Source organism: Chionomys nivalis, chromosome 7 (genome assembly GCF_950005125.1).
Source record: "Chionomys nivalis chromosome 7, mChiNiv1.1, whole genome shotgun sequence".
NCBI lineage: Eukaryota > Metazoa > Chordata > Mammalia > Rodentia > Cricetidae > Chionomys > Chionomys nivalis.
In genome coordinates, this window is record NC_080092.1 from 11,476,941 (window position 1) to 11,752,062 (window position 275,122).

Consider the following 275,122-nt stretch of genomic DNA (forward strand, 5'->3'; position numbering starts at 1 on the left):
AATAAAATGAGAGAGACAGAAGAAAGCCTTGTCCTCAGGAGATATGAGCTAAAGGAGACAATAGTCTAGCCAGAATGGAAATGTGCATTTGTCTATGCAATGTTCGCAGTCTGAGAGGAAGTGGTGAGCATCCATTATACTCTTCCACAAGCTCTTTAATTGAAGGATTTTCAAACCTAGTGATAGTGAATGTCAGAGCATCCTAGTATCCTAAGAAGCCAGACTGAGCTAGGGAAGAGACAGCTCATTTAGTAAAGTGCTTGTAGAATTCCACATCTGTAACCTCATTGCTGGAGGGTAGGCAGAGATAAGCACATCCCCAAGGTGCACTGGCGTGCCAGCCTAGCTGTACCTGTTAACTTCAGGCTCAGCGAGAGATCTTGTTACAAAAAACAAAGACGAAGCCTGGGGTGGTGGTGCAGGACTTTAATCCTAGCCCTTGGGAGGCAGAGGCAGGTGGATCTCTGTGAGTTCAAAGCCAGCCTGGTCTACAGAATGAGTTCCAGGCCAGCCAGAGGTACACAGTGAGACACCTCTTTCAAAAACAAAACAAAACAAACAAGCAAAATACAAATGAAAGAAAAGATGAAGGGCTGGCTTCTGTAGGTACCACCTGCATGCATGTGCACACACATATGCTCCCATGCACATAAGTCAAATAATAAAAGGTTTTAAAAATAAAGATAAAGAAGGATTGAAGAAAGCCATGCAACACTGACCTCTGGCCTCCGTATGTATGCTCACACAAGTGCATATGTGTATGTATGTATGTATATATATATATATATATGTATGAACACATCACAAAAACATGCTTACACAATTCACACACACACAGAGTATCAAACCCAAAGGCCCACATCCTATCTATGACTTCCTTTTAAAAAATTATTTATTTATAAGAGTGGTTGCCTGCATTCATTCATGTGCACCATGTGTATCTGGTTCCCAAGAACGCCAGAAGAGGCTGTGAGATCACCTAGAACTGAAGTTGCAGAGAGTTGCGGGCCACCATGTGGGTACTGAGAAGTGAATCCTCTGCAGGAACAGCTGTGGCGGACCGTGACTTTAACTAGGCAAAGACGGTTTACATCTGTTTAATGATGTAAAGAGGTGTTACACTTGTTTCACCTTGCCTGCCTAAGGCACCTGTTTGATTTAATAAAAAGCTGAACAGGCAATAGCTGGGGAGAAGAGAGATGGGCATGGCTGGCGGGCAGAGAGAATAAGTAGAAGGAGAAATCTAGGCAAAGGAGAGAAGAAGAAGGGAGAAAGAGAGGGACACGCCCGGGCCCAGAAGCCAGGAAGCCACTAGCCAGACACAAGAAGCAGGGAAACTAAGATAAACAGAAGGAAAGTAAAAAGCCCTGAGGCAAAATGCAGATAAAGAGAAACAGGTTAAGTTACAAGAGCCAGCCAAAAAGGAGCCTAAGTCGGCCAAGCACTCATAACTAAATCATCCCCATGTCATGGTTTGGGAGCTGGTTGGTGGCCCAAAAGAAAAAGCCAGGTACCAGCAGCAAGTACTCTTCAACCACTGAACCATCTCTCTAGCCCCAAATCTACTTTCTTTAGGGGACAATGTGGAAAAGCCATGAAAACAGTGGTTCAGTCGCCAGGGGTTTGACCCTGACGGGTCCCTAGAGGATCAGTTTTCATGGTTATGGTAATTATTCTGTGTTCTGTCCAAACTCATCACATTTAAGGCACAAGCGGACTGGGATGCAATTCAGTGAGTAGCGTGCTTACTTAGCATGCACGGAGCCCTGGGTCCATCCCCAGCATCACGTCAAATGAGTGCAGTGGTACAGCTACAAACCTGTAATCCCGGCGCTCAGATATGAGTAGGTGTCAGAAGTTCAAAGCCAATATCAGCTAAAAACAAAACCAAAAAACACTTAAGGGCTGTGATGTGGTTCCACGTTAGACATTCCAGCATTCTGGAGGCCTTAGTTCGGTGTCTTTGTGGAAAATCAAAGGTTAAAAAAAACTTTCAGATTTTAAATTTGGCCATGCATGGTGATGCATACCTTTAGTCTCAGTATTCAGGAGGCAGGTGGCAGAGGCAGGTGGATCTCTGAGTTTGAAGCCAGCCTGATCTACAGAGCCAGTTCCAGGACAACCAGGGCTACACACACACACACACACACACACACACACACACAAAAATAATGGTCTCAAAAAAGCGAACAAGCATTTAAACTTATATATTAATCCTTGTGATAAGCAAAATTGTATCCCCTGAAATATATGAAGAAGCCCTGTGTCCAGAGACCTAAGCATATGACTTTATTTGGAAGTAGGATATTTGCAATGCTGGATTAGACAGGCTGTACCTCCAGTGATTGACATCCTTGTCAATGGTGGTTTGAGTCACAGAAACACAGAGGGCAAGGCCATGAGGAACCTGGGTGGAAAGGTGAAAGGCAAGAAGTGTGGAGCATTTCTCAAACCCTGGAGGCTGGAAGAAAACAGGAGATGCACTTGCTCTGGAAACCCCAGAGGAGGTGGCACGGACGGCCGACTTCCATCCTCCGGAACTGTGAAAAAGCACATTGCTCTTGCTAAATCATAGTCCGGGACAATTTGCTTTATCGGTCCAGAGAAACTAAAATCCCAACCTCGACAGGTTGACTTTTGTTTGTTTTCTTGACTTTTAGGATATGGTTGGTGGTTGCTATTGTTTCTGAGACAGACTCTCATGTAGCACAGGCTGGCCTCAGACTAGCTAAGGAGCCTAAGATGACCCCAAACACCCAATCTTCCTGTCTGTACATCTCTAGAAGGCTGGGATTATAGGCGTTTACTTCAATGCTCAGCTAAGGCAAAGTCTTGATATATAGTCCAGGCTGACCTGGAACTTACTATGTAGCTCAGGCTATTCCAATTAATGGAATCCTCCCGACTTCAGCTTCAGGAGTGCTGGGATCGCAGGCCTCCACCCTCACACTTAGCCGGCTTGTTTTAACTGGGGATGGATTTTGGAAACATTCTTATTTATGCATTTTGAGTGCGTCTGGTGAGGTGCTAGGGCACCACAATACATGTGTGTGGAGGTTCAAAGACAGCTTACAGAAGTCGGTTCTCTCCGTCCACCATGTAGGTCCTAGGGCTTGAACTCAGGCAGGTGTGGAGCCATCTCACAAGACCTTGAAAGCAAATTTTTTTTAAAAAAGCAGCAAGTTGAGGAGAGCTGGGTTTCTCTTCTGACCTCTGTGGGCTCCTGCACACTTGTGGTGCACATACAAGCACCCAGGCACACACGCACACATTAAAAAATCAAGTATTGAGCAGTCCCTTTAGCTCTGCGGTGAGTGCTGAGAGCCATGGAAGGTAAGCAGACCTTAGGTGGCGCCTCTGAGGAAGAAACAGGCAAGGAAAACTTAGAAGAGCAGAAACAGCGGCCATCACAGGCAGTGCTGATATGCGTTTTCCTGGAGAAGGAAAGAAGTAACCAGAGATCACAATGCTCTTTCTCCCCGCTCTGTGTCTCCCCCACCCCTTCAACTCATATTGCTGAAGCTGCTCTCGAACCCCCGATGCTCCTGACACTACCTCCCATGTGTTAGGACTTTGGGATGTGGTACTACACACAGGGTTTTCTCAGAGTATTATAAGTATTATAAGAGTATTATATATTGGGCTGGAGAGATGGCTCAGTGGTTAAGAGCATTGCCTGCTCTTCCAAAGGTCCTGAGTTCAATTCCCGGCAACCACATGGTGGCTCACAACCATCTGTAATGAGGTCTGGTGCCCTCTTCTGGCCTGCAGACATACACACAGACAGAATATTGTATGCATAATAAATAAATATTTTTTTAAAAAAGAGTATTATATATAGTATTATATATTATATCTACAAAACAGAAAGAAAACTTTTGATGACCTAACAGGACTGGAAAAGGCCCTTATGAAAAAGAAATGAAAACCTAAATTCCACCTAAACGGGAAATGAAAAAGAATCTGAATGGCCCACAGTGGCTTTCTTCCTTTCTCTTTTCTTCTGATCAGGTTCTCATATAGCCCAGGCACGACTCTGAACGGCTGATCCTCCTCCTACTTCTCCCCGAGTGCTGGGATCACAGGCTACACCCTGCCTGGTTTATGTGATATTAGGAATTGTATTTAGAGCCACGGATGTTAGGCGAGTGCTTTAAGCACTGAGCTATATCCCCAGTGTTTTTTTGTTTTGTTTTTTAACATTTTTTTTATTTTTATTTATTATGTATATAGTGTTCTGTCTGCATATGTGCCTACTCGCCAGAAGGGGGCACTAGATCTCATTACAGATGGTTGTGAGCCACCATGTGGTTGCTGGGACTTGAACTCAGGACCTCAGGAAGAACAGTCAGTGCTCTTAACCTCTGAGCCATCTCTCCAGCCCTGTTTTGTTTTGTTTTTCAGTTAAGAGACAAGATTTCATAACGTAGTCCAGGTTGGCTTGGAACTCACTCGACAGCCCAGGCTGGTGTCAGACTCCCAGCCATCCCCTTGCGTCAGAGTTACAACAAAAGCCATCATACCTGGCCTCCCTTGGCTTCTTTCTGTTTCGAATATCACCCAAAACCCAGAGGAGAAGCTAAGTCTGATATAATCCTAGTACTTGGGAGGTTGAGGCAGGAGGATCAGGATTTGGAGCCAACCTAGGCTACATAGTGAGTACCTGTCTCCAAATATTTTTTTCCTAGTTTGGGGATATTTTATTTAGATAAAGATGTGTAGCATGTCAAAAGGCAGGAGCCTTCCATGACATGTGAAGAGGCAGGGGGCTTAGGTAAGGCCACCTGCCTTCAAAGGATCATTCAATGAAGCACCTAGAAAACTCTTAGATCCTGGTCACCAAAGGAAGGGGGAGGAGGAAGCTGGGGATTCACTGTTACTGGAGTGGCGTTAGCCGGCAACAAGATTCTGGCTACCCTAAGTGGTGGCTGGCCTGGAGCAAGCAAGGGACATTATTCTAAATCACCAACGCTGGGTTTCTCAGACTCCAGTGCTCGCTGCCTGGAGAACAGAGGGCTGGAAGAGCTGGAGGGTGGGCTCTGGGTGGGTACGCTGGAGGGTGGGCTCTGGGTGGGTACGCTGGAGGGTGGGCTCTAGGTAGGTACGCTGGAGGGAGGGCTCTGGGTGGGTACGCTGGAGGGTGGGCTCTGGGTGGGTACGCTGGAGGGTGGGCTCTAGGTAGGTACGCTGGAGGGTGGGCTCTGGGTGGGTACGCTGGAGGGCGGGCTCTGGGTGGGTACGCTGGAGGGCGGGCTCTGGGTGGGTACGCTGGAGGGCGGGCTCTGGGTGGGTACGCTGGAGGGCGGGCTCTGGGTGGGTACGCTGGAGGGCGGGCTCTGGGTGAGTACTGGAGGGTTCCGCTTTCCGGAGATGCCTGTGCATACTTCTGCATTGCAGGTGTGGGAACTGACCCAGGGGCTCTTCCTCCTGCTTCAGGAAGCTCTCTGAGTTTGTGTCCTCAAAAGGCCCAAGTCAGGAAACCACAGGATTCAGCAAGATGCTCCTTACTCAAGTTCTAGATGTCCTCATAGTGGTGACCCAGGTTTGAATACCAAGGGAGTGACCGAGGACCTAACCTTGGGTGCAGGTCCCTATTCTAGGCTCCAAAGCATGGTCTTCAGAATTCCAGGCCTCCCTCACCCAGAGCCTCACCCCATGGCATCCCTCTCACAGCAGGTGACAGTAGGTACAAGACATCCAAGGGACTCCAGAGCTAATGTCTTCATACTCTTCCTGAGGAGGTGGCCCTTTGCCCACGGAGGCACACGGAGAATGATGGAAAAACTAGGAGCTAATTGCATCACAAGCACCTACCCACCTGGTACTTTGAACTTAGACCCATTTTGGATGGAATTGTCCCAAGTCGAAAGGAGCTGAAGATGAACTGGGTTAGCAGCTGCGTTAGTAGGGTGTGGTCTGTGTAGTCCAGCAATGTCTGTCTCACACTGGACAGGCCTGGGAGGTACTGAATGTCTCAGCAGTCCCGGTCTGAAGACCTGGAATATTCCTGGAGACCTGCTGGTCTGCAGTCTACACTGGAATCCAGAAGTCGGTTCTCATATTGGTGAAGGAATGCCTCAGCAACAGGATAAATGAACCTGCGTGGAGAGTGGGGCCAAGCAGGCCAAAAGCAAAGTTTCTTCTTCTTCCATGCTTTTTTGTTTTTGTTTTTGTTTTGAGACAGGGGCTCACTTCATAACTCTGGCTGCACTGAAACTCACTATGTAGACCAGGCTGGTCTCATACTCCCAGAGATCTGCCTGCCAACTGTTGGAATTCCTCAAAATACTCAACCCACCCCAAGACAGAATTTTCCTGTGTAACAGCTCTGGCTGTCCTGGAACTCAATTTGTAGTTCAGGCCGATCTCAAACTCAGAGATGTGCCTGCCTCTGCAGGAATCTGCTACCAGGCCCAGGCTCGAAACAATTTGTTGTTGTTGTTTGTTGTTGGAGCTTCTGTCCTACCTGGTCCCCGAAGTCGTTAAGCCCCGAAGAAATCACACAGAAGTCTACATTCGTTATAAACTGATTGGCCCAGTATCTCGGCTTCTTATTAACTCTTACAACTTATATTAGCCCATTATTCTTATCTGTGTTAGCCATGTGGCTTGGTACCTTATTCAGCGGGGCAGTCACATCTTGCTTCTTCTGTGACTGGGACAGGACTGCAGACTAGGACTTCCTTCTTCCCAGAATTCTCCTGTTCTCACTGACCTGCCTCTACCTCCTATCTGGTTGTCCCACCTGGCTACTGGCCAGTCAGCATTTATTTAAAATATAATTGACAGACCATTGTCCCACACCAGTTGTTCAAGACAAAGTTTCTCTGTAGCTCTAAAGCCTGTCCTAGAACTCACTCTGTAGACCAGGCTGGCCTCAAACTCACAGAGATCCACCTGCCTCTGCATCTCAAGTGCTGGGATTAAAGGAATGTACCACCACCGCCCAGCTCAAAATGCTTTTTTTAATATAATTTATTTATTTGTATTTTATGTACATTGGTGTTTTTGTCTGCATGTATGTCTGTGTGAGGTGTTAGATCCCCTGGAACAGGAATTACAGACAGTTGTAAGCCACCATGCAGTTGCTGGGAATTGAGCTCGGGTCCTCTGGAAGAGCAGTCGGTGCTCTTAACCACTGAGCCATCTCTCCAGCCCCCAAAATGCTTTTTTAAAAAGGGTGCTGGCAATAGTAGCCAAATAGTCAAGACTTTTTTTTTTAAGTCAAGGGCACTTGCCCACTATTTGCGAGACCCTGGATCCAATCTCTGGTACTGAAAAAACAAATAAACCAAAACAAAATCCTGCCAAACTGAAGAGAACACTGGAAAAGAATATTATTGTACATTGAGTTAAATAACCTGGAATAGGAAAATTAAAAGGGGGAGGGGCAAAGGATCAAAGAGCAAGAGAATGATGAAGATGAAGAACACCTTTGTTCCAGGAGAATTTTCTCCTTGTCTGTAGAGCGTCTCTCCCATCCCAAACACAACACACTATTTTCCCCTGCCCAGTGTTTTGAGATTGAGTCTCCTGCTTGTAGTCCAGGATGGTCTGTAACTTCGTACACATGTCGAGCTGGCCTAAGTTCAGGTGCCTGTGTACTCAAACTATAGGCATGGACCCCTACGCCTGGAAATATAACCTACTCTCCTCCCTTCCTCCCTTCCTTCCTTCCTTCTTCCTTCCTTCCTCCCTTCCTTCCTTCTTCCTCCCTTCCTCCCTTCCTCCCTTCCTTCCTTCCTCCCTCCCTCTCTCCCTCCCTCCCTCCTTCCCTTCCTTCCTCCTTCCTTCCTTCCTTCTTCCTTCCTTCCTTCCTTCCTTCCTTCCTTCCTTCCTTCTTCCTCCCTTCCTCCCTTCCTCCCTTCCTTCCTTCCTCCCTCCCTTTCTCCCTCCCTCCCTCCTTCCCTTCCTTCCTTCCTTCTTCCTTCCTTCCTTCCTTCCTTCCTTCCTTCCTCCTTCCTTCCTTCTCTTTCTTTCTTCCCCTTTTTCTCTATCTCTTGTTCTTTCCCCCCTTTCTTTCTTTTAGCTCTGTAGACCAGGCTGACCTCAAACTCACTGAGGTCCTCCTATCTCTGCCTCCCGAGTGCTGGGATTAAAGGCGTGCGCCACCACCACCTGGCATAATTCCTTTTTTCTAAGGAAGAAAATGAGATGCAAGGCCTCAGAAGCTTATTTGTTTTGGGTTTTGAGCCAGCGTCTTGCCTTGCAGCTCAGGCTAGACTCAAGATCACCATTCTCCAGCCTTGGCCTCCTCCATGCAGGCTCTGAAGCAGTTCTTGTTGACCCACAGAATAAACGAGCTATATATAGGAACAGCATGTCTTTCATCTAGTTTTGCTATAGTCTATATGACATCACTATACTACTAAATGCTACTCTGTAGTTGCTAAAAACATTGCAGCTATTTTCTTGACATTCTGAAAGCTTCTACATAATTTAAAAGAATAACTTAATAGTGTGCTCAGTATGAAATATTTCATACAAAGCCTTTAAGTCCTCCCCACATATGTCTATTGTTCATAGACTTCATACATGGCATAAAAGCCCGGAGGCACTGTGGTTTGGAAGCAAGCCCTTCCTGCCCTGCTGCCTGTGTGGAAGAGAAGGGAGGGCTCTAGGGTTGTTCCCCTGGCCTCTAGATGCCCAGCGCAACTAGGCCAAGGTACTGTAACATCTGGGAAGACTTCCCCCAAAATGAGACTCCCTCCCTTCACTGCTAGCCATGGCTCATTAGGGGCTAGTTAGATGGAGAGGAGATGGGAAGAGGTGTGGAAGCCAGACACAGGACTCCGGATGCCTGGCTGGCTTGGGAGCCCCACTGAAGAGCACGGGAGGGCTGCTGAATGGTTCCTCATATCCAGCTTCTCCAGGGCCTCCCTGGGGACACTGTCCCTACTGCCCATCGTCCTCCACATAAGTAGTGAAAAAGAGATGGGACTGGACATCTCCAGGTGTAGGGTGGCCTACAGCTAGGTGCAGAGCTGGGAACTAGATACAAATTCCCAAACCCCTGCTGTTCTGGAGACGAAAGCAGGATGATTGGGTGTCACAGTCAGTGCTGGTGACATAGAAAGACTCCATTCTAGTCGGTGCTAGACAATCTGGCGCGAGGGTCTGTATGTACCTACAAACAATAGGCTTTACCCCTCACATCTGGGTTCCTCACCTAGGACTGGGATGACCTCATAGGTTTGTCCTGGGGGTGGAAAGCAATGGAACACACGGTGAGTCACCAAGCGCGGTTGTCACTCTCATTGACTCTTCACGCTCCGGCCAGGCAGGAGCTGCCGCTGCCCCTCCTTACTGATAAGGAAACTGAGGTCAACTGAACAGCACAGGCACACACACCTCTGGCCAATAGCCAAACTGGAGTTAGAACTGAAGCCACGTGATGTCAGCACCCAGGAATCAAGCTCCTTTGCTCTGTTGTTTTATTGGTTTGTTTCCAGTTTATAGGTCTACACCCCTCCCACGTCTTGGGTGTGCTGTGAACCTCCCAGAGTTTCATCACGTCCAGATGAACTCAGCACCTGCCTGATTGGAAGGCCCTGCCAAGGTGGGCTAAGCGTGGTGTGCTGGCTCGGGTCCAAGTGGCTGGCCATTGGTTTCCTTTTTCTTTTTTTTTTCTCCTTTCTTTTTTTCTTCCTTCCTTTCTTTCTTTCTTTCTTTTGGTTTTTGGTATATTTTGTGTTTTTGTTTGTTTGGTTTTATCTCTATGAAGTCCTGGTTGTTCTGAAACTTGTTCTGTAGACCAGGCTGGCCTTGAATTCACAGAGATCCTCCTGCCTCTGCCTCCTAAAGGCTGGGACTAAAGGCCTGAGCCACCACTGCCTGGACACTTTGCTTGATTTTCAAAGGGAAGAGGTGGCCCGACCAAGGAGAGGATGCATTGTCTTCAGCTCTCCAACGCCCATCAGTTTACTCTTACAGGTGCTGGGGAGGGGGCCGCAAATGACATTCTTGAAAGAAGGTCAGGCAGTTTTCAATCTCTAGTTCCTTTCCAAAGACTTGTGTCCCACATACTCTCTGCTGGTAGTAAACCTGTCTCATCCCCAGCACCCAGGAGTGCCAGCCCCTGAACTATTTCTTCAAGTAGTCCTTGTGTCCCTTGTCCCTTTCCCCATACGCTAGAGTTTCAACACACACACACACACAGAGAGAGAGAGAGAGAGAGAGAGAGAGAGAGAGAGAGAGAGAGAAAGAGCTCCACCTGCCTATGCCCTGAGTGCTGGGATTAAAAGCGTGCACCACCACTGCCTAGTCTATCTCCTAATCTTTAGATCCAAGTCCTCTAACTTTCCAAGACTCAGGTGTCCTAAATGCTAGCCAGAGACACTCAGAGCAGATAATAAAATGACTAGTCAGAAAAGATGATTAGGAGTTAGAGTTCTCGGGTAGAAAAAGTGGAGGCTGTGGGTTCTACTCCGTCCGGCCTATCTCTACCTCCTGCCTCCAGGGTGCTCTCTCTCAGTTGAAATTGCAGTAGTAGCTTCAAATCATCCCACAGACACTGGTAAATGTAACAAGCTGTGACTTTTGTTCTCCCCAGAGACTGTTGTTTAACAGTGGCCAGCAGACCACTTTCCCAGAGACAGGGTTCCTCTATGTTGAAGTCCTGGCTGTCCTAAAGTTCGCTCTATAGACCAGGCTGGCCTCGAACTCACAGAGATCCGCCTGCCTCTGCCTCCGAGTGCTGGGATTAAAGGCATGTGTCACCACTGCTCAGTTCTGTTTGTCCTCTTTATGTGGTCTGGAATCTCTGTCTTGTGTGTCTCCTCAGAAGGCCATGGTGTCTGAAGAGAATTATGGGAAACCACGGAGTCAAGGCTGGGGTCCCACTTTGTGGGCTGGTCCTACATCACCTGCCTTGGGTCCCATCCCTCCATACATGGCTGCTGGTCTTACTGGAGCATGGGCCCCAAAATCTGCAGAATGAAAGAACTGAGGCCCCCACATTTGGAGCCATATGGACTCAGGTGTGCTCAGAGGCAAACCACCCTAGGTGCCCAGTCATCGGTGCCTTGTATGAAGCATGGAACTTATGAAAGAATAAGTTGCTAGGGCTGGGGCTATAGTCAGTTGGTAGAGTAACTATCTAGCGCACGCCAGGCCCTGGATTCAAACCCCAGCAGAGCATACAGTGAGGGTGTGGTGGTGCAGGCCTCACGCCTGCCAACCTAGCACCCAGGAGGCGGAGCCAGAAACACCTGCAGCTCAAGGTCATTCTCTTCTTTAGTGAGTTTGAGGCCATCCTGTGATACACGAGACTCTGCCACTGCCATCCAAAAAGATGCTAATGTCACACGTTCACTGTTCATAATTGTGGTGGTGTGAATTAAAATAGCTCCCATAGACTCACACATTTGAATGCTTTGTCCCCAGTTGGTGGAACTGTTTGGGAAGGGTTAGGAGGGGTAATCTTGTTGGTGCCATTGGAGGTGGGCTTGAGATTTCAAAGCCCATACGAGATACAGTCTCTCTCTCCTCTCTCTCTCCTCTTGCCCTTATATCAGAGGTAAACTCTCCGCAACTGCTCCAGCACCATGCCTGTCTGCCTGCTGTCATGTTTTTTGCCGTGATGATCATGGACTCTCAACCTCTGGAGCCAGGAGCCCCCAAATTAAATGCTTTCTTTTATAAGTTGCCTTGGTCATGATGCTTTATCACAGCAATAGAGAAGTAACTAAGACAATAACCAACTTGTGCTCCAAACAAAGCCGGTGGTTTCCCTGAACCTCAGCTTGCACCTCTATAAAACAGACCGTCAGCAGCTGTTGCTTCTTTAGGATGTCACAAAGGTAAGCAATTTCTATAAAAGAGCTTTCTTAGTGGAGGGCTTACCGGGTTATTCTTATTAATAATTCTCTATCTCAAAGGCAAGCATGAAGAGTAAGAAGCTGACTTCTATGATCAGCCTATGATCTGCACGTAGTAAATGTTCAATTACTGTTCTCAGTAGAAGCAAGATGGACCTTAAAGAGGATGGAGGTGACTTTCCTTTGACAAGGTCTTGGCCATTCCCACCACCAGGGGGCGTCCCCGCCCCTCCCGCGGCACCGCCCCCTCACCTGTGCAAACCTGCACCTGGCGCCGCCTCCGGAAGAGGACATCGGGGATCAGGGGAACTTCGGAGGGAGCCCGGTGGCGACAGGTGAGAGCCTAGGGGGCGCAGAGGGCGGGACAACCAGACTTTTGGCATGGTTGGGGGAGACCGGTCGTCAGGGCAGGATGAGGGAGGGAGCTCAGGAATGGCCTCTAGGGACTCTGGAAAAAGCTCCGGGAAGCCAGAACACCAGCAGCAAAGAGAGTGGTGGGCAGGCATTGGGTACCCAAAGCAGGAGTCCCCACTGGGGGGGACCCTGGGTCTGGGTCTGGCACAGCTGGACTCTAGGGACTTCTGTAACACCTGGGACTTTCGGGCCCAGCTGTACCTGACACCTGTCGAGAGGAGGGGGACAGGTGTGTACGCGCTCTGGGGTAAATAGGGAGCGGGTACCCTCCCAGAGGTTGGCATGAAGAAGCCAGGGTGTCAGGCCTTTCCCCCTGAGCCCCTGTCCCTGGGCGGTCCTCGTAGTGCACCGGGCTCCCATCCCCTGGGGCGGGCCGGGAAGTAAACAGAAACCCGAAGTGGCGGCGGCGGTGTGCTGGCTGGCACAACCAGTTACCTCGCCCTACGCTGGGTCAGCCCCAAGGCCCAGGGAAATTGGGGGTCTGGGGATGAGGGCTCCTAAATCAGGAGGGGTAGAGGCAGGAAATCCTGGGACTTGCTTAAAATAAAGACCTAAGAGACTCCACTGGGAATTCAGGAGAGAGGGACACGATGGCCATCAAGACTGACAAAGCTGATCAAGTCTAAAACACCTGGGTCCTGAGAAAGTAGAACCAGGATATAGGAAGGCAAAGGGCTCGAGATTCTGGAAGGGTCAGGAGTTGGATCTCTGTGGCTAAAGCATCAAGGCACACCTGGGTTCCTAATGGTGAGAGAGCCCTGCACTCTTAGGAGAAGGAGCTGTTTTCTTCGTGTAGCTGAGTCTGTGTGAACCTGAATTCTAGGTAGTGCCCAGGAAGTGAGGGACTGGGAAGAGGAGCAGGAAATGAGAGTAACTTGTAGCACCAGGGAGCAGGGACAAAAGCTTCCTGAAGGCAAAGACCATGTGGCAAAGGCAGAAGGTAGGAGTCTGAAGGCAAGATGGTTGATTTCATGCTGCTTCCTGCCTCAGTCTACCCTGAGGTCATTAACGGAGTTGAGCAGCCGCCATGGGTCATTAACCTTTGTTGGTTCAGGGAGGCCCTGGCTGCAAGATTGGGAGGCTTAGGTGTTTGCCACCAGGGGCCGAGTCCTGGGGCTGTTGTAGGGTGACAGGATCCACAGCAAACTGTCTCCACAGATGATCACGTACCATGGACTCCCCTGGTGGGCCAAGCTTCTCTTCTGGGCTGCTCTCAGGGGGTGCGTCTCCTAGTGGTGATGAAGGATTCTTCCCCTTTGTGCTGGAGCGCCGAGACTCCTTCCTGGGAGGGGGCCCAGGGCCAGAGGAACCAGAGGACCTGGCCCTACAGCTGCAACAGAAAGAGAAGGACCTACTGTTGGCCGCTGAACTCGGCAAGATGCTTCTGGAACGCAATGAGGAGCTTCGGAGGCAGCTAGAAACGCTGAACACTCAGCACTTGGAGCGTGAAGAAGTAAGCTGGTCTGTGTGGCAGACGGAGGGTGGGCAGGACTGGAGTGGACAGGGAGAAGAGCCAGAGCATGGGGAGGATAAAAGGGCAAAGCGATGCCTCTCAAACTGATCTGACGAAGGAAACCAGGAAGGATAGTGCCAGGCTGTAGTCCCAGCACTCTAGAGGCTGAGGAAGACTCTGTCCAAAGAGAAAAAGAACCAGGCGTGGTGACACATGCTTTTAATCCCAGCATTTGGAAGGCAGAGGCAGGGAGATCTCTGTGGCAGCCTGTTCTATTCTGCATAGTGAGACCCTGTCTAAAAAAAGAAAAAAGAGGCCGGGCGGTGGTGGCGCACGCCTTTAATCCCAGCACTCGGGAGGCAGAGGCAGGTGGATCTCTGTGAGTTCGAGACCAGCCTGGTCTACAAGAGCTAGTTCCAGGACAGGCTCCAAAACCACAGAGAAACCCTGTCTCGAAAAACCAAAAAAAAAAAAAAAAAAAAAAAAAAAAGAGAGAGAGAAAGAAAGGAAAGGAAAGGAAAAAAGAAGAAAAGAAAGAAAAATCAAGCACACACATGCACACATTCATTTTAAAAAGAAGAGTGGATCTGGATAGTGGTGGCGAACGCCTTTAATCCCAGCACTGGGGAGGCAGAGCCAGGCAGATCTCTGTGAGTTCGAGACCAGCCTGGTCTACAAGAGCTAGTTCCAGGACAGGTTCCAAAACCACAGAGAAACCCTGTCTCGAAAAACCAAAAAAAAAAAAAAAAAAAAAGAGAGAGAGAGAAAGAAAGGAAAGGAAAAAGAAGAAAAGAAAGAAAAAGCAAGCACACACATGCACACATTCATTTTAAAAAGAAGAGTGGATCTGGATAGTGGTGGCGAACGCCTTTAATCCCAGCACTGGGGAGGCAGAGCCAGGCAGATCTCTGTGAGTTCAAGACCAGCCTGGTCTACAAAGGGAGTTCCAGGACAGCCAGAGCTATTACACACAGAAATCCTGTCTCAAAACTAGAAAGAAAAAAAAAGTAGACTGGGGTTGAGGTGGGTTGGTAGAATTCTTGCCAAGTAAACACAAAGCCCTGAGTTTGGTCCCCAGCAATACATAAATTCAGTCATGGTGGGGGCTGTAAACTAGCCCTTGGGAAGTGGAATCAGGAAATTCAGAAGGGCTCAAGGCCATCCTTGGCTGCCTATTCTGTTAGAATCCAACTTGGACTACATGAGACCCTAAAAAAGAAAGCAAATCAGCAAGAACTCTAGACTGGAGGTGTAATTCTGTAGTGAAGGGTTGTTGTTGTTGTTGTTTTAACACATACAAAGCCTTGGGTTTGGTACGCGGCACAGCAATAAATAATAAATAAGTAATCTCAGGCTTGATGTAATGGCACACACCTTTAATCCCAGCACCCATGAGGCAGGGACAGGCAGGTATCAGTGAAGACAAGCTGGTCTCCATAAGTCCGACTATATAGTGAGAACCTGTCTCAATGACATAAATAATTTAAGGACAGACAAGTTCTCTGGCTGTGTGACCCTGGGCAAGCTGTTGGCCCTCTAAATCTAAAGGCTAGCTCATCAGCCATCCACCGTAAACTCAGACTCTGGGAGCCGCTCCCAGCCTTCACCCTGCTAAATGCCCCCCACGTATATTCTTTTCATTCTTGTTTTTTTTTTTTTTTTTCTGGTTTTTCGAGACAGGGTTTCTCTGTGGTTTTGGAGCCTGTCCTGGAACTAGCTCTTGTAGACCAGGCTGGTCTCGAACTCACAGACATCCGCCTGCCTCTGCCTCCCAAGTGCTGGGATTAAAGGTGTGCGCCACCACCGCCCGGCTTATTCTTTTCATTCTTGTCCATTCCTGGTTTGTAGGATGGGGTCTCACTCTGTCAGCCACTCTCACCCTGGGGCTCACATCTGTAGTTGTAAGCACCTTAATGTACCCCTGTTGTAGACCTGGATTCCAGCCCCAAGCTGACCTTGGTAGACAACTGCCCCCACCCTTTCCACCAGGCCACTGACCAGTATTTGCATAGAAATGGTGCTCAGGACTCTGGGCACACCTGAAGCCAGGTTCTCAATTCCCCAGCCCATCTTTCCTTCTCTCTCTAGCTCCAGCAGCTGGTAGCCCCGCGTCTCTGCCTCAAGCTCTACGACATCCCCACATTGGCCCCAGGTGTCCCAGAATCTGTGACTTGGATAACAGTGAACAGAAAAAGTGCAATCTGACAGTGTGTGGTGGCACACACCTTTAATCCCAGCGCTCAGATGGCAGGGGCAGAGGGATCTCTGAGTTCGAGGCCAGCCTGGCAAAATTACAGGACAGCTATGGTTGTTACACAGAGAAACTCTGTCTCAAAAAAATTTTTTTTAAAAAGTCCCATTACTTTATTTCTGTATCAGCTTTCCCATTGCAGTCAAAATGAAACTGAAATTCCTCCCTGTGGCCTAAAAGTTCTGGAACTGCTGTCCTCTGGTGTCAGTGACATCTTCTTTCTTCTGACAGGGTCTTTTTCAGTTCCTTAAGTGACTCAGTCCTGCTCCCTTAGGGCCTTTACACTTTCCTGCCTGCCCCACTTTGGAGTCAGGTTTGCTACACAGCTCAGGGCTGGCCTTGAACTCACCATCCTCCCACCTCAGTCTCCCAAATGCTGAGATTACAGATGTGTGCCATTGCTCATGGCTTGCACTTGCTGTTCCACTGCAACCCTCTTTCTGATTGGCTTCCCTTGTCTTGCAGGGGCCAATGCAATGTCAGTCCCTTCCTAAGTGACCCCCCCCCCGGCTCCTCCTCCTCATTTCCCTGAGTTCCTCCACAGCCCTTCCTCTCTGAAATTGTCTGATTCAGGCATGTGCCCATTTACCTGTGACTCTCTGGCAGTGAACGTGAACTTGCTGGTCTCCCTCAACTCTTAATAGCCAGACCCTAGACTAAGAGGAGCACAGGAAATATTGAATAGGGCTGATGTATGACAGTAGGGATTGATGGACAAAGGATTTGAAGATGTTAAAGGAACTTGCAGATATTAAAAAGACTTATTGAGGGGCTGGAGAGATGACTCAGTGGTTAAGAGCACTGACTGCTCTTCCAGAAGTCCTGAGTTCAATTCCCAGCAACTACATGGTGGCTCACAACCATCTGTAATGAGATCTGGTGCCCTCTTCTGTCATGCATGCATTGCAAATAGAGCATTCATAATACATAAAATACATAAATCAATTTTAAAAAGAGTTTTTAAAAAGACTTGTTAAAACCACATAACAGTAGCAGAGCTAAGCACCGAGCAGGAAAATTGGATCCCAAAGCCGCCCAGGGCTTTGTTGCTCTAGCAATATTGAGTAAGAGTTTGACTACCTAGGTTGCCAGCACAACTAGCTTCTGACTCTGTTTCCTCGTCTAAGAATATTGATGCTCCCTCTAGTGGGTGAAATTAAGTAATACACAGAGAACCAGCTAAACACCTGGCTGGAACACCTGCTAATAATTGTAACAACTGTAGTCAGAGTCACCTGGCCCATCCCAAGCCTTCCTGCTTTGAAGGTCCGGAGACAGTGCCACCCTCCCCCCCCCCACCCCCGCTCTGCCGTGCGCTGGTCCAACAGGTTTGGAGGAGGGCAGATAGAGGGGTGGGGCTCTGGGTGGGACAGCCCAGTATTAATTAGAGGGGAGCCTGGTAGAGGGGCTGGGCCAAGCTAGCCTACAGAATTTCTTGGAGACTGCGAAGTGGGAGGCCATGGGCCGGGGCTTAAATTCTACCAGGCTCAGGCGCCAAAAACGCCGCTTACGACTTCGGGTCCAGAAGCCCAGGCGGCAGCAGGAGGTGAGTGGGCATCAGAGGTGTGACTCCCACCCCTGTCTGGCCTGGAACCTTCTTTCTAGCTCTCTCGGTGTCATTTACTCTTACCGACTCCCCTTTTTTACTTTCTTGTCTGTCCTAGACAGACTGGCCTCTTTCGATCTGGGTGATCCTCCCTCCATCCTGGACTCTGAGTTTGTGCCAATTCAGGTGACTTCCTGTCCTTCCCCTCCCCCACAGAGGCTGCAGCAGGAGAATCATGAGCTCCGCCGTGGACTGGCAGCCCGCGGTGCTGAGTGGGAGGCCAGAGCTGTGGAGCTGGAGGGAGACGTGGAAGCCCTGCGGGCCCAGCTTGGGGAACAGCGGTCAGAGCAGCAGGACAGTGGCCGAGAACGGGCAAGGGCCCTCAGTGAACTCAGCGAGCAAAACCTCAGACTCAGCCAGCAGCTGGCCCAGGTAGAATGACCCTGACCCCTGGAGAGGTGGTACCTGATGTCCTCAGTGTCCTGATGTCCTCAGTCCTCAGTGGGGGACAAGTCAGTGGGCAGGCTGGGTTGGTCTTCAGCCCAGACCGTCGGATGGCTCCATTGTCAGTTCCCCCTCCCCAGGCCTCCAGGACGGAGCAGGAACTGCAGCGGGAGCTGGACACCCTTCGTGGACAGTGTCAGACTCAAGCCCTGGCAGGGGCAGAGCTGAGAACTCGGCTGGAGAGTCTGCAGGCGGAGGTAGTAGCGGCTGCAGCTCTCTGAGACTAGCCTGACAGCCCCCCACCTCTGCCTCACCTCTGACACCTGTCCCCAGAACCAGATGCTGCAGGATCGCCGGCAGGACCTGGAGACCCAGATCCGAGGCCTTCGTGAAGAAGTGGACAAAGGCCAAAGCAGACTACGGACCACTCACGAGGAGCTGCTGCTGCTTCGTCGAGAGAGGAAAGAGCACAAACTAGAGGTGATCAGAGGGGTGGGCTGGGGGCGGTCAGCTAGGCCCTTGACGATGCCTCAGGACTTTCTGGGAGATGTGATCAGTTAAATGGCCAAGAGCAGAAGCAAGCCAGACCTCAAGGGCAAATGAGAACCAAGAAAGAGTATTGAGCAAGGGAAATGCACTCTTAAAGTGCATCAGAGCCTGGCAGATGGAAGGCCAGGAAGAGGACTGAGGTCAGAGTTCAGGACTGAAATACCTAGTCTGGGGCTGTGAGAAAGAGTAAGAAGGGAGGGAAGCATGAGTTCAGATAGTTTGGCTTCTCAGCCCCACGCTAATCAGTTCCCCCACTTGTGAGATGGGGTGGCATTATAAACCTCAAAGGCTGGTAGGGTGAGACTCAGGAGAGATCAATAAACGCTAGATGAAAGCAATTAGTGAATTAGAATAAAGGCTGTGCAGGGGAGGGGACCTGATGACCTGATGGGGCCAGGCCTGGGGCAGAGGATGATGCCAGGCACTCCCTGCTTTATAGGTAAGGAAATTGGTGCCTGCAGAGGGGAGGTGTATTCCAGGTTGCTCTGTGATTCAGGAGAGGGGGCAGGTCTAGTTCACCGGGGTGCTGCCCTGGCATTGCTCGGCCCTCGGGCGCCCCCTGCGGGCCCACCGCAGAGCGCAGGTTTTATGCTGACAGATGGAATGATCTCTATGATCTGCAGCTGGAACGCGCTCGCTTCGAGGCTGGCGAGGCGCTGAGCACACTGCGGAGGTTGCAGCGGCGGGTCTCAGAGCTGGAGGAGGAGTCGCGACTCCAGGACGCCGAAGTGTCGGGTGCCTCCCTACAGACCGAGCTTGCCCACAGTCTTGACAGCGACCAAGACCAGAATGTCAATGAGTGTGAAGGAGCCCAAGTGAGTTTCAGCTTACCAGCCTCGTATTGGTTAGAATAACCAATGAGGGGTGCAGACTCTGCCCCCCTTTCCCCGGAAGTTCCATGCAGTACTGATTAATTACTTTGGCCTATAGATTATCTTGTCCCCGGAGATACAAGAGGCATCCAGTCCCCAGCCTTCAATCCAGGAAGAGAGCTTGGAACCCCCCAAGAAGAGAGCATCCCTGAGCCCAGTGGAGATTCTGGAGCAGAAGGAGGCGGAAGTGGCCAGGCTGCAGGATGAGGTTGGAGAGGGCATGGTACTGGATGCAAAGGCCCACGATGTCCCGTTCCTTCTCATCTCCACTGTCTAGCCCACTCCTCAGTGAACCTGTAGTTGCTTCCTGAGCTGGCCTGTAGCTCCAGGAAGCCTTCTGGGCTCCACTCCCTAAACGTCTCCCTTCATCCCTCCTGTTGAAAGCTTACCCTACCCCCGTACCAGTCCGAGGCAGACTTAGTTGCCTGCAGTGTTTATGGAGCAGGCACAGGTCGGGAGGGCACCGTTGTCCTACAAGGCTCATGTACCAGTCTACCTTCTTTCCTGGCCTGCAGATCGTCCTGCACCGCACAGAGCTACAGACCCTACGGGATGAGCTGCAGCGACAGAAGGAGCTGAGGGCGCAGGACAATCCCGAGGAAGCCCTGAGCTGTGCGCTCGCTGACCGGGACGAAGCAGTGAACAAGTGAGCCTGGCAATCTCACCCACTGCCTCGGCAGGGCTTGTTCTCTGGTCCTTTCTGGGCCCGATTTCCACCGCCCTGACAAGAGTAGAACTTCCATTTTAACTCAGAAGCTTCAGCCTTCCTTAATTTTGGTGTTAGTTACACGCCCCCCCCCCGCGACTTTTCACCGGGTCTAAGAATACCCAGTGCCCTCGGACCACATTCTCTACCCCTTCCACTCCTAGGGCCCTGAAGCTGTCCCTGGAGCTCAATCGTGTCTCGCTAGAGCGGGACTCTTTGTCCCGGGAACTGCTGCGAGCCATCCGCCAGAAGGTGGCGCTGACGCAGGAGCTTGAGGCTTGGCAGGTGAGAGGGCGGGGCCCGAGTAGGACTGGTGGACCAGCATCCTGACCTGACCCCACCCCCACTCTAACCCATACCCACCCCGCTCCGCCTCCTGCAGGACGACATGCAGGTGGTGATTGGACAGCAGGTGCGCTCCCAGCGCCAGAAGGAGCTCAGTGAGGCTGCCGCAGCTCGAAGACGCACGAAGACTGGCTTTTCATTGAGCCTGGGATCAGGGCAGAATGGAGGCTTTTTAAGCAACCTCTTCCGAAGGACCTGAGGGCTGGGAGGCAGGGCTACCTTTTCTGGCCCTCGGGCTCACTTTCCTCTTAACAGCCAATGGAACCACTGGGCCTGAATAACTTCCAAGTAAGGTCATTGTCTTCCTTCCCCCAAGAGGTGGACAGAGGCACTTCGGGAGCAGGGGCCAGCGTTGGGGCAGGAGGCCCAGAGGGGTGGCAGGGCAGAGCTGTTTATTTTTCGAAATCTATATAGGTCTATCTTTTCTAAGCTTCAGCTTCTGCCCTGTGTGACAGGGTTGGGGGTGGGCATTGATATGTAAGGATAAGTCAGAGTAATATATACATCACTACATTTACTTGGTCTCCATTCTTGGGTAGAAAATGCAAACAAGAAAAGCCTAAAACTTTATTTTGACAGAAAAAAAAAAAGCTGAGCACCGTGGCTCACGGGCCCAAATCTCAGCACTTCCGCAATGTTCTATCAACTGCTCAAGGTCTGAGACCAAACTGAGCCACAAAGTGAGTTCCAGGCCAGCCTGGGCTAACATAAGGCAACTCCTATCCCAAAACACAGTGAACTCCAGCTCCTGAGATGGAGGATCCTGATGTCAGAAGGACATGGAGAAGGCACGGTAGCCCAGGTTGGTGAAGACATCCACTCGACAGCTGTTGCCTGAAGCAGTCAGGACCTAAAAAGCCAGGAAGACATGGCTGACCCACCCATCCCATAGGCCCCCTGAGATTCTCACATCCGTTCCAAGGACCCACCTTGCACTCTGGGGCTGCTGGCTGCTGGTTGAGGCTTAGGCTGAGCAGCCCTGGGGAAGAAGCAGGCACCTGGGCCTTAAGCTCCCCACTCAGCTGCCAGTGGTTGACACAAGAGCCCTGGCCAGCAGACAGGATCTGTGGAGGACAAAGAGGAGTTCAGGGGTCAGGTCTAAGCAGGGGCACGGCACAGGGTGACAGAATCAAGACAGAGGGTCTCACCAGGTCCTGGTAGAAGGTGACATGCTTCTGCGGTGCCCGAATGGGAAAGACAGTGGTGGGCGTGGAGGACCTGAGGTGCCAGAGGGTGAGAGCTGGGCCGCCTCCACAGACCTAGGCAGAAAGGTAGCAGGCCCCAGTCATTGTGAGTCATGGACTTTAGTGGTCACTCGATCCCACACTGCCCAGCTCACCATCCAGTCTGAGTCAGTAGCCAAACATCCAATCCAGCGCCCATTGTGGGGCCTCGAGCACTCCTGGAAAGGAGAGAGGAGTTGAGGACATTGGAGGATGGAGAATTAAGGAGACAAGGGCGTGGGTCTCTCCTCACCTCATGCTTATAGACTTCAATGGTCTGAACCTCTTTGGCTATACGGAGATCTGTGTGGAAATAAAGCCACCAGGACTCTTGATGAGCCACAACGCCCCACCCCCACTTATCCTTTTTTTTTTATGTATTTATTTTTTGGAGACAGAGTCTCTACACAGCCCTGACTGTCCTGGAACTCACTCTGTAGACCAGGCTGGCCTCTAACTCAGAGGTGCTCCTGCCTCTGCTTCCCAAGTGCTGGGGTTAAAGGTGTGCGCCACCAGACCCAGCTTACTTTCTTACTAAATGGACGTTTCCTTACCCCAAAGCCTCACGGCTCCATCCTCACCACCAGACAGCACCTCAGGGCTGCGGTCCCTCAGTGCCAGGCAGTGGATGTAGTCTGTGTGGCCCCGAAGGGCCCGCTGCAGGGAAAAGGGAAGGCTCAGAGGGAGACCCAGGAAGCATACAACGTTTGGCCCCGACCTGCCCTGGCTGCAGACCCTCACTCACTGTGAAGGTCCCAGTTTCCAGGTCCATAGTGTGCAGCTGGCAATCTCCCCCGGCTAGAATCAGTGAATTCTCCTGTGGGGAAGCAGGAGAGAGCGGAAGGTCAGTGTCCATCAGGGTGGAGAAAGTGTAGAGGAGCAATGTTTGGCCTAGAAAGGTCACAAAGAACTCAGACCTTGGGGACAAGCAGCAAAGCGTTGATTTCAGGTACTTCCAGGCTGGTCCTAGGTGGAGGAGGAGAAGCGTCAGAATCACACAGGTAGTGTCTGTGACCTCACATGCCCTCTGCCAACATGGTCCCTGCTCACCTGTATGGCGGCTGACGACGCCAGAGTTCCTTACAGCCCTTCAGAGAAACGTAGGAGGAAACACTGAATGAGCCTCAAACCTCCCCAGGTGGGGAAGCCCGGCCTGTCACCAGGCTCCCGACTCCTCACCTTCTTGAGGATTTCCGCCCAAAGCCAGCCCTTCACTTCCCCATCGCCAGCACTAAGGAGATGCCGATCTGTGGAGACCATGCTATAGACAGGCCCATCGTGGGCTAAAGAGACACAGAAAATGTTAATGAGCCCTGTGTCCCCATCTCTATCCTGAGGTCTCCTGAACCACACCCAACAGCTACACCCACCGTGGAAGGTCACCATGGGTTTTTTGCTTTCTTCTTTGGCCTCTGAACTCAAGGCAGCAGACAAACTGAAAGAAAGGTGGGGAGGGAGGAGCCAAGAGTCAAGCAGAGAGCATTAATCCCAGAAGGCACCAGTGCTCGGGCTCATGTGTGGTGGGAATCGAGGGAAGGGGTACCTGAAGATGGCAATCTGCCCATAATTGTTGCCAGCTGCCAGGAACTTCCCACAGGGTGAGACACTCTGGGAGTAGATGGTCATGTGCAGTCGCTGCAGAGCCTGAAAGACCTCAGCCTGTGGGAAGAGGGAAGATGAGAGTCTGGGATGCTGGGGCCTCATCCTGCAGACTCCAGCCCTTCTCAGTCACAACCACTGGTAGCACCCCATACAACAGCGGGTCCAGGACAGTGTGAAAGGGAGAACTGAGGCACAGTGCTCAGGACTTAGAGCAAGCACCAAGCCTCTCCTGTCAGCTGACCTAACAGGAAGTCTGTTATAACGAGCTAAACTAGGGAATATAAGAGCTTTGTAAAATGGGGTAGTGCACAACGGTGATCCCAGCACTTGCCAGGTGCAGGTAGGAGGGTCAGTGGTAATTCAAGATTATCCTCAGCTATATAGTGAATTCAAGGGTAACCTGGGCTACATGAGATAGTCTCCCATACACACACATGTCTGAGGGTGTAATTGAGTTGCGAGAGCACTTGATTAGCATGCACCAAGCCTTAGGCTCACTCCCCAGCCCTGCACACTGCATAAAGCAAGCACACACCTGTGGCCTGTGCTCCCAGCATTCAGGAGGTGCAGGCAGGAGGACTTCCTCCACTCCATGACAAACTCCAGGCCAGCCTGAAATATGTCGGCCCTGTCTCAAAAAACTAAGTGAATAAAAATCTTTAAAAAACGGAGTGGGGGATGTGTCTGGGAGATGGCTCAGCAGGTGAATGTGCTGCACTACTGCAGAGGACCGCCCCGGAACCCACCGGCATCACAGCCATCCGGGAGATCTGACGTCACCCTGCCCCAGAACCCACCGGCATCACAGCCATCTGGGAGATCTGACGTCACCCCTCCCCGAGAACCCACCGGCATCACAGCCATCCGGGAGATCTGATGTCACCCCTCCCCAGAAAGGTTCCCTTATACACCAGGCTGGCCTCAAACTCACAGAGGTCCACCAGCCTCTGCCTCCCGAGTGCTGGGATTAAAGGCGTGCGCCACCATTGCCCTTTTTTTTTTAAATTATTTACTTTTATTGTATGTACGTTGGTGTTTTGTCTGTATAAGGAACTGGAGCTACAGACAGTTGTGAGCTGCCATGCGGGTGCTGGGACTTGAACCTGGGTCCTCTGGAAGAGCAGCCAGTGCTCTTAACTGCTGAGCCATCTCTCCAACCCCCAGAAAGGGTCTCATAAAAAGCCCTCTTGCTGTGAAAGCAATCCTGTCTCACATCAGCAGAATCCTAAGTTATTTAGATGCCATGTTCTACAGATCTTTGAAGTGACTGAAGGTTACCTTTCTATGCAGAATACAATCTCTCTGTATCTAAAGAACCTAACTAGTCTGACTAACAAATATGAATGACTATTGACCTATAATACTTAATACCTATATAACTTAAAAATTAAGACTTCATATCAGAATATTAAACAATCTTTAAACAACTGTGCAGTAAAACAGGACAATGACATCAAAATGTAAACAATGTATCAATGTATAAATATCCTGATCAGAGGTAGAAATATATAATGCAATATGATAAATATATCCTAAAATTGTGTCAATATACAAAATGTCTTAGAGGTAGAAACATGCATGCATACAATATGACAAAATAACTTTGCACAGGTGTACAAATATTGTAAACAGAAATAACAAATATAATTTGAACTTGTATCAATATACAAGAAATTATACTAGTGTAAATTGTCCATAATAATAGCTTACAAGTATTTACTCTATTACTATTATTAGTGTGAATAAGTTCACACTAAATTACCTATTATCCCATGCATCCTCTTTTTCCCAGAACTCTCTATGTAGATCAAGCTGGCCTACTGGATTACAGGCATTTGTAAACCCATTCCTATATGGGTGCTGGGAACTGAACTTGGTACCTCTGGAAGAGCAGCAAGTGCTTTTAACCATTTGGCCATGTCTCCGGCCCCTGTGACGCCTCATCTGGCCTCTGAGAATACCATAAACACACATAGCACACATAAAACATGTAGGCAAAACACTTATAGACATAAAACAATAAATAAATCTTACAAGAAAATAAGTGGGCCTAGTGTGGTGGCGCACGCCTTTAATCCCAGCACTTGAGAGGAAGAGGCAGGCAGATCTCTGAGTTCCAGGCCAGCCCGATGTACTTCGTGAAACTTTGTTTTTTTTTTTTTTTCAAAAACAGGTTTACTGAAAACTGAAAGGAGAAACAACCACACATCCTAGGTGACAGGGTCACAGGTGTGCAGACACCAGGAACACAGCAGCTACTTTTTCAGGGTCCTTCTTTGACCCCTGGGCAAAGCTGAGCTTTCCAAAAGAAAAAGATAAAGTGGCCCTTGAGGCTGAAGGTAACTACTCAAATGGTAGACCATGCTCTCTCTCTCTTTGTTTTTGTTTTGGGTGTGTGTGTGTGGGGGGGAAACAGGGCTTCTCTCTGTAGCCCCTGGCTGTCCTGAAACTCACTCTGTAGACCAGCCAGGCTGGCCTTGAACTCAAGAAATCCATCTGCCTCTCTCTGCCTCCCAAGTGCTGGGATTAAAGGGATGCACTGCCACCCCCAGTTCGTGCTCTTTTTAAAGATTTATTTTAATTATGTGTATACGTGTGTGATGGGAGTGTGTGCAAGAGAGTACAGGTGTCCACAGAGGCCAGAGGACTCAAATCCCCTGGAGTTGGAGTTATAAGCAATTACAAGCTTTGGAACTTGAGTGCTGGGAACCAAACTTGGGTCCTCGCCTATCTCTCCAACCGCTAACGCCCATTCTTACCCAAAGTCCCATGTTTGAGCACCAGCACTGTATATATTGGGCATTATGGCACACCCAATAGCCCATAACACTCGGGAGATAAAGGCGGGAGGAACAAGATCATTCTCCATTATATAGCAAAGTTCAAAGTAAGCTGGAGATACATAAGACTATCTCACAAAGCCGGGTGGTGGTGGCGCACGCCTTTAATCCCAGCACTCGGGAGGCGGAGGCAGGCGGATGTCTGTGAGTTCGAGACCAGCCTGGTCTACAAGAGCTAGTTCCAGGACGGGAACCAAAAAAGCTATGGAGAAACCCTGTCTCGAAAAAAAAAAAAAAAAAAAAAAGACTATCTCACAAACAATAAGCAGGTCTTGGGCTGGAGTGTAAATAAACAATGGAGCATGTCCTTACCATGCCCAAGGCCCTGGGTTTAAAAAAAAAAAAAAAGGCTCATGAATGATTAACTTTTTTTTTAAGACAGGGCCTCACTATGTAGCCCTGGATAACTGGGAACTCGCTATGCAGCAGGTTAATTTTCTAACTCAGAGATCTGCCTGCCTCTGCCTCCCCAGTGCTGGGATTAAACGTGTGAGGCACCACATCTAATGGCGCTAAATTTTTTAAAAAAGTGTAAATTTTTTTGTAAAGTGTAAAATGTACTGACATCTAATCCCTATGACTCTCCCTACTAGATCCCAAAGATCGGGGATCACTATTTTGGGGGTCAGAGTCCGAGTTCCACAAACCACCTACCTACACTGGGCATCCTGGAGTATTCCTTGGCCACCCGGTGAGGGCAAGACTACAAACCCCAGAAGGCACTGTGCGCACACTCGACTCACCTGACCCATAGGCACCGGGGACGGTGCGGCGTGCTCCATCTTCGGAACTACAACTCCCAGAGGGCTCTACGCGCGACACAACCTCTCGACGCTCGACAGAACCTTTCGAATCCCTACGTGCCTGAGAGTGGCTCTTCTCGTTGCGCCCCAGGACCTGGCACTGCCTGCCGTTCAACAACTAAGGCGGCAGGCCCGTATGGTCTCGAACCACCGAAACCTAGGAGAGCTCCGCGAAGCACCCTTACGCTAAATAACGTCCGGGACTGTCCAGCTACGCCGAATCCCCTCCCCCATCCCGCCGGCCCGTTCCGCCTTCTAACCTCGCGCTGCTCGCCTTCCACGCCTGCGTCGTACGTCTCCGGTGCGCACGCCGGTGGCCCCGCCCCTCGCGCTGTACCACGCCCTCACAGGCTCCGCCTCTGCCGCCTGGATCCCACCCCTCTATCTGCAGGACCCTGAAACGTAATGATCCTACAACAGCCCCTGGAGCGAGGCCCCCCAAGTCGGGACCCACGGGCCACCACTGGGGTGGCTCGCGGCCTGGACGCCAGGTGCGTAAGCAGTTCCTGGGTGGGCCGGACTAACGGAGGGCAAGAGCTTTGGCTGGGGACCCAGGGCCGGTCAGGGTGATCCTGGGAAGTGAGGCGAGGTGGTGCAGGAAACCGTGGTGCTCGAGCTTGTGTTGGAGCTGGGAAGCCACGGTCAGAATTTCCGAGGTAGCCTGGTGGATGACGGCCTGGGAGAGGAAGGTGGCTTAGGCCACACAGACCAGACTGATTCTGGAATCCTGGCTTACTTTGCAGGCTTAGGAGGGCAGATCTTCGGGAAGGAGCCAAGAGAGTGGGCTACACCTGGCTCGGTTTCCCAGCTCCCCTCTCCTTGGAGCTGTGCCCATGAGCACGGAGACCCCTGGAGAAGGAGCTTTACGTTTGGGAGCAGATGGGTCCCCTGAGATGTCACCTTTGGTCCTCCTCATCAGTTTGCCTCCACCCTCAACATCCCTGCTTCTGTTCCTCTCTGGTCTTTCCCCCAGGGAGCCCTTGCACAAGCAGTTTCTTTCCGAGGAGAACATGGCCACCCACTTCTCTCGACTCAGCCTACATAATGACCACCCCTACTGCAGTCCCCCTGTGACTTTCCCCCAGGTCCTGCCACCACTCAGGTAGGCACCTCCCCTTGCGGGGCCTTCTAGAGGATCCCGTGCAGTCGTCAGGGCCCCTCCTCATACCCTGCTTCATCCCGCTATTTTTAGCTTCTAGCCAACTTCTGTGCTGTTTTCCATCTTTGGCTCCAGGGGACCTGGACCTGGTAGGAGGTGGCTCTGCCAGGCCAGCCTCTGCCCCATAGTTTCACTGTCTTTTTTTTCTTCTTTCAGGAGCTCTTGTCCAGAGCTGCTTCTCTGGCGCTATCCTGGGAGCCTGATCCCTGAGGCCCTCAGGCTACTGAGGCTGGGGGATACCCCCAGTCCCTTCTACCCTGCATCCCCAGCTGGGGACATCATGGAGCTCTAAGTGCTGACGGCCAGTGTCCCTCCCCACCTTGTTCCTGGACAACAAAGATCAGCAACCCCAACCCCGACCCCCCCCAGAAGGAAGAGGTCCTTCCCCCTGTAACAGGATAGATGATACTGAACTCAGAGAAACCCTGAATGGGAGGGGCAGCAGCTTGGGAAGGGGAAAGTGTACCCTATTAGTGAATAAAGATTTCTGAGAAGTTGAAGGTTTCTCAACAGCCTTTGAGGAGGGTGGAGTGCTGGATGCTGGGGTTTCCTCCTCAAAATCTTCCCTGGAAAACGGTGAAGGCAAGCCAGGTCCTGGCAGGCCGGGCTCCAGGCATTGAGAATGTATGAGTCAGAGCCTCACCCCCCCCCCCGCCCCCGCAGTGGCCAACTGACTCCCTCCCTTCCTCCAGTTCTGGGGAGTCAAGCTAGGGATCAGGCCATACTCCAAACCATTTAAAGTTAAAGATTCTTTTATTAATAAATTCTCCCTCCCCTCCAAACTTTATCCCCAAAATAAATATCCCCCCCCTTTTAGAGGATGGGTTGTGTGTGTGTGTTTGTATTAGGGCCAGCCCTCCCAGAGGGCCAGCCTCCTTAGTGTTAAGAACAGGTCCTTAAATCTGACCCACTTCCAGGGCTGAAACTCAGTGTTAGTTGAATTTTAGCCCATCGGAGTGGGTGGGACCTAGTGTGTCTGTCCCTCAAGTCAGTCAGGCCTCCAGGACTTGGGGAGAGCAAAAGACCCCCTTGTGCAAAATGCTGCAGTTCCTTAGTATTGTGTCGCTTTGTGACCCAGCTTACGGCTCTCTGCCCTGGAACCAGAGACAGGGCAATCTAGACACCTTGGAAGACTCCCCTGAGCCCTAAGCCCAGTCTTTGGAGGTGAATCACCACCTCACCCCACCCCCTTGTGGTTGGAAGAGTCTGGCTCGGGTTGTGTCTGGAAGGCCAGACTGGCTCCAGAATGAATGGATGGACGATGAGTGGGACCCAGCGCGAGTGCTCCTCACTGGATCAGTGCCACACCTGGGCAGCCCTCTCCACCAGTCTCCTCTATGGGGGCTGGAAGATAAGAAGTGGGGTTGTCATGATTAGGGGACATTTAGGGAAGTGATGGGGGAGGTGGGAGGAGTGAGGGTGGGGAGGTCACTTACTAGTAAACTTTTCTCTCCGTCGGCACCGTCTCCAGACCAGGAAACCAGAAAGCAGCGCCAAAACCAAGGCCAGACTAAGAGCGCCTCCCAGAATGGGCCAGAGCAGCCTGAAGGGAGCGGGAGGTGCCGCTGCGCCTAGTGGCCAGGACGCAAATCAGATCTTGCCCTTGGGAAGCCAGTCCGCCCTCAAGGGAGTCTCAAGTTTTGCCCCACACAGTGTTCCCCAACCTGATAGAAGCCCCTTCCCCGTCCGTCTTCCCTGACTTCCTAGATCCTTTTCGACGCCCCAGCAACCCTCTACCCACTTTTAGGATCCGCTTGCCACCGGCCCCGCCCCCACTCACATCCCAAGCAGAAGTCGCTGTGCGGTCGCGATGGACATGAAGCGCAGTCCATACACTTGTCGAGATCCGCGCTCCAGGAGCTGCCGCTAGAGCATGGGGCGGTGCCTGGGGAGGGGGCTGCAAGTCAGAAGCTGGCGGCTGGGCGCGGCTATTCTGGGGGCTGAGGTCAGGGTCAGTCGGCTCAAATAACGTGAGTCACCATCGCCCCCCCACACCCCCGCATTCCTCACAGGTGACCGCACCGCCTGACCGAGACACGGCAGTGCGGGAGGGGGTCCGGTAGCGCCCGACTGGGGGGGGTGATATCCTCCCCCCACCGCCAGTGTGACTCACTCCTGGGCACTGGGCCCGACCCCAGTCCCTCCTCCCGCATAACTAGGCATTGAAGTCACCGGATGGAAGGGGCACCCCCACATGGTATAGAGGGCAAAGACCCCAGTACCCCTTCGTGATTCCTAGCTATCGGGACTGGTCAGATTCCATCACAGACCAGGCTGAGGGCATGCCCACTTCACAAAACAAACGTCCTTCCCTCGAAGTTTACTTTCTCTCTCTACTCTGGCTCGAACTTTTGAGACAGAAGACCCCGCACCTGATTGAACAGGTAGCGAAACTGAGACTCGGATTGTGGATAAAGATTGGAGTGGATTGAGATCTTCACCACTTGAAACACACTGCCTAAAGACCATGGATCCCAGAACCCCATTTCTACCCGGTTCCACTCAGATCCCCAGGCACTCAAATTCCATTCCTGACCACCCCAAAGTCCGAGGTTCACCGTCCTCTGAGCCAAGCATACCTGGTGCTTGTTCCCCGGCCGCGGCGCGTATCAGAACCAACCCGAGTCCCAGCACGAGGATCTGCGGCAGAGGCCGCGGCCAACCCAGAGCCATGATTGCCGGTCCCGCTGCAACAGCAGTCTGTTCCCACTATCCGCGGGCCAAGTCTCAGGGCTGGGGCCCCGCCCCGCCCCGCCCCGCCCCCGCCTTCCGGGGCGGAGCCCTTGCCTTTGCCCGCCCCAATATCCACTGCGTGCCGAGAGCAAGCAGTCTGCTAAGGAGCCATTCAATCGAGACAGTCCCTTCGAGTGTTTAGGACGTCGCGAAGACGTTTACCCTGACCCACCCTCTGCGAGCCTTAGTCCCAAGGGTGTGGAGCGGGGAAAATCAGCTATAAAACAATTACAAAAAAAAATTTAAGCCGGGCGGTGGTGGCGCACGCCTTTAATCCCAGCACTTGGGAGGCAGAGGCAGGCGGATGTCTGTGAGTTCGAGACCAGCCTGGTCTACAAGAGCTAGTTCCAGGACAGGCTCCAAAACCACAGAGAAACCCTGTCTCGAAAAACCAAAAAAAAAAAAAAAAAATTTAAGTAAAAAGAAATAAATTATCTATTACTTTTCAATCAGTTCTGGGGTGGAACCACCAGGCAAGCAACTGAGCTCTGTGCACACAGCCTTTATGTTCGCTTGCTTTGATTTTTTGGTGTTTTTTTTTTTTTTGCTTGTTTTTTTTTTGTTTGTTTGTTTTTTTTGTTTTTTTTTTTTTTGGTTTTTTGAGACAGGGTTTCTCTGTGGTTTTGGAGCCTGTCCTGGAACTAGCTCTTGTAGACCAGGCTGGTCTCGAACTCACAGAGATCCGCCTGCCTCTGCCTCCCGAGTGCTGGGATTAAAGGCGTGCGCCACCACTGCCCGGCTTTGTTTGTTTGTTTTTTGAGACAGGGTCTCATACTGTATTCCAGACTAGACTCAAACTCGAAACAATTCTGTCTCCGCCTCCCAAGTGCTTGATTGCAGGCAGGCGCCACCATATCCAGACTTCTTTGGTTTCTTTGGTTTTGTCAGGCAGAATCTTGCTTTGTAGCCCAGGCTAGTCTCCATCTCCGAATTCTCCTGTATCAGTAAACAGCACTACATTTGTAGTATGTGCGAGTTTTTGCACGCTACATTATTTTTTTTAAGATTTATTTTATTTTTGTGTACGTGTGTGCCCGCCACATGTGTATGAGTATCCCTGGCGTCCAGAGAGGGCAACGGATCTCCTAAAGATGGAATTACAGGTGCTTATAAGCTGAGTGGAAAAAAAAAAAAAAACAAACCGGTGACCTGGAAGAGCAGAAAGGCTCATAACTGGTGAGTCATCTTTCCAGACCCACATGCTGCTTTCTTAAGGGCCTCGAGGGTATAACAAAACGAGATGGCTCAGCGGTTAAGGAGGCCTGTTGCCAAGCCTGTCAATCTGGAGTTCGATCCCCGGGGCCGGCAGAATAGAAGACCAGAACCATTGCTAGCCCTCTTCTGATCACAGGTACGCAGTATGACAGCCACACACCGCCCCCCGCCATGTGCCCTTTAATTTGTACCTTAGGACTTACATGCAGACTTGTCTCCATTTGCAAAGTGAGAGACGGACTATGAAAAGTTGAGTGAATTCTCAAGTCACAACTCAGCGGGTAGCAGGTGTTGACTTTGGAGTCGCCAGTAACTAAGGCACCCGGCTGCGGTCGTGGGGGGGGGGGTGTCTGCCCCTCCCAGAGGGAGGTGGTCCAGTGACGTAATTGCGACTTTAAGACCCCTTGCCTCCGCCCTCGTCCCTACTTTCGACTTGGGAATCTTTGCGGTCTCTTGCAGGTGAGCCTGGGGCAAGTGTGGAGAAGTGCAAGCAGGGGATGTGGCAGGGTGCGTGCGGGCGGGCGTGTGCAGAGAGCTGGAACTTCGATCCTAGCGGCAGCCACTTGGGTCCTCAAGTCCCTAGGTAGAAAGTGGTGCATCGAGCCCCGCGAGGCGATCGAGTCCCCGCGGCCCGGGAAAAGTTAAGCGCCCCTCCCCCTCCCTGGGACAAAGGCACCGAAACCCGGGACGCCCCTCCTCCACCTGCTTGGCTTCTCTGGGGCGGGACTCCCCTCCCCCTCACCTGCAGGCGCGGACCCAGCTTCGGGCGCCGCCATTAAGCCCCTCCTGGTCGCGCACTTCTAGGCTTGATAGATAACCGGCCAGCTCCGGGTGGCCGAGCCTTACAGACGCCCTCGGACAAAGCTGAGGGAGTACTCGGTAAGTGGAAAGAGACAGAGATAAGAAGAGGCGGATGAAAAAAAAAAGAAGAAGAAGAGGCGGATGTCTCTCCAGATCTTAACTCGGGTCTCCAGCGTGAGACTGCAAGGGAGAGGAGTCGAAAGGGGCCTATGCCATTCTTAGGTGCAAGGTGCACACTTAGAATCCAGGGTAATGGGGAGCCACAGCCTGGCGCCGAGCAGAACTGATCCCTCAGCGCCAACAATGTGAAGTGCGACGTGAAGGACACAGGTGCAGCCTGTCACAGAAAGCACTGGGGGTCTTGAATTTTAGCTCCTTGGGAAGCTGTGTCCAGAGAGGGAAGGAAGCATGGCCTTTGGTGTAAAATTCAAAAGAATGCTCCCATCTTTAGGGCGTGAACCTTGACCCTTAGAGGTGGAGGCTGGACTGACAATCGCTGGTAGCCTAGAAAAATCTGCTTTTGGGTGAAAGGGTTTGTTTTTCCTCCTCTCTCTTGCCCTCCAGGGTGTGCTGAGCCTGGCCTGGAAGGGCCTCCAGCCACTCCCAGCGATTGGGAAGAGGTACCTGGAGTGTGGGGGAGGGCTAGGCCTGGGATTTCAAGGAATTAGATCCACCTGAACTGGAGCCTAGAGCGGAGCTGGGGGTTTCCATTTGAGCCTGGGTGGTGGGAGGAAGCTTGAGTTCTCACCTGAGGGCTGAAGTGATAAGGTTGGACCTGAAACTTGTAGTTAGAGCCAGACCGTCCCAAAATTACACCCCTGACATTTCACCCTCTTTGTGACACCCTGCTCACCTGATAAACTGTACCTGAGGATGCCTCTCAGTTTGTAGAGGGCTTGCCCGGCCCTGAGTTCAGTCACCTGCGCTGCGTTATCTGGGTGAGGCCTTACCTCAGCACTCAGGGTTGAAAGCAGGAGGGTTAGAAGTTCAAGGTCATCCTCAGCTAGCTTGTGATGCATTAGACCCTGTCTCAAATAAAATAAGTGTCCGAGAAAGCAGCTGTCACTGCACTGGCCCGCGCTTTAGCTTTGTCCTATTTCCTGTCACCTGCACAAAAAACAACAGGATTTTGTGCTTTGCGTATCACAGGCTAAGGAAAAATTAAATTCTTGTTTTACTTTTGATTGGCCCAGGAAATGTATCTAACCCACACTGCAGGACAGAGTAGCCAACTGCCAAGGTACAGAACATCTGGGCCTGCCACACTTTAACACTCCTGTTTTCATCTTTCCACGCTACACAGCCCCTCAACCTCATCATGGCCTCTGCCGGTCTGCAAATCTTGGGAATCATCCTGACCCTGCTTGGCTGGGTCAACGCCCTGGTGTCTTGTGCTCTACCCATGTGGAAGGTGACAGCCTTCATCGGCAACAGCATCGTTGTGGCCCAGATGGTGTGGGAAGGGCTGTGGATGTCCTGTGTGGTCCAGAGCACTGGCCAGATGCAGTGCAAGGTGTACGACTCATTGCTGGCGCTACCCCAGGACCTACAAGCCGCTAGAGCCCTCTGTGTCGTCACCCTTCTCGTGGTCCTGCTTGGCCTGCTGGTCTACCTCGCGGGAGCCAAATGCACTACCTGTGTGGAAGACAAGAATTCCAAGTCTCGACTGGTGCTCATCTCCGGGATCACCTTTGTCATCTCCGGTGTCCTGACCCTTATTCCTGTCTCCTGGACTGCCCACTCTGTCATCCAGGACTTCTATAACCCCTTGGTAGCTGATGCTCAAAAGCGGGAGCTGGGGGCCTCCCTCTATCTGGGCTGGGCAGCCTCTGGCCTTTTGCTGCTGGGTGGAGGGCTGTTGTGCTGTGCCTGCTCCTCTGGGGGGCCCCGGGGACCTGGCCATTACATGGCCCGTTACTCTACATCTGCCCCACATTCGGCCATTCGGGGACCCTCTGAATACCCCACCAAGAATTATGTCTGATGCTTACCGGGGAGTGAGGCTCTACTGGCCAGGGAACCTGAGGACCCTGAGCTGAGCCATCAAGAAACGATGCCTAGGAGTTTTGGGTTGTTTTTCTTGTTTTTCTTTTGCAGTAGCGGATATTGAACCTGGGGCCCCAAAAGTTTGGGGGGCAAGCACTCTACCAATGAGCTGTGTGATACCCTGCCCCTAGGGTTGGCTCCATCTGTTTTTGAGACACCAGGCTCTGGTTTTCCTGCCTCAACCCAAGTCCGGACTCTGCCTGCCTCTGCTGTTGGCATTTCGGTCGTGCATCAGGAGGGGTGACACTTTTAGTCTGTGTCTTTATTCACTCTGGGCATCTTCTGTGGAACCTGTTTTGAGACCACCTGTGAATCTGGCCTTTGTGAACCCCAAGATGGCCTGTTTCAAGAGTTCCCAGTCCTGGAAGGGCAGGTGATAAGTTACCAAAGAATTTTCTACTCCAAGTCTTCCAACCTTTGGCCCCTACATCCCGTTACCAAAGTTACCATTCTCCCCCAGATCAGGTCCCAGCTGTGTGGTAGACCCTCCACCCCTGTTTCTCTAACCTTGTACATTTCCCTGCCCACACATTTTACTAAATAAAACATGGTTTTTTTAATGTGCCTTTGATGTCACTTAGTATTTGGTACAAGCGTAACTAGAGGGAAGTGGCAGTTCCATAATCAATTCCAAGCTTTTCTGGCTCAGACCCCATATTCTAAGCCAGTAAGTAAGCTTGCTGGCTGGAACCTGGAGCACCCCGCACCCCCATGTCTTTCCACAGATCAGAGGAAGCGCAGTTACAATGTGCTTTTATTCCCAGCTCAGGTTGGGGAGTGGGTAGGGCACGGAGCAGCTTGGACTCAGGCGGTGGTTGGGCTGTTAGGTCACAGTGCACATCTTATTTTGAAGGCAAGGAGGCTGAGGTCCAGGTTCTTGGGGTAAAGCAGAATTCAACAGAGAAGAGACTAAGTCAGTTCAGGAGAGAAAACCACAGCAATACCCTGGGAGTCAGGGAAGGGCCAGGGGACCCAGTAGCTTTGGCGCATTCACAAGGTTGCAACCACTGCAAAGGGCTGGCTCAAGACAGACCAGCTGAGATTCTTCTAGAGCCAAGTCTTAACCAAACAAAGAAGTGAGCGGCGCATGAGGTTGATGAGAGATGCAAGGGCAAAGCCCAATGCCTGGGCATAAGGCTGCCCGTTCCAGCTTCTGGGGGAAGCCTCACACATAGTCCCTCTTATCCAGTCCTGAAGCACCTGAACGGGAGGGGATGGAGTAGCCCAGCCTGGGTCCACGGGGCCGCTCGAAATGGGATGGGGGACATGTGCAGCAGAGGAGCCCTCCACCCAGCATGAGCAGTGCCGCTGCTGCCCAGCCCAGGTAGAGGGAGGCCCCCAACTCTCTCTTGAGGGCTTCAGCCACCAGTGGGTTATAGAAATCCTGGATGATGGCATGGGCTGTCCAGCAGACAGGGATGAGTACCAGGATGCCGGAGAGGAGAAGGAGGACCCCTGCAGTGAGCACAATTCGGGCCTTGGCACCTTCGTCCTCCACGCATGTGGTGCACTGGGCACCTGTGATAGCCACCAGCAGGCCCAGCAAAGCCAGCAGGAGGGCAACAACACAGAGGGCTCTGGCAGCCTGCAGGTCCTGGGGTAGCGCCAGCAGTGAGTCGTACACCTTGCACTGCATCTGGCCAGTGCTCTGGACCACACAGGACATCCACAGCCCCTCCCACACCACCTGGGCCACAACGATGCTGTTGCCGATGAAGGCAGTCACCTTCCACAGTGGCAGGGCACAGGACACCAGGGTCCCTAGCCAGCCTAGCACTGCTAGGGTCATGCCAAGGAGTTCAAGACCAGTTGAAGCCATCTGCTCCTCAGGTCTTCTCAGCTCTCAGCCTGAATCACGCACTCGACGGGGTTGGGGGAGCGGAGTTCGAGTTCGGGATGGGCCTCACAGCTCAGGAGGTGAATCTGTTGCACTCAGACCAGGACAGACCTCACATTGGCGGGCCTCGCACGTCTGATACTCACTGACTACAAAGACGTCCTTAGGTCTTGCTCAGCAGGATCGCTTGTGGCCCATCAGAGACCCTCCAAATCTGCCATGGACTCAGAACAGCCGCGGTCCTCTCTGCTGGCTACTCCTGTCCTTTCTCGGTTGAAGTCCTCTCGGCTGGTACACTGCTTGTCTCAAAACAGAACTGTGAGGTGTCACCTGGGGCATCTGAGGGCGCTGGTTGCAGGCGGGGTTTTAAGGCCTAGGTAGGGGAGGAGCCGGGCAAGGGACCTAGAGGCTACCATTGGGTAACAGAACCAGAGCAATGGTGAAAAGGGGGTGGGATGGGGGCCCTCAGGTTTCGGGTAGGGTGGCAAGACCAAGTGGAAACCCGGGATCAAAGGAATTCCGGGAAGACAGGACACACAGAAAAGGGACGAGAGGAGCCAATTTATTGGCTTGGAACAGAGAAATGAGCCGATGAGTTCTCAGCCCGAGCCTGCGCCCTCTTTGCCACCTGTCTAATTCACTCTGTGGGGAAAACATCCCCCCATTATCCATCATCGTACCCCTCTCCACCCCCACCCTTTCAGGACTCTCTGGAATCTGATCTGTCTCCAGTCTCAGTTCAATAACCCCGGCAGCTCCTAGGGGAGAGGCCCCGCCTACAGTTTCCCAGACAACAGGTGCCTGGCGCCCAGCTCAGGTGGCATTACCAAGGCAACGGCCTAGAAAACTACATCCCCCCCCCACCCACCAATACACACACGCATACGATCCTACCTCAGCTCAGGTGTTCCCACTCCACCCCCATTGCCGAAACTAGGGGGCTGAGCCGAGCGGCTGGAAGTCCCTAGTGGCCTGGTGATAAAGAGCCCGTTGTGGCGATGGGGAGGGGCAGAAAGGGGCCTGGGGCAAGAAGGGACAAGGAGGGGACTCCGGGATAGGGACTTCTGATAGTTACATGAATAGCCAGCCAAGCCCAGACACTACGGAGGTGGGTAAAGGGGTCAGGTCCCTGAGCCCTGACTTCCGGTCCCTTAGTGTCTCCATTCACAGAATGCTGCCTGATTTCAGCTCAAATTCTGATCCTACCAGGGTGACTAGGGAGGACTAAGTGTCTTAACCTCTTTGGGCCCGAGACTGAGTTGAGAAAACTTAGATCCTGCGTTCCACAAGGGACCGCAATCCTGCCAATATGTGCACATTTCAGGGAGGTCATGGGAGTCATGAGCAATGCCCTTCTGCAGGCTAAGAACTTCTGAGGCCTTTTTCTTTTTCTTTTTTCACTTTGGACAGAGTTATAGCCCTGACTGGCTGGGACCTTACTGAGATCTGCCTGCCTCTGCCTCCTGAACCCTAAGAGTAAGGTGTGTATCATGATGCTCAGCTTCTGAAGACTATTAGGGTTAAGAAAGAAAGGAAGGAAGGAAGGAAAAAAAAAAAAAGAGGCCAGGCCAGCAACCTGAACCCCAGGTGTTTCGCCTGCATGTATATCTGCACATGTGTTCCTGTAAAGGCCAGAAGAGAACATTAGATTCCCTATAACTAGCATTACAGGTAGTTGTGAGCCACCAGGTAGGTACTGGGAATCAAACCTGGAAAGAGTGGTCTTAACCACTGAACAATCTCTCCGGCCACAGTCCAGAGGTGTTTCAAGCCAAGCAGTAGTAGAACATGCCTTTAATCCCAGCTCTCCTGAGACAGAGGCAGGCAGACGCGTCTGTGAGTTCAAGTCCAGCCTGGTCTACAGAGCAAGTTCCAGGGGCTGTACAAAGAAACCCTGTCTGCTAGAAATAAAACAAAGCAAAAAAAAAAAAAAAAAAAAAAACCCTTGCAGGTATGGTGGCATATGCCTGCCTTTAATCCTACCACTCAAGAGGCAGAGATGGGTGAATCTCTGTGAGTTCAAGGCTAAGCTGGTGTGTGTGTGTGTGTGTGTGTGTGTGTGTGTGAGGGGGGGGGAATAATGAATACACCCGATGTCAACAGACTTCCACGTGTGTGCAAGCATCCACAGGCAAGTACAACTTTGCATGCGCACACACAAACAGATAGGACATAATAGCTTATGCCAATCTCAGCACTCCAGACTCTGACACAGTAGAGGATCACCAAGAGTTCAAAGCCAATCTGGGTTACACAGTGAAACTCTGTCTTCTAAAAGATAAGAAAAGCCAGGCATTGTGGTGCATGCCTTTAATCCCAGCACTTGGGAGGCATAGACAGGTGGAGTTCTGTGAGTTTGAGGCCAGTCTGCACTACAGAGCTAGTTCCAGGACAGCAAAGTCTACTCAGAGAAATCCGGTCTCAAAAAAAAAAAAAAAAAAAAAAAAAAACCAAGTAAACAAACAAAAGGAAAAAAAAAGAGGCCTGGTGTGCTGACATATACCAATACCTCTAATCCTGGATCCTGTATATACTCAGCTGCACCCACATACACATAAATCTTTTGAGGGGGTTGCTTTTGTTTTTGTTTTTTTTCGAGACAGGATTTCCCTGCATAGCTTTAGAGCCTGTCCTGGAACTTGCTCAGTAATCCAGGCTGTCCTCGAGCTTACAGAGAGCTGCCTGCCTCTGTTCCCCGAGTGCTGGTGCCTGGCCACATAAAACTTTTAAGCAAGAAAAGGAGTATGTATTAGCAAGGTTACATGATAATATATTATGAAAATGTCATCTAGACACCTGTGATATTGGAGAGTAAACGCTATGCACTAATGAAAGGGAGGGATGGAGGTGAGGTATGACTCAGGTAGGGAACGTGTTCCATTTCCAGCACTGAGAAAAGACCAGGTTATAGACAATCCTTTCCTTTTTTTTTCCTTCAGAAAAGTAAGATCTCAAGATACAGTTTAGGACAACCTCAACCTCTTTTTTTTCCTTTCTTTCCAAGACAGGGTTTCTCTGTGTAACAGCCCTGGCTGTCCTGGATCTCTTTTTGTAGACCAGGCTGGCCTTGAACTCACACACCTGCCTCCCTCTGCCTCTGGGGCTCTGGGATTAAAGGCATGTGCTACCACACCCAAAAGGACAACAAACACTCATCTGAGCAGGGCTGGAAGGTATGCACATTTGCACACGCGCGCACACACAGACACACACACACACACACACTTAGGAATTTAGGTGTTCCCCTACTGTGTTTTTAGGCCTTTATAAAGTTGTTTGTTTCTTGGTTTTTGGTCTTTTGAGACAGGGTTTCTCTGTGTAGCCCCAGCTGTCCTGGAATTTGCTCTATAGACCAGGCTGGCCTTGAACTCACAGAGACCCGCCTCTGCCTCCCAAGTGTTGGGATTAAAGGCATGGGCCTCCAGGCTAAAGTTTTTCTTAGTTACTATGTCTACACCACTGTGTGTGTGTGTATTTGTGTGAGTGTATTTGTGTGTGTGCGTGTGCGTGCGTGTGTAAGGATATCTTGCAGGAGTCAGTTCTCTTTCTATCATCTGGGGCATGGAGATGGAGCTCAGGTAATGATGTTTGGCAGCAAGAACCTTTTACCAGTTTAGGCATCTCAATGCTCGCTGTCTATTGAAGCTGGGTATTGGAACCCAGGGTGTGGTGCGCTCATCACTTCTGTGACCTCCAAAATTTGAGAACCTTTCCCACCAAATGAACAGACTAAGGCCCATGCTAGTCACCTGGTCTGGAAAGTGGGCTGGGGCCACCCATCTACCTCTCTCTGCTGAGATGCCTTCTCAGAGCCCAGAGTTTTAGAAGGTTCTTTTCTGCCCTGCGTGGTGGTGCACACCTTCAATCTCAGCACTCCAGAGGCAGAGGCAGGTGAATCCCTGAGTTGGAAACTAGCTTGGTCTACAGAGCGAGTTTCAGGATACCCAGGGCTGCACAAAGAAACCCTGTCTAAAATAAAATAAAAATCCTAATTTTGTGGGAAGGAGTATGTGTGGATATGTGCTCATGAGTGCTGTGCCTGCAGAAGCCAGAGGCATCAGCTTCCTGGAAGCAGAGTTACAGGTGGTTGTGAGCCAATCGGTATATGTGCTGGGAACAGAACTGCTTCTCAGAACACTCAGAACTCTTTCTAGCCTCCAAGCTGATACAGTCTTGCTAAATTTTACTTGTGTAGGTTGTGTGTATGTGAGCACCCAGGTATCACTGTATGTGTGAGGAGGTCAGAGGGCAATTTGCAGCGGTTGGTGCTGCTCTTCTTCCTCTTCATGGTCCCAGTAGTTAGATGGTCAGGCTTGTTGGCAAGTACATTTTTACACACCGAGCCATTTGGTGGCCAACGGAGATGGCTTTTCTGTGGTCTCCAAGTCAGAACTAGGAGACTCTTTAGATCAATGGCCAGTTTCCAGCACTCTGCAGATGGGGTCAGACCTGCCCAGCTCATCTGCCTCCTGGGGCAGGGATTTCACAGTAGGTTATGAGGGAGTGGCTGCAAAGCAAGGCTAATAGAGCCCAGCCTGCCTAGAGACTCCCTCTGAAGCCTTCCAGGGGCCTCCAGGAATCTGGTCACACAGGTTTGGTTAGGTGTCTGAGACTGTTGCAAGCTTGGGTCTAGGGGCCACCAACTCTACCCTCTGCAGCCCCAAGCCTGGAGTGTCTTCCCCAGCAGTAGACAAAGTCTAACCTTTGGGTGTTGGAGGCAAACTCACCATGGTTGGTTGGCCCTGGATATTTTGAGTTTGAGGACTAAGTTCTGCATCCAAGATTGGGAGAGTTGGCTAACCGATAGAAGGCTTTGCCCGGTAGCCCACCATTGCTACAGATAGTTCTAGACCCCCTGACGGAGTTGTGTGTGGTAGTACACAACCCATTAAGGGTTAGCATTCTCAGCTGGGCGGTGGCATTGCAAACTGTATTCCCAGAGGCAGAGGCAGACAGACGTGTGTGAGTTCAAGGCCAGCCTGGTCTACAGAGTGAGTTCTGGGACAGCCAGTGCTGTTCCGCAGAGAAATTCATCTCAAAAACAAACAAGCAAACAAACAAAAGATGAAAGAAAGGAAGAAAGGAAGAAAGGAAGAAAGGAAGGAAGGAAGGAAGAAAGAAAGGAAGGAAGGAAGGAAGGAAGGAAGGAAGGAAGGAAGGAAGGAAGGAAGGAAGAAAGAAAGAAGAAAACAGTAAGCATTCTCAGGGAGCAGAGGCCAAAAGGTCCCCAATTTCGTGGTGGCCCCAAAGTGTGGGGTGCTCCCTTATCTTCTATCTAGAAACATAGCACGGAGCACCCAGCACCCACGCTGCCACCACAGGGAAGTAAGTGTTGCAGACAGGGACGCACCTCCCCTTGTGGTTGGACTGGTCCTCAAGCGGCTCAGGCAGCAAGTCTTCCACTGATTCTTTCTAACACAAGCTCCATTCAGGTCTGGGAGGGGACAGTAAATGTGGGGAAGAACCCCCACATTCCAGAAGCCTGAAGGACTGGGTGCTGTTCCTTGGGGGCCTCTAGGCCAAGCTGCAAAAGTCTGCTTACAAGGAAGCCCTTGGCTTTCCTGGAGGCTTCCTGGGTAGTCCTAGAGTTGCCTTATGTTATCTCCTGGTCTATCTGAGACCAGGAGAGTCAGTTGAGTCCTGGGAACTAAAAGGTTAAAGTTTGGACCTCTGGACTGGAACACAGTAACACTGATGTGGAGAGGTAGGGCCCCTTTAAGCAGTTACCATCTCAATGAGACTTTAACAGGTCCTCCGGGATCCCCAGAGCCCTTCTCCTCAGACTAGGAAGGGTATGAGGAATTTTCCCCCATGCTCTAATTGCTTGAGGAAACGGAGGTGTGCCCCACCCCCCATCCCATCTAAAGTAACTAAACAACATTCTTTGTCTGGGCTGAGTTCATCACAAGCCAGGATTCAGTTTACCTGAATGTGGCCTAGGTGGGTTAATTTGCTCTCCTCAAAGGGGACCTCAGGCTACAACCCCCATTGCCTTTCGAGGAGCCTGAGGGCCCACCTGGCTTTATGGTTAGAGGAGCCAGTTCCTTAGCTCCTGAACCTTCAATGCCTACTAAAACAAAACTGAAGAGCCCACAATTCTCAGCAGCTCACTAGTCACTTACTATAGATAGGAAACAAGCCCAGAGCACTAAAAAGGCTAGGCTGTGTATACATACAGGCAACAGAAAACACCTGATTTCTAGTCTGCCGCTCCCTCAACAGGTCAGGAAAGCAGGTCTCTGAGCGCCCGTTCATCAGCAGGGGTGGTGGACTGTAAGGTGGCTCCTTTCCCCTGCCAACCTTACACCCCCTGGGGAGGTCCCTAAGACCTGTCCGTTCTTTGGACAGAACCTCTCTCCTATGTATGAACGTGCATGTGTGTACGCACTTGATTCTGTGTGAAGCAGCTTTCTTAGTGCTGGGGTCCCTGCTGTGGGACCTTCACCACGAGCAACAGCCCAGGCTCCCACCCCCATGCGGTCTCAGACAAAGGTGTTCTGCCAGGAGCGGTGTAGTTTCACTTGCACACCTGGATAGGTCACAACCACGGACTGGGTAACAATTAACTTTATTATCAGTTTTGATCAGCTTTCAACCTCCAGCATACGGCTCTCCAGTTTGGTGCGCTCCTACAAGAGTTAGTTGTCTTTAAAAGATACATTCACTGTCCCTCCTGATACTTTCTGCTTCTGAGCAGAGAAAAGAGCTGGACACATGAGAGAGGGAAGGCAGCACGCTAAGGAACACAAAGAAGCAGAGAGACAGTCACCAGGGAAGACAGGCATACTTTCTTCCTGTAGCAGTGTTAGTGTGTCAGCTGCTGCCCACAGGCTCACAGACCACTCAGGGCCCCAAGTCAGTGAAGGACAGGATCTAGAAGTCTTCTGGGAAGACCAGAAGGAAGGCAGGACCCCGGCATGGCCTAAGCCAGGCTTGGTAACACAATCCTGCAACCCAGCTACTTGGGTAGCAGAAACAGACTCCAAGTTCAAAGTAGCCTGGTTGACGGAGAAGGCTTAGACTGTATGAACTGAATTTTTTTTTTTTTTGAAAGGTCTCTCCATATAGTTCTGGCTACCCCAGAACTCACTCTGTAGACCAGGCTGGCTATCAACTCAGAAATCCACTCGCCTCTGCCTCCCAAGTGCTGGGATTAAAGGCGAGCGCCACCACATCTAGCTGATAAACTATCTTTGCAAACATGATTCAATGAAGGATCTCAATATGAAGTCAACCTGGCTTCAAGAAAGGCAATGATAGAAGTCCTTTCCTAGCACCAGAGGACAAGCAAGGTCCTGCCGAGGAAGGCAAAAGCCAGAGCCGGTCTCTGGCTGCTATTGACACTGTCAGTCTTTTTTAGGCCTCTGGCCACCAGCACTGTTAAGAGAACAAATTCCTATTGTCCCAGGCCCTTAGTTTGCATAACTCCTTATTGCAGTCACAGGAACCTAATAAATTGATCTTCTTGCTGACGGGACCTGGGCTCTCAGAGGGCCCCCAAGGTCAAGGCTGGCTTCCTGATACCACTCCTGAGTGGCTGAAGAGCTCTGCCATCCACTTGGTTACCTGAGCCCAGGCGACCTGTGGAACAAAGAGAACATTATATTAAGTTGTACTGGCTGCACAGAAACCGGTGTGGGGGTGAGAGGCTTGTAAGGCAGGAGAGAGGAGTTTCTACTCAGGAATCTACCTGGAGCTCTCTTTCCCCATGGGGATGACCTTCTATGCGATCCTCTTGCCCAGTATCAATTGTCCATCATCACCCCTTGGGGGTTGGGGGACCCTTGGATCTATTTCAGTTTGACTCATAAGGCTTGGGAGTTTCCAAAGGTAAGCAAGGAAGGCCTTAGCCTTGCACACACCCTGGGCAGGGGACAGCGTGCCATTCTGGATACTGGCTGCAGCATCTGAAATTCTGTTCTCAAAGCCCAGCTTGGTGGCTGCGGACTATTACAACACCTGCACTCAGAAGGCTGACAGGTTAATCGAATTGCTGAGTTCAAGACCAGCCAGCACTACCTTAGCAAAGAGGTCTTGTCTCAAAAAAGAATCAAACTGTTGGTGTCATCCTTTTAACCGGGGTTTCTTCCTTAGGCAACAGCTACTTTTATCAGCACTTAGATGAGTTTCGTTCTCAAATATCCAAGGGAGATGCTGCAAGACTGGAGGGCTAGAGAAGGGGTGGCAAAAGTCCCTAATCTTTGTTGTTGTTGTTGAGACAGGGTTTTTCTGTGTAGCTTTAGAGCCTATCCTGGAACTAGCTCTGTAGACTATGCTGGCCTCGAACTCACAGAGATCCACCTGCCTCTGCCTCCCGAGTGCTGGGATTAAAGGTGCCACCACCGCACAGCTTTTTTTTAAAAAGTGTTTTGAGACAGGGTCTCACTAAGTAACAAAGGCTGACCTTTAACTCGTGATCCCCCTGCTTAAGCATCCCTAATGTTGGGGTTACAGGAGTGTGTCACTAGCCCCATCTGACGTCCCTCATCTTAAACTGAAGGTCAGGTTTATCTCTTTCTTCCCGAGCCTTGGCTGCAGTCCTGGAACTCTTCTCTCGTCCCCAACCGAGGTCTGTCCCGGCCTTCCGAACCTGCCTGCCGGTGTCCAGGCACGGACTCACCCACTTGTAGCCCAGCGGGGCCAGGCGATCAGCAGGGTGGCGATAGGTAGAAGTAGGGCGGCGGGGGCGGGGGCGGCAGCGGCGGGGGAAAGGCGGGGAGCGGCCAGGGCTCACGGGGCAGCGGCGGCGCCAACAGGGTGAAGGATGAGGGCCGCGTGGGCAGCGGTGGCAGCGGCTGCGGGGGAGATTCGGCGATCAGCGGGGGCCGGCCGCGGGCGCCCACGGGCCCCGGGATGGCAGCGATAGCTGCCTCGGGAAGCGGCGGCAGCGGCAGGTGCGCAGGCGGCGGCGCGGGCGCGGGCAGGCGCGGCAGGTCCTGCAGGGCGAGCGCGGCTGGGGGCGGCGCGGGCGCGCAGACCTCGGGCGGCAGCTCCGGCAGCGTCAGGTGGACCCCGGGGCCCCAGGGCGCCAGCAGCTCCGGGCGCAACGGGAGTGCGGGCAGCGGCGGTAGCTCGGCCAGAGCGAGCGCCGAGGGCGGCGGCGGTCCTGAGCTCAAGCCGGGAGGTAACCCGGGCAGCGGAGGGTGCGGCAGGGACGATGCGGGCGGTGGGGTGGGCGGCAGGGACGCGCGGGCACGGCTCAGCCGAGAGTGCACGCGGCCGCGCCGCGGGTGCGAGCGGGAGCGGGAGCGGGGCCACCGCGCCGCCAGCTTGGCCGCCGCTGCCACCCCAGGGCCCAGTGAGCGATGCCCGCAGCCTGGGAACGAGATCCAGAAGCCCGCTGAGGTCCGCCCAGCCAATTGGAGTTGCCTGCAACACGTTCCAGCCAAACACAAGCTGGTGCGCTTACTGCCTGGGCACCCCAACCAATCACCGTATCCCGCGGTGCCTCCTTCGCCTCCCGCTATCCTTCGAGATGCATACGCGCTCTGGGCGCCCCCTCCTGGCCCGATGGTGCTCTGAGAGGCTGCAATCTTCAGGCCATGCCCCACCAGTACAGAATGTGCCACAGCAATTATTGCTATTTATCAATGGTGACTCTGTATTGATGCATATTTTCATCACATTTTCTTTTTTGAGACAAAACGTCCCAGGCTGGTATCAGTACGTAGCAAAGTCCCACTCATGATCCTCCTACTTGCACCTCTTAAATCTGAGATTACAGACCACGACCATATAGAAGGAATATCATAATTCAAAAAACAAAGTTTTGGGCCTACTAGATGATGACCACGCCTACTAGTTGTCTCCAAACCTGACGACTAGAGTTCCGGAGACCCACAAAGTGGGAAGAGAGAAGCAGTTCCTATTAGCTGTCTCTGACCCCCCCCAACCCATGACACAAACACACACACACACACACAGTAAATAAAGTACTCTAACGCAATGTTTTGGGTTGAGTACGCAAAGTGCTTTCCGTAGCATGCATGAGGTCCTGATTCCAGTCCTCAACCTTACATAAATCAGGTGTAATGTCTCTTAACTCAGGGGAGATGGAGGCAGGGGGGATCAGAAGATGCTCAAGGTCACCCTCCACCACATAGCCAAGTTCAAAGCTCGCGTGGGATATGGAGTATCGTCTATGGACCTTCCTGAGAGCTGCCACTGGGGGCAGGTGGTGTAGGCTCACAATCCTGGGAGATAACCCTTGGAGGTCTGGGCTCAACTTCTTAACCTCATTCTGAACCTTTCCTTGGAGGCCTGTGTGTCCACATTTGCAGCTCCGAGAGGAGGAAATGAAGACATCCAGCAGCATGAGCTAACATGGGGTAAGGACGAATGACTGGCTTTAAGAAATATTTGGAAGTGTTCTGTAATCTGCTAGAGTAAGGATTTCAAGAGGCCGTGGCTGCTGGGGAAGGCATTGTGGGACCTGTGCCCTCACACTATTTAGAGATCAATAGACTCAAGTAGACAGTATTTTTAATTGAGGTGTTTTTTTATTTAGTTGGGTTTTTTTTGTTCTGGCTCCTGAATCCACACACTTGAACTCTGTGACTGAGCAATATCCCTGGTCCCTGGTCCCTGTAATTGTTTGAGATAGCTAATTTAGTTCATCAAGTTTGTAAGCCATTCTAAAATATCTGTTCTTTAATGAGCATTAGTCAAAGAATGTGGAAGTAAATTCTATAACTAAATTATTAATTCAGTGACATCTATAAGGAAAAACACTTTTAATTATAAACTGATTGGCCTATTAGCTCAGGTTTCTTATTACTCTTATAATTTATATTAGCCTGTAATTCTTGTCTATGTTAGCCATGTGGCTTGGTACCTTTTTCCGTGAGGCAGTCACATCTTGCTTCCTCTGAGGCTGGGTCACGACTCGAAAAAATACTTTTTTAAAAAAAAACTTAAGCAGTTTTTAATGAAAACTATGTATGAAACACCCCCACTTCTGTATCTTCCCAGTCGTTTCTTCCATGTATTTGCCCTTCTCCTTCCCTACTTGTCAGGACCTGGCTTTCCTTGCCTCTGCCTCCTGAGTGCTGGGATTAAAGGCGTGCGCCACCACCACCTGGCTCCAGGATCATCCTGCGGTCTTTGTCGTCCGGCTTTATCCTGGTGATAACCACCGTGCTGGGGCGGATGCCCACATGGACAGTTGTGACGTTAGCCTTTCCTAGCTGCACCCGTTCAATGTAGGTGACGTATCTCTTCCTGTCTACTTGGACCACTTTGCCAATCTGCTGGCCTTTGTAGTGACCTTGGATAATCTGAGCTTCATCATCCTTTCTAATGGGTACAGATGGAACACTGTGCTTCTGTCTCAGCTCTTTGGAAAGAGGGAAAGAAGACACGATCTTCCCCGGAACGTGAGAAGGTGAACTGAAATGCCTTCTGTGGCTCTTGCTTCAGTCAGAAGTCACAAAGGGGGGACTGGAGAGATGGCTCAGTGGTTAAGAGCATTGCCTGCTCTTCCAAAGGTCCTGAGTTCAAATTCCAGGCAACCACATGGTAGCTCACAACCATCTGTAATGATGTCTGGCGCCCCCTTCTGGCCTGCAGACATACACACACACAGAATATTGTATACATAATAAATAAATAAATATTTAAAAAAAAAAAGAAGTCACAAAGGGATTGAACTTCATTTGGGCGACTGTGATCCCAGGAGAAAATGTATTTGAGCCTGGTATGGTGGCTCCTACCTGGAATCCCACCACTTGAGAAATGGAAGCAGGAAGACCAGAAGTTCAAAACCAACCTCAGCTATATAGCAAGTTAGAGGCCAGCTTCTAATTTATGTAACTGGGTTACATAAGATCCTGTCTCCAAAAGGCTGGTGAAATGGCTTGGCAGGCAAAAGAACTTGTCCTATAAGCCTGACATGTAACCAGGCTTTAAGGACTCGAACCCACAGAAGAAGGAGAGAACTACCTCCCAAATGCTTTTGTCCGGCCTCCGATTTATGGCACACACACACACTGACCATCACACACTATCATACACATGCAAAAATAATAGTAAATTAAATTAAACTAGAAAACATGAAATTTGGGGCTGGAGTGATGGCTCAGTGGTTAAAAGCATTGCCTGATCTTCCAAAGGTCCTGAGTTCAATTCCCAGAAACCACATGGTGGCTCACAACCATCTGTAATGAGATCTGATGCCCTCTTCTGGTGTGTGGGCATACACACAGACAGAATATTGTAATATACATAATAAATAAATAAATATTTTTTAAAAAGAGAACTTTTTATTTTTTAAATTTTAATTATTATTTTTTGTGCTTTGGATGTTTTGCTTGCACATAGTCTGTATACTATGTGCATGCAGTATCCTTGGGGGCCAGAAGAGGGAGTCAAATCCACTGAGATTCCAGACGACAGTGAGCCTATCTGTGAGTGCTAAGAATTGAAATCCGGTCCTCTAGAAGCGCAGCCAAAGACTCTTAGCTGAATCATCTCTCCAGACCCCACCTTAGTTTTTGAGATAGGGTCACCCTCTGCAGCCCGTGCTTGGCCTTGAACTCTGAATTCTCCTGCTCAGTTTCTCATCCAGCTTCCACCTTTCAAAGTTAGAGTACAGCCACCACACCCAGCTTCTTTAACAATTTAGGTGAATGATTACAAATTAAAACAAGTTCTAGACCGGGCGGTGGTGGCGCACACCTTTAATCCCAGAACTCAGGAGGCAGAGGCAGGTGGATTTCTGTGAGTTCGAGACCAGCCTGGTCTACAAGAGCTAGTTCCAGGACAGGCTCCAAAACCACAGAGAAACCTTGTCTCGAAAAAAACCAAAAAAAAAAAAAAAAAAAAAACCAAAAGGAAAAAAAAAAACCAAGTTCTAAAGTGTTCTTTTGCATGGCAAACACTCCCTAAATCCTAGACCCCCCGGGACCCTATTCAGGGGCAGTCTTTCTTCCCCAGCGCTGGAGGCCAAACCCAGGGTCTTGAACATGGCAGGGACATGCCACTGAGGAACACACCCAGCCAAAAGACCCCTAACAGACTGGAGATGGAGTCTGGTTTGTTGTCATGTCTTCCATTTTGAGTAGAGCATCTGGCAGAGTCCACTGTCACCTGATGAGCGGTGAGTCAGGATGTGCCACCCTCATCAAATCAGCACTTCTCCATGGCACAGATCGAGGCAACAAAGAATCATCAGCTTTATTGATACTTCAGCCCAGAGGACACCACAGGCAGGGCAGTGTCCTGGGCAAGTCTTGAGATCCCCGGCTGTGCGCCCCAGCCATGCTCTAATGCAGAGACCCTCGGGGTGGGCAGGGGACAAGCTCCGTGCTCAGCATTTCCCAGAAGGGCAGTGTCCTGGGGAGAGGCAGAACAGCATCTCAGGCACTGGAGGTGTCTCTGAGGTCATCACTCAGCAGTCTAAGGGCCATGGAGTCTACTATCCCTGCCAAGGACTGGGGACACCTGGAGAGATGACAGTGGTGGCCCCTGAATGGAGCATGTGGGCCACCATGACTCCTCTTACCTCTGTAACGGTTTCCTAGCTGGCTCTTTGTATCAGCCTTCACTTCAGGACCCCCTGCAACACAGACCACAAGACAGGGGCTTGTGGGACACCAGGGGACTTCTGCCTACCCAGCTCCTTCACTCCAGATTTGTAGAGATGCTCACTCACCAAAATGTTCCAGTCCCAGCTCTGGCCTCAGGTGCCCATAGGGTCCTGGAAAAGAAGGGTTAGGGTAGCCAACTTACATAGCCCTGGGTCCCCTTCCTTTCCTCCAAATCTCAGTACAGCGTTCAGGCTGGGCTCAGGGCCTCCCTGAATTAGCTTTATGTTTTCCTTTTCAGTCCCTCTTATACCCTCAGCCACGGGTGAGGCCTGGACTCAGGACCTGATACTGCCTACCCACCCTCATTTATACACCCCATTTTCCTGCTTGGGTCCCAAGGCCTGTATAACCATAGCCTGGCTTCATTCCAGCCACCCAGGGCTGGAGGGCTGGCCAGGGGGAGCCCTGCAGGGCTTCAGCCTGACCTGCAGGGGGAGAACTAGTATGGGTACACTATCCCCCAGAAATGGGCATTCAGGAGGTCCCTGTCCCTCTGACTCTGGAACCCTCTTGACTGCCCTTGCTGGATCATCATCATCATCATCATCATCATCATCATCATCATCATCATCATGTTACCATTTCTCTGTAGGGTTGGAACTGTTGTCTTAGGATACAGAAGAGTCTCCTCCCCAAATCCTGCAAAAGATCCATTATTTATTCCTACCCAGCTCCTGGCTATGGTCCATCCCCTTCCTCACTGTATCTGGTACCCTGGGTCCAACTCACCATTCCTAAAATTACTGGCTATGGGGAGCCCTGGAGGATGAAAGAGAAGGTTTAGTGGGGGTGGTAATAAGTCTAGCTTCCTGCCCCACGTCTCAGCCCCCATACCCATTCCCTCCCCAGACACCTGACTGCAGGATCTCAGGGGAAATTCCAGCTTAATGGAAACCTGCAGGAGAGAGATTGGAGCAGGGAGGGCCAGGGCAGGGCAGCCAGATAGTCAGCTCTCAGCAAGGAGATGCAATTCAGATTGAAGAGGCAGAGCCCCAACCCCATCCCACCCCTACCCCTGGTGGCACAGGAATGGAATTTCAGCTTCTTGGGAGACCAAGGCAAGAGAACCAAAATCTCAGGTTGACCTGGGCTACACAAATCTCTGTCTCCAAACAGAAAGGAAAGGCTGCTGAGATGGCTCAGCAAGTAAAGCACTTGCCGCCTACTCTGCACGCCTGATGTGCTGACTTCAGTTCCCAGAAGCCGCATAAAGGTGGGGAGAACTGACTACATAAAGCTGTCCTCTGATATCGGGCAGCAGTGGCATGCGCCTTTAATCCCAGCACTCGGGAGACAAAGGCAAGTGGACCTCTGTGAGTTCCAGGTCAGCCAAAAGATCAAAACATAATAATGATAATAATAATATCAAAAATAGAAAATAGAAAGAAGGAAGGCTGGGGTGTTTGGCAGCTCCACCCCCCTGGCTCCCTCATCTGCCTCCTCATCCAGCCTTCCCCAGTTCTGCTTTCCTGCTGCTTCTCCAGAAGGCTTCCCTGACTTCCCTCCTGGGCAACTTCTAAAGCTGCTTTCTCCCCAACTTCCTTCTGACTGTCACCATACCCACCTCAGACAGGGTCACAACTGTCACTGACCACCACCATGGAGGAGTGGAGGCTGGGTGAATAAGAAATAGAACAGTGGCCGGACGGTGGTGGCACACGCCTTTAATCTCAGCACTTGGGAGGCAGAGGCAGGCGGATCTCTATGAGTTCGAGACCAGCCTGGTCTACAAGAGCTAGTTCCAGGACAGGCTCCAAAACCACAGAGAAACCCTGTCTCAAAAAACCAAAAAAAAAAAAACAAAACAAAAAAAAAACCCAGAAATAGAACAGTAGTGGTACATGCCTGTAAGCCCACACTCTAGAGGCAGAGGGGCAGAGGCAGGCAGATTGCTATGAATTCTGACCAGCCAAGGTGACACTGTGAGATTCTGTCTTAGAGAGGGAGAGAGAGAGAAAGAGAGACAGAGAGCAGAGACAGACAGAGAGAGAGAGAGCCGGAAATAAGAAGTCTGGCCAGGAGACAGAGTTGCTTGAGGGCTTACCAACTTTCTGCAGCTTGAGGCCACGGAAGCCTGAGGGAGAGGAGACTGTGGGTCAGAAATGAACCTGGCCTTTCCCTCCCCTCTTCTGGAACACAGAGGAAAGAGATAGAGGAAGGGAAGGGGAAGAGAAACATCATTCTCACCGGGTTCTGGTTCAGCTCTATAGCCATTGAAGGCCTGGTAACCTATGAGAAGGGTGGAGGCTAGTGATGGAGGGTGGAGACCGCAGATCTCCTAAGGGACATATCCTGACATTAGGAAGTAGCAGGAACTGCCCTGCTTACATGGAACAGAGTCAAAGAACTTAGAAACAGCAAGAGACTTTGAGGTAGACTGCAGGTGGGTCTTCCTGGCTTTAGGGTATCGAGGCAGCTCGACGATAATGATGGTGGGAGGACCTGATACCCAAGAGAGACAGGAATAGAGAAGCTGAGGGTTTGTCCCTCTGAGATTCAGGACTTGGAGACAGACAGACTCACACCTGCTTTCTGAGGTTTCGGTCCCCACTGGATGGCAGGGGTTGGTGCTAGAATGAGGGACACAGAAATGAGCCCTGAGCAGGGTCTCTCAGAACTTCAGAGAACGTGACATCAGAAAATGCAGCCAGGCCCAGCCCTCCTGGCGCCTCCCTACCCCCCCAGGCTCCACACTGACCTGGGAATTTATCATTCTGCACTGGGGGTAGGAGCTGCGATTTCAGGCTACCTCCTTTGTCTGCCAGGCCTCCTGGAGTGGGGGACCTGGGGAGGAGCTGTGGTGGAGCAACCCCACCATCACAGGGACCTAGATGAGGGAGAGTGGGAGGCAAAGTGTGAGGAGCTGGCTGCGGGTGGTTCTTCACTCTGTGCCACTCAGGACACCTGGGTCAGGACAAGCCATGGTTTGCAGTGTCTTCCAGGACATTCACAGCACTCCCAGAGACATCCTGGCGAGACAGCCAAGTTCTGTGGGCCGTACTGCTCAGAGGCATAGGGTAGTTGAGCCGGGCAAAGGGCGCTTGCTGTCAGCCCCCCCAACCCCTTCACCTCCCAGCCATGCCCTCTGACCCCTCTCCTGACAAGACTGGAGTACTCACCTGGCTGGGCTGCCATTCCATGTCCATTGCTGTAAACTGGGGAGGAAAAGCAGTAAATGAAGGGCAGGATGGGGTGGGCCTGCAGGGGAGGCAGGGAGGTCAGAAGGCAGGAGCGAGGGGGGGCTTTCTCACTTGCCTGTCTTTGGAGGTTTCATTGCCCCTCCCAGACCTGGTGGAGACAGAGAACCGATCACATACACACACCCTTCCCTGGGAGTGAAGCTTCTCCCTCCTCCCACCCCACCCATCCTCATCCCTCCCCACCCCTGCCACCCCCCACTCACCTGTGAAGACCCCCAGCCTGTTCTCGGGCATGTACCCTGGGAGGAAAGCAGGCTATGAGAACCGGGCTCCCACTGGGTGTGGGAATAACAAGGGAAGCAGAAAGAGGGACAGAAAGGGCCTCACCTGGCTTCAGAAGCTTCCCAGGACTGAGGTGAGATGGACAGAGCATGCCCCCCCACCCCCCCGCCCCTGCCCTTCCCAGGACCATCTGTGCCTGAGGTGCCTCCTTCCCCTTTCTGTGCTCCTTACCTGGCTGTGGTCCTTTGCCTTGGATGGCTCTAGTTCCCAGCCCATTTCTGTACCCTGTGGAGACAAATGGGGTTACTCCTCCTCCGAAGACCTTTCTCTGATCTCTGTCTAGTATCTGACCTACGCATCTAGGCCTCCTCCCCTTCCTGGTCCGTAGTTGATGGGAACTGCGGGGTCTAGTGGGCAGAGAGAGATGGAGGACAGGTTTTGCAGAAGCCAGGGGTCCCTTCAGGTAGGTCCTAGAGTGAATATCTATCCACTGCTTCCCAGCCCCTCGCTCCCTACCCCCCACCCCCCTAGGACCTGCTTATTGCCACTCTGAACTGGGAGGAGGAGGGAGCGGAGGATGGAACTAGCATTAGAGAGGAAGGGACTTGGGCCTCCCCTTTAGTCAGGCCAGAAGCTAGAGACTCCTTTGGACCTGGCCCTGCAGGCCTGACAGTGACCGGACACCAAATGCAAACTCCCTTACCCAGCTGGATTCCATGCCCATGTCCATTCTGAAATCCTGGGGATACAGATGGAAGGGAGACATTAAAGAGGGAGGGAAGTTTGGGGGGAAGTGGGGCAGATAGGAGGAAATTCAGGCTAAAGCTGGCTGCACCTGGCTTCTGGGGCTTCGTGTCTGTTCCATAGTCTGAAAGAGATAGAGGGTACAGGTGAGGGATGCTGGGTCCCCTGCCTCTGGGCCTCATAAGCCTACCCTGCTCCTACCTTGTCTGTAGCCATTTTGAGCAGCAGGGCCTATGGGAGGACAGGGAAGATGCTATAGGTGGGCCGTGGAAGAAGAGGCCAGAATGAGGGGTCCCTTAGCATCTCTTACCTCCCTCCCTCGCTTCATAATCCCCAACATTCCTACTGATTTACATATTTCCTCATAGGACCTAAGGCCGGACTCCTTGAAGACAGGCCTAGGAGACCCCCTTCCCACCATGAGCTGAAGGGCTAGAGTGGTGAGGACAGAGATAGGAGAAGGAATATGGACTATCCTCACCTGGCTTCTGAGGCTTCCCGCCTACTCCTACATTTGGCAAGAGACAGAGAGGGGCTGACTGGAGTCCCCTCAACCCTTTGTCCTCCTGATATATGTCCCTAACCCTCCTCCCCATCTGCCCAGTTTCCCAACATCACCGTAAGACACACGCCCAGGAGACCACACCTGGCAGGGCATCCTGTCCATTTCCATTCCCATAACCTGGGGGGAGAGGGGATGGGGTGAGACGGGGCCTCCAGAGAAGGGGCCAGGGGGAATAAGGGCTATCCTCTCCTTTGAACACCTAAGTCTCCAGCCAGGAGGCTTCATACCCCTCCCAGGTGAAGGAAGACACAGAATCTAAGCCTCAGGCTAGACCACCCATCTTCCCACCATCCAGTCAGGCTCTTTAAGAGGCCTGTCTGTGCTGTAGGTCTTCATCTTTCCTGTCCCAGTCCATTGTCACAGAGAGGGAGGCATGGTCAGGGGCCCTGTGCTGGCTGGCTTTGTCAACTTGACATAGCCTGGAATTTCTGGGAAGAGGGACTCTGAACTGAGAAAATGTGTCAGATTGATCTGTGGAGCATTTTCTTGATGGAGATGGATGACTGATGTGGGAGGGCCCAGCTCACTGTGGGCGGGGCTATGCTGTGAGAAAGAGAGAAAGCAGGCTGAGGAAGCCAAGAGAAGCAAGCCAATAATCAGCACCCCTCCACGGCCTCTGCCTCAGTTCTTGTCCTGTCTGCCCTTCATGATGGACTGTGACCAGGACATCTAAATCTAAATAAAACCTTTCCTAGCCGGGCGATGGTGGCGCACACCTTTAATCCCAGCACTCGGGAGGCAGAGGCAGGCGGATCTCTGTGAGTTCGAGACCAGCCTGGTCTACAGAGCTAGTTCCAGGACAGGCTCCAAAGCCACAGAGAAACCCTGCCTCGAAAAACCAAAATAATAATAATAATAATAATAATAATAATAAAAATAAAACCTTTCCTTCCCAAGTTACTTTGGCTATGTTTTTTTTTTCTTTCTGGTTTTTTTGAGACAGGATTTCTCTGTGTAACAGTCCTGGCTATCCCGGCACTCACTCTGTAGACCAGGCTGGCCTTGAACTCACTGAGAACCACCTGCCTCTATCTCCAAAGTACTGGAATTAAAGGCGTGCGCCACCACCGTGCCACCGCCCGCCCTGGTCGTGGTGTTTTATCACAGTAATAGAAACCCAAACTAAGGCAGGGACAGACCCAAAGCAGACAGGACTCACCTGGCTTCTGGGGTTTCCTGCCGCCTCCAAAACCTGTAGGAGACACACATATCTGGCGAACCCTGCTTGCTCACCCCTGTCCCATACACACACTGTATAAAAGTCTGCCAGTCCTTTCTGGACCCCCGCCTGCCTACACCAAATCCATTCTGGGCTGCCAGACCTGTGTGAAGGGGGAGTGTAGGATGTGGGTCCGACCTGAGTGGAGGTGCAACTTTTCTCTTGTACAAAACTAGAAATCTAGAGTCCTAGAGGCCTGCTCTCAGCATCCCCTCAATTATGTACCAACTCTGTCCCTCTGAGGCCTGGGAGGGGAGCACAGAAGGACACCCCAGATGTGGGTCCCTCAGGTCCTTATCTCACCTGACTGAGCTCCCAGTCCCTTACCATTCCCAAACCCTGGAGGGATAAGTGAAGGTGGAGACAATCCAAGAGGGAGCACTATTATGGTGGAGATGGTTCAAGAGGGAGCACTCTCATTGGCGGGAGGCAGAATCATTCGCAGGAGTGAGTACCACCTGCCTTCTGGTACTTTTGCATGCGATCCAAAGTACCAGAGAGAAATGGGGATCAGTCAGGACCCCAGGAATGCCTCTCTTAGAATCCTAGTACCCTGGTTTTAACTCCTCCCAGGTTTTTTGGTGCCTTACCTGACTGGGCTGCAGGTCCAATTCCGTTCCCATTGCCAAATCTTGGCAGACAATGGTAAAGAGTAAGGGGAGGCCAGGCTATGCAGAGGTGAGTGGGCTGCACAGGGACACTAAGACAGGGAAGACCTCACCTGACTTTGGAGGTTTCATGCCCACTCTGATAGCTGAGAAAGAAATAGGGACTAGGTAAGGAATTAAGAGTTCCGCAGAACTCCAACCCTAGCACACACCCCAATTCTTTCATCCCCTCCTATACCTGGTCCATGTCCATTCTGAGCTGGAGGACCTGTGGCAACGGGCAAGGTGAACAAGGAGTAAAAGTCATGCAAAAAACCAGGGTTCCTGAGGACTTGCCCAACCCTCTTCCTCATTGGCTGGCCCTGTCCTCTGAAGTCTGAGAGGGAAAGTGGGCTGTGGGCATGCAGACCCCCCTAAGACAGCCCACCACTCTCACCTGGCTGGGCTCCCAGGCCAAGTCCATTCCCGTTGCCGAATCCTGGGGGCAGAGAAAAGTGTGAATGAAGGGGAATTCAGGGCCCGGGGAGAGACTGGCAGAGGAACAGGTCAGGACAAGGCTCACCTGGCTTCTGGGGTTTCACACCTCCATAGTCTGGAGAAGAGACAAAGATCAAGGTGAGGGACCTGGGATTCCCATTTGGGGGCCTCCCAAGGAGCCCAGCCTACCTGGTCTATAGCCATTCTGAGGTGCAGGACCTAGTAGGGGAAAAGAAAGAGACTAAATATCAGGCTTCTTCCTGAAATTCTACCCAAGGCCTGGAGCTCCATCTCCATCCACCCACAGACAGCTGTGCAAGGGTCCCAGCGTGAGTCGCGCTGTGTGCTCTCTCCTGACACCTTCCTTGTTCTCCTTGTCCCACCCTGAGGCATCCAATCCTGTGGCCTCTGAGTATCCAGACCCGCAGTGCTCCTGGCAGCACTTCCCAGATTCTGTCCCCCGGGTCTGCCTCTGGCAATCCCTCACTTCCTGCCCCTCCTCTGTCCTCTGCTGCTCAGCCTCTTTCCTGAGTTCCTTTCTTTTACTCATGTTCTAGAAAGCGATGGTTCTGTCTTCCGCGATGTGCCTTTAACCTCCTTTAGGTCTTGCCTCTCGAAAGCTCTAGATGCCATTTTTCTCCTTTATCCACACTATCTTCTGCGTTCTTGGCCCCTGAGCCATTTCTAGGGCCCGCAACCTCTTTCTGAGGACGACTCTACCATGCTCCTCCGGTCTCCACCAGTTTTTAGTGAACCACAGCAAACTCCCCAGTTTCTACTTCCTTAGTTCTGAAATGCTCAGGGTGGCTCTCGGGACAACCTCGGTACTGTGCCAATGTCCTATCTGTTTACCCATCATGCCTTGGGCTCCACACCTGACCAGCCTGGACTGGCTGTGGTTTGTTGAATGAGCTTTTGCTGTGTGAGGCTAAACCGGAAAGCAAGCAGGTGGGTCTCACCTTGCTTCTGGGGTTTTAGTCCTTCTCCAAGGCCTGGAGAAGGAGAGAGACTTTTAGACTCCACCTTTGTTCTCCCACCCAGGCGTGCTTGAAAAATCACAGTGCTTCACCTGGCTGGGCTCCAGTTCCTGGGACAGCCCCAGCACCCTGCCCATTTCCATTTCCAAGTCCTGGGGAAACAGTGAAAGAAAATGAGATTGGGGGTCAGGAGAAATGCAGGGGTGTAAGCCCAAGGATGGGCACCGCAAGAGCTCATATGGTTTCTGGGGTTCTCCAACCCCTCCAAAGCCTGGAAGAGACGCGTAAGGGAGGTACCCTCATTTCTGGGTTCCCTTCCTTCCTCAGCCTGGGACACCCTGCTTCTGTCCCTGTCCCTGTCCTCTCTTTACCTGCTCCAAAGCCATTCTGAGTTGTAGGACCTGACTGGGGGTAGAGGGAGCTGGCACAGGAGGTGCGGATGCACTTGAATGGGTGCGGAGCGGACACTGGTCAGCTCCTGGCTCCCTCTGCCAGGTCCATGGACCTGTTCTTCACTCTTTAAATTTCTTCCCAGTTGGATCTTTACTTCTTTTTTGTTTGTTTGATTTGAGACAAGGTCTCCTTATGTGTAGCCCTGACTGGTCTGGAACTCTTTATGTAGAGTAGGCTGGAGAGCTCATGGGCACGTCTCTGCCTCCTGAGTGCTGGGATTAAAGGCCCTATCATTAGCCAGGTAGTAGTGATAACAAGCCTTCAAGTCCAGCACTCAGGAGGCAGACACAGGTGGAATTCTGAGTTTGAGGAAAGCTTGGGCTACAAGAGTGAGTTCTAAGATAGCCTGGGTGGGCTACACACACACACACACACAAAGGCCCTTATCACTAAGCTCAGTTTTGTCGTTTTGTTTTGTATTAGAGACAATGTTACCTGTATCAGCCTGGCCCCTAAGTTACCATTAGCCTAGGGTGACCTTGATAGAGGGTCTCTACCTCCCAAATCCTAGATTACTTGTGCCACCATGCCCTGTTTTCAAGTTTTGTTTTGTTTTGCTCTGTTAGTTGTTGTTTGATTGGTTGGATTTTCAAGACAGGGTTTCTTTGTGTCGTCTGGGCTGTCCTGGAACTAGTTCTGTAGACCAGGCTGGGCTTGAACTCATAGAAATCCACCTGCATCTGCCTCCAGAGTGCTGAGATTAGTGGCGTGAGCAACCACCACCTGACGATGCTGTTTTTTGAGACAGGATTTAGCTTTGTAGCTCAGTCTAGCCTGGAATTCACTGTCCTCCTGAGCTGACATGAAACTCTTGCTCCTGGCCTCCTGAGCACTGGAATTACAGGTGTGAGTCACCATGCCCTACAGGAGTTTTGAGTCTTGGTCCATAAAGTGAACTCTCCAGTCTGTGTATAGTTGAACTAGGGCTACATTTGTGTCCATGGAGCTCAGCACCAGGTCTGGCTCAGGGACACATTTGGGAGATTGGTTAAATGAGTGTGACCTCCTAAAAATCTTGCTTTAGGGTCCCCAGGTAAGCCCCCCACTTGCCTCTCCACAAGTGCACTTACCTGGCTGAGCCCCCAGACTGTTTCCTAAAGGGAATCCTAAAGGGAAATTTGGATGTGATCCAAGAGTTTGAGGAGTAGAAAAAAGAAGGTCACAGGTGGGTGGGGACAGAGTCAAGAGGACAGTGGGAAGAACAGGTAGGTGCCTGCTCACCTGGTTTCTGAGTCTTTGTGCCAGCTCCCAAGCCTGGGGAAGACCCAGGGAAGCTAAGCCACTTGCAGACCCCACACTGCTCAGCTTATCCCAGAAATCAACTTTCTTGTTTCTTTTCTTTTTCTTTTTTTTTTTTTTCAGTACTAGAGATTAAATTTGAGGCCCTGTATACACTGGAGAAATGCCCTACCATTGAACCATATCCTAGATCATCTTTTACTTTTATTTATTTTAATCTATTTTAAAATCCTTTGACAATTTCATTTATTTATTTAATGTATTTGGTTATTTTCACACGCGTGCACTCACACAAACACACACACTATTATGTTCTCTTTTCCCCTTCCCATCCTCCTCCCACTAATTTTGTGTGTATGGGGTGGGGAACAGGGTCTCCCTGTGTAGCCCTGGCTGTCCTGGAATTCAATCTATAGATCAGGCTAGTCTCAAAGTCAGAACTCCTTTGGCCTCTGTCTCCCAAGAACTGGGATTAATATGTGTGCCGCTACTACCCGGTCCCCTATTTATTTTTATGTATTTATTTATTGAGAAAGTCTTACTATGCAACCCTACCTGGCTTGAAACTCTCTCTCTATACATCTACCAGGTTGGCCTCAAACTCACAGAGATCAACCTGCCCCACTTCCTGAGTGCTGGGAATAAAAGCATGCACCATCATGCCCACTTTATTTAGTTTTTGAGACGAGGTCTTGTGTAGGCCAATCTGGCCTTGAGTTGTCTATGGAACTGAAGATGATCTTGAACTCCTGGTCTTCTTACCTCTGCCTTTCAAATGCTGGAATTACAGGTACATATCACTAAGCTCAGTCTACGTGGTTCTGGGGCTCCAGCCCAGACTTGACCGTGCTGGGCAAGCACTACTCCAGCAGAGACACATCACTGGCCTCTGCCTCTCATTTCTTTTTTATTTATTTATTTATTTATTTATTTATTTATTTATTTATTTATTTATTATGTATACACTATTCTGTCTCCGTGTATGCCTGCAGGCCAGAAGAGGGCGCCAGACCTCTTTACAGATGGTTGTGAGCCACCATGTGGTTGCTGGGAATTGAACTCAGGACCTTTGGAAGAGCAGGCAATGCTCTTAACCGCTGAGCCATCTCTCCAGCCCATCTGCCTCTCATTTCTGTGACAGGAGCTCCGTAACTTTCCAGCCTGGCCTTGAACTCACTCATCAGCCCAGGGAGCCTTTAAACTTCCAAACCATTCTGTCTCAGCATCCAAGTATCTGAGATCACAGGTCTGTGCACTAAGACTTGATTCCAGAAATAACCTCCTCCTCCTCCTCCTTTTTAATGCAACCTTGACTGGCCCAGAACTCATAGAAATCTGCCTGCCTCTGCCTCCTGAGTACTAGAATTAAAGGCACACACCACACCAGGCCACAGAAATCAGCTTTGCTCTACCAGACCATGACCTTCCCTCGATTCTCCCTTACCCTCATCTCCAGATCCCCAGTTTGGCCCAGGTACCCTCACCTGGCTGGGCTCCAACTCCAGGGAAGGCACCAGCTCCGATTCCGTTCCCATTGCCAAACCCTGGGAGACAGCAATAAAGAGTAAGGGGGTGAGTGGGCCTCACAGGGACATTGGGACAGAGGGCAGACCTTACCTGGCTTTGGAGGCCTCATGGCCCCTCTGATGCCTGAGAAAGAAATAAGGACTAGATAAGGAACCAAGAGCTTCCCAGAACATATCCCCAAATCCTCCCATCTCCTTCTTTACCTGGTCCATGGCCATTTTGAGGTGCAGGGGCTGTGGGCAGAGAGAGGCAGTGGCTGCAGCCAGGCCAGTAGGAGGCTAGATTGAGATGGTCCAGACCACTCCCATGGTATCCATACCCCAGAAATTTGTGGCCCAGGCCCCCAGCAGTTCTCTTAGGGAATGCCCAAAGATCAGCCTAGAAGACCTCCCTAGGCTGGAGACTACTTCTCAAACAATAGGTCTGGCAGGCCAGTGAAGGGACCTGCCCTTGGGAAGTAATGCAGTGACAGAGATGGAGACAGGGAGAGACGAAACCTAGAGATGACAGATCTGAGTCAGAGATGCAGCATAAGAGGGAGAAAAGAAAGTGCCGGGTGATGGTGGCGCACGCCTTTAATCCCAACACTTGGGAGAAGGAGGCAGGTGGATCTCTGTGAGTTCGAGGCCAGCCTTGTCTACAAGAGCTAGCTCCAGGACAGGCTCCAAAGCTACAGAGAAACCCTGTCTTGAAAAAGAAGAAGAAGGAGGAAGAGAAGGAGGAGGAGGAGGAAGAGGAGGAGGAGGAGGAGGAAGAGGAGGAGGAGGAGGAGGAGGAGAAGGAGAAGAGAGAGAGAGAGAGAGAGAGAGAGAGAGAGAGAGAGAGAGAGAGAGAGAGAGAGAGCAGTGTAGGAGAAAGGCAAGGGGCAGGCTTTTCCCTTGCCTGGCTTCCTGGCTTCTGAGGTCTCATGCCCCCTCCTATGCTAGAGACAGACATAACAAGGTTGATATCCCTGCCCTCTGATTAAACTGTGCCCTGAGTCCTCTTCACCACCCCCACAGTTACTTCACCATCCTGCCTTGGTTACTCTCCCCTGGTGGCCCTTCCTGCTTCAGGGGACCTACTGATGCCCAAGCCATTTCTGCCATTAAATACTGAGGAAAGGGTAGCAGCCATGGGTGGACATGTTTGGAGGACATAGGGAACCATGGGCAGAGATGGAGCTAAGACATGGGCAGGGCACGATCTCCAACCCCTGAGCTTGAAGATCCCCTCCCAGGCCTGGGTCAGATGGAGAACTTGAGCCCTGCCCTTCACTCAGAACCAGCTTCTCTCCTTTTGGTCCCAGGGTCCTTACCTGGCTGAGTTCCTGTCCCTGCAAAGACTCCAGCTGCCAGCCCCAGTCCATATCCTGGGGTAAAGAGTCAGAAAGAAGAATAAAGAGGGCATGTGGGCGTTAGGCTGAAAGAGGAGCAGGCATGGAGAGGGCTCTCACCTGGCTTCTGGGGCTTCACAATTCCTCCAAAGCCTGAGGAGAGAGTCGAGGCAGATGATGTGACCCCAGGGACCAAGCTTCCCTCCTAGGTTCTCAGTTCCATAGCCCTTCTGAACTGAGAGACCTAAGGCGATGTCTGGGGGCTCAGCTGAAATGGTGGCGAGACAGGGTTGTCTCTTCTCTCCTCCTCATGCCTGACACCAGAGGCTGTCATGGTCTCTCTTGCCTGTGTTTCCTAAGCCACCAGTTCTGTCTCTTTGAGGTCCAGGGGAACTAACCTAGTGGTACCACACCCCCAAATGGGAACACCCCCTTTTTCCTATACCTCACCTGGATAGGATGCTATATCTGGGCAAGCTCCTGCTTCTAGACCATTGGCATTACTAAACACTACAGAGACAGGGTAGGGTGTCAGGGAGGTACGGAGTGAAGGAGGGGTTACTATAGGGAAGGACAAATAGCACCCAGGGAAGGCTCACCTGGCCTTGGATGTTCCATAACCCCACCAACACCTGAGAAAGAGATGAAGGTCAACTGAGGGTCACAGAACTCCTCCTTCCTAGGGACAGCCCTTGATTCCCAACTCCCCATGGTAGCCCCACCTCTACCTGTTCCGTAGCCATTTTGAGCTGGGGAGCCTGTGAGGTGAGAAAGTGCTGAGTTGAGTCGAGGAAGTGTGGGGTCCCAGCTGAAGTGGGGGAGCCTTGAAACTCTTCTCTGGGACCAAGATAGAAACTGACAACCCTAAATATTTCCTCAGCCCCTATCATCCTCCAGCTCTTGTCTGAGGCAACAGAAGAATGCCCCAAATGCTGACATCCTCCACCCCACAGTGCTCACCTGGCTGGGTGTTGCTGAGTCCTGGTTAGATGGATGGAGGAGAGGGGTGTGGGGAAGAGAAACAGAAAGAGAGCTAGGCTGGAAGAGCTCACCTGGCTTTTGAAGTTTAGCCTCTCCAAAGGCTGGGGAGAAGGAAAGCAGGTGAGTACCGAGGGCCACCAGGCCGAGGGTCTCCCAGAACTACCTGTTGTTCACATAGTTATTCCCCTCAACGGCTCTTCCCACCTTCTGGGGCTAGGCTCAGACCAAAGGATGTGAAGAGGAGCGGGCACAGCACGAACCATCCCTCCTTTGCGTCTCCTGCTCAGCATCTACCCAGTACCCAGTATCCATCCCTACCTTCCTTACTGTTTTCTTAGGGTGGGGACAGGGGCTGGACAGTTTTACTCTGTAACCCAGGCTAGCCTAGAACTTACTATGTAGTCCAGGCTGAGGAACTCTCAGTGACCTTCCTGCCTCAAGTTCTGAGTTTGGGGTTCACTGGCATGAACCACACTGCTCAGTTAGTTATCTGTTTGCCTGTATCCGCTTTCTCTGCTGCTGTCTGGCCCTTCTTTCTGGGGGAGTGTCCTGCCCTGGCCCTCAAGTTCTCACTGCAGCTCACCTGTTCCCAGTCCACTGGAGGGGCTGTAGCCTGAAGGAAAAAGGAGAAGTTTAGTCTAGGGATGGGCAGAAGGGCAGGAATCTCTCTGGACCACTGCGTACACCTCTGACAATTCAACCTCGTATGTAACCATTTGGATTGCCAAAGCCTGTTGAGTTGGGGAGAATTTAGAAGGGAGCCAGGAGGGCTAAATGTAGATGTCACGTCTGTTTCTGAACCTCAGTTTCCCCTCTGGTCACAGGAGATGTAAGGACAGAACCAGAGGAACAGTCTGGGATTAGGGCACTTACATTGGGTTCCTGGCATGGACGATGGTGTCCAAGATATACCTCTAGGTATTTGAGGGGCAGAGCTCAGTTTGCTCTCCTCACCTGTGTATATAGCCCTCTCTCCCCATCAAAGATCCTTACTTTGCCCCCTTCCCTTCCTCAGCTCCTCTCTTCACCAGTCTCAGAGATCCCTTCTGCTACCCTTAGGCCCCTTCATGACACTCAGTCTCACCCCCAAAGCCTTGAAGTCCCTCTGCCTTAGGTCACTGGTCACTGCTGGGTCCCACTTTAGCACCCTGCCTTTCCTGCCACCAGAACCTCCCCCTCCCTTTTGTCATGGCCTGCTCTCCGGTACAGACAGACTCCAGGCCCCTCTTCCAGGGGCCCCACGTTTTCAGGTACAAAACTCCCAACTCCTCCAATAGGATGAGTGTCTGAGCTGCCCACCCTCAAGCACACATTGCTAATGTCGCCAGTGGGAGGAGACTCCATGTTCTCCTGTCCTTCATGTCTGCAGTTCCAGAGCTGGGGGACATCTAGGGGAGGTCCTAGAAAGCCCCAAAAGTCCCTGTGGTCAAACAGTGTCCAGAGGACCACTTACCTTTCCCCAGGTTGGGAGGGTGTCGGGGCAGTCCTAAGGAAGCAAAGGGTGCTATTTAGGGCTGGGATCTCAGAAACGGAAAGGAGGCAAGACCTAGATCTATCTTCAGTGCCCTGAAACCCCTCTTCATCTGAATGTTCTGCCTGCCTAGGTGCCCCTAGCCCCAATGCCCACTGCTCCCTGATCGCTCCACAACTCAAGCTTCTTTTTATGGGAGTTTATGTACCCCAGACTAGCCTCAAATTTGCTTTGTAGCCACATTGCTATGAAGCCAAGAATGATCTTGAATTTTCTGGTTGCACTGCTAAAACTCTACCAACGCACCCCATCTCCACCCCGGGGAACCCAGGCATCCAACCCATGTTCTAGTCAAATCTCAGTCCCAGTCCACGCTGCCGGGGCCCTCCCCAGAAGCCCACCCTCACCGCCTTGCAGGCTCTCAGAAGTCAGGCACAGCAGCAAGTGGGCGATAGGAAAGACCCAGCCGCCCATGATGTCTGGGAGTGGGAGGACTCAGCACCCTCCCGCATTTAAACTGATTTACTGGGAGGTTCCTTCACTCGGGCCCCCAGCTGTGAGAGTTAGAGGCTCTGCTTGCAGACCCCAGGAGGCCAGATCAGGGGCTCCCCCTGGAGCAGAACAGGCGCCTGGTCCTCTGGGCCTCGCTATAATGTACTCTCTCATCCATCATTGGTGCTGACAGCTGGGATAGGCCTCCCTGGGGCTCCTCCACCCCAGTCAGTGACTCTGGTCCTGGCACCAGGCCTGAAGGGTTCAGATGTCCCCCCAGCAGCTGGGGAGGAGCAGACTGGCACTGTAGACTCAGCCCAAACACAGCTGTGGAAAAGGAGGAAGCAGGGCCAGAGATCTGTGCATGGCTGGCAGAGCGCTGGGAAAGTGGTAACTGTTGCTAGAAAGGCAAATCGGGGATGCAACAGTGTATCAGTCTTCACAGAGGAGACGAGCTATGGTCCTGTCTGGTCCATCAGGGATCGCTAGAAACAGACCTTTGCCCCTGAGGACTGACTTGCCACAGGGCACCCCAGCCTCCAATCCACATCCTCTGCCCCTCCTCATTTCATGAGGGACAATTGGACATAGGGGCAGTTTAGTCTGTTTTCTGTTGTCTTGTTCTTCTTTTTTTGCATTGACATTAGGGGTAAACTCAGGATCTACTGCTTAGGATGGGTAGGGTAGGCTGTGCAGGGGTGCCCAAGGGCTTAGAGCACCTTTCATTCCTAGGGCCTGGCACATGAACCTGGAGCTGGGCTTGGTGCAGGGGGCCTGGTAGGGGGTATTTAGGAGAGGCCAGCCTTGAATAAGCTAGGGTGGGGTCTGGCCAATAAGTGCCCCCACTCCTCCTAGAGTGAATCTGTGAACCCCACTGAGCTGGCTGAGGAGATGGTAGTCACTCAGCCCCTAGCCCTTGGACTCAAGTCCTGAAAGCCCCGTATCTTGTCTTTCTGTTGGTTTTCCCCCAAACCTAGCCAGGCGCTCCTGGAGGTGTTGCCTGAGGAGGCCACTTTGCTAAGGCTGGTTTCCAGAAAGGGTGAAGGTCTAGTGGTCTGGAGAGCAGCAAGAAGAGACAATGGGGGTTTCTTGACATAAGGTCTCAGGGCCCACCACTGTTGCAGGGAGGCCGCTTGTTCGTCCTGCCCAACCAGAACTGAAATAATCACACAGAAATTGTGTTGATTAAATCACTGCTTGGCCCATTAGTTCTAGCTTCTTATCAGCTAACTATTACATCTTAATTTAACCCATTTCTTTTTTTTTAAATATTTATTTATTATGTATACAATATTCTGTCTGTGTGTATGCCTGAAGGCCAGAAGAGGGCGCCAGACCTCTTTACAGATGGTTGTGAGCCACCATGTGGTTGCTGGGAATTGAACTCAGGACCTTTGGGAGAGCAGGCAATGCTCTTAACCACTGAGCCATCTCTCCAGCCCCAATTTAACCCATTTCTATTAATCTGTGTATCACCATGAGGTCATGGCCTACCAGCAAAGCTTCAGCACGTCTGTCTCCGGCAGCCCTATGGCTTCTTCTGTCTCCACCCTTTTTTCTCTCAGCATTCAGTTTAGTTTTCCCCACCTACCCAAGTTTTGCCCTATCAACAGGCCAAGGTAGTTTCTTTATTCACCAATGGTATTCACTGCGTACAAAGGGGAATCCCACATCCACATCACCTCCCCTTTTCTGTGTAAATAAAAAAGGAAAGTTTTAACTTTAACATAGTAAAATTACATATAATAAAAAAGTTATCAAGCAAGAATTATAGTTACAATATTTATATCTACTTTATCTTTTATCATAACTAAGGAAAACTACAACTATAACTATAAATTCTTCAACTCCATCAAAGACTCCAAAAGGATATAATATTACCTAAGTAAACAGGAAGTACATTGTAAGCAACTTCCAAAACTCTAGAATTGACAGAGACATCTTGCTGCCTGGACAGTCACCCAAAGTTCTTCTGTACTGTTGGGGCATCATCTTCAGCCTACAGGCCCATAGTATCCAACAGACTTTTCCATGAAGAGGAAATTTCAAAGACAGTTCCGCCTATATTGGCAGTTTGTCAGTCACTTTCTTCTGTGTCCTTTCATGAAGCAGGAACCCCAAAGGATTGTCTCACCTTTAGGCAAGTTCAGCAGTCATTTCTCTGTGGATCCTGCATGTCCAGTTCATCAAGCAGTTCAGGCAAGAGCAGTTTCTTGTCCAAGTGGCTAACCAACTCCATAAGGAGCCTCTTTGATGCCCATCTTCCTCTTGAAGCAGATTGGTGCTGCCAGGAGCAGATGTGTCTCATTGTCATGAAAAGTCCTAACTTCTTAAAACATTTAAATGCCATATTCTATAGGTCTTTGAAAGGTTTGAAGAACCTTTTAATTTAATTTAATTGAAATTTATCTCTAAATATCTAGAAAACCCAACTAACATTGAGCATTTACCAAACCAGCCTGTACGAACCTTATCACCAGTGAGGGGAAAATAGCTTGTGGCAAATAAGTCAATTTTCTTTTAAAATAAAAAATAAAGCCCCCAAATCATTCCCCTTATTGCATTTTTCCTTTTCTTTCCTTTTTTTTTGGGGGGGCGGATAATCTGAGTAGTTTTAGAGTAATTCTTTTTTTTGTTGTTTTTTTTTTTATTATTGAAAAAATTTCCGCCTCCTCCCCGCCTCCCATTTCCCTCCCCCTCCTCCCACTCCTCTTCCCCTTCCCCCAATCCTTTTCCCCTCCCTCTCCAGTCCAAAGAGCAGTCAGGGTTTCCTGCCCTGTGGGAAGTTAGAGTAACTCTTTTGAAATAATTTGTGCCTTAACAATGAGGTCCTAGCCGGGCGGTGGTGGCGCACGCCTTTAATCCCAGCACTCGGGAGGCAGAGACAGGCGGATCTCTGTGAGTTCGAGACCAGCCTGGTCTACAAGAGCTAGTTCCAGGACAGGCTCCAAAAACCACAGAGAAACCCTGTCTCGAAAAAACCAAAAAAAAAAAAAAAAAAAAAAAAAAAAAAAAAAAACAATGAGGTCCTACATTAAACATACCATATGAGAAACTCAGTCTTCCACTGTCACTTTTTACACAGATATTAAAATACATATTATTTACTATATACTAACTGTATATAAATTAATTAATATATTACTGGAAAGTTATTTTAAAATTTATCTTTAATAGTTGTATCAAATGTAAAGCATTAAAAAAATAAAGTAACCAAGACTCTATGAAGCTTTTGCTTCAGCTTTAGGAAATGTCTACCTGTTGTCTTGTTCAATAGGTATGCAGGTATTGAAACACATAGGAAAGGGTCCCTGCCTGTCATCATGTTTCGCAAAGTCTCTTTGGACTGTTCTATAAGCTGAGCTGCAAAACTACCCAAGGCCAAGTTCTCCACTTAGTACACATTGCTGTAATGCAACGGGAAGCTTCCTTCTTGTTCTGTGATGCCAGAGAGAAAACAACAGGCAGTGCTCGTCAGCAATGAGTTCTAAACAAACGATGTGCCGGGCGGTGGTGGTGCACGCCTTTAATCCCAGCACTCGGGAGGCAGAGGCAGGTGGATCTCTGGGAGTTCGAGGCCAGCCTGGTCTACAAGAGCTAGTTCCGGGACAGGCACCAAAAGCTACAGAGAAACCCTGTCTCAAAAAAAACAAAAAACAAAAAACAAAAACAAAAACAAACAAAAAAAACCCAAAAAACAAATGATGTGAGCACAGTGAAGCCCTCACTCTAACAAACCCTTTAACCAAAGAGCTCTCGAAGGTTCTCTACTGTGTAGGAGAGCAGTATGGAGCAAACAGAATGGTAACTGATGGGCGGCCTGCTCCATGTGGGACACCACACCTTCACCTGGAAGGCAGTGAGGTCTTCCTTTGGCTGTTAATCCACATTTGAGATAAACTCTCAAATACCCACATCTCTGCACCCAGGGAAGTGCAGCCTTCCCACCCCAAGCAAAGCTCCCACACTTGCCAGTTCTCACTCCTAAGAAATGCCACAGAGAACACTGGAGGCAGCTTCAGTGTCTTGAGCACGGGGGTTAAGGAACTGAAGCAGGACAAACAACTCCATGTAATTTGTGCTCCCCTTAAATTAGTAGGATAAAGAATCCTGATTATTTTTAAAAAATCCTTTATGATTCAGGGTTCATCTTAGGCAACTCAGAACACTTATAAATTACCCTGAGATAATGCATCGTGAATACTCTCCTAGAGGTGACTTGCAGAAGTGGTTTAAGGCTGCAGGGGGCTTACTGGCATGTCTATCAGGTGTGATATTTAAAACCTCACTGAAAATTGCTCAAAGAATAAGCTTACCACTGACTGAACCATTTCCTGTTAACTGAAAGGTTAAAAAAAAAACTAAAAAGTTATGATTAAAAATGTGTTAACACTTTCAACATAAAGGACCAGACTCAACTATTTTTTTTTCTGTTCATTTATGAGTATTCCTCTTCCATCTGAAACCATGTTTTAAAACAAACCATTTAGGGCTGGAGAGATGGCTCAGTGGTTAAGAGCATTGCTTGCTCTTTCAAAGGTCCTGAGTTCAATTCCCAGCAACCACATGGTGGCTCACAACCATCTGTAATGGGGTCTGGTGCTCTCTTCTGGCCTTCAGGCATACACACAGACAGAATATTGTATACATAATAACTAAATAAAATTTTTAAAAAACCATTTAAATAGATTCGTATTTAATATATTCTCAATCTAAGGAAAAAAAATTGTTCTTGTCAAGTCTGAGGCAGTGTACCTAGCTGGCAAGTTCTGCTTTTGGAATAGTAGGATGGAAATTAGCTGGGTGTCACTTCGTGGCGTCAGGTGAAGGGCAAGACTTGGGCCTTATACAGCTGGAGCTTGGATCGAGGTAAGAGCAACAATGTGGTCTTTAAATGGACTTGACAGTCTCTAATGCCTCACTCTTGCTCACCCAGTCCCAGAATAAGGAAACCAGGGAGCAAAATCTTCCTAGTAAGCAACGTAGAAAGTAGAAAAATTTTCACCAATACAAACTCGCCCCTGACAGTCAGCATGAGGTCAGTTCTGAATCATTCACCCTCTTCCTGCAGGATAAGACAAGGAGAGACTACTCAGATAAGGGTCTTTAAAGGTCCCATGGGGACCACCCATGGTCCTGAAGGTTTGGGACCAGAACCTTGGCTTCTATTTCCTACTTGTCCTTCACTTCAGAACGTACGCACTTCTCAACCCCGAACCCTAGCAGCCTTTCTTTCCCACTAGCTGTGCATTTCCTGGATGAAGGGAAGGTGGAAAGGCATCGTACTGTCTTGCCTGGTTCTGGAATACAGGATGTGAGCCTGTAACTGTTTAGGGCCACAAGAGCAGGAAAAGTGAGTTTCACAGAGTTTAGAGCAAAGACTGAGGAAGCACATGCGTGTGATGGCCAGGAGTGAGCACCACATGGCAGGCAAGACACATTCCTGTCTCCTTTCCTGTGATGTATTAACAGTTAAATTGTCCTGAGTTTTATAAATAGCTTTTGAAACCCACCTGTACTGGGTTGCAATATTACGTCATCACACACTTCAAATTAAGAGACTTGAAATCAGTCAATACAGACTATTTGATATTAGAACATCGGATGAACTGATGTTTTCCTTAAACCGTCTTTAAGGGTGTTTTAAGTAGTATTCGCTTAAAGTTTGTTACGGCGAGCAACTCTGCCAGCAGAGAAGACGACCACAACAGGATTCTTCTTGGAACGTACTTTATTGGAGCGCAGAAGACTGAAGATAAGATGGAGGCGAAAAGACCCCAGCCCGACCGCGCGGGGAATACACACAGCGCCTGGTCCGCCTATGATGTGTCATTGCTTGATTGGCTCGGCCCACACTGATGCAATTGCGTGAGCAAGACGTGTGAGCAATTGATAGGTGGATTCAAACCACTCTTGGGTCGGTAGCGAGCGTGCGCAGAAGTTGTTTACTACTAGGGACAACTAGCAAATGGCGGCAACGGGCTTAGTGCCAGACCCTGAGAACATGACAGATGACAGCTACAGTTTGTCACTAGTTCTTTTGTCTTAAAGACAGTGTTTGTGTGCCACAGAACTTACTGTTAACACACCAGCTGTTAACTCACCGAGACCCGCCCAACTCTGACTCCCAAGCACTGAGATTTGAAGTGTGTATCACCATGTCCACCAACTAGAGAAGGGTTTTATTTTTGTTTTTTAAGCAGACTTCTTTGTTTTATTTATTAATTTACGTTTTTGGAGACAGGGTTTCTTTATATCCTGTCCTGAAACTCATTATGAAGACCAGGTTGGCATTGAACAGAGATCAGCACGCCTCTGAATCCAGGGTGCTGGGAAAAGGATATTAAAAATAATAATCAAAAAGAAAGAAAAACTGTAAAATTCACAGGCAGGCATTTGATTAGTCACTCATAATGTCCTTTCACATCAGGCATTCTGGCTGTCCAGACAGCAGAAATTCTAGAATAGCAGAAGCAGCAAACTGTCTTCTTTCTCTGTATGTGGGTGCCAACATGTGGTGTGGTAGGATGGCATAAGATCATTGCGTCATCTCTCAGCTCTAGCTTCTGATTGGATAACTCTTACATCTGAATTTAACCCATTCTATTAATCTGTGCATCACCACGAGGTCTTGGCCTACCAGCAAAGCTTCAGCACATCTGTCTCTGGCAGCGGCTCCATGGCTTCTCCTGACTCCATCCTTCTCTCTCCCAGCATTCAGTTTAGTTTTCCCCACCTACCTAAGTTCTGCCCTATCAACAGGCCAAGGCAGTTTCTTTATTCACCAGTGATATTCACAGCATCCAGAAGGGAATCCCACAACATACCACACTTTCCAGTTTAACAGCCAGCAGATTAGTACCCAACATCCTTCACGCATGGGCCAGCCCCTGCACCAAGCTAGCTCTACAACTCACTCGTCTCTTGACTCTCCTACATTCAGGGCCACACCCCATTGATATTTCTTCCCACCCTGGGTTCCTCCCTATAGGCATGCATGTGGCCAGTCCTGTGCCATCTCTTGACTTTCCCCAAAAGACCCAGCTTTTGTGCAAAGCTCCTCTGCCAATTGCAGGGCCCCCCAGCCCGGCACCTCAGAACAGCAGCACCCAGCATGCCCACTTCCACCCTGCTTGAATGATTGGATCTTCCACTAGTTGCTGGGAAGGATGCAGGAGTGGTCTGGCCCCAATCACTCCCTAAGAGTCCAGACAACTGGATAGAGAGAACGCTGCCTGCTTTGCCCCAAGGCCATGGGCACTGGTTCCCTCATCTTCACAGAGGCCAATTGAGTGGTAGGGTAATGAGTTGGCCAGACCTTGGGCACTCATTTGGCCTTTCTGAGTCTGGGTACTTTCTTTCAAAATGATGACAGTAAGAGCTACTCGGGCCAAGGCTGTTGGGACTTCATGTTTTATAAGTAGGGAAACAGAGGCAGAGTGGAAAAGGCACATGGCCCAAATGGTACAACTCCTAAGTCGGGCTAGAGTTTGATCCCAAGTAGTCCCCAGAGTTCTGAGTCCTCCCTTGCTGCCCCTGCCCCTGCAGTCCCCGTGACTGAGTCCTCTTCCGATGCCTCTGAGCAGGCCCAGGTCCAGTTATATCAGTAAGCTTCAGAGCTGGGTCAGCTGAGGGGCCCCCTGAGCAGAGCCAGACACACAGGACTCCCTTGTAGGGTGCCAGGGAGGTAAGAGGAGAGATTCCAAGGGGCTCCATGGGAGGTACATTCTGACAGACTGCTCGGCCATTGCCAGGCTGCCTGAGAGCTGGCACAGCCTGTGGAAAATACCAGCCAGCCTGGGTCCTTGGGCCAACTTGATGCCTGCTCAAGACCTACAGACCCCTCTCTTCTACACCCAGCTCCAGGTAGTCTAAGAACACAGCATTGAGAGTTCAAAGAAATCTGCCAGAGCCCTAGTCTGGGCGGCTGAGCGCCTTGGCCTGAAGGGGACAGAAGAGCAAGTAGAGGGAGGGTTATGACAGGGAGCAAGGACAAGGAGATAGATAGCTGGGATGTTGGAAGTGCAGGACTCGTGCCCAGGACACATGTTACCTAAAATGGCAGTCTGTATCAAAGGATTCCCTGACAGTTGTCTGACCGCCAGCAGCACCTGTGAGGGTGGGAATTTGGGAGGACAGCTGGAGACACAGCCAGGCGCCTGTGGGCAGACACCTCCTGTCCCAGCAGCTGCGGGGCTGCCGCTACTCAGCTGCCCCTTCCAGCGCGTGTTGGCAGCTCTTGAGGTCACATCTGAGCTTCCGATTTCCCTGGGCCGCTTTTGGGACACCTTCCCAGACATTACCCAGGCACTCACAAATGAGCAAAGCTGACCCCCGTTGACCTCTTCTCCCACCCACCTGTCAATTATTGGAATTTCTTCAACTGTGAAATACGATATACACAGAGACACACACGCAAGACAGACATACACAGTTTAACAAACACTCAAACACTATGCAGCTGAAGCAGCGCAGCCAGTTCTCACAAGGGCCCACAATTCCACTGAGTCTATCATTTTCTCTCCCTGTTCTTATCACTTCGTTCCCTTTGGGATCCATCTGGGTGAGGGAGTCTTCCTCAGGGAGGTGTATACAGCTCTGTGGTACTGCTGTAGTTAAGGGTCACACTGTGATGTGGGAGGAGGGTCTCTCCTGGGTGTGGGAGTGGAATCCAGCACCTGACCGAGGTTTGGAGGCTTCCAGTGCAAGAGTCCTGGTGTTTTGTTTCATTTGTTTGATGTTGTTGTTGACAGGCCTGAAACTTGCAACGTAGGCCAGGTTGGCCCCAAACTCTGAGAGACTGGCTTGTCTCTGCCTCTGAGTGCTGGGATTAAAGTCACACGCCACCGCATCCAGCTAAGAGTCCTGGTTTTGATCCCTTTGAAAACATGTCTCTGTCTATGCCACCAAAGTGTGGATAGGGGGCCCCTGACTCCTGACTTAAACAGCAGCAATTCAGGGTCTTGACTGATGTAATCTGTGTTTGATTTCCTATCAGGGTGAGAGAAGATTCTTCCACTAGAGCAATGGTTCTCAATCTTTCTAATGCTGTGACCCTTTAATACAGTTCCTCATGTTGTGGTGACCCCAACCATAAAATTGTTTTCGCTGCTACTTCATGACTGTAATTTTGCTACTATTATGGAATTGTAATGAAAATGTCTGTTTTCTGATGGTCCTAGGGTAGCCTCTGTGAAAGGGTCCTTAGGCGCCCCATCAGGGTCGTGACCCACAGGTTGAAAACCACTGCATTAGAGGCTCTAACCTCTAACCCATAAGAAGTGTCAAACCAACCATTCCCAGGTGGGTCCTCTGCTGCTATTTCGTGTATACTTTCACTTTGCAAACCAAGCTTTCACTTGCTGGCCTGCGGTTTCTGTTTATGTATATATTAAGCAATGAGACCATGGACCTGGACGGAAAGGGCTGACCGCTGACCTCCTCTCGGGTCGCGCATGTTTTCTCAGCTCGTGCTCATTTCTTCGAGGAGGGAGGCGCCTTCTCATTTCACGCGTGTGGAGACTGAGCAGCCCTGCAGCTTTATTCCCGACACGGCATCTACATACTTACCGTCTACTCACTCGTACTTATTGCGTGTGTTGTGCAGCTCTCTCTGCAGCGTGAGGTGTTCACTTAAGTGTGCTGCTGCCGGGGAAAGTCCGTGTGTGTCTCTGTGATGCTGGGGTTGAACCTAGGGTTCCACACATGCTAGGCAGGAAGTCTACGCTGAGCAGTCAGCTTAGCCATTTCACTCCCTTCCCCACTTCCTTTCTAAGACAGGGTTCAAGTTGCTGAAACTGCACACACACCCCTTTTGTTTCTCTGTAGCTTTGGAGCCTGTCTTGGAACTCCCTTTGTAGATCAGGCTGGCCTCGAACTCACAGAGATCTACCTATCTATGCCTCCGGAGTGCTGGGATTAAAGGTATGTGCCACCACCACCGCCCAGCACCCGCCCCTCCTTTGGAACAGGGTCTCACTATGCAGCCCTGGCTCGCTTGGAACTTCTGATATAGACCAGAGTGGCCTCAAACTCAGAGATCCTCCTGCCTCATTCTCCCCAGATGCCCAGGGCTGGAATTACACTTCTACATCACTATGCCTAAATTTTATTTGTTTGTTTGTTTGGTTGATTGATTTTGAGACAGGGGTCTTATTATAGTGCCCAACTAGCTTCCAGTTTCTGGGTTTACATGGTCTTTTTGCCTCGGCCGCCTCTGTGCTTGAGGTATGGGGAATTACCATTGCACTGGGTTGTTGTTGCTCTCTGTCTGTTCCAATCATGATGAATTAAACGTTGAGAAACTGACAGTCGGAAGGGAATGGGGTCTGTCCTGAAAAAAGGCCTGGCAGAAAGTAGCCCTAAACAGTTGGAGAGGGACCTGTCTGGGGTCCTCAACAAGGACTAGTCTAAGTCACGGATGCCCTGGCCCTCAGAGACGCTAATGCAGAGGAAAAGGGCTTGGAGGCAGGCTGCACCCTGCTCTTGGTCTTTATAGCCCCAGCTGTATTTGGGCTGGGTCTAGATTCCCTCACTTCTCGAGTAAACGAATATAGGTCCCCTTTTCAGAGACGTAAGCTCACCTCACCTTCTGCGTAGGCTCTCTGTCCCTTTTAAAGGAATCGTCCTAAGTTCAGTGGCAATCGGAAGCTTGGAGACGGCTGTGCTGGGACCCATGACTGGTTCTGTCTGGCCTGGAGCTGACCCCAATACCTACCTTTTCTCCTAGGCTCAAAAGCTGCATCCTTTCCCATCATAGTTTTGATTTCTTTAATATTGTATTACTTTTCCAATTATATGTCTTCTGAAATAGTAGCTTTCCTTTACAAAAACACTTTTTGAAGGCAATTTTATTTAAAATGCAAGCAGCACAGGCCCTTTGAACATCTCTTCTCTCCGGTGGAAACCTTGGGCACAAGAAGGCTCCGGCTTCTTAGAAGAGCCGCTCCCCATCGCTATCCCGGTGTGATGAAGATCGGCTTTCAAATGTGTACAAAATTATGTGTAGCGGGGCAATTGACTTTCTGAGGGCCCTGCCTGCTCCTTTTATGTTCGCGAGAATTAGGGCAGATCAGAGAAGCGTGGGAACCAAAGTCCGGACGCCGACAAAAGTCCTGGGAATCCTGAGGGAGGAAAGGATCGCTCCCACCTGGCGTCCAGGACTAAAACTTTAGTTTCTCTTTAGCAAAGGCCTGGAAGAGCTGCGCCTGCGCGGTGAGCGCGCTCGGCCAAGCTCCGAGGGCGGGGAGGCCTCAATGCGCACGCAGGACCCGAGGCGGAGCCAATGCCGGGGTCTACCGGGCTGCGCCGGGCGGGGGCGGGGCCACAGGCGGGCCTGGGCGGGGCCTCGAGGCCGGTTTGGAATTTTTGGCGCGAGCTGCCTCCGCGCGGGTTCACGGGCCGTTCCCCTTTTGAGAGAGTGCTTCGTCCCGGTGTCCAGAGGCGCCGCTGCCCGACCCCGGTCTGCCTGGCCTCTGTGAGGACCTCAGCGGCCTCCCGCCGACCCGGAACCTGGGACCTCGCTGCTGCGCCGCGCCCCGCCCCGCCCAGCCTCCCCAGGTGAGCCCACACCCGGGTGAGGGCTCCGGGCCGCGCCGCTCTTCCGCCCGGCGCTCTGCCCCGCGCTCCCGCCGCGCTGCGCCCCGAGACGGCCCCCGGCCTCCTCCCCCAGTGGCCGGTCGCCCCTCTGCAGCAGCCCCACCCTTCCCTGCCCGTCACGGGCCGCCTGGCCCTCGGGCGACTCCGGGTCAGCGCTGTCGCCCACGCCCCGCCTACTCCCGCAGATGGCGCTGGGTGACTGCCCGACCCTCCCCACTGGGAGCCCCTTTCCCAGCACTGCCTCTCTTTACCCTCTGGGAAGAGCCCCTTCCGGGTGACAGCCGGTCCACGCAGTCCTTGGCCAAGATCTCCCCTCGCCCACGGAGCGAATACTGCAGCAGCCCTGCCCGGACGCTAGCGCTAGACGGTGGTCACTGGTGTGTCCAGCCCAGAGAGGGTGAGGACACGTGGAGGTCGCCCTGGCTGGCCGGGGGCTCAGGGCCACTCCGGACTCAGCCAGGACTCCGCTACCAGCCCTTCTCACCCCATAAAGGCTGTTTGACCAGGCCAGAGGTGTTAAAACATAAATGACATTGAGAGGGGCCGCTCTTCCTGGCTGAAGACAGAAGGTGATGGGGTTCCCTGATGCTAGGCATGGAGACTGTATTTCTTCTTCTTCTTCTTTCTTCTTCTTCTTCTTCTTCTTCTTCTTCTTCTTCTTCTTCTTCTTCTTCGTCTTCGTCTTCGTCTTCGTCTTCGACTTCGACTTCTGTATTTCTTTTTGTTATTTTTTTTTATATATGTTATGGGTATTTTGCCTGCATGTGTGTCTGAGCACCATGTTCGTGCCTGGTGCCCACATAAGCCAGAAAAGCCTGTCAGATCCCCTGGAACTGGAGTTACAGATGCTTGTGAGCCACTAGGAATCAAACCTGGGTCCTCTGGAAGGGCAGCAAGAACTCTTAGCTTCTGAGGCATCGCTCCCTCCCTTCAAGACTATATTTAACCAGCGTGATCGTGGAGCCTGGCAGCATGGTTCCTCCAAGAAGACCCTTTTTTTGTGGGGTGGAAACCAAATACAGGGCCCTGACTGTGCTAGGCTGGTACTCTGTCATAACCACTGGCCATCTCTGGGATGGGATTCTTGAAGTAAATAGAGCCATAACAAGAGAGTCTTCCAGCCAAGTCTCTTAATTTAAGTCCCTAACTTCACTAGGCTAACCATTCTCCAAGTGATTTGATCTAGCCACCACCCTCAGCTGGCTGTGGCAAACTTTTGATACATGTGATTTCCCCTATAATGGACTCTTTCTTTTGCTTTTAATTTGCTTTTGTTTCAGTTACAACATTGTAGCAACCTGATGCCCCCCTCTGCCCCAACAGACACACAGTTGCTGACCCCCATGGTACCACTGTCCGTGAGTCATTTCAACTACTATCTAAATCACCAGTTATGATAACAGCTAGCATTTATGCCAGACACCAGTCTTAAATCCTTCAGCTTTTTGTAGTGCAGAATTGTGAGTCCACAAACTCCTGATGCCAGGTGCTCTTCATAATGCAGAATATCCCAGATTTAGGGCCTGAGGTTATATTAATAACTCTGTTCGTATAGCATTTACCTAACATAAATGATGCCTGAGTTTGATACCCAGCACTATCTAAATTGGGTGTAGTTGTACATGTCTGTGATCCTAGCACTCTGGAGATGGTGGTAGGAAAACTCGGTTATCCTTGGCTGCACAGCAAGTTTGAAGACAACTTAAACTAGAGACCCTGTCTTAAAAAAACAAACAAAAATAAATCTCATATTTAGAAAGCACAGGTGTGAGGAGTAGCTCTGGTAGAATGTTTGCCTAACATGTGTTAGGCCTTTGGTTTAATCCCTAGTACCATAAATGAATAATCACTTTAATAAAAAGCATCATAAGAAAGCATATATGCGTAAGACCACTAGTGAGACTGTGACGTCCATTCCAAGATCAAGCACTAATATTTCTGTCAGTGAATGTCCGCTGTGGTGCCTCATGTCTAATTTCAGCACTTGGAAGGCCGAGGCAGGAAGATTGCTACAAGTTCAAGGTCAGTCTGGACTAAATAGACTTTTCTCAAAACAAAATGAAATTATAAATACACACACTAATTAAGAAGATTAGATGAAGTCAAAATTTTTTTTCAAAATTACTTTTTCATGAAGCTACCCAGTTGTCTATTATTTGTTGAAAAGACTTTCCTTTTGAATTGTTTGGCGCTCTTTTTTTCTTTTTTGTTTTTTTGAGAAAGGGTTTCTCTGTGTAGCCCTGGCTGTCCTGGAACTCACTCTGTAGACCAGGCTGGTCTTAAACCCACAGAGGCCTGCCTGTGCCTCCTGAGTGCTGGGATTAAAGACATGCACTACCACCACCTCCTGGCTTGATGCTCTTTTTGAAAATAAATGATCCCAGCTCTCTGGAGACTGAGGTAGGAGGCTACTTAAAGCTAGCTTGAACTAAATCATGATTTCCTGTCTTGGGGAAAATAAAAAAACAAAACACAAAACAAGACAAAATAAAAAAAAAATCAAGACAGGATCATTCTATGTAGTCCTGACTGTCCTGGAATTTGCTATGTAGACCAGGCTGGCTTCAAACTCACAGTGATCCTCCTGTCTCAGCCTCATGAGTGCTGGGGTTAAAGGTGTGCACCACCAGCTTCAAAGAAAAAAATGATTAAACCATAAATTCAGAAACCTTAGTTCTATCCCCTTCATCTTTCTGTGAACAAACTTTTAATTACTATGGATATGAAGAAATTTTGAAAATCTGGAAATGTAAGTCTTCCAAATTTAGTCTTTTTTTTCCTTCTTTTAGCTTTTGAGACAGGGTTTCTCTGTGTTGCTTTGGAGCCTGTCCTGGAACTCACTCTGTAGACTAGGCTGGCCTCTGGCCTTGAACTCACAGAGATCTGCCTGCCTGTGCCTCCCAAGTGCTGGAATGAAAGGCGTGCACCACCATCGCCTGCCTCAAATTTAGTCTTTTATGATAGTTTGACTTTGGGGAGGAGGTCTGAACATCCACATGAATTATAGAATCAGCCCTTTCTAGGCTGTCTTCCAGACTTGAGATCCTCCTGCCTCTGCCTCTGCCTCCCAGAGGGCTGGGATTAAAGGTGTGTGCCAACTGCCGACATGCTCGTAGTTTTCTACAGGGAAGCTAGCTGGGTTTCTAACAGGGATTGTTCCTAATCTGCAGACCAAGGCTGAGGTGAAGGCCTCTGGAGGTATAGTGCTTTAGGCAAACACTGTACCATGAACTATACCCCAGTCCACAGCTTTAAGACTGTTACCATGAACATGTTTTCCCTTTTATTTAGGCCTTTAGTTATTTGTATATGCTGTGTTAGCAGGCCTCTGCAACTACCAGGACATGCAAAGGGTTGATCTGTGAGGAGCAAGAAGGAAATCCAGTTCGACGTAACTCAGTAGCCGACATTGGTTCAGACTTCTAGCGTCTGACACTGGGCAGTTTATTGTAGGCGTAGTTAAGTACAGTACAGTTTGAGAAAAGGTTTCCTGCTGTAATAATCCCCTGTGTACAAGGAAGCATAATTAGATCAAAACTCTTCTCAGTTCTAGAGATAGGCTACTTGTGTTATCTCAAGGCCTAGAGGAAGATCTGGCCTCCATCCCATCATACAGATATATAGAGGTCATCTTCTGGGCTATTAGCCACCTCTGGTCCTGGTTGTGGGAGCTTGGGGTAGCCAGGTATGGTCTGGCTGTATAGATAGCACAGGGGTCACCTAGGCTATTAGCTGCCTCCTGTACCAACCTTCTGAGCAGAAGTTCTATATCTCTTTTCTTTGGTAGGACAACCTCGTGTGTTTAACATCCCTGGTTTCCCTAGTGATGTTTATGAGAACAAGGACATTTATGCTCCCAGAATATGTATTGTTTTGGTTTTGGTAGAAGGGATCAAATCCCTGGAAGTGGAGTTACAGGCAGCCATGTGGGTGCTGGGAATGAAACTCAGGTGCTCTGGAAGAGCAGTCGGTCCTCTTAACTCTCTCTCCTTCCTTCGTTTTGAGACAAGATCTGAATATGCGGCCCAGGCTGACCTCACATTGTGAACCTCTTGCCTCCTTGGCTAGAATTACAGGGATATACCACCATGTCCAACCCATCAACTAAGACATAAAGTTTTCATTCACTAAAAAAATCACGGTTGAGGAGAGTGTGCCATGGCACATATGTGGTGGTCAGAGGACAACTTTGTGGAATTGTTCTCTTCTTTCACCTTTATGTAGGTTCTGGGGCTTGAACTGAGGTTGTCAGACTTGCAAGGCAAGCACTTTTACCTGCTGAGTCATCTTTTAGGTCCCTTTTTTTTGGAGCAGGAGCAAGGGTCTTATGTAACTCATGTTGGCCTTGAATTCTATATGTAGCCAAGGATAGCCTTGAACTCCTTATTCTCTTGCCTCTGCCTCCCATGTGCGGGGATTCTAGGTGACACTCACTGTGTCTAGCTCTATACACTCCCCTACTCCTTACTTTTTTTTTTTTTGGTTTTTTTTTTTTTTTTTGGTTTTTTTTTTTTTGTTTTGTTTTTTTTTTTGTTTGTTTGTTTTTCGAGACAGGGTTTCTCTGTCGCTTTGGAGCCTGTCCTGGAATTAGCTCTTGTAGACCAGGCTGGTCTCAAACGCACAGAGATCCGCCTGCCTCTGCCTCCCAAGTGCTGGGATTAAAGGCGTGCGCCACCACCGCCCGGCTAACTCCTTACTTTTTTGACAGCATTGTCAGGTATGAACTTCACCCTCTTTCAAAGTCAAGTTTTCCTAGGGACAGCCTTAGGACTCTATTTTACAGCCTACCTCAACCCTGGGTAATTTCTCTAAGCTGTGCTGTGGACAATGGCGCATTTCCTCCTGGCTGGCCCTGCTGCCTAAAAAGCAGGGTGCTGGGACAGGACGGAGGTCTCTGGCATTTCCTGCTTGCCTCTTCCTATGAATGTGCTGGAGCTTGGACCATGGGCTTCTCAGCCTGCTAGGCCTGAAAGTAGAACCTCCATGTCATCTGTCAGTAGGACAGGAGAGAAGAAAGCCCCTGGTTAGTCTGTCACTCAACAGACATCCAGCCTGTGCCCTGTGGAGTGAGAAGGAGATGAGGGATGCTGACACCTGCTCTTCTAGGCAGACACTGACTTTGACAGGGAGCTGCGGCAGCAAGAGCCTCACTGGACATGTGCCCACAGTGCTGGAGACTTGCAGCTTCTACTCTTTCTCCATGTTCTCACCAAGATTTGCTAGATTTTCTTCAACTCTTTGATTTTCTATCTTTAGTAACATATCCAAAGATTAAGATGGTTGTATAGTTTTCATCTATTGTGCCTGTTTCTGGGGGAAAGGCCACAGGTCTCCTCATTTTATATGCGTATTCTAGAAGAGGGTCAAGTTTTGGAACTCAGAAGCTGTTTTTACTGTGGAGTTGGTGATGAGAGACGGCATGATTTTTCTGTCTCAGGGCCTTGGGAGAGGCTGCAGAAAGAAGGCTGAATGGGCATCTCCTGAGCTGCTGGCTTATACTGTCCTCTGCTGGGTATGAGGCCCTTGGAGATACAGGCTCATGGTTCTGACTTCGTATTTATGTCACCTCCAAGGTAGAGATGGCACAGTGTGCAAGTGCATGATGGCTTTTCTTCCTCTCTGCAGGTACTTGTGGTCCACACGACCTTCATGTGGAAAGTAGAACGTGTGTGTGGCAAAGAAGTGGCTCTCTTGTGGGCCACAGAATCAAGCACTGTTTGAGTGTGGACACATTGCTCTGTGCTCTGATCCTCTAGTATTGACCATGTCCATGCCCACTGAGGGCACCCCACCGCCCCTAAGTGGTACCCCCATCCCAGTTCCAGCCTACTTCCGACATGCAGAACCTGGTTTCTCCCTCAAAAGACCTGGGGGCCTCAGCCGGAGCCTTCCACCTCGGCCCCCTGCCAAGGGCAGCATCCCTATCAGCCGTCTCTTCCCTCCTCGGACCCCAGGCTGGCACCAGCCCCAGCCCCGGAGGGTGTCATTCCTGAGTGAGACCTCAGAGACCCTTCAGAGTCCTGGGTATGACCCAAGCCGGCCAGAGTCCTTCTTTCAGCAGAACTTCCAGAGGCTTAGCCGCCTAGGTCATGGCTCCTATGGAGAGGTCTTCAAGGTAAATGAAGGGTGGTTTCCCAGGCTTCTCTGGGAAGCCTCTGCATTGGTGGGATAGTGTCCTAGATATCCTGCTGCCCTTTATTCTTTGATAGCTTGCCTCTCTAGAGCTTACAGCCACCTCCCATTCCCCACTCCCAGGCCTAACATGCACTGGCCCCTTGTCCAGATCCTGGCACAGCCTGCAGAGTTCCCTGTCACCACCTCTCTGCTTGGAGATGGTGTGCTGAGATCATGACTGGTTCTGTCTGACCTGGAACTGACTGAACCAATGCCAACCTTTTTCCTAGGCTAGCAGGCTCAAATACTGTACCCTTTCCCATTATAATTTTGTTTTCTTTAATATGGTATTAATTTTCCAATTATTTGTCTTCTAAAACAGTAGCTTTCCTTTACACAAACACTATTTGAAGGCAATTTTAATTTAAAATACACGTAGCACAGGCCCTTGGATCGCCTGTCCTCTCCAGAGGAAAGCTTGGTCACAACAGAGCATACTGCCCTGTTGTTTTGGGACTAAATTTTTCTCTTAGCACTGGACCCTGGCCAGATAGCATAGTCTGCCCCATCTCCTCTGTTGTTGTGTCTCCAGTCCACTCTACTGCAATGAACATATATCTAGTTCCTTATCATTGCATGCAGAGGTCCAAGACTGATGTGTATTCCCCTGCATAGTGAAGTCTTAACAGCATTCTCTGACTTCCCCCATCCTACCTCTGGGCAACACCTCCCTTCCAGGTGCGCTCCAAGGAAGATGGCCGACTCTATGCTGTTAAACGCTCCTTGTCTCCATTCCGAGGCCCCAAAGACCGAACTCGCAAGCTGGCTGAGGTAGGCGGCCACGAGAAAGTGGGGCAGCACCCACACTGTGTGAGACTAGAACAGGCCTGGGAGGAGGGCGGCATCTTATACCTACAGACGGAGCTCTGTGGGCCCAGCCTGCAGCAACACTGTGAAGCCTGGGGGGCCAGCCTGCCAGAAGCCCGGGTTTGGGGCTACTTGCGAGACACTCTTCTGGCTCTGGATCATCTCCATAGTCAAGGCCTAGTTCACCTTGATGTCAAGCCTGCCAACATCTTCTTGGGGCCCCGGGGCCGCTGCAAGCTGGGTGACTTTGGACTACTGGTGGATCTGGGTTCAACTGGCGCCGGTGAGGCCCAGGAGGGAGACCCGCGCTACATGGCCCCAGAACTGTTGCAGGGCTCCTATGGGACAGCCGCAGATGTGTTCAGGTAAGGCTGGAATGTGGCGAGGTCAGGAAAGACTGTATGAGGCCCTTATTGAGGACTGATCAGCAGAAAGGGGGACTGCCCAACAGAGGAGCTCTTTCCCGGTACTAGGGTAGGAAGGCATTCAGGCCTAGGAAGTGTTGCCCCTGCTCACTAGCTGAGGGTCACCAGAGTAAGCAACAAACCCTCTAGAGGCCTTTACACTGTAGGCTGGCCATCTGCTTGGCTAGCAGCTCTGTGGGTGTGCCCCAGCACTGGAAGAGTAGGGTGCAGTGAGATTGAGGGCCACATCTGAGACTACACCCAGGCCCAGGGTTCTGAGTCCACACTGACGACTACTACTCTGCCTCACTTGTAGTCTGGTTATTTCTACAGAATGATGATGCAACCCTAATATTCATAGAAACTAATTTACATGCCAGTGGGGTTCTGATGGACCTCCACTGCAACATGCTAACTGCTTAAGTGTGTGGTTTCTGCTTCACAGCAAGGTCTCCATCTTGACTGATGCTCACTGGCCCTCTAGAGGCCTCCTCAAAGCTCCTCACCCCTTTTACACTAAGTTCATAGTTTAAGGGAGAAAAGAGCAGCCTTTTCTTACCAAGATGCTGCATAGGACTGGGATCTCTGTCACAAAGCTGACTTTGCCTCTCTTTTTCTTCATGCCCTGACCTGATTAGTCTGGGTCTCACCATCTTGGAAGTGGCCTGCAACATGGAACTACCCCATAGTGGGGAGGGCTGGCAGCAGCTGCGCCAGGGATACTTGCCCCCTGAGTTCACTGCTGGTGAGTGGGGGCTCAGGAAATGCGCCAACTACTATCAGCTGGCAAGGGGTGGCTAGTAGTAGGGACACCATTGGGCTACCTGACATGCATGGCTCTGCCTCATGAACAGGTCTGTCTTCAGAGCTTCGTTCTGTCCTCACCATGATGTTGGAGCCTAACCCCCAGCTGCGAGCCACAGCTGAGGCCCTGCTGGCCCTGCCCATGCTGAGGCAGCCGCGTCCCTGGAATGTTCTGTGGTATATGGCTGCAGAAGCCCTAAGTCGAGGTTGGGCCCTGTTACAGGTAAGCCTCTATGGTGCTTACTGGTATACTCCAACTGTTCCTTGCCTAGGGGATCTATCTAGTCTCCCTTTTAACTTACTGTATAGACCAGGATGTCCTTGAACTCATTATCTTCCTACCTCAGCCTTCAAGTGCTGTGATTTTTGTCACAGGGCTTGATTTCTGAGGCTCCCTTTCCCCTTAGGCACTGATCACTCTGCTCTGCTGGTTCTGGCATGGTCTGGCTCATCCTGCCAGCTGGCTGCAGCCTCCAGGCCCACCGGCCACACCGCCTGGCTCTCCACCTTGCAGCCCACTCCTGGACAGCAGCCTCTCCAGCTGGGATGATGACAGCATAGGGTGGGTGAGAGTGTAGGGCATAGGGGTGGAGGGTGTGTGTATATGTACATCACTGTGGTCAATGCTACATGGAAGGCGTCCCAGACCCCGTGGAAAGGAGGATGGCTGGGCCTCTGTCACACCCAAAGGACAAAGACTGGCTGTGTGGATGTGGCTCATGGCTTGTGTGGGTAACTGTGACATTCAGCACAGCTTTATACCAGTTATTAGCACAGGATTGCAGTCCTGACCTCTTTAGAGGCTCCCCCTGTTCAGGAACAAAGTGCTGTCCTCCCCTGGGTGGATACTTCCCAGAACCTGGTAAGTCCCTGTCCTGAGAGAATCCCTTTGTCCCAGGTGTCTGCTAGCCAAGGGAAAGGGTGTAATTAAGAAACTGCTACAAAGAAGCAGCATACACTCTCAGGATCCCTCTCTTTATAGTGCCTTTTCCCTCACTTGGAAGGTTCTTTGTAACATAGCAAAATGGTAGAAAAGCTTCATTTACCAAAACTTGACATCCAGCTCAGTTGAACCTGAAAAGGAACAGAAATGACCCCTGAACATGGTCAGATAGGAAGACTTGACAGCTGTCAGTGTGTGTTTATTGTTTCAGTTACGGCCTTCTAGCTTCACCAAGCAGGGGCCTAGAACCAAGTAGGATCAGAACTGGCTTGGTCCTACCTTCCTCAACCCTAACACCCTGCTGACCTGTCCTTTCTTGCAGTCCCTCACTCTCCCCAGAGACCATCCTGTCCCGGATCACTAGGAGAACCTCTACCCCTCGAGGCAGGTACAAACCAAGGTGAGGAGGTGAGCAAGCCCGGGACCTAGGGCTGGGGACAGTGGACTTTGGGACCTAACGTCCTATTTCTTTTTCTTTCCTCCCCAAAGGGATGCCCTAGACCTAACTGACATGGACTCAGAGCCTCCTAGAGGTCCCTGTCCTACCTTTGAGCCACGGAACCTCCTCAGCCTGTTTGAGGACTCACTAGACCCAGCCTGAGCCACAGGCCCAGCCTTGGTGCTTTTAAATCTCTGACCCCCTTTCCTACCTCTCCTCCAGAAACTTCTGTATCTAATAAAAAGTAATGAATCTTGGGAACACCCAAGGTTGCTCATGTGGCTACATAGCATTTCTTGTCCCTTTATTGATGTTGCCTAGGGTCTTAGGCCTCGGGGATGATCTGGCTATGAGGCGACCCTCTGCTAGAGTGGCCTTTGGCCAGCAGACTGGAGCCACGCACTGTATAGCGATTTCCTGAGCAGACATGTCTCTGGTGGGCAGGTCAATCAGTCAGACCATGGCACTGAAGGTGAGTCCTTGGGCCAGTGAGGCCTGTATCCAAAGCCACCATTCCACATCCGTGCCTGTTGCCTAGGGAAAGCAGCCGCTCCTCTCATGTCTCTTGGCCAGACAATACAAGCAGGACCAATGCCCACTTGGTCCTGAGAGAAGGACTTGGTCCCACTGCCCTGCATCCTGACTTCAGGAATGACAGGAATGGTAAAATTCTGGCTGCTGAGAGGTTTGGCATGCAGAAAGATGGAGGTCAGGAAGCAGGAGCAGAGAGGCCAGTTCAAGAATCCAGAAAGTATCTTGTGGGAGTGGCAAGGTATGAGCAGTGGTTCCGGGCTGGGGGCTTGGAAAAGTGGCCAGACTCACTGTCAGACATGAGTTCAGAGACTCTCACGGGTCAAACAGGGTAAACTGAAGCTCAAAGAACGATTTCCTTCTAGCTGACAGTAAAACAGTGCCTGGAGGGAAGTTAGCAGGGAGAGATTAATCCACAGGGAGGAATGAAGAGTGGTCTCCCAAAAGGAAGTCCCATGTGCTGCTTCTTCCAGGGAACCAGCCCCTTGCAGATCAGCAAAGGAGGGAAGATGGGATTATTTGTCTCAGGAAGCTGTGGGCAAGCTGGTTTGGCAGTTAGGAGACAGCTCAGTCTGGGGGACAGGCATGGTGGGCAGCCCAGAGCAGGTCAGGTACAACACCAGCATGGAGCTGGAGAATGGAACCCACGCTGAGCAGGTGCATGATCTGGTGGGAGTTGCCCCAGTAGTCAAAGCGACCGGGCCCCCAACGCTCTGGCAGACGTGCCACATTCACCAGCCCTCCAAGCAATGCCAGTGCATCCATGCGCAGGTAGCAGGGCAGGGAGCCTGGAGCCCCTGAGCCCAGTCCTACACCACGGGCCCCAAACACCAGTAGGCGGGCCCCGGCTTGCCAACCAAAGGCTCGAAGCCGAGCACTGGTAGAGGGGGCAGTGAGGGCTCTCCAGCCAGCCACACCTGACAGTGCAGTGTAAGCCATCAGGGCGGCTGGACGAAGCCAGGGTCTGCAAGCCAGAGTGCAGTGGATGATGGGCAGGGCCCCTGCAGAGAGAGAACAGAAAAAGGATATCAGTCCAAGCTAGCTCATCTTCCCTACCCAGGGTTCCCACCAGTAGCCCTTGCCTCCACCTTCCTGGGGCCCTGGCTCACCAAGAGTGTTGACAAGGCAGACTCCACACATGTCCAGGGCAAGGAGCCGGGTGTACACAGGACTCCCTCCTTGGTGGCACATGAAGAGGTGATACAGCACAGAGGCTGCAGGGGGGACCAGACAGGCCACACAATGTGTACCTCCCAGCCAGCCATCCTTGCCCAACTGACCCCAGGGCATGGTCATTGGCACAAGCACCAGGAAGCCCAGCAGGGCTAGTCCTACAAGGAAAGAAGAGTTACGCACCAGACACATCAGCATAAAGGAAAAGCACATCTAGAAGGTATCAACTGGGGCCAGGAAGATAACTCATAGAAAAGGCTGCCAAGCCTGACAATCTTGGTTTGATCCTGGATTCCACATGGTAGAAGAGAATCAGTTCTCACAGTTATCTTCTAACCTCCACATGCCTGGGCAGATGTACACCCACCTACCCACACATATACTAAGTTAATATATAAATATAAAAAATTTAAAGTGACCTATCAAAAACACAAGGAAGGCAGAGAAAGCAGACAGAGTTCAACACTGTAGGTCTGTGGGCTCCAAATTTTCAGAAGTGTTACTGTCAGGGCTCACTGCAGGTCTCGAAGTAGAGACAATGAACCCACTTTGAGGTGTGGAAACCAGTTCTGAGTGGCCTTGTCCCAGCTGAGCATGACAACCAGGAAGAGAATAGAGGATAGACTAACTCCTGAGCTGTCCTGACTGACGCTGAAGCCACACAGGAGGCCAGACCAGGTCTGCCAATCTGTTCTGGAGTGTCTGCAGAAGCCTGGAGGAGCATGACCTCAGCCTGAGTTCTGATTAGGACAGGAGGGACAAACCAGACCCAGGGTTACTTAACATTGTCAAATGTCCAGGCAGATGGAGGCTTTGGGTCTTTTTGTTTTACATAAAGAAGGAAGGTCAGGAAAGGCCAGAACGAAAGGAAGGGGCCCGAAATAAGCTTATCCTATCTCTATTGGGGGTGTTTTTAGGAGCTCTGTTCCTTCCGGATGCTGGCCTTTCTTGGAGATTCCCACCCTTCCCCACAGGCAGCTGGCATTGCCCTAACAGAGGACAAATGCAGGCATCAGCCTCACTCTTGGTGGGGGTGCGACAAAAACAATAACGTGCTCCCTCTCCTTTAGGGAAAAGCACAAAGCTAAACCTAACTAGCTCTAGTCCTCTCTCCCAGCTGGGGCGGCTCAAGGACAGGCCAGGGCTGTGTCAGCAGAGCTCTAGGGGCCGCAAAGGGGGTGGGGGAGGGCCACCATGCGGAGCCCCACGGTACTGCTAGGGTGGCAGGGACTTTAGGCCCCCACGAGGAGGGGCTTGGGCCGGGCAGGGGCGGTCTTCTTCTTTCTAACTCCTCCTAGCCAGTGAACGCCCATCTCCAGGACGAGCGCTAGAGGGGGAGGGTGCCCAGGGCACAGGATTACCAAGGAGATATTAGGATCCTTACCCCTAGAGCTCAGCGGGATTAAGCTGGCTCCCACTCTCTGCTCCCCTCTCCTGCCTTGGGGCACTGTTGGAAAAGCAGAAGCTGGCTACGAAGCTTGGGACAATGGCAGCTTTGTCACCGCGGCGCCCGGCCCAACCAGGGCAGGGGCAGCCTAGGACTTGGACTCGGGGGTCTGCTGCGCTCACAGACAAGGCGGCCGCGAGTGCAGGAAGCATAAAGCATGAGGTAGCCGCTCACCTACCGTGTGTGTAGATGTTGCCCAGCTCATTGTGTAGGTAGAAGAGGCTGCGCAGGCAGCCCGAGCCGCTGCTGGCCGGCCGGTAGCCAGTCAGTACGAACTTATTGAACTGCAGGTGCGGTGGCGAGCTAGCCCAGTCCAGCAGGCGCGGCCCGGACAGGAACGCCATGGCCTCACGCACTGCGGCGGGCCAGCGACCCTCTGCTCCCAGGCGTCTCCCTCAGTGGAGTCGCAGAGCTGGGAAGCTCATCCCAATTCACCTCCGGGCTGTCCGGTCGCCCAGCGTAGGGTAAGCCGGGGGTCCTGGCCCTCTTCCCTCTCTCGCTGCGCACGCGCGAGCTCGACGCCCCCGCAAGGGAAAGGAAGCTGGCGACCCGGCTGCTGAAGCTCAGTGCGTCCAGTTCCACCGTGGCAGAGCACCGCAGGGAGCGATCCCGTTGGCCGCAACGGCAGCCCGGCTTCTAGCCGCAGCCCTGATGACGGGCGCGGCCGGACGCTGGAGGGGACGCCAGGCTCCACCCCGGCTCCTCGCCCCCGCCACCCTGCCCGTGTTTCGCGCGCTGGATTCCTGACGTTCACGTTGTAAGGACCAATGGGCGCTGCGGGCGGGGATGCTCCGCCCCGAGACCGCCCCGGCCTTCTCTTTTTAACATGTGCGGTTCCAGCCTTCTTTGCATGGGGTGCCTTGCTTGGGACGCGATGTTCTGGGTTGGGCTTCTCTACTGGAGTGGCCTGGCACCTGGCGTCTACCAACATTTCACACCCCAGCTTTCTTAGTGATCTCCAGCTTGCCGCACCTTTGGATATCCACCTCGAGCCTGGCTACCCATGGCCTAAGCCCATAGTCAGACTCTGTCCAAGGTGCTGCTGGCTAAGGCCCCTTCAGAGGAGTCCAGCGCAACGCTGGCGCGTACCCACTTTTAAAGTATGCCCCTATTGGCCAGGTACCCAAGCGTCTAAAATGTGTGACGCACCTGAAGCCCTTGGAGAGGCCCAGCCCTTCCGGCCAGGCTTCTTAGAGCTTGGGTTCCACCCAACTCTCTCCCTATTATCGCCCACAAGGCACACCCTCCGCTGGGTCCGGTACAGACAAGGAACCGGCTAAGGCAGAAAGGGAAGAAAGGTTGGCTCTCTACTCTTGCGAGTACCAGAAAGGAACTTCTACCCAAAGCCGGCTTCCACTTCCTCTCTCACAAGAAAGCTCACGGTTGAAACGCCCAGCATCTCACCTCCTACCCGACATCCTTATTAACATAACTCCTCCCTCACACAAAGAACTTGCCGAAGACTACCAAAATAGGCCCTTTATTTTAAATCTATGGTTCTCTGATCAGTCTTTAGATCACTTTTGTTGACCCCTAACCTTTCATTGAGGGCAGCAGTCCGGGACCGTCCCCAAAAGAGGCGCAAAGAACCCTGAAGCCCGACACCACCTTTCACATCAACGTCCAAGGATTAGGGTGTTGGGTTCCTTTTGCCCTTTGGCTCTCTTCAACCATTTGGACCCCAAGGGTCAGACCAAGTTCTCAAATAGCACTGGATACTTCCTGTCCGATTTTCGGGTCTCCCCGAGATGACCAGAGACCGGGCGGCCTTTAAAGGGCACAAGGAAGAGGTAGGGTGCTGCATAGTATCTCAGGTGTCCATCTCGTTGGCAGAAGTTTTGATGGACCCCGGACGTCTGGTGTCAGAGAGCAGAGACGAGGGAGCGCAAGGAGCTCTGGCTGGAGGCACTGAGGGGCCGGTAGGCCGCACCAGGACCCTCAGCCTGAGAGTCTCCTGGGGGACAGGGCAGGGCCACCCCTTGGGGCCGGCGGTACCACACAGCCCAGCTTCTCCCGGGGCCCCGGGAAGGTCCCAAGGCCAGAGACCCTTTTCCTGGAGCCAGCAGACAGCTCCTAGAGAGGGAGCAGACGTCAGCTGAACCCATACTCGGTCTTGCCTCCAACATCCTGCTCTGCCTGCGAACCCACGTGTAACTCTCCCAAGGCCACGCCCCCCAAGAACCCAGGACCTTCTTAGCTTTGTTTCCCCGTCCCGGCTCCCCACTAGAGTCCCCACACCCCGAGCACGAGGCATCAGGCACCCAGTGCGGGGTCTGCCCTCAAGCCCTGCCCCAGCGCCCGCACCGTCGACGCAGCAAACGCAGCAGCGACAGGAGCAACAGCAGCAACACGGAGATGGCCGTCACGGTGGAGAAGACTCGGGCTGCGGGCACAAGGGTGTGATGAGGACAGGCCTCCGAGGGGCCACTCCCTGACTAGTTCCCACCTTGCAAGCCAGCCTTACCCCCCATGGAAGCCTGTGCAGCTCCGGGCTTAGGGCTGCAGCTCACGTTGGCACCATCCGGGTCCCCTGCAGGAGTCTCGGCCGAAACCTTAAGAGATGCGCTGTCCTCCACTGTGTCCTGCAGCCCTGCGGAGAGAGGTATGAGGCGAAGTGGCCAGAAGTAGGGTTGTGTTGGCGGGGATGAGGGGGTGGGCAGGAGGGCTGGCCCCTGCTCACCACGGTAGGTGAGAGCGAATCCTTGAGCATGGCCACGTGCGTCGCTGCGGAAGGTGAGTAGTAGTGCAGCAGTGCGCAGGCGCAGAGGACCAGGCGGCGGAGGGTGGACGCCGTCGAAGGCGCGGAGCAGGTTGCCCGACGAGGCATCGCGTAGCTCCAGCCGGTCTCGCGAATCGGCCAACTCGAAGAGGCGGAAGGTGAGCTCTAGCGCAGCGCCCATTTGGCCCAGTACCCAGCTGCAGTTCCGATCTGGCCCATACTCATCCGGAAAGTCCGGGGAATAGATGACACCCTGAGGCGCCGTCCAGTTTCCCTGGCATGAGCCCACGGACACTGTGGGCGGGGGAGATGGTCAAGAACCTGAGGCCATCGGGCTCTTTCTTTCCAGCACAGAGATCCCCCTTTCCAAGTAGGCCTCTTTCCCGCCCCAGTACTGGCATCTGGCACCGACCAGTTTCTATAAATAGGCCCCACCTTCCGACCAATCCCTTATCAAGTGCGGGCTTCACAATCAGGTTCCACCTCATGCTCATTACAGATCCTGCTTTCAACCCTTGTCTCCCGATCTTATCCCATCCCAGCATCAGGCTTCCCTGATTGCACTCCTACTGGGGAACGGCACATCAGATCCCACTGAGACTATGCTCCTCGTTCTGGTCCACATCTCACCTTCATAGATGCCCAGTCGCCCATCGCCTCCACACAGCTGGCCTGGGTGGCCGAAACAGATCTGGTCACAGTCGGTGGCAGGGGCTGGCCGTCCCCGGGCCAGGTCACTTTCAGAGCCACAGAAGCAGGCATAACCAGCCTCCACGCCAGCCAGCTGAGAGCACAGACTGGGTGACCCCAAAGGCAGGGATGGTGGATATGGGTGGAGTAGTGGGGTGGGAAGTAGGGATTGGTGAGATTCAGAAGTTAGTGTCAAGTTCTGGCATCAGTGTTAGGAGCTGGGTAGGGCCCTGAGGTCAAGATAAAGGGTCACTGGTCTGAGACCAAGGATAGTACCTGGTAGCCCTTCATGCGGCAGAATCGAAGGCACACCTGGACTGTGAGCTTTGTGGAGGTGCCACTGGGACCACTGAGAGCGGGGGGTGCCCCAGAGTCCACGAAGCAGCCTAGGTACCCAGGCACTGTGGAGGAAGCAGAGTCAGAATCCCACCTTTGAAAGCGACCCCCCCCCCCAGGCTCCTGGGCTTACTCACTGTGACAGGTGGGGATATCACAATAGCGCCAGTAGATGCCCTCCTCTGTCTCTGGCACGTAGCACCATGGCTGCACATCACCGTCTGGGTTCCTGTGGTCAGAGGGAGGTGGTGAGGCGCCTACTACCCTGCCCTGTAGCCACCACATTTTAGAGGCCATGATCTCTCTCTCTCTCTTCTCTCTCTCTCTGTCAGGACACATTCCAGTTCTCCTTCTGTTCCTAGACTTTGACCTCCGAGGGGACAGGGAAGTTGCCATAAGAGCCTGGAGAGTTGTTTTCATGTGTTTGGCTTGACCTCATGGGAGAACTTCCTGACTTTACAATGGGTCCTCATCACTTCCTTGCATAAAATGTCAAAGGAGTACAAGTAGTAACCCCTCAACCTTGTGGCTGGGCAGCAAGTGGCCCCCTTTCAGCCCCTGACTGACGCTCCAGAAGAAAGCTGTGACTTTGAGCCCTCCTGTGACAGGTTGTAGATGAGGCTTAAGTACTTCAAGAACCATTCCAGCCTGGCGGTGGTGGCGCACACCTTTAATCCCAGCACTCTGGAGGCAGAGGCAGGCGGATCTCTGGGAGTTCGAGGCCAGCCTGGTCTACAAGAGCTAGTTCCAAGCCAGGCACCAAAGCTACAGAAAAACCCTGTCTTTAAAAACCTAAAAATAAATAAATAAATAAATAAATAAATAAATAAAAATTAAAAAAAAAAAGAACCATTCCAACCATCTCAGGGTTCAAGTTCAACCAGATCAGACGTCCAGAGGCCCCTGGTGTGAACCTTTTGTCCTGGCCCTTGGAGGCTTTGCAGAAGACACCTATGTCTGACACATCCTTAGTTCCAAGCTTTTGCGAACCTGATGAACCTAGTATGAGATGGGCCCGGCCCCTAAATCTTCCTGAGGGTCCTGTACCAGGCCAGAGCAGACCACCCCTCTACCCCGCCTCCTGCCACCTCTGATCCAGCCTCGCTGACAGCTCCGCCCCGCTGCTCACCTACAGAAGTTGTGCGCGCCCAGCCCCCAGCGACCCTGAGGATCGCTGGCGCTGCTGTAACTGTGCTGCTGCGTCTGGTCCCAGAAAAGACAAGGGCGCCCTGCTCCGCGCGGGCCCGTGTAGTTCTGGTGGCCCCGGTAATCAGCGCCGTTCACCTGGAAGCATTCGGACAGGCCTGCCCGGCAACCGTGGGATTTTGGAGAAGTCTGGACGCTCACTGGTCCTCCTCACTTCTCGACCCCCAACTCCTGCCTGGTCCCAGTCAGTTCCCATCCACGAGGGAGCCTTCGGACTGCTCAGCTGCTCCGTCCACCTGCTCTCCCGCCTCCCCAGTTTTGGGGCCCCAGTTCTGGGCGCAGAAGTCCAGAAGCCCAGCAGTGACTTTGGCCTGGCCGCTGGGTCTAACTCACCTGGACTATGAAGGCTCCCTGCTGAGGCTCCGCGCGGCGGCAGCAGCATCGGGAAAAGGAAAAGGAGGCACTGCAGAGCCAGTGTCCCCATCTTCCCTAACCAGAGAGATATTGTCTGGGTGGGCCAAAGCACGGCCTGGGACACCCCCAGGGTTGCTCTAGGGTCTAGGTGACCTGAGGGGGGCGTTGTCCTCTGATCGTCTGTCCTGGTCTTTGGTCGCCGCTGCAGGTTGGGGACCAGGGAATATCTTCCCGGGATCTCGGCCCGGTTGTCGCTCCTCAAGGGTTTCTGTGGGAGGTATCTGGCCAGAGGAAGAGCTCAGGCTCCGGTTTCTAGTTCTGGGTTGGGTCTGGGTCCCCACACCCACCCCATCGAATTGTGTCTTGCACCCTGAGTCTCCCTCTCCCAGGTCTCTGAAGCACTGTCTCCTACCCCGCTTGTGTCTGTCTCTATAGGTCCCACCCCTCTTCTCTTCCCCTCCCCCGGGAAGACTAGAAACCCTGCCCGCGATTGGAGCGCAGACAGCAGGTCCAGACGTCTCTCACGACTGTCCCCCGGGACCCCCAGCGTCCCAACTCATGCCTCTCCATCCCTTTCTCCCTTTCTTCCAGGGTTGGTGTGGGTTCTATTGGGAGGGCATGGAGGGGGACAGGACAGCCAGCTTAGCAGACCTCTAGAAGATCCTAAAAAGAGTTACAAGCCTCCCTCCCGCGGCAGCACCAAGCCAAGTGGACACAGGCACTCTAATTCAAGTGCACGCGCGCATGCAGTCCCATTCAATCCACTCATTCATTGTAAGACGCTCACACGCACATCTTCTCCGAGTCCTCACGCTCGTCTCTCCCCAGGTCCCGCTGCGGCTGGCTTGAATAAGGAAGGGCCACTCCCTGCCCCTGATCGCGGGAGACAGACAGGAATCGTGGACGCTACCCGCGACAGGCAGGGGCAGCTGGTGTCTGGGGAGGAAGGCAGCTGTGCCCCAGGTTCCAGCCCGCCCCCTCTCCCGCTCCCATTTCTTCCACTCCCTAGGACCCCAGCCCAGGCTCTCCGGAGCCTCGCCTGCGGTGGAATTCCCCCAGCGGTGCCCCCCACCTGGCAGGGGAGGGGGAGGGGAGCAGGCCCAGGCAGGCGTGGGGGGAAATTCCCCGTCCCATCCCCCTGAGCCCAACTCCTCCGAGTCCTCTGATCTCCCAGTGCTGCCCCGGGGCTTGGGGGGAGGCCAGCGCAGGTGCGTGGGAGGGCGGGGGCGGGGACCCAGGGAGGGAGATGGGGGGTACCCTATGCAGCCCTACCCTGTTCAAACCCCTTGCCCATCAGGCCTGCCTGCCCACCCTTTACTAGTCCCTGTATGTCTAGTCCCTTGGGCCCAGGCTGACCAGGCCCAGCTCTGACAATCCCGCCTCCCCACCCCCTCCGCCTAACACAGGTCCTCCTGAAGCCGATGGAGAAGCAAGATTCCTAGGGAGGATTCTGAGAGGTCGAAGCGTTTGTTCGTGGCAGAGATCAATAATTAGCTGTGGGAATCTTGCAGTTGTGCAGTTGGCGAAGGTTCTTGGGAGCCACAAGTTGTCAGGGGGTGGAGGGAGTGGGGTAGGGATGGGGTATTCCAAGGAGAGGGGCTTGCTGAGGTTGTAGGTGGTGAGGTAGGGGTGCCTCCATTGGCAGCTCAGTGGCCAAGCTGAGCTCTGGGCTAGGAGTCTCCCTCTTGCACTGATCCCACCAGGGCCCTCCAGACGCCTATCAAGGAAGTCTCAAGTTGATCTGTCAGTCTTGGGGTTTCCTTCCCTTTTCACCCGAGGGCCAGGAAAAGCTGGGGGCTTTGTAGTCCGGACCCCTCACATTTTCTGTGAGGGCCAGTCCTGTGGAGGAAGAAGTGAACGAACAGGAATGAATGATGGCAGAGTTAGCTGAGGAACAAACGACTCCTCCCTGGCAGAACCATGGGTTGCCCTAAAACAACCCTAAATAGTTTGGGGAAGATCAGCCCAGCCCTGTCCCCTGCAAAGGAGCAAGAGAGGGAAGTAGTGCCCGGTTAACCGGGCTGAGGACCCTGAGATGAGAGTGAGTGGGAAGTGTCCCTGCCACAAATTCCAATCTGGGGTGGTTTGTGGAACCTGAATAGAAAGGCCTCGCGCCCTGCACCCCTCAACACACACTTCCCCAGCATTCCACACTCTGCACGGTACAGGCAGCAGCCTGTCGCATTCCCAAGGCCCTAGGGGAGGATTTGTACCGCCCCATTCTGCAGATCCACGGACTGGGGCTCAGAGGCCCTTGGCAACTGTGGGCTCACTAGCTGTTCAGTGTTGGAGCCCTGTTTCAAGCCGAGTATGATCTAGGTGCCAGGCATTGACACCATTGTCCCTATCACACATCCTTGGAGTTCTCTGAGTCTACAGGACTACGTTGCTATAGAAGGACACCGGGTATCTTTCTCAGTGTATTTTTAGACGGTCTCAGCTGTAGCCCTGACTGGATCGGAGCTTGTCATAATAGAGCAGGTTGGGCTGGAGCTCGCAGATTCCCCCTGCCTCTGCCTCTGCCAGCCACCAGTTCCTTTCTCTTGACTAGAAGTCCCATTGCCTCCCCGCGCCGCCAATGAGAGCTGCTATCTCACAGCGGTCACCCCAGTAGCACCTTTTTTTTTTTTTTTTTTTTTGGTTTTTCGAGACAGGGTTTCTCTGTGGTTTTGGAGCCTGTCCTGGAACTAGCTCTTGTAGACCAGGCTGGTCTCGAACTCACAGAGATCCGCCTGCCTCTGCCTGCCGAGTGCTGGGATTAAAGGCGTGCGCCACTACCGCCTGGCTCCCAGTAGCACTTTTTGACAGCTGGGAAAACCAACATAAGGCAGGAGTTAGCCCAGGGTCATAGTGTCTAAGACCCTGACCCTGTGGACATAGAGTATATCTTGGCCTGTTACTTTCATAAATAAATTTGCATATACAAACCTGTCATGTGCGGACAATAGAGAAAAAAGAACAGAAAATTTGGGCATGGGGGCTAGAGAGATGGTTCAGAGGTTAAGAGCACAGGCTGCTCTTCCAGAGGTCCTGAGTTCAATTCCCAGAAACAGCATGGTGGCTCACAGCCATATGTAATGAGATCTGGTGCCCTCTTCTGGCGTTCAGGCATACATGCAGGCAGAACACTGTATACTGAGGAGGAGGAGGCGGAGGAGGAGGAGGAGGAGGCGGAGGCGGAGGCGGAGGAGGAGGAGGAGGAGGAGGAGGAGAAAAGAAGGAGAAGAAGGAGGAGAAAGAAGAGGAGGAGGAGAAAAAGAAAAAGAAAGCTTGAGCACTCAGGTTTGTCTGGTCCAGTGTGGAAAAAGGTGAAATGGTGGAGACATTGGGTGGTGTTATCTGGGGTGCAGGGTGCATTTGAGCCTATTTCATTTGTTCTTGGGGGGGTCTATCAGAGTGAGGGTGGACCCTACTGGAGACTCAGAGCAAAGGGAACTTCAGAACTCCCAGTGCAGCATCCTGGTCTTTCAGCAGTGATCCTGCCTGTAAAGACAGCACTGTGAGCTGTCTTTCTGTGTGCGTGTCTGCATTCAAACCTCCGCTCACCACCTCACCCCACCCCAGAGGCTGCTCTCGTCCTTCTCACGGCACCTTCCTTTCTTGACATCGCACCTCTCCTGCATCTACCTTCACTTGGTCACAGGTCACAGATGAGACATTGTGTGGGTGCTGTTTGCTGTTCGGTATCTCAAGAGCATGCCATGACCCCCTGCCAGTTTTCTGGACCTAGCTCCTCGGTCTGTATCACACCACCTGTGTGGGAAGGCAGCGCACAGCCTGTGCCTCTGTGTTGGGAGGATTGTGCGATCAATTCAGAGGACCCACACTCTAGACCACACCCACCTCCTTGAGCTGCTGCTGCTGGCTTGTCCTAAGTGCTATGGTCACAGCCCGTGCAAAAGTGGAAGACACTCAGAGGTGGAACACCCACTTGACTTTGCCCACCTACTGTGAGATTTGACAAATTACTTGAGCTTCCTTGGCCTCAGTTTCCCTACTGGCATGTCACCAAATGGCATCAGCTGGAGAAATGGGTGCCCAGGCCTACAGCAGGTTGGCTCTCGGGTTACACCCGCCACCAGCCTCCAGGGGGCGCTGGAGAACTCTTGTTTCTTGAGACAGCTCGTGATTTATTGGAAATTATCTTTGTGGACTAGGTTGACAATATTGAGAGGTGGAGTCAGTTTATCTGCTCCGCCCGTGAAATTCTTCTGGAGGGACCTCAGGAAGGGCGGCTACTGAGCTGGGGCTATGGGCTGTGCTGGTTCTTCAGTGCCCCTCCCTCACAGGAGGCCTGGGAAGGAAAGGTTTCACTTTCGAAGGATGAGATGGCTAAACAGAACGGCCCTGTTTGGTTATTTGCTATCAGGCTAGCCTGGAGGTGCTTGGTGCTACAGTAACTGACTTGAGGGGCAGTGGGAGTGTGGGGGAACTTCTGGGAAGAAGATTGAGAGCCCGGAGGCCCAACAGTGGTTGGTGAGGAACCACCCATGACTTGGTTTCAGAGTCCGCTGGTTTGGAGCAGAAAGGTGAGAACTGCATCCTGTCCAGCCTCCCTTCCTGCTTCCCCAGACCTCTGATTCTCTCTCCTCTTTTCTCAGGAAAGTTATAGCATCAGCTGGGAGCTACAAATGCCCCGAGGGGTCCCAGTTGCTGCTGGAGTCCTGGCCCTCCTTGCTCTCCTGGCTTTGGTCTATCATTGTCTCAACGAGGTACCTTCCTTCTGACTCCATGCCTCTGCCCACAGCCATCTCCTCAGAACCCGCTTCCCCTCCTCATGACTCTCTCTGTGCCCAGGCCTGGAAGTCCAGATGGAGGCTTTGCTGTGGGAGCTGGAGGTGCCCTCCAACTGGAAAGAGCTTGCAGTTTGTCTTCATCCACAGCCTGAATGAGGGCCAGCTGGGAATCCTCTCTTCAGAGCCTTCCCCAGTGTCCCCCGAAGGCCCTAATGGCACCAGGACCGCTCTTCAGCTTCGGGTATGAAGAGGATCCCGCCCTCTGTGCTCAGAGCAGGTTGTAGTATCTGCCAAGCACCCTGCGAGTATTTGGAAAACCGTTAATTAATGGACGGAGGACTGAGCCCATGAGAGGAGGGCAGTGTGACTGTCGGTGAGGTGCGGAGTGCGTCCTTGTCCCTCAGGAGTCTGGCCCGAGGGTGGGAGGCACAAGTGTCTCGCCTCTGGCTTATGGCGGCAAAGCTTTCTTCCCCCAAAGCCACCCTGAAGAAGAGAGGTTCTGGTTACTCCATCTTTAACAGTGGCCTGTCCCCATGGGTGTGATGTCATGACACAGCCAGCACAAGGAGCTGCACCTGACCTCCGTCCACTCCCAAGAGCGTCGTCACTGTCCCGGCAGAGCTCCCAGCCTTTGCAGCCCCCGAGCTTCCTCGGTTCAGCCTAGGCACCAGAAAGGTCATGGCCTCCTGGAGCATGCCTGGGATCCCTGGCAGCTGAGCACTAAGCCGGTGAGCTTTCTGGGGCGGGTCACGGCTGCAGCCCGACCCCCTTGCCTGCTTTCCCAGACTAGAAACACTGGAACCTGGACTCCTAAGATCCCCAGAGCCACCTGAGTAAGGAGAGGTTAGTTAGATTGCAGCAGGTAGAACTGGAAACTGTCCCCAAGATTCCTGTCCCTGGAGGTCCACGGGCTCGTGAGTCAGTCCTCTGGAATGTAGATGTAACCGTGTGTGCACCACGCTCTTCTCTGATAAGGCTGTGCTATGTGGTGGAGGGGTTGATGCGGATTCGTTAGAGTCTCTAATTAATCAAATTGTCTCTGCATTAAGCAAGAGATGGGGCCAGGAAAAGTGGGGCATGTCTGTGGTCTAAGCTAACTTGGCAGGGTGAGGCAGCAGGATCACTTGAGTCTGAGACATAAGGCCAGCCTGGGTAACAAAGCAAGGCCCTGCCTTAGCTCTCAACAGGGACTGCTGTGTAGCTCAGGCTGGCCTGAACTTGCTGAGTAGCCCCAACTGGCCTCAAGTCTGCTTTGAGATCCTCCTTGACTTCCTGAGTACTGGGACTACAGGCACATACAGTGTGAGACCTCGAGCCTCAATACTGGGACTACAGGCACATACAGTGCGAGACCTCGAGTCTCAAACAAAACAAACGTTGCTGCGATGGTGAGCCCGGATGGCTGGATTTGGCATGTGACCTGTCCAAGGGTCTGCTCTGCCCAGGAGAGGATGAGCCAAACAAACGTTGCGATGGTGAGCCCGGATGGCCGGATTTGGCGTGTGACCTGTCCAAGGGTCTGCTCTGCCCACTGCTGCCTAGGAGAGGATGAGCCTCCAATGTGACACTGCCACCGTGATGGCAGCTGTATGACCCCAGGCAGAGGACACTGTTCAGCCCTCTGAGTCCTTGTTCACCAAAAGCATGAGATAATAAATAGGAGGTTTTGGCAGTTGTTCCTGGCAATTTGTTCTAAAGTCATAATTTGTGCCAAACAGGACAGGCTGGCTGGTCTGAGGGCAGTGAGGAGTGAGGCCACTTTGGGCAGGATACAAATGCCCAAGGCTATCAGGAGAGCCTGCCTAGCTTCTACCCAACCCTTTTTGGCAGGGGCCCCTGCTGTGGTCAGGTAGGTCGCCCTGGGGCTGTTAGAACCCTCCAGAATGAGAACACAAGACTGGCCTCTCCCGAATACTGTACATCTTCTTTTGGCCTTCCGGAGTGAGAGGCTGTAGGATGAAGCGAGTGAGAGAAGGCCTAAAGCCTGTGTATCCTAAGTGGGTCCTTAACTACATCTCTAGCGCCCGGCCCTTCACCCAGGTAGTCATAGCTGATGCACAGCATGGAGAGGACTCCACGGCAGGACTGCGGAGCCTGCACCGACAGGTGGCTGAGGTGGCGCCTGGAAGCATAGGCGGGTGTGGGAGTTGCTGCTGTCACGGGTGAACTGGAAGCAGAGAAATGGGGTTGTATACCAAAATACCCACTGTTGCTGGGTGGTGATAGCGCGTACCTTTAATCCCAGCACTCAGGAGCCAGAGGCAGGTGGATCTCTGAGTTTGAGGCCAGCCTGGTCTATAGAAAGAGTTACAGAATAGCTACTCAGAAACAGGGCTACACAGAGAAACCCTGTCTCAAAAAACCAAATCAAACCAAGAAAAGATTTGTTGAGTCTGTTTGAAACCCTCGTCTCTACCTACCCAGTGTAATCCACTCGAGATTACAGACATACGCACTGGGCCCAGTTTTTCACAGCGTTGCTGGGAATCTGACTCAGATCCTCATGGCTGCAGCGAGCACTTTCCCTGTCCCCAGACTGTCTTTTTGGCTGATCTCAGGTGTAGGCCCAGGGTGGCTGGTAGTCAGGGCTGGGTAACGGGCTAACTGAGAAGTGGGCAGTTACCTGTCCAGATGGTTGGTATCCAGGGTCTCGAGAAGCAAGCCTGGCCTTGGTTTGGTGTACCACTTCCACTCTGGGCTCACCTCAACTCACTCAAGTGAGCTCATGAAGGGTCCAGGCACGTGGCCCACTCTTCAAGCCTTCCCTACGTCAGCAGATCCCCTCCCAGTCTTGGCCTAGGCCAAGCAAACACCATGGCCCCGGAGTTGCCAAGCAAACCCATTACTTCCCCAGCACTGGGCAGAGGCGATATGCGGCTTTGTGGCAGCAGCCTGTTGTTGCAGAGGGGGTGTCCACACAGCAGCTCTGCACCATGAGATTAAATAGGGTTTATTGAGGGAAGAAGAGGAGCAGAAGCCAGTGGTAGGCACCAGGCCATCAGTATCCCACAGGGGTGGCTGCTTCATGGCTTGCTTGCAAAGGAGAGGAGCATGCAGCTCTATGACAGGGTAAGGACAGCTCTGTCTAGGGTGTAGCATGCAGAAAGTTCTGCAGTTCCCAGGGATGTTAGTGTCACTTGTAGCATGGCTCTCTTTGTTCTGCTAAACTCTTCTGTAAGAGGCAGGCTTTGAAGCCATCTAACTACCCTTGTGTATCAGGAACACCATGTGGACAATTCTCAGTGGTGCAGCTGCCTAGAGCATGCCTATCTGGTGTCACCTCTTCCTGACATCTAGGCTGGCTCCCTCCAGGAACTTCTGCTGCCCTGAGAACTGTGGACACAGGTTTAATTGAAGCTGGGACAGAATGTAAGATGCAAAGTCTGAGAGAAGGTAGGGCAAAGCCTGGAGACCGGCCGGCTCTGTCACGGTTGGGGCTGATGGTCCTAGTAAGCAGTAAGTGACTGAAGACCAGGAAGGCTCCAACATCTGTCCCTAAAAGATGCAAAACACAAAACAAACACCCCCCACCCCCCTTGACTGGTACTGTCTTCAGAGGGTGTCAAGAAGTTCCCATACACACCCTGGCTCAGAACAAATTCATTGGTGCTGAACTCTGTGGAGCTCACAAAGGCCACACCCACTGGAGAGCTCTCTGTAAGGCGCATGCTCTGGAAGCAGATGGTGCTGAGGCCGTGGGCAGCAGAGTGGGGTTGAGGTATATCAGTCCAGACACATTCTCTACAGCTGTCTAAGGTCATAAAGGCGACAGCAGCATGGCACGGGTCTGCAGGCTACCCATCAGCTTCGCACGATTCTTTTGCCAACACGGGATACCACCCAAGGTCCAAGTAATCCTCCTGGGGACCTCTGAGGAAATGTGAAGGCCGTCGATGCTCTGGAGAGTGAAGGAGTTGTCAAGCAGATCTGAGTGGATGGGAAGAGCCTGCACTGACAGGAAGCATCGGGGGTGTCGGTGGCTCCTCTGTTGTTTCAGAGAAGACTTGCCTCATCAGGACCCGTTGCTCAGTTTTTGCTCTTCTTTGATGTTCCTGATGACAGAGAAATGTGTACCATTACAAAGGTTTTATTTAGCTAAGAAGTGGCTGCACGCGCCTTTAATCCCAGTACAGGAGGCAGAGGTAGGAGGATCTCTGTGAGTTCAAGGCCAGCCTGGTCTACAAAGAGAGTTCCAGGACAGCCAGAGTCACAGAGAAAACCTATAAGAAACCCTGTCTCAAAACAAAACAAAACAAAACAAAACAATGAAAAAACCCAAAGATTTATTTAAGCCAGGCATGGTGGCACATGCCTTTAATCCCACCCAACACTCAGGAAGCAGAAACAGGCATATCTCGTGGCCAGCTTGGTCTACCTAATGAGTTCAAGGATAGCCTGGGCTATAATTAGAGACCCTGTCTCAAACAAACAAACAAACAAAACCCAAAAACCAACCAACCACATGAAAACCACAGAAATCAAGCACTTAGGAGTCAGAGGTAGGTGGATCTCTGAGTTCAAGGCCAGCCTGGTCTACAGAGTAAGTTCCACGAGAGGCAGGGCTATACAGAGAAGCCCTAACTCAAAAACAAAACAAAAAACAAAAACAACACCAAAAACCCCAAAGATTTACTTATCATCTAAGTCTGACTTTTGCTTTTTTTAAAGCCCTATCTCACTATATAGCTGAGGAGGCTTGGACTGGCCATGTAGCCCAGGCAGGCTTTGAACTGGTGCTCTTCCTGACTTGGCCTCCTGAGTGCTGGGACGACAGGCATGCTCTAGTTCTTTTCCTCAGCAAAGATAAAACTGGTGCCTGAAGTTCTCCTGAGAGCCAGCAGACTTGTAGGTGACTGTTTTAGTCACCTAATACACTGTCACAAGTCACTCAAAGGAGCTTCTGGGACTCAAAATTCCAAGCGTGTCTGGGCTAGGTGGTTCTGACTGGCCACGAAGTTGAGATGTCACCAATGTCACCAGGACCATAGCCACCTGAAGGCTGGAGGGCAGAGGTCCCATTTCCAAGGATTCCTGCTCTAGCCTCTTCTTCAATAAGTTCCTGTGCCTTTTATCACTCCTGGGGTAGCTTTGTAGTTCTGGGCATTAAATGCAGGGTCTCACACGCCACTGTCTGTAATAACCTATGATTCTTTTACTCATCTACTTACGTATTTTTGAGACAAGGTCTTGCTATGTAGACTAGGCTGGCCTTGAACGCAAAAAAATCTCCCTGGGTTTCCCTCCCTGATGCTGATCACTTTAAGTTTAAATCTTTATTTGTGTGTAGTACATGTGTGTCTATATGCCATGTGCACCCTCAGAGGCCTGAAGAGTGTGACAGAAGCCTGTAAATGGCAGGACATGGGCGCTGGGATCCAAGACTGAGTTCTCTCCTAGAGCAGCCAGTGCTCTAACCACTGCGCCATCTCTCCAGCCCCAAGATTCTTTTCCACTCTATGTGGCAATATGACCTCTTTCTTCCTGCTCGCCATTTATTTTTTTAAGGGTTTATTTTGTGTGTTGAGGTATTTTGTCGCAAACCACATGTCTGCCTGACAGAAGAGAGTGGTAAAACTCCTACAACTGGAGTAACAGAGGGTTGTGAGCCACATGTGGGTGCTGGGAGCTAAACCTGGGTCCTCTGCAAGAACAGAAAGTGCTCTTAACCTCTGAGCCATTTCTCCAGCCCAGTAAATGCTTCCCTTACCAGGAACTGAACCCAGGTACAACAGTAAGAGCACACATTTGTAATCCTAGCACTTGTGAGGGCAAGATAATCAGAATTCAAGACTGTCCTAAAATATCCTGAGTTTGATGCTAGGTTGGGCTATATAGACACTATCTCAATGATAAAACAAAAAGATTTGTCTATATAAATAAAGAGAACTGATTTTCAATTGAATAAAATTATTGCAAACATGTGGTGGCACATGTTTACAAACACACAATCATTGCATCCTTCTAGGGTAGTCTATATATACATTCTTTTTAAATCAGATTTTTCAGAAGATAATGACCTATAAAGTATTGAGCGGTCTTAGAAGAGGAAGATTAAGCCTGGCATGGTGGTGCATGCCTTTAATCCCAGCACACAGAGGCAGAAGCAGGAGGATCTCTGAGTTTAAGGCCAGCCTGGTCTACAGTGAGTTCTAGGACAGCCAAGACTGCCATTACACAGAGAACACTGTCTTGGTGGGGGAGGGGGGAACAGAAAAAAAAGGAAGATCAATTTGGAATGGGATCTGATCTAGACTAGGAAGACGGAGGTATGGTCTCATGTTTTCAAGTCAATGGGAAGAACCAATAAATGTAGGTATTGTTTCATGACCATGGGAAGGGATCAATAGGAATGAGAGAAGGTTCTGAAATGTAAAGTTGGGCCCAAAGTTCCTGGTCATTCAGTACATACTTTTCTTCTTCTTCTTGGCTACACTGGGGAGCCGCTCGCGCTCTCGCTGCCGCAGGGCCTCCAGACCATCCAGGTCAGGCGGGTGGCAGTGGCTCCGCATCACCATGACCCGCCGGCCCTGGGTGATGGCTCGGCTGCGACAGCCCAGCCGCGCCTGGTCCCGGCACATCCAGTACACCTTCTCCCCGGCCGCCTTCTCCTTCCTGTACAGGAAGGACTCATACACCAGGAACCGACCTCCAAGGGATGTCTGCAGGAACTCCAGCGGCTGCACAGGCTCTGTAGGGCAGAATCAGGCTGTGTGCCAAGGGTCGGAGCAGGAGCTGGGCCCAGGAGGATCCACTCTGGTCCCTATCCCCTTCCCTTTGCCTGCCTCAGGACTCTGGGACTAACGCTCAGCCACGGTCCGAGCCTCTAAAACACACCTGCTTTCCTTTGCAGGGCGCCAGTGTCCCTGGAGCTCTGTTGGAGGCCATCCCAGACCACAAACTCCATGCCCACCGGGGTCTCCCAGACAGAGGGAGACCTTGCTGGGGGCCGGTCATGACCCGTCCACCAGCTGTCCTTGACACAAAGCCATTCTCATACTTTTTAAGAAGCTCAGGTCAACGGCCACGTGACATTGGGGGTGTGTCCAGAGAGAGCACATGAAAACAGACGCTGAAGCAGAACTGGCCCAGGAAGACGGCAGGAGAAAGAGGAGGCCCTGGGATGCAGGGTCTTCAGTGTTCAGTCATGAGCATGTGCACTTCTGGTGACTGACCACTATGCCACCTCGGGCCTACCACCCCTACTTTTTCTTTGAACCAGAACTCGTCTGTCAGCAATAGCAATCCATCGTGTGGTAAAATTAGTGCCTCAAGCCCAGAGCCAGGAAAGGAATCAGGATGTTGTAGGGCAGTCAGGAGAAGCCACTCTCCCTCCACGTACCTGGGCCTTCCCAGTTGGTCAGGTTGGGGAAGTTCTCCCGCTGTCGCAGGGCTTCCAGGCCACCCATATCAGGTGGGTGGCAGTGCCTGCGCATGACCATCACCCGCTGGCCCTGGGTGATGGCTCGGCTGCGACAGCCCATGCGCGCCTGGTCCCGGCAGGTCCAGTAGATTTTGTCGCCAGTCGCTTTCTCCCGCCTGTAGAGGAAGGACTCATACACCAGGAAGCTGCCCCCCAGAGGGGTCTTCAGGAACTCAGGCCCATCTGCAAAGAAACCAGGGAGGCAATCAGAGAAGGGGGCATGGAAGCTGAACCTGACCTTCAGAGGGAAGACTGGGGAACGGTCCCATCATCCACTTCACGCCCTCCCCTCTTCTCACAGAGAGATAGCCCTGTGTCCTCAAACCACACTGTGCCCTCAGGACTGGGGTCTATCTGTCACAAGCCTGGAGAATGGCTTCCATGATGATAGTGTGGGAAGGGGCAAGGTGTGTGTCTGCTCACTTATAGGAGGCGCCCTCCAGGCCAGAGGGCAGGTACTCTGTACTTCCAAGAGTGGGGTCAAAGTGGCTCAGAGCTGGAGAGGAATGTGACTCATGAGCCCGGGCTGTGCACATGTGTTTAGGCTGGGCTTAAGCTTGAGCTGGGAGGTAAGAAGAACCTGAAGGACAGCCTGGCCTTGCCAAGAGGACTCCCTGCCCACTCCCACACCTTCCTTGTCCTCATTTTGACCAGGCACAAGGGTTCCTGTGGTGGTCTGAACAGGAATGGCCCCCTCAAATAGCCTCATAGATTTGAATGCTTGATCACCAGAGAGCGGCACTATTCGAAAGGACTGGGGGTGTGGCTTTGTTGGAGGAAGTATGTCACTGGGGTGGGATTTTTTTGGGGAGGTTTCAGAAGCCCAAGTCAGACCCAATGGCTCTCTCTTTTCCTGCTGCCTGCAGATGCAGATATAGAACTTTCTTCCTTTTTTCTTTCTTTCTTTCTTTTTTTTTTCTTTTTTTGGTTTTTCGAGACAGGGTTTTGCTGAAGTGCAGAACTGCTTCTCCAGCACCATGTCTGCCTGTGTGCTGTCATGTTCCCTGTCACGACAATAATGAACCAAATCTCTGAAAACGTAAGCAAGTCCCAATTAAACATATTCTTTTATCTAAGAGTTGCTGTGCTTCTGGAACAGAACAGGGACTAAGAGAAACTGGTCCTAGGCAGCAGGTCCTGCTGCGGCAGGCCTCATCGTGCTGCTTGTTGGTGGAGTGTGAGCTTTGGATTAGCAAAGCAGTTGAACACATTAAGCAGGGTTTAATGGGCCATACTAGTAGGAGTATGGAAGACAGTGGCAGACTAGGAAGTCATCATATGATGACAAAAGCTGCGAGGGAGGGAGCCCAGAGAGGCTGAGGGCTTGGGTAGAAGCATCTGATTCCAGAGCACCTAGAATGGTGGAGAAGGAAGCCAAGAAGTTAGGACCACCTGCAGAGCAGAGCGCCCAGAGGCCACATGGGGGAAATGGCCCACCTCCTCCACACTGGAGTAAAATGTTTGCCAGGGAAAGGCTGGAGAAATGTAGGTTAAGCCATTAAGAGGGCAGGTTGCTCTTCCAGAGGAGCCAGGTTTGATTCCCAGTAACCACACAAAGGCTTACAACCATCTGTAACTCCAGTTTCAGGGGTCTGATCCCCACCTCTGGCATCCATAGGTACCAAGCACAGCCTCTATGGATACAAGGCACACACATGGTACATAAACATACATACAGGCAGAACAGCTATACACATGAACATTAAAAAAAATGGCTTTCAGTAAGTAAAAGAGTAGATTCCAAGGACAGAGAAACAGTAAGCAAAGACACCCACAAAACGAACAGAGACAGAGAAACTCTCAAATATTAAGGATGTGCAAGATAAAACCTGAGCCAAGGGGCTAGAAAGATGGCTCAGCCTTAAGATCACTGGCTGCTCTTTCTGAGGATCCAGGTTCAGTTTCCAGCACCCACACAGTAGTTCACAGCCATCTGTAACTCCAGTTCCTGGGGATCCAACGCTGCCTTTGGGCCGCCAATGAAGGAAAAACACTCATACACAGAGTAAGCAACAGAACTCAGCCAAGCCTTGCAACAAGATCTATACCAAGCATGTAGACGGCAGCTGAGTCAGAGAGGCACTGGGGGAACTGGAGGCACGGCGGCATCAAGGTATGTTTATCTATAAGGAACAAAGCAGGGCAGCCCAGTGGGAGACACGAGACACTGAAAGGGAGGAGGCAGAATCTGTGCTGGAGTGTTCCTAAGACCCAGAACTCCAGGTGCCGGCTCTGCAGAGGCAGTTAGGCCCCATGTACCCACAGGGCAGGGCCTTCCTTTAACATGAGAAGGCCTGAAAGGCCAGTGCACACAGGAGAAGTTGCTGGAAGACAGACGCCAGAGCAGGCAGGTGAAGACTGTGCCTGGAGAAACCAGCTATTGCCTCAGCAGGATACAGGTGGGGCCACCATACTGCTGAGACTAGGCACAATACAAAGAAGTCATTTTTGTATTCTGCCCTTTGTGTGAGGGCAGAAACTTAAAGCTTCAGTAGAAGAAACAGAAAACAAAACCAAGAAATCTCAGACAGTACTGTGAAAGTGATCATGGTCATCACAGGAGGATCGGCGGCTGGAACTCCAGTCATGGAACATTAGGTAGGCATGTGGGAAGACACTGGGTTGCACCAGGCATGGTGGCTCATACCTTTAATTCCAGAACTTGAGCAGAGGCAAGAGGATCTCTGCAAGCTCAAGTCTAGCCTGGTCTAACATAGCAAGCTCTAGGACAGTCTGGACTACATAAGGAGAGAGACCCTGTCTCAAAACAGAACAGAACAGAACAGAACAGAGCAGAGCAGAGCAGAGCAGAGCAGAGCAGAGCAGAGCAGAGCAGAGCAGAGCAGAGCAGAGCAGAGCAGAACAAAAACAAATAAGGAAGACACTGTGTTGAAGAACACAAGTTATGGTCAGAAAAGGCCCCTGTTGAATCACAGTCTAGGAACATCAGGGAGGCAGTGGACGCCCGAGCCCTGAAGCAGAATCTGGTCAATACATGGGGTCAACCGTAAGAAAAGCACCACGTTCTTTTCAAACAGATCCCACTCTTGTGGAGTGATGCTTTACGGCCTGGCACTCTCCAACAGCCGCACTGTGCAGTGAGTGCGTGGGCAAAGGTTCTCAGGTGGGTCCTCCAGGACCTCTCAAATCAGGACAAGAAAGCCCAGAGGCAGGGCAGCTAGCCAGGGAATCTAGGTGATGGCCAGGCCTGGCATCAGTCCCCAGACCAGGCTGAAGCAGAACTCAGCAAGCTTTGGGGTCCTCTGCTGATGTGATGTAATGCCTCCCTGAAAAAAGAGGCATACACAGCACCTGCCGGGCAGCCACAGGGAAGGAAGGAGAAGGGCAGGATAGTCCCAGCTCACTAGGGGCAGAATTTGACAAGAACAGAAGGCAGGAGCTAGTGAGACAGTTCAGAAAACAAAGGCACTTGTTGCCAAGACTGTCAGTCTGAGTTCAATTCCCAGGACCTACACGACAGAAGAAAAACACTGACTCCTACATGTTGCCCTTGAACCAATACACGTATGCCAAGTATGCAAATACATATGTGCAGCCGGGCGGTGGTGGCGCACGCCTTTAATCCCAGCACTTGGGAGGCAGAGGTAGGCGGATCTCTGTGAGTTCGAGACCAGCCTGGTCTACAAGAGCTAGTTCCAGGACAGGCTCCAAAGCCACAGAGAAACCCTGTCTCGAAAAAAAAAAAAAAAAAAAAAAAAGCAAATACATATGTGCATGCACGCATTCACACACACACAGAGGCATGGCAGATCTCTGAGTCTGAGGCCACCCAGAGCAACGTAGTTGAGAATTGAGACCGTTTCAAGAAACAAAACAACGTAAAGTCAAACAAAAAGCACAAAACCTACTTAAAAAGTAGACCAAGGCTAAATCAGTTCCTCTGGCTGGATGTTAGCAGGTAAAAGGGGAGTGAAGTAGAATGCACTTTAAGAAACGGGGAAGCAAATGCTTAAAGGAGGGATGCGTGAGGCAGGAAGTGATGCCATGTCCTGGCACTATCTCTCTATTTATAAGGTGTCACAGAAATGCAACAAAAAGGGAATATGGATGATAAAACACCTCCTGTTTTTGGAATAAGCTTAGGATTAAAAGGCATCTCAGAGGACTCCAAAAACTACCAGACTGGGAGGCTGGGGAGTGTGGAGGCTGGGGAGTGAGGGCTGAGGGACTGAGTGCTGCCAGGTGCGGAGGCTGGCCACAACCACTTTCTGTATGCAGATTCCAGCTTCTTCTGGAGCCAAATGTGCAGAGCTAGGATTCTGGCATACAGGTGTGCACCAAACAAATCTCTAGAGAGGGAGGCTCTTTAGCTCCTGGACTCGAGAATGACTGTTGCCCTCTGTTCACACTGTGGGAATGGGGGCCTTACTTACACGTTCAGCGGTCTCTACTGATAACTCTTGAAACAACAGAGGACGGGAGATTAGGTTTATCAGGTTTGGGGCCTGGAAGAGTGGTAGGTAGGCAAAGAGGAGCCTGGGATCCTAGACAGACTGAGTTTGAGAGCAGAAGTGGGGGGCACAGAGGAGAGGACTGTGACTGTCAGGATATTGACAAGGAAGGAGGGCAGGACAGGCATAGCTAATAGAAAAAGCTGTGGGGTCACCACAGGTACCTGGGCCATCCCACTGAGTGGGGCCGGGGCGTTTCTCCCGCTGCCTCATAGTCTCCAGTCCTAACAGGTCAGGTGGATGACAGTGGTTCCGCATCACAGTCACCTGCCGGCCCTGGGTGATGGCTCGGCTGCGACAGCCCATTCGTGCCTGGTCCCGGCAGGTCCAGTACACCTTCTCCCCAGCCGCTTTCTCCCTCCTGTAGAGGAAGGACTCATATACCAGGAAGTTGCCCCCAAGAGGGGTCTTCAGGAACTCTGGACCTCCTGCAGGGCAACAGGAGAGGCACTTAGGGGAGGGTCCAGATATAGAATGCAGGGGTAGGTTGAGAAGGCTGGCCACCCCCTCCCAAAATGAGGCAGCCAACTCCGGCCAGCAGGCCCCAAACACTAAGACTCACTGGGATCCACGTCCTGGTCGTCCTCGGGGGGTTCCTGCAAGGGTTCCTGACGTGCCTTTTTCTGCCGTTTTCTGGACTTGGACTTGGACTTGGACCTGGACCTGGACCTGGACTTGGACTTGGACTTAGACCTACTGAGAGTCAGTGTGCCCTTTGCCCTGCGGTAGAACAGGCTGTCCACCCCTTGGAGCAGCGAGTCTTCGATGTCATCGCAGTCCTCCAGGTCCCCAGCACCAATTCGTCTTGCTTGTATCTTCTTTATGGTCTTCTCCTGCTGTCGCCGGGCCTGCAGGCCTTCCATGTCAGGTGAGTGGCAGTGGCTGCGCATCACCGTCACTCGCTGGCCCTGGGTGATGGCCCGGCTACGGCAGCCATTGACCGCATGCTCCCGGCAGGTCCAGTACACCTTGCTCCCCACAGTCTTCTCCCGCTTGTAGAGGAAGGACTGGTGAACCAGGAAAGTGCCCCCATAGCAGGTCTTCAGGAACTCAAGGGGCCGATACCGCACTGGAGGAAGAACCCAGCAAGGTCACAAACCAAGGACAAGAGTCCAGGGGTCCCAGGAGGAACCGCCAAGTTAATTTTCTCCCAAATGTCGGCATGCTTCCCTAGGCTGGGCATGTGTGAAGCCACCCAAGAAGAACAAGGGTTCCTTCTCCAAGTCAATTAGACCTCAGCACCCCAGTTCACACCACAGTGAGGGGCCATGCTGGGCTCTAATTCAGCAGGTTATGTTCTGGGCTACTCTTGGTCATATTTTTCCAGGGTTTGTTCAAAATTTTTGTCTAGTTTTTGTTTTTACAGTGTGTAGAGTTAAGTCAAAGGTCTGAAACACTCCAGGCAAAGCTCTACCACTGAGCAACATCCTCAGCCCTTCTTTTTGAGCAATAGAGGCACATACTCAAGTATTCTTAACATATTGAAAAGACACTCCCTTCCACCAAAACCAATGCGGTCACTCAGATCTTCATGGGTCAGGAGACACCCAGCATTCTGGAAGCCACACCCACCTATTCTAAGACTGCGTACCACCTCTCCCTGGGGAAGCAGAGCAGAATGATTTGATTGGCATCACCCACAAGTTCCACAACCTGCCTCAGTTATGAATAAGCTCCTGAGACCCCCCAATACATGTGAATTTTCTGAGACTGAAGGCCTTCATCCACAGGATTGGAGTTTGAGCCTGGGACTCAAAGGCACACCCTGCCCCTGGGAATGCTACCCAAACTTAGCCTGGATCACTGCCCATTAGCCTGCCCATCAGCACACAGATTTCTAGGACCCACACCAGGCCCCGCTGCACTGGGAAATCCTGAAAGGCCCTGGGACCCCAAATCATAATGCCGTCTATCCCGTGGGCTTAATAATGATGACTGGGATATTTATATTTTTGACATTGAACACATTTTGAACCCACACGAAACCCCATTTTTATTTGGGCATGAAAGATCTGAAGGGTCTTCCTCCTCCTCACCCAAGTGAGGAGAGGGCACGTACTCACCCACTCCTGGGGTGGGACGTTTCTTGGGAGGCAAGCTCTGCAGTGCCAGGGATCGGTACCCCTGGTCCTCCTCTGGGGTTTCAGGGATTGGCTGAGGGGCAGGCTCTGGTTCTACAGGGTACAGCCATAGGCTCACCCCATCTTCTTGGCCTTCAGAGCCTTCAGGCAGGTCTGAGTGAGGCAGCTTCTTCTTCTGGTGCCGGACCTTCAGGCCCTCCTTATCAGGTGGGTGACAGTGGTCCCGCATCACCGTGACTCGGAAGCCACGGGTGATAGCCCGGCCCCGGCAGCTGAGCTCCGAGTGCTTGCGGCACTTCCAGTACACCTTGTCCCCCACAGCCTTTTCTTGCTTGTACAGGTATGATTTGTACACTAGAAGGCGGCCCCCATACGGGGTCTTCAGGAACTCCAGGGGCTGGGGAGCAGCTAGGGGGATGAAAAGGCTGGGTTAGATTCTCTAGGGCAAGGCACGGGGTCAGGGGCCTTGGAGAGTGGGTCTTGGAATAAGGTAGGATCCTGTGGACTTCCAGGCAAGCCCAGGTTTTAGAAGCTGTTTCTGTGATTAAGGGAGAGGATTTAAAGAGTTTAGAGAATTGTGCATATAGCTACAGTTCCCATGCGCTTGGGGAGAGGGCCCGGTGCCTGGGACACAGGGTGTGCTTAGAGTCTAAGCGGCTCAACTGAGAGGAAGAATGGGGTATCCAAGGTCACCCCGATGGACAATGGGGGTCGGCAGGGCCAGGGAATCTCACCAGAATCTACTCTGCTACGCTTCCGGTGAATTATCCGCCCCTGCTTCTTAGCTGGCAGGGTCTGGGGGGTGTTGCTGGATTGGGTGGCAGGGCCCGGCATCTCCAGGGACACGGCACCCGTCGGTTTGGATCCCCCTTTATCCTTGGCCAGGACCAGATTGGAGGACTCTTGGGGTTTCCTGGCTCCAAGAGATGGCTCTTGGCCAGCTTTCACACGCTCACTCTCCTGCTCATTGGACTCAGGCAGGGGCATCCTGGGTCTGAGAGCCTGGCCCTCAGGCCACCGTCAGCCCTCTGGCAGATGGGTAGTTCTTTCCCTTCTTCCTCTTCCTCCCAGGCCAGACTGTGGGAGCCCAGAGGCTCTGTCCTAAGAGAAGAACCAAGGCAATTAGTGGAGGAGGCCCCTGAGCCTGGGGCTCTAACAAATGGACCTGGGGTGGAACCTGGGGGAGACAGAACTTCCTCAGCGCCCTGAGGTTGAGAGACTGCAGAGGAACCCTGGACAGATGCTCTCCCGGTAGCCCCACCCAGTCTTTCCAGGGCTTCTGGTGACTAATGCACTGGTTATTGAGTTTCTACCTTAGAAGCCTCATCAATGCCTAGCACAGATCCCTTCCAGACCATTCTTAGTGAGCCATCTAATAGGTGAGAACAGGCACAGGAACCAGACAAGCCTGAGGATGAAGAGGCCGAAATCCCACTGTGCCTGCTCAGATGCCTGGGCATCTACCAGGCTTGGCCCTGTGCACTTCACCTCAATGCTGGGCACCTGTCTCAAAGCACCCAGGCCAGCCAGTGCTGCTACTCTGCGTGACAGAAGGCTGAAGCCTAGCTCTGGGAAATGAGCCTCTCTGGGCTCACACAGGTTACCCCTTGACCTACTCTGGCGGCCTCAGCTCAGCCGGTCTTCCAGATACCAGGGGCCCTTTGCATTGACCTTGCAACTGCTGTTCCTGGTGTTGCCTTGGCTGGGCAGAGGCAGGGTTCCAGGCCTCCAGTACTGACAAGGATGGTTGGGTATGGAGTGCTATCCTAGGGTGGGCTGACATTCTTGTCTTTCTAGGACAACTGAGCAATATGTAGTTAGCAAGGGGTTTCCCACCTTTCAGTAAGAGTCATTAAACAAGACAAAAGCACTCCAGACATTTTTAGCCTCTTTAATTTTTTTTAAAGCTGAGTAGTGGTACAGGCCTTTAATCTCAGCACTCAGGAGACTCGGTGTTCCAAAACTGGTCATAGTGATGGCTCCACTCTGCTGAAAACACCAATGGATTTGGGGATGGAGTTCAATTGCTAAAATGCTTGCCTGGTGAATATAAGGCTACTCTCAAGCCCCAGAAGCAAATAAAAGCAGGCACGACGACAGTTCATACAGGAGGCCATGCGGAATGAGACTAGTCTGGGCTACATAATCAAGTCTAGTCCCAAAAAACAAAAATCCAGGCCAGTGGGATAGCTCAGTGGGTAGAAGTGCACAAGCCTGATCCCTGGAAGGCACATAAGAGCAGAATGATTCCACAGAGCTGTCTTCCGACCTCCGCCCAAGTGTCACAGCATGAGACCTCTCCCACGTCACACAAGCACAATAAAACACATACAAATAAACAGATCTCAGATACAAATGTAAGATGCTGACATTCATGTTGATGGGGATGTGGGGGATCTCTATACAATCCTGCTTTTTATTTTTTATTTTTGTCTTTGTAAGTATGTACATGAGTGTGCACACTTGTGCTTGAATGTAAGTGTAGGCAAGCGAACCATGCACGTGGAGGTCACATGACGACTTTGGGTCTCAGCCTCTGCCTTCACCTCACTGAGGCAGGGTCTCTGAGAGGCTGCTGGAAGGAAATGCCAGCTAGCTTGTTTACAAGAGTCCTGAGCGTCTCCCCACATCGCACCACAGCGTGTTAGGACCACAGATGCCTGATACCACATCTGATCTTACGTGAACACTAGGATTCAAGCCCCAGTCCTCAACCCTATTTCAGTTACAAAAACAAAACAAAACCAGACGGCATTGGTGGTGGTGGTGCACGTCTTTAATCCCAGCAAGGGCAAACAGATCTTGAGTGTGAGGCCAGCCTTGTCTACAGAGTGAGTTCCAGGACAGCCAGGGCTACACAAAGAAATTCTGTCTTGAAAAACCTAAAAACAAAACAAAAAACCCTAAACTACATCTTACTTATTGTCTACGTGCAGGTGTGCATGCATTCAATTGCATGTGAGTCACAGGCATGGAGGTCAAGGGACATGCAGCAGTCAGTTCTCTATGACCAAGATGGATTCTGGTTACCTAATCAGGTCCTCAGCAAGGCAGCAAGTGCCTTTCCCTGCTGAGTCATCTATCCAGCCCATCAGGATTTGTTTGGGGATTTTTTTTCCTTGTTTGCTTTGAGACCAAGTCTCACTCACTATGTAGATGAGGCTGATCTGGAATTCAAGGAGATCCACCTACCTCTGCCCAGGCTAGCATCAAACTCACTATGCAGCTGTGGCTGGTCCTGAATGCCTGATCCTCCTTTCCCTACCTCCAACTGTTAAGATTATAGATGTGCACCACCATGCCCGGTCCTGTATTATTTACTTTGCCCAAAGACTTAGGCTTTAATGTGTTCATTTTGTAATATCTATTTCTCACTAGATATAAGCCTATAAAGAAAACACAGTGTGTTCAGGTTAGGCAGATGTGAACAGTATATTCAAGAGTCTGAAATGTGTGGTTTATCTTCCATCTTCTCTCTTCCCTCAGTGCTAAGGTCAGAACTGGGTGATTACTGTAGCCCTGCTGGTTGGCTATGTTTCTCAGAGCAGGCCAAGATGCTCTGCAATGTTAGGAACTATCCAGTGCCTCTCAGACACAACTGAGTCCAATCTCTAAGTGCTAACTAAAATCCTGAAAGCCAGAAGCCTCTCTTGGCAGCTAAGAGCAGAGAACAGCTACCTTTACATGGGAGATAAACTGTATTACCAAGGCCTTGCTGGGTAGAGCAGAGAACAGCTACCTTTGCATGGGAGATAAAGCTGTATTACCAAGGCCTTGCTGGGTAGAGCAGAGAACAGCTACCTTTGCATGGGAGATAAAGCTGTATTACCAAGGCCTTGCTGGATAGGAGACCTGGGCCAAGCCCAGAACTCCCCTGGCCACTCTTACCCGCAAAGTAGGAAAAGCGGTGAATGAGGGTCAGGGGAGATGCTCAGTGGGTAAGAGTACTTGCTGTAAAAGTATGAGATCCTGGATTCAGCTTCCCGGCATCTATGTGAAACAGGATCACACACCTATCTGTAAGCCCAGCTTTCGGGTGTGAGGCCAGGCAGACCTCAGGAGCTTGCTGCTACCCAGCCTCACTGAAATTGTAAGCTTTGGGTTCAGTGTGAGATTCTGTCTAAAACTAAGATGGAGGCTGGCTTCCTCCTTTGACTCCCCTCCCCCAAGTAGTGAATGAAATACCGTAAGTGAATTATGTGGGCAAGCATGGCTCCTAGATAGGATGAAGGTGGTAGCAATCCCAGTAGGGCTGCCACTTATTAAAGAGGGCTTTTACAACCTCAGTATCGGTGAATCTGCTTCACTGTGAGGGGCAGGGCAGGACAGGGCAGGTTGTTTATAGAACCTCTAGCCTCTATGCACTACATAAAATCCACTATCACCTCTTTTCCCAAGTTACTGTGGAACCAAAACTGCTGGCTGTCTCAGGAGGCGGGGCGGCAGTCGACTGTCTGAGAGCACTGTTTCAAAGCAATTTAGAAACACAGACACTGCAGCAGGATGTAATGGTGCACGTCTTTAATTCCACTACTCAGCAGGGAGGGACAGGAGGATCTTTGTGAGTTCAAGACCAGCCTGGTCTACATACTGAGTTCTAGGAGTCTGACCTACATAAAGAGATCCTGTCTCAAAAAGAATAATTTATTTTAAAAATATATTGAAGAGATGTCAGCCAGTAGGAACCTATTCTCCAAATACCTTGCTATAATTTGGATCATGACTGTCTCTCCCAAAGAACCACAGTGGCACCACTGGGAGGTCATAAATCTCTAAAGGAGGTCCTTAGACCACTGGGGTATGCCCTTGAGGGACATATGAGCATCCCAGCCTTCTCAGTCTTGACTCCTGACTATGATATGAGCAGCTTGCCCCATTAAATGCTCCGAGCCACCATCACACAGCCCACACACTGCAAAGAAATTCGTCTGCCAGATCTTGGACTAGACGTTCGAAAACCAAAGGAAATTAATATCTTCTCATTCTGTTTTCGTGACGTCATCATCTCCCTCCCCCTTGAGAAGTACACCAGCACTGAAATGTTTTGTCAAGCTGGGGACAGGGCTGGGGTGGGATGGCTCAGCAGACAACAGCACTTGCTGCGTAAGATTGAGGACCTTAGCAGATGCCAGATGTCATCATAGAGACACGGCTTCCAGGATAGCTTCAGGTCCAGTGAGACCCTGTCTCAAAGGAATAAGGCAGAGAGTGACAGAATAGGCCTCTGCATGCATACACACACTCATGAGCGATAAGGAAACATGGGAAGCCAACTGATACATTCCCCAGTCATCCTAGATCATAATCTTGGCTAAACGGACTCCCTTACCCAGCCTGAGGTACCCTCAAATGTGTCTCTCCGGGTAGGCAACCACATCATCTTCCATCTGCTTTCCTGTCAATGAGGCCTTCCTTCCTCACCGACTCCCTCAGCTCAGCTAAATCTGGGCCGAGCTCTTATGGTCTTCAGCTTTAGCCACTCTAATTCTCCCCAAGAGTACCGACAAGATGACAAGCTCCTCTTCTTAAAATTCAAGCGCACGCACGCACGCAAGCAAGCAAGCAAGCAAGCAATCAATCAATCAAGTGCGCGCGCGCGCGGGCCCGCACACACATACACACAAACACACATCCAACAAAAGCTATCTCCGTCATAGCCTAGCATCTCAGCGACTCTCCCTCCCGTAAGAAGCTCCCTTACCACAACTTCATACAGTTTTTCCCCCACAAGTCAGACTACTGGCTCTTGAAGAACAATGAGATAAATGAAATACCTGAATCATACCAGAAAACCTAAATCAAGCTTCAGCAATAGTATGAACCCTGGAAAGCAGAAAGTTAAAAACAAACAAAATCACCACCACCACAATCAAAAGATCTCTTTGGAATGGTTATGATTGTAAGACTAAAGGAGGGTTTAAAGGCGGCAGATAAACTAGGTCTTGAATCAATGGGTTAGCAAGTCAGTCATTTAGAATAGAATGGAATGGAACGGAACAGAAAGGAATGAATTAGAACAGTCTAATAGATCTGCGTCATGTGAGCCGGGTAAGCGGTTCTCTTTAAATTTGTGATTCACGAATCTATCGTCAGGCACAGAATATACACATAAAACATATTTCCCAGAATAAATAAAACATAGAATGAGTCACAAAGTTTGAAAGTCATAACGGGCAATCTATAGTAGGAACTAGGAGGGCTGATAACCAGCAAAAAGTGCAAGGTCACTGGGATCTGCGGCCGCAAGGATGGGCCGCGACAGAGGACAGAGCCAGGTAGACACGCACTGGGCAGGATGGACACGGTCCGAGGAAAATGAGATAAAGTGTGATCCCGTATTTAGGGATGTTGAGATCGGTACAGGGGTCGAGTGGGTTGGTGAAGAAAGCAGGGAGAAAGGAGGCGCACCGCGGGTGACCGACAAAGCGGAGGCGCGAGCCCGAGCAGCGGAGCTGGGGCCCCTCCCTAGGACCGGGCCCGACCCCGGTGCAGCCGGAGCAGGCATCGCTCCGCCGGCCGGACCCTCCCGCCTGTAGGGGCCCGTCCTCACCGACGGCAGCGGACCCTGCGTCTCCGGCGGCTGAGCCACGAGGTCCTTCGTGTGGGTCTCCGCCAACGGAGGTGACGGCCTAGCAACCGGGACTGCTCTAGGAACTAGGACCCCAGCGCCCGCTCCCGCCACCAACTGTCCCCCGGGGAGGGATCCCGTGCCCGCGCGCGCGCCCCCGCGTGGAGCCGGCTAGGAACGCCTAAACATTACTAGCGAGCATGCGCAGCAGAGGCGCGGAACCATTCCTAAGGCGGATATCACTTCTCCGGGTCTTCTCTGCGCAGTGCCAACCTAACACCATAGCCAATCAGCGTGCAGGGGCGGGTCTATTAACATGGGGGAGGCGGGACAACCCTTGGTTCGGCTACAGCATCCGGTGGGGCAGGGCAGCAGGTGAATTTGTTGTGTGGATGCAGGCGGGGTATCCTCACAAAGAGGGTGCCGCGGGAAGTCTTGATTGAGACACCAGGCCTTCCATAGGATTTGACTGTAGTGTTTGTTTGCTTAAATGCATTCTTAGGCCGGTGTTATTGCTGAACTTGCTTTTTTTTTAATTTTTTAAAAAAATTTTTCTTATTTATTTTGACTTTTCAAGACAGGGTTTCTCTGTGTAGCCCTGGCTATACTGGACTGCTCTGTAGGCCAGAGTGGCCTCGAACTCAGAGATCTGCCTGCCTCTGCCTCCAGAGTTCTGGGATTAAAGGCTTGCACCACCGCCCCCCAGCTTTTTTTTTTTAAACATACGTCTTACATTAAAAAAAAAATTCGTATGTATTTGAGTGTTCTGTCTACATGTGTATCTGTACCATGTACATGGCTGGTGCCTACGGAAGTCGGAAGAGAGTGTCGGATCCCCTCCTACTGGAGTTGCCAATAGTTGTGAACCACCGTATGGGTGCTGGGTTTCAAGCCTGGGTCCTCTGGAAGAACAGTCAGTGTTCTTCTTTTTTTTTTTTTTAATTATTTATTTATTATTACACAGTGTTCGGTCTGCATGCCAGATCAAATTACAGATGGTTGTGAGCCACCATATGGTTGCTGGGAATTGAACTCAGGACCTCTGGAAGAGCAACCAGTGCTCTTAACCTCTGAGCCATCTCTTCAGCCCCAGCAGTCAGTGTTATGAATAGACGAGCCATCTCTCCAGTTTTCCTAAACTTTCTTCTGCAGCACATTGAAGCCTTTAAATATCCTTCACTCCCAATCCAAGACAATCTGAGATTCAAAATAATGACAATAACAGATCACAAGTTTAAATAAGAATCCAGGAGCTGGGCTGGGCGGTGGTGTCACACGCCTCTAAACCCAGCATTCAGGAGGCAGAGGCAGACCAATCTCTGAGGTCGAGGCCAACCTGGTCTAGAAAAGGAAGTCCCAGAACAACCAGGGATTATTACACAGAGAAACCCTGTCTTGAAAAAGAAGGAGGAAGAGGAGGAGGAGGAGGAGGAGGAGGAGGAGGAGGAGGAGGAGGAGGAGGAGGAGGAGGAGGAGAAGGAGAAGAAGAAGAAGAAGAAGAAGAAGAAGAAGAAGAAGAAGAAGAAGAAGAAGAAGAAGAAGAAGAAGAAGAAGAAGAAGAAGAAGAAGAAGAAGAGAAAAAAATAAAGAATCTTCTGGCCGGGCGGTGGTGGCGCACGCCTTTAATTCCGATCGGGAGGCAGAGACAGGCGGATTTCTGTGAGTTTGAGGCCAGCCTGGTCTACAAGAGCTAGTTCCAGGACAGGAACCAAAAGCTACGGAGAAACCCTGTCTCGAAAAATTAAAAAAAAAAAAAAAAAAAGAATCTTCTGGAGCTAGATGCGATGTGGTACAAATGGAATTGAAGCAGAAGAATCAGGAATTCAAATCCATCCTCAGCTATATAATGAATGCAAGACAAGCTGGGCTATGTGAGACTCTGTCTTAAAAACACCACCACCATAAGTGAATAAGTAAATGGAAGATAAAGGGTTTTTTTGACATCTAAAACCTAAAAAACACAGAAAATGCAAAGCCTAGTGTGGAGGGGCAAGCCTGTAATCATAGGATGCAGGAGGCAGAGGCAGGGGAACGAGGCCATTCTGAGCTACACAGTGAGTCCCAGGGAAGCCAATGCTACATAGCATGTCTCAAAAACCAAACAGTGCTAGAAAGATGGCTTAGGCAGTGGTTCTCAACCTTCCTAATCCTGTGAACCTTTAATATAGTTCTTCGTGTTGTGGTGACCCCAACCATAAAATTATTTTTGTTGCTACTTCATAAAATTGTTAAGAATCTCATAATGTGGGGGGCTGGAGAGATGGCTCAGAGGTTAAGAGCATTGCCTGCTCTTCCAAAGGTCCTGAGTTCAATTCCCAGCAACCACATGGTGGCTCACAACCATCTGTAATGGGGTCTGGTGCCCTCTTCTGGCCTGCAGACATACACACAGACAGAATATTGTATACATAATAAATAAATAAATATTTAAAAAAAAAGAATCTCATAATGTAAATATTTTTGGAGATAGAGGTTTGCCAAAGGGGTCTTGACCCACAGATTGAGAATTTCTGGCTTAGAATTTCTCAATACTTACTGCTCTCACAGAGAACAAAGTTCCGTTAAGGGAGATCTGACCTCCTCTTCTGGCCTCCGTCAGAATCAGGCATGTGCATGTTACGATACATCAGGCAAATGCTCACACACATGAAAGGAAAATAAATCCTTGAGGCTGGGCAGTGGCGGTGCACACCTTTATTCCCAGCACTTGGAAGGCAGAGGCAGGTGGATCTCTCAGTAAGTTCGAGGCCAGTCTGGTCTACAAAGCTAGTTCCAAGACAGCTGAGGCTACACAGAGAAACCCTGTCTCAAAAATCCAATAGACAAATAAATCAATAAATAAATATTTTAAAACAAACAAAACCGAGCATGGTGGCCACATCCCAGTTCTTGAGAGGTAGGTTTTGAGACAATCTCAAAAACAAAAACTAAGAGAGCACCAGTTTGGCCAGGTGTGATGACCCACACTTTGAATCCTAGCTTCTTGGGAGGTGGAAAAATAATCAGGAACTCAAGGACACAAGGGGCCCCGTTTTAAAAGCCCAAGTTTAAGAACAGGCATGGTGGTTGCTTGTCGGTAATCCTAGTATTCAGGAGGCAGAAGCAGGCTTGCTCCCAGGGAGGACTGTTTGCTCTGCCTTGTATGCAGCTTTTACCACAGATTTTTACCACAGGACTAGCAGGCTCCCCCTTCACTTCAGAGTTGGTGCCACACCAGCTTCCTGCAAGTCCCCCCGCCGCGGGCTACTCTGACCCACACATCTGAACTATACATGGGCAGAACCTATAAGCCCTCTGCATTTTGGTAATACCAAATCTCTGTCCCTTCTTTCCTTTTCATGCTCTGCCTGTTCGTGGCCCTGCAGGCTCCTCTCCTTACAGTCTCCATACTAGTAAACTCAGGAACCCAAGTAGACAAAGAATCCTTCCCTGGTAGTGTTAGCTAACGGGTGTGGGGATGGGGCAGGAAGCAGGCGCAATAAATCTAATACATTGTTTGAATGCAAGAAGCCATTCTGTGTCTGGTGCTTAAGGAGCCCTTGCTTCTGACATTCTGCCGAGCAGTACTGACTGAAATCAGTAATCCAAGACCTCACTCCAGGAGGCGCTCAGGTACCGCGGAGAAGCTGGAGGGCGCGGATCGTGCGCGCCCCCATCTGGACTCCAGGAGCAATTGTGAGGCAGAGTCTTGGCGACGGAGATCTAGGAGTACTGAAAAACCAGGAAAATATACACAGACTGGAGGAAAACATATAGGGGTTTGCACACAAAGGTTAGGGTAGCCCTGCCCCCTTCTGGCCCCACTTCTCCTTGCTCTATTCTCAGGCCTTGGGGAGATGGGGGATGTGAGTGTGTGTTTAGGCCAGAAGTTAACAAATGCGCTCCCTCTTATTTTTTGAAACTGGGATCTCACTGGACTTGAAGCTTGCTGATTTGGTTAGACTGGCTGGTCAGCATGCCCCAGGGATCCTACTCTTGTTAGGGGCCCAGGCTGTGTGTGTGATTTCTTGGGTGGCCTTGCACTCTTGTGAGGATCCTAGGCAGATCCTTGACAAGTCTCAGGTGTTGGCTCAGCCCTTCCTTGGTGATACTTGTAGGGAGGAGGCTGGGGTCCCATGCTGGGACCCAGCAGTCTGAGGGTCTTTTTCTAGGGAGCAGGCTTAGATTAGGAAGGACAGTGGCCTATGGCAACCTCAGCTAGAGGGAACCTGATGCCTCTTGCAAAGGGAAGGGGCAGGCAGTGATGAAGACCAGGCTGTCCTGGGTCCAGGGCAGGGGTACCATTTCAGGCTAGCGGCAGCACGAAGACGAAGCCTTGGGAACCACTCTGCCAAGAGCTTGTTTTCTAGGCCACAGTAGCTCACCTGTGATGCTACAGGTTGGAGGCCCAAGAGAGACTCCACCGGTCCAAGGGCTCAGAGCAGGCAAGTCTGGGATGGGAAGGATAGGGAGAAAGGAAGTCTCCAGAGTGATGGGGTCAGAGCGGGTCTCCAAGGACCCAAAATCTTCCAGTGTTTTAAACCTGCCCTAGCCTGGAGGGGGTGGCACATGTCTTTAATGCCAGCACTTGGGAGGCAGAGGCAGATGGATCTCTGAGTTTGAGGCCAGCCTGGTCTACAGACTAAGTTCCAGGACAGTCTGGACTATATACAGAGAAGCCCTGTCTGGAACAAAAAAACAACAGCAATAACAAAAACCTACCCATGGAGGGAAATAGCAGACAGTTTCTTTTATTTTCTTTTTTCCTTCTTGCTTATAAAAGTAACTGATACAGCGAGCAACACAGGCTGGAGCAGCTGCCAAGGTTATGGGGAAGGGCTGGGTGCCTCAGGGAATGCAGGGCTCCCCTCAGGACTTGAAGAGGACACCTCAGACTCTCCACTGTCTTCTGGGCCATCTGCATCTAGAAGAAAGGCAGATAGGTCAGGCTGATGACAATGAGCAAAGGAAGGCTGGGGGAGGCTGGCCCTGCGCTCACACAGCTCTACTGAGTTGAGAGTCACCTTCACTGTGGCTTCTTAGGGGTCAGTATGGGGCCAGATACCTTTCTTAACTGATCTAGAGAAGTACTCGCCACAGCAGAAATACTGTTCCTAAAAAGCCATGAAGGTCAGGGTCACAAACGTTTCTAGGAAACACCTGAGCAGGAAGTGGCTGAGTCGCCACCACCTGACCCTGGGTAGAGCAGAGACAGGGAGGAGTGTGTGGGGGAACAATGGACAGGAGACTGTCAGCTGATCAAGAGCAGCTGCTCAGCACAGCCCTGAAGGGATACCAACTTTCCTTCGCATTTCATCTGGAGACGTGAGTTTGGCCCCAGTTCTCACAGAAGCCATGTTGCTGCAGAGCCTGCACTTACACAGGAAGCACCTAAGGTCTCCTGTGTTTGGAAAGGGTACATAAGATGTCCCCATACCCAAGTCCTGTGGGAAGCGTCAGATCCCAGCCAGACTCCACTCCTCTGTGTAGATGGTCTCTGTGTAGTGACAGACCCAGCCTCTGCCCCGGTGCTGGTAGGAACCAGGTTGGGGGACAAGGAGGCTCCCAGAGCAGGACTGACTAGGGGGAGCAGAGAGTCAGCACACCAAAGTCTTTCTTGACTCCTCAGCACTGCTCCAGCTGCAGCTGCGATCGAGGGTCCTCAAGGTCCCCAAAGAACTCCAGGCTTGTAGCCATGGTCACTCCATTTGGTTTTCCTGAGATTTTAGCCTCTGTGGGTGGGGGTGGGACTATGAATCGTTACGACCTTAGGCTATCCCCTTACATCCCTACCCCTGCAGAAGGGTCCCTGGCCCTAGCTAACTGACGGTGGCACAGGAGCTTTCTTGTCTTCTTCCTGTCAGTGAGTGCATGGCTGATCCCAAGGGGCCGTCTGTGAAAAGGCAGAAAACGGAGGCCCAGGACTTAGCTTTTCTCATCCTCACCATCTCAGGGTCTGCCAGATGCTATTCTGTCGGGAGAGATCAGCTCACTTATCTTTTCCCTGCCACTGGGCATCCCGAAAGGTTTGTTGGAGTTGCAGTATCGCCTGCTCCAAGCCTAGTGGGGAAGGGAAACTGCTTCAGACTAACACACACACACACACACCCTCACGGGTAAAAGTCATACAAAGGGACAAGAGAGACAATGTCAGATAGACAACCATACACAGAACACATACAATAACGGGCACAACATACACATGCACAGTAAGACACCCAGGTTAGGGCACTTCCAGCTCCACCCAGGAAGGTGTCTTGTCACCCTCCCTGGACCTCCAGGTGCTGTTGGCCTAGGGCTCTCCTTTCCGCTCTGGTGACGTTGGGAACTGTGTCTGTGTACTGGCATGTGCACCACAGCCTAGACCAAGTCTCAAGTCTTTAACTTGTGTTAAGTGCATCCTGTGGCCACCACCCCAATGTCCTGATACTGAGTACTCCAAACTTGGCCACTTGTTCTCCTGTACCATCCTGAGTCATCAAAGGGTATCTGCCAGCCTTCTTTTGCTTGTCCCCAGCGAATTCCTCTGCTACCTGCCACCTCACCACTCCCAGGGAGGCCTGAGATGACCATTTGTCCCGAGAATCTGACTTGAGGCCAGCCTGAGCCGAGTACAGCGAGAGGGACAGTTTGCTGTCACCGGTCACCACCCACCCAGTCACACTTGAGGAAGGGGCACAGCCATGGTGGAGTGGTAAGGGGTGAGGCTCGAGTTACCCATGGCCTCCCATCATCTCATCACTGTAAACAAGAGAAGGGGGCACTGAGCTTTCCCAGCAAGCCTTGGACCCTCATCAGCCTGCAACTTCTGAGGCTACTTCTCTGCCGCCCCGACAGTGTCCCGGAGCCCTGTTCTATCCGCTGTGGTGGCCTCAGTGTGGGTGAGGCTGGTTCAGAAGGGACAGGGAGGGAGTCCCCATAGCTTCTGTTGGCCTTGAGGCCCAGCACCCAGTGAACACAGGACTGCAGGTCTATCAATGGGTAAACTGGCCAACTAAAGAAATGTCGGGACTTTTTGTACCAGCTGTGAAATGCTTTTGGAACATGCGGCAGGTGCCCAAGAAGCCCAGGCCTTGGGAAACACCTGTGTGCAGCCAAGACCTTGACAGTCACCAGCAGCCTCCAGCATGGACGTGTATGGCAGCAGGCCCACCTCAACCTCCGACACTCCTGTGATGAAGCAAGGCATGCAGGCCATGCAGAGGGAACTCTAAGGGACAAGGCTACTTGGCAAGACTAGGAAGGGTTAAGACAGGGTTCCAGGCTCCACGAGGGGTACCCAGCAGCACCTATAACCCCTGAGCCCTCTACCTCCCACCTGTGCTCAGAGAAATAGAGGAGCAGGGATGGTGACAGCAAAGGGAAGAGCGCGGGGACTCTTAGAACTGGAGCCAGTTGCCTATGGCAGCTCTGAAAGGGACCATTATCTCTGAGGGGGCAGCGCCAGCTACAGGAGCCTCACCCAGGTCCAGCTTGCTGCGCTTCTGTTCGGGCTCCTGGGGGGCTGCTTCAATGGCCCGTTGAGCCTCGGGGTGAGTCTTGAGGAGGGCCTTGGCCAGGGTAGCGGGGCCTGGCACCCCCAGGGACATGATGCAGTGCACTCCTTTGCGTTTGGCCGCGGCCACTTTGGCGCTGTCTTTGGAAGCTGTCAGCAGGACCAGTTTGGAGCATTTTCTGGGCTTCCTGGGGGCTGCTGGGACCACATCTGTGCCAGGCTGGGGAGTTGGCTCCTGGCCGGCCTTCACGCTCTCACCCTCCTGCTCACTGGGCTTGGGCTGGGGCATCCCAGGACCAGCAGCCTGTCCCTCAGGCCACGCTGCCCTAGCAGATAGGTCTCTCCTTTTCCTCCTCCTCCCTGGCCAGGAACCCGGGAGTCCAGGGGCTCTGTCCTAAGGGAGGAGGCAAAGCAGTCAGTGGAGGAGGATGGATCTGAGATGTAGCTTAGGGTGATGGTGGGAATGAGCGATTTCACCCTTCACTGTTTTACTAAGCCACTAACTCATTCCTGTGCCCCCAGTGGCAACAGAGTTAACATCTACAAAAAGATGAGTTGTATTTATTCACAAGGTAATTTTTCCCAATAGTCCGTTACTCAGAAGAAAAGGGTCTCCTGTGCAACGCAAGGTCAGCAAAGAAAATACAGATAAGCTGGACTGAGGAACAGCTCAGCAGTAGTGCTCAAATGAGCATGCTCAGCGGTAGTGCTCAAATGAGCATGCTCAAGGTCCTACGTTAGATCCCTGGAACCTCAAGAAAAGTTAAACAGCAAGTAAATAAGATTATTACAAATCGCTGGGCAGTGGTGGTACAATCTTTTAATCCTAGCATTCAGAAGGCAGGTGGATCTCCGCGAGTGAGGCCAGCCTGGTGTACAAAGCAAGTTCCAGGACAGCCAGGGCTATTACACAGAGAAACCCTGTCTCAAAAACAAACAAACAAACAAAGATTAATACAAATCACTAGAATAAAATTAAGCATATTAAAATTTAGGATTAGGTATGACGGTACAAGCCTTCAAACCCAGCACTCAGGAAACAGAGGCAGGCAGATCTCTGAGATTGAGGCCAGCCTGGTCTATATAAAAAGTTCCAGTTCCAGGACATCCAGGACTATATAATAAGACCTTTTCAAAAAAAAAAATCCTAGTTTTAGGCTGGGGATACAGTTCAGGAACACAGCACACTTGCCTATTATTCAAGTGGTCAATCCATAGCACAGGGAGGAAAAGATCTTGTTTCAGACTCAGAACCCAAGTTGACAAAGACAGAAGTGACCCAGAGACTCAGTGAACAAAGTCCTGCTGTGCAGGTCCCAAGCTTGGATACCAACACTCACATAGAAAGCCTAGTGTGGTTAGCACTGGGGAGGGGGGAGCTGAGTCAGGGAGACTCCGGGGGTAGTTCGATGCCAGCCTAGCCAAAACAGTGAGCTCTAGGTTCAGTGAGAGAGACCTTGCAGAGGTCGAGGAAGATACTCAGTATCAACCTCTGACCTGCACCTGCACATGAGAGCACCTGCAGACACGCATACACATGGTATGTCACATGTATATGTACACTATACCACACATGCAAACATACAACAGAGAGACCCAGAAACCTCTTGGATGAAATGGTGTGAGGAAGTGGTCGGGTACCCTGCCCCATCTTCTTGCCAAGTCCAGCACAGAGCAGCCCGAGTCAGGGACGAGACCTGATGTCAGTCTTGATCTTCATTACAGGAACCCAACGATGTCCCTCCCAAGTATGACCACCATCCCACTCTGCCCCCAGGGAGGTGACCTTGGACACTTAGTGGTGTGGCCTAGTACCACACAGCTGGTGAGGGTCAGGACTGGAACCCAGTCCCACTGGCCAAGAGCCAATTCCAGTAAGAAAAGCTCTCCACAGAGAGAGTCCACCCTTACGCAGGTAGAATTATAACCCTAAGAATAAAATAAATATCCACGAGTCCATAAAGATATAAATAACAGTATACATTAGAGAGGGCCCGAGTCTTCCTCATGAGTTCCAGGGCTGGGAATAGAGTTGAGAGAGTGTCTGTCCAGCATGCACAAAACCATGGGTTCCAGTGCCAATGCCACATAAACCTTTTATGGTAGCACATGACTATAATCTCAGCACTGGGAGTTCAAGGTCACCTTTGGCCATACACAGAGTTCAAGGCCAGGTCAGGCTAAACCAGACCCTGTCTCACGCTAACAGAATTCTAAAGAGGTTCTTCCTTGAGATGGACCTTAAGTCCTCTCCCCGGTCACTTAGTGACTCATTCCCAAGGAAACAGGAATGATAATAGGAACCACGGGGTTCATACATCACCTCCACCAGGTGATCAGAGTCAACATTATCTGCAGTGAGTCACACAGATGTGAGGTGACAGCGCTGAGCTGTGCTGACGCCTTCACCTCTGTGAGATCCCAGGAAACCTCAGCCCCACATTACCGGTTATTCTACAAAAGCCTGTCTAGTGCCCTTCAAATCTGCCAAGACCGCACGGCGGTGCCCGTGATCTGGGATGAGTTCGGGATGATGATGCGAATGAGTGATTTTGCCGTTCACAACCCACCTTTCCCAACCTTTTTTAAAAAGATTTATTTCTACTAATTTTATTTATATATATGTGTGTCTGTGAGAGTGAATGCCACACGTGCAGGTGCCCATTGAGGCTAGAAGAGGGGTCGGATCACCCGGAGCTGAAGTTACAGGTGGTGCAAGCGGCCCAACATGGGTGCTGGGAACTGCTTCTGAAGGAGCGGTGAGCGCTCTTAACTGCTGAGCCATCTCTCCAGACCACCCTCTCAAACTGTAACATCCACAAACTCTCTTCCTTCCTTCCTTCCTTCCTTTCTTTCTTTCTTTCTTTCTTTCTTTCCTTCCTTTCTTTCTTTTCTTTTTTCTTTTTCTTTCTTTTTTTTTTTTGCAGTAGGCACATATTTAACATTTTAAAAGATAGGATACATTTACTTGAAAGGTAATTTTTTTTATTAGTCTTCAACTTAGAGATAAACAGCCTCAGACCAGATCTTTCACATATGAGGGTGAGGCAGGAGGACCAGGAGTTCAAGATCAGCCTGGGCTACATGAGACCCAGTCTCAAACAAAATGAATGAATGAATGACTAAATAACTAAATAAGTAGCTAAGTGAAGCTAGGTGTGGTGGCTCACACCTAAAATCCCAGACTAAGGAGAGTGAAGTGGCAAGATTGTCGTGCATTCCAACTTCAAGGAGAAAAAGGCACTTGCTGTACAACCCTGAGGACCTGAATTCAAGTCCTCAGCACCATGAAAAAGCCAGGCCTGGCCATACATGCCTAAACCCAGCACTGGAAGTGGAGACGTTAGGATCCCTGCAGTCCCTGCAGCTTGCTGGCTAACCCATCTGCCTCACTAAAATGGTGAGCTTCCGGTCAAGTCAGAGGCTTTGTTTCAAGGGAATAAGGTGGGCAGGAGGCAGGGGGCAGGGGGCATTCAACATCCTCCTCTTGCCTCTGCATGTGTACAGCATTGTACACCCCCCCACATACCACACACACACATACCACAAACATACAATGATCCCCACCACTACCCCCAAAAAAGTGAAGTAAGAGTTGGTGTAGCCAGGTTGAGAGCTTGCCTACGTTCAGTCCCTAGCACCGCCAAGTGAAGCAGCCCGCATGACCTTGGTCATGACCAAGGAGACCCAGAAGAGCAAAAACGGCTCAAGACCCAAGAGCATACAATGAGTGGGAGTCATTCACACATTATCACCTGTGAGAGGCAGAATAATGACTCCTGAGATGTCCAGGTCCCAGTCCCTTGAGGCTGGTGTCATGGCATACACCTACAATCCCAGCAGCAGGAAGGCTAAAGCAGGAGGACTGGGGATTCAAGTCAAACCTACTTATGCAAAACAAGGGTTATCAAGATGGCTCAGCAGGCAACAGTGCTTTCCACTGAGCCTCAAGAATTGAGTTCCGTCCCATGATCTACCTGGTAGTAGATTCAGCTCCCACAAGCTGTCCTCTGACAGCCACAGGCATATACACACTCCGGCCCCCTCCCCCAAATCAAACAGAAGAAACAGGGCAGGATAGATGGCTCAGTGGTCAGGGGCTTCCTGCTCTTCCAGAGGATGGGGATTTGGTTCCCAGCACCCACATCTGGCCTCTAAAATGTACGATAATGAAGTTGTGTTATTTTGAGTCACCAGATTGGTGGCGATTTGTTATGGTGGCCATAAAACAATTAAGGTCCAAACTCTTACTGACAAGGCTTTGGAGGTTTGGAACTTCTCTTGTTATCTTGGGGTGCTCAATAGAATTATCTTCATCAAGATGAGGGTGAACCAGCAATGTCCCAAGAGAAGGACAGACCTCTCTAGTTGCTAGCATCAGGTGAAGGGGAAAGTCGTAGAAGTCAGGACGCCAACAGCTGTTCCCATAGTCAGTGTCCTGAACAGTCATGGAGGACTTGTGAGCGGACTGCTTAGAGAACGATATGAGGCTGGGGCGTGCAGGACATATTCTCACAGGGAGACAGAAGAAAAAGGCAGTGAACCTCCCAAAAGACCAAGAATTGAATAATATGTAGAACAGAGCAAAGTTTCTCCCGCCTCCTAATCACCTTGACTCAGAATGACACCTTTCACCGTCCTTGGCCAACACAACCTAAAGCGCCCCAGTTCCCCGCTCCGGTCCCACCAATGTCCTCCACCCCCCGTCTCTGAAGCATCTCCCCAGCTTCCAGCCCTCAAATTCTGCCATTGGGACAAGAACCCCCAGGACAGATGGGACAAAACTGCAGAGGTTAAGGATGGGTGTGTACCAGGCAGATTGGGGTAGGTGAGCATTAGGAGGGCGAGGTCCCAGATTGGGGGTGTTCAGGTTCGGTTCAGGGGTAGGGTGGGTTAGTCAAAGGGAAGCATGGAGAAAGGAAGAGCCTTGCGGACCGCAGGCAAGGAGAGGGGCAGAGGCAGGGACTAGCACCAATCCCGGATCCCGGGACAGCCAGGTCGGGAGTAGCTTCGCGGGCCGGGACCCTCCCGCCCGCTGGGGCCCGTCCTCACCGACGACAGCAGGCCCAGCCTCTCGGACGACGGAGCTATGGCGGGTCCCTCAGCCTCAGTGCTTTTGGGACCCCGCCTTGGCTCCCGCCGTCACCTCAAGCTGGGGTCACGGGGAGAGCATGCGCAATAGGGCCATGAGGGCGATCCATTCCTTTGACAAATTCCGCCTATCCGGATATTACCTTCGCAGCAGCGAGTGGACCGCTTGATCAATCGGCGTGAGAGGCGGGCTCATTACCTTGAAGGGGATGGAGCCAGTAGTGATGGAGCTTTTCGGATGGAGCAGCCTGGATTTTGGATCCCGGGTATGGTTTACTGACGTCTTTCCACTCACTTCACGCAGTATTTGATCTGGCACCCTGAGGAAGAAGCCGGGACATTTATTTAAAGGTTCTTTTCTGCCCCATTGAGGGAATGGAAATGCTCTCCTCTTCATTGACGCTGTCAATTCAGCCAAGAATTTCTAACTGCGCAGCAGCGTTCATAGTTAGTCCGGCTCTCACCCATTACTACAGCCCTCGCCCATTAGTCCATCTTTCGTCACTAGTTTGGCCCTAGCCCATTGTTGTGGTCACCTGCTGGTATAGACCTGACTCATAGCATTTTGTCCCGGAAACCTTGCACTATGGAGGTGAGACTTGGGATGGCTCAGGACTCTGCGTTCTTTCTGTATTTTGCGTGCTCGCGTATCCTGACACCAGCGGAAAGGTTCATCCCCTTTACTCCTTCGTGTCCCTGACTCTGCAATCCTTGGGTCCCACCCTCCTTTCTAATTCCTTTGCCTCCTTGGCTCCATCCTTTCTCAACGTCATGTCCTGGGCATTCTCCAGCAACTCAAGGGCCTACATGAATCATATCATCTGCAGTCGATCAGAGGTTGTTGCTAAATTTGTTATAAATATCTTTATACATAAATCACTGATGTCAAACCCTTGTCTCAAAAGAACAAATAAGTGGTCCAGCGAATTGGCTCCGTTAGACAGCTGGGCTAGCCAGAAGGCTCGGTTTATAAGGCACTGGCTGCCCAGCCTGCCTACCCGGCTTTAATCCCTAGGACCCACGTAAAGATGGAAGAAGAGAAATGAATCCACAGAGTTATCCTCCGATCTCCACACACAAGCTTATGAACACACATAAACATAATTACTTAGAGTCTGGAGAGATGGTGCATTGATTAAGAGCACGGCAGCTCACAATGGTCTGTAACTCCAGTTCCAGGATCTCTGATGCCCTCTTATGGCCTCCCTGAGTACCAGGTGCTCCACAAACATACATGCAGGCAAAACACCCGAACACATAAGAATTAAATAAATATTGTGGAAGCTATTTTCAAAGCACAGAACCAATAAAGATCTTATATTTTTAAAAAATCAATTAACACATATAAACACACATGGTAATACATAATTGTAATCTCAGAGATCGGAGAACTAAGATTTCAAAGCCAACGTTGACTACAATAGGTAGCCATTTTAGGAGAAAATAATATATATGCACGTTTTATTTTTGTTTATTTACTTTATCGGTTTTGTAAGACAAGGTTTCTCTGTAGCTTTGGAGCCTGTCCTGGAACTAGCTCTTGTCGACCAGGCTGGCCTCGAACTCACAGAGATCTGCCTGCCTCTGTCTCCTGAGTGCTGGGATTAAAGGCATGCGCCACCACCGCCCGACTTCATTTTATTATTATTTTTTTAATAGTATTTCACTATGTAACTCTTGAACTCATAAGAGACCTCCTGCCTCAGCATCCCAAGGTTTACCAGTGGTCAGGGTCTGAACCAGGTGTTTCCAGGTTCTTGATCCTTTTTCAGGGAATTGAAATAAAGACACAGATTTGTAAAAGTGGCAATGAAACTTTATTCAAACCCAAGAACAAGCCAGATGCACTACAGAGGGTAACGGCAGGTTGATGGAGAAGGGTCTATGTGTTACTTTCATTGGTTAATAAAGAAACTGCCTTGGCCTTTGATAAGTCAGCCCTTAGGTGGGTGGAGAAGACAGAACAGAATGCTGGGAAGAAGGGAAGTGAGGCAGACGCTATAGCTCTCTCTCCAAGATGGATGTAGGTTAAGATCCTTCCTGGTAAGCCACCACCTCGTGGTGCTACACAGATTATTAGAAATGGGTTAATCAAGATGTGAGAGTTAGCCAGTAAGAGGCTACAGATAACGGGCCAGGCAGTATTTAAAAGAATACAGTTTCCGTGAAATTATTTCGGGTGTAAAGCTAGCCGGGTGGCAGGACGCAGCCTGCAGCTCCTACTACAGCAGGTCACCCGAGTGGAGCTTTCCTCTGTGAGGTTCATTAGTTACCAGGGTGTGTGGTTTGGGTGCTTCTCTATTTTGACTGGCAGCTTTGCTCACTGTGCAGGCCCTTTCCCATAATGCAGCTGATTTTAGTCATATGCATGCCCGCTTATGTATAGGCATAAGATGGTAAACAGGGGATTTCCACAAAAGTTCACTTAGAAAACACAGTTTGCCTTATTGTACATTGTAATGGATTGAATGAGAATGTTCTCCATGGGCTCAGCTTGGTCCCCACTTGCTGGAATTGTTCGGGGAAAGTTAGGAAGTATGGCCATGTTGGAGAAAGTATGCCACACAAGGGATGCTTTGAGAGGTTAAAGATTTCTGACATTTCCAGTTGCTCTCTCTCCTTAGTCCTCACGGTCGAGATGTGAGCGCTGTTTCCCGTTCCTGCTGCTGTGCCTGCTGCCTGCTGCCTGCTGCCATGATTCCCTGCTGTGGCAAACTCTTATTCTGGAAACATAAGTCCAAGTCAACTTCCTTCTACAAGTTGCCTTGGCCATGGTGTTTTATCACGGCAGTAGAAAATTAACCAATACAAACATGCTCCTGAATTTAGTTCACACTGGATCAACCTTCTCACCCTCCTCCCAGATGTATGGAGAAGGCTTCCGAATAGAAACTATGTAAGTGCCAGGCAGCGGTGGCGCACACCTTTAATCTCAGTGCTCAGGAGGAAGAGGCAGGCGGATCTCTGTGGGTTCAAGGCCAACTTGGTCTACAGAGCTAGTTCCAGAACAGTTAGGGCTGTTACACAGAGAAACCCTGTCTCAAAAACAAAAACAAACAAACTATTTATCAAAAATAGCAAGGCCGGGGCTGAAGTAATGGCTCAGAGGTTACCTGTACTATCTGCTCTTCCAGAGGTTCTGAGTTCAATCCCCAGCAACTACATGGTGGCTCACAACCATCTATAATGAGATCTAGTGCCCTCTTCTGGCATGTAGCAGAACACTGTATACATACATAAATAAATCTTTAAAAAAGAATAGTGGGGGGGGGCTGGAGAGATGGCTCAACGGTTAAGAGCACTGACTCTTCTTTCAGGGGTCCTGAGTTCAATTCCCAGCAACCACATGGTAGCTCACAATCATCTATAATGAGATCTGGTGCCCTCTTCTGGGGTGCAGGTACACATGCAGGCAAAATACTATATACATAATAAAGAAATCTTTTAAAAAAAAAAAGAAAGAAAAGAAAAACAGGGCTAGGTGTGGCGATACTGGCCTGGTCTATATAGTGAGTTCCAGGCCAGAGGGGCCACAAAGTGAGATAATAAATAATAATAATAAATAATAAAGATTTAAAAAGCAGGGTGTGGTGACACATGCCTGTAATCCTCATACTCTGGGTGGGGGTGGGGTCAGGCTGGCCTTGGACTCCCTATGAGGCAGGAAGACTGTGAGAATTGAGAATAGCCTAGGTTGTACAATGAGACCTTTTCTCTACAAAGCAAAATGGGTGGAGTAATCCCAACACTTGGGAGGAGGAGGCAAGGGCTTCAAAGACTTCAAAGCCAGCCTCATCTGCATAGTGGGTATATTGCCAGCCTGAGCTCTGTGGGATTCTGTTTTAAACACACACACCCAAAACAGAAATAATTCTAGTATTCCAAAAGTAGAGGCAGGGGGTGTTGAAACAGCTTGACAGTGTTTACAAACTCAGGCCTCTTACACCGTGGCTGGCACTATAACCCCTCCTAGCTCCCCAGTCCTGCCTGGGCTCACCCCGCTAAGCCAGAGTGTTCTGGGTAATCATCAAAGCTCAGCAGTTGTCCTCCTGTGGCTCTCTAAGGATTCTCACAGAGGAGCAGCTGAAGGGGCTGGGGGAGGGGCGAGTGTTTCCACAGGACTCCAGCTGCCAGTGAGCTGATTGGAAGCCAATTGCTGTCTTGTTCCTGTCAAGCCCCATGGCCTGCGGACTGGTCACTGCACCTTTGGCGTCCTTCTTTGGCTTTCGTTTCTTGTTTCTCTCCCACTTGGAATACAAACTGTGCTCTGGAAGGGCTCAAGGCCCTCTGAGTGTCCACACCGAGCACCCCAGGCTTGCCCCCCCCCACCCTTTCATCTCTGGGTCATCAGATAACACTCTCTGGATCACTTCTTGTCTCCAGATGGTTTCCTCTTCAGGTCCCGACTCCCCTTTAATGCCCTGGCAGAGCCCTGGGCACACGTGGGGCCTGAAAACCAATGTAGGTCAAGCCTTGGGTGGGAGACAGCATGGTAGGGAGCTGGGTAACTCTGGGGTGGTTGTAGAGAAAAAACAGTCTAGCCTTCAACCTACTCCGCCACTCCCTGCCTGCCTTCGGCCCTAAATATCATGGCGCACTGGAGTTGTCCCTGCCCTCATCCATACAGAGGCCCGGGCCTCCACTTCTCCAAGGAAGGTATGATTTTCACACATTTCATCTGGGCCTCCCCTTGGTGGATAACCTTCTCAGATTCAACCTTCCCGGTCCAACCCCTGCCCCTGCGTCCTCCTGACAATGTGCTATCCCACAGGAGTCTACCTGGAGGGCTATTCTCCCTGGCTGCCCTCTCCTGATAAGGCACCACCCATCAGTAGGACCCACCCTGGCAACCGTTCCTTCTGGCTGAAGCCTTTTGGGCACCTTTACTCTCACCTTGACGAGAGGCAAGCTCTGCTCAGTTGCAGTGGTTACTGTCATCAGTAGCTGAAAATAAAACTCAAATGGCTGCTTTTTCTGCCTATTACCCTTTCCCAGAAATGGTTTGTTAAAGCAAAGTGCTTTCTCCAAAGGCATATGACGTGGGTCCGTTCTGAGCTTGGCTCTAAAGTATACTAGCTTTTGTTTTTCCCTGGCTCTGAAATAAAAGTTCAACCAACTGCTCCTGGCTTCTGGGTAACAGACTAACTCCTCAAGGAGCCTTCTTAAGGCTGAGCACAGAATTAGATACGGGCAAAAGATGAAGGCAAAGGCCTAGAGCACAGGGTTAGTGCCAAGACCAGCCAGAATGAAGCTGAAGAACCCCTCAACACAGAGGGTTTAAGAGGCCCCCAAATTGACTGTTTAAAGGGCCTGGACGTGGTAAGCTCTGCAGCTCTACCTGATCCCCGTGATAACTTCTAGAGTGACTGGCTCTCTTTGTCAGAAGAGCCATGGCCTTGGAGTCCAGAGCTCGAAGCCACAAAGCCTGGGAAGAAAGAAGTGAGAGTTGGGCCAGGGAGGGCAGTATCAAGGCACATGCTGGAGATTAGTCTATGGAACTTTCGGGGTGAGGCCAGTGTCTGGCTTCAAAGGTGCTCAGGGGGGGAGCTCACCCTGTCCCTTGCAGTGAAAAGGTATAAAGAGGGTGACGTCTCACAGAGGCCCAAAGACCGGGCTTGGACCGGATCATGGGGTCCTAGAGAGGCTGTAGACAACCTGTGAATCAGAAAACCAGGGATGGAGACGACTATAGCAGTTATCATCTGGGGCCCGGGAGCGGCATCCGGGTGCTGTATATCCGAGTTCACGCTGACGATGCCATCTCAGGGGCTGGGGTTCAGTTACATTCTCTTCTGTGTCCACTGCAAGGCACACTGTGCAGGACCACATTGCTCTTAACTGTTTCCTTCTCTGGAGATGCCTGTCTTGGGCTCCCAGCTGCCTACAGCAACACATGCAACTGGGTGAGTCAGGACTCCGAGGACGAGAGGATGGGCAAACGTTCTACTACTGAGCTACCCCCTCAGTGGGCTTTGCTGTCTTTTAGTTTTCTCTTTGTTGTTTTAATAGGGTCTGCCTAAGCCACCCGTACTGTCCTTGAGTTTGTGGTCTTCCTGACTCCACCTCACAAGTTGCTAGGGTTATGCCCCCCTGAGCCCTAATTGACACACATACAGGAAGGGACCTGGGGCCTTGCCTGGAGACAGAACAAGGAAGAATTCCCTGTGGGGAGCTAAGTGTGATGCTTCCTCAACCCTGACAGAGGAGTGTTGAGACCTCTGGACAGAAATATACCACAAATGTACCATGTGATGCTGGTGTCCAGAAGAGAAGCCTAACCTTGCCCAGGAGCTAGGCCATAGAAAGTTTCAACAGCCTTGAAGAATGGCTGGGGGAGGTGGCATCTGGCTGCTGTGGAGCTCAAGTCAAAGCCATGGGGTCAACTGAGCCTGTTTGGACTGAATACCATGGCACCTTCCCTCCCTGGGCCTCTGTTGACAAAGAAGCCTGTTTGACACAGGAAGGAGTTCCTCAAAAACAAGAAAAGACTATACCTAACGAATATATTATAGTCCATGCGTTAGGATCTCATCTGTCCTAAGCTAGCCTCAAACTCCTGCTGCAGCTGAGGCTGACTTTGAACTCCTGAACCTTCTGCTTCTACCCTTGCAAGTGGGTAACTACAGTTGTTCAACATGATCTTAGTCAGTGTTCTGTTGCTATGGAGAGACACCATAACCAAGACAACTCTTACAAAAGAAAGCATTTAACTGGGGACTTGCTTATTGCTTCAGAGGTTTAGTTCATTAGCATCGTGACTGGGAGTATGGTAGCCGGCATGGTGCTGGAGCAGTAGAGATGAGAGCTACATCCTGATCCACAGGCTGAGAGAAAGAGAGAGATAGAAACTGAAGAACCGGGCATGGTGTGGGCTTTTGAAACCTCAAAGGCCACCCCCAGTGACACACTTCCTCTAACAAGACCATCCCTCCGAATCCTTCTAATCCAGACCATTCCTAGGTATGGCTGAGGAGAAGGTTTCTTTTGTAGTTAGGAGGGAGAGTACAACCAGAGGCACCTGGAAGGGTCCAAACTGAACCAGGGCATGAGATGGGGACGGAGGGGAGGTGGCAGAGCTGAAGATAAGAGTGAGGGACAGGAGAGGAGACCAGGAGAGGGAGAAGAACCAAGAGGTCAGGAGAGCGCTTGACCAAAATGGCTGGGCTATGTAGGAATAAGACAATGGGGAACCGGGGAGAAGCGCAGGGCTGGAGACATTTGGGGTAGCGGGGTGAGGTAAGAAGTGCAGGACCCAGCTGAGAGAGCAGTTAGCCAGCATCCACTTTGACATGTTGATGGGCACCTCAGGCAGTCATTTGTCCTGACTTTCCTTAACACCTAACAGATGTGTGCCAGTAATCTCAGCATTTGGTAGATTGAGAAAGGATGACCAAGGCCCCCTTCCACAACATAGCAAGTTGGAGGACAGTCTGGGCTGCATGAAATTCTGGCTCAAAAAATGTAAGGGATGGGGATACAGTGTAGTGGTAAAGCTTTAACACCCTTGGCTTAATGAGACCTTGTCTAAAAACAAAATCCAAAAAGTATGTTTGCATGGAAAAATCGAGGTTACGGTATTTTACTTCCCCGCCCCCGTGTTTTTGTTTCCTCCCTTGCAGTATGGCTGTCAGTGTCCCTCTAGTACAATGTCTCATGCCTGTAATTCTGGCACTTGGGAGGACAAGGGAGGAGGATTGAGAGGTCAGTCTAGATTTCTAATGAGCACCAGGGCAGTCTGGGCAATCAATCTCAAGAAACAAAACCAGCGACGGTGAGGGACTCCGGAACCTGCCGCTTGATGCTTCCCTTCGCTGGCGGCTTACAGGCAGTTGGAAACGCTGTGCTTTTGTTCCGAGCGCCCAGGTCGTCTGCGGAGCTTTGAGCGACCCTGCTTCGTTCGCCCTTGTCCTTGAGTCCTCCTTGGGGTGGCAGGGAAGCGGCTTTGGGGCCTGAGCTTCCGCCTAACGCTGGAGGAGGAGGAGGAGCAGCAGCAGCAGCAGCAGCAGCAGCAGCAGCAGCAGCAGCAGCAGCAGCAGCGTGGCTCTCGGCATTCACACTGTTCTCAGCAGGAATCCATTAGATCTGGAAGATTTGGGGGGCGGCGGTGTGGGGGTGTGACGGGGGACTCGACATCCTGGGAAGGTCAGGCAAGAGGATACTTTCTGGAAATAGGCCCTGGGAGGCAAAGTCTTTCATGACCAATCATATAAGGTTGTGTAAGAGGTGTGTACAGTACCTCTGAGTAAAGGTTGTCATTGTGCCAGCCAGCTTCAGGAGACAGGAATCCGGCATTTCCACATCCCACTGCAACGCCACCCGTGTGAGTCCACCGAGGAATAGCAGGCTTGCACACACACGAGGTGTGGTACCTGGAGTGGGATTATTACTTCCCAGTGGGCAGAAGGGACACAGTTCGTCCTCGAGGCTCAAGAAAGTGTCAGAGTGAATGGCGTTTGCACTCTGGGTTCTTCCCTTGCCCTCCTGAGAGATCCCCAAGGGCAGCCACACTGGATTCTAAACCACATGAGCCAGCGGTCAATGCTCTGCGAAAATCAGTCTGCTTCTAGTGGAGGGGCCAGGGCCAGCCTGCCTAGACAGCGCTGCACCCAACAGGTTACATCCTTGGAAGGGGCAGGAACAAGGCTCAGCAGTTACCGGTCCCTGCTGTTGTAGAACTGTTCTCAGTGTAACAGCCAGTGTCATCTTTCATTTATTTATTTATTTATTTATTTATTTATTTATCTATTTTTTTTTCAAAACGGGGTTTCTTTGTGTAGCCCTAGCTGAGCTGGAGCTCTTCTCTGTCGATCAGGATGGTCTTGAACTCACAGAGAGCCACCTGCCTCTGCCTCTCAAATCTGGGACAAAATGGTTTGTGCCTGTGCCACCATCTTGACCGGGAACTTTTTTTTCTTTTTCCTTTTTTTTCCCCAGACAGGGTTTCTCTGTGTAGCCTTTGTTCTCCAGGAACTCACTCCGTAGATTAGGCTGGCCTTGAACTCAGAGATCTGCCTGTCCCTACTTTCTGAGTGCTGCCACCTTGTGGCTTTTAAAAATTTTTTATACTTATTTTGTGTGTATAGACATATGGAGGTCAGAGGACAATTTGTAGGAGTCAGTTCCAACCTTTTAATACGTGGGTCCCCGAAACTGAACTCAGGTCATGATATTTGTTAGCAGTTGTCCTTACTCACTGAGCCACATTGCCTACCCTCCTTGTTTTTCCAGACAGGTCTCTCACAGGAATCTGAAGCTTGCTGAATAGTCTATACTGGCTGGTGATTAAGGGACCCACCTGCTGAAACTGCAAGCGGCACCACCATGTCTGGCTTTTTGCTTTTCGCATGGGTTTTGAGGATTGAACTCAGGTCCACAAGCTTGCAGGACCAGCAATTTCCTGGCCAAGCCAGTTCCCCAGTCTCCCCTTCTACTTCTCTAAAGACGTTTTTGTAAAGTCACTGGGTTTAAGGTCTGACCTAAATTCATGACGTCTTCTCAAGACCCTTAATTATGTATGTTTATATACATACATATATATATTTTCTTAATTATATCTGCAAAGCCTGTTATCTCAAACCAGACTGCATGTCTGGGTGGACGTGACGTTTTGAGCAAGACTTTTCAAACTGCTGTACTGCATGACATAATTTTTCAGATGTAAATTGAAAAACCATTTTGGAGGCTGTTGGAAGGCTGGAGGGGAAGCCATCACTTGGGGCCAGTGTGGGTGTGGGCCATGGCAGCTGGGAGCAACAGAGGCAGGCTGAGGGACAGCTGCCTGCCTCCTCCATGATGTTATGATCGATCCAAGTAGGACTGGAGAAAGTGATGTATCACATTTAAAACAAATTTTATTTATTAGTATTGTGTATGTGTGTGTGCGCACACACGCATGTGTGCTACAGTGCTTGTGTGGCGGTCAGAGGACAGTGTATGTCCTCGGCTCTCTCCACCTACCATAAGGGTCCTAGGGCTCAAACTCAGGTGATGAGGCTGGGAACAAAGCAAGGCACCCCACCAATCCCTCCCTTTTCTTTGTAGAAAGAAAATGACAAAGGGGTCCTGGGGCATAGCTCAATAGTGAGCACATGCTCGCACAGGCCCTGGGCTCCTTCTCAATAGTGAGCACACGCTTGCACAGGCCCAGCACTCAGTCTCAATAGTGAACACATGCTTGCACAGGCCCTGGGCTCCTTCTCAATAGTGAGCACACGCTCGCACAGGTCCTGGGCTCAGTCTCAATAGTGAGCACATGCTCGCACAGGCCCTGGGCTCCTTCTCAATAGTGAGCACACGCTCACACAGGCCCTGGGCTCCGTCTCAATAGTGAGCACACGCTCATACAGGCCCTGGGCTCCGTCTCAATAGTGAGCACACACTCACACAGGCCCTGGGCTCCGTCTCAATAGTGAGCACATGCTTGCACGGGCCCTGGGCTCAGTCTCAATAGTGAGCACACGCTCGCACAGGCCCTGGGCTCAGTCTCAATAGTGAGCACACGCTTGCACAGGCCCTGGGCTCAGTCTCTAGCACACTTCGCAAAAGTGAGGACAAGGGACTTGAATAGATTTTCTCCAAAGAAGATAAGAAAATCTTCAATCACTACGTGTAGTATGTCCCATTTCATTAGTTACTGGGGGCTACCAATCAAAACTTTTTTGGCAGGGACTGAAGAGATGGCTCAGCAGTTTAGAATACTTGTGGCTCTCCCAGAGGGACCCAAGTTTCCCTCATCATCCAGATTTGGTTCCTAGACGTTAGGATTCGATGCTTCTGGCCTCCCAGGGCACCAGGCACACACATGGTACATAGACATGCATGTAGGAAAAATGCTCATAATGTAAAATAAATGTATCTTAAAATAAAAACAAAAGATTATAGTAGATCACAGGCTGGGGAGGCAGCTCAGGAGGACAGCACTCGACTGCCCAGTATGCACATGACCCTGGGTTTGATGCCCACCCTGAGGGGGAGAATGACACAATTCTCACCTACTGGAATAGCTACTATAGAAAATACAAAAGTAACTGGTGGTGGTGGCGCACACCTTTAATACTGGCACTCGAAAGCAGAGGCAGGTGGGTCTCTGTGAGTTCGAGACCAGCCTGCTCTACAAGAGCTAGTTCCAGGACAGACTCTAAAGCTACAGAGAAACCCTGTCTCAAAAAACAAAACAAAACAAAACAAAACAAAACAAAACCTGAAACACAAAAGTAACTGCTGCTGCTGGTGGTGGTGGTGCAGTCCTCAGGAGGCAGAGGCAGATGGATCTCTGTGACTTCAAGGCCAGCCTGGTATACAGAGCAAATTCCAGGACAGCCAGGGATACAGAAAGAAACCCTGTCTTGAAAAACCAACAAATAAATAAATAATAAAAATAAATAGTAATTATCATGGAGCCAACAATTCTTTCAGATATAAAAAATGAAAGATATAGCAACATGTAATATCATATACTCTAAGCCCGGAACTTGGTAGACTGAGGCAGGAGGATTGCTATGAGTTTAAGGCAAGTCAGAACTAGGTAGTAAGATCCTATCTAGTCCCCCTGGGGTAAAAAAAAACCCAAATTGATAAAGAAAAATATGTCCTGACAAAAACTTGCATGCAGACTGGTCATGGTGCCACACACTGGGGAGGCAGATGCAGGTGGCTCTATGCATTCTAGGCCAGCCTGGTCTACAGAATGTGTTCCAGGACAGCCAGGGCCACACAGTGAGAACCTGGAACAAAAATAAGACAAGAACTTGTATTCAAATAGTTATAGCGTCACCGTTCAGTGCAGCGAGAAGGCAGAAGCGGCACAAATGCTCTGGAATGACATCGTTCCACTTGCATTCAGTTGTCCAAAGTAAACTTGACCTATGCTGTGAAGTGCACGACTCTTTAAACATCACACTAACTGACATAAGCCAGGCACATATCTGCACGGTTCTGCTCATGCGTGATTGTAGCTACATGTTCTGAGGACCGGGGTGGGCGGCAGAGTGTGTTGGTTACTTTTTACTTTCATTTATTTATTGCTGCCGCTTGGGTCCTAGAGATTGCACTCAGATTGTCAGGCTTAACAGCAGGCATCTTTGCCTGTTGAGCAATATTGCTGGCCCTGGTTTTATTTTTTTCTTATTAAGATTTTTGTTTTTGAGACAGGGTCCCTCTCTTTATATCCCTGGTTGGCCTGGAACAATCTTTGTAGACCAGGCTGGCCTTGAATTCACAGGGACCTGCCTGTCTGTCTCCAGAATAATGGGATTAAAAGTGTTGAACAAACACACCTACTCTTAAATTTTTTATCACTTGGCCGGGTTGTGATGGCGCAGACCTTTAAACCCAGCACTTTGGATGCAGAGGCAGGTAGATCTCTGTGAGTCTGAGGCCAGTCTGGTCTACAGAGTGAGTTCCAGGACAGACTCCAAAGCTACACAGAGAATCCCTATCTAAAAAAATCCCCCCCAAAACTGGTTCTCCTAGAACTAAAGTTAAAGATAATCATGAGGAAATAACTGGAGTCCTCTGGAAGAGTAGTAAATGTTCCTAGCTGCTGAACCACCTCTCCAGCCCTGGAATGACTTTGTTGTTGTTGTTATTGTTTTGAGACAGGGTTTCTCTATATGACAGCACTGGCTGTCCTGAAACTTGCTTTGTAAACCAGGCTGGCCTCAAACTCAAGAGTGTACACCACTATGCCCAACCCAACCCTGGAGTTACTTTTTAATCTTTTTTTTTTTTTTTTTTTTTTTTTTTTGTTTTGTTTTGTTTTTCAAGACAGGGTTTCTCTGTGGCTTTGGAGCCTATTCTGGAACTAGCTCTTGTAGACCAGGCTGGCCTTGAACTCACAGAGATCCCCGATCCGCCTGCCTCTGCCTCCCAAGTGCTGGGATTAAAGGGATGTTGTACAAAGGTCTGGAAATGGGTGGTGGTTATGTTTGCATAACCATATATTTAAGACTTACATATGCTTAATACTACTGAATTATATAATTAAAATGATAAATTCTGTTTTCTGTGTATACCATTTATTGTTTAGCATAGTAAAAAAATGTGAAAGTAGCACAGCTCCCTCTACTGGAGAAGCTGTAGACAAGCAGGTCTGTCCATACTCTGATATTACTAACAAATGCTTGATTTTGCTTACTTGATGATCTGCCCCCTTAGAGAAAATACAGCTAGGCAGCGAGCGGCAGAGCACGCCTTTAATCCCAGCACTCGGGAGGCTGAGGCAGGAGGATCTCTGAGTTCCAGGACAGCCAGAGCTACACAAAGAAACCCTGTGCACACTAGGTGAGTGCCACACTGAGCCACAGCCTCCAGCCTGTGGCGTTGCTGGGAAACAGTTTGCTATTTCTCCCTCTCACGCGTGCTTTTAGTGTGACTACCTACCATGGTGTGATGAGACCAAGGGCAGAAGGCCCTCATCAGAGCCAACGCAGTGCTGCCTGGAGTTCCAGCCTCCAGAGCTGTGCTCCAAACAAACGTCATTATAAAGGAGGTGGCCTTGACTACTCATTATACTAAAGAAAATAGGAACTCCTAGACCTTCATGATCTGTTGTTTGCTTGGGTTTTTTTTTTTTTAAGTATCCAATTTGAAATGTATTTAGAAGGCAAAATCTGAATGATAGTTTATTCATCAATACTAAAGTTATATTAGGCCCTCTTAGAGGTGGAGATGGGAAACGGGTAAGCATACTTGTATCATGAGTTTACACTGATAGCTCCAGTTTTTTGTTTTTGTTTTTTGTTTTCTGAGCCAAGGTTTCTCTGTGTAGTTCTGGCTGTCTGGGAACTCACTCGGTGGAGCAGGCTGGCCTCGAACTTACAGAAATCCACCTGCCTCTGCCTCCTGAGTGGAGTGCTAGGATTAAAGGCAGTGCCCACGCTGCCTAGCTATTTTTAAAAGACTTTTTAAAAAATTTTATGTACATTGGTGAGGATGCCAGATCTCCTAGAACTGGACTTACAGACAGTTGTGAGCTATCACGTAGGGGCTGGGAATTGAACAAGTGAAGAACAGTCAGTGCTCATAACCACTAAGCCATCTCTCCAGACCCCCACTATCTCCAGTTTTAACTAATATTGCCAGATTTGTTTCATCCTTCCACCTCTCTGTATTTGTAACCTGGTTTCCAAGCCAGGCATGATAGCCCACTCCTCTAATGTCAGCACTCAGGAGGCAGAGGCAGGTGATCTCTGTGAGTTTGAGGCCAGCCTGGTCTACAGAGTGAGTTCCAGGAGAGCTAGGATTACACAGAGAAACCCTGTCTTGAAAAAACAAAAGAAACCTGGTTTCCATCTTCCCAATATACTTCTAATTTCCTAGAAATATATAAAGTAGCTTCAGAATTGTCCTCAATTCAGGAGCCTGAGGAAATGGTTATGAATTAGAGTTCCATATTTGTTTTATGTTTTCTTTGTTTCTTCCTCAAGACTGAGAACATACATTCAAAATATTGTATTTGAAACTTGCTCTGTGGGAGTAGAGGAGTGTACCACTATGCCAAACTGCAAACAGATATTTGAACAAATTCCCACCACCCCATTCTTCCTTTGGAGGCTGGAACTCCAGGCAGCATTGTGCTGGTTCTGGTGAGGCCCCCCAACCGCTGGTTGAGTCACACCACCACGGCAGGCAGCAATACTAAAAGTGTGTGTGAGAAGGAGAAACGACCTCTAGAAAATGGACTCTGGAGAGAGGCTGGGGGTCTGTAAATGGAGACTGTGCCTTCATTTCCCAGCCACCTAGACCCGAATAATCACACAGAAACCATATTAATTACAACACTGCTTGGCCAATGGCTTAGGCATATTACTACCCAGCTCTTATATCTTAAATTAACCCATTTCTATTAATCTGTGTATTGTCACGAGGCTGTGGCTTACCAGTAAGATTCTGGTGTCTTTCTCCTTCAGCAGCTACACGGTGTCCCCCTGACTCCACCTTCTTTTCTCCTTTATCTCTGCTTGGATTTCCTGCTTTGCTCTATTCTGCCCTGCCATAGGCCAAAATAGCTTCCTTACTAACCAATGGTAATAAAACATATTCACAGCATACAGAGGGCCATCCCACATCAGGAGTTCCAAAATCCCTTCTGAGGATCCACTCCTAGTTGACTTACAAATCTCCTTCTAGGGCAGGTGAGACAGGCTAGGCATTGAAAAACACTTGCCAGTAAACCTGATGACCTGAATTTAATCTCCAGAACTCACATGGTTCAGGAGGAAAACCAGCTTCTAAAAGTTGCCCTCTGAACTCCACATGCATGCGTAATCACACGCACACTAAATACGTAGACACGAAGAAGAAAACAAATAGAAAACTGGCACTGGGCCTGACGACCTGAGTTTGACCCCCTCCGACCCATACAGCGAAGGAGAGAAACAACCAACCCCCGCAAGTCCATGGTACTCGTGTGCTGTGTGCCTCCACATATAAACACACACTAAACAAAACTGTAACAACAAACTTTAAAACAAAACGAAAATCCTAGGCTGTCTTTTTTTTTTTTTTTTTTTTTTTTTTTGAGACAGGGCCTTCCCATGTAGTCTAGGCTAGATTCAAACCTTCTATGTGACCCAGGCTGTGCTGGACTTAGGACCCTCCTGTCTCAGTGTCCTGGAGTTGGAATTATGTGTGAGCCACCCTGGACTTAGCCTTTTACCTCTCTCTCTCTCTTCCTTCTTTTTTAAAAACATTGTCTTATTCTGTATCCCAAGCTGACCCTGGAACCGACTATGTAGCCCAACCTGGCTTTGAACTCATGGCACGCACACACACCACCTCCTAAGTGTGGGATTACTAGAGTGAGTCTACAAATGTCTAGGTCTTAACTTTTATAAACTCTGCTGTCTGCTGCATCTGAATATTTCCACCGTGGGACCAAGCCTCCAATATGTGAGTCTGTTGGGCAACTCATTTAAACTATATCCAGACCAAAGCACAAGGGTAGACTAGAAACCTCACAGCAAAGAAACATGATCGAGCTGTATGTAGTGAATGCTTATGCCAGTGACCTCAGGATTTGGGAGGCTAAGGCAGGAAGATCACCAGCCATATACTGAGTTCAAGACCAGCCAAGACTACAAAATGAGACCTTGTTTCAAAAAAGCAAAAAGGGAAAAAGAAGGAAGATTGGTTGGCCCCTTTTCACCACGAGATCAGAGTTCACATGGGTGGTGCTGGAACGGAGGGCCAGCATGAGCATCTGCGGGTATCAAACTAACACTGTAGCATGCTTTGCACTGTCTTCCTGCCTACCGTGTGCAGTGTGAATGGAAGCTGTACATATACCAGACAAAATTTATCATAAATTGAACAATGGTTACACATTAAAGGAGTTTAAAAGGCATGACAGCAGAACTGGGTATAACTGTGCACATGAATAACTCCAGCATTTGGTAAGTGTGCATGTAGGAACAAAATACAAATTAGAATTATTTTTAACTTTTTTTGAGTCAAGGGGTCATTATAGCCTTTGCTAGCCTGGAACTCTCTATGTAGACTACGCTAGCCTTGAACTCTTACAGATTTGTTTGTCTTGGCCTTTCTAATGCTGCAATTAAAGGCATCTGCCATCATACCCTGCCATATGTATAGATGCCATATATTTTTATATATATATATTTTTTGAAAGGTAAACCTGAGGATGTCCCCTGGCTCCATACACACATGTACAGGTGCACTAGCAATCGCACACACCTGTGAACATGTGAGTGCACACGCACTAAATTTAAAAAATGACATAACTGGGGGTTGGAGAGATGGCTCAGTGGTTAAGAGCACTGCCTGCTCTTCCAAAGGTCCTGAGTTCAATTCCCAGCAACCACATGGTGGCTCACAACCATCTGTAATGAGGTCTGGTGCCCTCTTCTGGCCTGCAGACATACACACAGACAGAATATTGTATACATAATAAATAAATATTTTAAAAAAAATGACATAACTGAACGTAATGCCTGAATGTCTTACATGATCCCGAGAACAAATATCTATTTACTCCAATGAGGGGAACCATGATGGGTCAGAGAAATGACTCCACCCAAATCAAATTTAATTTGGTAAAACCAAGTGACTTATTGGTATTACTTGGCCAAGGCGTCACCTGAGTGTGGGTGACCTGCGACGCTGCATCACAGCAAGCCCACTCCTGCGTGGGTGAGGACAGGACAGCTACATTGCAGGCAGTTCCACCAGGGAGCTTCCTCCTGCCCAGCAATTGTTTACTGCCTATATGCCTTTGAGAGGGCCTTATGAATTCTGTAACTTTCTAAACGCCCAGAATCTTGTACATTTTGTTAGGCCTTGAGTCTTTTTTTTCTTTTTTTGAGACAGGGTTTCTCTACTTAACAGCTCTGGCTGCCTGGCTGTCCTGGAACTCAAACTCAGAGATCCAGCTGCCTCTGCCTCCTGAGTGCTGGGGTTAAAGGCCTGGGCCACCAGCCTGGCTAGGTCTAAAATGCCTCCAATGAGGAGAGAATGTTTCAATTCAGAGGAAGTAGTCAAACAGCTCAAGTGGTTCAAAGCATGCTTTTGAATTTGTCTTGGTTATAATAAAAGATGCTATCAGAACAAATAACAATGTGTCATCTCAATGAGGTCTGCAGATTATAGCATTGTGTCTATGGTACAGCCACCTTTTATTTATGCACTTATTTTGTTTGGGGGGCTGGGGGTGGTATCATGCCACACATTAGGAAGCCAGAGGACAACTTTCAGAAGTAGTTCTGTCCTTCTACCACACGTTACGTTCCTTTCCCAGCTGAGCCAGTCTTGTCAGCCCTACATTTTTGCTGTCATTGTTGAGAAGGCTCTCGTCACACGGTGCTGTGAGTGCTGGCCTTCCTGTGACAATCTCCTGAGTCCTGAGAGAACCGGCATGCATGCCCAATCTTACTTTGATTTTGAAAATTGCACTGTGGACATGTGAAGGAATTCACTGTTTCCATGGAAAAAGACCCATGGGGTTTTCATCAACTTTTAATGCACAATTCAGGTACAAAACTTGGCACAAAATAGGAGGACTTTAGATGGGAATTTAGCTGGCAGGGAAGGTCTCACTAGAAGTGATACAATCTTTAAAGAAACCACCACCCTTTACTTTGAACCTCAAATACATTGCTGTATTAACTCCAAAGGCATGCCCAGCTTATGGAAGTCTAGCAGTGTTGGGGACTTCAAGGAAACAAGCTTAGAGCACAGAAATGTGACCTCAAGTGTGGTGGGTCTCACAGTCCTGGAATTCTAGCACCTGAGTATATCCTTTTGTTGGTAAATTAAAAAGAAACAACATTAAATCTAATTTCCTGTACTCAAGACTGCAGACAGGTTGGTTGTCAGACATTAGCGTGAAAGCTGGAAGCTTCTGTACAGCTCTGCTTCGTGGGAGACCATCTTTTTGTTTGTTTGTTTTTCAAGACAGGGTTCTCTGCAGCTTTGGAGCCTGTCCTGGAACTCCCTCTGCAGACCAGGCTGGCTTCGAACTCAGAGATCCACCTGCCTCTGCCTTCCAAGTGCTGGGATTAAAGACATGCGCACCACTGCCCAGCTGGGAGACCATCTTTTAATCAGCCCTAGAAAAAGAACCTTTAAAAATTAATGGGGCTGGGCTGGAGAGAGGATTCAGTTAAGACCTTAGTACTGTTCATGCGGAGGAACTAAATAAGCCCCCACAGTCTCTGATCTTCACAGAAACTGCACTTGTGCACATACCCCGAACAGACAATCATCTATGCACATCATTTTTAACACATAAATGTAATAGGAAATAGGCTGGGAGTGTAGCTCAATGGTAGAGCCCTTGCTAGCACATATGAAGGTCCTGGCATCAATTCCCAGCACTACAGGGGAGGAGGAGCCTAAGTTCAGGATAGCTTGGGTCACATAGAGGGTTTGAATCTAGCCTAGACTACATAGGGAGACCTTGGCTCAAAAACAAACAAACAAACAAACAAACAAAAAACAACAGTCTAGGAGTTTTGTTTTCAAGTTTTTTTTATTATAGTTCTGTTGTGTGTGTGTAAGTGTGTTTATATGTGGAGGCAGGCACACAGCGCACGAATACCATGGACTTGTAGGTGTTGGTTGTTGTTTCTTTCCTTTGCCATATGGGTCAGAGGGGGTCAAACTAAGGTCATGAGGCCCAGTGCCAGGAAATGGTAGTTAAACATTTTAAATTGTTACTCCTGACACATTCCTTCATACACGGCAGATTCTACAGGCGAAATCGCTTATCTAGTCTTCTACTCAAAGGTAAGAAGGTTTTTTTGTTGTTGTTTCGAGACAGGGTTTATGTAGTCCTGGCTGTCTTAGAGTTCGCCTGTAGACTAGGCTGGCCTCGAACTTAGAGATCCGTTTGCTTCTGCCTTCTGAGTGCTGGCATTAAAGGTGTGAGCCACCACCGCCAAGCAAGAGAAACTGTCATTGGCCGGCCTGCCGCCCTATTTCGGCCCGTATAAGAAGGTGAAAGCTATGGACATCATAGAAGACTAGCTAGTTCGGCTTTTGCTTCTGAACCTGGGCCAGAGCCGGGTTCAAGTGGTTCTAGGGGTGCCAGGAGGCTTGACTCTGGGGCATCTCCTGCTGAGCGCGGATGACCCAGTGCTCTGTGGCCTCAGACTTGCTACAGAAACCCGCAGTCAAGGGGGCTGAGTTGCTGAACCACTGCCGCACAACACAGACGGACAAAATGGCTGCCCGGAGAAGGCGCTGTACGAGTCTCTCGCTCTTCGTGACTGAACTACAACTCCCAGAACTCTCTGCGCGGAAGGCGTGCGTCTGAGCTCTTCCCCGGTGTCGTGGGGTTGCCGCTTCCATCCCCTCCCCCTTCCTACAGAAGAAGATTTACCGCAGACGTTGCTTCTTCGGTACGGTGCCCCGCCTTTCCCCGCTTTTCCACGCAGTGCCCGACGGGACTCGGGTTTTTCGAACGTCCCTTGCGCCTAAAAAAAAAAAAAAAACCTATAGTTACTCGTGTGGCTTCAACGCCTGCGCACAGAGCACTACGGCTCCCAGAGGGCCCAGCGGCTCTCGTGATTGCGTGCTGACGCACTCGGTCGTGCTGACGTGCAGCGCGATCCAGGCGGGGTGCGAGTGGCGCAGTCGAAGCCCGCTGCGGCCCCTGAGGAGGCGAGCGAGGCGGCGGCAGCGGCGGCTGAGGCTTGCGGACCGGCGAGGCGTCGGCTTCGGGCCCCGAGGGATTCGGAGACTCTAGCAGCAGCTGCGGCAGGACCTCTCCCCTTCGGAGGCGGCGGCCGGAGGCGGCGGCGGCGGCGGGTGAGAGAAAGGGAGCGCGCTAGCTGGGTGGGGGAGGGGCGGCGGTCTCGGCTCGAGGCCAGAGCGCGCGGAGAACGGCCCCGGCCGCCCCGCGCACGCGTGCTCGGCGCCGCCGCCGGCGCGGACGCCTTCTCGTTCCTTTCCCTCCCCCGCTTCCGCGGTTCCCGTCGCCGCGCGGCCTTCAGCCCCTTCGCCCCTCCCCCACCTGGCAACGGCGCGCGCCGCCGCTGGGTCTCGGCCGCGCGCCCCCGACGATTTCGATCGCAGCGCCCGAGGCTCTGCTTCTCTCCCGCCTTTGCTCTACCTGGGTCCGAGGAGACCCTCACCCCGGAGTCGCGGGGAGGGGGCGGCATCCGGGGGGCTTGTCCCCCGCCCGGGCTCCGGACCCGCCGGTCTCTCGACCCGGTTGACCCCGGCGTGGGTCCTTCTGCCCCTGCTGGGGGAGCCTGAGAAACGGCCGGAGCCTCGCAGACTGCGGGGCGCCGCGCGGCCCCCTCCCCCATTCTCAAGGCCGAAAATAGGCTCGGCGGCCCGATGAGTGCTCGGAGGCCTTGAACTTCGGGAGTTGGTCGTTAGTATCGGTGCCGTGGTTCTGCGTGTGTGTGCGGGGGCGGGGATCCAGAGAAAAGACAAAAACCGAACGTGTTCAGTCTGCGTGGATAAGGAGGATCATGTGCTCCTTCCTGCCGTGTTATTTCTATTTCTTTCTTTTTTACTTTCTGGTTTTATAAGACAGGGTCTCTGTGCTGACCTGGCATCACTATGTGGACAGGCTGGCCTCGAACTCCCAGAGCGATCTGCCTGCCTCTGCCGAGTGCTGGGTTTAAAGGCGTGCGCTAGCCATCATGTCCGCCTCCTAACCTGCTTTTTAAACATACCTCCTCAAATGAACAAACGAGGCTTTTGGAGCTTTTCGATGGGAAGAAAATTCTGGACTTAAACAGCCTGGCCGTGTCAGCCATTTACTTGGCATGTAATTCTACCTATGCTGTTATTATTTTGCAGTTTTTAAGACGTCTTGGAATCAAAGATTCAGAAGGAGATCGTTTTTTTCTCATTTGGATGGGCTTAGGTTAGGTCGCTTGCTGGGTTAATTTTAGAGCTGCGTGTGTTACATGGTGCCTACGCAGTTAATAGTCGCTCAGCACCGAGTTCTGTCTTTTGCTCTGTCCTTTTCCAGGACCCATTGCTGTTCTCGCGGGTGCCGTTTCTTGAGTATTTTAGTTCTAAATTCTACCTCTTTTGTAGTTTGGAATTCTGATAATTATTTTCCCTTGGCAACTTGCTTTCTCTTTCTGTTCTTAACTTTGGGAAGCTGCATACTTTGTTCTGCCCGGTTTTGGTAGTTGTCGTTTCTCTTTTAATGTCTTGTCTTGAGCACTGCTTTAGATGCTGGGTGTAAATTCCCCCCTCCCACTTTTTATGCCCTTCCCTGAAAGTTCTTTAAAATCATGATTTTAGTATCTCTTGCTTAGCTTTCTTCAGGTAGGGAGTGGGCGGGTGGATTTCTGTGTAAAATGGTGGAAGTCTGAGTGAATGATTCCGTTGAAAGATTGTTAATGGGGGCGAGGAAGCCATATAGACCCTAGATTTAGAGGAAGGGAGGGAGGATTGGTATTCTTAGACTTTTAAGAATGCTTGTTGGAAAGTGCTGCAGAAGCATATTTCTTGACTCTAAAAAGATTTTTTTTCCATTTCTTCCTGATTTGCACATGTCTTTCATAGGTTTAGCTCTGTCATTCTTGACCCTGATAGGCTTCTCTTACTTGCTTTTAGTTTTCTAAAGCTGTTTTGATTGAGTAGGGCTTAGGCTGGACCTGAGGGTGGGATGGGGCAAAAGTACATTTGGGTGTTTGCTTTACATGCAGCATTTGCTTATATTTCTTTTTTTCACACTTTGGGTGTTGTTTTTGTTCAGAAATTGATATACTAGTTTTGGAATTCCATGAGTGTAAAACCTCTTATCCAACTCTTATCTCTTCCCTATGCTTTTACTAACCTCCACTTTTTCCTGTTTTGTGTGCTTCTTTATGCTAGTTTTCTTTCATTATGCTCAGAGAATCTATCTTGGAGAACATATGTTGGAGGAAAAAAGCATATATAGTGAGATGGGAACAGAGAACGAGTAATGCAGTCCAAAAAAAATGGAGCTTGGGGGCTCTTAGTCATGCCGAGGTTGGAACAAGAGGTAGAACCTGACTGGGAACATAGGGTTAAATTGAAGAGTAGAGCGGAACTTGGAGAAAAAAAAAGTGAAGTTCCAGAACAGAGCTTAATAGGGAAAGTCAACAGTTTTACATAAAGTGAGATACGGAGTTTGAAGGTTTCTAGAACTTGTAAAGGAAGTATGGGAACAGTTGGAACAGAGAGAAAGATGGTTTGTGTTTAGACTATCAAGTTGAAAGGCAATATTTAACAAGAGCTAACCAGACTTGGAGGAGCTGCAAGCGATGTGGTAAACTTTACTGGGAAGGAGACTAAAATAATAAAGTCACTGTAGTTGGTAGGAGCTATGAATATTTGGAGTCAAAGAGATGGGTCACCTTCCCCATGTGAAGTATAAGCTTATGTACCCATGGTTTCTCTGTGTTTCTGATGTTCTTGCTTACCTGTAGTTTGGGTGTGAGGCTTCATAGGACATTTTAACTAGACAGTTTACCTATTTAGATACCTAGGACTGTTTGATCCATTTCTTGTTAGTTCCGGTTAGCCTAGATATTTATTTCTTGGAGGAGCCTTTGAAAATGGACTGTGGGTTTAAAGGTGCTTCTAATCTTTGGTGTTTGTTGTGCCATTTGGAGGACTTGGTTGTGAGTAATTACGTTCAGAGTGTTGGTGAAGATACCATTTGTGTGTATTGTGGCCAAAGAAGAATAAAGTGTGGAGAGATTTGAGACAAACTGGATTCTTGTTTGCTTAGGGTATAGAAAGGAAAGGAAAGTACAAAGAAGAATGGCTTAGGATTTGGTGAAAGTACATTGTGAGAAAAGGTTTAAAAGTAGTGGTGATTTAGTGGAAAGGATGAAGTATGGGGGAGGATAAAGGGAGGGTTTTGTTTGTAGACTAGTGGAATGAAGAAGCATCGCTTTGCTGATGGAGATTCAGTGTGAGACTTAAGTATTGAACTAAAGGCTAAGAGAGCCAGGGATGTGGATGTGGGAGATGTGGTAAGTAGTTAGATTGGGGCCAGGAGCCTGACTGGTGTCTCCCCGCTCCCCCTCAGGAGCGGTGGTGCCCCCCTGGGCACAGGGCCATGTACAACGGGATCGGGCTGCCGACGCCCCGGGGCAGCGGCACCAACGGCTACGTCCAGCGCAATCTGTCCCTGGTGCGGGGCCGCCGTGGTGAGCGGCCTGACTACAAGGGAGAGGAGGAACTGCGGCGCCTGGAGGCTGCCCTGGTGAAGCGGCCTAATCCTGACATCCTGGACCACGAGCGCAAGCGGCGCGTGGAGCTGCGATGCCTCGAGCTGGAGGAGATGATGGAAGAGCAGGGGTGAGGGAATGGGTGGGGAGAAGCCAAGCACTGAGTGAGTGCTTAGCTGGGTGTTAGGTGGGATGTGTGGAAAGAAACTAGAGTAGGTTGAAAGAGTCCTAAAAAGGAGCAGCTGTAAGGGAGAAAGAAAATGAGCTTGAAGAATTGAGAAGAGTCATGGGTCAGTGCATAGTGGGATGTCAAGGAAACTATTTGGAGCATTAATAGCAGCCTAAGGGGGTCTGAATTATTTAGCTGAATTTATGAAGGGGAAGGGGGCCATCAAGGAACAAAAATGTGCTGTATAGGAAAGTAGCATCAGGCAGAAGAGCTAGGTAACCTGACAGGTGTTGTTATTTGGAAGGAAGAGAAAGGTAGGTGGATTTAAGGATTGCGGCCTTGGAAGTTGGCAAAGGCAGATTGGAATTGAAAGAGTATTTGAATTAGAGGTTATCATGAGCTTGGCAGAGAAGTGAAGTTTTGGAAAAGGAACATATTCAGGTAGAAACCTGTTTAGAGCAGTGGTTTTCAAACTTGAGCAATGGTATCCTTTTATACATTATGTTTTCTTTGAAGTCCCAGGAAATAAAAGATCTATTCGTGTTGAAGTTGGGAAAGGAGCACTGGGAACTCTGCCAGCAAGCAAACTGTCCTCTCTTGGCCCCTGAATTGTAGCATGTTTAAAATCCACTGTTCTAGAGAGCATAGTGTAGAGAAGGAAGGAGAGTCGTGGGGGAAGATAAGGAAAACTTTTTGAGTGACAAATACTGCGTGCATGGAGAGGAAAAAGGACCATGTTGGAAAGGAAACAATTATAAATTGGGACTTGGGAAAACCCCCATCAAGCTCTAACCTTGAAGGGATTTATCCTTCAGGTACGAAGAACAGCAGATTCAGGAGAAGGTGGCGACCTTTCGACTCATGTTGCTGGAGAAGGATGTGAACCCTGGGGGCAAGGAAGAAACCCCAGGGCAGAGGCCAACGTGAGTGTTGATCTCCAGAATCTATGCCATTAGAGCTGCTGCTGTCCTTTTTTTTTTTCCTCCCCTCCTGGGACTTGATTTTGCCTTTACTTTCCTTAGTCCAGAGCTGTTTGGCTCATCCTTATAATTAAGTTCTGATTTAGGGCTCTCACTTTTGTTCCATGTATATCCTTCAGATTTTGGCCTTTCCCCCCCCCCCTAGGGTAACTGAGACTCATCAGTTGGCAGAACTGAACGAGAAGAAGAATGAGCGACTCCGTGCTGCCTTTGGCATCAGTGATTCCTATGTGGATGGTAGTTCTTTTGATCCTCAGAGACGTGCTCGAGAAGCTAAACAAGCAGCTCCCGAGCCTCCCAAACCATACAGGTACTCAGGAGAGAACCCTTGGATCTGCTTCCTTGTTAAAAGGAAGTTCGTACTTTATTGTTTTTACTAGTATTTCTAGACTTTTTTTTTTTCCAGTTTTTCTGAGGCAGGCTCTCACTATGTAGCTCTCTGGCTGTCCTGGAATTCACTCTGTAGATCAGGCTGGCTGCCTTCCTCTGCCCTTCCTGAGTGCTTGAAGGTCTATGCCACTAATGCCTTTCCAAAGGTTTTTAGATTTTGTAGTCTTTTAGTTAAATTTTGTTTTTGTGTTTTGCTTCTATTAATGTTTTTGTACCATGTGCCTGGTGACCCTGGAGATCAGAAGAGGACATTAGATCTCCTGGTTATAGAGTTACAGATGGTTGAGAATCACCTTGGTGCTCGAAATGGGTCCTCAGGTCCGCTGGAAAAACAGCCAGTGGTTTTTTTTTTCCCCCTTTTTGGTTTTTCGAGACAGGGTTTCTCTGTGGTTTTGGAGCCTGTCCTGGAACTAGCTCTTGTAGACCAGGCTGGCCTCGAACTCCCAGAGATCCGCCTGCCTCTGCCTCCTGAGTGCTGGGATTAAAGGCATGTGCCACCACCGCCCGGCCCCCCTTTTTTTGAGGCAGGGTTTCTCTGTGTAACACGCCTGGCTGTCCTGAAACTCCCTTTACAAAACAGGCTGGCCTTGAACTCAAGAGTTCTGCTTGCCTCTGCCTCCTGAGTGCTGGGATTAAAGGTGAGTGCCACCACTGCCTGGCACAGCTGGTGTTTTTAATTGCTGACCCTATTTTATGTTTTTCAAATAATTAAGCTATTGTGTAGTGTACACCTTTTATCTCAGCACTCGAGGCAGATGCTGACAGATCTCTTGATTTCAAGGCCAGTCATAACATAGTAAGACCCTGTCTCAAAACATTTTAATGAAACCAAACATGACACATTTATTCTCAACATTTGGGAGGCAGAGGTGGCAGGAGGATCTCTGAGTTGAGGCTATAATTTGCTCTATATAGGTAGTTCCAGGACAGGGAGGGCTATATAGCGAGACCTGCCTTAAAATACACAGATTTTCTCACTAACAGAACCGAAGAATTAACTAAATAGACAACCACTTTTAAATTTACATCTTTTTTCCCCCCCTTTGGTTTTTCGAGACAGGGTTTCTCTGTAGCTTTGGTTCCTGTCCTGGAACTAGCTCTTGTAGACCAGGCTGGCCTCGAACTCACAGAGATCCACCTGCCTCTGCCTCCCGAGTGCTGGAGTTAAAGGCTTGCGCCACCACCGCCTAGCAATTTACATCTTTTTGTTTGTTTTTCAAGACAAGGTTTCTCTGTATAGACCTGGCTGTCCTGGAACTTACTATGTAGATTAGGCTGGCCTCAAACTCAGAGATCTGCCTGCTCCTGCCTGCCCAGTGCTGAGATTAAAGGTATGCGCCACTACTGCCCAGAAAACTTACATCTTTTAATTCTGAAGTTTTCACACACACACTCAGACAAATTGGCATGTAGCAGTTGTCCTAAGGTGAAGTAGTTATCAGTGAACTGTTTCAAGTATGTTTACTAGAGTGACATGTTTTAAGGAAATTGTCCAGCCACCTAGAATCTCTCTGCCTTTTCCCAGCCTTGTTCGAGAGACGAGCAGTTCTCGATCACCAACTCCAAAGCAAAAGAAGAAGAAAAAGAAGAAAGATAGAGGACGGTAAGTCAGTTGGAAAGTTACTCTTCTCTTCAGGGAGACCTTCACTGTTGTTGGACTTCTAGAATTTGAGTTTGCTTTGAGGTAGTGGATAATCCAAATTGCAAAGACAGTTGTAGGGGACAGAATTGATTTTTCAAGTTTCAGCTCAGAAATGTGTGTGCTTAAGTGGGAAATGATTGAATCTATAGCTCAGCCCAAAAAGCTGGCCAGCATCATTCTGGGTTTTGATTTTGTGGTTATGGATTAAGTATAGAAATAAAGTGTGGACCATTGATGCTGTTTGGGTTTGTTCAGGTGCTTTGAAGTAGTTTTGAGAATTATAGGTTAGAGGGCCAGAGAGAAAGCCAAGTAAAATGACTTGCTTCTGAACCTATTATAGCAGGTCAGAGAGCAGTTCTCCTCGACGGGAGAGAAAGAAGAGCTCAAAGAAGAAGAAACACAGGTACGAGGTGTAAAGTTTCTTTTTTTGTAGTTTTTTTTTTTTTTTTTTAATTTAAGGGGAGGGTCTCTACATAGCCTTGGCTGTCCTGGAACTAACTTTGTAGGCCAGGTTGGCTTCTAGCTCAGAGAGATCTGCCTGCCTCTGTTGAGATTAAAGGCATGCACCACCACCCCTGGCTAAGGTGGAAGTTCTTGGTAGTGATTGGAGGCAGCTCTTGAAGAGTAGTTGTGGTTTAATGATTTCTCTCTTTCTCTTTCTTTTCTTTTCCTTTTCTTTTTTCTTCACTGACAGGTCAGAATCTGAGTCCAAGAAACGAAAACACAGGTAAGAAAGAGCTTGTTGGTTCTTGGGGGAGACATAGCAGCACATGGGGGAGTGGTAAGCTACTTACTGTTTGATGGCTTTGTTTACTCAATGTTTGGCTTGTAGAAGGTGTCCTCCCTTTTCTTATTTTTAGTAGAGTGCAATCCTTTATCTACCTGTTACAATAAAAACTTGGCCAGTTATATTTCCATTTTACTTCAGATTTTATTAATGTTTTACAAATTCTTTTTAGACAACTTTTCCTTATTTTCCAGGTCTCCTACTCCAAAGAGCAAACGTAAATCGAAGGACAAGAAGAGGAAGCGGTAAGTGTATTTGGAAGAAATAGATGAGCACCCCCCCACACATGCACACACACTTTGGGAGGATGAGATTGAAATCAGTCATGTCATTGACTAGTAGTTAAGGATTGAGATGGATGTGTAAAGGGGAAACCAAAAATTACGTGGGTAATGTGACTAAACAGGAACCTAAAGAGACCAGAATTGTATCTTTGGGACCAACATAATGGAAGGAGAGAATGAACTATAAATTGTCTTCTGATTTCCTTCTGTGTGTGTGTGTGTGTTTGTGACCAGGTCTTTTTATGTAACCCTGTCTGTCTTGGAACTCACTCTGTAGATCAGGCTGACTTCAACTAGAAGAGATTGGCCTCCTTCTTCTGCCTTCAAGTCCTGACATTAAAGGCGGGGTTCACCATGCCCAACAGATTTTCTTTGTTTTTAAAAAGAGATGAGTTTGGAGAATTCAGAATAAGTATGACAGATACCTGAGCTTTGATTTGGTCTTTCTTCAGGTCTCGAAGCACAACACCAGCTCCTAAGAGTCGTCGAGCCCATCGGTCAACTTCTGCTGACTCTGCTTCTTCCTCTGATACTTCTCGTAGTCGGTAAGGGGTAGTCCAGGAGGAATGGAGGGAGAGGGACTGATGGGTTAATCAATTTAATATTTATTGAGCGCCCACGGTGTGCTAGGCGCTGCACAGACCATTCCGAAGACACGGTCCCTGCCCTCTAGGAGCTGACAGGCTAAAGCAACAGGATGGACAGACATATATACATTTCCCCTTGTCTTTTTTTTCTTTTTTTTTAATTTTATTTTTTGTTTGTTATGATGTATATGGACTACCAGAATAGGGCGGGGGTGGTTTGGTGGTGTCTGGGGGAGGAAGGAGTCCTTACCCTGGCTTCCTTAATCGGGGAAGGCTTCCTGAAGGAGGTGGGCTCAGAGGTGAGTTGTGAATGAAGTGGGTAGGGAAGGGCCTGGGTGGAAGGTTTGGGTATGTTGGGGGGTGGTGAGTAAAGGCCTAGAGGGGTGTTAATTGGGATTGTGTTGGGAAGAGTTGGAACAGAAAAAAGGATTGCATTTGCATTTTTAAAACTGATCTGAGTCATGTGTCCATGGTTTGGTTTTTTTTGTTTTCCCCCCAAAGAGGGTTGTTCATATAGGAAAGTAGATTGCAGGCTGGGGGTGGAGGGGGTTTTCTGTTCTCCCTTGAGCTGATTTCCCTGTTTTCCCCTGCCCTTCATCAACTCACAGGTCTCGAAGTGCTGCTGCTAAAATTCATACAACAGCCTTGACTGGGCAAAGTCCTCCCCATGCTTCAGGGCATCAAGGGGAGGGAGATGCACCTTCTAGTGAGCCAGGTGCCACCAACATACAGCAGCCTAGTAGCCCAGACCCCTCTACAAAGCAGTCTAGCAGTCCATATGAAGACAAAGATAAGAAGGAGGTATGTTCTGAGTTGGTCATTGGGTCGCAGAGTTTTACTCAGAGATCTGCCTTAAAGGAACAAGTATGACAAGTAGGGTAAGGTATCTTTATTAAGAGAAAATCTTACCCTTTTGAGTTATGGTCAGGTTTAGCCAGGGAGGTTGGCAGGGATCTATAGAAGGCAGTGAGAAAGAGAGAAAGAGAATGAGAGTGTGAATGAGGGTGGTTTTGGAAAAACAAGTGTAATAGCAAGCATGAGAATTTTGGATATTATTTAAAGGAGATGCAGAATGAGAAAAAGTAAGAATTCTCTGTGTTAGAACTCAGAAAAGTGGGCAGGCTTAGCAGTGCTGCATGACGGACATTTTATAAGCAACTGCTGAGAAATATTTGAGTTTCTATTTCTATATTAACTCATCTTTGTTTACCAAGACATTTTACACCTCCTAGTATTTTTTTTTAAATATTTATTTATTTATTATGTATACAATATTCTGTCTGTGTGTATACCTGCTGGCCAGAAGAGGGCACCAGACCCCATTACAGATGGTTGTGAGCCACCATGCGGTTGCTGGGAATTGAACTCAGGACCTTTGGTAGAGCAGGCAATGCTCTTAACCTCTGAGCCATCTCTCCAGCCCCACCTCCAAGTATTTTAAAATGAGTTGTGACCCACTAAATTGTGAAGTTTTCACAATGAAACTTCAGTTGATAGTTGTAGGTTTTATATTTGTTATTTGTTTATATCCATACAGTGGAACAAAAGGTTTTTAAGAAATTGCTTTAATTTTTCTATTTACAGTGTCTCTGTTTCCTTTTGTGTGTGTGTGTATGTGCACATGTGCGCACTTTTTTTTTGACCTTTAATTTGCTGTTGCCAATCTGAAAACATATTTTGGTAGTTCCAGCTTTATACTTTTCTAGTTCTGTGGCTGATTGTTTTTGCTGTTGTCAGTAATAGTATAACTTAATATCTCATATTTTGTCTCAGTTAGAGATAACTTTTAAGCTATAAGTTGGTTCATTTGCCTATTTTCAATGCTTTTTTTAAAAATTATTTTTAAAGTGTTTATGGTTTAGCCTCTTTATTTTGGCCTATTTCTGCGAGACCTTGGTGAATTACTTTTTTGTGTGTGTCTGATGAGGGGAAGGCAGGTGTGAGTTATCAGTATGTTTAGAAGTCAGAACAACCTATATATGGGTTCTGGGGATTGAGCTCTGGTAACTACCAGGCCTATACCATTTATTTACTTGTTTATTGGTCAGTCATTCATGTGCTTATTTGTTTAGAGGCAGGGTCTCCTTACATTATCTCTGACTACCCTGCAATGCACTGCATAGTCCAGGCTGACATTGAATTTACAGAGCTCCACCTGCTTCTGCCTCCTGATTGCTGGGATTAAAGTGCTATACCATGCCAAGAAAAATCATACTCTAAATTTTTGCTCCCTTTATGCTATTTTAACTTAATTTATTCCATATTTGAGTGGAAAGTTATGGTCACCCAACTGGTTTCACTTTCCATTGAATCATACCTTCTTTGAGGGGGTGTTGTATTCATTATGTATCCCCCACATACTGCCAGACTTCTTCCCTTGAGACTAAGGAAGAAAACTTAGTCTCAGGACACTGATGGTTTTTGTTGGTAATGGTAGTGCATTGTTTTCAATTTGTCTTTTTTCTGAGTTACTGAGATCTGATTGTTCATATATTTAGTTTTTTTCCCCTACTAGTGCTTTATTTTCTTAATTTAAAAATACATTTATTTTGTTGGGTGGTCTTGTTAAAAACCTTTAATCCCAGCACTCAGGAGGCAGGCAGATAGATTTCTCTGAGTTGGAGGCCAGAGCTCAATCCCCAGAACCCATATATAGGTAGTTCTGACTACAGAACGAATTCCAGGACAGGCTTCATAACTACTGAAGAAACGCTGTGTTGAAACCAAAAGAAAAGTATTTATTTTGTATGTGTACACATGGTGGGTACACATGTACAGGGCAGAGAACAATTTAGAGGAGTAAGTTTTCTCTTTCTACCACATGAGACCCATGGTTTGCAACCTACAAGGGTATCTTGCTGCCTCCCTACTAGTATTACATGATGTCTTGTTAATTGAGTGTGACTTTGGGTAGAGAAAGGGTCAGTTGATTTGAGAGGTGTATAAAGGGAAGTTTTATTAGAAACTTTTGGAATCTTTCAGGTGATAATAGAGCTATGGTGTTTATCACTATCCTTACTTTCTTTTTCACTCTTAGAAATCTGCAGTTCGACCTAGTCCCTCTCCGGAAAGGAGCAGCACAGGGCCAGAACTACCTGCCCCCACTCCGCTCCTTGTTGAGCAACATGGCGACTCCCCACGACCCCTTGCAGCAATCCCATCCAGTCAGGAGCCAGTTAACCCCTCATCTGAGGCCTCCCCAACCCGGGGCTGTTCACCATCTAAGTCTCCTGAGAAACCTCCCCAGTCGTCTTCCTCAGAGAGCTGCCCACCATCCCCCCAGCCTACCAAAGTTTCTCGGCATGCCAGTTCCTCCCCTGAAAGTCCTAAACCCACACCAGCTCCTGGGGCCCGCCGAGAGATTTCTTCTTCACCCACATCTAAGAATCGTTCACATGGCCGAGCAAAGCGGGATAAATCTCATTCTCGTACTCCATCTCATAGAGCAGGGAGATCCCGTAGTCCTGCCACTAAAAGGGGACGATCTCGATCTAGAACCCCCACCAAGAGAGGTCATTCTAGGTCACGGTCCCCTCAGTGGCGTAGGTCACGGTCTGCACAGAGGTGGGGAAAATCTAGAAGTCCCCAGAGGCGTGGCCGGTCTAGATCTCCGCAGAGACCAGGCTGGTCCAGGAGTAGAAATAACCAGAGAAGAGGCAGGTCTAGGTCAACAAGGCGTGGCAGGTCACACTCTAGATCTCCGGCCACTAGGGGCAGATCCCGTTCTAGAACACCAGTTAGAAGGGGTAGGTCTCGGTCCAGAACACCTGCCAGGCGTAGGTCTCGGTCTAGGACACCTGCCAGGCGTAGGTCTCGGTCTAGAACACCAGCTCGCAGGGGCAGGTCTCGATCGAGAACACCTGCTAGGCGCAGATCTAGGACCCGATCACCAGTTCGAAGGAGGTCTCGAAGTAGATCTCCTGCTAGGAGAAGTGGCAGGTCACGCTCTAGAACACCAGCCAGGAGAAGTGGCAGGTCACGCTCTAGGACACCAGCCAGGAGAGGGAGGTCACGCTCTAGAACACCAGCCAGGAGAAGTGGCAGGTCACGCTCTAGGACACCAGCCAGGAGAGGGAGGTCACGCTCTAGGACACCAGCACGGCGAAGATCTCGCAGCAGAAGTCTAGTTAGACGTGGAAGATCTCACTCTAGAACACCACAAAGAAGAGGACGGTCTGGCTCATCAGAGAGGAAGAATAAATCCAGAACATCTCAGAGGAGGAGCAGATCCAACTCAAGCCCAGAAATGAAAAAATCTCACGTTTCCTCGAGACGAAGCAGGTCTCTTTCTTCTCCAAGATCCAAAGCAAAATCTTTGAGGCGAAGCCTTTCAGGTTCCTCTCCGTGTCCTAAACAAAAGTCTCAGACACCATCAAGGCGAAGCCGCTCTGGTTCTTCACCGCCTAAACAGAAGTCAAAAACTCCACCAAGACAGAGTCATTCAAGTTCATCTCCTCAGCCCAAAGTAAAATCTGGAACACCACCAAGACCAGGGTCTGTAACAAACACACAGGTCGATGAACACTCTGCAACACCACAAAGACAGAGCTTTTCTGAATCATCACCTGATGGAGAGGTGAAATCGAGGACCCCATCAAGACAAAGCTGCTCTGGGTCTTCTCCTCATGTGAAATCTAGCACACCGCCAAGACAGAGCCCATGTAGGTCATCATCTCCACAACCCAAAGTCAAAATGGGAATATCACCAAGACGAAGCCATTCTGGCTCCTCTTCTCCAAGTCCTAGTAGAGTGACATCTAGAACACCTCAGAGGCAAAGCAGATCAGTATCTCCCTGCTCCAAGGTGGAGTCTAGGTTGTTGCCAAGACAAAGCCGTTCTAGATCCTCCTCACCAGATACTAAAGTGGAACCAGGAACGCCACCGAGACACAGTCACTCTGAGTCTCCGTCACCATACCCAAAAAGCATGCTCCAGACTCCTCCAGAGCAAAATCTCTCTGCATCAAAGTCACCCTGTTCCCAGGAGAAGTCTAAGGATTCACCAACAGAAGGCTCTGGATCCTTTCCCCTCTGTCCAGCTGTAACACTCAATACATTACCAGGAGAGAGCTGTTTTAGCTCCTCATTTGTGCAGCAGAAAGGACAATCTCAAACTTGGCCAGATCCCAGGTCTGATGCTTCAAGTCCAGAAGTGAGACAGACTCACTTGGAATCTCCCTCACTGCAGAGCAAATGTCAAACATCTCCTAAGGGTGGCCCTTCTAGATCTTCATCTCCAGTCACTGAGCTGGCACTCAGATCACCAGTAAAACAAGATAAAGGTGAATTACCAACAGATCTAAAGCTGAAATCAGGAATGTCTCCTGACCAGAGTAAAGGTAAACCTGACTCTAATCTATATCCTTTAGTAGAGTCTAAATCTCTTTTGGTACAGAGCATATTGGAGCCTCCTGAATTGAAAGAGAAACTAGGTTTAATTCAAGAGGATGTTGCTGCATTGTCATCTTTACCAAGAGAAAAGTTTAGTCCTATACAGGATAGGCCTGAGTCATCTACAGTACTGAAAGACATACCTAGAGTATTATTAAAGGAAAGAAGTGAAACTGGGTCACCTCTAGGCTTAAGGGACCAAAATAGTTCATTACCTAATTCAAGCCAAGGTGAATTAATGGAAGCAGAAAAATCTGAGCAACCTTTAAGTCAGATTCTACCCAGTTTATCTCCAGAACATAAAGAAATGCCTGGAAGTAACATTGAATCATCTCCTGAAATAGAAAGGCCTGCTGTGTTGCCTGTTCTTGACCAAAGCCAGGCACAGCCTTCTTCAAAAGCTGCAGAAATCCCTGCAGTAGCTTCATGTTGGAGTGGGCCACAGATTTCTCCAGAACATAAAGAGCTATCTCATTCTCCCCCTGGGGAGAATAGCTTTGAGTCATCTTTAGAGTTTAGAAACTCAGGCCCCATTTCAGAGGTAAACGCTGAATTTTCTCCTGAAGTTAAAGAAGAATTGAATGGGCCATTTCTTAATCAAATGGAGACAGATCCATCTCTAGACGTGAAAGAACAATCAGCGAGGTCCTCTAGGCGCAGTAGTTCTGAGTTTTCCCCAGAAGTAGTGGAAAAGGTAGGAATATTTTCAAATCAGAGTGTGTCTTCTCCTGTACTTGAGACTGTACACAGAACACCTTCAAGAGAAAGAAGTAGTTCTGCATCTTCTCCTGAACTGAAAGATGGTTTACCTAGAACTCCATCTAGGAGAAGCCGGTCTGGGTCTTCTCCAGGACTTAGAGATGGGTCTGGGACTCCTTCCAGGCATAGCCTATCTGGATCATCTCCTGGGATCAAAGACACACCTCAAACCCCATCCAGGGGACGAAGTGAATGTGACTCGTCCCCTGAACCAAAAGCATTGCCTCAGACTCCCAGAGCGCGAAGTCATTCTCCATCATCCCCAGAACTCAACAATAAGAGTATCACACCTCAGAGAGAAAGAAGTGGGTCAGAATCCTCAGTCGAACAGAAAACTGTGGCTCGAACCTCTCCTGGGCAAAGAAGTCGGTCTGGGTCTTCCCAAGAGCTTGATGGAAAACCCAGCACGTCCCCTCAGGAAAGAAGTGACTCAGACTCCTCTCCAGATTCTAAACCCAAGACTCGAACCCCTCTTAGACAGAGGAGTCATTCTGGATCATCTCCAGAGGTTGACAGCAAGTCTCGAGCTTCTCCCCGCCTCAGTAGGTCTGGCTCATCTCCTGAAATGAAAGATAAGCCAAGAGTGCTACAGAGGGCTCAGAGTGGTACGGATTCTTCTCCTGAACACAAAATATCTGCCCCTCGGGCCCTGCCCAGACGTAGTAGATCAGGTTCGTCAAGCAAAGAGAGGGGCCCTTCACCCGAAGGAAGCAGTAGTTCTGAGTCTTCTCCAGAACACCTACCTAAATCCAGAACTGCTCGAAGAGGTTCCAGGTCCTCAATGGAGCCAAAGACAAAGTCTCGCACACCACCTCGACGTCGGAGTTCTCGTTCATCTCCTGAGCTAACGAGGAAGGCTAGAGTCTCTCGTAGAAGCCGCTCTGCCTCCTCCTCACCAGAAACCCGCTCTAGAACTCCACCACGACGTCGAAGAAGTCCTTCAGTATCTTCACCAGAGCCAACTGAAAAGTCAAGATCTTCACGGAGGCGGCGTTCAGCTTCATCACCCCGTGCCAAGACAACTTCAAGGAGAGGTCGATCTCCTTCACCAAAACCTCGTGGACTCCAAAGATCCCGATCCCGCTCACGTAGAGAGAAAACCAGAACAACACGACGCCGAGATAGGTCTGGATCATCTCAGTCAACATCACGAAGAAGACAGAGGAGCCGGTCTAGGTCTCGGGTCACTCGCAGACGGAGGGGTGGCTCTGGTTACCATTCAAGATCACCTACCAGACAGGAGAGTTCCCGAACCTCATCTCGACGCAGAAGAGGCCGATCTCGGACACCATTGACCAGTCGGAAGCGATCTCGATCACGAACGTCACCAGCTCCATGGAAGCGCTCTAGGTCTAGAGCCTCACCAGCTACTCATCGGCGATCCAGGTCCAGGACACCCCTAATTAGCCGACGTAGGTCCAGATCTCGTACCTCACCTGTGAGTAGGAGAAGGTCAAGGTCAGTAAATAGGCGTAGATCTCGATCAAGAGCATCCCCTGTGAGCCGAAGGCGATCTAGGTCCAGAACACCACCAGTAACTCGCCGTAGGTCGAGGTCCAGAACACCAACAACACGTCGTCGCTCTCGTTCACGGACTCCTCCAGTGACTCGCAGAAGGTCCAGATCTAGGACTCCACCAGTAACCAGGAGGCGATCGCGAAGCAGAACTTCACCAGTTACTCGAAGAAGATCGAGATCCAGGACATCCCCAGTCACTCGAAGAAGATCTCGGTCTCGAACATCTCCAGTCACTCGGAGGCGGTCCCGTTCTCGAACCTCGCCAGTGACACGCCGCCGCTCCAGGTCCCGAACTCCTCCAGCTATTCGGAGACGCTCTAGGTCCCGGACACCACTCTTGCCACGCAAGCGCTCTCGAAGTCGCTCACCACTTGCTATCCGTCGCCGTTCTAGGTCTCGTACTCCTAGAGCAACTCGAGGCAAGAGGTCTCTAACAAGATCTCCTCCAGCTATCCGTAGGCGGTCTGCATCTGGAAGTAGTTCTGATCGGTCACGTTCTGCCACTCCTCCAGCAACCAGGAATCATTCTGGATCTCGTACACCTCCTGTAGCACTCAGTAGCTCTAGGATGAGCTGCTTCAGTCGTCCTAGCATGTCACCAACTCCTCTTGACCGATGTAGATCACCTGGTATGCTTGAACCCCTTGGCAGTGCTAGAACACCCATGTCTGTCCTACAGCAGACTGGTGGCTCAATGATGGATGGTCCAGGTCCCCGGATTCCTGATCATCCAAGAACATCTGTTCCAGAGAACCATGCTCAGTCTAGAATTGCACTTGCCCTGACAGCTATCAGTCTTGGCACTGCCCGACCACCTCCGTCTATGTCTGCTGCTGGCCTTGCCGCAAGAATGTCCCAGGTTCCAGCTCCTGTACCTCTCATGAGCCTTAGAACAGCCCCAGCTGCCAACCTTGCCAGCAGGATTCCAGCAGCATCTGCAGCAGCCATGAACCTTGCCAGTGCCCGGACATCTGCTATTCCACCATCAGTGAACCTTGCTGACTCAAGAACACCAGCTGCAGCAGCAGCCATGAACTTAGCCAGCCCTAGAACAGCAGTGGCTCCTTCAGCTGTGAACCTTGCTGATCCTCGAGCCCCTGCAGCTGCAGCTGTGAACCTCACAGGAGCTAGAACACCAGCTGCATTGGCAGCTTTGAGTCTCTCAGGCTCTGGGACACCCCCAACTGCTGCAAATTATCCCTCCAGTTCCAGAACACCCCAGGCTCCTGCTCCTGCAAACCTGGTGGGTCCTCGATCTGCACATGGCACAGCTCCTGTGAATATTGCTGGCTCTCGAACCCCTGCAGCCTTGGCTCCTGCAAATCTCTCAAGTGCCAGAATGGCTCCAGCCTTGTCTGGTGCAAATCTCACCAGTCCCAGGGTGCCCCTTTCTGCTTATGAGCGTGTCAGTGGCAGAACCTCACCTTTACTGCTTGACCGAGCCAGGTCCAGAACACCACCATCTGCCCCAGGCCAGTCTAGGATGACCTCTGAGCGGGCTCCTTCCCCTGTTTCAAGAATGGTCCAGGCTCCTTCGCAATCTCTTCTCCCTCCAGCACAGGATAGACCTCGGTCCCCTGTGCCATCTGCCTTTTCAGACCAGTCTCGTTCAGTTGCCCAGACCACTCCTGTAGCAGGGTCTCAGTCCCTTTCATCTGGGACGGTAGCAAAGTCCACATCCTCTGCTAGTGATCACAATGGCATGCTTTCTGGCCCTGCCCCTGGGGTGTCCCATGCTGAAGGTGGGGAACCACCAGCCTCTACTGGGGCCCAGCAGCCTTCTGCATTGGCTGCTCTGCAACCAGCAAAGGAACGTCGGAGCTCTTCCTCCTCTTCATCGTCATCTAGCTCCTCCTCTTCCTCATCTTCATCCTCCTCCTCCTCCTCTTCCTCTGGCTCCAGTTCTAGCGACTCTGAGGGCTCCAGCCTTCCTGCTCAGCCTGAGGTGGCACTGAAAAGGTGAGGGAGTTAAGGAATCTAGGGGGAAGGTATTTACAGTGGGTGGGGGAGTTGGGAGGGAGAAAAATCTTAAAACAAGCACCTGAAAGTTTGGGGGACCTTGACCTTCAAATTGGGAGTAGAAAGAATGCTGGGTGGGGGCTTCGTGGGGAGGAATGGGACAGATAAAAGTCTCCAAAGGTTAATTCTCTAGAGGATAATGATAAGTTTTCCATCTCTACAGAGGACAGAACTAGAGGAAATGGACTTAATTTTACAGCAGGAGGGATGGCAGTTAGACCTCAAGAGGAACTCCCTGGGCTGGAAGGATCTTCAGAGGTCATCCCATCCCTCTCCCTGCCTCCAGGCAGGACGGCCCTTCCCCTGCCAACCTGCACTCACAGGGGCCTCCCCAAGCTGCGGCTCTCCAAGGACGGAGACCACCCAGCTTCAGCTTCCACATCTGAGTCCAGGGGCTTTATTCCTTCATCAGGGACATTCTTGAGGTTTAACCTTGATCCCTTGTGCTTCGGGCCCCAGCCTGTTGCTTGTGTTAGCAAAGGTTTGGTCAGCTCTGTGCCACTGCTCCAGAGAAGTGCTTACTGGCCTGCCTTCGAGTATTCCCAGGGCCTTTCTCAGGCACCCCTCCTCCACTGCCGTTCCTCCAGGCCAAGGAAGGTAGGGTTGGGGCTGGGGCATCTTGTCTCCTTCTGACACCTTTCTTCTCTCACAGGGTCCCCAGTCCCGCTCCAGCCCCAAAGGAGGCTGTGCGAGAAGGACGCCCTCAGGAGCCAACCCCAGCCAAACGGAAGAGGCGCTCTAGCAGCTCCAGTTCCAGCTCCTCCTCCTCCTCTTCTTCCTCTTCCTCCTCTTCTTCTTCCTCTTCCTCCTCCTCCTCTTCCTCCTCTTCTTCCTCTTCTTCCTCCTCTTCCTCTTCCTCCTCCCCCTCCCCTGCTAAGCCTGGCCCTCAGGCCTTACCCAAACCTGCAAGCCCCAAGAAGCCACCCCCTGGCGAGAGGAGGTGAGTGCTTCCTTGCCTGTTGTGGAAAGGGGGTTGGGGGTGAGTTCTCCAGAAAAGGGACCCTGGGTGAGGTTCCTGCTGGGGTGCCTCGTGTGGACGTCTGTGTCAGGTTGTACGGGAGGAGTCCGACATTCCTCTTATCCTCCCACAGTGTTGTGTTCTGGTCAAGGGCTGCACTATCCAACTGAGGGCCCAGGCCAGAACTGGGAAGTCATAGGATTCTTCCTCCCTCTCCCCTCCCCTGACAAGCAGCCTGGTCTCAGAGATTCTAGCTCTAAGTCTCCCCATTGCTGCTGCAGGGCTCTGGTCTGGCCACCGTCATCTTCTCCCGACTCTGTCCACAGCCTCCTCCCTGTCTCCCTGCCTCCACGCCATTCTCTTCCACACGTAGCCAGAGGGATCTTTCTAAAACGCACATCTGGTTACTTCCCTTCACTCCACAAATCCTTCCGGGACGCCCTGTGGCCTGCAGGATAAAGTGCCACCTCTGCAGGAATGGCGTGTGAGGCTCTTCACCAGCTGCCCTTGCCCGCCCTGTGTTCCTCCTGCCCGCCCCCACACATGCCCTGTGCTCCGGTCATACCCAGCGCCTTGCAGTCTTAAGGAGAGCCCCATGCCTTTGGACATGCTGTTCCTTCTGCCTGGGATTTCCTTGTCTGCCTGGTGAACTCGTTCTGCAAGACTGCACCCAAACAGCACCTTCGAGAAGACTGCCCTGCCATTTCCCTGCCCTGCCCAGGTCCCCCCATCCTTGCTCGGATCCTCAGGCCCATGCACATCCATCCCCGCTGGCCTGTTTCCTATATAGGGGGCATGTGTGCCTTCATTGTTCTCCTTCACTCCCAAACAAAACTCCAAGGGCAGGGACTCTTTTATCTTTGCATCCCCCGCTGCACCCTGTGCCCTGTCCACTGGGGGCACTCGGTGGATGGTGTGCGGGCGGATGGGTGAGTGCGGACAAAGGTGGGTCTGAGGCTGGCCCTGTGTGGTGTGAGGTTTGGTGGTCAGGACCTGGGTGGGTGGTCCTGAATGCTTGGCTGGTGGGTTTGGGAGGACATGGTGCTATAGAGGCCTACTCTGCTTCCTAGGTCACGCAGCCCTCGAAAGCCAATAGACTCCCTTCGGGATTCCCGATCCCTCAGTTACTCACCTGTGGAGCGTCACCAGCCCTCGCCCCAGCCTTCACCAAGGGATCAACAGAGGTAGGGCACATAGCAGGTACTATCAATCTAGCTCACCTATCCACCAATGAGAAAACTTGTTGGTACCATTGTAGTGCCTAATTTCTATAATCTTATAGCAGTGAGCGAGTTTCCTGGAGAGGCCAGCGTGGGGACAGCCGTTCTCCTGGGCACAAGCGCAGGAAGGAGACACCCAGTCCCCGACCTAATCGCCACCGTTCCTCCAGGTCTGTCTCCTTGGAAGCCTAGTCCTTGTGAGAGTTAGAAATTGAGACTATTTGAAGCGGTGCATTGACCAATCTTCTGTTACAGGTCTCCATAATCTGGATTCCACCACACTCATGCTCTGGAGACATGAGTATTCCTCATTTTTCCCAGAAGAATCATGGAAGGAGTCTTTGCCTTCCCTTGAACCTTGGCAGCATCTTGAGGGGAGGGCTTTCCCCCCCCCTTTTTTTTTTGTTCCTGTGAAATGTTGATCTCTGTGAGTTTTTCCCGGTTCATATGTTTTGGGGAGTTGGAGGGGGAGGGAATGAGAGTTTGGGGAGGGAGGGGCACAGTTCAGGAAATTGTAATGATCCAGGAAGCTGTTCCTGCTCAAGTTCCTGGGGGTGACTGATGTTTTGGAACTTGGTAAGTCCACATGTTCTTGGAAGAGGAAGGAGTTAATTTTGGAGTTGCTGCACCCCCCCCTTCTTAAGGTTGTGACACCCCTCCCCCCAACTTTGATGTTTCTTAATGCATTTTGGTTTTTTAAAATCTGTACAGCAAAAGCAACTTTTCTGTCAAATAAAAAATGAGAAATGCAGTAATTGGGTCTACAATCTTTATTTGTGGCTAGATTTTTTTTTTTTCCTAAGAGTTGAATGCCTTGCTCAACAGGCTGGCCTGGGTTTTCAGTCCTAGTGTTCTGTTTGGCCTGTGGGACCTGAGCCACAGAGACTACAATACAGGATAGCCTTGTAAGCTTGAGTGAGCAAGTAGAACCTATAATGTAAGAAGAGGGAACAAAGTCAGCAGCCAGGTGGACAGCCAAATCATCTTTATTGAGGGAATGGGTCTTTAGGAGTGGGGGTGGGCCTGGGCCCTCACTGCACAGCTTGTTCATTGGCACTGCCTCCAGAATCCTGTGGCTTCATCACATCTGGAAGCTCTGGAGGGCTGGAGAAGGGCTCAATGCGCAGTGCTTCAAAGGCATCATCTGTGGAAGGGAAGAAGAGCTTAAGATGCCTTGTATTTCCTTTCACTTGGAAGGATGGTCTTTTATGCAAGCACCTTTCAAAATACCAACAAAGTCATCTGTCCCCAGAGGCCTAATTTTACCACTGACCCCCACTAGATCAGTGACTACCTTCTGTTCCCAAATTGCCATTACCTTCCACCAGCATCTCAATTCCTTTGATACTAAATGACTGAAGATCCCAAGACTATTTTCTTTGCTTAAGACTTACTTGTACTATTCATCATCATACTTCACACATTGACCACACACACACACATCACAAGACTTGAGCTGGACACAGAGAGGACTACTCAGTGCTTAAGAGTATGTGTTGCATTAGGCGTGGTGTGCACTGTTAATTCCAGCACATGGGAGGCAGAGGCAAGCAGACCTTTGAGAGACCTGAGTTCAAGGCCAGCCAAGACTGATAACAAAACACTGTTTCAATGAAAACAAAACAACCAGAGTGTATATTGCTCTTGCAGGGGACCTGGGATATGGCTGCTCACCAACTGCCTAAGCCAGTCTTCAGGAGATCTGACATGAGAGCTCCAGGCAGGCACAATACATAGATACAGGCAAAACACTTGTTTTTAAAGATACCACACCACACCAACTTCTTTATGACCCAAGGCAGCCTTTGCACTTTTGGGCCCTAAAGTTGCCAATATTAGGTAGCTGCTGGGTACTCACAGTGGGATTCAATTCAAATGTTACCTCAGAGTATTGTGCCTTGAGAATTTAAGTGTTACCACTGGCTTTAATTGTCCTAGACTCTTCAAACTTGCTAATTTAGACTTGAAGTGGTGGAATTACCTGATTTTTTTTTTTTGTTAATGCACTGTTGGGGATCAGACCCTCAGCTTCATGCTGTCAGGTAAGTAATAGCCCTATTTTCAGTGCCTATTGTTGACTCCATACAAAAACAAATGAACCTTTATACCACACATCTTCTCTCCTGGGCTTATACCAACCTAGAAACTTTTGGTCTGGCTCTCAATTTTCAACTGTGAGTTGTTCATATATGTCTGGAGATACTTTTGGTTGTTATAACTAGGTAAGGAGGTAGGGAAGAGCTGGGACTGCTACCAGGAATTCAAGGATGCTGACAAGCTAGCATGTGAGTGTTTGGACCCAGGCGCTCTGTAAGAACAGCGTGCACAGTAAACCATTCTGGACACAACACCGGTGGTGCTGAGGTAGAGGCAGGCTGAATTTGAGGGTAGCCAGAATTACGCAAACCCTTTGTGGGGAGACAGACCTATCATCTATTGCTACAAGCCTACAATGATACTTGATTATTTCCCCCATTCTTGATATGGGTCTAGTTAAATATGCCATTTAATGGGGCTGGAGTTCAGTGGTTCTTTGAAAGGTCCTGAGTTCAATTCCCAGAAACCACGTGTGGCTCAGAATCATCTGTAATGAGATCTGGTGCACTCTTCTGGCCTGCAGACAGAACACTGTATAAATAATAAAATCTTTTTTTTTTTTAAATCCCTATTATCAGTTAGCATTAGGGAGAAGCTTGCTTTATCCTTCAGCATGGACACTGAGTGAAGAGATAGGGATAGGGTCCAAACTCCCATGCTGACAGCTGCTTCTAGAAGTATTTCTGCAAATTTGTGATGTATACAACCCTGAACATCCTGTCACAACATATATCTGCCAGAGGATAATACAGAGCCTTTTGGTCCAGAGTTGCCTCCATATCCAGAGCCATATCAGGAGATGTATGTATGTATATATATGTGTATTATATATATACACATACACACACACATGCATATATATAAAGGTCCCTTCTCTTAGCTTTGATATAACTATAAAATAGGGCTAGCAATGTCTTCTAGGACAAGGTTTGCCTTCAGGGTAACTAGGTTTTGCTTGAAGAAAAAGGGTGATTTGAGAGAATACAACCTGGCCTTAGCTTAAAAAGCAGACAGGTTGTGTTTTCAGCCTCATGAGCCCATTGAAAAGTGAAGCTCATTTGACATCTGGCCTGTGGATCTTCAGCCCTACAAGTGCCCCACCAGTGTTATCTAACAGGCAGTTATCTCAGGGCAGATTCTTTTAACATGGAACACTTAAGGCAGGCCCTGCCTGAGTGCCCTGTGGACAGGGGAACTACAAGCTAGGTGGTAAAGAGTGCAACTGGCTATGCGTGAGGATAGGACTTGCTGAGATTTCCTTGATAAAGACTAAGAAGTATAATAAGAACTACACACTTCCTGTCTTAGCCTTTGGTTCTATTTTGTTTTTCAAGTTAAAAAAGGTACTTCCTGTCACATTCAAAGATTTTCCTCTATGTGTATATGGCTTGTGCCTATGAAGGTCAAAGAAATTGGATATTCTGGAACTGGAATTATGGGTAGTGGTGACCTGTGGATACTGGGAACTCAATTCAGGTCCTTGGCAAGAGCCAGTGTTAATTGCTGAACCATTTCTTCACATTCCTTGTCCATAGGGTCCTGGGGTCCACAGCTTAAAAATAAGCCCTATGATCCTTGTTTAAATTCCAAGAGACAAAGAATAAAATTATTAAATCTCTACCTGCCCCCTAGGTAGAGTCTCTACAAGCCCTGGCTGTCCTGGAACTCTCTGTAGACCAGGCTGGTCTCTGCCTGGGATTAAAGGCAGGTACCACCAGTCTGACACATGATCTACAACATGTGCTCTAACTACCCCAGCTCACTAGTCCTTAAAATATGGCACATTACTTCTTGGCCTGGTGGTCCACACCTTTTAATCTAAGGCCAAGGCAGGCGGGTAGGAGTTCAAGGCCAGACTGGTCTAGAGAGCAAGTTCCAGGACAGTCAAGGCTATACAGAGACCCCCCCTCCCCCAAAGATGAGATGGGATGATTTATATAACGTACAGGGCCAAGTATTCAATAAATCTTGTAAATGTGCTGGTACTAGGAATCTGAAAGTCATCTTTAATTTCCACATCTCCTGTGTTTCATCCCCCCACCCCCATAGGGTTTTGTCCTGGAACTAGCTCTGTAGTCCAGGCTGGCCTTGAACTCAAAAGAGATTCACCTGTCTCTGCCTCCCAAGTGCCTGTGTTTCAATTTTTCTAAAATTATTTTTTATGTGGACAGGTGTTCTGTCTGCATGTAAGTCTGTTCCATATGCATGCTTGGTGCTTCAGATCCACTGGAACTGGAATAACAGTTCTGATCTGCCATGTGGGTGCTAGGAAGAACAGCCTTAATTGCTGAGCTATATTTTCAGTCCCCAAGCTTTGCTTTTTAATAAGAAAACAAATACCTCATGCTCTTTGTGAACTAGGAAGATATTCCCTCAAAGCTCTGAGGAACTACAGGCTCCCCAAAGTCCCTTCTTTGGGTGTTAGCAGACTGCTAGCTGCTATCCAGGTTAGCCGTCTTACCTGCTCGAAAGGCCAGGCCCACTGTGGCTGGGGCCTGTGGCCGTGCTGTCTGGCTAGTGAAGCCACACTCGCCCAGAGTTTTTCCATCATCAAGGAGCTGGTCATCCTGAAGAGAGAAGCAGGTTTGGGGGAGAGGTTCTAAAAGGGACAAGTCCCAAGAGAGCCTTCTGCTCAGCATGTCAGCAACTATGTTGAGGAGTCATCCCTAAGTAAAACACACATTCTAGAACTATTGCCAAGAATTTCCAAATCTGCCTGAAATGGTGGGGCTCATAGTGGTTACAAGCTCTGGCAGAGAATCCCAAGTTCATTTTCCAGCACCCATATAGATTGGCTCACAATTTCAGTTCAATGGAATCTGATGTCTTCTAGTCTCTGCAAGTACCTGGACTGTGTGTGGGCATGTATCACACAAATATAAAACTCACAAAGGCTCTGGGTTCTGGCTTTTTCAAGCGCTCTAGGTAAATCTAACTGAAAAAGGTAGCTGGGTGCTTATTTTTTTTTTTTTATTTTTTGAAGATAAGATTTCATACATTTTATGCTCTTCCTGCCTCTACCTCCCAAAAAGGATTATTTCTCAATTTTTCCAGGCTGATGATTTAACCTAGGGCTTCATGCAGGCTATGTTAGCACTAAACAGAGCTGAGTCTCTGACTACTAGTCAGTTTGCTTTTTTGTTTTTCTAATCAACCTTCACCTTAAAATGGATGTTTCGTGCCGGGTGGTGGCGGCGGCGGTGCATACCTTCAATCCCAGCACCAGGCAGAGGCAGGCGGATCTCTGTGAGTTCGGGGCCAGCCTGGTCTACAAGAGCTAGTTCCAGGGCAGGTTCCAAAGCTACAGAAAAACCCGATATCGAAAATAAGAACAACGACAAAAGGGGGGGGGGGTGTTCTGGAATATTCAACTCACAGGACAATCAGAAGTTTCAATGACTTAGAGAGGCCTAGAAAGCCCTTCAGAGATAGGAAGCAGGCTTTAAACTAGAGCAAAAGGTCAGCTCCCATTACTGCCAGAATTAGCTCGATGCACTTATGCGATTGATTGACATCATGCTTCTGGATGGGCATGAGGATCCAACTCCACAGCCTGGCTTACTGAAAACTGGAGCTGGCTTCCCAAGAAAAAGGTGTGCTTGAATGAAAGGTGGTCCTAAGACCATTAGGAGACTGACAAGGATAAACACTAGCTAGGTGAAGCACTGGTGGGATCGTGACCTATCTTCCAGACAATACTCGCGTTCATCGAGTTCCACCCCACCCTCCGGTGGTGGGATTCCAGTGGACTTCCCGCAAGCCGAAGATCAGGCACGCTGTGGTTCAAAGCCTGGCTCTGCCACGACCTTCGGTTGCAGAAGACCACCGAGGCCTCGGTTTCCCCAACCGTTGAGCAAGGCCGCCTGGCAGGGCGGGGCGGCAGGCCCGGGACCCGATGCCGCCGGCCACACCGCACGATCCGAGACCCCCTTGTCGGGCGTCCTGCCTGGCCCCCACGCGCGCAACCGCCACGCCCGCTCGTCGCACCTTGTACAGCCGCTGCTCATCCGGCGGCCGCTTGAGGATGCCCTCAACGATGCGCTTCAGCTCGAACACCGTACTCGACTCCTTGGCGTCCGTGAAGATGGTGGTCTTGTGGCGCCGGATCATGAGAAACACGTCCTGAGGATGGCGGGCCCGCGTCAACGCCAGCCCGCGGCCCCCGGCCGGGCCCCGGCGCCCCCGCCGCCCCCGGCCCCGCGCCCCTCCCCCCGGCGCCCGCTCACCATCCCGGCGGCTGCTTCTGGCTCGACGCGCCGGCGCGGCCACGCTCCGCCCCTTCCCGGCAGCCCAAGCGCCGCCCGGCGTGCTCCGCGCGGCCCCGCCCGCCCCGCCCCCTTAGTGCCCGCAGCCCCTCCCTTGCCGTCCCCCGCCATCTTACGCGATCCGGAAGCGGTGGATGTGCGTGGCCGCCATCTCGGTGTCTCTAGACAACAGCTGGGCAAAAGCTGAGGCGCTAGTATTGATGGCTCACGGGTCTGAGGCGTAAGCGTGGCTTGCTTTGGAGCGTAGAGAGAAAATCAGGGAGAACGATTCAAGCGCATCGGTCCTAAAAACAAATTTTTATTAGTGTTTTACGTGCATTTATGGCTGTGCACCAGTAACATGCAATGCTTGGGGAGGCCAGCAGAGGGCGTCGGGTCCTCTGGAACTGCGGTTACAGCCGGTTGTGAGCGACTATGTGGGTGCTGGAATGGAGCTAGCTCCTGGAAGACAGCACAAGCCCTCTTAATCACTGAACCCACATTTATTAATCATTTTAGTCATCTCCAGCCCACATTTATTTAAGGTCCAGCTCATGCAGGAGTTGCGAGAGGGTAACTTTACACCCATTCTGAGATGTACAATTTTGGATCTTATCACCAATGAACCTTGTTCTCATCCAGCCTCAGGCTTGACTCTAACGGTTTGTTAAATTCAATTTAGGCATGCTTTGTGACATGTTAGAAGCTAGAGAAGCTTCTGGTTTTACAGGACTGGTGCTGTGGTTATTAGGGTCAAAGTCTGACTAGCTAGGCTTGGTCACCTACCTGATCACAATAATCCCAGCACTCGGGAGTTTGAGGCCAGCCTGGTCTACAGAGTGAGTTCCAGGACGTTACACAGAGGAACCCTCTGTCGAAAGACAAACATGAGAACTGTTATGCCCAAATCCGCAAAGCCCCCCAAAAGCCAACAAGGAGACCGAGTCCCGTATGTAAAAGCAAAGAGCCTTTAGTTGATGCAAGTTTGCAAATTTGGTCTCTCCACATGTCCACCGTATTGGAATAAACGGAGGGCCCCGAGCTCAGTTAGAGTTGGGTTTTTATAGTAGTAAAGGTGGGGGTGAGAGGGTTTCTGAGGTTCAGGACCCCTGATTGGCTGACATTTGTCTGGGGGTGTTCTGGTGAGTGTGTGTTGGCAGGTGATCCTATCTACAGTGGTTGGAATATTAGGCATTTCCTTTGGATGGTCTGTTCTTGGGTGATGCTCTGGTAATCTCTGTTTGTGGTTCTTCCTGCAACCAGGTATTGCTTGAGTGTAAACTACTGAGACTCAGGCCTCCATTAAATTTATCATGGCTGAGTCCTACTCTGGAAGGTGATGTGGTTGGAAGTAAAGAACTTCCTTTAGGTGGTCTGTTCCTACTTAGCTTATCATGGCTGGCCTATGGCTACACAAACAGTGGAAAGCAGGAAGCAAAGACAGATTTATCTAATGTGGCCATGTGAGGAAGAGGACTAGTAACTCTCCCAAGTCTGTGTTTAGTTCTTGACAGGGGTGAAGCTGAAGCGGAATAAATGAGCTGTTTTAGGCAAGGTGTGGCCCCTCTTTTGACTCCCAGTGTTTCAGCTGCAGTCTCTCCTATAAGATGTGTTGATGAGCCGTTTCCTGTTTCAGGACAAGTCTTTTCCTTATTCTAGCGTGAGACTCTTGGGAGAATTCTGATTAATTGGGGACCATCGCTTTAACAGTCTGATAGCCAAAGAGAGGATCGCAAGTGACTCTTAAGATTGTCTTTATTTTAGGGCTGGAGAGATGGCTCAGAGGTTAAGAATGCTGCCTGCTCTTCCAGAGCTCCTGAGTTCAATTCCCAGCAACTACATGGTGGCTCACAACCATCTACAGTGAGATCTGGTGCCCTCTTCTGGCCTGCAGGCATACATGGAGGCAGAACACTGTGTACATAATAAATAAGATCTTTTTTTAAAAGTAATAAGCATGTTTCACCTGTGGTTTTTTTTTTTTTTTAAAGATTATCTTTATTCCTTGGTGGTGGCACCCAGCACTCAGGAAGCAGAGGCAGGCAGATCTCTGTGAGTTCAAGACCAGCCTGGTCTACAAGAATTAGTTTCCTGTCTCAAAAAACCAAAAAAAAAAAAAAAAAAAAAGATTATTTTTCTTCTCAGGTACACTTCCTGGGATTAGACAAGGCGAGTGGCGTGGGCCCAGGACTCACAGCTGCCCTAGCAGGCAGCACTGGGCTCCAGGAAAAGCCATAAGCTGGCATCACCCAGGAACAGACCATCCAAAGGAAATTCCTAACAATCCAACCCGTGTAGATAGAATCACCTGCCAGCACACACCCACCACTTTTCACCAGGGCACCCCTAGACAAATGTCAGCCAATCAGGGGTCCTGAACCTTAGAAATCCTTCACCCCCACCTTTGCTACTATAAAAATCCAACCCCAACTGAGCATGGGTCTCTCCCATCACTCCAATATGTTAGACACACGGAGAGTCCAAGTTTGCAAATTTGTGTAAGAATGAAGGCTTTTTGCTTTTACATACAGGGTTCGGTCTCCTAGTTGGTTTTTTGGGGGGCTCCGTGATCTGGATTGTCCTAAACGCCACACAGCTTTGAAACTCTAGGGTCCTTGAGGGTGGGCAGGGCTGAGATTGGTAAGGAGGCAGGAACTCCCAGTGCTAACTGATTGTGTTTATAGCAAATGTGGACTTTTTTACTTTCAAGACTGCGTTTCTCTGTGTAGCTCTGGCTGTCCTGGTACAGGCAGGCCTTGAACTCAGAGATCTGCCTGCCTCTACCTACCTAGTCCTGGGATTAAAGGTGTACCACACATCTGTCTAGAGTGAACTTTGCTCACTGTGATCTTACTGTAATACTAACTTCTCTGATAGAGCATTCCTACCCTACTTTAGCATTTTTATTATTTTAAATGATATGTATGGGGTGTGTGCGTGTGAGCGCGGTGCCCGGGGAGGCCAGGAGTTTTCTGTAGCTGAAGCTGCAGGTGCTTGTGGACTGACGGCTGTGGACAGCTGTGGACGGCTGTGGACTGGCGGCTGTGGACGGCTGTGGGTGTTCGGAGTCGAACTCTGTCTTATGATAGATGGACTATTTTAACCAATGAGCTAGTTCTCTAGCTTCTGTTTATTTACTTGTTTATTTGTTTGCTTATTTGTTAGTTTTTTGAGAACAGGGTTTTTCTGTGTAGCCCTAGCTGTCCTGGAACTCGCTCTGTAGACCAGGCTGACTTCGAACTCACAGAGATCTGCCTACCTCTACCTCCCAAGTGCTGGTGTTAAAGGTGTTCACCACCACCACCCAGCTCTCAAAAAATTTTTTAGGGAGTGCGGTTATAAAGCATGATCTCAAGCTGTATGTATGCAGGGGTGCGGCTCTTCGTGTGATACCAGGTCCTTCTGGGATTAACTCTGGTGAGTCTTCCAGTAAATCCCCCTTTCTGCTTTTGTTCTATGAGACACTGTTTAAGGGAAGCACAGGGCTCTCGTCCGCTACCAGCATTGAGCCGTCCTCACTCTCTCATCTCATGCCTTGGTTCACTTGCCAAGTGAGCCCCCGTGCAGCAGGCTCAGCTCCATTGCACTGGTGCCTAGGCTTGCTCCCCAGGTAACCCTGCAGCTTTGGGCAGTTAACCTCATCCGGGTCAATTCTCTCTAATACGAGAGAATAGGATTGGAGTTTGTGTGTTTGCTTAGCATGTCCAAGGCTCTGGGTTCAGTAGAGGGATGCAGGAGGGATAACAAGTCTGTGAAGTTTTTCTTTTTGTCTTGAGATAGGGTCTCAGGTAGCCAAGGCTGGCTTTGAACTTTCTACAGAGCTGAGGATGGCCTCACACTTCTGATCCTCCTGCCTCCACCTCCCAAATGCTGGGATTATTATCATGCCCAGTTTTATGGGGTTCTGGAGATCAAAACTAGGGCTTTATGTATGCAGGTCTGGCAAGCACACTACCAACTGAGCTATGTTCTCAGAAGTAGTAGGTATGAAGCCTCCACAGGCCTCTCTGCCCTCAGTATCTATTGCTAAGGTGTGACTAACAGTTGTTTGAGCCAGAAGCCTCCGGCTCCTCAGGAGCCCTCTGAAATCTCTTTCCCTCAGGCACAGCATCCCTCATTGGTCTTCACTGCGGTCGCCTAGTCCCAAGTCTCCCATTCTGTCAACTAGTGCCTCAGGCGTGAAGGGAAGAGCTGTGGCCAGTGGCCAGGCTGCGACTGTGAGCTTCATCAGGTGGTCATGCCTTGGGTCCACTTTGCTGTCACACACGATTCAACAGACAGTATGGACCTGAGATCACCCAGGAGTGGGCTGGGAGGCAAGACACAGTGCAGAAAGCAATGGGACACTCGGAAAAGCAGACTGCGGAGGTAGAATAACTGCTCTGCCACCCTGCCAGCTGTGACTGGCCTCCGTGTGACTCTGGGCACCATATTTCTCATTTGGCAAACAGGAAAATCAAGTCTTTGATGAAGTGGTGCAGGGAGCCTCTCCCTCCGCTCATTCAAGCACACATCACAAGGAGAACGAAGTGTCATTAACTGATCCCTGCCTAGTTCTCTGCTTCTACAATCTCTCTGGTGACCTGGTCAGACCTTAGGAACACTGGGCTGTCTGGATAGGGTTGTGATTTATATTATGGCAAGTCCTAGCCCTGAGGTGTTTCCTCAGGTGCTGCCATCTTAGGCTTCCTGCAGGGTTGACTGGCTCTAGGCAAGGCTGATGGTGGCCGTAGGTAATGGAGAAGGGAATGGGGTGCGGCCCTCACAGTGACATTATGAGCAGTCAGCATCTTCCCAGCAGGAGCTCCAGAGTCCTGCCATAGGGAGGCACATGGCCATTTGTAGGCTGCCCTGTCTTGGGCACCCTTGTCCCTATCGTCCCACTATTCCAGAGTGGACTGTTCTTAGCCTTGGGCAGGAAGAGCAATCTTGATCTACCTAGTACTGTCCTCTGGATTCCTGGCACAGGAGGAGACGGGAGAGGAGGGGAGGGGAAGAAACAGACACGTTCAGGCCTTTGGTCATCCTCCACCACATTTTCTGCCTCCTCATTGTTAGCTCCTCAGAGAAGGCTTCGAAATTCTCTGGATCTCTTTGTTTCTCTTTTCTCTGGTGCTCCAGGAGCTGACCTCTATCTATGGTATGAGTATTCCTGGGCTTCCTGAGCCTCCTGTAGCACAGAGGGCGGGTGTGTTTCCCTCTGGCATGTCTCCATCACAGTGAGGAGAACCTATGTATACTAGATTTTATGTCTCCATCACAGTGGGGAGAACCTATGTATACTAGATTTCATGGCCATGTAACAAATTGCCACAAAGGTAGCAGCTTAAAACAACATAAATTTATTAAATCAAAAACCTGTGGATCAAAAGCGTGGGTGGCTCAGTTGAGTTCTCTGTTGAGGGCTTTCCCAGTGTGAAGCTAAGAAGAGATTAGAAGATGGGAGAAATTTGTATCCATTCTCCTGAGTGTGGGCAGAGTGGCGATTACAGGTTTCTCTCTCCTGCTGGCTGTCACTGCCTTGTGCTACTCGCAATGCCTGGCAATGGAGATTCTCCCTGGCGCTGAGTCCCTCTCAATGCTTTAAATCTGTTTGACTCCTCCAGGGAAACAAAGGGCACACAGGTCAGAGGAACCACCAGCTGGTCTCCCTTCTCTAAAGCCAAAAGAAGGAAATGCTGAAAGGAGAGGGCAGAAGTGAAACAGCGGGGACTCAGAAAATTCCCAGTGACAGAAGCCGGCCTCAGGGAAGAGAGGAGGCAGGGGGATGGGCAGCCGGACTCAGCATCTCAGCCTCAGTATAGGATGGGCCAGGAAGCTCCAGATTCGCATTGCATTATCCAATCTGCCAGTATCAGAGGCTCATGTGAGCCCGGATCCAGGGACTGTACTTGGCCACATTGGTATAGACACCCGGACGATTGGGCAGGGCACAGCCCTTGCCCCAGCTCACCACACCCACTAGGACCCAGCGGCCAGACTCCATACAGGTCAGGGGTCCTCCAGAGTCACCCTGCAGGAAAAAGGCGAGCTTAGGTCACAGCCTTCCCATAGCTTTTCAAGGCCACTCTTCTAGGTCCTGTTCTCTGGGGTGGTAGCTCTAGGTTGGGAGTCTGCAGCCTCCTGGGTCCTGGATTCTAGGGAGGTAAGAGACTGGGGAACCGATCCCAGAGGGTGTGGGTTAGCAGACACACCTGGCAGGCATCCTTATGGCCCCTGCGGTAGCCAGCACACAGGTTCCCTGGTAGCACTATGCGCTCACCCTGGGGCACATTGGCACCCACGTGGTAGAGGCGGTCACAGGAGCGAGAGTCCAGTAGTGGCACCCTCACTCCTTGCAAGGGTCGCCCCTCTGGGAGCGGCACTGAGAGAAGAGGGAGAGATCGGAGAATCAGGAGACAGCACGGCTTGAAGTGGCTCAGAGGGAAAAGATGAGTGGGAGGGTTCTTGCCAGTCAGAACTCCTTGAGTCGGAGTGGAAGGGAAGTTTGGGTCCCCACACATGGCTGGGGTCCTACAGTGGGACCAGGACTCACAATCAGAGCTGGAGGAGAATGGGGTGCCCCCCAGTCATAGCCCGACTATGTGTTTTACCTCCTGGATGGAGGCTACCCCAGCCAGTGACCCAGCATGGAGCCCCTGGTGGTGGATGGGATCCTGGTGCAGGCAGGCAGACAGGCTGGATCCGGGCACTCAGGGACACCGGGTGGCGCAGTTGCAACAGTGCCAGGTCACCACGGGCCTCATCCTCAGAGTAGTCAGGGGGCAGCAGCACCCGCAATACAGGAACCAAGAGCTCGTGGGATGATGTGACACCCAGACTCAGTGCTCCCAGGAGCACGCTGTACTCTGATGGCAGTGTTCCTCTGCAGAATAGACGTGGGGTCTGCTGACCATGCGGGGGCGGGGGGGAGGGGGAGCTGGGGCCTGTCAGGAGCCAGCACCGCCCACACCTCCCCAGGCCATACCTCCACTTTCCCCCAGGCCTTGTTTTTTTCTGGAGCTGGAATAGTGAGTGAGTGCTGACCTGGAGAAGCAGTGAGCTGCTGTCAGCACCCACTGGGGTGCAATGAGTGACCCCCCACACACATGGGCTCCACGGTGCTGAATGCTTGTCTGCCATGGCCATTCTCCATCCCGAGCATCCCGGCCCCCCACGATTCGGCTGGACATACGGGGCTGCCCACAAGCTGCGACAGGACAAGTGGGCAGTGAGGGTTGGCACAGGGCCTTGGGGCCTTGGAAATAGTTGTAGGAAGGGGATAAGGCCAAGCTGGGGAAGAGATGCTACCCAGGCTTCCTTACCTGCACACCTCTGCATTCTGGCTCCTGTAGGAGGAAGCAGGCAAGGAAGTAAATTAGGGATCTGGTGCCAGGTAACAGAGCCTGGGTCAGAGATTAGGTAGAAGGTAGAGTATATTTATTACACTGACCTCATGCCAAGCTGCTGTGCCATTGGTAGCCTTTGCCACCCTCCCCAGAGCATGGGGAGGTTGGAGTGGGAATTAGCACAATATACATACAGCACACTCAGATTTGGAGACCCAAGGTCAGTGCCAGAGAGACACCAAGCATTAGAAGAAAGACCAGAATGCCCCACGGTGCTCTAGAGGCGCCAGGCTCAGGGAGAGGCGAGGCAAGCAGTCTTCAGCCAATGTCTCTGTGGCAACACCCTGACACTTGTCCCACTCACCCAGCACCAACAGGAGCAGGATCTGGAAGTGGGAAGCACCCCTCATTCTATCTTCAGGGCTGGCCTGGGCACAGGTAATGTTACTCAAGGCTTGGTCTCTGATCTGGAGAGGGAGCAGAAGGGAACATTCTAGGCCAGCGGCCACATCCAACCCCTCTGGGCACCTCTGTGGCAGTTCTGTCTGCCATTAGTTTCCACTTGGTCCTAGTCCTGTCCTTACCACCCGGGCTCTACACCTTTAGGTACCTAGGTTCCATGTGACCAGCTGTAACCAAGCTTCTGCGGCCTCTGAGATCCAGGCCCCTTAGGCCTCATTAGGAACCCTGGAGCCTCACTCTCCGGGCCCCATCTTTTATTTCCTAGCAGCCCTTGGACCCATCTCTCACCCTTGAAGCCTGGTGTCCTCTCGGAAGACTGGGGTCAGGGGAGGGCCTGGGGACTTAAAAGACAGAGGAGGTGGAGGCCTAGGTAATTAACAAGACCAAGGCGGAGCTGTGGCAACACCTGAGCAGCCACAAACAAAGATGCTTTGAGCAGAACTTTAGAGGTGTAGGAAAAGGACACCGGGCGCTGAGAAGCGGGGTGGGGGCTGGGGGAGCTGTGGTTAGGCCAGGAAGCTCCAGAAGATCCTTGGCAGCTCATCTCTAAACCGGATCCTGCTGCCTTGTGAAACCTGCTCGCTGGGGCTTCTGAGCTCTATTGTTCTGCTCGGTAATCCCAGCTCAGCCAGGCCAGCCGGCCCCACGTGAAAGCCCAGACCCCAGACCCACATCCTAGATTTCAGGCCTGCAGCTGACTGCCCACCAAAGCCAACCTGGCCAGTCCCTTCTGGATCCCAGGTCTGTATGAGCTTGGAGTGGAGAACAACAGGTTCCAAATTGCTGTAGCACCTCACTTGGCCACAAGCAGCAGTATGCACTACACTGGGGAACACTCTGGTTTGGGGGTGGCCAGGGTAGAACAAGGAACACAAGAACTGAAATGAGCTTTGCAGCTATACAACTATAAGATGAGGAATCTCCTTTCTTTATAAAGTTAACCTGCTTCTGCTATTTTGTTTTTTTTTTAAATATTTCTTTTAATTTTATGTAAGTTGGTGTTTTGCCTGCATGTATGTCTGTGTAAGGGGGTTCAAACCCCTGGAACTGGAGCTACAGACAGTTGTGAGCTGCCATGTGGGTGCTGGGACTTGAACTAGGGTCCTCTGGAAGAGCAGCCAGTTCTCTTAACTGCTGAACCATCTCTCCAACCCCCTGCTATTTAGTTATAGTCATGTAAAACCTATAAAAGAGTGGGTTCGTTCATTCCAAGAGAGTTTCCAGTAGGCAGAACTGTGCTCTGTACAGAGCTGGTACAGAAGTAAGGGGAAAGAGGAGCAAGAGGTCAAGCTGGAAGCGAGAGCTCTAGAGACGAGGCCCCTGTTGTGGCCCAGGTCCAGTGTTTGGATATAGGGAGGAAGCCAACCTTCCGACTTGGCTTCCGCTGTCTACAGCCAAAGGCCACACGTGGGGTTTGAGAATGTGACTAAGACAGCAAGGTGTTTCTATGAGTGCATGAGACCCTGTGTTTTAGCCCGGGATGACACGAACGGAGTGTGGTGGCACATGCCAGGAATCCAACACTTCGGAGATGGAGTCAGGAGGATCAGATGTTCAAGGTCATTCTTGGCTATAGCCAGTTTAAGGTCAGCCCGGGCTACATGAGGCTCTGTCTCAAATAAACACAACTCCCTTATTTGTTGGGGGTGGATAACTCGGTGCTTATTTGCAGTCCCAGATCTGACCCCCAGCACCACACACACACACACACACACACACACACACACACACACACGAGATAGAGAGACAGAGACAGACAGAGGAAGGGACCGAGGGCAGTGGTGACGGTATCAATTGATCCCACTGGCTCAGGTCCTCTCTCTAAAGCTGAGCCCTCGGTGGGAGTTTCTCAACTCCCTGCATGCCCCGCTTTTCTCATCTATAAAACCAACCATTTGGCTGTTGTGAAGATTAATTGAGCAAACCAGGCAGAGCCTGTAGCAGTGCCGGGCATGGGGCAAATTCTATAAAATTGCAGGAAGAATAAAAGACAAATGGCCCATTCTCCTCGAACTTCTGGGATCTTCTGTTGGTCCAGGTTTGGCTGCCCTAGAAGGTGAGTCAGCCCCTACTGCAGCGTCTGTGGCTGTTAGGAAGACTAAAGCCTCGTGCATTTGGGAGGGACTTCGGAGCACAGGGGCAGCTCTCGGGTCCTGGGCCAAACTTTGAAAGTCAGGTGAGCATGAGACCTCAGAGGGTGGGCACCCATCTAGCACAGGGCCTGGCAGCTGTAGTCTGGAGTGACAGGGCAAGGTTGGAGGACATGGAGCACGGAGATGAGCCCTTTTTGAGAATTAGGCTCAGTTCAGGGGAAAAGTCTGCAGCTGGTTGAACGTTCGCGATCTGAACCTTGGGAGAAGGAAGAGAGCACCCTGAAAGCCAACCCAAAGGAAGCAGACTGCGCTCATCTCCCCATCAGCCTCAGTCTTTCCATTACAGCCACAGAAAGAAGCACACACGCTCTCCTGTGCAGCCTGGGCTTGCATCCCCCAATAAACTACATGTAGTTAAGTCCTGAGCTTCCGATGGGCTGCGTGGGCCGTGGTGAGAGCAGGGGCACACGGTGCTGATGTGATGGGCACACTCGGGGGCAGGTTACGGTGTCTTCTCAGCCTCCAGACAGTCTGGAGATAGAATCATTTCTGTAAGTTATCTTTCATGTTCCCTTAGCAGGAAAAGGTCTGAGGCAGGACAGAAACACAAAAGAATTCCTCTCCCCCAGAGCCTGGCGACATCTCTTGCCAGCTGAAGGGCAAGAGCACCACCAATTAACAAAATCTGTGCAAAAATTGTCCACAGATAGATATCACACTATTTTATTTATTTATTTATTATTTTTGGAGACCAGGTCTCATTGTGTAACCCTAACTGTCCTAACTCACTATGTAGACCAGACTGGTCTTGAATTCACAGCAATCTGCCTGCTTCTGCCTCTGGAGTGCCAGCATTAAGGGCCTTGAGCTACCACATTTGGCCAATATTCCTTTTATATAGAGAAATTTAAAATAATGCTAAAATAGCAATGAGCAGTCCTGAATGTCTGTGGCTATGAGCTGACATGAGACTGATGGCAATGGAACTCGGTGTTATGGTTTAAATAAAATGTGTAGCTTCCCTGAGGGTGGGCAGCGGCAGCAGGCCATGAGACCACGCCGCAGGTCCCCGAGCAGCAGCAGGCACGAAGGCAGCCGGGTTCCAGGCAGGGAGCCCCCGAGTGGCCCATAGGCAATGAGGGCCAGTGGGTTCTAGGCACAGAGCTGCATGGTGGGTGAGAGAGACTGAGACTGGTGTCATTCCATGTAGAGAAAGTGGGTATTTATTTCGTGGGTTATGGAAGGGAAGGGGGGAGGGGGTAAGGAGAGAAGGCAGAAGAGCAGGGGTGGGGGAGATGAGAGGAGCCATGGCAGCAGCTACCACCTCTTTGGGAGAGACAGAAAAGGAAAGAATTGGGCTGCAGGCAGGAAAGAAGATCTGCTTGTCTTGGAGGTGGACAGGGGAGGTAGTGGGTGGGGCTTGTGTCTTAAAGGGACAGGACACAGCATTACACCCAGGTCCTCTGGAAGAGCAGTCTAAACTGCTGGGCTCCAGTCTTTTATTTAGTTTTTGAAAGGGAGGCAATTTCTCAGGCACCAAATATGCATATTGTGGTGCACAGATAGACATTTTGGCAAAACACTCATACATATTAAAAATGAGCTGGGTGGCAGCGGCACACACCTTCAATCCCAGCACCCAGGAGGCAGAGGCAGGTAAATCTCTGAGTTTGAGGTCAGCCTGGTCTACAGACTGAGTTTCAGAATGGATAGGATCACACAGAGAAACCGTCTCGAAAAACCAAAACTAACTAACCGAACAAATAAAATAATAATAACAAAAGAAAAGCAAAAGAGAAAGAAATTCCTTAGCAATTTTTTGTAATTTCAGGAGCCACTCAAAATCACATATATGGTCACTGCTCAGCCACCTACTGTGGCTTCCTTGGAGATTCCACACCTGTGTCTTCTCTCTTCCCTGAGCACTCTCCTTTCCTTTCCTTTTCTCTTTTCTTTTCTTGTTTTTTTGAGACAAGGTTTCTCTGTAGCTTTGGTGCTGTCCTGGAACTAGCTCTTGTAGACCAGGTAGGCCTTGAACTCACCTGCCTCTGCCTCCGGAGAGCTGGGATTAAAGGCGTGCGCCACCACCACCTGGTAGCTCTCTTTTCCTTAACCCTTGTGATTGGTAGTTTTTGTTTGTTTGTCTTTGATGTTTTCAAGATAAGGTCTCTCTCTCTCTCTCTCTCTCTCTCTCTCTCTCTCTCTCTCTCTCTCTCTCTTCTCTCTCTCTCTCTCTCTCTCTCTCTCTCTCTCTCTCTCTCTCTCTCTCCCTCTCTCTCATCTATAGCCCTGGCTGCCCTGGAACACATTAGATTTACAGAGAGCCACTTGTCTCTTGTCTGTGTGTCCCAGTTCAGGAGTGAGTAAGGGCAGTGTGCCACAATGCCTGTGTGATGGTTAATTCACTTATCAACTTCACACTATGTAGAATCACTTCAAAAAGGACCTCCCTCCCTCTTTTTTTTCTCTCTCTTTCTTCAAGACAGGGTTTCTGTGCATCCCTGGCTGTCTTAGAACTAGCTCTGTAGTCCAGTCTGGCCTTGAACCCACAGATACACCTGCCCTGTCCCTTGAGTGTTGGGATTAAAGGTGGGAGCCACCTCGCTGCAGCAAGGAGGTTTAAATCTGTCTGTGTGTGTGTGTGTGTGTGTGTGTGTGTGATCATCTGATTATGCTAAGTGATGTAGGAAGAACCCAGTCAAAAAACCCTGTTTGTTTGGTTTTGGTTTTTCGAGACAGGGTTTCTCTGTAGCAGCTTTGGAGCCTGTCCTGAAACATTTCTTGGTTTGAGTTCTAAACTGTAGAAAAAGGGAGAAAGTGGGCTGAGCAAGAGCAAGCATGTGTGGGTTTACCTCTCTCTCTCTCTCTCTCTCTCTCTCTCTCTCTCTCTCTCTCGTCTTCACTGTGGGTGTAACTGACTGTTTCAAGTTCCTGCTTTGACATCACTGTAATGACAGACTACAGCCTGGAGCTGTGAGCCAAGTAAGTCCCTTTCCCCTCAGGCTGCTCCCCCGGGACGGCGTCACAGCTACAGGCAGGAAGGTCAGACACCCCATGCACAGGTCTATGCTAAACCTTCTTAATATCTACTTCCTACTAGCTGTGCTCGTAGGCTTTTATCAAATTGACATAGTCTAGTAAGAAGGGATATTGAGAAAATGCCTCCATAAGATTTGTCTAGGCATAGTGGTGCCTTTAGTCCCAGCACTCGCGAGGCAGAGGCAGGCGGACCTCTGAGTTGAAGGCCAACCTGGTCTATGGAGCGAGTTCCAGGACAGCTAGAGTCTGTCTTGAAACACAATCTGGAGGTATTGTCTTGATTAATGACTGATGTGGGAGGGTACAGCTCACTATTGGCAGTGCTATCCTTTGGGGGTGGTCCTGGGTTTTGTAAGAAAGCAGGCTGAGCAAGCCACGAAGAACCAATTCCTCCACGTCTGTTTCAGTTCCTGACCCCATGCTCCTGACCCCATGCTCCTGACTGCCCTTAGTAGTGGGGTGGGACCTAAGAGTTGTAAGGTGAAATCAACCCTTCCTCCCTAAGTTGCTTTCGGTTGTGGTAGCTTTTTTTGTTGTTGGGGGATTTTTCAAGACGGGGTTTTTCTGTGTAGCCCTGGCTATTCTGGAACTCATTCTGTAGACCACCTCAAACTCAGAGAGCAGTCTCTTCTGCCTCCCAAGTGCTGGGATTGAAGGTGTGCATCCTACTGCTCGGCCATGGCCTTCGCCCACAGCAACAGAAGCTCTGACTAGACGCTTTCTATCCTGAAATTCTGTGTGCATGTAGTCAGGAATCTCAGCTTCACATGGGCAGAGCTCCGGAGGAACTTTGCAGGCCACTGCAGGTCATTGCAGCCAGCACCGTGGAGCTGAGTCTCCAGTCCACACTATAGTCACTGCAACCAAAGCCTAGACAAGCTATCACGGGGCGTGGGCTGGATTGCTCAAGGCGAACACAGGGTAGTGTCCAGGAAGTCACCGGTTCTCCATAACGTTCTGCACAGGCCAACTCAGATGTGCGCAAGAGTTTATTGACAAAGGAGATAGAAGACATAGGATGTCCCTACCCAATACTGAATGTTCTGGGGTTGGGGGAAGTGAAGCAGTACGTTAGCCCCGAAGCTGCAGCTTCATGGGCTCAGGTATGCCTCAGAAGTCAGGGAACCTGGAGCAGAGCAAGGGACAGCAGTGGCAGCACCAGAGCAGACCTGACTGCACTGTTGAGGACCATCATGGTCTGGATCCAGCTGTAGTGCTGACTCACGTTGGTGTAGAGGCCAGGCAGGTTGGGCCGCCCACAGCCTACTCCCCAGCTCACGATTCCAATCTGATACCAGAGACCATCCATGCTGCAGACCAAGGGTCCTCCTGAGTCACCCTGAGGAGCAGCATGGGTGAGCCTGAGAGTTGGTAGGTGGGGCTGGGGAAGAGGCCATGGGGACAGGGAACACCGTCGGGCAGAGGACTGGGTGAGGATCCTCCTTCTCCCCCTGGCAACAGCAGAGCTTCAGCCACCTTATCAGGAAAGTAGGGCCATGGCTTCTACCTCTGAGGGGCTCAGGGATGGAGAAAAATATCGTGAATAGAAAATGAGAGGTATGTTTTTGGGCTGGGTGGTTAGGGGCTGTAGGTGATTTGCCTGGATGAACCCTAAGGACATGTTGACGGCAGATGTGGAGAGAGCCCTCAGGTCTTGGGTGAGGCAGGGTGGGTTTCCTCAGAGGGGGAGGGGAGGCACACTCACACTGCAGGTGTCCGCACTGCCATCCTCAGCACCAGCGCAGAACACGTCACTGCTGATGAAGGGGTGGAGAGAGGGACTCCTGAACAGCTCACGGCATCTGCTGTCGTTTAGGATGCTGACCTGCACTTCGCGGAGGTGGTAGGGTGGTGGCAGAGGTTCTGGGAGGAGGACAGACAGAGCACCGTATTAAGGTCTCCTCTACTCTCTGTGGGAGGAGGAGTGGGGAGGGCACACCTTCCATGGTAGTGGTGCCCCTGCTGATCACCCCACTCCATGGACAGTCCATGAACAGAAGGAACCGGTGGGTAGACAGGCAGATACGGAGAAGCTTCCCTGAGTCCCGGTCCCTCTATTTCTGCAGCGGAAGGACTAGCTCCTGAGTAATCCAGTGGAGAAATTCTGCCCAAGCACAGGTGGGAGGTCCTAGGGATGCTGAGAGAGATTGAGATTATGGGACCCAAGGTGGAAATCCCCACATTCACAGGCTTGGTGGCACATGCCTAGGATCTCAGCACTGAGGCGACAGGATTGTGGGTTTCAGGCCAGCCTAGACTACAAAGCAAAACACTGTTCTAAAAGTATTCCCACGGTTAGGACTGGAAAGTTAAGAGCATTTGCTGCTCTTGCGGAGGACCCAGAACCCGCATGGAGACTCACAGCTGTCTGTAACTCTATCCTCAGGGGATCTGGTGCCTCTTCTGACCTCGGTAGGCTCCTGTATGCATGTGCACACACATATATACACACTCAGGTACACACACATACACATAAAATAAATGCCTAAGAAACAATCCTAGGGCCCATAGAATGGCTCATGGGTAAAGGCACCCGAGTTCAAGCCTGACAACCTGAGTTCGATCCTTACAGTCCCCTATTACTGTGTTCAGTCCGCAGAGCCTATGTGGGTGCTGGATGTGGAGCTCTGTGTCCATAATCTCAGCGTCCCTGTTTCAAAGTGGGAGGCAGAGAATGCATGGGCCAGCCAGGCCCGGGCGCACCGTGCTACAGTAAAAACAAGAAAAATAAACCAGGTGGTGGTGTGCACACCTTTAATCCCAGCACTTGGGAGACAGAAGCAGACGGATCTTTGAGTTCAAGGCCAACCTGGTCTACAGAGTGAGTTCCCGAACAGCTAGAGATGCACAGAGAAACCTTGTTTAAAATTAAAATAAAAAAAAGAAATAAGAAAAATACATAAATACACAGTGCTTCAAAACCCTGATCTCCATTTGTGTATACCACATGTACCCAAAGGTCTCTCTCACGCACACACTAAAGAAAGATTAAAATATTCCCGAAGTCGGTGAAAGACAAAGGACAGATTCAAGAAGGGAATAAGCTCTAAGTAGGACAAGCTCAGAGAAACCCACTCAGAGGCACGTCATAAACAGACTGTCACCGACAAGGCCCTGGGGGCAGGACCCGAGCTCTCTGCCTGACAGTCTAGCTTACTTGGTGAGTAACCGGGCCAGCGAGAGACCTTGTGTCAGAGGAGGTAGGTGCCATTCCCGAGAACGACACCTGATTGTCCTCTTCTGGCTACCACGCACAGACATACATGTTTGTTTGTTTGACACAAACTGTTAAGAGAGAAGTGAGTTGTCAACTTCACCTCAAGGGGACTTCAAGAGTCAGTTTGCTGCTCAGAAACCATGGAGGCTCCCCGCCCAAAACCCACCACCACCACCACCAAAACAAAACAAAACAAACAAAAACCAAAATAAATTGGGCGTGTTATAACAGGCTGCTAATCCCAGCATTTAGTAGGGATCAGGTTGGAGGATCAGAAGTTCAAAGCCATTCTCAGCTAGTATATAGAAAGTTTAGGATCAACTTGGGCTATTTGAGACCCTACCCCAAAAACAAAACAAGGAAGACAAAGATTAACATGCCACAGACCAAAATTTATGCGAAACAGCAAAAGCAGTTTCAGGAAGAAACTGATAGTTGCCAATGCTTACATTAATGGAAAGGAAACCACAAACCAACAACTTCCCTTCATATCTAAGAAAATAAGAAAAGAGAAAATTAAATCCAGAGCTGGCTGGCTGGGCAATGGAGGCGCACACCTTTAATCCCAGAACTAGGGAGGCAGAGGCAGGCGGATCTCTGTGAGTTTGAGCCCAACCTGATCTACATAGTAAATTCAAGGACAGCCAGCTATACAGACTTTATCTTAAAAATAAATCAAATCAAATAAATAAATAAAAGTAAAAAGAACCAAAAAGGACTCTTCCAAGGAGGCCACACCCATGCTCTTTAATTTTTTTAAAAAAATTATTTATTTATGGTGGGGGAGTATGGTGGAAGTCAGAGGGCAACTTTCGGGAGCCAGTTCTCTACTTCTACCGCGTGGGACCTGGGGATGAAACTCAGGTGGTTAGGCTGGAAGCAAGCCTCTTGGTCCTCTGAGCCATCTTGTTAGCCACACTAGTGCTTGTGAATGCTTCTTTCTTTCTGTGCATCTCTTTCTTTTCTTTTCTATTTATTATGTATACAACATTCTGTCTGCACATATGCCTGCAGACCAGAAGATGGCAACAAATCTCATTATAGATGGCTGTGAGTTGAACTCGGGACCTCTGGAAGAGCAGACCACTGAGCCATCTCTCCAACTCTGAGCATCTCTTCCTTAACAGTTGTGCTAAAATTATATTAAACTATCTTAACAAGCCCCAGCTCTATTTCATAAAAACAGTAGCACAAACAAACAAAAAAGGACAACAAGGAAATACCAGGAAGAGCTGTATGCCAGCGGACAGAGTCTACCCACCAAGACAACGCAGAGAAAGCCCTGTGCCTCATACACTATTAAGTAGATTTAAGACAGACCTATAATAAACAAAGAGGGACTTAGTAATCAACATCCCCCAGCAAAGGAAGGTGCCAGGGGCTTCACTGGTGAATTCTACCAACATGTGAAGAAAAAGGAGCTGCATGCAATCCTTTCTGAACTCCCCCCAAAAACAGGTGAAAGAGAGAAACTCTTCCTGATTTCCACACTAGGCCACAGAGTGAGACCGGGGGCTGAAGCCGGAAGAAGACTAGAGGATGTTTTCAGTTTTTTGAGACAGGGTTTCTCTGTGTAACAGTCAGTCCTGGCTATCCTGGAACTCACTTTGTAGACCAGGCTGACCTCGAACTCACTGAGATCCGTCTGCCTCTGCCTCCCGCAGTGCTGGGATTAAAGATGTGTGCCACTACTGCCCGGCTCTGTATGAACATCCTAAAGCCATATGTAGGGGCGCATGCCTTTAATCCTAGCATTTGGAAGGCTGAGGCAGGTGGATCTCTGTGAGTTTGATGCCAGTTTGGTCTACATGGTGAGTTCCAGAACAGTCAGGGCTTTGTAGAGATAAATAATGAAAAAAGAAATGAATATTTTGCAAAGATCTGAGCATGCAGCAACTGAGCCCGTCAGCGCAGGAAAGGACTGCGATCCATGAGCAGGTGCAAGGGAGCGCTGCCAAGGAAAACTGGCACACACTGACGGAATGAAGGGAAAACAGTCTCCATCTCTGCCGAGAGCATCCGACGCAATTCTACACTCTTTCACATAACCAAATCAGAATCCAATAGCCAGGCACGGCAGCGTGCGTCCACAATCCCACTGCAGCGAAGTGCTGACCTTTGGCCTTTGGTCACATGAATGTGCACACTTGTGTACTCATGGACCTGCACACACACACTAAGATGTACATACTCCCCCCCACTCCAAGAAATACAAAATTCCGTGCTCTTTTGTGATAAAAGTACTAAGCAAGCTGGGATCCAAAGGAAACCCACGTCCACAAAGCCACAGCTAAATCACACTCAGTGGTGAAAACCAAAATGCTTTCCCTCCAAGAGTCATAATGAGGTGGGGATGCCGCTGTTGTGCACAATATTCTGGAAGTTTCAGCCACAGCAATTAGGTAAGAAGGAGAAATTAGGGCTGGTGAGATGGCTCAGTGCAAAGCCTGAGGGCTCAAGTCCACTCCCTCTTAATGGAAGAAGACCAACTCCTTTTGTAAGTTGCTCTCTCTCTCTCTCTCTCTCTCTCTCTCTCTCTCTCTCTCTTCTCTCTCTCTCTCTCTCTCTCTCTCTCTCTCTCTCTCTCTCTCTCTCTCTCACACACACACACACACACACACACCACAGCACACCACACACACCACACCAGACATATACACATAACACACACTTGCACACACATACAGCACACATATAACGCACATGCACATGGAGTAAACAACATAGTTTTTTGTTTTAAAGAAAGAAATAAAGGCATTCAAGTTGGAGAGAAAAAGGGGTAAATCTTCAAGATGGGATTGTTACGTGAAAGAAACCAGACCCACAGGACCCCAAACTATTCCCCCTGTGGGCAGTATCTGAAAATGATGGTTGCACACTCAGAGAGCTGGGTCGTGGTTATCAGGGCTGTAGGGAGGGGTTAATCAGGAGTAAAAGCTGAGTGTGAATGAAGATCCCTAGTGGGACAGTATTGTGAACGCCCTAAGTGGTTCCTTCATGGTATGTGAACTTAAAAAGAAAGAGAAGCAGTACCCACAAGTGCCACAGGGGGGCAATATGAAGACACTAATTACATGAGAGAACCCCAGCAGAAAAGGCCATCTTCTCTGACTATCCAGGGACAGAAAGAGGGTCTGGGCTGCCAGGGGCTACAGAATCCAGGGAAATGAGGGGACTGAAAGAAGTGACAGAGGTTATGAGGCTACATGTAGTCCTGCGGTCAGTCCAGCCTGGTCTCAAACTTGCTATGCAGTCTAGACTATGGAGTCAAGGATAGACTTGAACTCCTGACCTTTCTGCCTTCAGTTCCCAAGTGCTGAGATTACACCACCTTGCCTACCGAGGCTTTGGATGTCCTGGAACTTGCTCTGTAGACCAGGCTGACAGGCTTTCTTTTTGAAATGCTGAAAATGCTGTAATTAGAATCGGTGGCAGTCTATGGCTTCACCGCTCTGAACATGCCTGATCTTAGAAGCTAAAGTGCTGAGGGGTCACCTGGTCAGGACAACGGTGACAGTTTCACAACTTTGTGACCACACTACTGACCTCTGAACTACACTACAGCACTGTGCACGTTCATGTTTTGAAGTAAAGTAAATCTCAGGGTAAAGAAGACTTTCCTCACAAGGCGGTGAGTACTCATCCCGGCTGGCTGGGGATTGCAGGCCTGGCTAAGTAAGAGTCCCTCTCTTGCAAATTTGGCCACTGGACCACACCTGCTCTAGAAGAGAAGGAAGCTCCTTACAGGCCGGAACAGGAGAAAGGCAAGGAGGGGAGAATGAGAATGGGGGGCGGGCAAGTAGGAGGATGGGCAGGGAGGTGGGCGGGCAGGCAGGCAGGAGACTTGCAGAGCTCCAGAGGCCAGAGAAGGACTTTGGGACCTGCTGTGGCTAAAACAGGGACCAAAGTTAGCCTGCCCACATGCCCATCCCTGTCCTAGGCTCACTCTTATTCTCCTGAAGGACTCCCCAGCCGGTCACCCAGCAGTCAGGCTGCTGCTGGAACACGAAGGTGGAGGGCAGCACGCAGATGGGCTGGATGTACTTGCTATAGGTGACCGAGGAGGCCAGCCTCAGCAGGGCGAGGTCGTGGAACCTCATGGTGTCTTCAGAGTTTACAATGATGTCCTTCACCCTGTACCGGCCAGAATAGGCCTTCCTGTTCCAGAAAGAAGGCTTGGAAGTAAGCTGTCCAAGCTGGACTGTCCACTTTTCTGGGTCAAGGTACCTAGCATGGAAGAAGAAAGTGATCAGGACCCTCAGGAGGAATGCTGGCCCCCTGGGCACCTGTGTGAGGGGCACCACGGGGCCAGTACTACGTGTTTGCTCATTGCCAATCATTAGCAAATCTTTCTCTTGGGGCTAAGGACCCCTTGTAGGAACAGAGCCTAGACCATGACCATGGTTCCCAGTTCCTGGGGATCAGAGAATCAGGAAGACCACTGACCCCAGTGATCTCATCACTTCCTAAGGACCCTGCCTGTACAAGTCGGAGACGACTCAGAAGATGGAGAGGCTGCTGTGGGGCCCGGACAGAGTAAACATCTGGATTGGGGCTGGGGATGAGACTCAGTTGACAGCGCTTGCTTAGCAGCGTGAGAATCCCAGGGTTTGAGCTCCAGCATTGTACAGATCAGGCATGGCGGTGCATGCCTGCCATCCCAGCATGCCATGGGGCAGAGCCAAGAGAACCATCCTCAGCTACACATAAAGTTGAAGGCCAACCTGAGCTATCCACTTCAAAAAACGAGCCAAGCAACCTTGGTGTGGGCCTAACATCGGCCTCTTCCTCCAAGGGGAGGGTGGGGATGAGACTTGTGCCTTCCTGATTCGTTTTGGTTGGGGGCGGTGGGTACAAATGAATATACCCGCACCCACATGAGATGTTTCAGTAAACATCTTTTTTTTTTTTTTTTTGGTTTTTCGAGACAAGGTTTCTCTGTGGTTTTGGAGCCTGTCCTGGAACTAGCTCTTGTAGACCAGGCTGGTCTCGAACTCACAGAGATCCACCTGCCTCTGCCTCCCGAATGCTGGGATTAAAGGCGTGTGCCACCACCGCCCGGCTAGTAAACATCTTTCTCCACAGGGCAATGAGGAAGGTTATTTGATTGTAACTAGTTGCTGCTCAATTTGGAGCTCAGGAGGCTAGTTCAAGATCGCCGCTCTGTCTGGCCCCTGCCACCCCAGACTCACTTTCTAAAGCAGTGTGCGGCACTGAGCACCCATCGGTGGCTGAGAAGGCTCCCTCCACAGTGGTGGGACTTCTTCAAGCGCAGACTGGCCTGCCATGGCCAGCGCCCTTGCACGGATTCTATCCCGCCCACTATCAGTGGCTTAATGTTATTCCGGCGGCCACAAGGCACTGGAACAGAAAAAAAGACGCCCGTCTGAGCTCTGAGGCAGGCCCATAGCGCCCCCAGGGTACACGTGTGTGGGAGGGAGGGTCCGGGGAGAACCGCACACCCATACACCCCCTTCCTCCCGTATCCTGGGGTAGTGTCGAAGAGATGCCGCCGGAACCCTTCCCACGGGGTTTGCAGACACCCAGCCCTCCACAGAGCCCATCAGTCACTTGAGAGGAGCTTGTTTGTGATGTTCTTGGAACCTGTGGGGGAGGAATGAAAAGATGAGGCCACCTCTATATGTAGGTGTTCCGTAAAGGGATTTCCTCACCTGACGCCTTCGCGTCCCCCATCCTCCCCAGTGCTGCTGGGTGCATCTCCTTAACTCACCAGGTTTCCCCAGCGCCACGCACACCAGCAACACCACCAGCAGCGGCATGGGGCCCTGCACACCCATGGCTGCTCCGCTGCAGTCGGGAGCCACGCCAGGCTCAGTGGCGCCCCCTATGGGAGAAGCGGCAGAACGGAAGCCTTGCTTGGCTACCTTCTCCTGGCCTGACCCCTGACGGGTCGGGTCGCACAACACTCTTTCATGTGGTGCCTCAGCAGCGAACCACAACCATCCTTTTCTTGTCTGAGCCCAGGCGCTGGGCTTTCTCTCGAGGACCAAGGATCTGGCCCTCAGCCAGCACCCCTAGCAGGCCTCAGGGTACACTGGCTTCGAGTCTAGCGCCTTGTTACTTGTTAGAAGTGATGACTTTTTTTTGTTTTGTTTTGTTTTGGTTTTGGTTTTTCGAGACAGGGTTTCTCTGTAGCTTTGGAGCCTGTCCTGGAACTAGCTCTTGTAGACCAGGCTGGCCTCGAACTCACAGAGATCCGCCTGCCTCTGCCTCCCGAGTGCTGGGATTAAAGGCGTGCGCCATCACCGCCAGGCTAGAAGTGATGACTTTTTGCGGGATACTCTCAACAAAGGCTGACCCTATTCGAGGACAGACGGGGTTTAGAGCCCTGTACTCGGTCAGCTGCCATGCACTATGCCCTACACACTGCATGGGGACCGCTAGAAAGTCTTACTTTTTGAGTAAGGGCCTGCCTGGCTGGGCCAATGTAGCCATGCTGTTTTACTTTTTAAATGCCCAGTCAGCTGAGCATCCATACCAAAACCCTCTGTCCCCACAAAACTCAGAGGATTTAATACGTTCATAGTCAAGGTTTGTGCAATAAAGGTCGCTGGTCACAATCAGGCCTAGGCTTCTAGATTTCCTCACCAGTCCAGACGAACGGACCACACTTAATTCTCCCAGTAAGGACCTTTGACTACTCACACAAAGTTAACCCAGTACTGCACAACAGCCAAGAACGAAGACCTGTCCACGGAAGAACCGCACACGCACCAGAAGGACCTATTGAGGAGGCTGAGGCGAAGGATGGAGAAGCCGCTCAGGTGGAAAATGCTGGCTCAGCTGCACCAGGGTCCTGGGCTTGATCTCTAGCACCATGGGGAGGAGCAAAAAACTGTGATAGCTGATTTCAGCCACCCAGCCACACAGGTGACGTACAGACATGCATTCAAGCAAAATATCATACACATAAAATAAAATAAAAAATAAATTAAAAATATATTTGTTTATTTTGGTCTCTTGAGACAGGGTTTCTCTGTGTAGCCCTTTCTATCTTGGAACTTGCTCTGTAGACCATGCTGGCCTCGAACTCACAGAGATCCTCCTCACTCTGCCTCCCAAGTGCTGGGATTAAAGGTGTGTTGTTGTGCCTAGCTTCTAAAAATTATTTTTAATGATTTCTTTGATTTGTGTGTGTGTGTTTATGTGTGTTGAGTGTGTTGTGTGTGTATGATGTGTATTTGGTGTGTGTGCATTGTGTGGTATATGTATGTGTATGGTGTATGAATGTGTGGTGTGTGTTGAGGCGTGTGTGTATGTGTGTGTGTAGTGTACATGATATGTTTGTGTTGTGTTGTGTTTGTAAATGCTTGTTGTGAGTGTATTATGTGTGGTGTGTTTGTTGTAGTGTGTGTGTGGTATATATGGTGTATGTGGTGTCTGTGTTTGTGTGTGGGATGTGTGGTATATGATATGTCTTGTGTGGGTTGTGGTCTGTGTGTTGTGGCGTGTCTTGTGTGTGTGGTGTTGTGTGTTTTGTGTGTTGTGTTGTGTGTGGTGTATTTTATGTGTATGTGGTGTATGGTGTGTCTTGTGTGTGGTGTGTGTGATGTGTGTGTTGTGTGTGTTGTGTGTGTGTATGTTTTAGAGCTGGAGAAGACCAGAAGAGGGCCTTGTCTCCCCTGGGACTGAGGTCATAGTTGGCTTTGAACTGTCTGATGTGGCTTCTGGAAACAGTCTCTGATCCTCTGAAAGCTCAGCAAGCACTCACTCCTGACTGCTGAGTCACTTCTCCAGACCTTCAGTTACATTACAATTAATTATATTATTTATTAGTGTGTGTGTTGGTGCTTACGTGCCACAGCACGAGTGTTAGCTCAGAGGACAGCTTACAGGAGTTGGTTCTCTGCTCCCACTGTGTGGGTTCCAGGGCGAATGCGCATTGTCCGCCTTGGTGGAAGGCGTCTTTACTCTCCGGCCATCTTCCAGGCCCTCCTAAGTTAGTTTTGTCAGGGCATTTTCTTTTTTAAATCACAGCTGTGGGGGTCTCTGCAAACACCAGGGCCAAGAGAGTAAGGATCCGTGAGGGGTGAGGGGCAAGAAGGAAATTCAGTTCAACACGACTCAGTAGCCGGTGTTGGTTCAAACTTCTAGAGTCTGACCGTGGCAGTCTATTGCAGGAACAGTTAAGTACAGTAGTTGGGGAGGGTCTCCTGCTGTAACAATCCCCTGTGCACAGCGAGGCATAATCACATCAAAACCCTTCTCAAAGCACATGTCACTTTTCCCATGGAGATGTGTTCTCGAGACAGGCTGCATGGGTTACCTTAGGGCCCTGGGGAGGATCCGGTGTGGTCTTGGTCATACAGGGAGCACAGAGGTTTAACAGATATTAACTCTATCCTGTCCTTCTTGTGAGATCCTGGGGGAGTCAGGTGTGGCCTACCCCTACAGAGAGCACAGGGGTCACCTAGACTATTAGCCACATCCATTCCCAACCTTCTGGGCAGAAGAGGTTATACATCTATCTCTTCTGGTAGAAGGGTCACCCCTGGTTAACTTTTCTGATTTTCCTAGTACTTTTCAGTGAGCACAAGGACCTTTGTGCTCCCAACACACACAATAGACTAGGACAGCACCCAAAAGAGCTAAGAATTACTGGTGGAAGGTTTGCCTAGCATAGGCAAGGCCCTGGGTTCAACCCTCAGCATTGCAAAGAGCAAATTCCAAGGGCAAAGAAAACTGAGACACTATGTGAGCACAGTCCTTCGGGAGTCTTTTAAATCCTCCGTAGACTTTTTTCTTTTTGTTTTTATGAGACAGGGTTTCATTGTGTAGCCCTGGCGGCCCCGGAACTCACTCTATAGACCATGCTGACCTTGAACTCAGAGATCTGCTTGCCTCTGCCTCTGGAGCACTGGGATGGTAGATGTGTGCCGCCACTGCCTGGCTCCCCTTAGAAAGACTTGAGAGGCCTTTGTATGCATTGAACAGGAATTACGTGGGGACAGAGCAATGAGAGAATAGGTGTGGTTAGAAATGCAGACGACAACTTCTGGTTAAAGCATTGTAGCAGAAGAGACACACGGTAAGACGCACCTAGCTAAAGAAGGAAGTGTTAAGAGAAGCAGAAGTGAGGGGTGTGGAGCTGGTTCACTGGGGCAAATATTTTAAAAGGGTGACATCATGAAAGAAGGTTGTGGAACATAGCTCTCTGGATTTGCATCGATCTGTGTTCAGGCCAGGAGCTAGGACTCAGGTCTCTTTGTGTCACCGTCAATGTGTAGTAAACATTTTCCACACTAGGGCCCGGGGAGATGGCTCAGTCAGCACCGTGCTGCCTAATCTTGGCTGCCAACTTGATCACATTTGGAATTAACTTAAACTCAAGCAGCTGGGCACACCTGCGGGGGGATTTTCTTGAGCCTTTGAGGTGGGACTCAAAATCTGGGCTGCACATTCTGGTGGCAGCCCACACAAAAGGACATGAAAGAAGGGAGTTTCTGCTTTTTGCCTGCTTGTCCTCACCCTCTGTGGCAGGTTCATCTGTCCTGCAGCTGATGAATTTCTTTGTCAATATTAGAATCTACTTCTTCAGGATGCCAGCGTAGACTGAAGACTAGTGAGCTGCCCATCCTCAAGGACTGAAAGACTACTGGATCCTTGGCCTTTCTTTTGAGAGGCAGCAATTGTTGGGCTAGATAGACCACAGCCTGTAAGTCATTCTAATAACTATCCTTTCCCTTCCCTCCCATATCTTCCTTTGTCCTCCCCTGCCCTCCCTGCCCTCCCTGTCCTTTCCTGTCTTTCCCTGTCCTCCCCTGTCCTTCCCTGTCTTTCTCTTCTCTCCCCTCCCCTCCTTTCTCCTTCCCATCCCCCTTCTTGGGGAGTATTATGTGACTTTTCCTGGGAAAGAAAATAACAGATGCCTATTTATCCAAGACAGGATGCCAATGGCAGACCAAAGAAAAGATTCAGTCCCAGCGTAGTTCAGGGAACTAGTGACTTTATTGGGATTATCTTTGAGAACACGGGACACGCAAAGGCAGCTGCATAGCCAAAGTTCACTCTAGATGTGAATGACTCAATTTACAGGTTGTTCTGCCAGCTCTATAACTTTCCTCCCCTCAGCAACTCTTAGCTTCCTTTATAACCCGAGGGAGGGGCTTTATGGATCTTATTTTGCGACTCTCTGAACCCTCCCCACCCCCACCCCGTGTGTGTGTATGTGCACATGCTTCCGCAGGTGCATGTAGAGCCCAGAAGTCAGCCTCGGGTGTCATTGCTCATTCTACCGTGTTTATTCTCTTTCCTTCTTTCCTTTCTCCTCCTCCTCCTCCTCCTTCTCTCTCTCTCTCTCTCTCTCTTCTCTCTCTCTCTCTTCCTTGCTTCCTTTCTTTCTTTTTTTGTTTCTTCCTTTATTTTTTTTCTAGATTTATTAGATTTTATGTTATATGTTTGAGTGTTTTGCCTGCATGGATCTAAATGCACCACATACAGGCAGTGCCCATGAGTCCAGAAGAGGGCATCCGATTCCCTGGAACTACAGTTACCGATGAGTTGCCCTGTGGGTACTAGGAATCCAAGCTTGATCCCCTGCAATGGCACCAGCTGCTCTTAACTGCTGAGCGTCTCTCCAGCTCCCTACCCTGGTTTGTTTGCTGTTTTGAGACAGAATCTCTCTGTGGAGCCTGAGGCTAGCTGAAGAGACTGGTCAGTAAGCACCTGTAGTCTGTCTCCACCTCCCCAGCACTGAGATTACGAGTGTGTGCCGTCATGCCTGGCTTTTTATACACATGCTGGCACTCAAACTCAGGTCTTCAAGTACTAACATCTTACTGACTGAGCTGTTTCCCCAGCTCTGTGGGTTTCCTAGACTACTTATAATTCTCCCTCCTTTCTCTAGGAGGGAAGGTTTCAATTCAGAGGAAACAGCTGTTACGGCAGCGGTGGTGGATGAACCCAGGGCCTCACAAAGGCAGGCAATGCTCTACCACTGGGCTATATCCTCAGTTCTCCCTTTTCATTTTTATTAAGATCGGGGCTCATTCTGCCTCCCAGGCTGGCCTTCCACTTGTGATGCTCTTGCCTCAACCTCTCAAACAGCAAGGGTCACGAACTGTGCCACCACACCCAACTCCAACACCCTTTCTAGATAAAATTCTTACGTTACTATACTTTCAAAAGTGGTTGTGAATTATGAAATGCCAGTATCTTTTGCAAACACAAGAGTCTATCACATGGTTGGCGAACATATTTACTATCTTAGTCTATCACACTATTGATGAACATATTTACCGTCTGGCAGGATTCCAGCAAGATTTCTGTATATCATCCAGTGAGTGCAGATGGGTGGCGATATCCATATTTTCCATTCTCCTCTAAATCAGCCCTTCCTTCATTCTTCCCTCCCTCCCCACTCTCCTCTCCTGTCTTTCTCGGGGTCTCATGTAGCCCAGGTTAGCCTCTGGCTTAGCAGTGAAGAGACCATGACCAACGTCACTCTAAAAAAGAAAATGTCTTAGTTAGGGTTATTATTGCTGTGATGAAATACTTTAACCAAAAGCAATTTGGGGAGGAAAAGGTTTATTCAGCCTGCACTTCTAAATCTCCGTTCATCACTGAAGGAAGTAGGACAGGAATTCAAACAGGGCAGGAACCTGGAGGCAGGAGCTGATGCAGAGACCGTTGAGAAGTGCTGCTTACTGGCTTGTTCCTATGGCTTGCTCAGCCTGCTTTGTTACAGAACCCAGGACCAGCGGTCCAGGGATGACACCACCCACCATGGACTGAGCCCTCCCCCATGAATCATTAATTATGAAATTGCTCTATAGACTTGCCTATAGTCTCATCTTATGAAGAAAGCATTTAACTGGGGACTTACAGTTTCAGAGGATTCATACGTGGTCATCACGGTGGCACGGCACTGGAACAGAAGCTGAGAGCCACAGACAGCAAGAAGACAGAGAGAGAGAGAGAGAGAGAGAGAGAGAGAGAGAGAGAGAGAGAGAGAGAGAGACTGGCCTGGTGTGGATTGTTGAAGTCTCAAAGCCCACCCCGAGTGACACATCTCCTCCTAATTCCTCTCAAATAGATATATCAGCTGGAGACCAAGCATTCAAACATCTGAGCCTATGGGGACATTCTCACTCAGACCGCTGCAGCACCAAGGTCACTACTGCAGCCCAGGACGACTCCGAGCGATGATTCACTTGTGTCTGTCTCCTGGGCACTGGAATTGCAGGTCTATATACCCACCATGCCTGTTTATGCGGTGCTGGGGATCAAACACAGCTTCATGCATGCTAGGCAGGCATTCTAGCAATTGAACTATACTCTAAGCCTTTGTTTTCTTTTTCTTTTAAATTTCAAATATCTTGGTGAATAGAGTGCACACAGGATGGGGATGGATGTAGGGATTTTAATACTGGATAAAACAGGATCCCTCAGGACTAGTGTTTTTAAGCCTGAAGCATAGGTTATTACACCGATCAAGGCCACAGAGCATGATTTTTATTTCAATGGGGCATTTGGGGTGTTTGGAAGGCCAGTGATCCTGTCCAGGGGTAATGCCTTCATGGAAGGAGCTTCTTAGAGACAGTGGAGGGTAGTCAACAGAATAGAAACTTCTAGAGAAATAGAGAGGCGGAGAAGACAAATACCACAGGAATCTGAAAGGGTGTCTCTATGCCTCCTGCTGTTCCAGGTGGATGCTGGCAAGCCCTTCTCCTTGCATAATGTCTGAGAGGGCCCCTGGAGCCAAAGAGCCAGGCCCATGGCTGCCCTCTGGTGGACACTGGTGGACAGTGTGACTTGGGGTAGGGGCTGATTGGAACATGGATGACTGATGGGACAGAGTGAGGCTTGGTTGACCAGGACATCCTGGGAATCAGCTCAGGTCTCTCTGTCCTCCCATCTCTTGGGGTCCTTGGACACAGCAATACAGAACAGAAGGTGGAAATCTCTGACTTTGCCCCTCTGGGGTTTGGTCACATCCTTTACCCCAGAGTCTCAGTTCCAGAGCTGTGGGGTGTGATCAGAACAGCTCCTGAGGAGCCTGGGTGCGTCCTGTGGTTGGTGCAGTGCCAGGCACACTATGCACTGGTCCCACGTCAACAAAAGATGAGGGTTGTGGATGCTCGGACTCCTGGATCAGGATGGGGAAGACCAGAGGACCCCAGAGCATGCGGCATGTGGGGAGACTAGGGTCTCCGGGCCCAGGAGAGGTGGGGGTGTTATGCCTCTCCCAAGGCTGCAGGGCAGGTGTGGAGGCTGGGCCCCACCCAGGGCAAGCCCAGAAACTGCCACAGACTTGCAGTCACCTTCCTCCTTCCTGGAGTGTCGTCTGGAAATCCCTGGCCTCCAGCAAGTGTGTCATGGAGCTGGCCCTACCTGCCTTCCTATTTACCCTGTTTCCTGGAGCCCTGCTGGGGAGCGAGAACCCCAGAACCGACTCCTACAGCTTGTCCCCTACAGCAGGCAGCCCTAGCGCTCCCCTGGATTCCGGTAAGATGGGTGGGCGAGGAGCAGTAACTTCAGGAAGATGTGTGGAATGTGCGATTTGTGGCTAGGATGTTTGTTTTGTTTGTTTGTTTTTGTTTTATTTTTTAGTTTTCTTCTATGTATTTTAGTTTTGAGACCAGGTCTCATTGTAGCCCAGATTGACCTCTATTTTATTATATAGTCAAAGCTGGCCTTCTACTGATCCTGATCCTCCTGCCTCAGCCTTCAAGTCTTAGGAATACAGGAAGGAGCCAGCAGGAGCATAGGTTTTGAGGCAGACCCAGAGAGCTGTCTGACTCTGGTTCCTTGTGGCCTTGTATGAGCAGGTGCTGTTAGGGGCCAGGCATGGGGGCATCCTCTGGCCCAGGGGTTGTGACAGATGAGCCAGGTTTGAGGGCATACGGGAGGGCAGAGTGGCCCTGTGTCACCCATTTCTGATTTTTTTGTTTTTGTTTTTGCAGTGTGTGGACGTCCCAGCGCTTCAGGCCGCATTGTGTCTGGGCAGGATGCCCAGCCAGGCGAGTGGCCTTGGCAGGTCAGCGTGAGGGAGAATGGGGAGCACGTGTGTGGGGGCTCCCTGATTGCTGAGGACTGGGTGTTGACGGCTGCCCACTGCTTCAGCCAGTGAGTGTTTCCCTAAGGGTCACGCGGGCTGGCGCCAGCTGGACTTTCTCACTTCCCTTCCAGACGCCCTCCTCTCTCCATTTAAACTGTAACCTCTACCTACTATGACAGGAGACGAGACAGGGCCCTGCTCCTTCAGTATTGAAATGTCTACCTGTTTCTGGGCTGGCCCTGGTGAGTCAGTCACCTAGTCTTATTTCCAAGAATCAACTATTGGGTGGAGGGGATGGCTCAGAGGGTAGGAGGACTTGCTGTACAAGCATAAGGCCTTGAGTTCAAATCCCCTGCCCAAATTCATGTAAAAAGCTAGGTGTGACCAGTACTGGTGTGTGTGTGTGTGTGTGTGTGTGTGTGTGTGTGTGTGCACGCGCGCGGAGACAGAAGGATCTCTGGGGATTGCTGACCTCCAGTGTAGCTCTTGGTTCTGTGATAAGGTCTGTCTCAAGGTCAAGGTCAAGGGTAATAGAGAAAGAACAGGGCATCTGATATCAATTCTCTGCTTTCTATAGAATGCACAGGAGCCTTCACACCCACCAACACACACACACATACAGACACACACACAGATACACAGACACACAGACACAGACTCTAACACACAGACACTCACCACACACACACCAACACACAGACACATACACACCACACACACCAACACACAGACACACACACACCACACACCAACACACAGACACACACACACCCAAACACACAGACACATACACACCACACATACCAACACCGACACACACACACCCCAACACACAGACACATACACACCACACACACCAACACACAGACACACACACACCCCAACACACAGACACATACACACCACACATACCAACACAGACACACACACCCCAACACACAGACACATACACACCACACAACCAACACACAGACACACACACACACCACACACCAACACACAGACACACACACACACACCCCAACACACAGACACATACACACCACACATACCAACACAGACACACACCCCAACACACAGACACATACACACCACACATACCAACACAGACACACACCCCAACACACAGACACATACACACCACACAACCAACACACAGACACACACACACACCACACACCAACACACAGACACACACACACACACACCCCAACACACAGACACATACACACCACACATACCAACACAGACACACACACCCCAACACACAGACACATACACATCACACACCCCAACACACAGACACACACACCCCAACACACAGACACACACACACCCCAACACACAGACACACACACACCACACACCCCAACACACACACACCAACACAAAGACACACACACACCAGCACACCCCCACACCCCCACACGCACACACACAAAATCTTGAAAACAGTTCTCTGGAACCCAAGGTCTTTGTGTAAGTATGCATGCATATGTGAAGTGTGTGTTCATGTGTGTGTGCGAATGTGGGCCCAGACACACCTCAGCCAGTGTGTGAAGATCAGAGGACAACCTTGGGTGTCAGTCCTTGCTTTCACCTGGCTTCTGGAGACAGGCTCTCTCTTTGGGTCCACTGCTGCGCACACCTGGCTAGTTGGTCAGCAAGCGTTTACTGACTCTGCTGTCTTCACCTCCCTCCTCTCCATAGGACAGGCCGGGCACAACTTTTATGTGGGTTGCGGGCATCCAAACTCAAGTCTTTATGCCTGTACCACAAGTATCCTTACACACTGACCCATCTCCCCAGCACCCCAAGAATCCAAGATCTTGAATGTACTGCTCAATAGCCAGGTGGCCTTCCAATGGGTGGCTTGACTTTGCTAGTTGTGTTCCTTACCTGAAACATGGAGGACATGATAGTAGACCTAAGTTACAGGATCATTAATGGTGGCCCTTAAAAGGGGGTGCTTGGCATTGCTTCCATGTGCTTAGCTCCCAGAAAAGCCCAGCGGCAATATTAGAGCCTCCAAATGAAGATTGTCTTTCATTTTCACCTTTGACCTTCCCATTCTCCCCAGGATGCAGCCCCTGTCTGCCTACACAGTAATGCTGGGTACCATCTCCTCCTACCCTGCGGCCAATGAGCCCAAGGAACTGAGAGCTGTGGCACAGTGCGTCAAGCCCTTGAGCTATTCAGAAGATGAGCACAGCAGTGGAGACATCGCCCTGGTGCAGCTGGCTTCATCTGTCTCTTTCAATGAGTACATCCTTCCAGTCTGCCTCCCGAAATCCGGAGACTCCCTGCGCCCTGGCACCCAGTGTTGGGTCACGGGCTGGGGGAACACCGCCACAAATACACGTAAGGATGTTTGGTAGCAGGGTAGGGGGAGAGTGGAAATGTGTGTTCAACAAGGGCCCATCTTGACACTTTCCTCAGCCCCCACCCTCAGACAGGATCCATACAGAGTTATGCAAAGAATGCCCACCACAAAGGGTGCATTGAAACATTGCCAACTGGCTGCTACCAGCCCCCTAACATTTAATAACCAGAAGGATAGTGTTACAGCCGGCACGGACTGAGGGATGCCGATCTGTCTACACAACAATCTTCCTGCTACCTTTGCTGCCTTGTCCCTTGTGGACAGTGCTTACCAGGGGCAAATTGGGCAGCCTTCACTAGCTGATGGGGTTCTGGTTCTCTTGCCAATGTGCTCTCAAGAGTGCTGGCCAGGTGGGGTGGGGTTAGTGCCAGGGGTCCATGGCCTGATGCCGTCTAAGGCATTTCCATTTCAAACTGCCATCAGCATGGCTCCCATCCCTGCCGTCATAACTGTGATTTCATCTTGTTTTAGTGTCCGAGGCTAAACCAGATAGGTGTTCAGTCTCAGTTCAGGAGACCAGAAGCCTGAAATGAGAGTATTATCCGACCTCAACTCTTTCAAGGCTCTAGGGAGGACCCCTCTTTGACTCTCAACCTCTGCCAGTGCTGGGCGATCCATGGTTCTTAGCTGCATCACTCCAGTCTTGGCCTTGGGGTTCACACAGACCTCCACTGCATGAGTCTCCCCAGGTCCCCTCTCTCTGACTGTTAAGGGCCTCTCATCCTGATCCACTGTGACCTCAGTCACATCTGCAAGTCTTCTGCTTGATGACAAGGTTACATTCTGAAGTTTTGGGTAGATGTGAATTTGGGGCCACCTTGTTTAACCCACTCGGCACCTAAGTCACCTTTGATTTGATATCTGGAATGCTAAGAAGAGCAGGGTCACGTGATGGACGTGACTTGACCACAGGCAGTGTCCTGAAACCAGGTATAGGCTCTTGCTTGTAGTCTTGTAACCTCACCCCGTGTGCATCCCCTTCCGTTGTCTTGACACTGGGAGAGAAGCTGAGACCCACAGAGCCGTCACACATCTGACTGTGTGTCCAGCTGGGGGAGGAAGAACCAAGATCTCCGCAGCTTGTGACTGTGAGGACAAATCTACGTTCTCATCCTGGGGTACCACCTTTTCAGAACGTTCAGGATTTCATGTGGGGAAATATGGCTCTGTTGAAGAAGCAGAAGAAATGGCCCCAACCACAGTTCAGTTAAACTGTGGAGCTGGGAGGAGATGGAGCATCTTCTTCCTCTAACTCTGCTCTCTCCAATTCCAGCTCTCCAACCACCATTCACCCTGCAGGAGTTGGAGGTGCCTCTTATTGATGCCCAAACCTGCAATGCCTACTACCAGGAGAACTCCATTTCCAGCACGGAGCCTGTCATCTTGGAAGATATGCTGTGTGCTGGCTTCGTGGAAGGCGGGAAGGATGCCTGTAATGTGAGTGAGCCATACCCAGACAGTGGCCCCTCACCAGTAACCCCAGTGGGCAGGGCGTTCCTCTCCCATCACACTGAGAACCTTCCAGAAGGACTGGGCATTTTATAAGACAACAGTACCACTACTATCACCAACACACACACACACACACACACACACACACACGAGCTAGAAAAGAAACCCTGATGCTGTCTCCCTTTCAAATATCATATTTGGCCGGGCGGTGGTGGCGCACGCCTTTAATCCCAGCACTTGGGAGGCAGAGGCAGGCGGATCTCTGTGAGTTCGAGACCAGCCTGGTGTACAAGAGCTAGTTCCAGGACAGGCTCCAAAACCACAGAGAAACCCTGTCTCGAAAAACCAAAAAAAAAAAAAAAAAAAACAAATATCATATTTGAAGGGCTGGGAAGATGGTCCATTGTTGCATCACAAGCATAAAGAACTGACTTTGAGTCTTCAGCACCCATGTATTAAAAGAAAAAGATAAAAGCTGGGTGTGATAGCACAAAATCTATAATGCCATCACAGGGGCCCGTGTGTGTGTGTGTGTGTGTGTGTGTGTGTGTACGCACGCGTGCGTGCGGCAGGACAGAGACAGGCAGCTTTCCAGAGGCTCGCTGGCCAGTCAGTCAGAGACCCTGTCTCAGAAAGTAAGGTGGGGAACGAGAGAGGACATCAGTGTTGACCTCTGGCCTCTATGTGCACACGCAGGAGGGGACACATCTCTCCACCACATGCCTCACCTCTCTCAAATAAAATAGAATAAATATCATCAGAGTGTGGGGGTATGGGTCAGTGGTAGAGGGTTTATCAAATGTTTGAAAGGCCTTGGGCTCTGCCCTTGGTAGAGAAAGGGGCGGGAGACAGAGAGAGAGGGAGGAGAGAGAGAGAAAGAGAGAGGAAGAGAGACTGAATAAGAGCCTTTGACTGTATTTTCCCGAGAAGCAGGCCACTTTCAAGCTTGCTTGGTTTTATCCTGTCTCGTTTGCTCTTCTACACACCCTGACTGCCAAGTCCCTCTTGATTGCTACTTTAAAGAGATTTCTTTTTTTAAAAAAATATTTATTTATTTATTATGTATACAGTGCAGGCCAGAAGAGGGTACCAAATCTCATTACAGATGGCTGTGAGCCACCATATGGTTGCTGGGAATTGAACTCAGGACCTTTGGAAGAGCAGACAAAGCTCTTAACCACTGAGTCATCTCTCCAGCCCTCAAAGAGATGTCTAGATAAAGCTAAACAAACCGAAGCAAGCAGCATTGTCTTGAAATGGCCCCTGCGCTCAGCTCTGAACACACAGCTGTGGTGTTTAGAGACAGGTTGTGTGTCCCATTTGATAGGGGTTTCCACTCACCTTCAGTTCTCAGTCACCCAACCATGTGACTTTCTAGGAACTTCCAATTCATTGATCCTGTATATTCTGATGAAGAAAAGAGCCAGGTGGGACTAGGTTGGAGAGCTCTGAATTCCTACCTGTGTAATAAAGGCAGCGGGCTCAAGCAACCTCAACACCTTTGGATCCCTTCTTTCTCCCCAGGGTGATTCCGGAGGTCCCCTGGTCTGTGGCATTGATGGTGTCTGGATCCAGGCAGGGGTGGTGAGTTGGGGAACTGATTGTGCCCTTCCCAAGAGACCAGGTGTTTACACCAACGTCAGCGTCTATACCTCATGGATTACGAACACAATGTGGAACTCAGCCCAAGAAGTGAAGAGTTTCTCTCCGAGCCTTTCAGGGACCTCAGTCTCTGGCCTCTTGCTGTTCCTGGCATCCCTGGCTAGCACCTTATGCTTCCTGGGGCCCTAACCTGCAACCTCAATATCCCAACCCCTGTATTTGGAACTTTTGTCCTCTCTCTGCCCCCAGGCTAGAGCGGCTTCTCTCAGGGACCCCCTTCTTGTGCCCTCCTTGCGTAGCCACATAAGTGTGCCCTCCGTGGTCTGCTTTCCACGGACTCTCTCCTCACTCCCACAGAGGCCTAAGACCCTTGGAACCATCAGCTAAGTCTGGTCTCCTGGCCCCCAAGGGCCCTGAGCAGGGGATGTCTTTGAATTTCTAGGAGCAGAGGGACAAGAATCTTTCTTGCCTCTCACTCCAGGGCAGAGCCCAGGGTGCAGCCACCTTTCAGGGTATCCTCTGGTGGCATCTGTGACTGGCCTGGTCTCTCTAGAGTGAGCCTATATCTGAAGCAATAAATACTGGATGCAGCAGGCATAGTTCCCCACTGTGTGGTTCCTCCTGTGCCTATGAGCACCCAGAGGATGCCCCTGCATGCCCCCACATATGCATGCGTCACCTGCAGAGTGTTGCTAGGTTCTTGGCACTCCTGTGTGCACATTGCTCTCAGCCCCATCACTCAGAAGCAGGAAAAACGAGGGTTGGAAACTCAAGCTTGTCCAGGTCCTCTTGGCTCAGCATCCTTCCTCCTAGGAATGGCAGAGCAGGGCTTCCTGAGGAGTTTGAGGCCATTGGTAGGACTGGGATACTATCAGGGTCATGAGGAAGGCCTGGGGTGACTTTCAGGCTCATAGGTGGGTGTGAAGTAAATCCGAGGTCATTTGGTAGGACTGAGGTGAATCCCAGAATTACTGGCAGGTGTGGGGCCCAATCCCCGGGCTATGAGCAGGGATGGTGGTGGGTCAGGCCTGTGCCTGCCTGGGCTGGGCAGGTGAGATGCCAGCTTACACCTCGATGTGAATAGTTCTGGAAAGGTGACAAGTAAGTGCCGCTTTCAGCCTCTGTCCTCCCCTGTTCGGTTGCTCCAGAGAAACCTGGAAACTGCCTGGGAATGTGATCCCTCAGCTGGAGGATGGCCCTCAGGCGGCAGCCCAGGCAGTGGTGGAGGTGTGAGAGGGGGAAGGAGGGGATAGGAGGCGGGGACAGACTAATTGTGTTTGTGACTGGGAGCCTCAGCCTGCCCCAGGATACCCCTCTGGCCCAATGGTCATACCGGCAGTCCCAGGGTACCCGTAGCCCTTTGAGTCCCAGGTCCCCTTTGCCTCAGATCCACATACAGAAGAGCCACCACCAGCCTCGTTTTCCCCCAATTCCTGTCTCTGGTGCTTTATTAACATGGGCACAGGCTCCCAGCTGCAGCCTCCTCTGGTGTGCCTGTGTCCCCAACACTCTTTTTGCCGGCTGTGACAGGAGTGTCAGCCTCCAGAGCTAACCCCGCTGGCTGGTCAGCACCAGGGACATCCACAGGCACCCTGGGCAGCTTACCTACAAATGGGAACAGGGATTGCAGTGATGATAGTGATGGGGCTGGCCAGCCAGCCCCGCCGAGGCCCCGCCGAGGTAAATGTCTGTTTCCAGATCATACATCACTATGATCATGGCATGGTCCGGAGTCTCCTCTGTCTGTCACAGCTGAGGAGCTCTCCCCAACCTCTGTGCTTACTGGCTGGGGTACACCGAGGAGTGTGGCCCGCTTTCTCCTCTCATGAAAGGCTTTCTTTGCACTGCCCGGCTGGGACATGGCTTCCAGTAGTTACTGTCCACTTTCTCAGGAGCCCCGTTGGTGGCAGCCTAATGAGACAGAATAGAGGGTCAGACAAGAAAGCGCCAATCCCCTCAGAGGGGCTGGGGATGGCTGAGACTCTTCCGAGCTCTTCAGATTCTGTTTTTTTTTTTTTTTTTTTTTTTTTTTTTTTTTTGTTGTTTTGTTTTGTTTTTCAAGACAGGTTTTCTCTGTGTAACAGTCTAGCTATCCTGAAACTAGCTCTTGTAGACCAGACAGGCCTCGAACTCACAGAGATTCACCTGCCTCTGTCTCCCTAGTGCTGGGATTAAAGGCGTGCACCGCCACTGCCCGGCATTTCCCCAGTTCTTTCTTCATCATCAACCCTTCAACTCAGCAGATATTCATCCGGCAAACACATCACACTTGGAGCTCACCAGGGGAGATCTTTCTGGCTCTGTAATTTGGGGCAGTAGGGTAGATGGTTTGTAGGGTCTCTAGGGTTCATTTTTGTTATGATCAGGGTGCAGGGGGCCCTGCCGAGGAGATGCCGCTAGCACAGGGATCAGAAGGCCAGGAAGGTGCCCGTTCCGTAGCTGTCTGGGAGATAGTCCGTGGTCCCCTGGTAGCTGGGGCAGAGGCTGGCCTATCTGTGAAAGGATAGCCTCGGGCCAGAGGTGGGAGAGGCAGTCCAGGAACTGGGTAGGGCCTGTGAGGCGACTTAGTGGATAAAGTCAATTGTCATTCAGCCTGACAGGACCTCATTTTGATCCCTGGGACCCACATGGTAAAACGAGTACACAGCTTTTGTAAATTGTTCTCAGACACCCCCCTCCCCCCAATTAAAAACAAATAGCTCGGACAGCCTGCGAGGTCAGGTTGGGACCTGTGGCCTGAGCAACCCCTTGGGCTGCAGGCAGGATTGTCACCCAGTCTCCCAAGAGGGCAGCTGGTCCTGTGCCTGGCTGGTGAGCTGTGCTGGGTTGTGGCAGCAGGGAGCACACAGAGACTGGCTGAGACGCAAATGCTAGGGTTCTTGGGAAAAATCTTGATCTTTCCCTACACGATGGACCTGCTCTCCTAGCCTGCTGCCTTGAACCCATTCTGCCCTGGAGTGTCTTGGCCAGCTCCTGTGCCCACTGGCCCTTTCTTGGCAGGAGGAACTGAGGACAAGCATTTGAGTTAAGGAGACCTTGGCTGTTGCCACACCAGCACCTTTTGGGGTCACCATTTGGTGGGATCCCTGGGTGATTGCTCCTGCCTTGCCACCAAGCTTAAGGCTCAGAACTCCCAGGAAGTAGATACCCTTGACAGTAGAAATGCCTAGACCAGAGAGAGCCTCCGAAGGCAGGCTGGGGAATACACCATTCTCCCAATTCCGCTATGTCCTGGAGGAAGTGGGGGCTCAAGACACACAAAGGACATCGAATGGGGACATATCCTGTGATCATTAATCTTTTTTATTTATTTCTTGAGACAAGATTTCTCTATTACGTAGCTCTGGATGTCCTGGAGTTCACTGTGTAGACTAGGGTAGCCTTGAACTTACGGAGATCTGCCTGTCCCTGCTGGGATCACAGGTGTGTGCCATTATACCCGCCATCACAAGTGTGTGCCATTACACCCCGCCAGTGATGGTGAATCTTAACATTTACCTAGATTACAGGTAGCAAATATTTTTCTGGGTGTATCTCTGAGGGCATTTCCAGAAATAATTTGATCTCCAGGGGTCTGACCTAAGGAATGAAGCAATCCCTTGATAGATCTATAACATAATGGCATTATTAGGAGATGGTAAAAATAGGTGTGGTGGGCCATGTGGTGGTGGCGCACGCCTTTAATCCCAGCACTCGGAAGGCAGAGGCAGGTGGATCTCTGTGAGTTTGAGGCCAGCTTGGTCTACAGAGTGAGTTCCAGGACAGGCTCCAAAGCTACATACAGAGAAATGCTATCTTGAAAAACAAAAACAAATGAACAACAACAACAAAAAGGTGTGGTGATTTGAACAAGAATAGCCCTCATAGGCTCATATATTTGAATACGTGGTTCCCCCATTAGTAGCAATGTTTGGGAAGGATTAGGAGGTGTGGCTTTGTTGAAGGAGGTCTGTCACAGGTGGTGGGCTTGGAGGTTTCAAAAAGACTCCACCATTCCCAGTTGGTTCTTTCTGCCTCATGCTCATGTCTCAAGATGTGAACTCTCGGCTGCTGCTCAGGCACCACGCCTGTCTGCCTACAGCCATGTTTCTGCCGCAATGGTCATGGCCTTTAGCCCTCTGAAACTGTAAGCCCCAAATAAACTCTCTTTCCTGAAAATTGCATGGGTCACGGTGTCTTATCCCAATATAAAAGCTAACTAACTGAGCTGGTGGCTGAGACCCAGCAGGAGGAATGGTTTTACTGGGGCGCCGTCCTTTTAGAGCTGTATCTTGCTTTCTTTTTTTTCTTTGCTTTCTGCCCTCTGTGATGTGAACTGTTGTACTCTGCCACACCTGTTGTGTGTTGTGCCTGCCAATGCAGCCTGTCGTGTCTCAAACTGTGCACTGACTCTTCCACACCTTCCCTGCCACGACAGCCTCACACCTCTCAAACTGTGAGCTGATACAAAACCTTCCTCCCTCAAGTTCTGTTTGGTGTTTTGATTATAACAAGAGGAAACTAATCCAGACCTCCTCCAGGGGTCACAGGTCACTGGGATCCTGAGATGGACAGCCCGGTGGTGTCTCTTTTCCTTTCATACACTTTTCTTGACCCCTGGACAAGAAAGCTACTAATGAATTAGTCAGTTTATTATTACATATGTGCCTGGTATGCCGTATTACACCTGCCGCAGCCCAAGGGTGGCGGTCAGGGGACAGCATTTTGCAGGTTTGTTCTCCCCTTTTATCTTTAGGTAGGTTCCAGGATCAAACTCAAATTGAAAGACTTTTTCCAAGTTTGTCCAAGGCAATGTCAGCCTTCATCAGTATTTAATCCAGGGAGGCTGGAGTGAGGCTCAGTGGCTGTGCTCTTGCAGAGGACCCAAGTTTGGTTCCCACCATCCACATCCATCTCCAGCTCTAGGGGATCTGATGTCTCTGGAGTCTGAGGGCACCTACACTCACATACACATACTCCTGACTTCCCCACCTATACACATGATTTCACAAAATCCCTAGGTACGGAGACGGCTCAGCAGTTAAGAGCACCCGCTCTTTCAGAAGTCCTGGGTTTATTACGGATGGTGTAATGCCAATTCCCGGGATCTGATGCCTCCTTCTGGTTTCTGCTGGTTCCATATATGCATCTGATGTACTTATAGGCAGGCAGGCAAAAATTTAAACACATAAAATTAAACTTTAAAATCTTTTTACTTTTGCTCATTTTTATATGTGTGTGCCGAGAAGCCAGAAGGCCTAGAGCTGCTGACATAGGGAGTGTGAGATGCCCAACACCGGTGCTGGGAACTGAACTTGGGTCTGGGGGAGAGAAATACGTGCTATTAACCACTGAGCCATCTCTCCTGACCCATAAAATAAAAATGCCTTAAAAAATTAATTCGTATATAAGAAAACATAGAGGACTGTTCAGGGAGAAGGAAGCAGAATAAATGGAGGAGAGGGAAGAGAGACTATAACCAGAGCAAGGTGAACATCACTCACTTTCACTCAAGTGGAATCTTCATTTGAATGCTCTACTCCCTTTTCAATTAAAAATCTATGTAAGAGTCTTTTGCTTCAGTAGGGCATGGTGGTGCACACTTTTAACCCCAGAACTCAGGTGGCAGAGGCAGGAGGATCACTGTGAGTTTGAGGTCAGCTTGGTCTACAGAACAAGTTCCAGGACAGCCAGAGCTACATAGTGAGATACTGTCTCAACAAAACAAAACAAAACAAAACAAAGCAAAACAAAACAAAAGTCTTTGCCTGTGTGTATGTATGTGTGTATGGGTCTGTCTGTCTGTATGTATGTGTATGTATGTATGTCTGTGTATGTATGTATATATATGTATGTGTGTATGTATGTATATGTATGTGTATGTATGTATGGGTCTGTCTGTATGTATGTGTGTATGTGTATGTATGTATGTATGGGTATGTATGTATGTCTGTGTATGTATGCATGTCTGTGTGTGTATGTATATATATGTATGTGTATGTATGTGTGTATGTATGTATATGTATGTGTATGTATGTATGGGTCTGTCTGTTTGTATGTATGTGTGTATGTGTGTATGTATGTATGTATGTGTATGTATGTATGTATGTGTACCACATGCATCAGGGGTCAGATCTCCTGGAACTGAACTTAGCTATGTTTGTGAGCTGCCATGTGAGTTCTGGGAGCTAAACTGGGGTCCTTGGCAAAAGCAGCTGGTGTTCTTACCCGCCAAGCCTTCTCTGCCCTCCACTAATATTCTAAGGAGTTATTTGGGAGGAGAGCGGTGGGAGGGGCCAGGAGAGAAGAACGCAGGTGAGTGTGAACACAGAATAATGATGCTTACAGGACGGGAATGGCAACACAACCCTTTGCTTTGTATATTAGTGAAGAAATCAATTGAAAAACGAAGAAGAAAGGGTTCAATCCAGAACTTGAGCCCGAGCCTTTGAAGCGCTATTCCCAGCAGCCAAGACACCGATCCACAGAGACATCTGCCAATGGATGAATGGATAAAGAAATGTGGTGAGACGCACGCACGGACATTATTCGGTCAGTTGTTCACAACATGGATGAGACTACAGGACGCTGTATATGTGCATTAAATGATAAATACTAGAAGGTGCAAGGCCCCGAGGTCCATCCCATTGCAATAAAACAAACATACCTCTCCAAACCTAAACAAAAATCAAACGCCATAAAAGTTGATCTCAAAGTACAGACCAAAATAGTGGTAGCCAGAGTCTGGGAAGTGTGGGAGAGGGGGATGGTGGAGGATGGTGAGCCATAGGAAGCCGGGGTAGAAGTGCCATAGCAAGGCGAGGGGAACTATGGGCGACAGCAATTTACTGATTATTTCAGAATAGTGGAGAACATTTTCAATATTTCCAACAAAAGATGAATGTCTGATGGTGTGGATTTGCCATTTATTCTAATCTGATGCTGCACATTTTGTATCTATAGTGAAATACCATTCTAGTCAGGCATGGTACTAGACGCCTTTAACCCCAGCAGTAGGGAGGCAGGAGTTCCGGACCAGCCTGTTTTACATAGCAAGTTCCAGAACATAGAAAAAACCCTTTCTCAAAACACACAAACAGAAAAACGAAATGAAGAATGTATGAGGGAAACACCACACTGCACTCCATAAAAATGTATAATTGGGGGCTGGAGAGATGACTCAGTGGTTAAGAGCACTAACTGTTCTTCCAGAGGTCCTGAGTTCAATTCCCAGCAACCACATGGTGGCTCACAACCATCTGTAATGAGATCTGGTGCCCTCTTCTGGGGTGTAGGTACGCATGATGGCAGAATGCTGTACATAATAAATAAATCTTTAAAAAATAAATATATATAATTATGCAAGTTAAAGTAGAGGATTGAGGCCTGGAGAGAGGGCTCAGCAGTTGAGAGCCCTTGCTACTCTTGCTGAGGATCTGGATTTGGTCCCCAGCACCCACATGCTTGTTTACAACCATCGGTAACTGCAGCTCCAGGGGATCCAATGCCCTCTTCTGACTTCTACAGGCCCCAGACATGCATGTGCAGCATATACATATAGGAAGGCAAAACACTCATACACGTAAAATAAAATTTAAAAGATGGTGGTGCTGGTGCTGAGGAGATGGCTAAATGGTTAGGAGCACTTGCCTGCTCTCGTAGAGGATCCAGTTCAGTTTCCAGCACTCACAGCTGGCCCACAAAGCCTGTAACTCCAGCTTCGGGGGATCTGAGACCCTGTTCTTGCCTCTCTGATAGCTACACATGAGTGAAACATACACAGAGACACTCACAAACATTTTTTAAAAAGATTTACTTATTTTTGTGTTCACTGGCGCTTTGTCTGCATGTATGTCTGTGTGAAGATGCCAGATCCCGTGAGCTGCCATGTGAGTGCTGGAGTTGAACCCGGGTCCTCTGGAAGAGCAGCCAGTGCTCTCAACTACTGAGCCATCGGTGTAGGAGTTTCTTCTGTTTCTGTGCTGCTTTTATTGGTTAATTAATAAAGAAACTGCCTTGGCTTAGTTGATAGGGTGGAATTTAGGCAGGCAGAGAAAACAGAACTGAATGCTGGGAGGAAGAAGGGCAGAGGGAGAGAAGCCATGGATCCTCTACCTGAGATGGACTCCGGTTAGAATCTCCGGTAAGCCACTGGCATGTGGTGATATACAGATTAATGGAGATGGGTTAAACAAATGTGTAAGAGTTAGCCAATAAGAAGTTAGAGTTAATGGCCAAGCAGTGTTTTAATTAATACAGTTACTGTGTGGTTATTTGGGTGTAAGCTAGCTGGGTGGCCCAGACAAACAAGGGGCCTCCCCTCCTTATACAACAAGCCATTTCTTCAGTCTCACAAACATTTTTTTTTTAAGAGACAATAAACCAGACAAGCAAGATGGTACACACCTTTAATCCCAGCACTCAGGAGGCAGAGGCAGGAAAATCACTGTGAGTTCAAGGTCAACCCGGTCTACAGAGAGAGTTATAGGACAGCTGGGGCTACATAGTGAGGCTATGTCTCAACAAACACACAAACAACAACAAAACAAAAACACAAAATCAAAAAAGATTTTAGAAGAGTGGGAAATTAAATATCGAAGTAAAATATCTCTATATTTTTAAATCTTTTGATAATCTTTGCCTTTGTGTGCATGCATGTGTGAATGTGTGTGTGCATGTGTGTGTGTGTGTGTGTACAAAGGAAAGAAATCCTAGGAGGCACTGAGAAAGCTACGGCCAGAGGAGCATAAATTTGAATCCAGAGTGGGATACAAAATGAATTATTGTCTCAAAAAGAAAAGCAAACAAGCAACTATAAAAATCAAAGAAAATAGAGAAGAGTAAATGCCTTAAAAAAAAAATTTCACAAGGAGGAAGGCCATCAAAAATGAGCTTGCCGCCAGGGGGCAGCCTAAGCCGGCGGGGCTTAGCCGGTTGCCCAGGCCCTTCTCTTTCCGCCAAGAAAATCCTGCAAAAGAGCAAGTTCTTGGCTGATCCCGTGATGGGTAGGTCTCAGAAGAGCTCATGGAGCTTCCTGGGGGCCTCTGGCTAAGATTCAGCGGCTCGGTCCTGGAGGAAGTTGTGGGCGGAGGACAGAGGGCGCCCCTGAGCTCAGATGACACCAGGTCTGCTCGGGTTCACCGGTTGCTGTGCCATATCAACAGCTTTAATGGATGCCCTGGAAGACAGTGCCAGGGCATCATGGTCCCCAAACGGCCTTTGGGCCTAAGGAGCTGCCTCTCCCCCGGTGGGCGCGGGCCTGGCGCAGCAGGAAGTAAGAGGGGGTGCCAGGCGGCGGGAGAAGTGGCCATGGGCGCGTGGGGCAAGACGTTGGTGCCACTGCTGCTGGTGGTGGCGGCGGTGGCCTCACAGTCAACCCTTTTGCAGGTGGAACCAGAGAACCCCTGTGAGCTGCTCTGCGGGTACTGTTGTGGGATTGGGGGTGGCGACAGGGAGATGGGGAGGTGAAGGTGAAGTGTCTCGCATTCTCTCACTTCATTGCAGTATGGCAGGAAGCGGACCTATTGTCAGGTAAGGCGATCAGAACATGCTTCCTGCGTGGTGGGCCTGCACCGGGGTGCGCCTCAACCATTTCTCTCCTTCGCCCCAGGATCCAGAACTCGTGTGTTTCTAGTAACGGCCCCTGGGGTGGGGGTGGGGACAGGTGCGCAGGGATCACGTGGGGAGTGTCCCCGCGAATCCTTAGGACGTCCCTCCCTCCCCATGCCCTTCAGTTACAAAGTGTGAGTGTGGTGTGTGTGTGTCTGCTCAGTCTGTTCCTCCTCACAGGACCCTGTGGTCACAGGACCATCCCTTCACGTATAGTGGGTGGCGATGACGCAGAGCTCGGCCGCTGGCCATGGCAAGGGAGCCTGCGCATATGGGGTTCCCACTTATGTGGAGCGACCTTGCTCAACCGGCGCTGGGTGCTTACAGCTGCCCACTGCTTCCAAAAGTGAGTGTGGGGTCAAGCTGGGGCAGTTGAGGGCTAGGGAGTTTGGTGCCTGGGTAGGCATTTTAGTGTAGCCCCAGGAGTAGCTGTGATGGGTTAAATCTATAAGAATTTATAACCTAATGCCCCAGGAGGGAATCCTTTCCCAGTTCTTCTAGAATGTTCTTTCAGGACATTCTCTGTCCCTCTTCTACCTCCGCTTTCTTCCTCAAGTCCTTCCCAAATATCCCCACACTGGTTCCCATGTTTGCTCAGATCTTTTGGGGTCTGCACAAGGGTTCCCTTAGGCCCAACTGCTGTCTTTAGGACAGCTCTAACAGATGGCAAGACCACTTTTCTGCTCCCCCACTCCCAGTGCCCAGGAGCAAGGACTGTTTCCAGCCTGTCTGGGTTCTGTGCTTCCTATAGAAGGCTTCTGGGCCCATAAGAAGGCCTTAGCAATTACACTAAGAATGAGCAGCCCTACAGAGGCACCACAGAGACAGGCCCAGGTGAACTCAGGTGGCCTGTCTGCTCTCTCCTTCTCTGGCAGGGATAGTGATCCCTTTGATTGGACAGTCCAGTTTGGCGAGCTGACTTCCAAGCCATCTCTCTGGAACCTACAGGCCTATTCCAACCGTTACCAGATAGAAGATATCTTTCTGAGCCCCAAGTATACGCAGGCATATCCCCACGACATCGCCCTACTGAAGCTGTCATCTCCTGTCAACTACAATAACCATATCCAGCCCATCTGCCTCCTGAACTCCACATTCAAGTTTGAGAACCGAAATGACTGTTGGGTGACCGGCTGGGGGACTATTGGAGAGGATGAAAGTGAGTCTGGGTACAGACAGGGTCGGGGGAGGGGGGGCGCCTCCCCGTTCTTCCACACCAGTCCCCCCCTAGACTCTGCCGCTGCAGTGAGCCCCTCTCGTCCACCACGGAACATTTTCTCATCGATTTGTCTTACTTCTGCTTGCCAGGAGGACAGGAGGCAGCCCTTTCCTTCCAGACAGGGTGCAGGCTGGAGCTCAGAGGTGCCAGGAGGCCTGCAGGGGCGGGGGATCCCATAGGACCCACAGGGTGACTTTTGCAGTATTATATTTATGATCTCTCTACTTCTGCAGCCACCCCCATCCGTGAGTGTCAGGAAGCACGCCCCTCCATGCCTGTTCCACCACCCCGATTCTGACGGTGCACGCCTTACAATTCCCAAGTCATTTCCCTCCACTCTGCACTCACCATTGAAATCCCTTTGGAGGTCCTTAGAGGACATCATCAAACCCCTGCCTGCAGTTCAACAGGAACACCCCCCCCCCAAGATGCACTGATCCCATGCTGCCTCGGGGCTTACAACCCCATAGCCTGGGCATGCCCTTTGTGTCCAGAGTGACCCTGCCTGCTCCCTGAGTTGGCCCGTTTCTGCAACGTCCCCTAATAAGAGTCATCCCCTTTCCTGCATGGCATGTGCTTGGCCCTGTTACAGGCTTGGGGACCCTGGTGTAGCAAAGTAACAGTGTAATTAAAAAAATCATCTTATTATTATTTTTTTTTTGTGCATGGGTGTTTTGCCAGCACGCGGATGTCTCGGATCCCTGGAGCTGGAGTTATAGACAGGTGTGAGCGGCCACACAGGTGCTGCAAATTAAACCTAGGTCTTTTGGACCCGGCTCCCTATCCCAGCAGCATAATTTTTAAAAGGGGATTTTAAATATTTTATGTAATTCATATCGGTGTGAGTGCATCTGAGTGTATGTGCAGATGTGTACAAGATGCCCACAGAGGACAGATGAGGGTGTGGAACCCCCAGGACTGGAGTTACAGGTGTTTCTGAGCCTCTTAGCAATGATGGGGTCCCCACTTGTGTCCTCATTACTGAGAAAGTGCTCTCAACCACTGAGCCATCTCTCCAGGTAGCTTTAAAGGGATCACATCTATTTATTTTGTTTTTAAAACATTTTTAAAAATATTTATTTATTATATATACAATAGTCTGTGTACATGTATGCCTGCAGGCCAGAAGAGGGCACCAGACCTCATTACAGATGGTTGCGAACCACCATGTGGTTGCTGGGAATTGAACTCAGGACCTTTGGAAGAGCAGGCAATGCTCTTAACCGCTGAGCCATCTCTCCAGCCCCAACATTTATTTTTTTTAAAGGGCCAGTGCCAGGTGGTGGTGGTGCATGCCTTTAACCCCAGCACTCAGGAGGCAGAGGCAGGCAGGTCTCTGTGAGTTTGAGGCCAGCCTGGTCTACAAAGAGAGTTCCAGGCCAGCCAGGGCTACACAGAAAAACCTTGTCTTGAAAAACAAAGCAAAAATATTTATTTTATTTGTTAAGTGTTTATGTGCTTGAGTGTATCTATGAATACCATATACATGCAATACCTGCAGAGACCAGAAGAGGGTTTTGGCTCCTCAGGAACTGGTGTTACAGGTGGTTGTGAGCTGCCTGTGGGTGTTGGGAACTGAAACCAGGTCCTCTGCAACAGCTGTCAGCGCTCGTAGCAGCTGAGCCTTCTCTCCAGCCCTGGTTGTTTCATATGTGATGGGGGTGGGCCAAATTCACACAGTGGCTCATATGTGAAAGCCAGGGACAACTTCCGAGAGTTGTGGGTCTTGGGGATCAAAGCCAGACTTGATGGCAAGGGCCTTTACCCATTGAACCGTTTCATCTGGGCAACAGTGTATTTTTATGTCCACTTTATAGCTGAGGTAATTGTGGGTATCATGGAGAGTGTCCAAGGCCCCAGAACTAGGAGGTGAGGCCAAGGTTCAACGGGGAATTGGCAGGGAGAATAGAGAACCCGACGCTGAGTCTGCTTGTTAGGCAGGAGTCCATTTCCTTTTCCTAGAGGGTTGTGAGCCAAGGAGCCCACCCAGGTCCACTTTGCTGCCCTTTGCAGAGCAGGTGGTCACGGTGGCCACCTTGAGCCTTGGCTTCTCTCTTCTCAGTACACAGACACAGGCAGCAGGCCCTTCTGGTGTGGATATAGGCTCTGTTCACCCTGCAGCTGGGACACGCTGAACAAGACACTTGGCTGAATCATGCCTCAGTTTCCTCTTCTGTGGAATAGAATAACGGAAGCTCTGGCTTCTGAGAGCACGCTTGAGATCTGAGCTCTCAGAGAGCTCTCAGCAGACAGGAGACACTCTCTGTAGCTCTTGCTACACCCTTGCCACCCTTGCCACTGAGTCAGACAGTGCTAGGAGCCTAGACTCGGGGATCCAACATCTGGGCGTCCTCATCGGGCTCCGACAGTTCACTAGTGCCTTTTGGTAATGGGGCTCTTCCCCAGAACTGTTTTTAAAATAATATATCCTGATGCTGTTATATCCTAGAGGTGTTTTAGGCTCTTGGCTCAGGCCTAAGAAAAGCCTAGAAGGAAAGGGCATCACAGAGCTGCTACCCCTGGTCCAGTACCTGGATGTCTTACAGGATTTGGCTGCTATATCCACTGATTTCTTCAGCATCACAGTCCCCCGCCCCTCCCCGTATATATTTTGGTTACATGCTCAGGCAGGGACTTACATTCTCCACCCAGTCTGGGGATGGCATTTACAGTGGCTCCATCCATCAAGTCCTGTGATGCCGATTACCCACGCTGTTAGTGTGGGGCTGCGGCTGGGGACCGTTGATGTCTCGGGCACAGCAGGTGCCCCAGGACACCCCTGTTTCCACACCCTATGCCATTCCTGCCAGGAGAAGGGGATCCAGGGGCCCATCTCCCTGTCTTCCTTCCCTGCACAGGTCTGCCGTCTCCCTACACTCTCCAGGAAGTGCAAGTGGCCATCTTCAACAACAGCATGTGCAACCACATGTTCCAGAAGACAGACTTCCGAATAAACATCTGGGGGGACATGGTTTGCGCTGGCAATCCTGCTGGTGGCAAGGACGCCTGCTTTGTGAGTATCACTGCACCCCACCATGGCTTCTGGGCCCAGTACCTACCATTCCTAGCTCCATCTTCCGCCCAGCTGAGTTTCACAAGGTACCTCATTCACTCTCAGGCCAACCCTGGGAAATAGACTGTGGCCCCATTTTGCAGATGAAGAAGCTGAGGCTCCAGGGCTGTCAGGGCACGGAGTCAGATCCACAGCACTCCCTCTCCCTTGGCCTCCCTCCTACTCCCACTTGTCACCCCCCCCCCCAGGCCAAGCTTACCTGTGCTGTTCCTCAGGGTGACTCAGGAGGACCCTTGGTGTGTGACCAGGATACGGTGTGGTATCAGGTTGGAGTTGTGAGCTGGGGTATAGGCTGTGGGCGGCCCAACCGGCCTGGAGTCTACACCAACATCAGTCATCATTACAACTGGATCCGGTCGACCATGATCCGCAATGGGATGCTCAGGCCTGACCCAGCCCCCCTGCTGCTGTTTCTCACTCTGTTCTGGGTCCCCTCGCTGCTGAGGCCTGCCTGAGCCCACCTGTGAAAAGACTGTCATCTTTTGTATCATGTTTGCTAATAAACATGCTTATATTTTCATAGTTTTCCTTCTACTTGAATGGCTTCCCATACAAGCACCTCCTTTCTCCCAGTTCAAGCCCTGTATCTAATCCCTGAAATCTTGGCCCATCCGCATCAAGTTCTGGCTTTAAGCAGTATCATCCATTTAGTGCAATTACAAAAACCACAATTTGTGGCTGGGCATGGAAGCACCACCTGTAAGTCCAGAACATGGGAGACGGAGGCAGGAGGATCAGGAGCCTTCTGCAAAGAGCAGCATCCAGGACAGCGAGTCCAGCATGATTAAGGTCCCTGCTCCCAGTGGCACAGGCTGGGTTTCCCCAGTATGCCCAGTGGGAGCTCTGCTGCTAACGGCACAGGCTGGGTTTCCCAGTATGCCTAGTATGCCCAGTGGGAGCTCTGCTGCTTCCTGAGCCTTTCTGTTTTCTTTTTGAGACATGCTCTAGGGTCCTCTGGTCTTCCCCATCCTGATCCAGGAGTCCGAGCATCCACAACCCTCATCTTTTGTTGACGTGGGACCAGTGCATAGTGTGCCTGGCACTGCACCAACCACAGGATGCACCCAGGCTCCTCAGGAGCTGTTCTGATCACACCCCACAGCTCTGGAACTGAGACTCTGGGGTAAAGGATGTGACCAAACCCCACAGGGGCAAAGTCAGGGAATTCTACCTTCTGTTCTGTATTGCTGTGTCCAAGGACCCCCAGGAGATGGAAGGAAGGGGACAAGGTGGACATGAACTGAAGTCTTCAGGACGTTCTAGGAGGTGTCCTGGTTAGGCAAACCTCACTCTGCCCCATCAACTGTTCATGTTTCAACCAGGAAAAGCCGAAGTCCCTGCTATGTGACCACATAGGGTACGCACCTACATGTCCATCACTGTCCACCAGGGAGCAGTCATGGGCCTGGATCTTTGGTCCAGAGGCAGCCGGAGGGAGGGAGGGAGGGAGGCTTGCCAACATTAATGTGGTGCAGGAGCGGTACAGGATATTCTGACTCTTGTGGTGTTTCTGCTTCCTCATAGATCTCTCTTGTTTTGCTATCTTCCGTTTGGTCTCTGAGCTAAGAGTCAAGGGAAGCGTTATGCTTGAGGGCTTGCAGCTCCCTAGAACCCCAAATACACAGCTGAACCTGAAATTTTCCTTGGCGATGACATGGATGAGACTGCTTTTGCCTTTACTTATATCCATCCTCTAGTAATTTCCAGAGGACAGAGGCCATCTAAGAGGAGAAGAGGCTCAAGGGAATGTGTCAAAGTCAAAAGGCAGTTCACAACTACCAAGTGACCTGTATGTGTGTGGTCAGAGGCCAATGACACCCACTGAAACCCTCAGATGCGCAGCCGCCAAGAAGTAGCTTTTCTAGGTAGGGAAGCCCACGGGAAGCAGAGAGCTGGAGCCGAGGGGTGGGGCTGAGAGTGTGGCCCCCATGATGGAGAAAGTGGTGGCCTGAACAAGGGCAGATGTCCCAGGGCGTCTCAGTGGTGTAAGTGTTGGTGATGAGCTGGGGGTGGGCTAACTAGAGCCTTTAACCAGTACAGGACTTTGTAACTTTCTTCCTTTTGGCTCTTTGTCACTGTTTATTCTTTAAATTTTAGTCATGTGTATACATGTGTTTCTGTGTGGGGCTATGTACATAGGAGAACACTTGCATGCAGAGGCCGGAAGAGGGTGTTGGATCTCCAGGGCCCGAAGCTAAAGGCAGCTGAAGGTACCACCATCTGATGATCTAAGTGCTGGACCAAACTTTTGGCCTGAAGAGCAACAGTGCTCTTAACCACTGAACTGTCTCTCCAGTTTCTTACTGGCAAAATTTTATGTGACCCCAGTATGTGAGTATATAAAATAGGTGTACCAATTTACTAATAATAGATCACAAAGAATTTTTAAAAAACAATTCTTTGGCATATGCAAGTTTCACCATTTAAAAAATATTTATTATTTATATATATGTGTGTGAATTGGGGAGGTAGAAGAGGGTGTCAACTCCTCCACAGATGGGGTCACAGGTTATAGTGACCTACTGATGGGGGTGCTGGGGACCAAACTCTGATCCTCTGGAGGAGCAACAAGAATTCTTAACCACTGAACCGTCTCTCCAACCCTCACAAACTGAAGAGTGACATGGGAAAGAGTTAAGTCTTTGTTTCCTGTAATTAAACTATTATGTTTCCGTAAGACCAGAAAACTTTGTATGAACAGTAAACATCAAAACAATGCAATTAATAGGACAATAGTCTTTTTTTGGGGGGGGGAAAGGAGTGCTTTATTCTCACTGCTGGACAGAGGCGACACCCAGGACCTTGGTAGCAGCAAGTAGTCCCTCCCAGTCCAGCCTTTCCTTTTGGCATGGCAGCTGCAGGCCACTCTGGGAGCCAGGGTGACAGCCTTCGCCTGGGGGCGGGGGGGGGAGAGCAGCAGTAGCAGCAGCAGATCACGGCAGGGTTGGGAGTGTTAGTCTTGCCGGTTGGTGCCTGTCCCTCCAAGCTGGTGTCTGATGAGGGTAGGGGCCTGGACAGTGAGCTGGGACACTGGAGAAGCTCAGTCGGCAGTAAAGACACGACTGGAAATGTCATCAAGGAGCCAGTCGATACCAGGCAGCAGGTCCTCGTTCTTTCTGCTTCATCTTCTTCAGAATGGTCAGAAGCCCCATGATCTCGTAGCCCCCTCCCGGCCGCCGTTTCTTCTAGCGGACAATAGTCTTGAATCTTAGCCCAGACACTTCAGGCAGCATTGGCCTTGTGTGATATGTGGTATCTGCAAGGCACGGTGTGCACCGTATGTTTAGAACCAAGGCTTCGGTGAGGTCCAAGTCCCATCAGAACACCTCAGATTCCTTATGCCTTTGATGTGTTAGTCATCACACCTTCAGAAATTGCTTACTGTTACTGTCCCCCACTCTTCTATTCCGTTATGCCACAGTGCACCAGGAGAAGGGCGGCTGGAGGGACTTTTCTTGAGGATTAGAGACCCAGTGGGTTGCATGGCTGGGTTAGGGTGTAAACTGGATAGAAAGGAAAATGTCAGAACCCCAAAGCATGTTCACAACCCAGCATTTCCTGCCTCCTGGCTGCTGGGGCAGTGTCCCCATAACTCCTCTTGTTATTGTGCTTCAACACCAAGCACCCAGAAAACGGGCACACTCTTCCATATTCCAGGGTGAAGGTGGGCCTGCCCCGCCTCTCACAATCCAGCTCTGATCCATTTCAGAGGATGACTTGCAAGAGTCAGTTCTTTCCTTCCAACATGTGGGTCTCAGGGATCGAACTCAGTTTGGCAGGCTTGGCGGCAAGCACCACTATCCACCGGGCCATCTCACTGACCTACATATGGAATTTTAATCATGCTAATAAAGAAGGAATACATGTGATTGACACCTTGGTTTTTTAATCAAGTGCTGAGTTTTCTGGGTTAGAGCACAGCAGAAATGTTGAGCACAGAGAGAGGACTTGGCAGGAGTATTAATGAAGGCTGCTACCTATCTCAGTAAGGAGACTGGGAGGAGAAATGTCACCTCCCAGTCCTGGTTGCTTCTCAGTGTCTTCCCCTAGCAATGTAGACTCAGGTCCATATACAAAGACAGCCTGTGTTCCTCCCTGTACAGATATGCCACTTGGCTTCTGATCCTTCTTCCCCTCCCATCGGTCTCCTCTGGTTCCTGCGGTTCCAGGGATCAGCTGGGGATATACGGAGGAGCCAGCTTCCTCCTTGGCCCCAGAAATCACCCTCTGGACAGAATGTCCCAAGACCAGACCAGAATCTAGCCTCCAAATGAGGACAGAAGCTTCCTGTAGCTGACCAGCATGGCGCTGTAGGTGTGGCTCTGAGAGGGTCGTAGATGGAGACGCACTCATCCAGAGTGTCCAGAGGGGTCTTTCCTAGTCCTCTATCAAGAGAGGTGGGATACCAGAGCCAGGTGTTAAAACCACCTTCTGCCACACAAGGACTCAGCAGCCCAGGGCCCACCTCTGTTGGAGGAGAAGGCCTCATTGTTCCAGTCCCTGGCACAATGCAGACTGGGCTGTGCCCAGGGCAGTTGATAAATGCCCAGGAAATCCCCCTTTGGGGAGTCCTGATCCTGAGGTACAAAAGGCCTGTGTTGAGCATTCCTTAGTGTAGGCTCAGGGCCAGCTCTGTAGCTGAGGGGACACAAAGAAAGACACTCTGGGGTTGGACCCCCACCTGCATATGTGAGGACTGCACCTGTCCAATGCTGGGCGAGTGTGTATTTTCACACGTAGATGTGGGAAAGTGTGACAGCCATTACCACATACCAACAATATGAAACTGTTCTTTACTTGTGCAACTGGGCAGATCCCACAATCCCCTTTGGCCCGGCTAGCTACTGTCTGTTCCTTCCACCCCACCCTCCACTCAAGGGGTACTTCCTTGAATCTCAGCCAGCCAGACCCTCCTTTTGGCACCTGAAGTGCCAGCAAACCCACAGAAATGCTCCTGGACTGGACCGAGACAGAACACAAGCCCCCTTTGTGCTCCTTCCAGGCCCCTGGCTCCAAGAGCGTGTCTGGCCAGAGCTTAGGCCCTTTCGCCTTCTCCACCTCCCCAAAGATCCTCCTGGAGCATCAGCAGGGGACCTGTTGCCCTGTCTGCAGCCAAGCCTCCGCTGTGTCTGCAGAGAAGAGATGTAAGGAGGGCTGGGAGGGCAGGTGAGCTCTCACCTCTGCAACATCCATGGATGGAGTGCGCCACGAACCTCCCTAGGGAGCCAGTGCAGTTCTCAGACAGTGCAGGTGTCCTGCTAAGAGAGCTCCTCCCAGCCCCGTCAAAGATGTCAAAAATAGCAGCTGCGCAGAGCCCCTTACCCTCTACTTTATCTAGCCAATCAGGGACGGGGCTGTAACTGCTCCACGGTGAGGAGTGAGTGTGGACAGGGTCAGAAGTCCGTGTGAAGGACCAGGCAACACAACTCTGCTTCGGGAGCCATCAGCAGCTGCAGACAGCAGACAAATGCCCTGACTCTTGACCTTGGCGACAGGGAAGGCATCAGGATTACAGAAATTTTTCTTGTTCTTTTTATGGGAAGTGTGGTGGTGCATATTCCAGAAAAATCTCAGCACTGGGGAGGCAGAGGCAGACAGATCTCTGTGACTATGAGGCCAGCCTGGTCTATATAGCGAGTTCTAGGCCAGCCAGGGATACATAGTAATACCCTGTCTTCAAAAAAGGAAAGATTTATTTTTAATTATGTGTGTCCATGTCCACTCAGGGGGACAATGAACACACAATGTTCGTGTGAGTACAGTGTCCTTGGAGACCAGAAGAGGCACCCAATCTCCCGCAGCTAGAGTTGTCAGTGGTGTGGGCCACCTGATATGACTGCTGGGGACAGAATTCAGGTCCTCTGGAAGAGCTATCCATGTTCTTCTGTTAGACAGGATTTCTCTTTGTAGTTCTGACTGTCCTGGAACTCGTTCTGTAGACCAGGAACTCACAGAGATCCTTCTGCCTCTGCCTCCCGAGTGCTGGGATTAAAGGCGTGCGCCACCACCACCACCCGGCTGAGTGCTGGTATTACAGGTGTGCATCACCACCGCCCACTGCATTCCATGTTCCTAACCACTGAACCATCGCTCCAACCTGAAAATGTTCATGAGTCACAAAGTATATATTTTAAAACTTTTCCGAGGATTATAACACATGAAAAGCCCTCTTATCTCAAACACATGCCAGGTTACTTTGGCCTTTGCGTCTCTAGTTTTCCCACCCCTTGTATAGGCGTTAATAGTGCCTGGCTCAGGTAGTGGAGGCCCCTCCTAGTTCTGCAGTCCATCCCTCATTGCCATCCCTATGGGACCAGTGTCCAGCGCACGAGGGCCTCAACAGGAATCAGTGGCAGAAGCAGAGTGGAGAAGGACAGGAACCAGGCAGGTGGCGAGGGGGGAGACTCATAGAAAACGGGAGCCATCTGGAAGTTGGGAAGCTGGCGGTGGACTTGTGAGCAGAGGAAACAGCATCAGGCAGAGGCGCAGACAGATGGGGAAGACTTTGCTGCATGCTGACTCCCACAGGAACTCAGGAAAGCAAGTCTCACATGCAGGTAAGCGACAGAGCGCTCAGTACTGTCAGTGTCAGAACTGGCTGGGCGTGGAAGGGACGAGGAGGGACGAGGAGGGACGAGGAGGGACGAGGAGGGACGAGGAGGGATGAGGACAGAGAACTGTCACCGCTGAATGCTGGCACCAGCAGGTCTTTGTTTTGATGAGTCTTTTCATGCTTTTCCAATGAATAAAGATTTTTTTTAATTAGCAAAAAAAAAGTCAAATAGAGAATGATGTAAACCATGAAAGGTCACATTAATCAGAAGGAGAGAACTCAGAATAGGTGGCTAGCGGTCGAGGGAAGATGGATTGATTGCTCTCCATCCATTCACCAAGGTGAGGAAAGCGGTGTAGGTAGGACTCCTCCGTGATCCCGAGGGGGCTCACCTTAGTACTGCCCTCTGGCACCCTAGAGACACGCATCTGTTCTTCCGAGGACCTTGTCCTTTACAGAGAATGACCTTGACCTACACGTCATAGCATCTGGTACTCGGGTGGAAAAAGCTCTGTGGATCTCCATAACAACACTGAGTTTCCACATGTGATGGGAGAAAGGACGGGAGCACAGTGGAGACCAAGGCTCACTCATCACATCCCTTGTGGTTAAGAAGCTGGGCTTCGCATCAGTCTGGCTTCTAGGCCTTGTCAACAATCGTGACCTTGCGCTATTTCCAGAGACCCCATACCCTTCCTGAAGATGCTCTCTGCTTCAGCTGGGGTCTCAAATAGCCTTCATTTCCTCCGTCATTACCCTACTCCGTCTCTCCAGACCTCTCAAATAGGGTTTTTCAGTCACTTGAAGTGAAGTCTGGAAATGATGGTATAGGACAGAGATCTTTGTGTTCCTTTCATGGGTCTTCCTTGAAGAAGTAACTGAGTAGGGGCAGATGGAGGAGGGATAAAAGGAAATAGATCAAGCTACCCAGGACCTAAGCCCTGGAGAGAAATATCACCACCCAGAAAAAGAAGAGACTCTTGTGCTGGAACCAAAGGCCTGTATTTGGTTATAGCTATCTTAGTCACAAATTAAGGAAGCTCTTCAGAAGCCTCTGTAGGGCAAGTTCCAGGCCTAGGATAACCCTTATCTCTCCGTGAGTTAAGATCCCCTGCAGACTTGCGGATCCCAAGCACCGGAAGTGTTGTAGTGGGAGCGGCGGGGCTGCTTCCCGCCACCCGGCTAGCTTTACCCGAAATAATTACATGGAAACTGTATTCTTTTAAACAGTGCTTGGCCCATTAGCTCTAGCCTCTTACTGGCTAGCCCTCATATCTAGATTAACCCATTTTTAATAATCTGTGTAGCACCACGAGCTGGTGGCTTACCAGGGAGGATCTTAACCTGCATCTGTGTCCGGTGGGAGAATCATGGCGACTGACTGACTCGGGTTTTTTTTCCCCAGCATTTTGTTTTGTTTACTCCGCCTACCTAATTTTTTGTCCTATCAAAGGCCAAGTAGTTTCTTTATTAATTAACCAATGAAAGCAACAGATAGAAAGATGACCCTCCTCCATCACAGAAGTAATTAGCATTTCCCTTGTTAGTAAATACTTACAGACCCTCAGCATCTCCTCATCTCTTCCTATCAGCTAGGGGATGCCTCCAGACCTGACATCCCAGCATCCTACCCTCACCCTGCCCTTTTGCTACATAATGCTCTTGAGAAAAAATAAAGTTGGCAGCTTGATCAGAATGTAGACTTGTTGTCCATTTCTTGTGTCCCTTGCCCCTTTCATTCCTCCCCTCCAGGGCTGATCCTGTCCTGATCGTGTCCCGCTGGTTGGACACTCTTGGAACTTGAGGAAGTAAGAGGGAGATGGTTCAGTTGGCAAAGTGTTTGCCATCAAATATAAGTGTGTGAGTCTGAGTCCCAGCACCCCCAAAAAGCTGGGTCAACAGACTTTTATAGCCACATATTGCTACATATTATCTAGTATATGGCTGTAATACTGGCGCAGGAAAAGTGCAGAGGCAGGAGGGTTCGAGGAGCCTGTTGACAAGCAAGTCTAACTGAACTGCTGAGCTCTAGGTCTAGTGAGAGATGTCTAAAAACAGGGAGAAAGAGCTGGAAGGTGGCTCAGCAGCTGTTAGGACTCCAGCACTAACACCACTGTCTGTAACTCCAGTTCCAGGGGATCCGATACTTTCTTATGGCCTCCAAGGGCACCAAGCATAAAATTAGTGCATTGACATATGTGTAGGCAAAACCACCGAAGATATGAATTTTTTAAAATAAAAAATAGGAAAATTTCAGGCCTTTAATCTTAGCGTTTGGGAGTCAGAGGTAGACCTTTGTGAATTTGAGATAAATCTAGTCTACGTAGTGAGTTCCAGGCCAGCCAGGGTTTTAGTATGACCTTGTCTTTTTTTTTTTTTTTAAATTATTTATTTAGTATACAATATATGCCTTCAGGCCAGAAGAGGGCACCTGACCTCATTATAGATGGTTGTGAGCTACCATGTGGTTGCTGGGAATTGAACTCAGGACCTTTGGAATAGCAGGTAATTCTCTTAACCACTGAGCCATCTCTCCAGCCCCAGACCTTGTCTTAAAAGAAATAAAAGAAGAGGAGGAGGAGGAAGAGAAGGAGGATGAGAAAAAAAATAAGAAGACACCTGATGTACACTGACATGTGCACACACAGTTATGTACCTCGGGTCCACATGTACATACAAGTAACACAGAGAGGAAAGGCCCTTGATAGCTCAGTGGTGGAGCATGTGCCAAATGTATTGGTGGTCACACACAGAGACACATAGACACAGACATACACACACACAAACAGACACACACATATACACATACACACACAGACACACACACATACACACAGAAACAGACACACACACAGACACACAGACATACACACAGAAACACACACACACATAGACACACACACACAGACATACATACATACAACACACACACACATACACCTCAGCCTGGTCTCAGGTGCTGCAGATGGGATGGACAAAAGGGTTCACCCTCCCCTCAGTCTCTGCCTCTAATTGTGGCTCCTGTTACTTCTTGTGTGTCTTTCTATCCCCACAACCTCCGAGTTGCCCAGCATCTGTTCACCATTCCTGTCCCTAAATCCAGTCTATGAGGGAGACCACCTTGGACACCTGAGTGACAGGCCAAGCAGCCAATGACTAAGTGCCCCTTGTTCCTTAAGCAGGGCAGGAGCGTGACTGGTCCCTGACTCTCTGAGGCCATCAGGACCTTGTAGAGGTTCTAGGAAGTCTGACAGACCTGGGGCTGCCTAGGCTTATGGAGGCCTGGGCCTGCTCTGTAGACTTTCTGAGGCCAGTTGTTCCTTCAGCAGAGCTGGTTGAAACCTGCCTGGCAGAGCTGGGGAAGAGCTCCCAGCAAACCTCCCCCACTTGTAATGCCAGGTTCTGACCAGGCGCTCATGAGAGAGAACCCAGAGGTGACAATAGGAATAAATGGCTGTCACTGTCACCAGCCCTGTTGATGTAAGCTGCAGTGCCAAGTCGGCAAACACAGTGTGTCCGGGAGCCTCCCCAGATGGCGTTGAGAACTCCCCCAGGAAGAGCCCCTCACCAGCTCCTTCCTGTCCCTCTGGTGGCCTGTGGCTGCTTCCTTCTGGACAGGGGCCCAAGAGACTCCAGGAGCATATAAGGGGAGGGGAAGGAGGTCCAGGCACGAGATACCCTGGGCAGATTCTCCCAGTCAGGTAAGGCGCATGGCTCCCAGGGGCGGGCATGGCGAAATCTAGCTGGTTCCCTGACTAGGAGTTAGGTCGTCTTTGCTCTTTCCCTCAGATCTTGAGATGTTCCAGCCGGAGGCCATGCTGCTGTTGGTGATTCTTGCCGTTCTGGGGACCCCAGCCTTTTCGGCAAATGGTAAGCCAGCTGTGGGGTGTGCACCTCTCCCTGGCCACCTCATCTTTCTTAACCCCGTAGCCCAGAGACTCTTCCTAGCCTTTGCCACTGACTAAATGAGGTCACAGGACAACCTCCCAGGCTTCAAGGGTGGGAAGACAGGCCCTCCACATGGCTGAGTGGGCTTTCTCCTTGCTGGATTTCTGTCCACACAGATTATCATGGCACAACAACGGGCACACCTTTCTGTACTTCCATACCTGAGGGGAAAAATCTAACAGCAGTTCGCATGTATGTTCGGAATAATGTGATCATGGGGTAAGTATGGGCGGGGTCACGGCCCCTCCTGCTGTGTCCTGTCCCAACTCTTCCAGTTTCAGGAATCTGTCCTGAACACAGTCCTATTCTTACTGAATCTGTTTGTGACGTCCTATTGCTGTCTCTTGGGTTGATCAAAGAAGGTTGGAGATGCATCTGCCTACTCAAGTCAATAGGAAAGTCCCCTGAATCCACACAGTTGATAGCAAAATCTACCTGTCACATTAGTCTAAGAGCTGAGGGTCCAAGGGGAGCTCTGACTGATTATTAGTGGCATGATATGCTGGAAGCAGAAAACTCAAAATCAGGACTTTCATAGTGGGGTCCACCCTCCTTGAGGCCCGAGTAGATTTCTGCTTTGTGCTTAGAGGATGAGAGATGGAGATTGGACAAGTCAGACAAGCTGACGACGGTGTCTGAACAGGGCTGAGAATGCTCTGGAATGACAAGAAGGATGAGGATTCCGGTGGAGTCAGTGGGTGGGGCTGGTGAAGTCCCCTAGAGCATGGAAGGCACCTGTTCTTCTGGGTCTGCTGTTGTCTTATAAGTGACTGAAACTGAGAAATTCCCAGATTGGCCAGGGTCAGCTTCTCGTGACAGTAGCTGCTCCGTCTGAAGGTCTCCTGAGCAGGTTCCCAGGTTCTGCTCTGCTTGTGATGTCACTCTGCATGTGGGGGGACTGAGTCCCCAGCAGGCTGAGTAATGACCACAGTGTCTGAGAGTGGCTTTCCAAGTGAGAGACTTGTTTGCGTGTCTCAAGAAGTCAGAAGAGTGCGGGGAGGGGCGCCATGGACCGAGAGACAGGTCACGCCGTGTCTGGATGAGGGTCCTAAGCTTGTCCTCTCTCCTAGTGTCCAGGTGCAGCATGAAGACAGCTGGGGTGATGTAAGTGGCTACGCCGAGGGGACTCCTGTGGTGCTAACTCTGAGCGATGATGAACACGTCCTCTGGGTCTTCGGCACATACAGATTCTTTATTCAGCAAATAGTCCTGTACACCAGCAGGCCACGGGATCAGTATTTTGGGTCCCTCAAAGGTCCCAATGAGTTCTCTGATTACCCTCAAAGTTCCGACCATGTGCTCAAGGGCTTCTGTGGCTTTTATGTGAGGGGTGGGTTAAGGGCCATCAAATTTGTGTGGGGGAGTTTAAGTGGGACGTGCACAGACTAAGGCGCATGGCCACCCACGCTGAAGCGGTCTGTGTCACATACCCCCGCCCCCCGACTTCCAAACTGAACCCACTAATAAATACAACATCTGCATGAACTCTGTGTCCAGGTGGGATTTGTTCTGAGCAGTCTCTGTGAGCTGAAATGAAGGGTGGGTAGAAGGTCAGGCAAGGATTAGGCTCTGCCTACAATGACCCTAGGCTATAGTCTCCGAGTGCCAGCTCAGACACCACCACTGCGTCCCCTTCTCTGTATGTGGTCCACACTCGGCTGTCCTCTGCTGACTCCACATTGTTCCAGGCTTCTCTGGGTGTTCAGGGGTCCTCGGGGAGGCCAGTAAACATTACTCTCACCAGGCTCTTCTTGGCACTGAGGGATCAAAAAAAGGGGTATGGCTGGAGGAGCTGGGGGATGGCTCAGTAGGTGAAGAGCTTGCTGTGCAAAAATGAGAACCCAGGTTGGCTCCCCAGCACCTACCCAAATGTAACCACAGCTATGGGACCTGTTGGAGAGGAGCGGAGACAGGCTGATCCTCGGTGCTCAGTGGCCAGCTAGTCCAGCCAAATCTGCAAGGTCTGGCTTCAATGAAGAGATCTTGGCTCACAAATAAGCCAGGGAGGAACAGAGAAAGACAGTCAAGGTCAATCTCTGGCCTCCACATGCATGTATACATATGTAAATGTGTGCTTTTCCTCACACTTGTGCACACACACAAACATATACATCACATGCACAACGCACAGATATAGACACACATAAAGGGGCCCAGAGTGCCTCTGAGGGGTTGCTTGCCCATAAGGGTCAATGCAGAATCTCATGGTGACTGCAGGTTCCTGCATTACTGGACTATGTACAGGTGGGTGCGTGAAAGCACCTGCAGAGGGGAAGCAGGCTGAGAGCCTCGGGCACTCTTCTGGAGGCAATGGGAACTGAGCTGGGTTTTCACATTCACACAGACACACTTGCAAAGGAAGAATTAGTTGGCTGTGGTGGCACACACCTGTAATCCCAAAAATCGCGAGGCAGAGGCAGGCAGATCTCTTTGAGTTCGAAGCCAGCCTGGTCTACAGAGTGAGTTCCAGGACAGCCAGTGCTACATAGAGAGACAGTGCTAGCCCTGCCTCCATGAGGTAACTGAGGCACAGAAGCAAAGAAATTTGTCCTGCATCATGCAGTAGTAATAGGAGCATTGAGGTTCACCTGGGAAGTCTGAATCCTGACCCCAAAGTAAGGCAAAGTCTTCACAAGTAGGTTGGAGGTTCAGCTCAGTTGGTAAAGAGCCTTTGTAGCTTGAAGCCTAGGTTCCATTCCTAAGGTCACATAAAATCAGGGGTGATGGTTTGTGCCTGTAATCACTTAGAGGTGGGCAGATCAGGAAATTCAAGGTCATCCTCTGCTACACACTGAATATGAAGACAGCCTGGGGTACATAATATCTGGACTCAACCTCCCAAAGAACAAAAACAATCAATCAAACAAACAAAACAAAAAAGAAAAAAAACACAAAAATCACAAAAGAAAAAATTAAAGATTTAATAAACAATCCTCATTGCTGTTTGAGACACAAGCTAGCATTTTTTCTCTTACTTTTAGCTGTTTTAATTATATTTGTACGATTGGACATCAAACCTGGGATTTCAACCATGCTACAGCTGTTCCTGGGCTATAGCTCCATGCTTAAAAACTTCTGTAATTTAAAAAAAAATGCAATACATGGTGTACACATCTTTAAAGCCAACACTCCAGGGAGGGGCAGGTAAATCTCTGTGAGTTTGACACCAGCCTCCTCTCCACAGTGAGTTTCAGACCAGCAAGGGTTAAGCATTTGGGAAGTGTGCATGGGTAGTTGTCCTTAGCTTGAGAGGGGAATGCAAGCCACTGGGCTTGGCTGTGGGTCTCCCACAGGACCTCGGTGGCCCACCTTTCTGGGGTTCTATCCATTGTTTATATCCTGGTTTGGTAAGAAAGAAATTCAGATTCTGTGCTAAGTGGGCCCCTCTCCTCACCCTTCCTTGGGGCAGGCACACGTCTTGCAGTGCTTTTCCAAGAGACAAGACAGCTGGATCAGGAATGGGAGCATGCAGCCTCAAAAGTGACCTTCTTCTTCTTCTTCTTCTTCTTCTTCTTCTTCTTCTTCTTCTTCTTCTTCTTCTTCTTCTTCTTCTTCTTCTTCTTCTTCTTCTTCCTTCTTTTTTCCTCCTCCTCCTCCTCCTCCTCCTCTTCTTCCTCCTTTGTAAGTAAATTGACTTTACCTAGTCTTTTAAAAAAAGATTTATTTATTCCAGTATTTTACATACATGAATGATCTGTCCACGTGCACATCAGAAGAGGGAATCAGATCCCATTACAGATAGTTGCACCGAAGGTGGGCTAGCACCAGAGCTGGGCATGCAGGGCTGGAGGCAAGGGGTTGTGCCCACCCCCATGCAGGGCGCTGGCCATTCCACTGCCACAACTCCTGCCAGCTTCTACTAGGTGCTCGGTGGGGGCGCTGCAGCGTGCGTGGAACTGCAGTTGGGTACTGGGGTGAGGTGGAGCCAGCATGCTCCCATAAAGGAGTGCCTGTTCCTTCCTGGAAGCTGTGCTCTGTCCTGGTTCCCAGAGCACGCTTCACCAGAGATTCCCCTCTCTGATGTTTCAGAGACCAGTGACTCCTTCTCTTCTCTGCCTTTTGAGGACAGCCCCTTCCCCCTCTGCTTCCTAAAGATCTCTCTCTCTCCTCCCCTCCTCTCCCCTCTAGTGAGTTAGTTCCTTAAGTTTTAAAGGCAGTTTTGTGTTGCCCTGGTTTGCCCTGAACAAACTATGTAGCAGAGATGACTGTGAACTCTCCCTCTACCTCCTCAGTGCTGATATTACACATCTGGACCATCATGTCTTTTTAATTGTGTGTGTGTGTGTGTGTGTGCGTGTGTGTGTGTAGGTACAAGTGTACATGGCGTGAGTGTGGATGTCAAAAAACAGCTTGCAAGAGTTATTTTTCTCTACCATGCAGATCCCAGGGACCGAACACTTTGTTTGGTGACAGGTGCCTTCATATCTTTACATGCTGAGCTGTCTCTGCCAGTTCTTGATGATGATGATGATGATGATGATGATGATGATGACCACCACCACCTGCACTTCTCAAGACTGGATTTAGGAAAGCACTCTATTGAACTATATGCCCAATTTTTTTTTGGTTTGTTTGTTTGTTTTTTATTTAGGTTTTTCCAAATAGGGTTTCTTTTTGTAGCCCTGGCTGTCCTGAAACTTGCTCTGTAGACCAGTTGGGACTTGAACTCACAGAGATCCACTTGCCTCTGCCTCCCGAGTGCTGGGATTAAAGGGGAGCTCCATCACAGCACAGTTTTGTCTTTATTTATATGAATTCTGGTCCTCTACAAACCCAGCAAGTGCTCTTGAGTGCTGAGCCCTCTTGTCAGCCCCTCCCCACAGCATACTGTCCTTTTATTCACTCCCTTGGCAATCAAGACCCTCAGGGCGCTTTAGTAGAGCCGTAGAACCCTGGAGGCAGAGTTTGGTGAAGACAGTCCAGATCCAGCCCCTACAGGAGTCCATCAGCTTTTCCTGAGTAGAGCAAAGGGCCAGAGACAGAGAGCGAAAGCACACGGTCATGTGCCGTGAGGACAGACAGGACATCGCACCTCCTGTCAGTCATCAGTCACTGCCAAGGAGCCCCCTGGTCTCCAGAACTACCTGGAGGAGGGGCCCTTAGCCTCTGTGAGCTTTTCTGAACCTGAAGTTCCTCTCCTGAGGATGGGCTCCACCCTTAACCCAGCTGGGCATTCCAGCTCTGAGTGGGCTCTCCCAGGTCAGGCTGGGGAAGCGGAGGCTAACAAGGGAGCGCTGGGTGAAGATGGGGGCATAAGGCCAGAGCATTCTCTCAGGGCCGCGGGAGGTGAGTGTGTCCCGGGGAAGGAAGGCCAGGAGCCAGGGTTCTCTCACTCCTCCACTCTGCTTGGCTTGCCCACAAAGACAAGGATGCTCTGATTGTCCGCACCCCAATCCCTGCTCTTAACCTCCATGGAGAAGAAGCAGGTGCCCACTTTCCCACCCTGAACCTCTGAGGAAGGTGGGGCAGAAGACGAGGCAGGAGGAGAGTTCTCAGGTGAGCCCTGCATCTTTAGAACTGGACGGCAGCTAAGCTGAGGCCACACCCCAGACATCATGACTCATCCTGGGTTGTCCAGGAGGGACTGCTGAGGAGAACCAAGGTGAACAACAGCAGTGCAGGCAACCATGGGAAAACACATGTTTCCGATGGTCTTGGAACCCCAGACTGTAAATTTATTTTTGTTGTTATTTCATAACTGCCATTTTGCTACTGAGAGGTGTCTCAACTTCTAAAACCATCAGAAAAATGTGTTTTCGGGTGGTCAAAACCCACAGGTTGAGAACTGCTGATCTAGAGGATCCAGGAGCCACAGGGGGTAGCAAGTCTTCTTGGCATCTCTGGAGAAACAGCAGCTGTAATATTGAAGGTCACCAAAGGTGAGTCAAGGGGACATTATTGAATCTTCTTTTCTCACAGGCCTAGATTGCTTCAGAAGAATATACGGCTGGTTTCTTCTGAATGTGTGTGGTATCCTCAGGGGCTCGGACTCTGCATCAGGGGCAACATCACATTGGCCTTCTCTCAAAAAGGCAAAAATCAAACCAATTCAAAGGATCTTAATCTTCTTTTGTTGTTCCTGTTATTTTGAGACATGTTATTTTGAGACAGATCGCTACTATGTACTTCTGGCTGGCCTCAGACCGACAGAGATCCCCCTGCCTCTGCCTCTGCCTCCTAGAGAACCCTGCCTGGCCAGATTAGGCAGTTTTGAAACAGGATCTCATGTAGTCTAGATTGACCTTTAACTTGGGTGTAGCAAAAGATGCTTTTGAACAAGGCTTCCTTCCACCATCCAGTGCTAGGATTCCAAAGTTTGATGTCACACCTAATGTAAGAATTGTAATCTTTGTTCCTAACGAATGCACCATCCTACAGGTGTACAAACCTTAGATAGTAGTAGGTAATTTATGTCACTTGGTGTGGCAAAGTAGCCTGAGACAATCCACTTGGCTATCATAATCTAGAGATTACTGTTCAACAAAATCTCAAGACAAATGGCAAACCAGGTTACAAAGAATAGAAACAAACTGTCAAGCAAGACCTGAGCTTCCTTGGCATGTAACTCCAAATAACCACTCAGACTGCCACTGACCTCAGTCTTTAAGTAACAAACAATTCACCAATAGCACAACAGAAGACAAGGCCTGGACCGCAGAGAGTTTATCAGTGAAACAGCCTGATGTTTCCTAGGAATCTCATCAGAAACCATATTTTCAGTGAGAGGACAAGCATTAAACATTTTGTGGCTCCTGGTTTTGTTTGGTCACATTGTAATTCCATGTAAGGCACCTGGAGGGCCACCTATATTCTCATTTATCAATAGAGAAGGGTTTTCACAACCCTTGGATGTAATTTGAGAGTCCTCAAAATGGTATTCATGACTGACATCTAAACTGATGGCATGATTGCTTCATAGTCTGGTTAAGGGGAAGTTTTCACTACAAATATGAGAGAGAACAGCCAGAGGCAACAGGAAGAGTCCAGAGCAAAGAGAGAAAGAGAGGCTGAACCTGGGCAGCAGAGTAGACCTGGACTGGAGAGAAGCAGGAGCAGAGCAGAGACATAGAGAGGGAGAGCGAGCAAGAGAGAGAGAGACACACAGAGAGAGACATAGAGAGAGAGACATAGAGAGAGGGAGAGAGAGAGAGAGAGAGAGAGACATAGAGAGAGGGAGAGAAAGCGAGAGAGAGGGAGAAGTGGGGGGGGGGATGGAGAACAAGAGAGAACAAGTGTGAAATACCCAGAAACAGCAGGGTTCTAAGGAGAATGAGTAGCTGGAGGAGGGAAGCCCACGAGCTGGGGACTTTAGGGTAGGGGAGGAGGGGAGAGGGGCTAGGACGCTAGCATGGACTGTGAAATGTGTAACAGGTAATGAGATCCTGAGGGAGCCTGGAGGCCAGCGTGAGCTTTGATATGATAATAGATACCACACATGGCCATTTGTCCCTTCTGCCAGTGACAAGAGAAATGACGATTTTTTTTCTGTAGAGGGGACCCAGCTCCACAAGTTCCTAAACATGCTGACTTTCGTGTACCCACCAGAAGTCCTCCCATAGTTCAGGCTGAACCTTCTGCTCTCTGGATGTCATTTGGAGTCTGGGGACCCGGAGTCTCCTTTGGACTTGACAGCTGATGTCAAGACATTTGAGTCTGACTCTTCTTAGGAAAGCCACATCCTTGTTCTCAGGGATACTTATTCCTCTCCTGGGCAGCTCTCTATTCTAAATAAAGTCTAACTCTGCTTCCTACTGGCTTATCTGGAAATAATTTTCGGCATCGAAGCGAAGGATCTGGTTTTATGTGTGTCTACATCCCCAAATGATTAAGGGAACTCCTCAAGGGTGCTTGCCTCTCTCTTTGCTGCTTCTATCAATGACAAAATGTGTGCATATATTATTTGATGCTGAAGGAGACCTATGCATGGGGGAGGGGGTTCCACCCAGACCCCAGATTAGTCGCAAACCACACCTACACACCAAGCGTGGTCTTTTGGGGAACCAGTCCCTCCAGACTCCTTCATGTTCCAGGTGATGTGCTGGAGTCAACAAGGGAAATATCTAAGGGTGAATGAAATTAATCAGTTGACACAGGACTTTCCCCCAGCTTGTCTCTTTATTGTTCTCTTTTTCCTTCTGTCTCTATTTTAATTCTTCTGTCCTAATTGTCTATAATTTCTTAGCTCTAATTTTCTATCTCAATTCTAACCCAACTTCAATTTTCTGCTCCATTCTTTTTCGTCTTCTTCTTCTTCATTTTCCAGCATTCTTTATTCTTTTACATTTTTGCTAATTTCTTCCAGCTTCTGTTCCAGCTTCTGCTACGTCTTCTGCTAACTCTTTTTGTTCTACCCAGCTCATAGAAGACCCACATAATCTTGCAGATATTCATCTGAAGGTCACATACCATTTCTTAAGTAAATGAGAAGACACGGAGTTATTCCAACAACTCCTACTGCAGTAAGCCCAGAGAGGAAGGAAGGAGCATTTTCTTAACTCCCTAAGCAGTGGGCTGCACAGCGCAGCTGCAAAAGTCGAAGTTCTTTTGTTATCTTATGCGCAGAGGTGTCCTTGTAGGACTAAACTAGTAAGAGCAATAAGGAAATTGTGTGTTATATCCTGTACCTTTGAGTGTATAAAACATCTTAAGCATTCTGTGATTATTGGCCATAAAAGCCAGGCTTTCTGGGACTGGAGACTTGTTTGTTTACAAACGTGTCTTCAGAGGCTGCTGCAGGAGTGCAAGTGGCTGGCGCATGGCGCAGGAGTCCACTCAGCACTCACCAAGGCTCAGAGACATTAAAAACATTTTCAATCTTAAGATATATTTTTTTGTCCGGCATGTAACCCTGGACCATAGAAAGAGAAGCTTGTAACTCTTCCTTGGGACTATGAAGTTAGTTTATATTTTGTAGCCAACCCTGGCCAGTCGGGGCATCTAATTCTGAGGGTCTGAACAAAGGCCATAGAACTGAGGTGAGGGACCCATGCAGAGAGTTCATTATTGTCCCTGGTACTGCAATTAGGGTACTTTGCACCATTACCTTGGCTCAACAAATTCTACAGCTGGCTACATGTCTTAGTCAATAAGATTATATTCTTTCCGTAACAGTTTATCTTAAAATCAAATTGGCGACATAACTGCTTGTGGGAAAGAGGGTTTTTTTTTTTTATTTTTCTTTTAAATGTGTGACTTCTTCACACATAGCTAGGGAATCTTATAAATAAATATGCCACAAATGCATTGGGGAAACTGTGCCCAATAAATGATCAAATACTGCTGAACTGTGGGAGAAATAGATCCCAAATTTGTAACAGCTGGGAGTAAGTTATGGGAGAAATCTGCAGCCAGAAAACAGCCAATTCATTCACAAGGCAGTAGCTCCAATATGCCTACGTCTTGGTTTAATCCTCCAACAGAATGCTGAGTTCTGATGGGTTGGCCTCATGAAATGACAGTTGAATAATGACTGCGTATTCCTGCGGGTCATAGCACGCACCTGTTCTCACAGAGAGAGCCTTTATTAAGTGTTGGGGGTGGGGAAGGAACGTTAAAGTGGCTGATTTCTGACTCAGGCAGAAAATCAGCAGCAAAAGACCCTGCAGGTGTAGTTTTTAAGAGGAGGAGAAGGGGAGATCTATGTTAAAATGGGCTAGGATGTGGACGTGAGAGACACAGAGAACCAGTATTAATGGGAAGGGAACAAGGGATGTGAGGCAGGGATATTTGTCCCAGAGGGACAAGGACTGCGTCAGAATAGAGAGGAGACAGATGAGCCCAGAGGCAAGTCGTGGTTTATAAAGGTGAAGGGGAAAACCCATGTTAGGATGAAGTGTTTCATTTTAATTGGGCGTGCTAATTAAATGAGTCAAAGGGAACTATTGATTACTGGATTTCAGGAGTCAGCCTCAGGAGGAGGAAGTGGCCAAAACAGGGAATAGACCTTGGTGGCTGACCTTAGGGATGTAACCTAACAGTTTTTATCCAAACAGAGGGAAGACGGGAGCGTGAGGGGCACAGGCTGGGGCGGCTAGTGTTTTTCAGCCGCAGCACAGTCCTGCCAGAGGGCTGCTGTCCTGATGGGACAGGTTTCTCATCCAGATGACGGCATCCAAAGCCCAGTAGCACTCTCAGGAGGGTGAAGAACACCCTACCCTGGTTACAGTGAACCATGGAATACTCTTGTGGATGGAGACATCCCTCTGTCTGTTCTTCAAGAGTTAATCCGGCTGTGTGAAGCAATCACATAGCGAAGGACCACTCCTCAGGAAGGCTGGTCCACCCGAGGCTATATAAAACAGGTAGGAGGAACAATTATTCCTTTAGTGAGATGTGCTTTTCTCCCAGAATTCCCTCCTCTGGCTAGTGCTCCGGGGGCCGTCCATGAGACTCTGTTGGAACAGCCTGCCTCTTTGAGTCCTGCCTCAGAAGGTGTAACTTTCTCTTTTTTTTCTTTCTTCTGAGTGCTGACCAGAGCTAAGTAGGATTTTCTGGTTCTTGGGGCTTCCTTATTCTCTCTCTAAATCTTCCTTCCTAGCTATGGGGCTACTTGTCCACCATGTGCGGACCTCTCTGGTGTCTTGACTTTTATGTCATTGGTTCCTATCCGGGATGAATAGACATTTGTTCATGCCACCCTAGGACAAATCTCATACAATACTTGATTCTCTGCCTCCCAAGTTCTTGGATTACAGGAATGTGACACCATGCCCAAGTTAGACAGTACTGGGTATTGAATCCAGGTGCATGCCAGGCAGGCATCTCTCAATGGAGCTGCACTTCGAGATCAACACTGAACTCTTGAATGCTATGCTTTATCTAGAATTGACTTTACAGGCTCCTTGAATAACTGTCCTAGACACACACATGCACAAACAAACCAACCTGTATATTAGGGCTGGGATGAGGGTCAGTGGTAGAGCCCTCGCCTGGAACAGTCAGATCTTTATATTACTCCCTAGTGCCCAAAAATAAACGAAAAAAAAAATGAAAACCTCCCATGCTTCAGTTTAAGAGAAGCTTGTTTCTAAGTCATGCCTTTTAATTTGCACTATGATTAGACAGAATTATATAAAAGTCTTTGTTACCATCTGTTTTAAAGTTGCCCCCAAATATGTCAAACCCAGCCAAAAGGCTGGGTCAGGAATAGATGATTGATTGCCCGTGGCTTCGTGTTGTCCCTCTAGTTACCTGTGCACCTAAAAGAAAAGGAGAAAATATTCATCTACGATATGAGATAGATCTTAATTCTGTTTCCCCTTAAAAGCTGGGGTGCATTTTTTAAGACAGGGTCTGTTTACATAGCCGTGACTTTCCTGGAGATCGCTCTGTAGACCAGGCTGGTCTTGAACTCGCAGAGCTCTGACCCTCTGCCTCCGGAGATCTAGAAGCAAAGGTGTGCACCATACACGTGGCCTCAGGTATTCCTTACTCTGGGTTCCCCATTGCTGGTCTAGACAACACTGAATTGTCCTATACGGGCATTTTCTTGGTGCTGGTATTCCACAGCTAGGCGACAGGATTCTTCTAGGAGTGTTGCAGGCTTCTGAGGATGCCAGGTTATGTCTTCTTGTCAAAGTTCTAAAGATAGGCTTAGAAGCACTGAACATCTGGGTAAAAAAGAAACCATAAAAATTCTGTTCATCCATTTCAGCTTTGAAAATTTTTGAAGGCCGCTTTCCCAAGCATTGTTCATTAGAATCTAGAACCATGGTGAGAGTCAGAAAGGAAAAGCCCAAGGCTGACGTGGAAGATTGTAAGGCTTTGCCCAGAGAGACACTGGCCACTTATCCAGGATGCTTAACAAGCTTTCTAAAGACAGCTGGGGAGGGGAATAGAGAGATGGTTGATCTGTTAAGGGGCGCTTACTGCTCTTGCAGAGAACTGGGGTTTGGTTCCCAGCACACACATGGCAGCTCCCAAACACCTGTCACTATTTCCAGGGATCTGACACCCCCTTCCGGCCTCCAGGGGCTCCTGCAGGTGTATGTCACACTTAGATTCTGTAAGGTAGCTTAGTGGGGGAGAGATGGCAGACAGGAGAACCTTAGCACCAATAGAAAAAGACAAGAATCCTCTTCAGCAACTAGCTGGCCAATAAATGCTTGGGTCTGAAAATGTAACTCCTAACCATCACCCCAGAGTCAGTTCATCTGAACAGAATCAAGGCAAGGCTCCTGCAGTTGTCTATGCAGAGGGCAGCTCAGAACATCTCCTGGGTCATTCCTTTAGCGATGTCTTCCTAGGCAAGCTGTGTGCTCCTCTGTCTGACCCAAGACAAGTGTATGGAGACTTTGGGTTTTCCTAGCTGATGGCTGGAGACACGTATTAAATACTTGGTGGGTCTCTAGTCACAAAACAAAGGAAAAGAGAAACAAAAGAAACAAAAGCCAGAGAAGTGAGGCTGAGATGATGAAGAGCAATCAAGGCAAACTCAGCTCACTGGCAGTTACATAAACATCCAGAGAAGCCCAAGAGAAGGGCCTCTGCAGGGAGACACCGCTCAACAAACCCGCAGCAGCTGAGGATTTCTGCTTACAGAACCTTATCTATGCCCCATAAGAGAACTTCTCTTTGAACCAGAGCAAGGCAACATTAGCGAGTTTCTTAGCAAGTATTTAAGCAGAGAGTACACAGGAAGACGAAGGTACACGGCACCAGGACAGGCGTGCAGGCTCCATGAGAGAGAGCGCCACAATTCGGGGATGCACATATTTGTATCTTCCTCTACTTTTGCTGTTTCTCAGCTTACAGTTCTCTCAAAGTTCTGAATTCACAATATGTTTTAAAGATTAAGCAAAGCAGCTGGGCAGTGGTGGCTCATCTCTTTAATCCTAGCACTTGGGAGGCAGGGGCAGGCGACCTCTGGGAGTTGGAGCCCAGCCTAAAGACCCTGTCTTAAAAAAAAAAAAAAAAAACGACTGGGTGTGACCATGCATGGTTGTAATGCCAGTACAGAGAAAGTGGGGAGACAGGAGGATCCTAGGAGCCCGTTGACAAGCCAGTCTAACTGAACCAGGGAGCTCTAGGCTTAGATAGAGATGGTCTAAAAGCAGGGATAAAGGCCTGGAGAGGTGGCTCAGCAGCTGTTCTTCCCAAGGAGCTGGGCTGGACTCAAACACTAACACAACTGTCTGTAACTCCAGTTCCAGGGGCTCTGCTACCTTCTTCTGGCCTCCAAAAGTGGTACACAGACATGTGTGCAGGCAAAATGATCCATATTCATAAAAATGTTTAAAATTAAAAAGAGGAACATTTCAGGTTTTTAATATCAGCATTTGGGAGATGGGGTAGATCTCTGTGTATCTGAGGCAAACCTAGTCCAGGCCAGCCAGGGTGATAGAAAGACCCTGTCTTCAAGAAATAAAAAAGAGGAGGAGGAAGAGGAAAGGGAGGAGGAGGGGAAAAATAAGAAGACACCTGATGTACACTGATATGTGCACACACATGCATGAACTCCGAATCTACATGCACATACAAGTAACACAGAAACAAAAGACCCTTAAAAGCTCAGGGGTAGAGCACATGCCAAATGTATCTGTGGTTCGGGTTCAATCCCATTAATATAGACAAAGACACAGACACACAGACACACACAACATACAGGAACACAGACACACAGAGGCACACAAACACAGACACAAAGACACACAAACACATAGAAAAAGAGACACACACACAGACACAGAGACACACACAGACACACACAAACACAAGACATACACACACACACACACACACACACACACACCCTGGCCTGGTCTCAGGTGCTGCAGATGGAATGGACAAGAGGGTTCACCCTCCCCTCAGTCTCTGCCTCTAATTGTGGCTCCTGTTACTTCTTGTGTGTCTTTCTATCCCCACAACCTCCGAGTCGCTCAGCATCTGTTCACCATTCCTGTCCCTAAATCCAGTCTATGAGGGAGACCACCTTGGACACCTGAGTGACAGGCCAAGCAGCCAATGACTAAGTGCCCCTTGTTCCTTAAGCAGGGCAGGAGCGTGACTGGTCCCTGACTCTCTGAGGCCATCAGGACCTTGTAGAGGTTCTAGGAAGTCTGACAGACCTGGGGCTGCCTAGGCTTATGGAGGCCTGGGCCTGCTCTGTAGACTTTCTGAGGCCAGTTGTTCCTTCAGCAGAGCTGGTTGAAACCTGCCTGGCAGAGCTGAGGAAGAGCTCCCAGCAAACCTCCCCCACTTGTAATGCCAGGTTCTGACCAGGCGCTCATGAGAGAGAACCCAGAGGTGACAATAGGAATAAATGGCTGTCACTGTCACCAGCCCTGTTGATGTAAGCTGCAGTGCCAAGTCGGCAAACACAGTGTGTCCGGGAGCCTCCCCAGATGGCGTTGAGAACTCCCCCAGGAAGAGCCCCCCACCAGCTCCTTCCTGTCCCTCTGGTGGCCTGTGGCTGCTTCCTTCTGGACAGGGGCCCAAGAGACTCCAGGAGCATATAAGGGGAGGGGAAGGAGGTCCAGGCACGAGATACCCTGGGCAGATTCTCCCAGTCAGGTAAGGCGCATGGCTCCCAGGGGCGGGCATGGCGAAGTCTAGCTGGTTCCCTGACTAGGAGTTAGGTCGTCTTTGCTCTTTCCCTCAGATCTTGAGATGTTCCAGCCGGAGGCCATGCTGCTGTTGGTGATCCTTGCCATGCTGGGGACCCCAGCCTTTTCGGCAAATGGTAAGCCAGCTGTGGGGTGTGCACCTCTCCCTGGTGGTCACCTCATCTCTCTCAACCCCAGAATCCCCGGGACTCTTCCCAGCCTTTGCCACTGACTAAATGAGGTCACAGGACAACCTCCCAGGCTTCAAGGGTGGGAAGACAGGCCCTCCACATGGCTGAGTGGGCTTTCTCCTTGCTGGATTTCTGTCCACACAGATTATCATGGCACAACAACGGGCACACCTTTCTGTACTTCCATACCTGAGGGGAAAAATCTAACAGCAGTTCGCATGTATGTTCGGAATAATGTGATCATGGGGTAAGTATGGGAGGGGTCACGGCCCCTCCTGCTGTGTCCTGTCCCAACTCTTCCAGTTTCAGGAACCCATCTATAAGTACATGGTCTAGAGGGAGAGAGAGTGATAGAGAAAGAGAGAGAGAGAGAGAGGACAGAGAAAGAGACAGAGGCAGAGAAAGTGAGTTATTCTATAGCCGTGTTGGATGGCTGATCAATAATGTCTTCCCACAGAGTTCCCATCTGGCTCCCGGTGACTGGTTAAAGTTATTTGATGTTTAGAGTCAGGGGGCCACTAGACAAACCTTTTTTCTTGTCTCTGTCCCCAAAATCCTCTCTTGATTACAGCCCTGTTATTATAGAATCATTTTTAATCCATTTGATCAACCCATCTTGGTTGATCAAGTTTGGAGATGCACTTGCCTACTCAAGTCAAACACACAGGGTGCTGAGTCCCCACACTTGAAGCAAAATCTAAGCTGTCTGGCTAGAGTCTAAGAGCTGAGGGTCAGAGGGGAACTCTGACTGATTATTAGTGGCATGATATTCTGGAAGCAGAAAACCCAAAGTTAGGCTTTTCATAGTGGGGTTCACCCTCCTTGAGGCCGGAAAGATGAGGATGCCGGTGGAGTCAGTAGGTGGGGCTGGTGAAGTCCCCTAGAGCACGGAAGGCACCTGTTCTTCTGGGTCTGCTGTTGTCTTATAAATTACCGAAATTGAGAAATTTCCAGCTTGGCCAGGGTCAGCTTCTCGTGACAGTAGCTGCTCCGTCTGAAGGTCTCCTGAGCAGGTTCCCAGGTTCTGCTCTGCTTGTGATGTCACTCTGCATGTGGGGGGACTGAGTCCCCAGCAGGCTGAGTAATGACCACAGTGTCTGAGAGTGGCTTTCCAAGTGAGAGACTTGTTTGCGTGTCTCAAGAAGTCAGAAGAGAGCGGGGAGGGGCGCCATGGACCGAGAGACAGGTCACGCCGTGTCTGGATGAGGGTCCTAAGCTTGTCCTCTCTCCTAGTGTCCAGGTGCAGCATGAAGACAGCTGGGGTGATGTAAGTGGCTACGCCGAGGGGACTCCTGTGGTGCTAACTCTGAGCGATGATGAACACGTCCTCTGGGTCTTCGGCACATACAGATTCTTTATTCAGCAAATAGTCCTGTACACCAGCAGGCCACGGGATCAGTATTTTGGGTCCCTCAAAGGTCCCAATGAGTTCTCTGATTACCCTCAAAGTTCCGACCATGTGCTCAAGGGCTTCTGTGGCTTTTATGTGAGGGGTGGGTTAAGGGCCATCAAATTTGTGTGGGGGAGTTTAAGTGGGACGTGCACAGACTAAGGCGCATGGCCACCCACGCTGAAGCGGTCTGTGTCACATACCCCCGCCCCCCCGACTTCCAAACTGAACCCACTAATAAATACAACATCTGCATGAACTCTGTGTCCAGGTGGGATTTGTTCTGAGCAGTCTCTGTGAGCTGAAATGAAGGGTGGGTAGAAGGTCAGGCAAGGATTAGGCTCTGCCTACAATGACCCTAGGCTATAGTCTCCGAGTGCCAGCTCAGACACCACCACTGCGTCCCCTTCTCTGTATGTGGTCCACACTCGGCTGTCCTCTGCTGACTCCACATTGTTCCAGGCTTCTCTGGGTGTTCAGGGGTCCTCGGGGAGGCCAGTAAACATTACTCTCACCAGGCTCTTCTTGGCACTGAGGGTTCAAAAAAAGGGGTATGGCTGGAGGAGCTGGGGGATGGCTCAGTAGGTGAAGAGCTTGCTGTGCAAAAATGAGAACCCAGGTTTGGTTCCCCAGCACCTACCCAAATGTAACCACAGCCATGGTACCTGTTGGAGAGGAGCGGAGACAGGCTGATCCTCGGTGCTCAGTGGCCAGCTAGTCCAGCCAAATCTGCAAGGTCTGGCTTCAATGAAGAGATCTTGGCTCACAAATAAGCCAGGGAGGAACAGAGAAAGACAGTCAAGGTCAATCTCTGGCCTCCACATGCATGTATACATATGTAAATGTGTGCTTTTCCTCACACTTGTGCACACACACAAACATATACATCACATGCACAACGCACAGATATAGACACACATAAAGGGGCCCAGAGTGCTGCTAAGGGTGCTGATAATTTATATCACCTGGTGTGGCAAAGTAGCCCAAGACTATCCACTTGGGTCTCATGCCACAAATGTAGAGATAACTCTTAACAAAATCTCAATACAACTGGTAAACCAGGTTACAAAGAATAGAAATAAACTGTCAAGCAAGACCTGAGCTTCCTTGGCATGTAACTCCAAATAACAACTCAGACTGCCACTGATCTCAGTCTTTAAGTAACAAACAATTCACCAATAGCACAATAGAAGACAAGGCCTGGACCGCAGAGAGTTTATCAGTGAAACAGCCTGATGTTTCCTAGGAATCTCATCAGAAACCATATTTTCAGTGAGAGGACAAGCATTAAACATTTTGTGGCTCCTGGTTTTGTTTGGTCACATTGTAATTCCATGTAAGGCACCTGGAGGGCCACCTATATTCTCATTTATCAATAGAGAAGGGTTTTCACAACCCTTGGATGTAATTTGAGAGTCCTCAAAATGGTATTCATGACTGACATCTAAACTGATGGCATGATTGCTTCATAGTCTGGTTAAGGGGAAGTTTTCACTACAAATATGAGAGAGAACAGCCAGAGGCAACAGGAAGAGTCCAGAGCAAAGAGAGAAAGAGAGGCTGAACCTGGGCAGCAGAGTAGACCTGGACTGGAGAGAAGCAGGAGCAGAGTGGAGAGAGAGAGAGACAGAGAGAGAGACAGAGAGACAGAGAGAGACAGAGAGAGAGAGAGAGAGAGAGAGAGAGAGAGAGAGAGGAGGGGAGATGGAGAGCAAGAAAGATTTGTTACAGCAATGGACAGTCTAATATTCCTTCAATCTCAAAAGCAGACCATAAACCAATTCATGTTTCTGGGAATAATATTATAAGACACTCTAAAAAATAGTCACAGACTATCCAGGCTGTACAAAAACAGGACACAACAGCTGTTGAACTCTCAGAGGTACCCACAGCCCTACTGACAAACCTGTCTGGGTTGGCCAGTAGCCTTTGACATTAGAGAATCTGCAGGCTTTATTTAAATCAGTTGGTTCAGGTGCAGCTACATGCTAGACATATTGAAGAATCTGTGAACCCTTGTAATTCTCCCGTATTTGTTTTTAAATAGAAATCTGGGGGGAGGGCTGGAGAGATGGCTCAGAGGTTAAGAGCATTGCCTGCTCTTCCAAAGGTCCTGAGTTCAATTCCCTGCAACCACATGGTGGCTCACAACCATCTGTAATGGGGTTTGGTGCCCTCTTCTGGCCTGCAGGCATACATACAGACAGAATATTGTATGTATAATAAATAAATAAATAAATAAATAAATATAAAAAAGAAATCTTGAAAATGGAGAATGGTGACAGACCTGAGAGCCATAAATAAAATAATTCAGCCTATGGGCTCTCTACAACCTGGAATGCCTTTGCCTTCTCTGTTACCTAAAGAATGGCCTATTACAGTTACTGATTTAAAAGCCTGTTTCTTCACTATACCTCTACAAGAAAAGGATAGGGATAAATTTATCTTCACGGTACCTACTTGTAATAATTCTCATCCAGTTAAGAGATATCAGTGGAAGATTCTCCCACAGGGAATGTTAAATAGCCCCATGCTATGCAATATTTTATGCAAAAACTACTGGAAATAATTCTTGTACAGTTTCCACAATCTGTAATTTATCACAATCTGAATGATATTTTATTAGCTAATTCAAAGGCAGACACTAGAAAAAACTGTTTGAAGAAGTAAAGGAAGTCTTGCCTTGCTGGGGATTACAAATTGCTGCTCTTTCCTCTTAATTTCCGGGGCTGTGATCCTATGTTAGTTGAAACCAAGGTGAAGGGTGATACAAAATATTAGTAGCCTGCTAAGTAGAGCAGAAGACCTGTAGGTCACACCTTCCTGAGTTTGCTGTTAGAGCAGACATACTGCCTCCTGGATGGGGCTCCTTTCTTATCAGTGACTACTGTCAATAAAGGTTTGTGTGGTGTGGGGTAATTTTATGCAGGTCACATATTTCTGCATTGTATCAGCAGCCAGACTCTCAGGCCACAATAGCAACAGAGGTGGTAAAAGCATCCTCAGACGCTGTCTCCTGAGCTCAGGACATGCTGCTCCTTTCTCTGTAATTAGGAGATCTCCTGAGAAGAGGAGTCAGTTCCAAGCTAGTGACAGAGCTGTGGACATGACTTTAGTCCTGCTATCCCGGAAACAGAATGCTAATGAACTTACACATCAGTTTACCTTGGGGGAAAAAGGTGTTTGGATAATAAACACGGAGTGATCTTCAGGATTTGAACGAACCCCAAGACTCCCTTCTGATATTGCTGTGTGAACTGTGTCTCAATTATTCCCGTGCCTCCATGCTAGTCCAGAGGGAAAGATAGTTTATGTTGGGGCATCGGACCCTGACAGTGTGGGACCATTTTTCTGTAGATTTTGGCTATGAGTACAAGGACTTGACTGACTGAATCGTTTTCACCCCATTGCTTCATGGTATGGGGGAGGTATATGGTTGCCCTATAGGAAAAGTCATGTTTATAACCTGCTAGGAGACTATAGAATGGAGAAATGCCATGATTATACAAGATTTTTACAGAATCGACAGTGACTTATCCAAAGGACACTGTTCCCATAGCTCTGCAAATCGGGTTCTCCAGGTGGAGTGTGTGTGCACACTTCCTGTGGAGAGTCCAATAGCTCTGTCAGCTGTGCAGTCATTGTATAATACTCATGGGCTCACCACACACATCACTGAACCAAATTGTTTCCAGTGCAAATTAGTTCAGACCTCATATCTCCAGCACATTGACACAGCAGGTGAGGAGTTCAGAAAAAGGCAAACTCTCAGAGGGGAAACACCATAAGTAAGGGGGTACTTGTCTCATCGACTTCAGATTGGTAGGAGGAGTACAGAGTGTTAGATTTTTCTTAAGACGAGCCTCTCCCCAGATGCAAATAATTCCAATCAGACCAAATTAGACCGAATAAAAGATGCTCATGTTTAATGTAGTGCTCCCGGGTGGCACCAGGAAAGCATGGAGAGGAAAAGAGAGAGGGAAGGGGAGAGCATGTGAAACCTGGAGACCATGTGTTTATTTTCTGGGGCGCAGCTTAAATAGCCTTTGGGAGTGTTATTGATCTTCCCTGGGGAGGGGGCTTATTCCAAGAGCTGGGGTGAAGCCCCCAGGCAAATAATCTGGACTTTTTGTATAAACGGGTGTTAGGGAGCTGGGGTGATGCTTCCAACCAAACACAGAGTAAGATTTCTGAAACCATTGGCCAGTGTTTTGGGCACAAAATCCTAGCAAAGAACCATGTATCATTGCCAAGGTATATGAGAGGGCAGGTGTAATGGATTATTAAAAATTGCTGCGGATCCCCGAGTAGCTTGCTGTGGGATCCCCAGCGGTGGCAGGCAGTGGGAAGAGGGTCCCAAGAGCAGCCAGTCCCAGGCAGGGGCAGCTCATGAGACCACGCAGCAGATCTCCAAAGGTGGTTGGTCCCCAGCGGAGGCTGGTGAGAGACAGACAGCGAGAGGCAGGCAGATAGGCACACCATGCAGAGTGAGGCTGGATATTTATTTAGTGGTTATGAAAGGGAAGTGAGAGAGGAGAAGAACAGAGAGAGAGAGAGAGAGAGAGAGAGAGAGAGAGAGAGAGAGAGAGAGAGAGGAGACTGAAGCTGCCTCTCCAAGAGGGAGTTGGAAAAGAGAGAGAGACTAAGGCTGCAAGCAGGAAGGAAGACCCACCTGCCTCAGTAGATGGGGTAGGGGTGGGTGTGGCTTGTCTCTTAAAGAGACAGATCATTACATTCCCATCTCTTTTTTTGTAATAAAAAGGTGGAAGGTTAGGCACCACAGGTTAAAGGAATTGGGGTGGCCGATTCCAGACTAAGAAAACATAAATCTCATGTTTTATGGTATGCACTTTTGAATCTCTTACAAAAACACTGTATATGTACTCCAACCCTGCTTTAAAGCATATTAAGCTGTTGTCCACTATTGTCAATTCTTCCGTTAAGCTTCTATTGCAAGCGGCTTCTTTCTTCCACAACTACAAATCTTACCTGTTAAAAGCCAGCACAGTCAAGCTTGGACCCAGCTCTCTAGGCAGATTCTATGCTGTAGTTATAACCTCCCAACGGCCACACTCCTAAAGAAAAATGACTCTCCCTCCCTCAACTTTTACCAATTGCCAATAGCTCTTCATCTAGGGGTGGGGTTCTGGGAGCCGCTCTCCCATCCCTGGAATGTTGATTGGCTTGATCTTATAGACGTCTTGTGCAGACAACCACAGCTGCTGTAAATTAGTCTGTGCAACCATCACATCCTGTTTGCAATGCAGTACTTCACAGTGTTCCTCCCCACCCTCCAGTTCTGTCTTTCTTCCGTACTGCTCTTATGTGATGGCCCCTGAGTCTTGGATGGGGACGAGGTGGCTGTAGGTGGCTGTGATGGTCCCTGACTGAGTCTTGGATGGGAGGAGGTGGTTGTAGGTGACCAAGCACTCACAACCACCAGTTCTTAGCATTTTGACCAGAATTTTGCCCATTGCAAAACGAAACTTCTCTGACCAAGGTTGAGAGCCACACAAATCTATGGAAATAAACGTAAATATTTAGAAGGTAGTTTCCTGGTTATGGTGGTATACATCTTTAATCTCAGCACTTAGTACGTACTGGCAGGAAGATCTCTGTGAGTCCAAGGCTGGCTGATGTACATAGTAACTTCCAAGTCAATGAGAACTTCACAGTAAGACCTTGTCTAAAAATAAAATAAAACAAAATAAAATAATAAAGCAGTGTCATTTAGCAAAACACCAGCTGTTTCCCCCAACGGACTATGATCTCTTCAGTCATGAGATTGTCATCAAGTTTAGAGTACCAAATATAAAGTCCCTCCAGTGGAACAGGCTTCAAATCTAATCAGAAGACGATTGGTTAGCCCTGTAACCTACGCCACTATTGCACCAGTGAGCACAACTTGCCTAGCACGTAGGAATTAGTCGTTAGTCAGTGTTCTATTGCTGTGAAGAGACACCATGGCCATGGCAACTCTTATAAAAGAAAGCATTTGGTTGGGGTTTGCTTAACGTTTCAGAGGGTTAGTCCATTATCATCATGGTGGGGAACATGACAGCATTCAGGCAGACATGGTACTGAAGAGGTAGCTGAGAGTTCTACATCTGGATCCACAGGCAGCAGGAAGAGAGAGCTCCTGGGCCTGGGGTGGGCTCTTGATCCATCAAAGCTCCCTCCCTCAATGACACACTTCCTCCAACAAGGCCACACCCACACCAGTAAGCCACACCTCCTAATCCTTCTCACTGTAGGGCTGCTCCCTGATGACTAAGAATTGAAATATATGAGCCTATGGGGGCCATTCTTATTCAAACTACTACAGTATTGTAGCATGCAGGATCCAGTGTTGGGCGGGACTGCCGATAGCTCTTCTTTCCCAAAGCCCAAAGAGTACCCTCCAGGACTTGGAAAGTTAGCCAGCAGAGGATTTCCTGATTAGTTTGTAGTTGTCAAAATAGCTTCTGACACCTGAGCATACAAGATGACTCTTGCACTTGAATGGCGCTGTCTGTCTGGTGCCACTCATGTACAGAGACTTACAAATGACCTGTTCACGGAAGCAGGAAAGGTACCAGCCTATACATTTATTGAGATTGTAGAAGCACATTGGTATGTGTCTAGTTCGGGTTTCTATTGCTGTGATGAAACACCATGGCAAAAAAGTAAGCCAGGGAGGAAAGGGTTTATTTGGTTCACACTTCAGCATTGCTGTTCATCACTGAAGGAAGTCAGGACAGGAACTCAAACAGGGCAGGATCCCGGAGGCAGGAACTGATGCAGAGGCCATGGAAGGGAGCTGCTTACTGGCTTGTTTCTTCTGGCTTGCTCAGCATACCTTCTTATAGAACCCAGGACCAGCAGCCCAGGGATGGCACCAATCACCATGGCCTGGGCCTTACCCAGCTAATCACTAAATGAGAAAATGCCTTACGGCCGGATCTCATTGAGGCATTTCCTCAACTGAGGCTCCTTCCTCTGATGGCTCCAGCTTGTGTCAAGTTGACAAAACCAGCCAGTACAGTGTGTTAAAATTATATCAGGAGAATCAGCCCCAAGAATTTATGAGACACACGAGCCCAAGGAAAGGGTACAATTCCCTCATGTAAAGAGATGGGCATCTAGCATCTAATTGCTGACAATGAAGCCACTGTCCCTTGTGAATTTTTTGTTATTCAATAAATATTGACACTGTGGAAACACACAAACATATTTGTACTGGTGACCTAGCATATTTATGACATCTGTGACCCCAATTCTATCTCCAGGATACTGACAAGAGTTTTGGGGTTTAAATAGAGAAGAAATGGGGAACTGGAGAGATGGGTCAGTGGTTAAAAGTGCTTGCTGTACAACCACGAGGACATGAGTTCATATCCTAGCCCCAATATAACAAGCTGGGCATGGTCTCACGGTGTCTGCAACCCCAGTGCTATTGGGGGCAGACACAGGAGGATCACTTGGACTTATTGGCTGCCAATTTAGCTGGACAAACTGGAGCTCCAGGTTCAAGGACAGGCTCTGCCTCACTGGATAAAGGAGAGGAGTGACAGAGGAGGGTACCTGATGTCTTTGTCTGGCCTCTGCAGGCACACACATGTATGCACAGACCACATACATGAAACATACATGCACACACACAAGAATGGAGGCAAAGGGCAAGAGGGATGCATAATAGAGCAACCCTGGTCTAGGTGTGGTCTTGCCTGTTGTTACCTCAGCTGTATGCTGCAGGGTGCAACATCATCATTGCCCTTCTCTTGGATTCCAGTGGGACTAAAACTTCAGAGAACACTGGAATCCAAGGTGATTGCACAGTCAGGACGATGACTAGAGAACCTGAGAAGCTTTGCCAGCAATGGGACACTGTAAAAACGGAGAAGAGGTCCAATCACTCTTGTTCCAGTATCCGTGGAGAAAGCTGGGTACCACTGGCTTCTAGATAGAAACTCACTGACTGGTTCATGTGCCAATGTGCAGAAGTAAGCAGGTGACTAGACGCCAAGGTGACAGGCATAAAATGAAAGCAGAGATGTGAGGACAGAAGTGAGGACACTTCTTAGCAAGAGCAACTCGTAAGAGACTGCTTCAACAGGATGAGTGTGCAGACATTGGCTACCAGAGCTGTGGATGCTATGCTACACCATCCCTCCCGGACCCAGAGCCACCCTGGCTACTGTGCCCTCAACCCCCACACCAGCACCAGAGAGCCTTCCTTGGTCGACCACATTAAGCCTCGGGGCTTATAGACTGTATGAGCACACTTTCTTCTTCTCGCTCCTCCACAAATTCCGTCTGGGGAGGGAAAACCGAGAAAGAGGAGACATAGCAGGCTATCTTTGTGCATTGTCAGCATCAGGCTGGAAAAATTCGGGAGCTTTCTGGACTGGATCTGGCTTTTCCTGGAAGCTTTGGTGACAGAAGAGGGAAGTGAATGAGGGATTGCCTGCTGGTGAGTAGAGTCTATAGAGTTCTGGCTTCTGCTGGGAAAACAGTGATGAGACCAAGGAACTCATAAAAGAGACCCACAAGCAAGACAGTGGTGGTGCGTGTCAACTCTGTGAGTTCAAGGCTAGCCTGGCTTACAGAGCAAGTTCTAGGACAGTCAGGGCTACACAGGGAAGCCCTGTCTAAAACCACCCACCAATCGGGGGGAGGGAGGGAGAAAGAGAGACCCACAGCTGTACAGAGATGTAACAGAGTAAGAGTGCACGCTGGGCTCCTTGGCCCTTGTGATCATCAAAAGAATTCAGACAAGACACACAGAGCACACTGGAGAGGAGACAGCTAGGGTTTATTACAGTGTAAAGCGGAGGGCTGAAGAGTGGACAATGGCCTAAGGGATCGTTGTCTTGGTCAGGCTCCACACGATTTCTAAAATGTGTTTCCCAAGGGGCTTTTTCCTGTGTGGATGGTTGACAGGTCTATGTGGATGATGGCATTAGGAGGGTGATGGTTATCCTGGTATAGTAATCAGGAATGGTTACCCGAAGCCTGGTCTAGATAACTATCTAGCTATGAGGCTCTGACGAGTTCAGGATGTCTCAGCTCCTCCCGTGGCCAGAGATAGGACTTGTGTGACCAGGGTCCTGTGTTCCAGTTTTATAAACTGTTGGTTTTACAAGCTGTTGACTATGAGAGCCGAGTCCAGCCCAAATGTCTTCCATTCCTGCCAACATATCACTAGCTATCTAATAATCTCCCCCTTGAGAGTTGAGACCCTGAAGTCATTCAGGAGGTGTTGAGTCAGTCTGGTTACCTCGTGCTGAGATGGGGTATATTATCTTCACTCTTGTCTACTTTCCAGCCTCAGTGTACAATCAAGGTATCCAGATGCCCAGTGCTAGGTTGCCACGGAACCATCTGAGGGTGGGTCAGCTGTAAGGGAGAGCTGAGGCAGCAATACAACACACAAAGTCTAGAGACTAATAGAATTAGTGCTAAGATTATAATAAGTCTAAGCTATTTTCCCTATGAAATCTGTAGAGCTAATTCCGAGGCTGCTTACCAAAACACATGGTAGTGTCTGGGTTGGTTTGAATCTGGTTTTGTAGGTCATGTAAAGCAGATGGGAGTGGAATTGTCAGGGTTGTAGACACAGCATTCAATCTTGACAGTAGTACAAGGGCCTCCACTGATGCCCCAAGTGTACAGTTTTATATGACTGCTTTTCTCGTCATATTTTCTCATCATTGCATGACTTTGGGACCAGGAAGAGAGGTTGGATTGTGTTGTAGCTGACAAGCAGGTGGAGAAGAGTTCTGGAGAGAGGTGCTATGCCTTCCCTTCAGCTGTGAGAGCACTGAAAGAATTGACCCCACAGACAGCCAGCCCCCTTCTGATGGAAACAGCATTCTATTCAGTGTGTTCCAGAGATGCTTGCTGACTAGGATGGATCTCTCATGACTTCCCTCAAACATTGCACGCCAGAATAGTTTGCTACCAAATGGGCCATGAAGAAGAGACTGTTTTGAGTAGCTCCTAATGGCACCCCAGGAATCCCAGGCTGCGAGAATGGACTGATTGAAACCCTAATGCTAGCCAGAGTTAGAATCTACCAGAAAATAATTTCACACTATTCTGATAACACATGAGACATAGTCTTTTATGGACAGGACTAACTCTGACTAACACTTTGATTATGCACACAGCTTGCTCTCTATTTAGACCTAAAACTCATGGCAGGATCCTGAAGATGGACTTGGGGGTTGGGGTACCCTCCTTCTGTTCCTCATCCCAATGGGACCACACTGACTACATCCCTCTTCTCTGATTTTCAATATTACTTTTTGCTTTAATCCATTGAGAATGGATGGCATAGTTTGTTGGAACAGATAGATTCAAAGTCACTTCAAGCTCTCTCGGTATATTCAGAGAGTCTCAACATACCGAATGACATCCTCGAGTCCTGTAGATATAATAAAGATGGGAAGTAAGTGATTGTCCCCACAGAAAACTCAGCCTGGAAAGAAGGGGCATGGTAACTTGGGACAGCAGCTGGACTTTTTCCTGTTGCCCCTTGCACCCAAGCAACTCTGGATGACATCTGTCAGTCCACTCTGGAGGTAACCAAGGCCAGAGATTAGTACCACAGAGCCATTTGCTCCCATAGGGGGCGGTCCAAATTAGTCTCAGCCCAAGGACGAGCAGCAAACCCTTCTGAGGGATGGTCCTGTTTGATATAATCCAGGAGAGAGCCATGCTGGGTATTGAACACGTCTGGAAGGCATGGACTGAGTGTGGTTTGTTGCTCCTTGTGTAAGGAGGTTGGCTGACTCAAATGGGCTTTTGTGCCCATCATCTATCCGTATTCATTCTGAATTTGAAGGTACTTATACTGATCGCCAGAACCACCTCTCTAATAGTTGGGACAGTACTATTGGAAAGGGAGGGCTTAGCCCACCCGAAGGCTGTCTCTCATGACCATTGAAAAATTCTTTCCACACAAAAGTACAGAGAAAGGGTCGTCTGAAGAGGAGCTGGCCCTGAGGGTCCTCTTCATAACTGTTAGTGTGCGCCTATTCTTCTGGTGGACAATCAAGCTTGTCTTTTTTATCTGCAGGGAGATCTCTGTAACATGTTGTTGGAGAGAGGGCCTGCTTTTCATCCCAGTCTCCCAGCTAGGTTACACCCGAAATAATCACACAGAAACTGTATTCATTTAAACACTGCCTGGCCCATTAGCTCTAACTTCTTATTGGCTAACTCTTACATATTAGTTTAATCCATCTCCATTAATGTATATTGCCACAGGGCTGTGGCTTTCTGGCACGATTCTAACCAGCGTCCATCTCAGGCAGGAGATCCATTACTTCTTGACTCTTCCCTTCTTCCTCCCAGCATTCAGTTCTGTCTACTCCGCCTACCTAAGTTCTGCCCTATCAGGCTAAGCAGTTTCTTTATCCAACCAATGAAAGCAACACATAAACAGAAGGACCTACTACACCAGTAACCCATATTCTTGTCAGAATCGAGAGTCTAGAGACAACTTGACTTGAAGAACTCCTGTGTTATTAGGAACTGCCATGGGTATATGAAAGGGACTCCATGGGCCAGTGAGAATGCTCAGTGGGTCACAGCGCTTGCCACAAAAGCCTGACAACCCGAGTTCAATCTTCCATACCTATGTAAAGGTGGAAGGTGAGAACCAGCTCCATAAAGGTGGCCTCTGACCTCCACAGGCACAATATGGCATACACCCTTCACACATATATTGTACAGACACACAATAATAGTGTACTCTTTGTTTTACATTTACTGTGTGTGTGGTGTTCATGTGTATGAGTGCCTTATTTATTTATTGCTGCTTTGTTTCTTGAGACAGCGTCTCACTATGTTGTTCTGGTTGGCCTGAAGCTCACTCTGTAGCCCAGGCTGGTCTCAAACTCGCAGAGATCTGCCTGCCACTGCCTCCAGAGTGTTGGGATTAAAATATGTATATATATTATATATATACATATATATATAATGTATACATGTATGTATGCACGTCATGTATGTGGTGCCTGGGGCTTGTAGACGCCAGGAGAGGGCATTGGATCCCCTGGAACTGGCCTTACAGATGGTTGTGGGCCACTCTGTGGGTGCTGAGAACCTAACTAAGGCTATAAGAGCAGCCAGTGCTCTTAAACACTGAGTCTTCTCTCCAGTCCCATATACATGGCTTTTCCATGCATTGGGGGAACATATGCATGTTTGGGTGTGCATGCATGCATGCGTGTGTGTGTGTGTGTGAGTGTGTGTGTGTGTTTGTGTGCATGTGGGAGCCCAAGGTGGATGCTGGGGATCATCATTGATTGCTCTTCCTCCTTTTTCATTGAGACAGAACTTTCAATCAAACCCAGAGGTCACTGCTAATATGACTGGCTTGTTCTGGGCATCCTGTCTGCCTGCTGGGACTGAAATTACAGATAGACCCATTAGAGCCGCCTGGCATTTATGTGGGTTGCTGGGGATCTGAACTCTGGCCCTCATAGTTGTCAACAAGCCTTCTAACTTCTAAGTCATCTCCTAAGCCACATATATATGTGTGTGTGTGTGTGTGTATGTATATATATTTTAAGAGAAGAAAAAGGGAACTCATAAAGCACTTCAGAAATGCAAGGAGTTCTTGTGTGCAAGAAGAACTAGGACCAATGTGAAGTGTAAGGAGGGATGGTGGTAATATTCTTCTCTCCAGGTAATATTCCTCTCATGTAGTAATATTGTTCACCCTAGCAAAGTCTTTTGATGGATAATTTTAGGTTGTTATTAGCGTGTTTGATCTATCCAGAGGACCGGGTCTCCAAAAAGAATGACAATAATGTCTAATTCCCAGAGACTTCATGAGAGACTGAGTGATCTAGGACACAAAGGGATGAGCCCCATTTGAAGAGATCTTGTGGCCTTCAATGAAGGAGCAGTCCCCTAAAGGTCAACCTCTCAATTCTGCATTGTTGGCTAAAGTGTATCCAATCTTGTTACCTACAGCACAGACTCCATCCTGAACTCCTCAGCGCCATGGGAAGTCAACCAACCGCCTACTGTGACATTGACACATGGTTCATGGGAGGTAGGTAGGGCTTAGCTGGCTCCAGCAGGAGAGAGTGAGAGTGGCCATGTTTTCAGTGAGTTAGTGTGTTCCTGTGTTTGTACACACGTGCCTATGGGTGTGCACAAAGCATTGGTGTCTCTCCCAGTCACTCTCTCCTTTTTTATTTTGTCTGTTTGTCCTGTTTAGTGTGTATGTGTGGGCCAAGCATGTGTGTACAATCTATTGATTTGTCTCCTAATCCTTTTTTATGGTATAGCAGGTTTGTGGATCTAACTCCTTACTCCCTCCAGCAACTCGGCCAAAATCAACTTCCCAGTTTGAATAAAATTAACCCTGGGGGTAAACAAGTGGCTCACTGACTCCTGCATCTGAGATGCAGGGAGCTGTCCCAGGGTCTGTGCCATCAGTTTTGGTTGGCTATAAATGCATACTGATGAATTTGTGAAGGAGAAGAGCTTTTGTTTTTGCCCATGTACAATACTCTAATTGTTCACTTTCTAGTTTGCACAGTTGCTGGTGAACTTGGTTTCTGTTGCACAACTGGCAACAATTGTTAAAGAAGGCACATTTGAGATGCTCATCATTTTGAATGATGGCTCCACTCAGCCATTGAAACGGTTGTTTGCTGTGTGACCAGGAAGTCCAGATTTTGCTTGGCAGAGCACGCCTTCTGTTTGCTCTTCGGTGCACCTGGTTTGGCATTTTGGTTTAATAGTTGTCTCTACATTGATTGTATCAAGCTCATCTGGATTCACCCTTCTGGAACATAAGCTGATATGAGATAAATTATCACTGCTATCAGAGGCTTAGGCAGCCATGGGGGTTGCTTGTGTTGTTAGGTGAAGATCCTTAGAAAATTTGCCTCTTTGGGAGATGACTCATTTGGGAAAAAGTCTGCTGTGCAAGCAGGAGGACCCAATTTTGAATTCCCACATAAAAGCTGCTCAGGGAAGCCTGCTGCTGTAACCCCAAAACCAGGGGGTAAGGGCACACAGGTAAATCCATGGAGTTTATTGAAGGACCCCCAACACACACACACACACACACACACACACACCTGTTTTTGATTCTGAGACAATTTTTTTTTTGTGTAGCCCTGGCTGTCCTGGAACTTCCTCTGTAGACCAGACTGGCCTTGAACTCAGAGATCCGCCTGCCTCTGCCTCTCCAGTGCTGAGATTTAAGGCGTGCACCACCACACATTCTTTTCTTCAAACTCATTATTTCTATCACAGTCCTTTAAAGCAAGAACAAATCAGACAGACCTTATCGGTCCCTCCCCGTTGAGCAGAAGGCCACCTTTGCTGCTTACTGAACAGCAGATTGAAACAAGGGAGGGAAAAGGCGGGTGAAATTTTTTCTTAATACCATGTCACGTGGTGGTGGCGCACACCTTTGATCCCAGCACTTGGAAGGCAGAGACAGGCAAATTTCTGAGTTTGAGACCATGCTGGACTACATAGATTGAGTTCCAGGACAGACAGGGCTATACAAAAAAAAACCCTTTTTTGGAAAACAAACAAACAAACAAACAAACAAAAATAATTGTTACCAGACTTTTATTTTAACAAGGGAAGAAATTTCTCTACTGGCCCCTACTGACCAAGAAGAGCACAAAAAACAAACAAACAAAAGCAGCAAACATATGTTAGCAACCTGGGTCCACATGTTGCTTCCAACATTTATGGTGGAGATTTGTTATCTTCTAGGTTGCCTTCAATCTGCTGCTCTCGGCAGGTTAGAACACAAACACACATACATCGTTCTGGGTCAGGCGATGAAAGGGCATATGGGAAACTGAGCACCTGGTGTGAGCGTCAGAAAAAAGCAGCTGATTTTGGAGGGGTCATTGCAGAAGACGGGCATTGTTCCTGCGATACGCAGAGCTGTTCTTCTGAAGGCCTTCTACAGCCTTTGGCATGACTTTGGTCACGACTCGTTCTTGGCAAACCAGGATGTCTTGGGTTATCGAGTAGCTCAAACAGTGCACAATAAGGGCCGAGATTGCAAAGGCAACGCATTCCTTCAAGACACACATAGATCAAATCAGTGGCTCTTCTGTGAGGAACTTGCCTGGCTGTAAACACAGCTTTTGAGTTGGCAATCACTTCCCCAACTTCCCCCTTATTCTAAGTCTGTCTCATCAGGAGGATGAGGAGGAAGAGGAGGAGAAAGAAGAAAGAAACTCTTCTCCATCATCCTGGCCCTCCTCTCTTTCATTTTCCTCTGATAAACACTCTCCCCTGCTGATTGACAGTTCCTAACCTGTATGCGTTCCTTCTTACTTCCCTTGCTGTGTCTGACTTAGCCCTTTAAAACTATTTGCTCAGTTTAGATTGTAAAACTTGATTACATGGGAGTCCCAGGCACGGTAGATTGGTTACATTGTTTTCTTAAAGTCAAAATAAATTTAAACACGTTAAGTACACAGTAGTAGCATACTGCGTACATAGTTTTAAATGGTGCAAAGCATATGAACATCTTGCTTTACAGGGTTTGGCATAAGTCCAGCTTCTGAAGGCCAGCTGACAAAGCATTTCCAGAAACCATTCTCACAGCCACTATGACTGAGTGGCATCAGGGTATAAAGGGACTAGCCAAGGGGCTCAGACCACACAGCACAGGTAAGGAAGGAGCAGCAGCCCAGCTTGGTGCAGGAGGAGAGGCCAGAGGGGAAGGGAGGATGGGTTGAGCCAGATAGAGACTGACCCATGAGGGATGAATGGAGAGGTTTGGAACACGGGGCTTCTCCAGGAGAAGCTTTAGACTTTGGGGAGCCCAGTGTAAGGTGACATCATGGGGAGCTTAGTTAGAATGCTAGCACACTGGCATTGGGGGCTCTCAGTGTGGGCATGTGGGTGAAACCGTCTTTGGGTTCTTCTGAAACCTTTGGAGCCTATGGGAAAAGAGGGTTCCCAAATGTCCCATTGTCTCAGTCTGGGTGTTGGGATCCCTTAGATCTGATGTCTTTTTCCTCAGAGCCTTTTTGAAGACTTGCCATCTCCCTGTGACTTCCAAGCCCCAGGCTTGTGCCCCAAACCCTCAGGAGCCATGCTGCTGCTGCTGACCTTGGCCCTCCTTGCTGGCCCCACCTGCAGAGCCCAGAGTGAGTACCTGAGCCTCCTTTGTGGCCTTTACCTCCTCCATCCCGTCCTAGGCATAAGGGCCTCTGAGTGAGGGAGTGACCCTGCGTCTTCTGCCTCACTTTCTCCAGACATACTGGGCAGAAAAGTTGGCACCTATTTCTACATTCGTGGTGAAGATCAGGGTGAAATCAAGGTCATCCGGGTCTACTTAACAATAGCAAAGTGCATCATGGGGTGAGTAGCTTCCAACTCCTGGCTCCCGCACTCCCTAGTTGTGCCTGCTCCTGTGGATGGTCTAGATCCCTAGCCTGAACTAGCCTACACAGAGCTGGGATGCTCAGGCTTGAGTTAGACTGGACAGTCATCAGGGAGGCAGGCAGAGTCACTCTGCCACTCTAGACCTCTGCTCTGCTTCAGAGAGCCCAGCCATTCCCCAGGGACAGGCCAGATCGTGACTGTCCTCCCCAGTGTCTACCTCATGAGCTCTGTTGTTCTCCTTTATGCCGCCATGGCCTTGCGTTTCTGGTGCCAAGCTTGGTAAATGGAAGCACAGTGCCCAAGGTTAACAGAATTTCAGATGAACAATGAATATTCTTTTAGTATGTCTCCTATGCAACACTGAGGTCATCTCAATCCTTAAGAAATCCGTGTTGGGTGACGTGGAGAAGGCTGGGCAGATAAAGTATTTGCTGTGCACATATGAGACCCTCAGTTTGAGTCCCCAGAACCCACATGGAAGCTGAGAGCAGCCACATGTACATTTCAGACATACAGCAGACAGACAGACACACACCACACACACACAAGGACAAGCACACATGCTCTCTCCTCCCTTGTATATACAATCCAGTTTGGAAAATATCTATAAACGGTGCTAGGGGCTGAAGCTGAGACATACCGCTATGCTTGTCTGCAGCCATCACTTTCCCGAGACAGGACCTCACTCTGTATCCCAGGCCGACCTTAAGCTTAGAGTCCTCCAGCCTCGTCCTCACAACTGCGGGAGAGCATGTGGCTTTCCTTTAGAAATGCGCTATTGCCCAGCACTTGGGAGGCAGAGGCAGGTGAATCTCTGTGAGTTCGAGACCAGCCTGGTCTACAAGAGCTAGTTCCAGGACAGGCTCCAAAGCCACAGAGAAACCCTGTCTCGAAAAACCAAAAAAAAAAAAAAAAAAAAAGAAAAAAAAAAAGAAATGCGCTATTGGAGCCTGGGCTGGTGGTCCAGTCCTGTGATTCCAGCTCCCCGGATGCTGATGCTAGAGAATATCAAACGTGAGGGCAGGTGGTGCTGCAGAGCCCCCTCGGGCTCAACCTGGACGACTTCATAAATCCTGTCTGAATAGAAAGCAAAGAGAGGGTTGGAGCCCAGCATGGTGGCTCATGTCAGTAACGTCAGAACTCAGGAGGCTGATGCAGGAGGATTCCACTGTGAAGAAATTCAAGGAAATCCTGGCTACACAGTGAGATTCTGTTTCAAATAAAATAAAAAGGCAAAAAAGAGAGCAAGCTTAGGGGCTTGCCTAGCACATATGTGACCCTGGGTTCAGTCTCCAGGACCGCTAAAGAAGGAAGGGCTGGCAAGATGGCTCTGGCAGGGAAAGGTGCGGGCTGGCCAAGTTGGCCTGAGTTTGAGTCATGGAACCCACATAGTGGAAGGAGAGAACAAAATCCCAATGGTTCTCCTCTCCCTTCACTAAGACCTTGGCATATGCTACATGAATACACACACATAAATACACACATACACACATATGCACAAAATAAATAATAAATCAATGTCAAAAATAATCAAATAAACCATGTAGCATAAAATATACTCACACTGAAAGTTACGACTATTGAAATTCTGATTGAACTGGATAGCCTTCCTGCATTTTTTTATTATTATTTTTTTAAGACAGGGTTTTTCTGTAGCTTTGGAGCCTGTGCTAGAACTAGCTCTGTAGATCAGGCTGGCCTTGAACTCACAGAGATCCACCTGCCTCTGCCTCCCTAGTACTGGGATTAAAGGCATGTGCCAGCACTGCCAGCTCCTTCCTGCATTTTATATGGAGTCTGCTTGGATACACACCTCATCTTGCACTAGAAGGAAGAAGCTGGCATTAGCAATAGTCTAGAAGACTTGGGGGAGGGTCATCTTTCTGCTTTGCATCACAGAGCATCTTCCAGGGCCCTCCTGTTCCCATCTGACAACACAAGGAGAGACCTGTCTCTCTGGTCTCTGCCTATGAGTCCATCTCTGCTGTGCTGACCTTAGCGGAGGGGCTCTTACCATGACTTCTATCTCATTTGGGGCAGACAGGGGAGGAGGCTCCAGAGGGGTAACTGTGAGTTGGGCAGACCCTGCAAAGGAGTCAGGCTTAGGGCTAGCTGCCCTGGCACAGATGCCTGAGTGGAGGGACGAGTCTAGAAGAGATGGTAGGGAGAACTCCAGGTTGCCATATCAGAGCCGGGCACTTCTGGAGACGGAACCAGGACAGGGCTGGTTTTGAGGAAGAGCAGGCATTCCTGAGGGTGCGCTGATTGGTTTCCCTCCAGCATCCAGCTACAGTTCGGCAGTCACTGGAGTGATGTCTATGGAAGCAACTCATTGAATTATAAAGACTTTCAGCTGAAGGATGGAGAGCACGTGATAAAGGTGCATGGCAAAGAGGCAAACTGCCTGTGTTCCCTGACCTTCACCACCAACCAGGGGACCGAGTTTACCTTCGGTTTTAACAGAGGCAAACCATTTGATGACAGTGGAGGTCCAGACAAGCATCTAGTGACTGTCAATGGCATGTATACACCACATATCTGCATCCGGGGGATGGGCTTCAAATGGATACATGGTCCCCAGGATGTGGGCTCCACGCAACTTCCAGGAAAACCAAAGACCAGCCTTGACACTCCGAAAGCTGACAAAGACAAGGACAAAGATGACGACGATGATGATGATGACGACGACAACGATGGTGAGAACAGTGATGACGAGGAGGAAGAGGAGGAGGAGGAGGAGGATGAGCAGTAGTAGGGTGCTCAGA

General features: G+C 50.0%; 19 protein-coding genes and 1 long non-coding RNA gene across 38 annotated transcripts; 10 read left to right on the forward strand and 10 right to left on the reverse strand.

The window, feature by feature from the left end:
- The first annotated feature begins 12,106 nt into the window (after positions 1–12,106).
- On the forward strand, positions 12,107–20,811 carry Bicdl2 (BICD family like cargo adaptor 2). The gene is made up of 10 exons (XM_057776148.1): positions 12,107–12,154; positions 13,392–13,686; positions 17,700–17,915; positions 18,068–18,184; positions 18,261–18,407; positions 19,100–19,291; positions 19,407–19,556; positions 19,864–19,994; positions 20,219–20,339; positions 20,437–20,811. Exons 2-10 carry the CDS (start codon positions 13,405–13,407, stop codon positions 20,596–20,598), a joined length of 1,518 nt encoding a protein of 505 aa, XP_057632131.1. The 5' UTR covers positions 12,107–12,154; positions 13,392–13,404; the 3' UTR covers positions 20,599–20,811.
- A 106-nt stretch (positions 20,812–20,917) lies between these two features.
- On the reverse strand, positions 20,918–27,121 carry Thoc6 (THO complex subunit 6). 2 transcript variants are annotated; one of them, XM_057776113.1, is made up of 14 exons: positions 26,808–27,121; positions 23,760–23,865; positions 23,166–23,281; positions 22,993–23,057; positions 22,802–22,905; positions 22,673–22,710; positions 22,540–22,588; positions 22,368–22,439; positions 22,177–22,279; positions 21,876–21,925; positions 21,739–21,801; positions 21,548–21,658; positions 21,329–21,463; positions 20,918–21,249 (listed from the first exon to the last, which is right to left on the reverse strand). In XM_057776113.1, exons 3-14 carry the CDS (start codon positions 23,246–23,248, stop codon positions 21,169–21,171), a joined length of 954 nt encoding a protein of 317 aa, XP_057632096.1. In that variant the 5' UTR covers positions 23,249–23,281; positions 23,760–23,865; positions 26,808–27,121; the 3' UTR covers positions 20,918–21,168. The 2 variants fall into 2 exon arrangements, with proteins under 2 accessions (XP_057632096.1, XP_057632095.1); XM_057776112.1 differs by lacking the exon at positions 23,760–23,865.
- A 13-nt stretch (positions 27,122–27,134) lies between these two features.
- On the forward strand, positions 27,135–28,847 carry Hcfc1r1 (host cell factor C1 regulator 1). Its single transcript, XM_057776116.1, has 3 exons — positions 27,135–27,358; positions 27,841–27,969; positions 28,183–28,847. The coding sequence occupies exons 1-3, from the start codon at positions 27,273–27,275 to the stop codon at positions 28,316–28,318; spliced, it is 351 nt and encodes a 116-aa protein (XP_057632099.1). The 5' UTR covers positions 27,135–27,272; the 3' UTR covers positions 28,319–28,847.
- Positions 28,799–30,735, reverse strand: Tnfrsf12a (TNF receptor superfamily member 12A). Its single transcript, XM_057776115.1, has 4 exons — positions 30,606–30,735; positions 29,807–29,911; positions 29,463–29,597; positions 28,799–29,370 (listed from the first exon to the last, which is right to left on the reverse strand). The coding sequence occupies exons 1-4, from the start codon at positions 30,697–30,699 to the stop codon at positions 29,315–29,317; spliced, it is 390 nt and encodes a 129-aa protein (XP_057632098.1). The 5' UTR covers positions 30,700–30,735; the 3' UTR covers positions 28,799–29,314.
- A 3,358-nt stretch (positions 30,736–34,093) lies between these two features.
- Positions 34,094–34,759, forward strand: Cldn6 (claudin 6). Its single transcript, XM_057776284.1, has one exon. It carries the CDS (start codon positions 34,094–34,096, stop codon positions 34,757–34,759), a length of 666 nt encoding a protein of 221 aa, XP_057632267.1.
- Positions 34,760–35,986: 1,227 nt separating this feature from the next.
- Positions 35,987–36,640, reverse strand: Cldn9 (claudin 9). Its single transcript, XM_057776193.1, has one exon. The coding sequence runs from the start codon at positions 36,638–36,640 to the stop codon at positions 35,987–35,989; it is 654 nt and encodes a 217-aa protein (XP_057632176.1).
- A 40,512-nt stretch (positions 36,641–77,152) lies between these two features.
- Pkmyt1 (protein kinase, membrane associated tyrosine/threonine 1) lies at positions 77,153–87,183 on the forward strand. Its single transcript, XM_057776212.1, has 8 exons — positions 77,153–77,293; positions 82,958–83,447; positions 84,185–84,678; positions 85,356–85,462; positions 85,572–85,744; positions 85,929–86,083; positions 86,787–86,864; positions 86,954–87,183. The coding sequence occupies exons 2-8, from the start codon at positions 83,097–83,099 to the stop codon at positions 87,063–87,065; spliced, it is 1,470 nt and encodes a 489-aa protein (XP_057632195.1). The 5' UTR covers positions 77,153–77,293; positions 82,958–83,096; the 3' UTR covers positions 87,066–87,183.
- Positions 86,634–90,794, reverse strand: Paqr4 (progestin and adipoQ receptor family member 4). 2 transcript variants are annotated; one of them, XM_057776215.1, is made up of 3 exons: positions 90,233–90,794; positions 88,544–88,765; positions 86,634–88,435 (listed from the first exon to the last, which is right to left on the reverse strand). In XM_057776215.1, exons 1-3 carry the CDS (start codon positions 90,396–90,398, stop codon positions 88,002–88,004), a joined length of 822 nt encoding a protein of 273 aa, XP_057632198.1. In that variant the 5' UTR covers positions 90,399–90,794; the 3' UTR covers positions 86,634–88,001. The 2 variants fall into 2 exon arrangements, with proteins under 2 accessions (XP_057632198.1, XP_057632199.1); XM_057776216.1 differs by having other exon boundaries at positions 90,229–90,402.
- A 1,122-nt stretch (positions 90,795–91,916) lies between these two features.
- Kremen2 (kringle containing transmembrane protein 2) lies at positions 91,917–95,429 on the reverse strand. 2 transcript variants are annotated; one of them, XM_057776214.1, is made up of 9 exons: positions 95,339–95,429; positions 94,929–95,103; positions 93,937–94,028; positions 93,740–93,864; positions 93,404–93,440; positions 92,735–93,067; positions 92,519–92,644; positions 92,359–92,437; positions 91,917–92,127 (listed from the first exon to the last, which is right to left on the reverse strand). In XM_057776214.1, the coding sequence occupies exons 1-9, from the start codon at positions 95,427–95,429 to the stop codon at positions 91,917–91,919; spliced, it is 1,269 nt and encodes a 422-aa protein (XP_057632197.1). The 2 variants fall into 2 exon arrangements, with proteins under 2 accessions (XP_057632197.1, XP_057632196.1); XM_057776213.1 differs by having other exon boundaries at positions 93,404–93,557.
- Positions 95,430–99,595: 4,166 nt separating this feature from the next.
- Positions 99,596–101,818, forward strand: LOC130878041 (uncharacterized). The gene is made up of 3 exons (XR_009057426.1): positions 99,596–99,888; positions 99,961–100,071; positions 100,157–101,818. It is a non-coding gene; the product is annotated as an uncharacterized LOC130878041 (long non-coding RNA).
- Positions 101,819–103,035: 1,217 nt separating this feature from the next.
- Positions 103,036–133,804, reverse strand: Flywch1 (FLYWCH-type zinc finger 1). Of its 7 annotated transcripts, none has more exons than XM_057774542.1 (8): positions 133,401–133,636; positions 128,078–128,504; positions 114,051–114,476; positions 112,550–113,056; positions 112,152–112,415; positions 107,435–107,698; positions 106,505–106,783; positions 103,036–104,147 (listed from the first exon to the last, which is right to left on the reverse strand). In XM_057774542.1, exons 1-8 carry the CDS (start codon positions 133,596–133,598, stop codon positions 104,122–104,124), a joined length of 2,391 nt encoding a protein of 796 aa, XP_057630525.1. In that variant the 5' UTR covers positions 133,599–133,636; the 3' UTR covers positions 103,036–104,121. The 7 variants fall into 7 exon arrangements, 2 of the variants coding, with proteins under 2 accessions (XP_057630525.1, XP_057630524.1); XM_057774541.1 differs by lacking the exons at positions 128,078–128,504; positions 133,401–133,636 and adding exons at positions 114,803–115,169; positions 120,619–120,801; XR_009057401.1 differs by lacking the exons at positions 103,036–104,147; positions 106,505–106,783; positions 107,435–107,698; ... (1 more) ...; positions 112,550–113,056; positions 114,051–114,476 and adding exons at positions 124,234–124,347; positions 125,338–125,539; positions 133,738–133,804 and having other exon boundaries at positions 133,401–133,521.
- An 18,489-nt stretch (positions 133,805–152,293) lies between these two features.
- LOC130877657 (serine/arginine repetitive matrix protein 3-like) lies at positions 152,294–154,101 on the reverse strand. The gene is made up of 2 exons (XM_057775130.1): positions 153,246–154,101; positions 152,294–153,135 (listed from the first exon to the last, which is right to left on the reverse strand). Exons 1-2 carry the CDS (start codon positions 153,970–153,972, stop codon positions 153,038–153,040), a joined length of 825 nt encoding a protein of 274 aa, XP_057631113.1. The 5' UTR covers positions 153,973–154,101; the 3' UTR covers positions 152,294–153,037.
- Srrm2 (serine/arginine repetitive matrix 2) lies at positions 153,337–174,293 on the forward strand. Of its 10 annotated transcripts, none has more exons than XM_057775123.1 (15): positions 153,337–153,469; positions 156,693–156,964; positions 157,819–157,926; positions 158,129–158,293; positions 159,899–159,976; positions 160,356–160,418; positions 160,710–160,742; positions 160,997–161,047; positions 161,539–161,631; positions 162,282–162,474; positions 164,711–171,300; positions 172,013–172,300; positions 173,389–173,502; positions 173,601–173,708; positions 173,794–174,293. In XM_057775123.1, exons 2-15 carry the CDS (start codon positions 156,723–156,725, stop codon positions 173,801–173,803), a joined length of 8,136 nt encoding a protein of 2,711 aa, XP_057631106.1. In that variant the 5' UTR covers positions 153,337–153,469; positions 156,693–156,722; the 3' UTR covers positions 173,804–174,293. The 10 variants fall into 10 exon arrangements, 6 of the variants coding, with proteins under 6 accessions (XP_057631106.1, XP_057631107.1, XP_057631108.1 ...); XM_057775124.1 differs by having other exon boundaries at positions 173,604–173,708; XR_009057410.1 differs by lacking the exon at positions 173,794–174,293 and having other exon boundaries at positions 172,600–173,502; positions 173,604–173,639.
- Positions 174,294–174,302: 9 nt separating this feature from the next.
- Elob (elongin B) lies at positions 174,303–179,953 on the reverse strand. The gene is made up of 4 exons (XM_057775131.1): positions 179,862–179,953; positions 179,623–179,757; positions 178,097–178,202; positions 174,303–174,682 (listed from the first exon to the last, which is right to left on the reverse strand). The coding sequence occupies exons 1-4, from the start codon at positions 179,862–179,864 to the stop codon at positions 174,570–174,572; spliced, it is 357 nt and encodes a 118-aa protein (XP_057631114.1). The 5' UTR covers positions 179,865–179,953; the 3' UTR covers positions 174,303–174,569.
- Positions 179,954–185,733: 5,780 nt separating this feature from the next.
- Positions 185,734–187,617, reverse strand: LOC130878714 (serine protease 33). The gene is made up of 6 exons (XM_057776800.1): positions 187,572–187,617; positions 187,184–187,207; positions 186,906–187,068; positions 186,473–186,744; positions 186,074–186,243; positions 185,734–185,892 (listed from the first exon to the last, which is right to left on the reverse strand). The coding sequence occupies exons 1-6, from the start codon at positions 187,615–187,617 to the stop codon at positions 185,734–185,736; spliced, it is 834 nt and encodes a 277-aa protein (XP_057632783.1).
- Positions 187,618–193,918: 6,301 nt separating this feature from the next.
- On the reverse strand, positions 193,919–201,816 carry LOC130878792 (serine protease 41-like). Its single transcript, XM_057776918.1, has 5 exons — positions 201,750–201,816; positions 201,211–201,379; positions 199,965–200,245; positions 194,507–194,664; positions 193,919–194,140 (listed from the first exon to the last, which is right to left on the reverse strand). Exons 1-5 carry the CDS (start codon positions 201,814–201,816, stop codon positions 193,919–193,921), a joined length of 897 nt encoding a protein of 298 aa, XP_057632901.1.
- A 7,539-nt stretch (positions 201,817–209,355) lies between these two features.
- LOC130878793 (serine protease 33-like) lies at positions 209,356–215,664 on the forward strand. Its single transcript, XM_057776919.1, has 5 exons — positions 209,356–209,485; positions 209,944–210,106; positions 212,119–212,399; positions 213,695–213,858; positions 215,398–215,664. Exons 1-5 carry the CDS (start codon positions 209,356–209,358, stop codon positions 215,662–215,664), a joined length of 1,005 nt encoding a protein of 334 aa, XP_057632902.1.
- Positions 215,665–224,478: 8,814 nt separating this feature from the next.
- Positions 224,479–229,815, forward strand: LOC130878795 (testisin-like). Its single transcript, XM_057776920.1, has 6 exons — positions 224,479–224,728; positions 224,866–224,985; positions 225,244–225,409; positions 225,939–226,222; positions 229,141–229,295; positions 229,571–229,815. Exons 1-6 carry the CDS (start codon positions 224,479–224,481, stop codon positions 229,808–229,810), a joined length of 1,215 nt encoding a protein of 404 aa, XP_057632903.1. The 3' UTR covers positions 229,811–229,815.
- A 9,890-nt stretch (positions 229,816–239,705) lies between these two features.
- Zg16b (zymogen granule protein 16B) lies at positions 239,706–241,245 on the forward strand. The gene is made up of 3 exons (XM_057776922.1): positions 239,706–239,778; positions 239,973–240,075; positions 240,927–241,245. Exons 1-3 carry the CDS (start codon positions 239,706–239,708, stop codon positions 241,243–241,245), a joined length of 495 nt encoding a protein of 164 aa, XP_057632905.1.
- Positions 241,246–251,565: 10,320 nt separating this feature from the next.
- Positions 251,566–275,109, forward strand: LOC130878800 (prostatic spermine-binding protein-like). Its single transcript, XM_057776926.1, has 7 exons — positions 251,566–251,611; positions 254,456–254,536; positions 254,735–254,837; positions 255,824–256,076; positions 271,993–272,119; positions 272,228–272,333; positions 274,638–275,109. Exons 1-7 carry the CDS (start codon positions 251,566–251,568, stop codon positions 275,107–275,109), a joined length of 1,188 nt encoding a protein of 395 aa, XP_057632909.1.
- Positions 275,110–275,122: the final 13 nt, after the last annotated feature.

What these genes read in the sequence shown, in the direction of transcription:
- Pkmyt1 (XM_057776212.1), top strand. Translation starts at nt 83,097, where the DNA reads ATGTCCATGCCCACTGAGGGCACCCCACCGCCCCTAAGTGGTACCCCC. An exon ending in CCTATGGAGAGGTCTTCAAG is followed by an intron (nt 83,448 to 84,184) that starts GTAAATGAAGGG and finishes CCTCCCTTCCAG; the next exon opens with GTGCGCTCCAAGGAAGATGG. An exon ending in TGGGATGATGACAGCATAGG is followed by an intron (nt 86,084 to 86,786) that starts GTGGGTGAGAGT and finishes CCTTTCTTGCAG; the next exon opens with TCCCTCACTCTCCCCAGAGA.
- Tnfrsf12a (XM_057776115.1), bottom strand. Translation starts at nt 30,699, where the DNA reads ATGGCTCTGGGTTGGCCGCGGCCTCTGCCGCAGATCCTCGTGCTGGGA. An exon ending in GGCCGGGGAACAAGCACCAG is followed by an intron (nt 29,912 to 30,605) that starts GTATGCTTGGCT and finishes CCCCCTCCCCAG; the next exon opens with GCACCGCCCCATGCTCTAGC. An exon ending in ACGGAGAGAAAAGTTTACTA is followed by an intron (nt 29,371 to 29,462) that starts GTAAGTGACCTC and finishes CTTATCTTCCAG; the next exon opens with CCCCCATAGAGGAGACTGGT.
- LOC130878793 (XM_057776919.1), top strand. Translation starts at nt 209,356, where the DNA reads ATGGAGCTGGCCCTACCTGCCTTCCTATTTACCCTGTTTCCTGGAGCC. An exon ending in GAACACCGCCACAAATACAC is followed by an intron (nt 212,400 to 213,694) that starts GTAAGGATGTTT and finishes CTCCAATTCCAG; the next exon opens with CTCTCCAACCACCATTCACC. An exon ending in GCGGGAAGGATGCCTGTAAT is followed by an intron (nt 213,859 to 215,397) that starts GTGAGTGAGCCA and finishes CTTTCTCCCCAG; the next exon opens with GGTGATTCCGGAGGTCCCCT.
- LOC130878795 (XM_057776920.1), top strand. Translation starts at nt 224,479, where the DNA reads ATGGAGCTTCCTGGGGGCCTCTGGCTAAGATTCAGCGGCTCGGTCCTG. An exon ending in GCTGCCCACTGCTTCCAAAA is followed by an intron (nt 225,410 to 225,938) that starts GTGAGTGTGGGG and finishes CTTCTCTGGCAG; the next exon opens with GGATAGTGATCCCTTTGATT. An exon ending in GTGGCAAGGACGCCTGCTTT is followed by an intron (nt 229,296 to 229,570) that starts GTGAGTATCACT and finishes GCTGTTCCTCAG; the next exon opens with GGTGACTCAGGAGGACCCTT.
- Bicdl2 (XM_057776148.1), top strand. Translation starts at nt 13,405, where the DNA reads ATGGACTCCCCTGGTGGGCCAAGCTTCTCTTCTGGGCTGCTCTCAGGG. An exon ending in TGGCCAGGCTGCAGGATGAG is followed by an intron (nt 19,557 to 19,863) that starts GTTGGAGAGGGC and finishes CCTGGCCTGCAG; the next exon opens with ATCGTCCTGCACCGCACAGA. An exon ending in CGGGACGAAGCAGTGAACAA is followed by an intron (nt 19,995 to 20,218) that starts GTGAGCCTGGCA and finishes TTCCACTCCTAG; the next exon opens with GGCCCTGAAGCTGTCCCTGG.
- LOC130877657 (XM_057775130.1), bottom strand. Translation starts at nt 153,972, where the DNA reads ATGGGGGAGGGGGCCGCGCGGCGCCCCGCAGTCTGCGAGGCTCCGGCC. An exon ending in CTGCACGTCAGCACGACCGA is followed by an intron (nt 153,136 to 153,245) that starts GTGCGTCAGCAC and finishes TTTTTTTTTTAG; the next exon opens with GCGCAAGGGACGTTCGAAAA.
- Elob (XM_057775131.1), bottom strand. An exon ending in ATGAGCAGCGGCTGTACAAG is followed by an intron (nt 178,203 to 179,622) that starts GTGCGACGAGCG and finishes TTCTCTCTTCAG; the next exon opens with GATGACCAGCTCCTTGATGA. An exon ending in GGGCCTGGCCTTTCGAGCAG is followed by an intron (nt 174,683 to 178,096) that starts GTAAGACGGCTA and finishes TCCCTTCCACAG; the next exon opens with ATGATGCCTTTGAAGCACTG.
- Srrm2 (XM_057775123.1), top strand. Translation starts at nt 156,723, where the DNA reads ATGTACAACGGGATCGGGCTGCCGACGCCCCGGGGCAGCGGCACCAAC. An exon ending in TCTGATACTTCTCGTAGTCG is followed by an intron (nt 161,632 to 162,281) that starts GTAAGGGGTAGT and finishes ATCAACTCACAG; the next exon opens with GTCTCGAAGTGCTGCTGCTA. An exon ending in AAGACAAAGATAAGAAGGAG is followed by an intron (nt 162,475 to 164,710) that starts GTATGTTCTGAG and finishes TTTCACTCTTAG; the next exon opens with AAATCTGCAGTTCGACCTAG.
- Zg16b (XM_057776922.1), top strand. Translation starts at nt 239,706, where the DNA reads ATGTTCCAGCCGGAGGCCATGCTGCTGTTGGTGATTCTTGCCGTTCTG. An exon ending in CCCAGCCTTTTCGGCAAATG is followed by an intron (nt 239,779 to 239,972) that starts GTAAGCCAGCTG and finishes CTGTCCACACAG; the next exon opens with ATTATCATGGCACAACAACG. An exon ending in CGGAATAATGTGATCATGGG is followed by an intron (nt 240,076 to 240,926) that starts GTAAGTATGGGC and finishes CCTCTCTCCTAG; the next exon opens with TGTCCAGGTGCAGCATGAAG.
- Kremen2 (XM_057776213.1), bottom strand. Translation starts at nt 95,429, where the DNA reads ATGGGGACACTGGCTCTGCAGTGCCTCCTTTTCCTTTTCCCGATGCTG. An exon ending in AGGGAGCCTTCATAGTCCAG is followed by an intron (nt 95,104 to 95,338) that starts GTGAGTTAGACC and finishes GTTGCCGGGCAG; the next exon opens with GCCTGTCCGAATGCTTCCAG. An exon ending in TGATATCCCCACCTGTCACA is followed by an intron (nt 93,865 to 93,936) that starts GTGAGTAAGCCC and finishes CTTCCTCCACAG; the next exon opens with TGCCTGGGTACCTAGGCTGC.
- LOC130878792 (XM_057776918.1), bottom strand. Translation starts at nt 201,816, where the DNA reads ATGGGTGTGCAGGGCCCCATGCCGCTGCTGGTGGTGTTGCTGGTGTGC. An exon ending in CGTGGCGCTGGGGAAACCTG is followed by an intron (nt 201,380 to 201,749) that starts GTGAGTTAAGGA and finishes TTTCTGTTCCAG; the next exon opens with TGCCTTGTGGCCGCCGGAAT. An exon ending in GCAGTGCGGACACCTGCAGT is followed by an intron (nt 194,141 to 194,506) that starts GTGAGTGTGCCT and finishes GCTGCTCCTCAG; the next exon opens with GGTGACTCAGGAGGACCCTT.
- Paqr4 (XM_057776215.1), bottom strand. Translation starts at nt 90,398, where the DNA reads ATGGCGTTCCTGTCCGGGCCGCGCCTGCTGGACTGGGCTAGCTCGCCA. An exon ending in GGGCAACATCTACACACACG is followed by an intron (nt 88,766 to 90,232) that starts GTAGGTGAGCGG and finishes CTTTCCTTGTAG; the next exon opens with GACTAGCCCTGCTGGGCTTC. An exon ending in CTGCCTTGTCAACACTCTTG is followed by an intron (nt 88,436 to 88,543) that starts GTGAGCCAGGGC and finishes CTCTCTCTGCAG; the next exon opens with GGGCCCTGCCCATCATCCAC.
- Cldn9 (XM_057776193.1), bottom strand. Translation starts at nt 36,640, where the DNA reads ATGGCTTCAACTGGTCTTGAACTCCTTGGCATGACCCTAGCAGTGCTA.
- Hcfc1r1 (XM_057776116.1), top strand. Translation starts at nt 27,273, where the DNA reads ATGATCCTACAACAGCCCCTGGAGCGAGGCCCCCCAAGTCGGGACCCA. An exon ending in GCTCGCGGCCTGGACGCCAG is followed by an intron (nt 27,359 to 27,840) that starts GTGCGTAAGCAG and finishes TCTTTCCCCCAG; the next exon opens with GGAGCCCTTGCACAAGCAGT. An exon ending in CAGGTCCTGCCACCACTCAG is followed by an intron (nt 27,970 to 28,182) that starts GTAGGCACCTCC and finishes TTCTTCTTTCAG; the next exon opens with GAGCTCTTGTCCAGAGCTGC.
- Flywch1 (XM_057774542.1), bottom strand. Translation starts at nt 133,598, where the DNA reads ATGAAGAGGAGAGCATTTCCATTCCCTCAATGGGGCAGAAAAGAACCT. An exon ending in GCGCAGCAAGCTGGACCTGG is followed by an intron (nt 114,477 to 128,077) that starts GTGAGGCTCCTG and finishes TCATCCCCCTAG; the next exon opens with CTGCTCCCCAGCCCCTGGAG. An exon ending in AGCCAAGAAGAAGAAGAAAA is followed by an intron (nt 104,148 to 106,504) that starts GTATGTACTGAA and finishes CTCTGTCATCAG; the next exon opens with GAACATCAAAGAAGAGCAAA.
- Thoc6 (XM_057776112.1), bottom strand. Translation starts at nt 26,846, where the DNA reads ATGGAGCACGCCGCACCGTCCCCGGTGCCTATGGGTCAG. An exon ending in CTTTGCTGCTTGTCCCCAAG is followed by an intron (nt 22,440 to 22,539) that starts GTCTGAGTTCTT and finishes GCTTCCCCACAG; the next exon opens with GAGAATTCACTGATTCTAGC. An exon ending in TCACCTTCTACCAGGACCTG is followed by an intron (nt 21,464 to 21,547) that starts GTGAGACCCTCT and finishes TGTCCTCCACAG; the next exon opens with ATCCTGTCTGCTGGCCAGGG.
- Cldn6 (XM_057776284.1), top strand. Translation starts at nt 34,094, where the DNA reads ATGGCCTCTGCCGGTCTGCAAATCTTGGGAATCATCCTGACCCTGCTT.
- LOC130878800 (XM_057776926.1), top strand. Translation starts at nt 251,566, where the DNA reads ATGGTGAGAGTCAGAAAGGAAAAGCCCAAGGCTGACGTGGAAGATT. An exon ending in AGGGCTTCTGTGGCTTTTAT is followed by an intron (nt 256,077 to 271,992) that starts GTGAGGGGTGGG and finishes CTTTTTCCTCAG; the next exon opens with AGCCTTTTTGAAGACTTGCC. An exon ending in CCCCACCTGCAGAGCCCAGA is followed by an intron (nt 272,120 to 272,227) that starts GTGAGTACCTGA and finishes CACTTTCTCCAG; the next exon opens with ACATACTGGGCAGAAAAGTT.
- LOC130878714 (XM_057776800.1), bottom strand. Translation starts at nt 187,617, where the DNA reads ATGAGGGGTGCTTCCCACTTCCAGATCCTGCTCCTGTTGGTGCTGG. An exon ending in CAGAATGCAGAGGTGTGCAG is followed by an intron (nt 187,069 to 187,183) that starts GTAAGGAAGCCT and finishes GTCCTGTCGCAG; the next exon opens with CTTGTGGGCAGCCCCGTATG. An exon ending in GGGTAGCCTCCATCCAGGAG is followed by an intron (nt 186,244 to 186,472) that starts GTAAAACACATA and finishes CTCTTCTCTCAG; the next exon opens with TGCCGCTCCCAGAGGGGCGA.